The sequence below is a fragment of the Sceloporus occidentalis genome, unplaced genomic scaffold (genome assembly GCF_023333645.1).
Source record: "Sceloporus occidentalis isolate IW3139 unplaced genomic scaffold, rSceOcc1.0.p SCAF_14, whole genome shotgun sequence".
NCBI lineage: Eukaryota > Metazoa > Chordata > Lepidosauria > Squamata > Phrynosomatidae > Sceloporus > Sceloporus occidentalis.
Window position 1 is genome coordinate 7,676,466 of NW_028316994.1, and position 230,958 is coordinate 7,907,423.

The following is a 230,958-nucleotide window of genomic DNA, read 5'->3' on the forward strand; positions in this document are numbered from 1 at the left end:
GTATAAAAGAAAAAAGATTTTTCCATATTCAGATTCCAACCTATGGAAGAAAAAAAGAATGAATAGGCACGGAGAGTGCCTCTTTAATATATTGTCCTGTCTAAAATCAGAGCAAAACAGGTCACATTCTTATCTAGAATACTGTACAACATTTTAAGGGTAATGAGGACACAATAATGTTCCCTTTGGGGGGAAAATTGGTAAAGTTATGTTTGGAGGGAACTAAAATACTTCCTTGGGTTATTGAAGAGATTTCTAATTCTAGACTATTTTATGACATTCGTAGATGGATTTTTCTCCTCTCAAGAAGCAACGAATCATTGCTTATTTTTTGCAGTGGTAGGGGTCACAAACTACCTTGTTGGGAGCTGGGGTGGAATCTTTCAGAGGAATTGTGTACCTAATTTATTTTTAAAAATAACTTGCCAAGTTCTAGTATAGACCTAGGCAACAAGAATCACAAATGACTTAATTCTGCCAAAGCACCAGCTGCTTCTGCTGGTCTATAAGAGCCTCTCCAGATGTGGTTTTGCCACCTCTTTGTGACTGCAAAATAAAGAGGTGTGTGGAACTCTTGCCAGGTACTCCCCAATGAAAACAATTTCTTCAAGTCTGAGCCTCTCCTCTTTATATATATATGTGTGTGTGTGTGTGTGTGTGTGTGTGTGTGTATGTATAGGCTTACCTCATGGGCAGGATGTTAGAAACCTGCACTGCTCTTATGTTTGCTTCTTGTTGTACTTTGAAAAACCAATAACAGATCATTTCAAATAGCGCTGCTCAGCCTAAACTTCTGTGATCTGTAGCTTTAACGCAAAGTTCCTCTGTCGCCAAGTAAACTAGCTTTCGAATACTGTCAAGATGTTCAGTTAACTATTGTTCAAGGTGGCAGCCCTGATCCAAGATTCTTGAGAGAACAGGAGGTGGCATTTTTTCAACAAGGGACTGAAGAGCTGTCAAGAGCTGAGAACACCAATAGTATGAATTTTGTCAGGAAAGGTCAGGGCAATTCAGGTGCAATGCTCCAAAACATGGGGGAACGGTTGAGGATTTTGTTGGGGTTTTTTTCCTACTGTTGTTCCCAGAACCCCTGAACCATCATGTAAGAACATAAACCTTAATCTATTTCAGCTTTGCATACAAGTCAAAATAAATTGCATAAATTGCATAAAAGAAGAATAATTCCCATGGTTTTCTCCCATCTGTTTTCTTCAGCTACTTGTTGTTCTTGTTGTTGCTTTGTCCTGGTATTCACACATCAACAACAAATACTGTCTTCATCCCCATCAGAATGGCCAGTTGCTATGCTGGCTGTGGGATTTTGGGAGCTGTAGTCCAAAAATGTAATGTTTCCAAGCTTTGAGATAGCTGGGTAAATTGCTGCTGTAACCATTGCCCAGATGGAGGATGAGTCAAATGAAGGGTGCTTCTGCTTTCTCCTTGGTTTCTTTCATTGTTTGGCTTGGAGAAAGGCAGAAATTGTTGGCAGCCAGGAGCAACATGGCCAGGGAAACCTGGGCATCTGTTATGGGACCTTTTTTGGGATGTCAGACACAGGAGGGGCCCAAAAAGACCCTTGCATTCTCTTCTAGCGCTTACAGTTCTGTGTGGCCAAACTCATGACATTCCCCTAAATGATACTGCTTATCCCAGAGCTTGGAAGTTTTACTTTTTCTTTTTTACTCTCAGAATCTCACAACTAGCATGTCCAGTCTTTGTACTGCTTGGGGGATTCTGGGCGTAATAGTCTAGAACTAGTAATTTTTACATATTCCGTCCATTATCTAGTGGACAAATAATGAAATGTTTGCATGTCTTTCGGTGGATTGGCTCTCTATGGGTATAGCTACAGGAGAGGATGGAATTCCTCCCCCTCCCCATAAGAATTCTGTCCCTCAGCAAAATTTTCCTTCAGTCTCCAAATTTCTAGCATTGCTGAGAGTGGAGGATTTAAAATTGTTCACACCTGGCACTTTTACATTTGCTGTTTGCATTCCCTCCAAAACTTTGCCTGCCTTTTTTCCTTCAAATGTTTAAACTGCATTTCTAAATGCTTAACTGAAGTTTTAATTTACTACAGAGCTACAAATGTGGGGATTGAAAGAAAATTTGATGGCGGGCAGAATTCATATTGGGGGCAATACCCTCATTTGACTGCCACCCGCCCATCTATACCCCTAGTTTTGTTCTTCTTGGATACCCATCAAAAACCATTTTTGCCTTGGCAGGATAGAAGACCAACAAGGGGAGGCAGAATTTATTTTTCTGGATCTGTGTGTGTGTGTGTGTGTGTGTGGATCAGGACACACACTCATGCATACCCAATACCTCCAGAATACTGGATATCATCTGTTATAACAGTTAATATGTGCAGCTTGGTATTTGTATATGTAGAGAAGGAAATATAATATGAATAATGCACTCACAAGCAGTTACTGAGCTGTGTATTGCTCTTAATTTATTCTGGAGCCTGTAGAATTGCTGCTTTAATTTGTTCCTAATGCAAATGCAAAACTCTGTTTGTATACTGATAACTTGCCCTGACATACTAATGAATGTTGCTGAGATTTGGAAGTTGGGGAGAATATGCCCCCCACTTCCAGCCTCATTGTCTCCACTGTTAATCATATACCTTGCTGTGTACAAAAGCTTAGATTAGAATAAAGGAGACGCACTGACAAGGCTGTATGTCTTAACCTGGACCTGCTGCATGTTTTGGCTTGCTGAGAATTCCAGGTTAATTTTTTCAAATAGAAAAACATGGCTCTTTCTCACATCTGGTAACCTTTTTAATTCTAAGGTTCATATGCTCTTGAGAATGATTTGTTGGTGTTTCAGTGCCAATGAGGTGTGGCAGTGCAAAGTCAACATTGAGTGGAGGCAGAGCCATCAGTGGGTGATTCTGACATCCTTTCACCTTCCTTCCCTGCCAGTTGGATGGGGGCTTCTGGGAGCTGTAGTCCAAAGAGAGTATTTTGTAAGCTCTGACCCTAATGACATAGAGGATCTTCTTTGTGATTTGCAGTTGACCTCTTGCTCCTGGAAATCTTGTCCATCATGGCTTGTCAAACTGGCCAGGGTGAATATTTGTATCTCAGGTTGTTTATGCATCACACCTAAAGAGTAGTGTGGTCCTTGCTGCTTTGGAAACAATGATGAGGACATTTATGAAGGAAAGATGGTGTGTGCTTTTTCTCCAGCAATTATTGTGTGTGCATGTGCCTTCAAGTCGCCTGTTGACTTATTACTCAGCTTCTGGTTTATCATTTTTAGGCAAGGCACTGAAATTTGTGCCTTTTCAGCCTCAGACAGTCCTTGATGAAGCATCTGGTGCTGCGACGGAAACAGGTTTAGTTGGCTTGGGGGATGACATATGCTGGGTGTTGCTTGTAGGGATGCAGCCTTCCTGGGTTTTGGTTAGCTTGGAACAGTTAGTCTATAGGGCTACAAATCCACAAATCCAGGCACCAGAATAGTTACCCAAGTTCTGGGTCTCCTGCTCCTCTCAATGATTTCAATATCACTGCCTTTAGAGATTAGTGTTGCTTTTAGGACTACCACTCCCAGAATCCTTCACCCATTTCATACTCTGCAGTCACCATGGACACTTTCTGGATTGCTTGCCTCACTTACTCATCCCAGGTCCAATGTTGCATTGGAAGAGCAGACTCAAAATTTGGCTTTGGAGAACTTCTGTTTCATTCTATGGCCATTGACTTATAGATGGGTTAGGTGGGGCCACTGTCTTCCAGATGTTGTTGAACTGCAGCTCCCATCACATTAGGAAATAACATCTGGCAGTTCCTCTGGAGTAGCATCACTCTGTGGAATGATACGCTATGTGATACTCTATGTCTTGTTTCTGTCTATACCTCATAGAGAGGCTGTAGAAATCGAGCAAGTTCATGAAGGCAGTTTGGAGTGGATATCAATGAAAAAATCTTCATCTAGATAGGTGCTGTGAGCAGAGAAATAACTAGTTGTACATGGAAGCTTACATCAGGCCTTGGAAAAGTTACTCTTTTGGATCACAGTTCACAGAAACTTCAAGACTTGATTATCATGGTGGCAGCTGGTACTGATAGTGGTTGTCCAAGAATTTAATTTTTCCAAGTTGTGATTTAAATCTGATTCTGCATGAGGTTGCACTTCTGAAAGACCACGTCAGGGATGCCTTCTCAACTCTATGCTAACACCCGTGGGGTGAGAATGCTAAGGTAGTGCTGCTGTTTTTAACCTGCTTAGGTTAGTACATTTGCTGCAGCTCTGTCTGGAGAGATTTGCCACCATCATTCCCATGTTGCAGGGCTATCAAGACCACTATAATGCACTGTACTTGGGATTCCTTTAAAGACAGCCTGGAAACCTGCTGGAGTATTATACAGGCATCCCAGAGGGAAGATAGGTAGTTACATCATGAAAACTATACTGCATCAGCTGCACTGGTTGCCATATTGTTTCTGAGCTCTATTTAACATTATTTTCTAGCCATTCAAGCCTAAAATGTTTTGGAATCTAATTACATAAAGAACTGCTTCCTCAGTACCAGCCTGCTTGCACTTTAAGATCAGGCTTTTTTTCTATGGCAATTGTTAAGAACAATCAGGTTGGCAAGTACAAAAAAAGGGGTTTTGTTTTGTTTTGTTTTGTTGTGACTCCATGCTGTACCTGAAAAATGCAATTTCAGCTTGCTCTTTGGAAACCCTCTCCTTAACATGCTTTCAGGAATAGACCCATATGTTTTCTTTGACTTTCTCATAAAAAGAGACATTTATTGGGTTGCTGTTTGTTGTTTTGTCTTTATATTTATTTATTGGGTTTAGCATTTGTGGGGAGCATGTAGATTAAAATGGCCTTTAGCACTGGATTTTATTAATCTTTCAAAGTATTTCATTTTTGTTGTTATTTTCCAAAGCCAGGAGGCAAGCATGTAAAACCTCTTCCTACATAAACCTATCTGTCTCAGCATGTTTCCAAAAACATTGCGTGCCCTCCAGCATATGCTAGATGACAACCATAACATGTGTGGCCAAGCAAGAGCAGAGTGTTGTCAAGATGCCGAATGTTATTAATGCAGAAGAACACACAAGCTAGGAGAGGCTGCTGCAGTTTGCTTTTGCCTGAGCCTTCTGGGAAGGGCAAGGCTCCACTCCTCCTCTCCTCTCCTCTCTCAGGCATTGAGTTGATTTAATGCAAACTACTTTTGCATGTTGTACTCAGTTTGGAGTAACTGAAGTAAGCTGCGGACAAAAGGAGAAAGTGGGAGAAGGAGAGAGATGGACATTTTAAAAGCAACTGGAAAAGTGGGGTGACAGAGGCTATACAGTCGGCCCTCCACATTAGCAGCTTTGACTTTTGCGGATTTGATCATTTGCAGATTTGATTAATATTATTATTTGATTAATATGTTATCTCTAGGTATTTCTAGACCCTCCAGTACAGTTCTCCCAGAAGCTGACTATAAGAGTTGCTCTGGAAGACCTAGAGATTGCTAGAGAAAACATTTCTTTAGGCAATTGTAGGTCCTCCAGCATGATTCTGTGGTCAGCTTCTGGCAGATGTTAACCATAGAGTTGCACTGGAGGACCTAGAGGTTCCTAGAGAAATGTTATCCCAGGTTAAAAAAAAAAGTTTTGTTTTTCTATTTACGCTTTTTCTATTTCCACGAGGGTGCTGTGCCCCTAACCCCAGCAAATATAGAGGGACCACTATTGGAGGGTATAAAACAGTAGAATCATAGATGAAGGGAGAATCGTTAGCACAGTTTAATAGGCTTATACATGCCTCCCTAGAGTCTATACCCCTTATCTCCCTTACACTATCTATAAATATAGATATTTATAGACTCTAGGCCTAGGGAGACATATATAATCATTTATAGATTATAAAATAGATAACATTCTTCATTTCCTAAGCTTCATTGACAAGACACTTTATAAATGATTCTTAAATTTGCTGTGTAGAACTGAGTTTTTTTATTTGTCCCAGAACCAGAACTTGGAAAAGTGTCTTTTTGGTCTACAGCTCCCAAACACTCCCCTCCCTCTCTGTGCAAAACACTCTCCTTTCCAACCTCTGTCCAGAATACATCCAGGCTTGTATGTGAAGTCTATTTGCTCTGGTCTCAAGCCTCCTCCTCTGCCTCTCATCAGATTCTCTGACTATGTCTATTTCATATTCCTTTTGCTTTCTCTCCACTCACCAAATTCTATAGGGAATAGGACCTGCAGCTTTGGACCATTTTTCCTTGCCATATAAGACTGGAAAAAAATGCAGGCCTTGTTCAGGCTGTCGCTTTATGTACATCTGAAATGCTGTACTGGTTAACCTTCTTTTGTCTGCCTCCTGTTGCGCTGCCTGTCAACAAGATAGTGTTTAAACTTTTTTTTAAATTAAAAACTCCAAAAAACTATGCAATAAAAGCAATAGCATGGAATCCAAAAGTTGTCTTTGATTTTACTGTGCTGGGGGATAGAACAGGGATGCTATTTTGTCATGTCTAAATAAACTTAGAAAACAATTCCTAGCTTTTCTTGATCCATTCTGTGATCCCAGATTACAAACTGCTCCCTTCACCTTGTTTTTGGCCTGCAATATACGCCAACAGAGGCAATGAAGTGGTATTATGGAAACTGTACTCCAAAAAAGCCTCTGTAGCCCATTCCTGTTGTAGCTATCCTACACAGTCACAGCAGTTTGGTACCACTTTATTTGCCATGGCTCCATCCCAGGAATCCTAGGATTTGTCTGGTGGGTGATTTAGGCTGGAACCCCCTTCGTTTTGATGCAAGAGTGCAAACTCTGTGGTCCAGATGTTGTAAAACTTCACCTCCCAGCAGCCCTTGCCAGCATAATCTAATAATGAGGAATACTGGAAAATGTCATTCAACAATACATGGAGTGCTGGATGATTATCACCCCTGAGTTATGCCAATGCCAGTACTTTTACAGATATTGCACAAGGAGATACCTCAGAGTGTGGTGGAATCTCCTTGGAAGTCGTTAAACAAAAGCTGGATGGCCATCTGTCAGGGATGCTTTGAGTTCCTGCATGGCAGGGGGTTGGACTGGATGGCCTTTGTGGTCTTTTCCAACTCTATGATTCTATTACCTCCTTGTGGAACAGTTTTGCCCAGTTATGCAATGATGGTTTAAGCCTTCCCCATTATAAATTTGCCATAGATTGGTCTGGGGTAGGCACCATGAGAATGCTGTTGCACCATCAGAATCCTGACAGACCTTTGCACCCCAACAGCATTTGATAGGATCTCGGCCTTAGGCTTATCACTAAAGAGTTCTAGAGTCACCATTAGTCCAAAATGTCTTGAAGGCATACAGTGACTTCTCAAGGATACTCAAACTCTTCAACTGTTCTGCAGAGGGCTTTTTCTCAGTGCCTTCAACATCTTTTGTCACTCTCCTCTGGACCTACTGATACCCTATTTAAAATCACAGTGCCCCCAGAGTGGACACAGTTCCCTAACTGTGGCCTAATCAATGGTTTATGGCCTCTTAGGATCTGAACACAAGTGTTGATGCAGCCTGGGATGATATTTCACCTTTTCAATATCAAAACTCAGTGATGACTCATGTTCAGCTTGTGGTCCACTAAAACTCCTGGTAAAGAGTGGAGAACCTTTGGCCATTCTGTCAGATGTTTGGGGCTATAGCTCCGACAGTCCTTCACTATTGGCTATGGAGTCAGTGGCTTCTAGGAACTGAAGTTCAAAACAGTTTGAGGATCAGAAGACCCTGTCCCAGTTCTTTTCATACACTGTTGGCTGTCATGCATTCTCTGTTTCTGCATCTGATTTTCCTACTACTTAAATCCAGAACTTTAAATGTACCTTTGTTGAAAGTCACTGTGTTACTTTTTACTCTCTTTTCCCTCCTGTCAAGAGCCTCTTGAACCCTGTTTCCATTGTCTTATGGAAACATTTTAAAAGCAGCCAAAAATGTGGGACAACAGAGGATTACAGTCGGCCCTTCTTATACACTGATTTTTTTATACACGGATTCAAGCATACATGGTTTGAAAATGTTCAAAAAGAGTATGCATTTCAAATATCAAACCCGGATTTTCCATTTTTTATAAGGGACACCATTGTGCTATGTCATATTTAATAGGACTTGAGCATCCATGGATTTTGTTATCCACGGGGGGCCTTGGAACCAAACCCCAGCGTATAACAAGGGTCCACTGTAAATGGGACTATCCCTGCCAAGTTGGGACAGTTGAGGAGTATGCTTCCATAAAGATATTGAACAATGTTGGAAACGGGTATAAATGTTTGTAGAATGCCACTTAAGTATTTCTGGAGTAATGGGCACTCTTATGGTATGGTCCATCAACTGTTGCTTTATAACTAGTCTCAATTACTAGAAGATGATTGTTTTACAATAGCCTTTGTGGTGCATGATGGCTGGTAGGTACAGTGAAACACAATATGAAACCAAACACATCAGATAACAGTATGTAGAAAGATCTTGTAGCACCTTTGAGACTAACTGAAAGAAAGCGGTTATCAGCATCAGCTTTTGTAGACTTAAGTCCTTCTTGCCGCTCATATACACACACTGAAGGAGCCTCCAAGTTTTACCTTCGACCTATCCATGGGTCATGTCAAAAACCATAATTTTGGCCCCAAAACTTGCCATAAGTTGATTTATAGTCGAGTATACCATATATACTCGACTATATTTCAAGAAATTTGCCCCCCTATGGCCTCCAAAATCCTGGGTAGACCTATACATGGGGAAATATGGTACTTTGAACAAGCCTCTCCCCAACCGGGCTGCCTCTGCAAAGGAGAGCCCAACTGGGGAGATGCTGGGAAGGCCAACCAATCGCCCCACAACCTCTCCCCAACCAGGTTGCCTCCATTGGGGAAAGCCCAGCTGGGGACAGGCTGGGAAGGGCAACCAATCACTCTGCAGCCTCTGCCCAGCTAGCCTTCCTCAGCGGCGGAAAGCTCAGTTGCGGAGAACCTGGGAAGGGTGATAGATTGCCCTGCAGCCTCTCTCCAGCTGGGCTGCCCCATTAAGTCCAACCCTTGGTGTATCCACAGATCATATAAGAATCCACATTTTTGGCTCCCAAAGTTGACCTCGACTTATACACGATGTCAACTTATAGCCGAGTATATGTGGTATATGGTAATCTCTGCATGGTGACTTACATTTGCTGTACCTAACTTTGGGCACAAGGTGGCAGCCATCGAGAAGGAATGAGAATTAAAAACCCAAACTGGTGAACTAGGAACTGAGTGTGAGCTTCTGCAGGAATTCTGGATGTACTGGAATGAGGAGGGGGGGCAGTACTGTGTGTACATGTGCACGTGCGCACCAACACGTGCAACTAAGACCAAAAAAAAAAAGAGGCTTGCCTATTTTTATTCCAACGGGAATCTTATGTACCCCCTTCTTTTTCTCTCTCAACTCCTGTGGTTCAGGAAAGGTGCAGAGATTACCATTTTAAATAGGCTGAAATGCAACCAGACTTGTGCAAAGAGAGTGGATCTGTCTTGAAAACCTATAGGCATCCTCACCACAGAACCCTCATCATCCAGAATGGCTGGAAGGGGATACTGGGAGCTGTAGCCCCAAAAAGAACTGTCCTGAGCTCCCCATCTCACAACCGTTTTTCGTTCCCTACAATCATTTCATTTTACGACAATGGTTACCTTGGTTGCAGGTATATTTGCTCTCATTCTAGGCCACATTGCAACCTTCCTGATCTGATTCTTTCACCTATTTATTCCTACAATGGGTGGCTGATACTCTCCCTCTCTCACGCGTGCTCTCTCACACACAAACATGCCACAACCATGCACACTGGATTCCTGGATGTTGATGCTACATCTTCCTTTTGATGGCTGTAATTTTAAAAGGTGAAAAGCAGTTCTCAGTTTACCACATAATCCCTTTACAAATGTCAGTTTTCTTGTTTGTATAACCACCACTACCACCTACCCTTTGAGGCCTGCTCACATGGTGAAGATTGTGCTTGTAGGATTCTTTTTTGTGAAATGAGGTGGAGAGCAATAAGGACCACAAAAAATACCTTGGAAGCATCTGATCAGGCCTAATCTTGAAAGTTAAGCCAAGAAGGTTCAGACCTGGTTACTACTTGGACTGGAGAAGCTGTAAAGCAGTGGTTCCCAAACCTTGGTCTTCCAGGTGTTTGAACTTCAACTCTCAAATGTCCCAGCCAGCTTGGCCAACAGTCAGGAATTCTGCATACTGAAGTCCAAAACATCTGGAGAACCAAAGTTTGGAAACCACTGCTCTAAAGGGACATCAAGTACTGTAGGCTATATTTCAGAGGAAGGCAATAGCAAACCACCTCTGAGTAGTCCTTGGCTAGGAAAAACCCTGTGAAATTCATGGTGTTGCTGTACTTTGACAGGCAGCTTGAAGGCACACACATATACAGTGTCAACTATGCAACACCTGCTTCCATCTGTTGCCAAAAAAATCTGAAATTTTGCTACTTTTCTCTTTAAAACAAAATCAGAGCTCAGAAAAGCTAGTTTGGGTGCTATAGTTCCCATTATCCCTCGGCAACATGGTCAGGTTATTACCTGAAAACCTGCTTTTCCAAGTGCTCTTTAGCCACTGCTTTTATTTTTTAAAACAGTTGGCCCCCTACATTTGCATTTTTGACTTGGGAAGATTTGATTATTTGTGTTTTTTATTAAGATGTTCTCTCTAGGAATCTCTCGGTCCTCCAGTGCAACTCTGCCATAAATTGACCATAAAGTTGTTCTGGAGAACCTGAAAGTTCCTAGAAAGAACACTAGTTGCACTGGAAGACCTGGAGATTCCTAGAGGGGTGTTCTCTTAGGTAAAAAGAATAGTATTTATATATTTGTGGGTTTTTTCCACATTCACGGGGGTCCTTCATCCCAAACCCTAGCAAATGTGGAGGAACCACTGTAATAATTGCCATTATTTTGTTCAAATGTTTAGGTTTTATATGCACCACATGAACCACTCTATTGATGAAGAAAGGTATAAGGTGTTTTAATGTGCCCAGACACATAAAGAGCTACAATAGGATAAATGTTTTGGACTACAGTTGCTGTCACATCCTGTAGTTATGCAGGGAAGCTGTCCTTGTAACTTGTTGGTGGGTGCCTTCAAGTCATTTCTGTTTTTTGGTGACCCAAGGTGAACCTACCACAGGTTTTCTTGGCAAGATTTCTCCAAGGAGGTTTGCCCTTGCTTTCCTCTGAGATTGAGAGAGTGCAACTTGTCCAAGGTCAGCCAGTGGGTTTCTATGGCTGAGTGGGGATTTGAATCCTGGCCTCTGAATGTCCTAGTCCAACACTCAAAACCACTACACAACACTGGCTTTCATGTGTTTGTGTCTGCCCTGCATGGATTTTCAAAAAACTTTGCACTGCAGTGGTCCCCAAACTGTGCCCTTTAAGAGATTTTGGACTTCAGCTCCCAGAAGCCTCAAGCCATGTTGGCCAATAGTCTGGGATTCTGGGAGCTGAAGTCCAAAATCCCTTAAAGAGCATAGTCTGCGGACCACTGCTTTATGGCCTGACACATGGATGCACTTCCAACCCCTTAAAAGTTAAAAAACTGACTGACCTATGATCAAGAACTTTCAAGATCCATGCAGCCTTAGCCATGTTGGCTAGAGTTTCTGGCATGTGTAGTCCAACATTTGGATGGCTGCACGATTCCTGAACGTTTTAGGAAGTCACTTTGTGGTCTGCATGGCCCAAGACTGCCACAGCAGCAATACAAGGCCTCTATAACAGATAGGTCATCCTCTTTTTAGTCATCTGGTTCCAAAATCTTTCAAGCAGGATTGCCATTGACTCAAACCTGGGACAATCTCCATCTTAGGCCCTTGGGTGATTTTTTTACCAGTGGTCTCCAGGAGCTCCCAATAAGAGGCTTGTAGTGGCCTCCCATCCAAAGGACCTGTTCAGTACAATGCCACTTTATCATCTGCAGCATCTGTGCGTTCCCAGACCACTCACTGCACCCATGGATGCTGCTAACTGATAAAATTTGAGAAACGAGAGATAAGGCAAACAGATCTGAGGCTGATGTCTCTTTGGCCCTTTACTAGATGCACAGAAATTAGGATAAACAATGTAAAATAGGCAAGAATAGGTCAAATTGGCACATGCCATTCAACGGGTAGAGAACCTATGGTTCTTCAGATAATGTTGGCTTCCTCACTTCTATCATCCCCAGCTGCATAGGTCAAAGGTCAAGAATATAGGGGGGTAGTAGATTTGGTTATACAATACTTGGAAGAGCTGCTGCCTTTCCCCCATTACACAAACTGCGGAATTAAATCTGTCATTATACAGTAAACTGCTCCAACCTGGCACCCTTCAGTTATGCTGAAGAACTACCATCAACCACAGCCACTATAACTATTAACAATGCAAGATGTGGATAATAGGAGTTGTACTCCAGCACATCTAGAGGCAGTAGGTTGGGAAAGGCAGTGGTACAAAATCATGGGTCCCCCCACACCTCCCCTGCCTTTCCCACAGCACATGCACAGCCTTGGAAAGATATATATTTATATGTATTTATACCCAGCATAAGCATAGCCAGACAGATAAATCCTTTTTAAGCTGCAGCAAAAGACAGGGGACATGGACACTGTTCATAAGATGGAGTGGACCAGGAATAAGTCCCAGGTCTAGGAAAAAGAGTATAAAAAGTGATTGGACCAGTAAGACCTATAAAAGATATGGCTGATGAAGAACATAGAAACACTCAGGTTTGTTTATTGTAGCCTAAACCTGACAACATAATTGTTATCTCCAACCAGAGTAAACGCATTGACTTGGCAAGTCACTCATGTATATTAATTTGGTTCTGTGTCTCTCCAACCCAAGAATTCGATTTCGGACTGTATCAACACACAGACACATAAGTACAAACATAAAAGAAGTCTAGGTATTCTTTTTTTAAATCCTGTCTTTCTTTATTCCTCATTGCTCACAGTATACAATTGTAAACATCCTTTTGAAAAAGTCTCCCACCGTTGTCAATTTCTTTCAAAAGTCCGCAGCAATACTTATTACATGGAAAATTAAAAAGACCAGGAACCTCCCCAAAGGAGATAAGATCATTATTTCCCCATTCCCTTTCTGTACGAAAGAACCATCCTTTCCCCTATAGAAGAACAAAGTTTAATCTCTCAAGTCTCTCCTGGAGTCTCTCTCTTTATATATATATATATATTGTTTGTTTTTACAAAAAAAGAGAAAATCATATATTTATATATATATCTGTTCATATTTATGGAGGGTCACCAATGAGGTTTTGTGTTTTGAGTTTCTGTACATATGATGACATCAGACAGTGCTGGAGACAAAACATGAGGAAGGCAGGGGGGAACAGAAACCATCACTTGCTTTTGAACTAAAAAAAAGGTATCATAGTAAGAAAACTGGAATAGTTGAACTAATAGCCCCCTATATCTGCCCTCTGACACAAAGCTCCTTTCATTCAATTGTGGAAAAAATATAAGTGTGCAACTCTTTTGCTGTTCTAAATTTGGCATTTTGTAGGCAGAAGAGATTTACTGGCATCAAAAGAAACAACTCCTCCTTGTCCTCTTTTTCAGGGTGCCAGGACTCCTGGGTTCTCTGATGAAGGGCTTGGTAGGACCTCATGGCTCAACAGGGTGAGATGGGAGCCCAGAACACCTGGGTCCCAAGGTTCACATTGGGCAGCTGATTGCAATTTCCAAATCCTCAAGTGCTGCCTCGCACAAGAAGTCAAAGGGGAAAGGGAAGAAGGGATGGGTAAGTTGTGTGCAAACACCTGCTGTAAAAAAGATGCACCAGCTGTCAAAGAGACAGCAAGAAAGAAAACGAACCCAGCCGTCCTGACACGCCAGACACCTCCTGGGGCCAGACGGGTCACCGGCCGAAATGCCACGTATGACAGAAGTGAGCAGATGCAGAAATCTGCAGTTGAATTCTGTCCTTTAAGATAGAAAAGTCTGCCAACAAGCCAAACTCTAGTGTATGTATGTTAGACAGTGTGTGTGTGTGTATGTGTGTGTGTGCAATACATCTTCCAGCGTGCTATAGAGCCCTTGTGTTGTTGGTTTTTTTGCGGTGTGTTTTCCGTGTGCCTACGATGCCCAAGTTCAACATCTCGAAGTCACTGCCCTCGTCTTAGCAAAGGGTCAGCGCGTGCCAACCCTACGAAGTCTTATCCCTTCTGTCCTGCACCCGGACCACGGTAGTCCCCGCATAGGGGAATTCGCCCGCTTCGGACCTTTTCCCCCTCGTTCCAAACATCTGTTGTTTGATTATTTGTTTGCCCGGTTCGGGAAGACGGGGGTCAGGGTTGAAAAACCAGGGTGGCCCCACCACCACTTCAATGGTGGGACGGTAGAGAAAATCGCAGCATCCTTGCCATGGGTTTTACAAGGTGCCATGCTGAGATTCATACTTGGAGAGGATGCTGCGGTAGCGGGTCAGTTCCTGGCGGATATTAGCCACTTCCTGGCGGAGGACAGCATTCTCCTTCTCCAGAAAGGCTGCCCGCACGGTGATTTGGTTCTCTTTCAGGCGGCGGGCATCTCGGGAGCGTTTTGCTGCCTCATTGTTCTTGTAGCGCCTGTTCCAGTATTTCTCATCCTGGTCAAAACAGAAAAGGAGACAAGAAGGGGGGGACTGAGGTCAGAAAAAGCAAAACACACAATGGGGCACACTAGAAAATGTCACATCACAGTTCTCTTCATGTGAAAACAGCTCTGAAACATTTGTGGACCCAACTCCATTCTGAAAGCACTTATGATAATAATCTTTCATTTGAGACAGTTTTACACTCGGGACAAATGAATGCAGAATCTTACAAGTTGGACATGGGCAAACTGGTCCAAATCGCTGCCATGCACAACTAAGCCCACCCAACCGCCCAACATCTGTTTAAAGACTTCCAAAAAAAGAGAATAATAAAATCAGAGAACTGGAAGGGGCTCAAGTCTTCTACCAAGCTGTTTTGGGTAGCTTTTAATCTTGTCCTTTCTGAAATGGGCCTATGTGATCTTCCATTTAATTTTATCCTTACATTAATGTGGTATGAAGGTAGCCCTCTCAAGCTCAGAGGCAGTCGCCAATCCAAGATCACCCAAAGAGCTTTGTGGGATTTGAAAGCAGATTTTCTCCTCAAGGAATGTCACAGAGAGCAGGATACAAGCCTGTTCTCCACTGCCTCAGAGGACAGAACCAGGTTTAATGATTTTAAGTTATGGGAGGGCAAGTTCAATAGAACGTTAGAAGGACTTCTTGACTGTAAGAGTGGTCAAGAACCAATTGCCTACAGAGGTGGTGGAGTCCTCTCTGCTGCGGATGTTCTAGTTGGAACAAGATTTTCAAACCTTTCTTCAAAATGCTTTTTTTATATCTATTTATGTTGATTTATTTATGCTGTATTCATTTATTTATTCATGCTGAAGATATCTATCTAATTTTGTGGTTAGCTTTCCTTAAAATTTATTTTAATTTATTGCTGTTCATGTATTTCTGTTGTATTAAATTTCCATACACAATTGTCAGCTAAATACAATTTAGCTATTGAGGGCACTGCTCTTTCTTTTCCTTTTTCTTTTTCCTTTCCTTTCCTTTCCTTTCTTCTTTCTTTCTTTTTGATAATTTTATTCAGACAAATTGCGCTGAATCACTGAGAAAATGGTGCAATTTATGTGAAAGTGGTATATAAATATTTTTAAATAATAATGAAATTAATCATATATCAATTTCCTAAGGTGTTCCAGTCTCAGTTAAAATTTCTCAACAACAAAACTTAACAATCAGAGTTTTGTTGTTCAGTCACTGTAGGGATGTGATCCCAAGTACTTTGCATCCGATCAGCTGTTAAGTTCACAGAGTGATCTTGGATCTTTCTCTTCTGCCCCAGCCTAATCTACTTTGCAAGGTTGTTATGAGTATAACATTGGGTGGGGTGTGTATTCATCCCCCCATCTTATATTCATAACAAGCTCTTTTTTATTGTTAGTGGGTTGTTTTGTAATTGACTTGTTAAAATGATTTTAATCATAGAAGATAAAAGACATAAAGGATGAAATGAAATAAATTGCACTCATGGAGAAAAAATAGAGACAAAGGAAGAGAAGGATGAAATCAACTAAGGTCCAAAACACACAGCAGAAATAATCCAGTTGGAGACCACTTTAACTGCCCTGGCTCAGTGCTAGGGAATCCTGGGAATTGTAGTTTATTGTAGCACCAGAGCTCTCTGACAGAGAAAGCTCAATGTCTCACAAAACTATGGTTCCCTGAATTCACTAGCATTGAGCCAGGGCAGTTAAAGCAGTCTCAAACTGGATTATTTCTGCAATGTGTTTTTATCTCATTCTTCAAAATGGGAAAGACCTATAGACTAGAGCTTGGACAAATGGTTGTTCTGGACTACAGAAAATCCCTCAGTCAGCATGACAAGGTGGCTGGGGGATTCTCTGAACTGCAATAATTTTGTCAAGCTTGGCACAAAGGTTTTAGCTGCAGTTTTTGAATCCAAAGTGGTAACACTGACCCCACACTGTCTGGGAGCATCAGTGTACATTAGCTCCTGTCCTCACCTTTTGCTCATCTGGAACTTGTATTTTCCGGGCCTTTTTCATGATGGGCTGGGGCTTCAGCTCCTCCTCAGAGAACCGATGTTTACGGGGGTCAAAGGTCTCGTGTCCTGGGATGCTGGACAGTGCCAAGTCCGCTGGGTCAGGGTCAAAGTTCATGAGGACCTCCACTGCCTCGGGGTCCACCGGGCTGGGCGTGCTTCGGGACACAGGGGTGATGGGACCTGAGGTGGGTGAAGGAGGCAGGTGAGAAAAACCCAGGTGAGTTTCCATACAAATAAAAAAGCCACAAGAGGGCAGCAACAGTGCCTCAGGTATGTTTATCTGCAGTGCAGCAGGCCGGGTCTGCTCTGTCCCACAACTCTGCATGTGACCCGGAGTCCTTTATAAGCAAACACACCTATTTTAAATAGCCATCCTAAGATCTTCCCACTGCAAAGCCCTCAGAGAAGGTAGAGAGAAAAGACACTGTAGGGGAAGGATAGGGCTGCAGGGTGTGTGACTTGACAATGGGACACATACATGCACTGCCTTGTGGTACTCAGACAGCTTCCTCCACCACAAACAGACACACACTCACACACCACAAGGATTAAAGACACACAGAGAGGGGGTGGCAAATTTCAGAGAGATTAAAAAAGCATCATGGAACCTGTATTGGGAATGGCACCGCACGCTAGGCAGCATCCAGCTGGCTGGCCACGTGGGCTAAATGGATCTGTTCAGTGCTGAGCAGATTGGAGGATGGAAGTGGGGGAGAAGAAGGATCTGAAGGAGGGTGGTGGCTTCTGGAGCCATTTCTCCTATGTGATGATAGCCACCCAAGGCTGTGGACTTATCACGTGCACCAGAGAGTGTGCAAGAGAGGTAGCTCAAGTTCTTTTTTGGGGGGAACTGTAACTTCCAGAATCCCCCAGCCAGCCCCCCCCCCAGCCCCCAAAAAAGAGACCACTTTAACAGACCTGGCTCAATGCTAGGGAATTCTGGGAACTGTAGTTTTGTGAGATATCACAATAAACTACAATTCGCAGGATTCCCTAGCACTGAGCCTGGACAGTGAAAACAGTCTCAAACTGGATTATTTCTGCAGTGTGTTCTAGACCTAAGTCTAACCAAGTGTAACTCTGGCAATCCTTCCAAGAACACATATCCCTGATGTTTCAACACCTTCTCCTCCCCCACAAATACCCACATTAAAATCCTTCTCAAATCCCAATATCTAGCTTCCTGTCCTTGGCCTGCCATCACTCCACTCTGCGATGGCCAGACTGGATGGAGGATGATGGGAGTTTGTATTTCAATATTTTTTTTCTTTCCAAGCTCTGGAGGGAACTAAGGATCTAGGCAGCTTTCCCTAAACCTGATCCCTTGCAGAACCCAATAATCTCTTTACATACAAACACACACACTAGATCACTCTCTCTTTTCTCTCTCTTTTTTAAAGCGCTATGACTACCTTTCTACTAGCCTTCCCCCTTTCTGCCCCACACAAAAGAGTGTCAGGGGTCCAAAATACACTGCAGAAATAATCCAGTTTGAGACCACTTTAACTGCCCTGGCTCAGTGTTAGGAAGTCCTGGGAACTGTAGTTTATTGTAGCACCAGAGCCCTATGACAAGAGAAGGCTAAATGTCTCACAAAACTACAGTTCCTAGAATTACCTAACATTGAGCCAGGGGAGTTAAAGCGGTCTCAGACTGGATTATTTCTGCAGTGTGTTTTGAACCACAGCTGGGGACCCCTTTGTGCCAAACTCTTCAAATTTAATGCTTTTTCCCTTGGTTAATGCTTAGTTCCCCCCCCCCGACAAGCCCCCCCTGAACATGCACAACGATTGCTACTAGATCCCTCTCCTTTTGAAAAATCCCATAGACCAGCTCCTACTGAAATACCCCTAATTATCTCTGTCTGTCTGTCTGTCTGTCTGTCTGTCTGTCTATCAATTAAAAACATGAATCCTGGTTCACAATCCCCTTCCAGCAACAAGTAAAAGCCGAACAACAACCGCACATTAAAGGCAACAAAATTTTGTTATGGCATAAGCTACTGTGGGCTACAGCTGGTGTTGCAGGATTATTCACCGGGGTTGTACAGTTTAAGAAATCCACAAAACAAAAACCTTTATTGGGATGACCAAAATGTACAAAATGCATGATGCAAGCTTTTGAAGCTCCACTGGCTTCTTCATCAGGGAAAGGTGTTAAAAATCATACACGAGGGAGAAAATGACATGTCACAGGCACAGGCCTGCATTTTGTCAAGATGGCTGTTCTCAGTTAAGATGGTACAGAGGGATATCCCATTTTTGGAGAAAAGTGGGATATAAATCCCATAAACAAACAAAATAAAATATCTCCATCTAGGCAGAAGCCATTTCAACACAGCTACCCCTAAATATGTCTTTCATCTTAGAAAAGCTATTTTTAAAAAATAAAGAGCAACCCCCCCCCCCAAATCCGCAGCCAGTGTGGATACTGTATGTGGCATAGTGGCTGAGGGATTCAGAGAACAGTATAGTGGGCCTTTGGTATCCTCTGATGTTTGATTCCAAGTCCTCCATGGACACCAAAATTTGTGGATGCTCACGTTCTATTAAATATAATGGGGCAGTAAAATGGTAACCCTTATAATAAAATGGGGAAAAAATCAAGATTTGCTTTTGGGAATTTATATATATTTAAAATATTTTCAAGCTGTGGATGGTTGAAACCCTGGATAAGAAATCTGTGGGTGCGGAGGACCAAATGTATTATTTTATTAGTTAATTTTCTCAAGTTTGCAGCTACCTTGGAGATCCTGGCTAGGATTTGGGGGGGCTTCCACAACATCATATGCATGGTCTCCAAGACTCCATTAGATCCCCCCAACACCCCTTTTAGAAGACCCCTGGGATCCTATCCCTCCTATCCCCTGAGAGCTCTAAACCTGCCTTACAACCCACTGAATTTCACTCACTCACACACACAAACTTGGCTTCTAAGGAGTTGTCTGGACTCCCTCACAACACACCCAAGAACCTGGAAAATCCCATAGGCAATGTGTGGCAAGAGCAAGCATGGTGTACTGGTTTGAGCATTGGACTAGGACTGACACTGCTTTAGCTGCCATGGTTTGTTGTCATGGGATTCTGGGAATTGTATTTTGTTGTGGCACCTGCTGTCTCACACAGAGAAGGGTAAATGTCTCATAAAACTACAATTCCCAGAATTCCATAGCATTAAACCATGGTGGTGGACTATGACTTCGGAGACCAGGCTTCAAATACCCACTTAGCCATGGAAGCCCCCTGGGTGACCTTAAGCAAGTCAGTCTCTCAGCCTCAGAGGATGGCCATGGCAAACCTCCTCTGAAGAAACTTGTCAGGAAGACCCCATGATAGGGTTGCCATAAGTCAGAAACAACTCGAAGGCACACAACAACAACAACAACAACAACAACATGACTCAAAGGAAGAGAAGAATCACTCCCTTCCCCACTGCCATTCCCTTTTCTTTTTGTGTCATGTCTTTTTTAGTCTGTAAACCTGAGGGCAGATAAATGTCAAATTAGCAATCTGTAAACAGCTCTGAGAGCTTTTGTGGCTGGAGTTGTTTGTTGTGTGCCTTCAGATTGTTTCCTACTCATGGCAACCCTAACATGGGGTTTTCTAGGCCAGTTTCTTCAGAGAGGGTTTGCCATGGCCATCCTCCAAGGCTGAGATAATATGAATTGCTCAAGGTCACCCAGTGCGTTTACACAGCCAAGCTGGGATTCGAACCTTGGTCTGCAGAGTCATAGTCCAACACTCAAAACATTCTAAGGCTGTATCCACACTGCAAAAATAATCCCATTTGACATTAATTAATGGCTATGGCTCTGTGGTATGGAATTCTGGGTATGTTAGTTTTGTGTGAGACAGCTCAGGTGCCACAACAAACTACAATTCCCAGAATTCTATGACACTGAATTGTGGCAGTTAAAGTGGTGTGAAACTGGAATTATTTCTGAAGTGCAGATGTGGCGTAAATAAATAATAAAACAATGTGTGGCACAACTAATGGCGGCCTCCCCCAAAATTTTAGGGCACAGTAGCAAAAGTAGCATTGTGTAGCCTAGTGGTTTGAGCATTGGACTATGACTAGAGACCAGGGTTGGAATCCCACCTCAGCCATGTAAATGTGCTGGGTGACCTTGGGCAAGTCACACTCTCTCAGCCTCAGAGGATGGCAATGGCAAACCCCCTCTGATGAAATCTTGCCAAGAAAAGCCTATAATAGTTGCCTCAGGGTCACCCTAAATTGGAAACGAGTTGAAGGCACACAACAAGCCTATCCTGTGTGTGTGTTTAGAAATCACTAATGGGCTCACTCAGGAGGGAAGGTTTGTGGTCTGGGCAAGTGCCTTCAAGTTGTTTCTGGCTAATGGCAACCACAAACACTCGCTCTTCAGGAAGCCTGTCAGTAATTTCTAAACACACACACACACACACACACACACTTAAATTAATATAGACTATATTATTATTATTATTATTATTATATTAAATAATAACATCTCCTCTTGGTGAACTGAGGCTGCCTGGAGGGCTCCCTCTCAGGGCGACCAGCCATCCTCCTTTTCTAGGACATGCCCTACATTTTTCGGCCTTCTATCCAGGAGGAGTTTTAAAACGTCCTCCATCTTGAGCCTAAGAAGAATGAACTGACATTTCTAGGAGTGTTTTAAGCTTTTATTTGGCAACGTCCTCCATTAGGGTTATGTGTCCTCCTTTGGGGTTAGGAGGACACCTTGCTTCCCCTTCCTTCTTTCTCCCTCAGGCCTAAGTGGCTGGGAGAGGAGAGGCCTAGGCCCGCCTGAGGAGGAGGCTTCTCCACCACCAGTCTCCGCTCCCTCCTCCTCCCTCTCCTGGCCGCCGCCATCGGGGCCTCCTCGCACACGCCGCATCCCCACGTGCCCCGCTGCTCTGGGCCCGCCCTGCGCCGGGAAGGGCGCCGCCTGCCAGCTGGCGAGGGAGCAGGCCCAGCCCAGCGACATGTGCTCCGCGAAGCAGGGCGAGGAACGTGAGCAGGGAGAGAGGAGCCTCCGTGCAGAGACACGAGACCAGCCCCGGGCTGCCCGGGCAAGAGGAGGAGGAGGAGGAGGAGGAGGCCCACGACAACAACACCTCCGCCGCCGCCGCCAATGCCATGGGATTCCCCAGCACCAGCGCCACCATTATGAACCACAGTCACCCAGGCGTCCTCCTTCCCCAGGACACCCCCAGCCTTCCGCCCAAAAAGAATGCCCCTCAGGGCTGCATCCACACTGGAGGGATAACCCAGTTTGGCACCGCTTTTAACTCTTTTCTGGCTCAAGGCCTCTGGGAGTTGGAGTTTGTTGTGGGGCCCACAAATGGAGGGCATGTCCTGGGAAAGGAGGATGCATGGTCACCCTAAGGCGACTCTAGTATAGGGTTTTCTTGGCAAGATTTCATCAGAAGGGGGGTTACCATTGCCTTCCTCTGAGCCTGAGAGTATAACAAATACTTATTATTATTATTATTATTATTATTATTATGTGACTTGCCCAAGGTTTGACCCAGGATTCAAACCCAGGTCTCCAGAATCATAGTCCAGTGTTCAAACAACCTGACTCTGCTTTGGGACTACAACTCCCAGAATCCCCCTCCAGCAGAGTCAGGCAAAAGTCATTGGGCTGTGTGAAAGGAGGGAAGGTTTGGAGAGGAACTCAAATAAGGAAGAAATTGTGACCTCCTAAATGTCACTGGACTCCAGCTCCTATCAGCCACAGCCCTTGTGCCCAGTAGTCAGGCATGATGAGAGTTGCAGTCCAGCAGTTTAGGGTGAACTTAATTTTCCCAGCCTTATCCTGAACTAGAAACTTATAGGCTAGCTATATTGGCTTGTTGGTTGCTAAAGGTGCCTTCGGTCTGCTGCAGTTTATTTCTGTGAGATGTTCACAGTGTGACATTATAACAGACAGGCAGAGTTTGGAAAGATTACTTTATTGACAACTCCCAGAATCCCCCAAATTATGTGGTTCTTCCATGCTGATTTGGGGATTCTGGTAATCAAAAAAGTTAACTGTTTCAGGCTTTGCATAGAAGAAGATATTTCCTCTGCTTAGCTGTGGTTGGCTATAGTTCCTTCACAGCAGAGCTGCATTACCTTCTTTTTCCAAACTGGGACTGCATCTGCACTGCAGAAATGGTGCAGTTTGACACCACTTTTAACTGCCATGGCTCCGTCCTACAGAATCAAGGGGTTTGTCATTTTGGGAAACACCAGCACTATTTGGCAGAGACGGCTAAAGTAAAATGACAAATGTCAGGGTTCCATAGGAACCGCTTTGATCTAATTTGGAAAAGCGGTATATAAATAAACATTATTATTATTATTATTATTATTATTATTATTATTTAAGGCAGTGTCAAACTGCATTATTTCTACTGTGTAGATGCACCCAGAGTCTCATTCTGGTGGTGTATGGGTGTTAGTATCCAGGAATTTGGAATAACGGGGCAAAGTCATAAACAGGTCTGAGCAATCTGGAGGAAGAAGGGGCATTACTATTTTGAGGAGAGGGAACAGTTGGCAACTAGGATTTATGGGTTATATATACAAGACTGTCTAGAGGGGAATAATGGTTGATAGTCAGGGTTCTTAAATTCTAATTTTGGACCTTCTCACACAGTTACAGCAATATGAAGCCATTTTTGACTGCCATTGCTGCATCCTGTCTTATAGCTGCATAAGGAATCCTGGGATTTGTACCTTGGTGAAGCACTAGATTTTGCTGAGAATTCTTAATGCAACACTTCAGATCCCATAGGATGCTACTGCAGTGCCATAATTGCATAGTGCATAATGCATAAATTAGGAATGGGAATCTTGCATCCCTCTAAAATTTGTTATTTGACTGCAACTGCCAATATCCCTCTCCATTGGCTCCATGGTTGATGGAGGGTTGCTTGAGTCATTCCTAGTCTGAAAGCTGTCTAGGGCATCAGGGAAGGAATAAGGAAATACAGGAATTGGAATTGGAAGTGGGGAGCCAGAAAGAGTACCTAGAGCTGGAAGGAAAGCAAATGGGGTGTTTATAACCAGGACCTCCAGGAAATTTGAAAGGGAAGCGACAAACAGTAAAAAAAAATTGGTTCTCTGAGACAGAAATAGGTGATGGGAGATTAGTGATGTACAGATGAGGCAGAAGTATCTAGGGTTGTGTCTTCATTACATGGTTGTATCCATTTCATACAACTTTTAACTGTCCGATACCCATCCTATGAAATCTTCAGATTTGTAATTTGATGTGGTACATAGGACTTTATCACACAGGCAAATTGGTTAAATCCCGTGCAGAAATGGGATTTTAAAATCTACAGAACACACTCCTTTTTACTTTCGAGAAGCTCCCAAAAGTAAAAAGGAACAGATGCATTTTGTTGACTTTGCATTCAGATTAATGTTGCGTTATTTCTCATTGAGGCAAACGTCTGAAAAACCACCCGCTTTTGTGGATTATTTCTAATTTCTTTTCGGGTTAACCCCAAATGTTGTGTGAAAAACAACCTGCTTTACGTTTTTTGTTTCACTTTAAACCAAGTTTCTGCACAGGATCCATCCCGCGTGATCAACTCCATAGAATTCTCTGCCAGAAAGCTGAAATTTTTGTCTCCAGAGAATTCTAGGCACCTCTCCACACTACAAATCCCAGGAGTCCATAGGATGGAGCCATGCCAGTTAAAGTGGTATGAAACTGATACAACATGCAGATACAACACCTGCATTCTCTGGCTTGTGGGTCAGAAAAGATGAGAGTCCAGATATCTGGATTACATCTATGAGATGAAAGGGAGAAAGGGAAGAGCTTGGAAATATTTGGTTTTTGGTCTCCCAGCCAGGATGGCTACTGAGCTCTAAGAAAGATAGAGAGTTGAAGAATCAGGATCCAAATGAGATCAAGTAGAAGCCATGCAAGAGGGAAGAAGGAATAATATCAGAGAGACCTATGGGATCAGGTAGTCTCTCTTTTCACATACTGTCAAGGCTTGTGGTTTGAGAACCACCACCTCCCCCCATTTACCAAATTTATATCTGTGGATTATATAACTCCTTTTAAAATTACATCACCTTGTGACATCAGTGGTACACTTCCCACTACTGGTGTGATGAGTTACCATTGCGACTCAACTGGGAGTCAACTTGGAGTTCTGCGGCTGCGATCTGTGGGGCATTCCCCGAGGACATGAATCCCATGGGTCTCGATGTAATTCACTAAGGGATGGACTCTCCCCCAATTTCTTTCTCCATAACCACAAGCGCTAGACTCCCAACTCTACATTTCCAAAAAACCCAAACATCTCATGATATCCAACCCTCCTTTCGTACCAAAACTACGACTAAATGAAAGCAGAAAAGGGACATTCAGAATCAAAATCACATATGTAACTTTCAAAATCAAAATGCTGCATAAAATATTATGAACACAAAGCTTCACAGACCTGGGAGGGGAGGGGGGAGCCCACAACAATATACACATAGACAGTTTGAACAGTACTCCCTCACACTGCGAATCAAAATACACACACTTTAGGACACAACAGCAATAAAATATGAATATTAGGTCAACCCAAACAGACAGTTTGAAAGAAAATTAGATTTAGGGAATGCTTGCAACATTTTAAAGAAATTTAAATTTCTGTAAATAAATTTTAAGTTTCAGAAGTCACTGGCATCTTAAAGATGGGTGAGACATACTCTCAAGGCGAGCAATGTTAATTTTTTTCTCCTGCAATCCCCAAAATATAAGTTACCAAAACTCATGAGGTTTTAATGTATCATATATTTGTTAGTTAAACCAGAAGTGGGAAACAAGTAACCCTCCAAGTAACTTGGTCAAGTGTGGCTTGTGCCAAGAATGATGGGAATTGCAGTCCAGCAACATCTGCAGTGCCACAAAAAAAGCATTCACTCACATATCTTTATAATGTGATTAGAAAGAGTTCTAAGGTTTTTTTTTACCTCCCTATGAACTAATATAAGCACAGAACTGCTACCAATAAATTGAGCAGGTCCTCACCTGTTTAGGTTGAGCAATACTGTGGCATCCATTGCTCCTGGACCAACTGTCCTGAGATTCCATCTCCTGAACTCCCAATACTATCAATGTACTGGAAGTACTATTGAAATTCTAAATATCTGCAATAGCTGGCCATGCATTAAGAAACTTGTTTCCATACACTAGGAGGAGGCGAAAAAACCAATCTTCCTGTTACTCAACAAGATCAACATGTCCTTTTCCTTTGTTCCAGGGTGATCGGTGCATGTTTGTGTATCTGCTACATATACACAATTATTTCAACAGCAAGGACACAAATAGAAACCAGAGTGGTGACTTTAAGCACGTTCTTTCTGACAGGAGAAGGCTACCATTATCATGGCAACCAGGAGTTTGGATTGAAAACTATGTGCATTCTGGAAAGAGATTAGAAGCCACCAATTCTCTCTGCAGCCAGGTAGGTGGCACATAAAACAGGCTTAATTCCTCGTAACCAGAGACAAAAGTCCTCTGTCTTTATATCCAAGGTGTTGATGTCAAACCAGATTTTGCACTTGGAATAAACAATGGACATTTTGCACAATTCCAACATTTTATTTTTATTCAAAATCTGAATTTTTGACAAGGAGCGGATAAGAGACAGACTGGCATCAGGTAACATACAGCCACCAGAACTTTAAGCAACAAGAGGAAATAATTGTTTAACCCTTTTCCTGCTCCAAAGTGTCTGTCTCCCCTATGCTGCTTTTCATTCCATCTTTCACTAACTTTACAAGAGAAAAGCCTTTGTTACATCAATTTTTGTACAATGTGTACACTTTCCCTTAATTCTTGGTGCATTTCAGACAAACAGGATATGACAATATGGACTGGTACTTAGTGGTCGCATCCACTAAGAGGGGTGGGTAATATGTGGCTATCCAGACAACTCTGGATTGCAGCTCCCATCAACCTTAGACAACAAAGCCAATGGATATGGATAGTAGGAGATGTAGTCCATAAACACCTGTAGGCCTACACATTGCCCACTCCTGCACTGAAGGGTCACACCTTTCTGCTAGGACTCTTTTTCTTGCAATTGGTTGCTGTTTTACACATTACATAAAGACAAATCAACCAAGCATGCTCTTGTCAGGGACTGAGGTTTTCATCATGGCAGGATGAATGTTTACCCTCATATATTTGTGCTTCATCTACCTTTTTAGACATATAATTAGCTCATGTTCTGTGGATACCTGAGAAATATAATGTGTCAATCCTAAAAAAGAAAACAGACTTTTCAAATCCTAAAATAAGAAAATAGACTTTTAAAAACTCTCACATGTCCCTCAAGAACCACTTTCAAAAAACAAGAAAACCACATTTGTCATTTCTTCCTCACCACCCACCCACTGTCCAGGAAGCTTACCTGTCTTGCTGCAGTGGTGGTCATAATCGCTACCCACTAGGCCTTCACCGGAGGAAGAGCAGACAGAAGACGACGATGCGCAAGAAGCCGGACGGCTAAGGTCCACGACAACTCCACTGGAAGGTGAAGGAGTGGGTTGGCTGCTTGGAGAAAAGGGTTGATGGGCTGGGCTTGGGGGCAAGCCATTTTCCAGTAAAAATTCATCCAAGTCAACATATTCAATCTCATTGTAGGGCAGAGTGCGCTCCCAGAGGAGTGAGCCCAGGTATGCACAGTGTCCTGGCCGTGAAATACTTAGGTCATCTTCCATTTTGCGTTCCTTGTCTTTGATAACACCTGCAATGGGACAGAAAAGGGAAGAAGGTAGGAGATATTTGGCTTAAGAAGCAAGACTGATGGGATGGGAAACATTTAAGTGTGGTGATCTAATAGGGTCTCAACCGAAAATATGAAAAGAAGTTTGATGGAAAATGAGAATAAGCAACCTAGAGACTGGAATGTAATTCTTTTATGACGTCTGGGAAATTTATATTTTGTTGGTAATGGAAATAGTGGAGCAGGAAGAAACACATCAAAATCACTAATAAAAAATCCATTTCTCAGCAGGAAAAAGGGATTCCATACTTAATGTTCTCTTTGCAAGAATATTTGTCACTGAAGACCAGGTTTGCTATTAATAATATGTTGTATAGAGTAAATAGTGCTACTTATTACACCATTGCCAGCATAAATGAGGCATGAGAGAGATTTATAAAACTACTCACAATCAGATATGAAGAAGACAACAGCTCAGAGGAGAGGAAAAGGCAAGTAACATAAATTCAACTACAAATGTTTACACTTCTTTACAGTTAGGAAGCAGAACTGAAAGTTTAAGCCACAGGAGATTTTATATCCATATCTAAAGAAAGCTATGTTTTATGCAGAGCTGTGTCTGATTTCACAATATACAGGCCTATCTTAAACGCAGCTATCCCTCCAGAAGTCGAACTGTTGCTCCAACACATTCAGCTTCAATATAACCTTTGCTGTTTTTGCAGACATTCCCCTTGCCCCATCCATTTCCATTTACACTTCTCTAATGTTATCACTGTATTTGAAGGAGAAAGAAATACACAACTGGTGCATTTGCGTGACAAAGTTTTTCTTGCCACAAGCCATCCCAAGTCTTGTTAAGAGTGTAGTTGCAGGAGTTACTGGAGAGATGCCAGTGGTGTATAAAAGCATGTGCCAGTTAGTACTGTTCCACCAAGACTTGTTATGCTTCAGTTCCATGCTAACTAAATAAAAGAGATTATCCAGAGTACCCAGATGAAACAAATGCACAGATTATTTGAAAATGTAAAATTATCTGGCAGATAGATAAAACCTTGAAAAGACAGTAGAATCTTTGTGAGTCCACATTTAGTCACACATCTGGGCAGTAAAGGGTTTTGCAGTAGAAAAGAAATGGATCCTCCCACAGCCCAAAGGAGGAAAAAGATTTAGAACTTGATGAGTGAAACATTGCCAAGACTTTGCATTGTAAAGTTTTTGTGTGTTTATCTAGTTGTGAGGAGGTAGCCACTGCAGGCTCCAGGCTTTTTGAAGCTCAGGTAAACAGGGCACTTGGAACTGGTTATGCAAACCAAGAATGTTCTTGTGTCTGAATTTCTTGAGTGCTAAGTGCAAACTGAAAAAGATGAACCTGGACAGGTGTTTGCCACTCTCCAGTTGAGCCATGCCATGCCATTCTCTGGACACAGACCTAACCCCAGGCAACCTAGCCTTGGACAGTGAAGGAAGGAGGACCTCCCACCCGTCTCTCAGTACCAGCAAGCATAAGAACTGCAGCCAGCATCTGCGTGATTGCACATGGGTTTTCCTTGCCCATTTCCTTGGGCCCCATCGTGTATTTATTTCGCTGTTCCTTACATTCTTATAGCTGGAGGGCTCAAAACAGACAGCACTCGCTTGCTAAAAAGATGAACTCATCATTCTGTACAGTCCCTGCCTATGGGCACAACATAAGCCCATGTGTGTTGTCAATGTATGGACAGATCAAAGGATAGGCGGGCGATAAAAGGCATGGATGGATTATACAGATACATGGCGCAGAAAGCTCTGAAAGGCAGGAGACTGTGTCCCGATAGAGGCAGAGATGCTGGTGCCAAAACCTGCTGAGAGGGCCCCATCCCTATCTCTCTCCAGTCCTGGCGGCCTGCGTGCAGCTCACCAGCAAAACGTGAGTGCTTGCCTCACCCCGGCTGACCCCTGTGCCTGGCCACACTTGATTGGACTCGCTGCCTCTCCCTCTCCCTTGGAGTTCTTTCAGCCCATCTGCCTGCCTGAATTTGAATCCCTTTAACCCTCCGTCACTCCTTGGCCTCGGTGCAACGACAGCCACAGGGTGACCCTGGGGTGTGCATGTGTGTGTGTGTGAGAGAGAGGGAGCGAGAGAGAAACTGCACATGACCCTCTAGTGCTGTTCAGATGCAATCCTATCAAAAATGTTAATTTCCTACCATGCCCTAACACACACATGAGAGCCAGTGTGGGCGTAGTGGTTTGAGCATTGGACTATGACTCAGGACACCAGGGTTTGATTCCCACCTTGTCCATGGAACTCACTGGGTGACCTTGGGCAAGTCACATTCTCTCAGCCTCAGAGGATAGCAATAGCAAATTCCCTTTGGAGAAACTCACCAAGAAATTCCATGATAGCTTCACCTTAGGGTCATCATAAGTTGGGAATGACTTGAAGGAAAACAACAACAACCCAACACAGAAATGCACAGACACACACCATGGAGAAAACCCAAAAGACTCAATCTGCTCTTCTTACTCATATTCTCATATCCTGACCTCCAAACCAGTGCTGGAAAAAAAAACTGTAGTCAGACTGAATGGCCCTTGTGGTCTCTTCCAGTTCTATGATTCAAAGGCCTTCTTTTCTTTAACCACAGCTCCTAGAATCCCTGCTTGGGGAGCCCTCTATATACACAGATTTTTTATCTATGGATTCAAGCATCCACAATGTGAAACTATTTCTAAAATGTATAAATTCCAAAAAGCAAACCTTCATTTTGCATGTTATATAAGGGTCACCATTTTCCTATACCATGGTATTTAATGCGATTTGAGCATCCACAGATTTTGTTATCCTTGGAGGGTTCTGAAACCAAACCCCACCAGATACTAAAGGTCCATTGTGCTCCTGAAAAATAACAAACCCAAGCTCTGTCTGTAACTTTCTATTGAACTGTTAAAGACCTTGACCATTAGCCTTGATGCTGAAAGGTCTATTTGCCCCCCTCCCTTCATGCTGGGTCATTAGTCTTCTCTAAACCTACAAGGACAAGTTGTGCTCTTTATACCAAAGGATCCAGGAGTTCGGAGTCATCTTAAGGGTCACTCATTACATTTTCCAGCATCATAGTGCTTAAATGACTGAGGGGATACAAAAAGCCCAGCACTCTTAAACCACTTTTCTGTTTCTAGAAGGTGCCAGTGTGGTGTACTGCTTTGAGTGTTGGACTATGACTGTGGAAGATATTTTGGATCCCCGTTTGACTATGGAAATCGAGTGGGTGACCACAGACAAGAGACACACTCTCAGCCTCACAGGTATGCAATGGCAAACAAAAAATTGAACAAATATTGCCAAGAAAACCCCATGACAGGTTCACTTTAGGGTCACCACAAGTCAGAAATGACTTGAACGTACACAACAACAGCTGTTTCTATAACGGCATTACCAGGGCACACAAGTACAACTGGACCAAACACAAGGAACTTCTGGATTTCATGAAGCCACCACTCCTTGGATGTTTTCTCACATAATTCCAGCACTCCTGTTTTCTCTCTTACACACAAACACACACACGCAAAGTTCATCAACTTTACTTCAATGCAAGAAGCTTCACCTATTTCCCAATGTGCCCAAGGAGGAGTCCCAGATGCCAGCTTCACCACCCACTGACTTGGCCTCTTAAGCTTTGGTGGTAGTGTTATTTACAGGGCAAGGTACTCCTGAAGGTGCCCAACCCTTTGCACGAGGCTCAGGCAGCCCTGGGAGTGGCACACCATACCTGAGCCCTGACTGTGCCCGGACACGTGGGACAGACGTCCAGACCCAGCTGACAGGCTCTGGCAACACCAGGCCGGTGCCCCGAAACTGGGTGAGTCACCCAAAACACCCCATGGATTGTCTAGGTTAAACCTGCACCCAGCTCCTGAACCTGAACAACTGTCTCACCCTGATTTATCCCAGGTCATTCTCTCTCCTCCTCTTTTCCCAGTGCACCACCCCTCATCTCCAAGCCAAAATTGGTGCCATGACAATATGTCAATGAGGTTTGGAAGAATAAAGTGTTAGGCAGTGGCAGTTTCTAATTCAGTCCTCACAGGGGCAGCTGTGGGCACATTCTTAATCCTCAGTTTTGCCCATCTGTCGAATGGGAGCAACATACAGTTTTTAAAAAATGGGATAAACCTACTTTGAGAGATAACTTATGAGATAAATGACATAGCACGGGACTATTTATAGTATAAACAACTGAAAGGAAGCACAGCACAGAGAGAATTCAGTGATAGAACAATACAGTACCATACATAAATAAATGTGTAAACATTCTGTCAACACTCCCAACTTTGCTTCTTAGTACCAACTCCTTATCATTCCAACACTTCACACATCTAGTCCAAAGTGTCCTTTTACCCTTGCCCTGCTTGCATCAGTCTTGGCCACTCAAATTCAAAGGTCAACTTCAGCCAGATAGCTCTCACAGTCAACATCATCCAAATAAATCTGAAGTTGAGAGACATAACTACTAATCCTGGCTCTGCTAGAGAGCCATCAAAGAAGCTAGCAGCACCTCAGTTGTCCTCTTCTATGAAATAGGAATAACAAATACTATAACTGGGTCTGTGGAGAGTGCAGAGCTGTTGAAAGTGATCTTCCTGAGACAGCAGAGAATTCTAGATATAATAGGACAAAACTGCAACCCTATGCATGCTAACTTAAGGGAGGGGGAATCCATTGTATGTGGTGGGACTTACTTCCAAGGAAAGACATTTAGGATGCAAATCACATTGGAGCCTGACCAAAAATGAAGGGGGCGAGAAAAAACTAAACAGAAAAACAAACCAAGTTCAAATTAGTTTCTTAGCAGCTGGAGTTATTAGGAACAGATAAACCTGCAGCTGCTTTCTGCCCAATTCCTGTTTACTTTCTCTTTTAAAGAGGAATCATTGCCATTCTCTCCTGTACAGTAATAACCACCAGAAGGGCAAAACAGTGACATTGGGTAGCCAGGATGGGCATCCACCAGAAATTAAATTCAGTGTTATGTTCAGCCATATAAACCCACTGGGTGACCTTGGGCAAGGCACACTCTCTCAGCCTCAGAGGATGGCAATGGCAAATTCCCTCTGAATAAATCTGGTCAAGAAAACCCCATGATAGGTTTGCCATAACTATGATACTTGAAAGCACACCACCACCACCACCACAATAACAACTTAGGCTCATGTTCAAATTCATGCTCATCTATGCTTCCCTCCTTGCATTCAAAGAATATTTTGCACTTGTGGAGAGGGAAAAACAGAAGCCTCTGTTTAGTGCATACTGCCTGACAGGTATATCATGAACAAGTGATGGTGGTGGGGATACTGTTAAAAATGAAAAAGTTGACCTCCATGTAGAATCTAGATCCAGCAAAAAGCAAATAAATAAATAAACATGCAATTTTGTCATAAATGCAATTGTGCCAAACATACAATGTGGTTCTCCTTCCCCCCTCCCCAGCTGGCCTGGCTTCCCAAGGCAGCCTTAAGGGGCTTCCTCTTCACCCCAGAAAGTAACCAAATACTCACCATCAGCGTCGGTGTGTCCTCCTCCCATGATGTGTGCCAACCAGAGACTCAGTGCCAGCTTGTGGACACTGGGTACTGCTCACTAGGCTTCTCCTGTGACTCCTTCTCTCCCTCCCTTAGTGGTGAGGCGTTGACCCTGGGTGGCACCCTGAATGCCCCTGTGATGGTACCAGCCTTTCCTCCTTGCCCTTCTTTGCCCGATTGCTCGTGCGAAAAGACTTGTGAGAGAGTGTTTCCCGGGGCAGAGCACTCCCCAGCTCCACTCCGCCTGCACGTTTCCCTCCCTCCTGCTGCGTCCCGTGGCCAGGCTGTGTGCAGCTTTAAGGGATTTACTGCTGCCAGCCAGCCAGCAGATGTAACAGAGAGTGTGTATGGTGTGTGTGTGCATGCATGTACAGAAACTGCCGCTTGGTGGTGGATCACCCTGGAAAACCCTGATGAGTTGGCACCTCTCCAGCAGCCAGAGATGCCAGGGTTCCCAAATCTTCCCCTGCCTCCCCTTGGCCTCAAAATGCAGAATTTTAAAATCCTGGCTCTCCCGTCTCACCTATACTTATTCAACCTGCCTTCTCTACATGCAGAATGAATGCAGTTTGACACCACTGTAACTGCTGTGGCTCAATGCCATGTAGTTTTGAGCCTTCTCTGTCCTCTACAACCAACTACAAATCCCAATATTCCATAAGATGGAGTTGGCGCTTCTCCAGCAGACAGAGATGCCAGGGTTCCCAGATCTTCCCCTCTTTTGCCTGCCTTCTCTTGGCCCCCAAATCCAGGATTTTCAATTCCTAGCTCCCCAGTCCCCCTTCGCACCTATACTTATTCGATCTCTCTTCTTTACATGCAGAATGATTGTAGTTTGACCCTTGCATTTGATAGGTTTGCCTTAGGGTCACCATAAGTCAGAAATGACTTGAAGGCACACAACAACAGCAACTGTTGTGTAGTTTTGTAAGACAGTGAGCCTTCTCTATTTACAACCAACTACAAACGTCAATATTCCATAGGATGCTTCTTCCTGCCTTCTTTCCAACCAATCCATGCCAAGAGTTTCTTGCAACCTATTCCTTTTCTCCATCATCATCATCATCATCATCATCATCATCATCATCATCATCATCATCATAATCTTGTAGGGGGAAACCCCTATCCATGGACATTGCAAAGTACTGACACACAAGCCAAAGCAAGGTCTTAAAAACTGAAATTTCAAAATTAACAACAGCAGAACAGCAATGTACGACAACACCCAGCATTTTGAAAGATTTAGTAGAGATGGAATAAGCTAACGTTTGCTTGACTTTGGAATACCATTCTTCCTCAGATCTTCAGGAAGATTGGCTCTCAAACCTGCCCTGAACTTAAGCTTTCTCCAATTCCCCAGGTCAGAGGAGATGGACCACACAAACATCTGGACAACATCAGTGGTGGGAAAAGAGTCCTCTTATCTTCAAGATAACCCAGAGGTTCTGTCTGAATCCTCCCAATGCATACTATTCCATCTGAGCCCTTAGTTCCTTCCTGTGAAAACATACTTCATCCCCCATCTCCTTAAACCAACACATACACAAATCTTTAGTGAAATCCTTTCCAGAAGAGAAGGGAGACCTGTGCAGTTATACATAAAGTCGGTGGTATGAGGCCAGGAGAGCTCAGTATATCCATTGGGAGGACCATAACACTCAGAATCCCCCAACCAGCATGGTTCTTGAAGACTCTCAGATCTGTAGCCCAAAAAAAGAACCTCTGCCCATGAGATACACTCGTCCCTCCACATTTGCTGGGGTAGGGGCACAGGACCCCATGAATGTGAAAAAAACGCAAATAACAAGAGGACGCCTCTCTAGGAATCTCTAGGTTGTCCAATGCAACTCTGTGGTCAACATCTGCCAGACATTGACCACAGAATTGCGCTGGAGGAGCTACAAATGCATAGTGGAGTGTTTCCTCTAGGAACCTCTAAGTTTTACCATGCAACTTTTGATTAAAGTTGACCATAGAGTTACACTGGAGACCTAGATATTCCTAGAGAGGACATATTAAGCAAATCCATGAATAATCAAATCTGCAAAAGTCAAAGCCACAAATATAGAGGGACGAGTGTATTTCTTGCAAAGAAGTCCTTTAGGTTTTGCAGTTAAGCCCAAATGCATTGGGAGGGGGATTTGTGCAGGGATTCATAGGGCTGGCGATAGAATTAAAGCGTGAAACACCACATTAATTTCAAAAGTCCAGTTGAAATGGGGACACTGCGTGGGAAGAAACACTCCCTTTAAGCTCTCCTCCTCCTCCTCCCAGCCCCCACCCACACGCCAGCTCCAGTCCCAAAACCCAGATGGAAGGAGACAAAAATGAAAGCAAAGCTGACTGTTCAGATTCTGCAGGCCATCTGGATGGAATTGGAGGTGCAATGGGATGGGAATGCAGAAACACAGTGCATCTCATTACCAAGAAGGTGCCATATCCACTGTGACCCCCAAAACAGGCCTTGGCATGATGCAGGCCACAGATTTTGTGCTTTTTCATTTTAAGTTATTCAGTTCTTGGTGGAGGGTGATGTTTGCATGGCACATTCAAAGAAGTAGAAAGTGTTCAGGATCGGGACAAACAGAGGAACAAACAGATGCACACATGCCAGAGGGGCACCACAGGTATGACCAATGCAGGCCTAGGCTGGCATGGAAGTTGCCACCTGGAGAAGGTGGCAGAGATGGGGTTGATTAAAAACCTTGGGTTGCGTGAGGGTGAGAGATGGGGATGGCAGTAGAGGAGCAGTTATGCAGTTGGGAAAGTTAGATTTTTTGTAACTGCAATCCCTGGCTGCATCCATACTGGAGAAATAACCTGGTTTGGCACTGCTTTAAGTGCCCTGGCTCAAGGCTATGGAATTCTGGGAGATGGAGTTTGTTGTGGGGCCCGGAGCAGAGCTCTGCTTTGCTCTGGGCCCACAACAAACTCCAACTCCAAGAATTCCATAGCCTTGAGCCAGACAACAAGTTAAGGCGGTGCCAAACCAGGTTATTTCTCCAGTGTGGATGCATCCCCAGAATCCCTCAGCCAGAATCCTGCCAACCACAATGGCAGGGGAATCCTGGAGATGGATCCCACCCTTGCAAAAAACGTACCCAAGCTGTGCTCTGCATCTACATTCTGCATTATGTACATTGGCTAAACTAACCCATGTCCCCAGAGCTGTCACTGTGCTGCCATGGTCTGTCTTTGAAAGTACCCCAAAAGATTCTTTGCTGATTTAAATTAAAGGCAGGACATTGATGGCATGCCAGGACAGTGATATTTAGGCAGGAAAGAGAGGACTGGACTTACAACAGGGAATGGCAAGTGCAGGGGGGCAGCGGGAGGGAGGGAGGGAGAGGCCAATTGGCACCCAGAGAGAGCTAGCCGGGCACCTGGGCATGGCAAGCACGGTGGCACTCTCCTTAAGCACCCCAGCTGTAAAATGGGACTAATAGCAACGTTGTTATTCCAAGGGCAAACATGATGGTTGGAGAGAGGGAGAAGGAGAGAGATGATACACAGATAGATCAGATGATAGATAGATAGATAGATAGATAGATAGATAGATAGATAGAAGAGTAGACAGATGACACACAGAGAGAGAGAGAGGTGACAGATAAGGAAAAGAGAATATAGATAGAGACAAAGGTGATAGGCTGATAAGAGAAAAAGAGAAGGTAGGTAGATAGACAAGATACTGAGAGAGAGAAGAGAGAAGATAGATAGATGAAAGAGAGAGGGATGGATGGATCTAGAGTGCTTGAGAAGAACCCAAAGTGAGCCCTTGGCCCCGTGGCCGGGGAGAGTGCCCTCATCCGGGGCTGACGGAGGAGGGCAGGCAGGGGCTCTGTCTGGGAGGCTCCGGGGAGGACTGACCTGGGTTGCCCAGCAGCAGGTGCTCCTTGCTGGCTCTGCGCTCGGGGCTCTTGCCGGCGGGCCCCTGGAGGAGGCTCTTGAGGCTGAGGGCGGCCGGAGCGGGGCTGGCCAGGGCCCCGGGGGGCGAGGCGGAGGAGGAGGGCGAGGAGGAGAGCAGGGGGCTGGGAGCCGGGCTGCTCTGGGCCGCCGGGCGAGCCATGGCTCCGGGAGGGAAGAGAGGCAGATCGAGGGGACAGGCTCAAGGCTTGCAGCAAGAGCAGCAGCGGAGAGAGGAGGAGGAGGAGGAGGAAGATGCCCCGGACTCTGAGCAGCAGCAGCAGCAGCAGCAGCCAAAGGGGCTCTTCTCCAAGCGCTGCTTCTGCTTCTGAAATCAGGCTCCAGGGGGGCAGGCGGGGGCTCCAAATTTAGCAGCCAACCGGCGGCTCCGAGGAGGACCTTCCTTCCTTCCTTCCTTCCCCAAAAGGTGGCTGAGAACGAAGAGAGTGTGCCTCCCTTGCAGGGACTCAGCAGCAGCAGCAGCAGCAGAGAAACTGGAGGGAGAGGAGGAGGAGGAGGGCTCTGCGTGCTGGCCCTCGTGTCTCCCTCCCTCCCTCTCCCTCGTGGGCCTGCCAGGGAATTAAGGAAAGGAAAGCCACTAGTAGATCTCATTAGATTGAAAGGGATCCAAGAGGGAAAGGCATGGCTGAGGCAGGGGAGCCCAGAAGCCCTCCGGGAAGGAAAAGGCTGCCCCCCCTCTCTCTCGGACTTGGTCCTCCTTTCCCAGGACATGGCCTGACATTTCCACCTTCTGTCCAGGAGGTCCTCCATTGCATGTCCTCCATAGCAGGACTTAAGATCTCCTCCAAGGCACGAAGCAAGTGCTGCCTCGACTGCAGGGTGACCAGGCCTGTCCTCCTTTCCCAGGACATGGCCTGAATCTTTCAAGCTTCTGTCCAGGAAGAATTCCAAAAGGCCCTCCAACATTTTATGGCCGCCATTAAGGTGTTCTAGTTACGTATATTTTGCAGATATCATGTAGGCATGTCTCCTCTTCAAGATAACTGTATGTGGGGTCTAGTCTAGGTGACTATATATATGACTATACAGACATACATATGCAAAATATACATCATTAGAACATCTTAGTTGGAGAATCCTCTTGAAAGGGACATATGCCTACTATATATATATATATATATATATATATATACACACACACACACACACTGTATATAGGCATGTGTCCCTTTTAAAATAACAATATATGATGTATGATGATTATATATACATACATACATACACATATATCTGCAAAATATACATAATTAGAACACCTTAGTTGGAAAGTCCTCTTGAAAGGGACACATACCCATGTAATATCGATAGATTTTATATAGATAGATAGATAGATAGATAGATAGATGATAGATAGAGACATGTGTCCCTTTCAAGAGGACTCTCCAACTAAGGTGTTCTAATTATGTATATTTTACTATATCTATATATATAATAAGATCTGCAAAATATACTGTACATAATTAGAACACCCCTCTGTGTGTGTGTGTGTGTGTGTGTGTGTGTGTGTGTGTGTGTGTGTGTGTACATATGGGCAGCTTACACAAACTCTTCCACCTGCTTCCCTTCAAGCACTTTATTTTGATGATGATGATGATGATGATTGCTGCTGCTCCACTCTGCCCCCTCCCTTCGCAAGTGGGCGGAGCCGGGAGGCCAAGGCGGGCGTGTCCCAGCCTTCCCGTCTCCACCAATCAGCGGCGGCGGAGCAGGAGACTTTGCAAACACGCTCCCCCTCCAGCCGTCTCCTTCTGTCATGTGCGCCTGCCATGGGGCAGGTGGGGCTCTGACCTAGATTTGGCCAATGGCAGCGCGGAGGGTGGGCGGAGCCTGACCCAGTTTTGACCAATGAGGGGGCGAAGGGAGGGGGGCACGGGAGGCGGCTGAGGAGAAGGGGAAGCACGTGGGGAGGCACGTGTTGCTGGTGTTGTGATGAGAGGCAGAAAGTTGGGTCTTAAAGGCACAGTCAGGAATTAAATTTTGGGAGTCCACACTGGAGAAATAATTCGGTTTGAAAGCGCTTTAAACTGCCATGGGTGAATGCTATGGAATTCTGGGAATTGGAGTGTGTTGTGGGGCCCTCCAATTCCAATTCCCAGAATTCCATAGCATTCACCCATGGCAGTTAGTTAAAGCACTTTCAAACCAAATTATTTTTCCAGTGTGGATGCAGCCTGTGTTTCGCAAAGCAAAAGTGTCACTATCTCAGCCAAAGGTGTCACTTTGTTGTTGTTGTGTGCCTTGCTGTCATTTCCACATTATGGCATTATAAGATAAACTTAAAATGGGGTTTTCTTGGCAAGATTTGTTCAGAGGAGGTCCGCCATTGCCATCCCCTGAGGCTGAGAGTATGTGACTTGCCCAAGGTCACACACTGGCTTCCTATGGCCGAGTGGGGAATCAAACTCCACCAATATACCTATTTAAAATGCATAGTATATAATCAGCAGGAAGAGAGAGGTTTTAAAAACATACAAAAGTGATGCATTAAAATAGAAACAAAATCATTACAGTATTGAAACAGATTACTCAATGCATGTATGGGGTGGTTTATATGGGAAAGGTAATCCCATAGGTAACATGGAACCGAACCATGCAGGGCTTTAAAGGTAATAACCAACCCTTTGTACTTTGCCCAGAAACTAACTGGCAGCCAGTGGAGTGATTTTAAGATCAGTGTGATATGCTCACTCCTAGATTTACCAGCGATCAATCTGCTTGCTGTGTTTTGAACCAATACAAGTTTCTGAACTTGGTACAAAGTTCTGATGTACAGCACACTGCAAAAGTCCAGCCCTGAGGTTGCCAGCGTGTGTGCACTACCATCTTTAGGTATGTGGTGAAAGAAACATCAGCAGTGGTAGGTTGAAAAACTTGTAACCCTACAGTGCCCTAGGAATAAACATGCTATCCAGAGAACAAAAGAAGAGGGTGAGATATGGTGAATATGACATTTGAAGGAACTCTCCTTAAAAGCAAGTTTCTATCGCTCATAAAATCATAGAGTTGGAAGAGACCACAAGGGCCATCCAGGCCAACCCCCTGAAACTGCAACAAAATGTACAGAAGCAAAAGCACAATCAAAATAAAATGTGCAACACATACATATGTGCAAATGTTTATTTCAATATCTTTTATTCCGTTTGCAAATTATGGAATTTCCCCAGAATATTTTTATAAGTGCAGAATTCAAACCTTTTGCATAGCAGATTGAATAGTAACGTCCTTTCACACTACATGATTATGATGTTTTAATTCCACTTTAACTGCCATGGCTGTATCCTATGGAATCTGCAGTTTAGGGGCTGGTATTTAGAACACTCAAGACAGAGCTCTAGTGCTTCATCAAACTACAAATCCCAGGATTCCCCAGGATGCAGCCATGGCAATTAAAGTGGAATCATAGCACTAGTGCGAGAAGGCATGAACATATATGGTGTTATGAACTCTTCTTCTTTTTAGTAATCCCATTGCTCCCTGCTGGCTTGGAAAAGTTACATTTTAAGACTACAACAGTGACATTTGGAGTGGTCTGGGGGTAGTAATTCATAGTAATTACTTTTTCATGCTCTGTCTTCCCTTTTTATTTTCATTCTAAGACATTACAAACCAGAAAAGAGAATGAGACACTTCTTTTGAATCTGGTGCCTTCAATATGTGTAAAAACAGTTATTTCACCCCACTGAATAACTGCAGCAAGCCCCCTAAGTATGAACTTAGGTAGATTTCTAGGCAAGGTGCAACCCCATCATTGTCTTGCTTCAAAATTAACTGGGCTGTCTTCATTCTGTTTCTCTGTACCCAAAGCGCAGCAGTGATCAAACCTATTGGGTGGAGTTGCTTCGGTGAAGAAGGATGATGGTGACCATTTGTCGTGAAGTAGCCAACCTAACTGAAAAGAGGGCTTGGTCCTGTCAGGAGGGGAAGCAGTCCGCTGTCTGGGGCAGGGTCCTTAATCAATTTCTGGATCTGAAAGAAAGGAAGAACAGGCGTGAGAACTCCTATGGGCTGCCAGCTGTGTTTTCTTTCCAGGCCCACGGGTCAATAGTAGGTAGAATTTGAAAATAGGCTACGAACCACATGAAACAGGGGTATATTATACAACTATGCCACTTTGATCCCTACCTGAAATGCTATGGCTGCATTTAATGGAATCCTGGGAGTTACAGTTTGGAGAAACACTGGAGCTCTTCTGCAGATAATTCTAAATTACTTGCAAAACTACAGATCCCAAGATTCCATAGGATTCAGCCCTGACAGTTAAAATGGGATCAAAGTGTTCCAGTTGTATAAAGAGACCTTTGCTTCAGCTGTGAGTTCCCCTTCCTTGTTCTAAATCATTTTGGGGGGACATACTGACACCCCCTCCTAAATAAGGATGACTCTAATGGTTTAATTCTCGGTTGTAAATGTCCTTCTCTTGCCTTGCCTGAAGAAGAACAGATGCTTGGAGACTGGCATTTGGTCACAGGATTAGAGGTCTCTGTGTTTGTTTCATAATTTCTTGATTCTGGCAGAGATGGTGGTACAGTAAAGATCTGGAGGTTTAATATTCATCCAAAACCAAAGGTTGGAAAAGTAGGGTTTTTCTTTTTTTTATTATGTATTATGTGCTTTCAAGTCATTTATGACATGTGGCAACACTAAGGTGACCCTATCATGGGGTTTTCTCGACAAGATTTGTTCAGAGGAGGTTTGCCATTGCCTCCCCCTGAGACTGAGAGCATGTGACTTTCCCAAAGTCACCCAGTGGATTTAATGGCCAAACTGGGAACTGAACCCTGGTCTCCAGAGTCATAGTCCAGCACTCAAACCACTATGCTGTGTCTCTTTCTTTTTATCACAACTTCCTAAATCTGCCAGTGGTCATGCTGGCTAGGGGATATAGGAAGCTGCATTCCACAAAGTAGCATTTCCAAGTTCTGTCCAAAATTTCTGGAGTTGGGACAGTTTGGGGAAAAGATAATCTACGCAACCAGAGCAACTTTTGTACCCACATAGGATTAAATGGGCTACTTTTTTAAAAAAAATCAAAGCTTTATAGAGCAGGTACAAATAAAACAGATAGCCACCAAAACACTGTCAGATTTTGGCCCTGGATATGCCTGATAAGTCCAAGGGAATAGCAAGAGCTTTCTTCTAAACTGAAGAGACCAGTTCTGAAGGATCCTGAACAATGCTTACTTCTTGAAGGAGACAGCAATACTCTTTTATATGAAGACCCCGTGAAAGCTTGCACTGTGGCAGCCTGACTGGTAACAGCTCAAGGATGGAAAACTGTTCACTACTATTTATTATCTGTATGTTATAAAATTAATTTCTAAATACCCTAAAGATCCAGATCCTGTCTTATCTTGGAAGCTAAGCAAGATTAAACCTGGTTAGTCCTTGGATGTGTGACCACTAACAAATACCAGATTATATTTCAGAGGAAGGAATTGGCAAAACAACCGCTGAGTATTCCTTGTCTAAGAAAACCCTGAGAAATTAATGGGGTCACCATAAGTTGACTGTCAACTTGAAGGCAGACATACATACAGACAAAGATATGCTTTATAGCTATGATGGAAAAATTTTATTGAGTAAAGGAAACATTAAACCAAATGCCTTTGATTTAAGTTGGTACCATTTTATTCAATATGTTAATAATGAAAGATGTTAAAAGAATTTCAGATACATATAGTGCAAAAACCAAACAACCTCCCAAGTGCCACAAGCTCCTCAGGCATGGGTTACCGTTTCTCTTTGCAAGACTCTTGACTTGCCCTACCTCCATAAAGCAACCTCACTATTTCAAAAGATGCCTTGGAACATCTTAAAAGAGGGCAAATGAAACCAAAATACCTCTATTGTGGCCCAACCTATTATGGACTAGCATCTACCACATTGGCTGGATGAAATGTTATCTGTGTTTGCTAACTCTATTTATATATTATTCTCTCTGTCATGCGTATGTGAGCACGTGAGTACTGAAGGAGAGAAAGATAAACAAGCCATATTTGCAACAGGTAGTTTATTTGACATGTCTATGCAAAGCCCAAGGGCAGAGCTTGGAAAAAGGTAGGGGGGATTACAGTGCCCAGAATCCCCCTAATCCTAGTCAAGCTAGTCAAGTGACTCTAGAAGTTGAGGTTCAAAAAGTAATTTCCCCATGCTCTGGCTATGACATAAGGCTGGTAGAAATGTGGTACGATGAGGGAAGGAAGCATGCAAGCAGGGGGAAAGCTGAGAAAGTACCTCTCGGAAACGGGGGTGGGCAGCATCCCTGACAAGCTGCAGAATAAGTCCCTCGCTGGAAGTAAGGAAGGCCCCACTTTGACGTAACCTGGACAGCGCGATGATCCTGTCTACCTGACTGAGAGAAAGAGACAGAAAAGTGGGGGAAACAGATATAAAGCTTCCAAGGTTGAAGGGATGGAGGACTTTTTAGTACTCTGTGAAGCTAACCACCCTCAATGCACCAGGGCTGTGAAGCGGGAAGCAATTTTGTGTGGTAGAAATGGTCAGAACACAGACTTATAAAATTATAAAAATATATGGTAAATATATTCAGGTCACACTCCCCCTGAAGGACTCAGTTCGCAGTCTGAGGGTGCTTCTGGACTCGTCGCTCCACCTTACATCTCAGGTGGATGCGACAGTCAGGAGCACTTGTTATCAGCTTCGGCTGATATGCCAGCTGCAACCCTACCTGGGCCGGGGGGACCTTGAAACAGTGGTACATGCTCTGGTGACCTCTCGGTTGGATTTCTGTAACACGCTCTACATGGGGCAGCCCTTGTACTAAACCCGGAAGCTTCAATTAGTGCAGAAAATGACAGCAAAGTTGGTCACTGGATGTTCCAGGACCAGCCATATAACACCTGTCCTACAAGATCTACATTGGCTGCCCATTCACTTCCGGGCGCAATACAAGGTGTTGGTTATTACCTATAAAGCCCTAAATGGCTTGGGCCCAGGGTACTTGGAGGACCGCCTCTCCCCATATAATCCGCCCTGCGCTCTCAGGTCGGCCGGGAAGCAACTGTTGAGGGTTCCAGACAAGAAGTATTCTGTGACTGCACAGAGGGCGTTCTCTATCTCGGCCCCGCAGCTTTGGAACTCTCTTCCCGGTGAGCTCCGTTCGGCGACCTCCCTTGACCTATTTAGGAAGAGGTTAAAAACCTTCCTCTTCCAACAGGCTTTCCCCCAGATGTTGTAAGATCTGCTCTCTCCCCGCTGCACTCGTTGCACCAGCACTTTAAGCCAGTTTTTGTATGGTTTTAATCTTGTAATTTTAATATTGTTTTTAATAGTTTATATATTGATTTGGATGCTTATGTGATTACTGTTTGTAAAGTGTACATTTGTGTACTTCTGTGTAACCCGCTTTGATCTGCCAAGGAAAAGCAGGCTATAAATAAACAGTTTATTATTATTATATCCATTTATACTTATATACTTAATCAATTTAATATATTTTATGTTCCATCATCAGCATCATTATTTTATTCATTATACTCCATCTTTCTCCCAATAATGGGGCTCAAGGTGGCTAACAATATACTTAACAAGGCAGAAGGAAAACTATACAAAAACTATGATAGAAGTATATACTGTATATAAAAGTTATTTAAAAACAAATTAATAATTTATAAAGTTAAAATATTAAAATTCATTCAAAGACAATACCAACCATAAAACAGCCCAGCACATCATTAAAAGCCCATCCTATTCAGTTTCTAAAAGCCTGGTGGCTCAATAATGTTTGTAGTTGGTGACGGAAGGAGATCAAGGAGGAAGCTGTCCTGGCCTCCCTAGAAAGGGACTTCCAAAGACTGGGAGCTGCCACTAAGCAGACTATCTTCCAAACTCCAGAGTGTTGGTGATAGTGGCTAGATCAAGCATCTCCCTTAAGATCTTAAGGTTCAGGCAGGCTCACAGAGGAAGCTAGCCCTTCATAGCCTCAAGTAGAAAGGTATGTCACTCACCTGCGAGAAGAGCAGGCATCCGCCACTATGTGAACATCCAGGCCTCGCTCCATCAAATCCAGTGCTGTGCTCTGTACCCAAAAACAAATATACACCATGCTCAAATCAAACAGGCAGAATGGCAAACAGTTCTTGTGCCCACATGGTATACTTCCCAATTGTCAGTAGCAGCTGCCCGGATATAATTCATGCCAGTTGGGGATGATGGGACTTAGTTCTAGGGACCTGGAGAGGTCCATGGGGGAAAGGCTGTCCACACTGGTGGTTTTTAATCTTCGGTTCTCCAGGGCTGTATCCACACTGCAGAAATAATCTGGTTTGACACCACTGTAACTGCCACTGTTCAATAATATGAAATTCTAGGATCTGAAGTTTTGTGAGATATTTAGCCTTCATATCAGAGTTTTGGTGCCTCAACAAACTACAAATCTCAGGATTCCATATGATGGTGTCATAGAAGTTAAAGTGGTGTCAAACTGGATTATTTCTGCAGTATGAATGCAGGCCAGATGTTTTGGAATTCCAATCCCAAATGCTCCAGTCTGCAAATGCAGTGGTAATGGAGTCTGGGAACTGGAGGTCCAAAATATCCAGAGCACCAATGGCTGAGAACCATAGTTCTACAATATTTGACAGTCTTATCAATAATGATGCCTTTCTTGTGGTCTTTGAAGCACTTCTTCCTCCTCCCTTCTTTCAACTTACAAAGTGAAATGCAGGGTAGCAAAAAATGAAATGTCTTAATGGCTTAGGCGCCTAACTTTTGAAGATATATAGCATGACTCAAAACTCTGATGAAGAGCTTTAAACAAGAGGAAATGTGATGAGAAGCAGAATCTTCCTACTTTTTATTATGAGTACTCTAGTTTTGATTAAGCCCCAAATGAAGACGGGCAAACTTTCCAATAGGTGTACCATTGGGTCTGTCTGCAAGGCAGGAGCTTTTGTTTACTTGGGTTAAGCAAGACCCTGGTTGATCCTAGAGCTCATGTGCCCTAAAAGACCCACACCAGTAGGAAGCAGGTATCTGGTGCCATACCATGATGCAAGCCTGTGTCTCGATTCCACACAAAAGCACAGATTTCAGGTCAGGAACAGCAGCCATCTCCTTTTCCACCTCTGGGATGATCATGCTGAAGCAGGTCTTGGGGTATTTTGGAAGTTCTTCAGCACCCAGCTCTGGCACTGTTGGACCCAGGCCTTGGGGGTACTGCTCAGTTACCACTGTGCGGATTTCAAGTGCTTTGGCAACCTGACAGAGAAACGGAAAGAGGTCAGAACGAGCAGGACTGCTGGGTCCTCTGCAAAGCCTACTAAATTTGCTTTTGTGGACTGTAGCTCCCAGAATTCCCCAGTCAGCATGGCTACTGGCTATATATTGTTCTAGGATTTCGGGCAGCTGTAATCCAAAGAAGTCAATGTTTCAGGGCTGGCACTTTGGAATAGAAGTGGGTCTTTTTTAAAAAAGGGAAAGACTGTTATTTCCAGAAGCTGATAAAACACTGTCCCCACATGCCCAGCTATGCAACTACAATGGGGCAGTTCAAATTGCTTTTATTGGAGCAAGGAATCAAAGACTGTACAGCAGCTGCTTTTCAGTATCTGCAGGCCTTTCACTAGAAATGGCATCCACAGGAGTACACGCATCTGTTTTTTTGGTCTCATCAGGGTTTCTGGTTTTGTGCAAACCTGAGAATACCTGTAAAGGATTAAAAACCAGCTCCAGCGTAAACAGCACTGCTGCAACAGATATGGAGAGATCATGCTACAATTTACACAGCATCTATTTGAAAATCTCCATGATAACAAGTTGAATACTCCCTTCAGCAGTTTTGAAAATGGTGGCCTAGAACTGCCTTCCTCAAACCAGTGCTTTCCAGATGTGATGGGAGTACAACCTACATCATTTCTAGGCAATATAGCTGTACTGGCTGGGGAAGATGGGAGTTGTCATCCACCACATCCAAAGAGGGAAATACAGCTTGCACCATCTCTCATTTTACTTATGTAATGGAATTCATTTTGTGGCACCTTCATCCATGTTACCTCTTTCTCCCAGCTTCATCACCACCCTGCCATTTTTACCTTCAGCATCCGAGCTGCCACAGACACGATCTGGGGAAAGTAGCTGATGTTAGGCCGGAATTTCTCTTGCATGTCACACAGGAACAGGATGCTTGTTTTGGGAACCACTTTTCCGAGTCGTGCCACCGACATTGCCAAGCTGGAGCCAGAGAGAAACAGAAAAGTGAATGTGAAGGAATATGAAAGAAGATTAGAAGTAGGTAGAATAGAAGCTGAGAAAAAGTGAGATAGGGATAGAAGATGGAGAAGAGAATATAGAGTAGTGAGAGAGAGGAAAGAATGAGAAGGAGGCTAGGAGTAGCCACACAGTGGGAAAGGAAGAGGATAAGAAGGGAAAGATTGGAGTTTGAGAAGAGGTAGGAAGGTTCATGATTCTTTATTGCTTTCTCCAATATATTTAAGTTTTCTTTGTCCCTTATACAAAATGGTAAAATCAAGGTTTGCTTTTTTGGGATATATATCTTTTGGGGATATTTTCAAGACGTGGATGCTAGAATTTACGGATAAAAAAATCGGTAGATATGAAAGGCAGACTGTATCTCCAACTGTTAAAAGAGCAAAAGCCTTGCCTTGCCTCTAGATACCCTGTTTCACTGAAAAAGAGAATGCAAGTGGCAGTCTGAAAGAGTGATGATTATTCTACATTACTTTACATGTTCAAACGTTTGGATTAGATTTCTGTTTATACCCTTTTCGTTTCATCTTCAGTAGAACCTGGAGATGTAATTTAAGGCTGAGAGAAAGTAGGTCACTGAAGGCCAGCCAAACTGCTTCATAAATTAGCCATGTCCAAAATCCCAGAGCTGCAGTTTCTGGCCCCATCAGACTGCAGCTGAGGTAGATGGGCTCTCTCTGCTGGCCAAAAGAAGAACAACACAGACCCAATTGTGTTGTTTTTGTGTCTGTTGTGTGCCTTCAAGTCATTTCTGACTTATGGCAACCCTAAGGTTGTGGGGTTTTCTTGGCATGTTTCTTCAGAGGGGGTTTGCCATTGCCTTCCCCTGAGGCTGAGAAAGTGTGACTTGCCCAAGGTCACCAAGTGAGTTTAGATGGCCGAGCTGGGATTCAAACCTTTGTCTCCATAGTCATAATCCAGTCCACAGGTCAATGTAAGCACTGTACTTTAACTCTTATTTAAAAAAGGAGACCAGGTGAAAGGCAAGAGCGTAATCTGTCCTGGAAGCACTGACCCCCTCTACTCTCTTCTGCGTCCAGCCTTTAGGACAAGCACAAACAGTTATCCCTGCTGGAATTTTGTATGTCCTTTGGATTTATTTTCCTTTTCTTCATCCTTTAAAGATCCTTTGTTACATGCCCCTAAAGTTTTAACTTCAACTTATTATATCAAAATCCAAAATTCTGGCCCCAAAACCTACTCTCCACTTGTACATGAGGTCGACTTATTCACAGGCTTGCCACCCCCAGACTTGAGCTTCTGCAGATGGCAAGCCCTGTTGTTTTATAGAATCATAGCAATAGCAGCTTCATTTATTATTATTATTATTATTATTATTATTAAACTTTATTTCTAAAGCGCTGTAATTATACACAGCGCTGTACAAAGTCGGTAAAATTTAAAAGTATATAAAAGCCTGCGCAAGGCGTACATTCTAAGATAACAATAAAAGAGGAATACATAAAATTACCATATAGAAAAGAAAATTTATATACCTCTTCATACCACCTAAGCAGTCTAAGCGGTTTACAACTGTAAGCTAATTGCCCCCAACAAGCTGGGTACTTGTTTTAGCAACCTTCTCGGAAGGATGTGAGGCTGAGCTACGCATGAGCCCCTGGCTGGTATTGAACTCACAACCTCATGGTTTGTGAGTGAGTGGCTGCAGTACAGGCCTTTAACCACTGCGCCACTGAATAATAGAGTTGGAACAGACCCCAAGGGCCATCCAGTCCAACCCTCCTCTGCCATGCAGGAACTCACAATCAAAGCATCCCCGACAGATGGCCATCCAGCCTCTGTTTAAAGACCTCCAAAGAAGGAGACTCCACTACACTCCGAGGAAGGAGTGTGTTCCACTATTGAACAGCTCTTACTGTCAGGAGGTTTCTCCTGATGTTGAGGTGGAATCTCTTTTCCTGTAGTTTGTATCCATTGTTCCTGGTCCTGTTCTCTGGAGCAGCAGAAAACAAGCTTGTTCTCCCTCCTCAATATGACATCCCTTCAAATATTTAAACAGGGCTATCATATCACCTCTTAACCTTCTCTTCTGCAGGCTAAACATTCCCAGCTCCCTAAGTCTTTCCTCATAGGGCATGCTTTCCAGACCCTTCACCGTTTTGGTGGCCCTCCTTTGGACACATGGCTCCAGTTTCTCAATGTCCTTTTTAAATTGTGGTACCCAGAACTGGATACAGTATTCCAGGTGGGGCCTGACCAGAGCAGAAAAGAGTGGCACTATTACTTCCCTTGATCTAGACACTAGACTTCTACTGATGTAGCCTAGAATCGCATTGGCCTCTTTAGCTGCTGCATCACACTTCTGACTCATGTTCAACCTGTGGTCTACTAGGATTCCTAGAACCCTTTCACATGTAGTCATGTCAAACCAGGTGCATTTAACTTTGTCTGCCTGAGTGCAGTACCTTACATTTCTCCCTGTTGAAATTCATGTTCTTAGTTTTGGCTCAGCTTTCTAATCTAGGTCACTTTGAATTGTAATCTTCTCCTCTGCGGGTATTAGCTGCTACTCCTCCTAATGACTGTCTACAGTCTTCTGCATTCCTCTATGAGCCAGGACCTGATCTGCAGTCTGGACAAGGCAAGGGGCTAAGGCTGATGTGCCAACTGCAGTGCTGTTTCGGAGAAAACAAAGGCCTGGCATGCAGAGGTCATGCTGGCCGGGGATTCTGGGAGTCCAAAAGTAGCTTCTCCACTTTCTTGGTTTAAACATAATCTGGATAAGTTTGCCATAGAAATGAGGTGGCAAGTTTAAAAGCTGCTAATGATGCCATCCAAGCCCATGCATGCATATTTTTTGTTCCTGGCTGCATCCACACTGCAGAAATAATCTGGTTTTGAGACCGTGTTAACTAACTGCCAGGGCTGAATGCTAACAATCCACCAATCCCAGAATCCCTGGAAGTTGGTTAAAGCGGTCTCAAACCGGATTATTCCTGAAGTATGGATGCATCTTCTATTATTGTGTGATATCTCCAAGTCGACTCTGCCATGTGGCAAAGGCTATTTTGCAAAAGTAATAACTGCAGACAGCTTGATTTTACTCCCTGGTTAAGAAAACCCAATGCAATGTATGGGGTCGACACGCGACTTGAAGGCGTATATACACACATGCACTCATACACGTGTCCTTGGAGAAAATATGGCACATCAAGTGAAGAGTTTGGGCTTTCCAAGAGAAAATGCACCAGGGCTTACATCGTACATTTATACCCACCTCGACTTCTACGCAGCGAAAATGGCGAATCCCAAATAGCTTTACACGGGAGCAAGCCCAGCCAACGCTATGGGCCTCCTCGAGACTGGTCCTTCTGCGGTGGCTCATTGCGACGCTTCGAGCCCAGCAGCCAATCCAAAGCGGGATCTCGATCACGCCCAGCCACGCCCACAGAACGCTCGCTGGCCAATGAGACGGCGCTTGAGGTGAACGTTCAGCCCTGATGGGACGCTGCTTTTCTGTTCCAGCCAATGGGAGCCCTCCGTTCGATTCGTGCGCAGCCAGGAGCGCAAGGCAACGTTCCATAAAAGTCTCCTGACTGATAGAACTGCACTGAGAGCCAAGGTGCCTCTAAAGCAGAGCCAGCGCCATGATGAGCATAAAGGGCCAAAACACACTGCAGAAACGATCCAGTTTGAGACCTCGTTTAATTGCTCTGCCTCAATGCTGGGGGATTCTGGGAACTGTAGTTTTGTGAGACAGAGAGAGCTCTGGTGCTACAAGAAACTACCGTTCCCAGAATTCCCTAGCACTGGGCCCCGGAGGCAGTTAAAAACGATCTCAAAGCGGATTATTTCTGCAGTGTGTGACCACACACAAACAGTGACCACACCGAGGGCCTTTACAAGTTCAACCCAGAGACAATGAAGAAACAGAAGTGGTAAAAAGGATTCCTGGGATCAAGCATCGATAGCAATGGGGACTGCAGCCAAGAAAACCAGAAGAAGGTTAAGAGTGCGGAGGGTGGCTATGAAAGAACTAGAAGAGATCCTAAAATGCAAAGATACACAACTGAGCACCAAAGTCAGAATCACACACGCCATTGAATTCTTTATGACTATGGATGCATGTGAGAGCTGGACAGCTGAGAAAGAAGATAGGAAGGAAACCCATTCATTTTGGAGATGTGTTTCTGGAGAAGAGTGCTGAGGATCCCATGGGAAGCCAAAAGGACAAGCAAATGGGTCCTAGAGCAGAGTAAGCTGGAAACCTCCCTGGAAGCCAAGGTGACTAAATGAGGCTGTTATCCTTCGGACACAGAAGAGTAGGAAGGACTCATTGAAAAAGATAATAATGCTGGGAAAGGTGGAGGGAAGTAGGAAGAGAGGAAGGCCACATGCCAGATGGATGGACTCTATTAAGGAGAACATGGGCATGAGTTTACAGGACCTAAGCAGAGGCAGGGAGTCATGGAGAAGTCTCATCCCCAGGGTCTCCATGGGTTGACTTCAAATTCTGCTCATGTGATAAGGGCCCAGGGCAGTTAACAACAAAACATTTCCTGGCATCATCATCGTCTTTCCCAGTGATCCATGTCTTCCCATTATATGGCCCAAGTATGTCAGCCTCAGTTTAATCATTTTGGCTTCTAATAATAACAACATTTATTTATATCCTGACTCTCTACAAAATGCAATCAGGGCAGCTTACAAAGATTAAAAATATCTTCTAAGGAGTTCTCTGGCTTTATATGTCCCCAGACCCATTTGGCTTTTTGGCTGTCCATGGCATCCTCAGCACTCTTCTCCAGCACCACTTCTCAAAGGAGTTGATTTTCCTTCTGTCTGCTTCTATTACGATCCATCTCTCATCCCTACATGGAGATGGGGGATACTGTGGCTTGGACGATCCTAACTTTAGTACTACAGTTGTGAATCCTTACTCATCCAGTAGCTTTTCTAGTTCTTTCATTGCTGCCTTTCCCATTTCTAATCTTATTGCTTGACCGCAGACACCATTCCAATCAATATTTGATTCTAAGTAAGAAAATTCTTTATTTCAATTTCCTCTTTGTCTAGCTTGAATTTATGTCTCTTCTATGGTTCATAATTGTTGTTTTATGCTTAGCATGAATCCTCCCTTTGCACTTTCCTCTTTAACCTTCCTTAGCAACTTTTCCAAGTCTGTGATGTCTTTCACTATTATCGGTATCGTCTATGTACCTTAGGTTGTTGTTATTTCTTCTTCTTACCTTCACTCCTTTTTCTGATTCTAGCTCTTTTTCCCTTTCGGCAGAAAGAGGCTGTGGCATTCACCTGTATCTTTTTAAAATGCTGAAGAGATGGTGCGAGAGGGGTGACGCTCAGTAGGAGAAAGGAGAAGGCCCAGGTGGTTTTTAAAATTAAAATTTCAATTTTTAATTAATTAAAAAACATGCAATTGCTGCATATTCAATGACATACCTTTGTTTTAGGGCAGATGCTTATAAATATGTGTTTGCGACCTGGGAAACCATCATGGGATCCCTATGGAGAGCCAGGCACTCCCTTATCAGCTCCAAGTGACCCTATTTGGCAGAAACAGGCCCGATCAATCCTATTGTCACACATTTGCAGCTCATTTTAAAATGACCCAGGTTCAGCTTGAGTTGTTGAAAAAGTGCAAAGGTAGTTTGCACAGAGCAGAGGGTAGAGCAAAGGGCAAAATCTCTCACTTCCCAGCAGGATCAGGTGAAAGCAAACTGCCACAGCCTCTCCTAGTTTGAGTGTTCTTCCTCATTATTAACTTATTGTCATCTTGACCACAACTCTGATGTTGCTTGGCCACATGTGTCCCAGTTTTCCTCCGTGAAATGTTGGCAAGTAGGGTACCATGTCATCACCCAGTATCCCTCCATCCTGCTTCTCCTCTTGGCTGTTGCAGCTCAGGCCAAGTGAGGAGAGGGAAGAAGGCCCAAGGTGAAAGAGCAGCATCCTCCATGTGTGTTGTCTCCCCGCTCATAGAGATGGACGGATGGGGCTTGGAGAGGCAAGCCACAAAGGCTAGCAATAATTGTGATGGGAAGGCCTTGCCCTACTGCACTGCATGCCAAAGCTGAAAGCTACATTGCGCATAAGAGGAAGTTATAGTGTAGCAGATTGCATAGTGTACCCAGGTTCAAATGATGTTGGCCAAAAAATAAGCAAAATAAACCCAGGTCCAAAACACACTGCAGAAAAAATCCAGTCCGAGACCGCTTTGACAACCTTGGCTCAATGCTAGGGAATTCTGGGAAGTAGTTTTGTGAGACCTTTAGCCTTCTCTGTCAGAGAGCTCTGGTGCCGCAATAACTACAATTCCGAGGATTCCCTACCACTGGGCCAGAGCAGTTAAAGCTGATGCAAAGTGGATTATTTCTGCATTGTGTCTGGGACCCAAGTTGTTATCTCGACTAGTGCTTTCCTGGACTACAACTCCCAGAATCTCAGAACCAGTTTGGTCACACTGGCCATGCAACAAGGAACGAGTCTCCTTTGAGGAAAAGAGGTGTACCAAAATTAAAGCATTGAGCAATGTCTAGTCCGGCAGGGTGGGAATCATGTGGACTTCCAGATATTATTGGACTTCCAACAGCCAGTATTCCTCATAATTGGCTATGCTGTGTAGGTTTGCTGGGATTTGGAGTCCCAACACAAACTGGAAAGAGGCATATTCCCATTCCTTGTCCCAAACTCTACACAAGTCTGGCTTGGCATCATGATTTTTTTTTTTTTAATGATGCCTTGCTGATCCTAGAAACTGTAGCCGAAAAAAATTAACTTCTCCAAGCTCTGGACCTAGGTGAGGAGAGATTTTGTTGCTGTGAACAGAGTAGGGCTCCACAAATGTCTTGTTAGTCCACGTTATAGTCTTGCAAATGTGGATTTGAAGAAGTGATTTCTAAGAAAAGCAAAGAACAGAGGCAAATACAGTCAGCCCTCCATATCCACAGATTCTTCATCCATGCAGTGTCATCCACGTCTTGAAAATTACACACACACACACCCCAAAAAGCAAACCCTGATTTTCCACAAGGGACACCATTTTACTATGCCTTTGTATTTAATGGGACTTCAACATCTATGGATTTTGATATCTACAGGGATCCTGGAACAAAACCGCAGTGGATACCAAGGGCCCACTGTATACTCCGATACGAATGATCAAGTGTTTCTAAAAATGTTAGGCACAGTGCTATGAATGTCTCATGATACGCAAGGAACCAGGCTAGTCTAAGACAGTGGTTCCCAACCATGAGTTCTCAGATATTTTTGGATTTAAAATCCCATCGTTGAAAGCTGCTATCAGTGCACAACTTGAGGACACAATTTAGAAATGTTGCTTTTTTTGACTACAGCTTCCAAAATGCCTCAGTCAACATTACCAACAGTGATGCTAGCTGGAAGATTCTGGTACCGGTAAATTATCAGTAATGAACATTTCAAAAAACAAAAACAAATCAGTAACAACTCCAAATAATTTTGCACACAGCAGACTAGTAATCTGAGATGACCTTTTAATAGAAGACATACTTTTTCTTAAAAAGTATTCTTTTTTTCCTTTATTTTATATTTTTTTAACAAAAAAGGAGCAGGATAATTGCTATGGCCCTTTACATCAGGATAAGAATTTCCAAACAGATCCAAGCAGCAAGGGGTGGGGGTGGGTTGGTGTGGGTAGGAAGGAAGAAGAGACAGATTTAAATTGTTTTAAAAAATACAAACCCCCTGGGTTTGAGGGGAAAAAACAAATCAAATTGTTCAGAAGAAAATACTTTTGTTAGAAACAAATACAAATAATAATAATATGACAGAATAAAAACAAATTAAGACAAGAAACCACCATGCAAAACATAATAATCATATTTATATAGATAGCGAAGGCAGGCCCACCCCCTGAGCCAGTTCCTGAATTGAGAAGAGCAGACACTTCTGGGTGTTTTGACTAGGAGTCCAAGCTAGGATTTGCAAACTCTTCACGCTGAAGTCTTTTAAGTGCAGGGTTTGGATGGGCTTTTCTTGCCCGCCTGCTGCTGGCTTACAAAAGGTGCACACGGCTGATTAGATCCAAAGTTTATACTGAGATAATGAATATAAAACACTCTGAAACACTAAAGTGCTATGTAAGTGCTCGATATTACTAGATCTGCAATTCCATCTGCCTTTAACCAGGAGGAAGCTGCTTTGAGCGTCAACGATCTTGCTTCTCAGTAAACATGCATAGGACTGGACTGCAAATTCTCAAACTCTGGGCACACAGGTCAAAGGCATTTCATTGTCATATAGCCTTGCGCCAAAGTGTGGGCACCATCATTGAGGAATTAAGATCAATGCCAAAGTGAGGTGGGGTGAATTCCACAGCCCCTGGTTAAGTATAGGCTCTCAAACTGCCACGGTTTCATCTGGTGACAAGGGCTACTTTGGGGAAGCAGCGGCAGCAGCAGCAACAGCCTCCTAAGATGTGCAACTGCAGCAAGAGATAGTTGTGTCATTTTTAATGTGATAGTATATGTGTCTCCCACACATGCTAGTTACCTACGTGCTGGGGAGTAAAGTCACATGTGAAGCAATGCTAAGTCTCCAGAATGAGCAAAGCAAAGTCATTGTTCCTAGGACAGGTGAAGGTGCGCAGGTCAGAATATGTAGCAAGCACAGTGTCTGGAACCTGCTTGTGTCAAACTTGGGAGGTTCCCCCAGCTCCATTAAGGAGGGTTACAGCCAGTCGGAGATTTAAAACTCTCCCCAAACTGTCTCCTGATGCTAAAAAAAACAAAACCCAAAGGGAGCCTAGAAGCAGCTGCTGAGGTCTCGCACAACTCTCCATATTCTGCTAACCTCACAGGCCTGGCTCTGACAGCAAATTCCAACTAGAGTGGGCCCCCTGAATCAAAGTAAATTGCCTAAGTGTTGATTTGTGGCTCAGAATTTTGATTCAATGAGTCTGACTGTGGTTGAAACTAGCAACTTGATTCAGGCCACAGCATGGCAAGTTATGCATCAAAGAAGTCCTGATTCTAGGTAAATCACTTATTTTACAATGTTTGCTCCAGTGCCCACCTTATTCAAAGCCTGTTTTGATTTTTTTTTATTTAATGTGGGTCCTTTTTTTTCTAGGACACTTGCACTTTCATTTTGATAAATAGACAAAAGTAACAGAGGGGCAAAAGCAGAGGACCACAATGTGAGGGGTGAGTAGCTACTGCTACAGGAAAACAGCAGTCACTGCTTCAAAACAGTATAGGCTGCTGCAGACACAACTTGGATATTTTCAAATGTATTTTATATGTTAAGAGGACTAGAAGCTACTTTTCTTTCGGAAGGAAAGAAAATGTAAACTTAATTTTTAGAGAACTCAAATTCTGTGTGAGATGCAATACAGAATTCTACACATGTGCAATCAGACAAGATGGAACGGGTTAAGATATGCTATACCATCAGGCCTGACTTTACTGTTGAATCTACACAGTTTGCAAATCCTAACTTCTTCATCATAGGGTTGCTGTTGTTTTTAAATTATCACCATAGCAGGTTTGGGGATGAGGTAGGGGTGGGTCAGAGATAACAGAGAGAAATCAAAGTGCTTTTGGCTGCTGGCAACGATATGCAGAGATGGTGGAATCCAGGTCCAAGTCCAAAACAGGAGAGGGCAGGCTGAGATGAATGGCTTCCAGTTCATTCCTCATGTTTTACCCAAGGTCTGGGCAGGTGCAAGAGGCAGGTGGAGGCTCCAAATAGCTCCAGCAAGCTCAGGTGTGTATGCTGGAAGGAACAGCCTTCCAGAGATGATAGAAAATTCCACATAATCTTCATGTGAAGGAACTTGAGGACCTTCTCAAGCCCCTTTGAGGAGCAGAGAATGAGAGGTAAAAAGGAGACTTTGCAACTGAGGTGCAGTAGAGTGACATGAGGAGATGGAGCAGAACAGAAGGCACCTCAGATGCAGCTCCCTCTCAGAGCTGGGCAAATGGGCCACAATGGAAGGAGAAACAAAAATGGCTACCCCCAACTGGAGGTATCTTTATTTGAGGGCAAGGCAAGGGAATAGTGGAAGCCAAGCTCATAAAAGTTATTTCTGGGTTGTAGTTCCCCCCCAAAAAAACCTTTTATGAGCTCTAATCTAGTTTAAACAGCCACTTGTACCCATGAAGCAGCTGCAGTGCTGGATGGGTCCAGACAAGCCCCAAGCCAGCTTTGCTGCCCAGTCTTCAATATTTTTTTAGTTATTTACTTATTTAAAGACGTTCAGACTAGAGCTGGGAAGGAAGAGGGAAAAGAAGAAAGGCGGAGGGAAGTTGCAAGAGCAATGCTAGCTTTCTCAGTTGGGAATTACTTCTTCAATCTAGTAAAAATCCCAACCCCACCTCACCATAGAACCTACCTCCTCCTCATTTTTCACCCCTCAGGGGTGGTCGATATTAAAGTGCAGGTTGATACAAGGAGGAGTTGCCCTCAAAGAGCTGGGAGACCTTTGAAAGAGGAGCTGAGGTTGCCCATGGGATGGGGGGATGATGTGTTTTTATTGTTTTGTATAAAGTATCAGATAATGTATAAGGTTGCCCCCCTTTTCCCCTCTTCCTCCACCCCTTTCCCCCAAGATCCAACCCACCCACCTAGGCTTTAGCCTCAATCAGTCTGGGCTGGCTCATCAACCGGGGGAGCTGGCTGTGGCCCCTGGGAAGGCATCAGGGGCTGGGAGGGCTGGTGGTTGGTGGATGGGGAGTCACTCTCCGGGTCTTCGGTCTCCTCATCCGAGACGCCGTCAAGGCGGAAAACCTGCCGCACGGTTCGGGTGGTGAAGCTCAGTGGTGTGCGTCTGTCACGGAGGGTGAAGGAAGAAAGAGAAACGGCATTTATACCACGGCACTCAGCCTCTGCTAGCTCCCTGCTTATAGAGGGAAGTATACTGCGAAAAACAAAACTCCCAGCCATATTTAATTTCGGGGGTGAGCAAAGTGTGGTCCTCTACCCTTCTATGCTACTCTTTTCCTCCCCTTCCTCAAAAGGGGAGTGAGATATTTAATTGCCTTCAAGAGCCTCAGTTCATATTTAAACATAACTACAGAACCCTCCTTGTGCTGTTTGATGTAATTTAAAAAAACAAAAAAAACCTATTTTTCAAAATTAGAAATTGACTGCTGAGTTTTGGAGAATTTTTGGCAGTCCATGTGGCCATCAGAGGGCCCTAGGACAGGCTGCTAGCCCCCAGACCCATCCCTGTTCTAATCGCTCCTTGTCTACTCCATAAAGTGAGATTGGAGAAGGGTAAAGCTTCTCTCTTAAATTGGCACCTCTTCTATTGGAGTCCTTGCTGTTTCTCAGGAAGGTTGGAGAATTCCCAAATGTTCAGTTTACAACACTGGGGCCTGAATTCAATTGCTAACCTTTTCAGCTAGACCCACTGAATTGCTGAAATCCCTTGCGTGAGCGCCTTTAGGCCTAGATCTGCCACATTCAACCTAGATCTGCCACATTCAACCACTTAAAAACGGCCAAAGCTAGGCAAAGCAGGGCACATGCCACACAGATGCAGGAGAGAAACAGCAACCCATTCACGGAGCTTCCCAGCCAACGGCAGATTGTAGTTTGATACTGGAAGTTCAATCTAGATGGTTTTATTGATTCTCCTACTCATCCTGTTTCATGGGGGAGATAAAGAAATGTGATATTGAAGCTCTAGCTCAGTGGTTCTCAACCTTTCTAATGCTGCAACCTTTTAATACTGTTCCTCATGTTGTGGTGATTCCCCAGATAGAGGAGCAGTGTCTCAGTTCCTAAGACTATCCGAAATAAGTGTTTTTCAATGGTCTTAGGCAACCCTTGTGAAAGGGTCGTTTGAAACTCGAAATGGTTCACGGCGCACAGGCTGAGAACCGCTGCTCTAGCTACTTCTTCTAGTCTTCTTTTGCACTGCAGAACCATTATGAACAACTGGACATGGAATTTAGAGCCCTTGCTCCACAAGGTACAGTGAAGTAGTGTATTTGACAAGGGCTGTCCCCTTGGGACAAGAGCATTTTGTCATATTGACTCAGAAGTCAGTTCCTGTCAAATCAGGTGCCCAAAACTTTAATTGCAAACAACTTCTTTAAGGTTTTCCTTCTAACGCAGGAAGCAAGGCAGTGAACTGTTGTAGGGTAGGGGGCCACATTAACCCCACAGGATACCCTGGTGGGCCATAATCCACTGAAATTCATACACTTAAGTGGCATTACCAGGGAACCATATTTTTCCTTTTAATAAGCAGAACTATTGCATGGATGTTTTGCTATAATGATTCCATCACAGAAAATTTAAGGAGCTATAACTAATAAATTTACTTGATCTGGTACTTGAATCCAATAATGAAGATGGAAGCCAATTTCAACAAAGCTAGATTTACTGAAGAGCCTACTGTGTTTTTTAACAATAAAGTGTTGGTTTTGGTGATAATGATGCTGAAGAAAAAAATAATTACTGAACTGGGTGTCATACTAGTACATATACAAGGAGATCTTGCATTACCTTTGAGACTAACTGAAAGACAGAAGTTCATAGCATGAGCTTTCATAGCAACACAGACTGCTATATAGATTGTATGCCATAGGCAGGTTTACACTTTTATATTTGTTTTTATGTACAGCGCTGTGCAAATCTACAGCGCTACATAAATAAAGAATAATAATAATAATAATATAGGTCTGTCTTTGGATTTTCTACTCCACCAAATGCATCTGAGGAAGTAGGCGCAGTCTGAGAAAGCTCATGCTACCAACTTTCATCTTTCAGTTAGTCTCAAAGGTGCTGCAAGATCTCTTTACATACTGATTTTCCAGACTGACACATCTAGATCTTTGAATACACTTGCATACGTGCTTCAATCTGTAGAAGTCGTCTTATTGAGTAATCTACTCAGGCTCAAGCAATTTTTAAGTGATCCATAAAAAAAAAAAGAACAAAAACAACAACAACAAAAAATCCCAAATACAGAAAAAGCCACTTAAAAAAAAACATCTGAATATTGCAAATTGTATACTAGCATTGTCATCACAACCAAATGGGGCCCAGGGACATCCCCACAAAGGGCAATATCTCCCTCTCTTCTACATTGAATGGAGCATCAATCCTAGATGCTTTTAAGTTTGGATAACTTTTTTGAATTTCAAAAAAAAAAAAAACCGAGCACAAGTATAAGATTGCACATTGACTGCATTAGTGCCAAAGAGAGAAGCATTTATTCCTCCCCCAGGTAAGAAGGAGCATTGCTATCTGGAGAGCACTTCTTTCTCTCCTAGCACCCTCAGCTGAGCTGGAGGACTTGTTCTCCCACTTTTAAAAGGCCCTAGTGTAGCCACAGGTACACCACACTTACTGAGGATATAGCAGCCTGGAATGGACAGCACAAACCTAACATGTTTTTTAAAAAACCCACACTATCTAGGAGAGGTGCAGTACGAAGCTCATATCAACAGCAAGCGCCCCCACAGTGCAAGCATTCCCCTCCCTCCTGCTACAAAAGCGTTTTCCTGACTCGGGAAAGTCAGAGTTGCCAAAAATACCAAGCAAGCACTTCTGATCTTTCCTCTTAGGGCCAAAACAGACACAGCAGGGGGAGGTGGACAGCCGAATCTTACCTTTAAGCTTCCACATGCTTCAAAGCAATGGAAGGAACCCTATTTTGCTTTCCTTGTCCATGATATTATAAGCAGCTTTGGAGAGTTTTAATTCAAGGAAACAACAGAAGGGGAACGAGGTAAACATTTACCTCCTCCACTTGAAAAAAACCCAGAAGAATTAGTCCACAGAAGTTGGAGCTGGTTATAAGGACCATGTAACTCCCCCTATTGAAGCAGCTTCACTGGCTACCTGTCCATTTCTGGGCAGAATTCAAATAATGATTACAACCTTTAAAGCCCTACATGCCTTGGGTTCAGCAGCAGCTTAGCAATAGCAGTTTCTAAGCAGTTTACAACTGTAAGCTAATTGCCCCCAACAAGATGGGTACTAATTTTAGCAACCTCAGAAGGATGCCAGGCTGAGTCAACCCTGAGCCCTGGGCTGGAATCAAACTCACAACCTTGTGGTTTGTGAGTGAGTGGCTGCAGTATTGGCATTTAACCATTGCACCACCAGGGTTCAGACTGTATCTCCCCAAACATGCCTGAGTTCTAAGATTTATGGGGGAAAGGTTTCTCTCATTCCCATCACCTTTACAGGTGTGGTTGTTGAAAACACAGAAGAGAGCCTTCTCAGTGTCTACTCCCAGACTGTGGAACTTCCTCCCAAAGGAGTTTTAGTATGCCCCTTCCCTGTTCTCTTTCTGCCAGCAGGTTAAGAACTTTTTTTATTTAAGGCAGGCCATTGAGTGATTTTTAATCTTATGTCAGAGCAGCAAATAGGACTGTACTTTAGTTTTTTGTTGGTTCTTCGGGCTATGTGGCTATGTTCTAGAAGCGTATATTCCTTACGTTTTGCCAGCATCTGTGGCTGGCGTCTTCAGAGAATAAACTCTTCTAGAACATGGCCACATAGCCCAAAGAACCAACAAAAAACTAAAGTACAGTCCTATTTGCTGCTCTGACATAAGATTAAAAATCAATCAATGGCCTGCCTTAAATAAAAAAAGTTCTTAACCTGCTGGCAGAAAGAGAACAGGGAAGGGGCATACTAAAACTCCTTTGGGAGGAAGTTCCACAGTCTGGCAGTAGACACTGAGAAGGCTCTCTTCTGTGTTTTCAGCAACCAAACAGGTTCACTTTTTTAAAATTCTGTTTATTAGTTATTATCTACTTTTAATCATGCTTTAATTTGTGTTTTATATCTATTTAAAAACTATTTTAACTATGTATTTTTAACAGAACTGATGTTTAATTTTTAAAAAACTTTTTAATTGTAAAGTTTTAGATACATTTTTATTTTCAATTTTGTAAGCTACCTTGGATCCCTTGGCATGAGAAAGGTACAATATAAATTGAATAAATGAATAAGATTTTTGTTGCTGCTGCTGCTGTTATTGTGTGCCTTCAAGTTGTTTCTGACTTATGGAGACCCTAAGGAGACCTTATCATGAGTTTTTCTTGGCAAATTTCTTCAGAGGAGATTTGTCTTTGTCTTCCTCTGAGGCTGAGAGTGTGTGACTTGCCTAAGGCCCTACAGCTAATTTTAAATTTAAAACATAAGTAACAGAGGAGGATCAGACTGTGGACCTCCCATGTCTGGTACGATTCAGCCCTAACTGGGAATAGTGAAGCCAGATGTTTTTGCATTGCAGCTGCACACGCATCCATGCGCATACACCCTGCACACAATCCCATCCCACCCCAAAACTGCACTGCATAGCACACACATGCAGAACAGGGGAGTGAGAACATACTTCCGCTGCCGGCGTTCTAACTTGCTGTTGGGTTGAGAAAAAGATGGAATGTCACACAGAAAGAGAAAGGAAAGACAGGGGATTGGGACAAGTGGGGTGGAGGGGGAGAGAAAGAGATGCAAACATGAAAGAATGACTTGGAAAGAAATTGACACTAAAAGAGGAAGAGGGGAGTATGTTTGTTATCTAGCCCACCTTTCCCTAATCTAGTACCACCCAGATGTGTTGAAATACAACCCCTACATCAGCTCCAGCCAAGGAATGATGGGCAGTGTTGTCCAAAAGTTCTGGAGGCACCAGATTGGGAAAACTTGGGTGAAGCCTTTGGGTGGAAGAATGAAGAACTTAGTGGAGTTACGTGTTTGAGAGTTAGGAATGATAACAGCAAGAATGGTGAATGTGTGCTGCCTGGAATTCAATTCTCATCACTCTCCAGCGCTGGCTACTTTTGAAGACAGCTATTACACCTGCCAGTGGTCTCCAGGCTAAACATACTGAGCCCCCTGAACAATAAATACCTCATAAAACCTGAATTTGCCACTCTTCACCATTTTCACTGCCCTTTTCTGGAAAAAAAACTTCCACGTTGCTGAGATATTTCTTAAATTTGACACAGTACTCCAAATGACATTTGATCATTCTGTTCATTGTGTTAGTAGAATGCTGGATTAAATTAACCTTTGCTCCACTAGGGCTGCTCTTATAAATCTTTCACTGATTTTGGGGTAAGTTGATGTAAATGATTTAATTTTTTTAGTACAGGTGTGTTGTAAAATGTTGTAGCTACGCAGTGTGGCTTGCAAGCCTTTCAGCAGCAGTCCTCTAAGTAACCAGAACAAACCACTGCCAACAGGGAATGATGAAAAGGATCCTTTGTAAGGAGGTAGAAAACAAAAACTACATATACACCCCACTGCAATCCTTTAGGACATCACTGCTTTAAAAATCAGCAGCTTTTTTCCCCGTAACTTCCATTAGAAATCACAGAGATGCCAAAGGACAGAATGGTGCACTCATATAGGCCTGTTACAGACAGCCAAAATAAAGCTGCTTCAAGTCACAGTGGAGGTATGGTGCTTCAATGATGCATGCATCCTAAGGGTCCAGAAGCTGCACCAAAGCCACCATCCAGTCCTTAGGGCTGGAGCGTGGCTTTGGTGCGACTTCTGGACTCTTAGGATGCATGCATCATTGAAACACCATACCTCCATTGTGACTCGAAGCAGCTTTATTTTGGCTGTCTGTAACAGGCCATAGAATCATAGCAGACAGCAGGGTTCAGTTTTTACAAGACGTTCAAGGCTGTGTGCTAGACATTCCCTCTCTGTGGCTTTGACTGGCATATTTTCCCCTAAAACAATATTCTGTAATGCTTAATGTCCAGCTCTCAGGTTTATAGAAATATGAGAATAGCAAAAACAAAAGAATAAAGACAAGGAGTGGAGCATGTAGGGCAACCTTCCAACACTTGGTACTCTGTCAGTCTGTTGAATTCTAAGAGATGTAGTCAAACATATCTGGAGAATACTTGATTGGTGAAAGTCTGGTCTGTGTAGGAATGGGAGGACACATGGGGAGGTACAGCACAGGGTGAATGTCTTCTGCACTAGCCAGGGCTATGAAGTGGTCACAGAGAATTGGGAATCTGGTTCTATATTCAAATTGAACCTGTGGCATGCAGCCTTGCCCACACAGAAACACCCACCTGAGGCGATTTCGCAGGCTAGTGACCTCACGGTTCATGGACTCAGCTGACTCGGTGACATCCTCAAGCTCACGCTGCATGCGACGGCGGCTAGCGTTGGCCCGTGATGCTTCCTCCTCAGCTTCTTCCAGCTGCCGTTTGAGCTGTTTCAGCCGCAGGTGGCCCTTTTCAACCTGCCAGAAAGAGCAAGAGATGGGTGTTGGGGAGAGGCCTACAAGCATAAACTTCAGTAGAAGTTCATCTTCAGAAGCACATAGTCCCACTTGGCCATTTTAGGCCCAAGAGGGGGCCTTTTTCTAAAACAGTAAATGCACAGAAAATGACTTCCTGGGTTGCTTAAAAAGGGTCTTTCCCAGGTCTAAAATGGCAGGGGGAGAATGGGACAAAAATGTACCCACACCCTCAGAGGCCTTTGTTGTTGTTGTTTGCCTTCAAGTTGTTTCCAACTTGTGGTGACCCTAAGGCAAACCTATCATGGGGTTTTCTTGCCAACATTTGTTCAGAGGAGGTTTGCCATTGCCTTCCTTTGAAGCTGAGAGTGTGTGACTTGCCCAAGGTCACCCAGTGGGTTTCATGGCTGAGCTGGGAGTCAAACCTTGGTCTCCAGAGTCATAGCCCAACACTACAAACACTATGTCAGAGGCTTTGAGGGCATTTAAATATAAATATATTTAATTAATTTTCTTATACACTGTAGGAATGTGATGGGATACAGCCTTCGGTATCTGGGAGAGACTAATGTAGCCCCCTTAGCCTTCCACACATAGACAGATGTGTGAGTGTGTGTATTTCAGACATTTGATGAATTTTTTGTAAGATGTTAATAGAGTTTGTCCTATATTTAGGTTTCTTTTCTTGTCTTCCTACCAGGTCTTTAATATTTATGATATCAATGTTTTTGAGTTTTTAGCAATATGATCTTCTAATGAATATTCTAATAGTTCATTTCTCCCCCCCCCCCCCCCGCTGCCTTTCTTTTCTTTTCTGCACAGTCCTTAAGAAGACCTGATGAAATGTGAGGCCTAGCAAACTATTTTCCTGTGCAGCTATAAGTTCTTCTCCCCTCTCTCCTCCCTCTCCATTTCTTCTTTCCTCTAACGGATTACTACACGCTACCATCGTGTCTATTTTTCTTGTGAACTAAAATTAAAAAGCAAAAAAACCTGTCACTAATGTTAAAGATGCAGATTCAGGGAGAAAGGATTAAGACTCGAAGGGATGTTTAGTTTCCACATTTTTATTTATTTATAAGCCTCTGTTTTTGTCAAAGGCCGTCCAAGTGACATAATATCAAATGCTTAGCAAAAACAAAAAGAAAACTTTTTAAACAACATATTTCTTAAATTAAAAAAGATCAGCAGAAATCGGCAAAGGATGAAGTAACGAAGAGATGCCAAGTTTTAAGCCCATCTTGAAGTTGCAACACTTAGTCTGAAAAACTGCTAGCTCATGACGTCTGGGCAAAGGCTTAGAAACGGTGAGAGACAAGTATTTTGCACATGCTCAGAGGCTTTATTTACTAATATTTAACTGTTCTCTCAAGCTGATCTCCCAAGCACTTAAAAACATGCCCAGATTTCAGAAATATAGCAGGGGGTGGGGTGGGAGGAAATAACCTGTATCATTGTCATACCTGATCTTTGTACTGGTCTGCATTCCTCCTCTCTTCATCAACCTGGAGGATCACCTCCTTGAGTTTTTTCTCTGCCCTTCGTACAAGTTTTCCTGACAGGATCCGTTCCCTTAGAAACAGAAAATGTAAGAAGAATCATGATGACAGTGGAGAAAATACTGGATTGTACCCCAAGTTAGACTTAGAATAGGCCTATTGATTTCCATAGGTCTACTCTGAGTTTGATGATATGTGAGTTCAACACATTACTTCTTAAATCTTCATTTATCCATTCCCACTGAAAACTCACTCATCGGCCCAGCAGTCACCTGCAAGAATTTTCCTTTAGCTTCTTCCCTTCTGCATGTTAGCACACAGAATACTTAGCAAGACAAGCAAATACTTGCAAATGTGTGAAGTTTATGAATGGAATTTAATTAAACAAATAAAGGACAGACTAAAGATGTGTGGGAGCTCAAAGTATCCATACACAGTCCTTGGCCATCACTGTATGCCTTCCAACAATACATTCAGCTAGATTAGGCTAAACAACAGTGACTGACTTAAGGAAACCCAGGCAAATTTTCATCTCAGCAGAGGGGTTTGATCTATGGGCCAAATTGGATGAGGCTTCAGATGTGTACTCAGACATTCTGCTCGTTTTTAAATTTTGTTTGTAGTTCAAAGTGGCCTTGGGGAACTGGTGCTGGGGAGGGGACATTTAATTCTTTTCCCTCATGCTGTTTCTCTAATTTAATTTCTCCCCTCATCCTAAAAAAGTCTACTTTTTCCATGGGTTTATCATCCTAGTTTTCCTCAGGTTCAACACTGATCAAATATGGGGAATCTGTGGCACTCCAGATGTCGGACTCCAGTATTAGTCTGAACTAGCACAGCTAATTGTAAGGGATAATGAGAGCTGCAGTTCAGTATCTGGAGGGCCACAGCTTTTCCATATGTCTTCTAACCACTACACTACATGGAGGGAAAGCATAGAGTACTCTACCTGGACTCTTGCTCCAACTGCTCTTCCAGCTGGGCCACTTTGGACTCCAGAGTTGCAATTGCCATCTTGTATTTAGATTTGACAGATGAGTCCATTTCACCCAGCTTGGCCCTCAAGTCTTTGTTCTGGCGCTCAAGCTGCTGCCGGGCATTCTCTGTTTTCTGTGAGAAGCTACGCTCAGCTGCCAACTCTGTGGTGAGCGTCTCTACCTGCAGCAACAGCATAGTGGGGATTAGCAAGAGGTTCCAGCCTGAGATTGGAAACTTTACTTTGTTTCTTGCATTACAGCCGGCAGAATATTCCAGCCAGCACAGTCATGTTGGCTGGGGAATTCTGCCAGTTGTAGACCAAGAAACAAAGTAATGTTTCCATGCTTTCTTTCCAGTACAGAGAACAGGAAAGGGTCAAGGATGGGGTGCTTCAAAAGAGATACCTCACCTGCATGCTTAGCTTACGGTACCGGTCATTCATGAGCTCCATGTTGCTTTGTTCCTCATCCAGCTCTTCTTCCAGTTGACCAATTCTTGCTTCCAGGTGACGCTTCTCATCCAAAAGAGCTGACCTGAAGACACATAAAAGAAATATGTAAGGCAGAAGGTTAGAGGAAAAGTGACTCCTTGGAGAGAGGTTCGGGGAGGAAACCAAGACAACAGCTTTAAGAATGTCACAGGTTGCTTCCATATTAAAGTCCTTTTGGGAACATGAGAGCAAAGTGCATCTTGCAGGCCACATGAGGCCTTTTAGACCCTTAAGTGCAGCCTATCAATCTCCCTCAAATGTGCAGACCCTGCTCCAAATTTGAAAAAAAAAATGTTTGGGTTGATTTTTAAGTTGTTGGGGTTTTTTTTGCTTGAAAGCTGGTCAAAGTCCCGCAAATTGCTTCCAAACGCAGTGGTTTCTCTCAACTCCCCAGAGCCTCCAAAAATCATTTAAAAATCTGACAAAATTGTGGCCCTAAGTGACATGATTCCCCCCTACAGTGTGCTGAAATGTGTCAGTACAGCCAACAGAATGCCAACCCCCCAGCTATTTCTGTTTTAGGGGGTTCTCACAGTCAAACTGAATCAAAATGTAAAAAGAGGTTGCACATGGCATTTAATATATCATGCTATTATACTGCTATGTCCATGCAGTGGCCAAGACCCTTCAATAGCAGGGGTAAGCAACTGTGCAGGAGATAGGGGCCATGCCCACTTGTTCCAGTCACACTGTAAGTGATGTGACACCTCTTCTGGTTGTCATTTTCGGTTGATCTGGCCATTTTAAAAGCATTTGTGAACATGTTGGGAGGTTCTGGGGGGGGGGTTAGTTAAACCACCATATTTGCAAGCTGATTTGGGAACATTTGGGGCCATTTGTAGATAAAATAGTCCAAAAACAGTCCAGAAAAAAGAAAGATTTTGGGAGAGCTCAATGGCTGCAAAAGTGAAGTCTGTGGGTTGCATGCAGCCTTTTTCCATTTTCTCCAGACCATTCTATAATTTTAATTCAGATGTAAGATCCATTCAGTAAAGGCCATTCAGTAAAGGTAATTACAATAGCAGCTTGTAATATCTCCCTCTAATAACTTTTTCTTTAGCATGGCAGAAGCACTGCCAAGCAATATATATTTTACTAACTCCTGGCAATTAGTTTGTATTCTGGCGGGGACAGCTTTTAATAAACAATTCAGTCTAATCTTTTCCCATTTCACTATAAAAAGCTGAAAAGCAGAAAATGAGGGGAATTAAAAATTAAAGATACTCTCCCAGATGAAATTTCTAATTAGTGTCACAAACGGGTTTATCTACATTGAAGAGAAGACAGTAGAACAGCATCTTAAAATTTCAAAAGTTCTCACAGATCAGTATGAAAGAAGGACATAAGGTCACAGATACGCAAATCAATGCAATGTCAACAGCAATGTTGGGATTATCTGCAAACAGGAAGCAAATCAACTGTGGCAATTCTAGGTTTAGAATTCAATGTAGACAGAATATAATTTGATTAAATTACCCAAAAATAAAGTTTAATCAGAATAATGCCATCAAAATCAAAAGTAGCAGCACAGGTGGGAATGTATCTCAAACAAGACAAGGGTGATGTATCTGTGAACTCACTTGCCACTGTTCCCATTGGCCAGCTCATCTGCCAGGTCATCCCGCTCTTGTTGCGCCTGCCTCTTGGCTCGTTCTGATGCTGCCAAGTCCTAAAAGAGCAGCAAAGGATGGATTGAACATGGAGGAGAAGAGCCCAAAATTTTATGGCAGAATCCTGATTTCTCTCCCTCTCTTTCTCAAACATACACAAAACAGAGGAGAGAGAGAGAGAGTTTTCCATATTTCCCCAGTAGATTCAGTTCTACTGATGGTTTCCTTTTGGTTGCAATACTGGAGTGGCCAAACTAGGTTTCTCTCTGTAACTGCATACACACATATATTTATTTTCTCCCCAATCGCATGAAGAGCTATTGAAGGGGCAGCAAATCTCCTCTGGATTTGCCCCCTAATCCTCTCCTGCAAGTTGAGCTCAAGACCAGCAGAGACTCTGTTTAAAACATAGCAGATGCAAGAGAAATGGTAATAAAATCCAGAATGGATTCACCATCCTCACAGTGGCAAATCCAACAAGTTCCCTCGTGTTACATTAAGCCTGGGAGATAAATGCCTCTCCTATCCAGATGTTCAACATCCTATAGCTTAGAGCCCTTTCAGAACAATAGCATTGCTATGATTGCACTTGAACTACCATAGCAACATCCTCTGGATTTGCAGGTTAGGTAGGAGTATTAAGAATTCTTAACAAGAGAATTCTAGTTCTAGAATGCTAATTCTAGTTCTAGAATTCAAACTACATATCCCAGGATTAAAGAGGATGCAGCCAAAGCAGCTGAAGTGGAATCATAGTGCTTAACTGCACTGTACAAAAGAGCCCTTAGAGTGTTAACCCTTACCTCCTGCAGCTGCAGCAATTCTGCCTCTAGGTTCTTCAACTTCTTTTCACTCTCACGAGACTGGATGAAGATTTCCTCCCGGGCTGCCCTGGCCTCTTCTACTTCACGCCAAAGCTCTTTCATCTGGGCCTCAAATTAGAAAGGAGAGAAATGTCAGACAGCACAGATTCATGTCCAGGTCCTATCCAAAGGAAATAAATGAGGTTGATCATTCTCTTCTGCTCCCTAAGAACTGTATGATAAACCCATAGTCCCCATGCCCTACTGTAAGCCTGAGTACAGGAAACTCAAATCATTGCATATTCTTCTCCTTTTAACCAGTTCTTTTCACTTCCTTCTCACACACCAGTTGACTCCTTTAAGGCCAGTTGTGCACTGTAGGGATCAGTCCTCCCGTAACCTTTACAGTGCATCATTGAAATCACTATATGAATGAATAATAGAAAGCTGCCTTATTCCTAGCTTCTTCAAGCTAGTGTTTTGGAGTTACATTTCAAGGCATCTGAAGGGCCCAAGTTCAGGGGCTGGGTGGCCATCTATTGGGAGTTCTTTGATTGTCTATCCTTGCATGACAGAGGATTGGACTGGATGGTTATCTCTTCCAACTCTATGATTCTAGGGTTGGCTACCTTATACTGTCAAGACCATCAGTTCATCTATCTCAGTATCACTGAGACTAGCAGCTGTTACAAGCTTGCAGGCAAGAATCTTTCCTAGCCTAATCTAGAGATGTTGGGGCTTGAATACCCAAGAAGCACACATGCATAACATATATCCCCTTCCCACTGCTTGCATTCAGATACCTGCAACTTGCGGAGCTGTTTCCCTGCCTCGTCCCGTCCCTTGTTAGCAGCATCCAGCTGTGCCAATGCCTCTTGGAGATCAAGCTCCAGCTTTTTTCGGGCAGCAAGCGCTTGGGTCCGTTGTTTCCTTTCAGCATCCAACTCAGCCTCCAACTCCCGCACCTATCAATAGCAGCAACAGGAGAAAGTTTCAAGACCTAGAATCTCTTTCCTTAAAAGGTAGCCCTACTCATCATTCTGGGATTCATAGGGAATTTTCCGAGGGGAACTGTGGTGCTTCACATCTTTTTCCAGCTGGAAAATAAGCTCTGCTTATTATGCACATCCAGTTACCCTCACACTCCCCTTCCCTTCTTTGCTATTTTCTTTTACCACCAGATAAATACTAATGGAAGCAGGCTTTTTTTAAAAATCATCTTTTAGAGCTCAGAAGAGCAACATGAACAGTCCAGTGGGTAACTGTGCAGGGTGTAGGGCCAATTTTTGTTCTGACCCTGCCCCCAGACTGCACCAGCACATCTAGGCACACTGGAAGGGACATCACATCATTCTGAGATGGCATTTTGGCTGATGAATGGACTACATACAGACTTTGGTGGGTTGGAGAGGCATTAAGACACACTACTGTGTTTATATTCAACACAGTTTCAGGTGGGGTGAGGTCAGATTATTTTTGGAAAGGGGAGAGATTTGGGGACAACAACAAGTGAGGTTTTGGGCTGCATGTGGCCCATGGCCCACAATTTCTTACCCTGGTCTTTTTCTGCCTGCTACTTTACCTGCTACTCTGCTTGAGCCAAGGCATCTAAGGGTTGGACCTAGGCAATAGGCCCCTGAGCCCTGTCAAGCCCACTCCTCACCTGCTTGCTGAGCAGTTTCTTCTTGTCATCATTGGCATCATCGCGGCTCTGCAGCTCCCTCTCATGCTGTGCCTTCAGGGCCTGCATGTTGACCTCCAAGCGCAGCTTCCCATCCTCTGTGGCCTGAAGTTCATCTTCTAGTTCCTCCAGTTGGGCTCGCATCTCTTGCACTTGCTGTTCCAAGGCCCGCTTGGAGCGCTCCAGCTCATGTACCTGATTCAAAACAGAAAGAATGAGAGGAATAGAATAGAATTTACAAACAGGGCAGTGTGTGTGTTCTGGATTTTAAAAAAAATAATACGTTGCATAGAATTTCCATTAAAAACTGCAGATAGCAAGAACCAGCTCAGAAAAGGCATTTTCATTTTTGTTACATACACAAAGAATATCCCCTTATTAAGCTAGCTGAGATACACATTCACGTCACTGAAAAACAAATTAGGTTTGTTGCTTCACTAAAAAGCACTGTTTTAAAAAACAGATTACTGTATTTAATCAGACTGCAATAGCAGTGCTTACACTCTCTCTGGGAGGGAATAAGGCTCTGAAAAGGCAAAGAAAAGGATCTGATTTCTTAGCCATGTTTTGCATCACTCTGTCACCCACACTCTCTATTTCAGGAAAAGCCACCAGGTGTGTCCAGGTGTACTTACATTCTTCCCAACATCATCCTTGGAGCTGACCAGGTCATCCATTTCTGCTCGGAGCTGCTTGTTTTGCCTTTCTAGCTCCTCCCGTACCTCTAGAGCTTCTTCCAGGGCACGGCTCAGCGAAAGCACCTTAGTCTCTTTCTCACGGGCATCAGCTTCAGCTCGGTCTCTTTCCTCAGCATAGCGGGCAGAGATCAGCTTCTCTTCGGCCAACATCTGTTAGAAAACAAAACAAGGTTTAGCAAAACAAGGTTTAGCTAACATCCAAACCCACACACACCAATCCCATGGTCCTTAGAGAAGCAGGTTTTTAACAGAGGAGTTTCAAAATTAAGTATTTTCTTCAGGCTGACCTCAAATTTTGAAATGTTAGGTATGACAGATTCAGTAGACCAAGGATGAATAATCATGGCCTGCAAGCCTCTTGTGGTTCCCAAGTCCTGTTGTGCTTCTGCATGCCTCCTCCACATTGCTGCTACCTCATTATACTTCCCACATACACACAAACACACACAGACTGAATGGAGCAGCAATTTTTGCTGACTCCATGCTGCTAATAACATAGAACACTTCTACAGCTACTAAAGCTCCCTCAACAGTCCTCCAAAGCCCTTCAAAATCCTCATTTCTTCTTTAAAAAAGGTACCTCCTTTTTGAGCAATTTCTCCTCACAACCACACAAAGCCCCCCAAACATGTGAAAATACACAAAAATGCCTCCGTCCAACCCCACAAGCACCCCAGAACCATATACTACCCTAAATATCTTGTTTTCCTCTACAGTCCCTCTCAAAATGGCAATAGGAAGTGATGAGCCATGATTTCCTCTCACTAGTCTAAAAACAGCAGAGAAGAAAATAGAGATATTCAGGTGTGCTGTGGGTGGCCTATGGAAAAATTGCCCCTTGGCCCTTATGCACTTGCCAACCCCTGAAGTTGAGGGAGCAGAGAGAACTTACCTCCTCTGGCCAAATACCCCCAAACAGTTACCATTACTACTACTTTACACTGCTAATGGCTATGTTTTTTCACACTTCCATCTGACATATCTGTCACCTCTGGCTATCAAGCGGAGTCCCAATGGGGACATCAGGTTAAAAAAAAAAAGATTTGGATCTTGCACTAGAGGCATAAATAGGAAGGCAGGCAGGTGTCTGACTTGAGAAGGCAATTTAGAGGGAAACCATCCAAGAGGAAGAGAGGCCATCTGTTGTGAGGGGGATCATTCCAAGGTACAAGTGAGAAAGTGTTTTAAAATTAAGGGATATTTTGGGACAAGGAAGGAATTCAGGAGAGCTTTGAGAAGCTCTCTTTCATTTTGAGATAGCCAGAGTCATTTATGAAGTGAATTTGATGAGGAGGGGGAAGGAGGAGGTGCATCAATTGTCCTCAGCTGTAGAGAAGAGGTGTAGGACAGAACCTGGAAATGTTACTTACAGTTGGTCCTCTGTATTAAGCTATCCACGGCTTGAAAAATATTCCTCCAAGAAACAAATCCAAAAAGCAAACCTTCATTTTGCCATTTTATATAGGGGACACCATTTTACTATATCATTGTATATAATGGGACTTCGTGCACTGTGGTATCCACAAGGGTCCTGGAACAAAACCCAGTAGATACCAAGGGCCGACTGTATTTTGGGATTCAAATCCTAGAAATCCCCAGAAGGCGTGGTCACAGGAGGGAGAAATGTAGCTCAGGCTGGCACAAAGACTTCATAAGGGAAAAAGTAAGCCTCACCTGATCGAATTTCTTCTGTTTTTTCTCCAGTGCTGAGACCACTTGGCGCTGCTGATCAAGGGCCACAGTGACATCGTCCAGCTCCTGCTGCAGACGGGTTCGCCCTTTCTCCAGCTTGTCGCAGGCCTGGACCCGTTCTTCATAGCGCAAGGAGAGGGCCTCCAGCTCTTTGGCTGCCCGGCGTCGAGCTTCCTCTATTGACTCAGCTACTCCAGCATCTTCCTCCAGCTTTTTCTTAGTCTCCATCACCTGGAAAAATTGCCAGAGGAAGGTTACACAATGCTCTGTGCATGTACTACATGCATACGCACACAACACACTATATAAGTTGAAAAACTGGAAGCCATATTTATGACAAGCTTGTTGCTGAAAGGAGACATTCAGCTCCTCTACCACTGTGACTATGCCTGCTCTCTTTCTTTCCGTCATATGCTGACAATGCAAAAGAACCACTGAAGAAAAACATGATTAGCATGTGTTTATCCAGATATCATCTTTTGTTTTCTTTTGTTATAATTTTTACCATGCTTCCAACAAATGCCTGGATGGAAAAGGAGGGTGGGCAGTCTCTCCCTCTTACTCCACACAGCAGCGATGCATTTTCCACACATTGCATCTCAACTGAAGCACTACTAATTTAAAGACATAGCAAAACTTTTCCAGGCTTTGGTGCCAGGAAGGAGGTGGGCAACAAAGAAAACCCCCACTTTTTCTCTTTGTGGGGCTTTAGAAAAAGAGCTCTGGCAGAACCAGGCCAGGATTTACACTTTTAGAATCAAATCACTGAAAACAGAGAAGGGTAAGCCCTGATGTTTTAAAGTTTTCCCTTCAGTACACAAATAAAGCAATTTATCTAAGATAATCAAAACAGTGGCAAAATACTCTATAACGTGTCTACAGCATGGAAACTTTCAAAACAAAACAAAACACTACAACTCCCAGAATTCCCCACCCAGTATGCATCACAGAAACCATGTTCAGACCTTTTAAAATTTTATTTTTTAAAAAACTAATCCCCCATAAACCTCCAGCCAGCATACAGCATACTATCAGGGCGCTTATGGGGGGGTTAGTTCAAAAAAGAAAGTTTTAAAAGCTCTGGGCATGGTTTATGCAATGCACACAACCCCCACTAGAGCATTAACACCAGAATGGTTTTTTGCTCTTTTTTTTCCAGGCACGGCTGACTTTGGGATAAGTTTGCCATCTTTCTGCCTTCTTCTTTCTGTCCCACCTGCTGCTGCAAGCTCTGCATTTGGCGAGTGAAGTTGGCCTTGGCTGCCTCCTCTTCCTCCAGCTGCTCTAGCAGGGCTCCTTTTTCCTCTTCCAGTTGCCGGACCCGAGAGCTCAGATTCAGCTTTTGCCGTGTTTCTTCTTGGAGAAGTTCCTGAAATTGGGAAGCGGGAGGAGGAGAGGGAGAGAAAGATAAAAAGCATATGTACTGGAGACTAAATCTGTTCTTCTTGGCTTGTGAATAGGATCACCAGATCAATTTACCTTCCTCTGTTAAGTTTTTTTTAAAACTACAACTTTTAGACTCCCCTAACCAACATGGCCACTGTCTACTGGGAGTTATTGTTCAAATCAATTACTTTCCCAAGTTCTGATTAGGACACTGTCAGCAGTTTGGCCACAGAATTCTTGCTCCTGATCCCAAAATTATGTTATAGGTTTCCAGAGGAGGCCGAAGAGTGCCTGTTCTTCCTAGTGTCTGGATGCTTTTGGAGAAGGGATGTGCAAAGAGACATGCAGCCCCCAGGGCCATTTTTGTGATCCTTAGGGCTCCCCAGGTGTCAAAAAAAATGTTTTGGAATAAAATGCCCTCAAATCTCCTTTGGGAATATAGGGTGCATTTTCACCACATCTGGGGTTGCTCAGGCCATTTTAGCCTGAGCAAAGGCCTTTTGTAAAAAAAGAAAAAGAGGAAAGAAAAATGGTAATAAACTTGGGGGGCATTTGGGGGCAAAGAATCTAGTTGTGTGTGTTTTTTTTACAGTGAGGCAGTGGGTGGGGGTTCCCCCAAGCTCTCTCTCTGTGTGCATATGTGCCTGCAAGTCAACTGTTCACACAAAAAAACTGTGACTCAGATTCATCCTATGAATCTGCACCTACATTTGAATAAAAATTAATATTCTATGGGCTGAAACAGGACAGTCAATCCATTGCTCTTCTTCACCATCCTCTCCCTTAAACCACTAAAGAAATTCACAATATTTGCCCTCTGAGAGAAAAAAAGTAAATACTGCATCCCTTCCTATACAAAGTATATATCTTTCCACAGTGTTCAACTTTCTCCCGTGGTTTTATGTTTGTCGCATACCTGAGTATCTTGCAGGTGGGATTCCACACTGGCGAGGTCTTTGGCAAGCTTTATGGTCTTGGACTCAGCACTTCCCAGGGTACCAGAGACTCCATCGAGCTCATTCTGTTTCCAGCAGATGGCCAAAGACAAACCAAAAATGAAGTCAAAATGCATCGGAGAAAATTGAATATCAGCCTCTCACAAATGGAAAGCTGGGGTTACAATAATAATTGTATTACATGCATCTATCATGCACAAAAGGACCTCAGATTGATTCAGAATGTTACACCTTAATAAGTTTAATTTTCTATTAAGATAATTCACCTAAAAATCACAGTATTTGCAGCACTGTTAATTATACAGATATGTGTAAGATAAAATCAGAGTAATGAAAACTGTGCAAATCCATAAAAATCAGAGAGCTAGTTTAGTGCAAATTCATTAAAGCAGCATTTATGGATATACAGGAATCAAAAATACAATAGACAAGATTACTTAAGAACCTGGAAAAGATGTTTAGGGTGTAGGAAAAGGCAGTCTGAAGTGCAACTGCTTTCTAACGGCACTTCTCCCTCTCTCACGCCTCCACACTCACCTGCAGCTTCGCCAGCCTCTCAACCAGCTCAGTCTTGGTTCTTTCACTTTCAGCAGCTCGGAGCTGCAGCTCTTGGACTTGGCCCTCCAGTTTCTTGCGCCGCTGCTCTGACTCTAGCTTGGCTGCTTGCAGAAGTTTCACCTCCTTTTGCATCTCCGCATTTTCCCCTTCTAGAGCTTGCTTGGTTTTCTCCAAGTTACCCTTGAACTGGCAACAACAGAGAGATGGAAGTGAGATTTTACAATGTCCTAGCTCTAAGGGCCTCCCCATTTATTAAGCCTATGAAGGCCACAATCCTAAACAAACCATACTTTTGAGTGAGTCCTACTGAAATTCGAGATGACTTAGTTCAGAGGAAATCTGCTCAGGATTGTGTTGGTGAATTCAAACACTTCCTCCATTTATTTAAAGATATTTTAACCCTATTTTCCAACCAAAGAAAATTCCTAGTACATTTACAAAAACAATTACGATAGTTCCTGAACTCAAGCTTGAAACTGAACACTGGTATCAGAGAAGACTCAGGAGCTCAAACTACACACTCTCCCACATTTTGAATCTTTAAATCTTACTCACACATCCCTACAATCCACTCCAAAATCCAGCAGTCCTTATGCATGGAGCAAGACAGGGGGAATCTCTGACCCTCTGAAGACTTTGGAGTTCAACTCCCAGGGGCCCTAACTATCATGATGGCCGAAGGTGACTTGGGAAGCGGCACCTTGGGAGAAAATTGAAATACAACACTCCAGTGCCAACAGGAAACTTGCCATCCGCAAATCTGAGCTTCCACAGACAGCAAGCCCAGGCTTTTTCAATGGGCACACATGCATGTGTGTCCATTGAAAAGAATGGGACTTAAGGTCCCATGTTTTTTGCTATCCGCAGAGTGGTGATGGGCCAGAACAGACCCCTTGCGGATAGCAAGGGACTGTATAAATGAATTAATTAAACAAATAAATTTAGAGAGCCAAAGGATCCCCAAACTTTTCTTTAATCCATTAGACTCTTAACTCCCAGAAATCTTCCCCATCCAAAATACCACTCCCTTCTTTCCATTGCATCTTGAGTCCCAATAGCCCAGCTGCGCACCCGGCGTGACTGCTCCAATTGTTCTGATAGCTCCTCCAGGGCACTTGTGTGGCGCTGACGCATCTCCAGCACTTGCGCTTCATGTAATTTGACCTCATCCTCAATAGTTTTCTTGAGCTCAGTTACTTCCTGCTCCCGCTTTGACCTGTGAGAAAGAGGGAGAGAGAAAGGACAGAGAGGTCACTGAGGGTAAGGGGCTATGTAGATGGTATCCACTTGGAGAGAGGGGGTCCTATTGATTCCTGGGGAAGAATGAGAGCAGTTCATTTATCCAGATCTCATGATCCAGGAGGTGGTGACCACTTAGGTGAGGCCACCACTGAGCAGAAACAGCTCTTTACCGCAACTCTTGTTGTGTGGCCGTTGAGTCCAGGGTGTCCTCAAGTTCTGTCTTCAGTGCCTCCAGTTCCTCGCCCAGGTCACGCCGCTGCTTCTCGGCCTTGGCACGGGCCACCTTCTCAGACTCCAAGTCCTCCTGCAGTTCAGCCAGCTGGGCTTGAAGCTCCCGCAGGGACTTCAACACCGCATTCTTCTGCGCTGATTCGTCTTCCACTCTGCAAGGTGGGCAAGAAAGGTCAGAGGAGCAAGAGGGCCATGCTGAGGGGAGGCCGAGGCAGGGCCCAGGGGAAAGGGGGAGGGAAGCTAGTGGCACATAGTATCCGGAAGGGAAGGGAAGGAGAGCAAAATGTCTTTGGAAGGTGCCATAACAGGTGCAGAGGAAACATTGTGTCCCCTGAATCTAACCCAAAGCTGTATTATGATAAACTTAAATACACATGGCTTCTTTCTAGAGAATGAATTCCCTTCCCCGCATACCTGCCATTTATTTTACAAAGCCATTCACTTTTAGAAAGCCATTCATGCAATTAATTACATGAACACTTTTGCATCTAGTTTAATTTCAGCATATTATCCCCTGGTCTTTATCTAAAGCTTTGATAAGTTGCTTTTTGGGACAACATTTCCCAGACCTTTCTGAGCTGTGGCAGGGGATTGTGGGTGTGTATTACAAATTGTAACTTTTCCAACCTTTGATTTTCAAGAACTATACCTTATGGGAATGACTGTTATTTGCCTAATCTCTATACAACAGAGATGCACTACTGTGGTCCAGGAGTTGCATGTGTCCCTGCCCAAGGTTGTTTTTATGGCCTACAATACCTCCAGACTTCCTAGACAGCCTTTTCTGGGCCAAAAAAGGGAGAACTCCAGAAGCAACAATTCACTGTTTAAATGGATTGTGAGAGTAACCCTTCAGAAGGGTAACATCAATAAAATACCCATGTTTCAGAATTGACAGTGGACATTCTGCAATTTCTGGTGTGCTTGTTTTATGATTTGGAGGTCTACATATCCCACAGAGGATCACATGGTCATAATACTGACCTTGGGACCTATCACATTTGCTTGTCTGCTGCACAAGGATTCAGCTGTGCTAAACGTGCAAAATAATTAAAGACTATCAACAGGTCAAACCTTTCAGATATCAAAGAGAACAGACACAAGGAATCTGTGATATTCTGGCCCACCATTCCTCTCAGCAACACTTGTCATAGCTAATAGTAAGAGATTGCAGGACCTATAATTCAAAACATCTGGAAGGACAAAGACTCCTTCTTTTAGACACTAGGAGGGACTCTTTTAGACACTGGGGCACCTCTCCCATCCTGTAGCTCTCAACAAGGACAAATACAGGTCTGAATCCTGCTGTCATTTCCCACAGGGCTTGGCTCACTTACCTAGCCAGGGCTGCCTGCAGCTCAGCCTCCTTCCTTGCCAGTGCTTGGCGGAGTTCCTCCAGCTGTTGCTGCAGCTCTACCACCTGCTCCTGCAGGTCACCTGCCTCCCCGTCAAGTTTGCGCTTCAACTTCTCCAGTTCCTGGCGCCCTTTTTCTTCCTTCTTTAGACGATCTGGAGGGTGGAATGGTGGAGAACAAATAAGAAAGTCAGACTAAATAACAGAACACATCTGCCCCAGTCTTGGGAGAGACTTCAAGGACAACATGGAATAAACAATCCATAAAGCTGTCTTATATCAGATCTGAAATTCCTCCTTCTAAACTGATTTATTCTACAACTTGGGAAGTTGCGGTCCTTCAATGGCAATGCTGAACTCTCATTTCCCATCAGCCCAACCCAACTCAGACAATGGTGAAGCATGACAGGAGTAGCAGTTCATCAATATCTGGAGAACAAAAGGTTCTCTGCCCCTGGTCTATGCCAGATGACAGTAGCACTTCTGGATCTCCAGGAAGGGTCCATTCTGCAGTCCTCCTAACAGAGAACCTTTGAATAGAGAACCACAGGAAAGCTGAATGTTTTTTGGAGGTCATGTACATGCCCCACCACTAAACTACAGGCCACAGCTTGGAAATGTTACTTTTTTATATTACACCTCTCAGAATCCCCAAGGAGCACATGCGTGGAAAATCCTAAGAAATGTAAACTCTCCAAAAGGAACCTTTCCATGCTGCAACTATGGTCCCACTCAACTTATTCTCTATGTTCTGCATGGCGACTGGGGCTGAGAGGCAGTCAGATAGTGTGTTAGAGAAGGGAGATTAGTTGTGGGGGAGAACATTGCCTCCTCCACAGTGCCAATTCCTACTAAACAGCTTGCAATTTCTGTCAGAACAGAAAGTAAACTACCCAATGTCAGAACTACCAGGAGAAAAATGTGGGAATGGCCCTATTTCTTGACACACCTTCCATGTCAGCGATGACTGCTTCATATTTATTGCGCAGCTTGGAGAGGCTTTTCACTTTCTCCTCCTCCTCTGCCATGTGCGAAGTGAACTCTGAGAGACGTTCCTCCATCAGCTTCCTCTCCTGATGAAGGCAATAGTGAGAGAGATAAATGAGCATAGTAAATACCCTAAAGGCACCAGATCCTGTCTGATCTTGGAAACTAAGCAAGGTCAGCTCTGCTTAGTACCTGGATGGGAGGCTGTCAACAAAGGCTATAATTTAGATTAAAGAACTGGCAAAACCACCTCTGAGTATTCCTTGCCTAAGAAAAATCTGGAGGGCACACAAAGCTGGAGGGCAGGGGAGGGAATGGTAAATTAAACTTCAGTTGCTATTTTCATTTCCCCAGGAAACCTGAGCATCCCTATTGTTGAAGATTTACAGATGCCTATAGGGCACAACAGGCCCTCCTCACAAGCAGTTTAGATCCAAGGTACTCAACTGCAGGGCCACAGAGGGATCAGGTCCACATCCACTGTTCCCCATTGCAGCTTGAAGGAGTTTGGAAAGTTCTGCTTCCCTGCTTGTAGGGATATAGTGATAAAATGGTGGGACTCTGCAAGGAGGAGAGAGTTTAAAGTTTCTTTCCAAACCTTCCACAATCCTAAATGAGATCTTGGGTAGATTGTGGTATGTGTTTTAAAGCATCTCGCATCCCTCAGTAATCCTGGTCCAGATGCTGGTGATTGCTGGTCAGCAAAAGAATATAGTGGGTGGGTAGGGGTTTCCCCCCAGGCTTTGAGGGCTGCTCACAATTTAGATAAGTGCTACTTAAGGTGATATTTAATTAAATGGTACCAGTCTATAAGCCACTGGCTGCCAGACTGCAAAGAGTTTACAGGAGGGGAAACAAAAAGTTACAGTCAATGGGGACAAACATGTTATTAGTCCCTGGCACACTGGGGGGGGGGGGGGGAGACTGCCAATCCACCACATCATATTGCCTTAGATGTACTGGTTTAATGACCAAAAGGTTTGCTCTTTAGAAAGGATTGGCTGCAGCATATGAGGCATACACTTGAACACCCCCTCTGAGTATGCATTCTACTCTGTGATTTGGGGATGGTCGTGAGACATAGGGAGGGTCCACACTCACTTTGTGCAGCTTCGAATTTTGATCTTCAAGCACCAGCAAGTCCTCCTCCATTTTTTTCAGCTTGGCTTCTGTGCTCACTTTCTCTAGCTGAAGCTTCTGCCGGGCAGCCTCCTCCTCTTCCAACTGCTCTTCAAGGTCCTAGAAGAGAGATCAAAAAAGTCAGAAAGTGTCAGAGATTCCCCAAAGACTGGTAATTCTAAGTCTGGGTGGGGATGAAGTCTGCTTTAAAAGAGGAAGAACTGGCAGGCACTCCAGCTGAAGTCTCCTTTGCTGTCTCCTTAATAAAGGTATTTTCCTTTTAAAAAGGAATGAAAATTATTTTAATCTGTGAACCCCCTTGAGGCTAATCTTGCAGAAAAGGTGGGTTATAAATCAATAATGTTGTTTTGTGGGCCCTTCTAGGCAGGGGGCTCCAGTAGTTTAATGCCACCACCTATTCCACAAAATGACTGTTCTGTTAATGACCAAGGCTGGGTATACTCTACACGCACACACAAGTTACACATAAGAAAAGGCAATTGTTGCCACAAACTTACAAAGCTAAGCAAAACATTCTTTCAGCAAGAAAATGAAAGGTGTCTTCACCTCTTAGCACTCTCTCTCACCACTCTGCCTCACCCACCCAAGCTTCACACCTGGATGTGCTGCTGCATTTTCTTCTTGTCCCCCTGCAGCTGCTGGCATCGCTCTTCTTCTTCCTCCACTCGGGACTCGAGCTCATGCAGAATATCCTCCAGCTCTTGCTTCCGAGCTGCCAGCCGTGCCCGCATCTCCTCAGCTTCAGCAAAGAGCTCTGTCTCAGCCTGCAGCTGCTCAGCCAGAATGGCCTTCTCTTCTGAAAGCTGCCAGGCAATTGGGATCAAAGAGGGAGAGGCGTGAGATCTCTAGAATCTCTAATTTGAGGGTATTAGAATGTAACAGGCTACCCCAGTGCTGCCCTACCACATCTAGTAAACCACAGAAATCCTTCAGTATCCTTTAAATATTAATTTAATTTATATCTCACCTTTCTCCAATGCAGCTTACAATAAAGGTAATACAAGATAGAGCTTAAAATCTTATGGTAAAAAAGTTTTCTAGTAGTTGGGGGATAACTTTTGAACTACAATATCAAGCACCCTCCCCAGCCATGCTGACTGGAGGATTCTGAGAGTTGTAATCCAAAAAAGTAAAACGACCAATATCTAGCCTTTTCTTAGCTTTGCTTCTCAAGAAAGTTAGGGAAAGTTAGCAAGGACAATTCACTGTGTTGAGGTGAAAGATGGCAAGAAATGCAACAGTTTCAACTGGAAATAGAGTAAGACTGTGTGTGTGCAGGAGGTGTGACAGATAGTAGTAGACAACAAGGTTCCATTCAGAGTTACTCTTCTGGTGATGCTGGCTGGGGGACAGTAAGAGCTGAAGTCCAAAAAAGGTGTTTTTTCCAGTTCTGGTCCCACTCTTTCTTCTCACCTGCTGGTATTTGTTCTCTAGTTCCTTGAGGTCCAGTTGGGTTTTTGTGTGTTTTTCTTGCACCTTTTGCAGCTCCAGAGCCTTTGCTTGCATTACCTCATCCTGGCGTGTCACTTGTAGCAGAGGCTTCACCTGAGGGGGGAAAAAGGAAAGACGATGTTAACAGACACACTAAGAAGGGATTAGGAATCATCTAGTATACTGAACCCATGACCATAATGGATAAGGAAGGCAACAAGAAATTGTAGAGAGGCAAAGAGCTATGCCAAGACTGTACCTTAGACACTGGACTCTTTATTAGGCACTGCACAAGCTTTTCCCTCCAGTCATGAGGACTTGGTTTATTTGATTTATTTGATTTTATTCATTCGTTTGATTCATTTAAAGCAGCAGGACTAGGGGTCTCACAGAATAGCCTGTTTTACTGCCTTTCCCTGTCATAAAGAATACGAAGCACCCTGGGACTGAAGGTTTCTGCCATCAGGTTGAAGATTCATGGCAAAGGGGAGACTAATATGTCTTCATCTATTGGCTGGAGAAAGAGCAGTTGACAGGAACTCACTTCCCACCAGAATGAACACTGAAACTAAGATGCAGTGCCTACATTTGCTTCCCCCTCTCTCATCCAATTGCTTTTTCTCTTCTGATTGGTCTTTTAGATTGAAAACTTGAAGGCAAAGACTCTGGAACACAGAACGATTGTGGCAAAAATGTTCTATCTCAATAATAAACAGAAACAGAACCGACAGGCACAACACAGGCCTTTGTTTTTTGGGTCTCCAAAGTTGTCCTGTGCTCTTTGACAATACCTCAGCACTACAGTAGTAGCAACTGAGCAAAGGAAAATTACTTTTCATACTACAACTCCCAGAATTCGTTTGTCAACATGGCCAGTAGCCATACTGACTGGGAGTTCTATGAGTTATAATTTTGAAAAACGACATTTCCAAGCCCTGGAGAGAAGCCAGTTATCTTTTGTGCAATCAATTACAAGCTGAAAGAACCTTGTCACAGAAAAATGTACACCTGTTTTGACTCACTTTGGTGAACAGACGCCACCACTGCCAGTGGCGCAACTTGAGGTAGGCTGCACAGTTGCGCTGCATGACCTTCAAAGCACTCATTTGCTGCTGCTTTTTCATGAAAGCCCTGAGAGGAAAGAAAGAAGAGCCTCCCAGTTAGCACCATATGGGTAAGCTGTGGTTAGGAAACTTAGCTGGAGTTTTGTGTACATTCTCTGATGATGTAGCTGCTTCCCCTTTCCCTCAGCAAAATGCACCAGTGGAAGAGGGCTTTTTTATGTACAAGCATACCTCAGTTTACAAAGATTTTGACAAGGAAGCTCTTTTTTACAAAGGCTTCACCTGCACTGCAGATATAATGCAGTTTGACACTGCTTTAACTGCCATGGCCCAATGCTATGGAATCCTAAGATTTGTAGTTTGTTGTGGCACCAGAGCTCTCTGATACAGAAGGCTAAATAACAAATCCAAAAATTCTGTTGCATTCAGCCATGGCAGTTAAAGCAGTGTCAGTCTGGACTATTTCTGCAGATGCAACTAAAATTCTTTTACAGGAGACTGCCCTTTTTGTTGTCTGTCTAGTTGGAAGTTTTATAAAACATCAGCACTGGGAAGATGGTGAAGAAGGGCTGGAGAAAAACAGACTTTCAGTGTTAGGTTGCAGCAGCATGTCTTCAGTAAATAATGCAAAAAGCTAGACCTGGGAAAGAATGGTACCAAAGTTTCTATTAAAGAAACAAAGCTCCGAAACACATCTACTTTGTTAACTGAAGTAAACCTGTTTAAACAGATGGTATAATACCATCAAGTTTAGATTTAAAATTATGTCTCACAGCTTGAACAGATGTTTACAACATTTAATTTACTTTCTAGAAACTGGGATTTCTGCTACTGTTAGTATACAAGTATGACAATGTCTTATACAAGCTTCCTTTCATTTTGCATTCTTAGTTGAAGACATACACTCTGTCTTTTGGTGGTAATATTCAATTTGATTATACTCACGTTAGTCTTTTGAACATTTTGTTTACTGTGTGAGTGTGTTTTCTCCATTATTGTATGTTACTCTTTTGTTGAGGTTCTTGTTATTTGAAGTCTTTCTTGACTTCATTAGTTGCCATTCAACAACTTCTGGAAGGCTTCATGACACATAACCCTGTTTTAAACTATGTGCTGGCAATTCAATTCACCCCCATTAACATTTCAGTACTCACTTGCGGGCCAAGTATCCCCTGGCAGCTGCCTGGAAAGACACTATAATATCTGTAATCTTCAGGTCCCGTTCCTCCTCCAGGTGAGCCAAAACACCAGCCCGGAAGAAGATCTTACTCTGGCCAATGCGGTAGAGGTTGGGGTCCAGTTCCAAGGCCTTGATCTGTGAGGACAGAAGAGAAATGGTATCACTAGTTCTCTATAGTTTTCTGGAAGTGGACTAATTTGGAGCCACACTGCCATTTTCTGCCATCTTTACAATTGAATCACACATACCATACGTTCACAGGCCTGTTTTCCATCCATGAACCCTTTTGGAATGGCGTTTGGTGTCAGGATCTCATACCTGTCAGGAAAATACAAAGGAACAAAAAAGTTAACACAGTGCATAAACTGGACATTGCAGTAACCTGCTGGCCTGTGAGAAGAATCAATTAGAAGCAACAAAGAATGTTACTACAGACAGAACTGACCCTAGATAATAGAAGAACATACCCAGATGCACATCATCATCCCCTAACAAGGTCAATCATTTGATACCTCTGACGAAATTCCTGAAAGATGATGCGGTTGGGGAACCCTTGGCGGCAAATGCGGATTCCTTCCAAGACCCCATTGCAGCGCAGTTGGTCCAATACGAGATGTGGTTCCAGTTTTCCAGCCTGTAACAGAAGCCAGGAGAACCAAGGCCTATCAATGGACACTTCAGAAAATTGAAATCTGCTCATTCTCAAGAGGTAGATGGTGTCTTGATTGCCCAAATCCAGCACTAGCCACAATTCCCCATCTTCTCTCTCTCTCTCTCGGTTACCTGCTTCCCATCCTTGAAAGGACTAAGAGGAGCATGTGGGTGGGGGGGTTACTTTTCATTTTATATTCACAAAAAAAAATGAAAAAAATACTTGCCTAATCCCCCAAGAATGTCATGACTGAGTGGGGATTTGAACTCAGTCCTCCCTAGTCAAAGTCCAACCCTCTTGCCACTAGACCATCTGGCTACTTCTATGTCCTTAATGAGTCGTGCAGCACTCCCTTGTACAGCCATGCCTTCCTCCCCTCATATTTCCTGGGCCCTTTCACACCATACAACTATAATTCCACTTCAATTGCCATGGCCCCATTGTATGGAATCCTAGGATTAGTAGTTTGTTAGTCATCAGGGTTCTCTGGTAGAAAATTCCAGTATTTTATGAAAGTAAAAGTCCTAGGATTCCAATTTAATTATCATGGCATACTGCCCTTCCACATGTTAGAGATAGAGTAGCTAAAGTAGAATCAAAGTGTTATACCTGTGTAGTGAGAAAAAAGCCCCCTGTCTCTTCTCGTATAACCAAGCTATCCAAACAGCTCCCTAACACAAACTCAAAGTTTCTCCTCAGGGCATAAAGGATACCTGGGGCCCTTTCAGATTACACACTTTATACTGCTATGATTCCACTTTAACTGACCTAGCTACATCCTATGGAATCCAGTGTTTTGCAATTTAGGGAGGGATATTTAGAATTTCAGACAGAAAACTCCAGAATTCCATAGGATGCAGCCATGGTAGTTCAACTGGAATCATGGTGCTATAATAGTGTAGTGTGAAAGGCTACAGTAATGTAAGCACTGTTAGAATATGTCATAAGGTAAGGATCTCTTGGAAGTGGGGAAGAGAATTAAAGTTGGGAGTGAGTGGCTATTGGCTCATTGTCTCAGGAGTTGTGAAAAGGCTGATGTATGAGAGTTGGTTGGAGATGAGTTTAGGAATTAGTTAGTGGGATTTAGGAGTTTGAGTGGTGAAGTCTGCAAGCCATTTCCTATGAGGGGCAGTTTAGGAAGCTGGGTATGTTTAGCCTAGAGAAGAGAGGGATAAGAGGTGACATGATAGCCATGTTTAAATATCTGAAAGGGCATCATACTGAAGATGGAGCAAACTTGTTTTCTGCTGCTCCAGAGACTAGGAAACAGAGCCATGAATTCAAACTACAGGAAAAAAGAATCCACCTAAACATTAGGAGGAACTTCCTGGTGTTAAAAGCTGTTTGACAGTGGAATACACTGCCTCTGTGTGTGGTGGAGTCTCCTTCTTTGGAGGTTTTTAAACAGAGGCTGGATGGCCATCTGTCGGGAGTGCCTTGATTGTATATTACTACATGGCAGGGGCTTGGACTACATGGTCCTTGTGGTCTCTTCCAACTCTACGATTCTATGTGAGTTAGTCAGCTCAGAAATAGAGGAAAATTACAGTCAGGGTTATGGTTAATTAGGATATGAGTGAGGAAGAGAATAAGAGATGCGTATTAACCATCAGTCATGACATATATGTATTAAATAAGTAATCTGTGATGACATGTTCAATTTCTGCTTAATAAAGGATTATTTTTCTGCTATACACTTGAGTCTCTGAGAACACTACATGTCAGAAAACTTGAGTTCAGACATGGAGTTAATGGTGGCAGCGATTAATGCAGGGTGGTGGTGTCTGGTGAGGAGGTAAGTTGAATAAAATCTTGCACAGGAACTAGGAGGGCATCTAAAGGTTTTCACATTTTATGCTATAGTGGTGGGACAAGAGGAGGTTCTCACATTGGTAGCAGAATAGGAGATAAGTGAAAGCCATCAAAGTTGGTGGCAGCGGAGGGAATAGTGGAAACCCTCACATTTGGTGGCAGAGGTCGGGGATAAGTGAAAAACCTCATAGCCCCCAAGAGGGATCTTCCTTATCAAATAACATAGTCATTATCAAAGAACACAGTCAAGTAAAAAAAACAAACATTGATGTATCCTTCCTTTCTCTCAAGAAGAGCCTTGGACCTTCTGACTTGAAAGAAGGATCTTCTCCCTACAGTGTCAAATATGTCAGTCAACATCTTTTGTGACAGCTTCAAATCCTGATTTCTCACTCACCATACCCTGCCCCGCAGGCCCCAAAGCATCCACCACATGAAACACTCACTCTTTTCTCATGGTTGGGTATAATGCAGCGCACAAAATTGGGGTTGGTGTTGCGCAGGGTTGACATGAGTTTAGAGAGAGACTCTTTATAAAGCTGCCCCACAGTCCGGAACATTCCTTTCTTTGTCTTGTACGAGGTGCCGAAGGCGAGATCTCCCATCCCGCTCACTTGGTCCAGACCTACAATCCGGTCCACTAGAGTGCAGGAAAAGGGATTTTTTAAAAAATCAAACAGCCATCACAGCTAGTACATTCATCCTTTCCCTCCCCCTGCACTGACATAAACTGGGATTCCTTTCTTCCACTTTTTCCCAACTTCCAGTACAACCATCCCACATTCCACTAGTCTTTTCTGAGAGAACAGAAATAACCTGGAGTGTGTATTTCTCAACCCAGTTATGAGATATTTAGAAACTGTAAGGTTGGAACAAATGAAGGATATCCAGAGAATCCAACTCTTGGGGACTTCAAAGAAAGGTCTTTCAAGGTTTCAGCACAATCACCGCCCACTCCTCCCGATTCTTAATTTCCACAGTTAGAGTACAGGCAGAAAGCAGGTGAAAACAAGGTTATGTATATAGTAGCAAGCGGTGTTCTCTAGCTTCGTAACTGATTTGCTCTGATCTGTCACACTGGGCCTTTAGAGGCAGAAGTAACATAGACCTTTAGGCTACTACTAGCTCAGAGGCACCAAGAGACAAAAAAGCACTGGGCTGAGCAGTTGAGTACAAAGAGACAGTAAAGCTCCATTCCTCAAACAAAATGACTGGGGAGCAAACCCTATTCAACACATGGGATGTGCTTCAGAAGAAATGTGCACAGGATTGTATTGTTAGCAGACCATGGAGCATTAATTTAAATAAGTAATGCATTCCTCCATAGTTGACTTGATACTTCATTAAAAAAATAAATACTAATGGCCCAAAATCTCCCAAAGTGACTCTGCCTCTCAAAAAAATTCTGAAGTAACAGGTAGACATTGCTCATTACACTACAGTTTTTTTAAAATGCCAATACTAGTTGTCGTGCCACTTTCAAGTAATAACACCGTTACTTCTGAAAAAATCACACACTATAGGTGATGTTCTTACTTGCAATACCTTACTTCCAGCAACTGGCTGCTCAGAAAATAGAAAATTGAGGTGAACAGGTATATTCCGCCCACCACCAATCTCCTGTCTCCAATGTATAAATACACCTTTCTCTCAATCTGTATGGGAAATGTGTATTTTTGTTTGTGGGAGAAACGTACTTTCTACTGGACCCTGAGGTGCCACGGCATAGCTGTCAAAGAAATAAACCTTCTGTATATTCTGGATCTCTGGAGACAGGACAGGATGAGAGAGGCAGGGATGGAGAGGGGAAAGTGAGGTTTCACAAAGCCATCCATTATGGGACAGAAGACACAGGTCAAGGAGAAAAGACAGAAAGAGCAAATAGCAAAGTGGTTAGTACCAAACAGCTATAGAGAGGTTTCAAGCATTCCCCCCTGAGTTATGATAAGAAGCATTAAGATCTACATGCCACCTTGTTATCATCCAACAGTTGTTAATTAAGATATATAAACTCAGATTCAAGCTAGGCAATAACTTCTCTCTCACCGGTCTTGGTAAACACCCTACCATCTTTCCAAAGTTCTGCTGTGAACTTGTCGGCACTCTGGTGGAGAAGGGTAGCCACATTGTCATTCAGAGGGTCCATGTTCTTCATGAGCCACTCATCTGCTTTGTAGTCCACCTTTCAAAGAAAAAAAAGGGTGCGAGGATGAAGACAAAAAAGACCTGGACATCAAGGAATGTGATGTAATGCAGCCTTGTACGGAGCTGGAGCAAGTTATTTTTTTGGCCTGTAGCTTCCAGAATCCTCAGCCAGCATGGCCTCTGATAAAATTAGATATGGTTACATCATGCTGGCTAAAATTTGGGGTGCTACAGCAAAACATACACACACACACACACACACACGCACACACACACGGGCAGAACAGATAAGTGTAAGTGAAGGGATGTGAACAGTCCCTCAATACAGACTTCTTTCATCATTCCTCCACATAGAACCTCTTATACACTTTTCTTAGCTCAAAGAACCACAGTTTCTCAACCTTAAATCCCCAGATGCTGTTGGACTACAAATTCCATTATCCTTGGCCTCTGGTCATGCTGGTTGAGGATGATGGAAGACATAGCCCAAAGTTTGAAGCCAGCACTGGACGCTTGCATTCTTTTAGCTGCTGGAAAACCTAAAATGAAACGGTAATGCTTTTCCTCTTAGGGACAGAAACCTCAAGTGATAGTGGAACACAGATGGAGCCAGGGAAAAGGAGTGCAACCTACCCTGCCAGCATAATGGATGATGCAGAAGTCAGCTTTGTCCCGCAGCTGCCGGGGCTTCTGAAATTTCGGATGGGTTCCCTGCTCCTGAATAACTTTTTCCACAAAGCTTTTGTCAGTAGCTTTAGGGAACCAACATTCCTCATCTAACAAGGCCAGCACCCCTGGGGGATTTGCCTAGGAAAGAGCAAGGTACAAGTCAGAACACTCAGTGATGAAGTCTGAGGGCTTGCAGGCCACACTTTATCCACCTCTGCTCTAAGCAAAGTATAGGATTGCAACAGAAGGCCATCTCCTCCTCCCAAACAAAAATCAAGAGTAATAACTGTTCAAGGATAAGGTCAGTATAACAGATCCTATCTGATCTTGGAAGCTAAGCAGGATCAGCCTGGTCAGTATTTGGAAAGGAGACTGCCAACAAATACCAGGTACTATGGGCTATATTTTAGAGGAAGGAACTGGCAAATCCATTTCTGAGTATTCTTTGGCTAAGAAAACCCTATGAAATTCATGAGTTGCCAAAAGTCAACAGGTGATTTGAAGGCATGTATACACATTCTTAAATGCTCACCACTGACTAAATCCACACACTCAGTGCTAAACAACAAGTGTCTCTGCTACACATGGGAAGAGAATGGGAAAAATCACAGGATGGCATAGCTGGCAGAGCCATTTCAGACTGCCATAGGGAGAAGCATTGCTGATTGGTTCCCTCATGTTAAAAAAAAAGAAGTTAAAGCTTTTTGTGGAAAGAAAAAAGAAAAAAGAAAAAAGCTCATTAGGGAAAGAGATTCTCACTCAGTTTACTCCTTACTGCATAGTTTTCTACTTGCAAAGGTCAAAAACAAGACAAGCAAGAAATGCAATTCCTGATCTGCAGTCTGAAATAATACATTCCATTCTACCACCTCGTTGTGCCTTTTGTGTGGGCAAAATATCAGAGATTACAGCATTCTTAAAGCTGATCATCAGCTTTCTGGCTTCTAGTACTGTGGGGTGGAGGAAAATTTTCAGAACCTTGAGGAAGAAACCTGTTTCCGCATAAGCTTTGATCTTTCCCTAAATAACTCTGGCACCTTGTATCTTCCTCTTTTGACTGCCAAGCTTGCTTACCGGTCTCTCAATGAGATCAATGCAGGGCTGGAGGTCCAGGCCAAAGTCAATGAAGTTCCATTCAATGCCTTCTCGTTGGTATTCTTCTTGCTCTAGTACGAACATGGTATGATTGAAAAGCTGCTGGAGCTTTTCATTGGTGTAATTGATACAGAGCTGTTCAAAGGAATTCAGCTGTGGATGGGAAGGGGAGAAGGGTGGAATTAATGTTATGTAAGAGGTCAACATTCAAGAGGGGGAGTGCCTTATCAAATTAACACAAGGATCTTTATGTGTTAAAATTAGGTGGATTGTGTACTTTCTTTACAGGAAGGTATCAAAATTGATAGCTCAGCAGAGCAAGCCTTTCTCTGTGGTGGCCCCACAACTGATGAATCTCTTCCCTAAGGAGATCCCACTGAGCTCCCTCTCCATGGACAGCAGTGAACACTGCTTGACTAATGGACAGCAGTGAACACTATTGACTAATAATTATTGGTTGTTTCTGATGGATTACTACTGTTTTGATTTTACACATATGAATTTGCTTTATTCTTAATGTCTATATTGATTGAAACATAAATCAACATCTTGCTCCTATGAAGAACACCAAATATTCATCTGTCCTAGAAAGGGATCAAATCTTTATGGCCGGTTAAGCAAAATGAGTTTTGCAGCACTCAGAAAATATTCAACAGAACCTTCGACTCAATGGCTTTACTCTCCAATCTGGTGTAGTATGGAATCAATTTGGCTATCCAAATTGTAGAGTAAATGCCATCAAAGCTGAAAGGGGCCATATACTAGTAAAGAATCAATTATTGTAAGAATTGTTTTTTACAAGTCAGTGTGGCCTACTTCCAGTAGGGACCAACTAAACACCTCTGGCAAGCACACACAGAGTTTGAGGGCCATGTAATACCTGGACCATATAATAAAGTGGAGAAATAACCAGTTCAGATTCTAAGACAGATATAAAACAAGCTTAATTCCTAGCAGCAATGTTGCATCTTTTACAGGAGACAAGAGGTGGTGGCATCATGTCATATCAAGTTGTACCTGCTGAATTTCAGCTTTTCATGCATGCACTGAAGGGGTAGAGCCTCTGTCAGGAAGCATAATAAGAATAACTTTCCTTTTCAGACATCATAAGTAAACAGTAGTGACTAGGCGGGATGGAAGAAACAAAGGAAAGGATACAAAAATGGTAGAAGAGAATGTAAAGATGAACTTATGTTATCCATGAAAACAAAAAGCTGATCTCCTAGCTAGCAGGTCTTTTCTCACCTGAAAGATTTCAAAGCCTGCAATGTCCAGAATGCCTATGAAGGATGCCCCCTGACGCTTAGTACGGTCCAGTGCCCTGTTGATCCGATGCACCAGCCAGCGGAAGAGCCGCTCATAAGTGGCTTTGGCCAACGCTTCAACAGCAAAATCAGCCTGGGAAGGAATGAAGAGGCGGGAATTGAACTGGACTTAGCTTGACTTACTCTGTCAAACCCTCAATACATAGGCAAACTTCCTCTTCCTGCCCACCTGCCCACCCACCAAAATTTCAGCTGCTGTCATTATCACCACCAACCTGCTCCTTTGTCTGTGCCTTCTGTACGTAGTCTCGGCCAACTTTTATGCGTGGGGTAAGTATGGCACGTGTGAATTCAGTAACATTCATGCCCAGGAGGTGGCAGAGTTTTTGAGCAGCTGAAGAGAAAACAGAATGACCCAACAAAAGTTTTTGGTTAGTCCATCCCTCTACTGGCAACCTCCCCCCCCCCCCCCAAGCTATTCAATTCTTTCAAGCAAAAATTTACAAGATTGCATCTGCCAGTTCAGGTGAGGAAACAGCTATATAAGCTGTGCAGGTTGATGTTAGTCCAAAACATTGGGCCAGTTGTGTCTTGCCCAAATGGCCAGACTTACCATCAAAGTACTTGACAGAATGCCATATCAGACACAAAAGAAGGCGCAACTTTAATATGATCCTTGAGTTGATAATTCTCTGCACTTTAAAACACTTATTATAGTGGTGCAGAATTTCCATTTAAGACAGGACAAAATTGAAACAAACGGGGAAGTTAAACCAGCATTTGTTTGGTCATCTGCTGTAACTCAATCTTCTGGAGCAGAGTCTTAACCAAAGAAGCAGATATAAACTCTGAATACAGCTAAGTCCTTCACAGACCCCATATCTCTATCAATCAGTGATGACACATATACAGAACACACACACCACTGCAATACCTGTGTTATCAGGCATGGAGGCCTGATCTGTGTTCCTCTCTTTTCGGAAGACAATGTTGCCAAATTGCAGCACAGCTGAGACCATCCGTAACATGCCTGGTGGAGAAGATGACACAGGCACATCTTTAGAACCAAACCACACTCTCTCTCAACCCCATCCCCACTCTTTACATACGCAAATATTCAAAGTCATTCAGTGAAAAAGGATCAACCAGTGGATCCATACCAGATATAAGGAGACAACACTTTGCTATATAGCCCATTAACCTGTGAAACTCACTGCAACAAGATGTTACATGGACCTGTACCAGAACTGATGTGTAGCATTTATAAAGCAGTTTGGATTATTCCAAGCACTTCAAGTATAAGGATCATAATATAATGTAGCAATTCTGTAAGTATTACCATCATTATATGGCAAGTAGTTAAGGGGGGGGCGGTGCCTATAGTCACTTCACGAGTTCATTGCAAAGACTCAATCCACATGAGAAACCTCCTGGTTCCTTGCTGTGGATGCCTTCACACTAAGGGTGTTCCCTGACGGATGGCTTCTAAGGCTTCTAAGACACTGTGCAGCTTGTGTGTTTTGCAGAGAATTTTCCAGGAACAGGGAAAAAATATGAAAAAGCAGTGAGAAGACGTTGAAGGTATTCAGATTCTTTGTTCACTTCCTTTTTACTGATCATTCAGGCAACACAGTTAACAAAATAATGTTCACCCTGCTTTTTCCCCTTCCACTTTTGGAAGCTCGTTTATTCCAATTTCTTTTCCTTTTTTTAAAGACAAAAACACTGAAGAATAGCACTGGTGTAAGTCCCCTTGGTGCTGCAATGCCACTCCTTTCTCCTTTATACTTACAACCCCCATTTCGCCTCCCATTGGTTCTCTTCATTTTCTTTAAATTCAGAAACAGAGGAGGAGGTAAACCCTTCATGCTGAACAAAAAGGGAGGAATTATAATGAAACTGAAACGTTTTGCCAGCTTTACAAGGCTGAGGTATATGGCAGGTAAGTGGGATTCCCCAAGCTTATAAGTATTGCCTTTTAGACTCCAATTTAACAGCTAGCGGAGATTAAGAGGCTCGACAGACCACTCCTTTGAAGTGGCATCCTGCCGCCCCTTTCAGCATCAGATCAGGGCCACAGCAACCGCACCCCATTGCCTCAATCCAGTGCTTTGCCAGCACTAAAACAAATGGCAAAATGTCACTCCTTTTAGCGCTGGCAAAAAGGTGCCCTTGCTGCCGTGGTGGCGGCTTTTCGGTGTTCCTTTAGTGCAGCATGTATAAATGCTGTGCTAACAGAGCACTGTGACGCACCCCGTTATGCAGTTGGGTGCACAGCATGACACCAGCGTGGGGACAGTCAACGTGCATATGCCATGCCGTCCCCACGCTGGTGTGTACTGCCAGTCAAATCAAATCAAATATATTTAACGCCAGTCTGTTTAGCTCCTTATAGAGTGTTAACCCTTAAAAGTAACATTTAAAGCTCTGGCAATCACCCCTACCTTCTTGAACCTGCATCTTCACAGACATTACCTCCAAAAACACACTTGGCCACTGTATTTTCCCTTTCACTATGTGGATTGGCATTGTTGGTTGTGTTGGAGAAAAAGTACAATGAAAACTATCATTTTCATTGAAAAGCAATTATCTCAGTATGTTTAAAGTGTCCCAGTGTGAAAGCAGCCTCATCAGCACTACACCAGCATCTAAATGGTTTTTCAGACCCTATTATGGCAAACAAATGGTCGGTTGATACTATCAGCCCATATTGGCCAGAACTGCATGTTTTGTGCCACCAGATACTCAAGGACAAAGGGGCCATGGATGTCTCCATCACATGCTCTGCTTGCAGACAAGAGATATCTAGCTTGTTCTGTCAAGCAAGAATGCTGAGCTGGAGAGATTTTAGCTCCTTTATGGAGAAATACTCACAGTGTATCTCCTCATGGGAAAAGCCCATGATGCGCATTGACTCCATGGTCTCATGGAAGATCTCCTTGTCCTGCTGTCCAGGGATGGGGAGGTACCCATTGGACACGAAGCGATATTGATTGAATGGCTCCAGCAGCAGCTCTCCTGTAATGTCCCAGAAGAAAAGCATCTCTGAGGCAAGAGGACACTTTTGCAGGTCAATCCACAATGCCAAGGAATTCCCCCTACACTACAGTAGGGGGAATTAATACCTCGATTGTTCATTTTTGTTTTGCCATTATCACTGTTTCCCAGTCAGTGTGCTTTCAACCAGGTTTATCAGGAGAGGTGGAAAAGCTAGAGGTGCAACCATTTCCATCTTCAACCCCTAACTGTTACCTCCAGGTTTATTTACTGCTCCTCTCTAAATACTGGGAGACCCCAACTTCAAAATACCCATGACCTAACAGAATCAAGAAATGAAGATTTAACCCATGTGGCTTGGTGAAGGCAAGGGAATCATTTACCTTTCATATGCTCACCAGCTCCCACTAAGAGCTGGTAGAAGATGTGGAAGGTTCGCTCATCCTTGGCTTGACGAATGGCTCGTGATTTCTCCAGGAGATCTGGGACACTCAACATTAAGGATGTGGAACAAAACTTTTTCTCACCACAAAACCTCACTCTTCTAAGAGGCTAAGGCTCCCAGCATCCTTACACTCCCCTCCAACCCATAGGAAATTCTAGAACCAGAAATTCATTTTCCTTCTTATATGCCAGGAATCCCAGAAATTGGAATCACGTGCTCCCTCCAACTCATCAGGAATTCCTTGTTGTCTCTAATTTGTCAGGAATCCCTGAAAAATAGGATCAATATTCTTTCAAACCCATCAAGAATCCCCATTCCATCTAATCTGTCAGAAATTCTCACAGTTAGGGTCATATGCTCCCTCCAAAAAATCAAGACCCTCCTGCTTCTTCTTATCAATCAGGATTCACAGGAGCTGGAGTTCCATGCCTCTCCAACCTATCAGGGATCCTCACACTTAAATCTCATATTTACGAATTTTCAGATTCTATTCCCTAGAATGCAGGAGTATCATAGCTTTAAATCCCAATGTTAGCCCATCTAGAATAATTTACACAACTGCTGGAATTTACCTATGTATTGACTCATCATTCAACAGCTGATTCAGTGGTTCCTCTCTAATTAGGAATAAATAATAGTATACAGGCTGTATCTTCCAAACTCTTCTCTTCCAAATCCTTGTACTCTCACACAAGTAGGATACATGTCTCTATATTGGCTCCAACAATGTAGCCAGCTACATCAAAATTAATCCGAATAAATTTACCCTGTGGAAACATGGGCAAGAGGAGAATGAGGAAAAGATTGGGATTAGTGAATGCCTCATAAAGGACACTTGAGGAAACCTGTTTCTTTTATATACAAATATTCCTAGGAAATGACAACTACATACATAGATAGAACAGAGTGTTTTCTCAAGAATACTCTGACTTGAAAATATGGCATATCTCTTAATATTTGCTTTGTTTTACACTTAGCCAAGCTATAGTCGTTTGAAGAAGCTTTTCATTGCCTGGATACAAATGGGTCAATCTTCCTTAAGCAAGAAGAGCAGAAATTCATTCCTACACACGAAGTAGAACTAGTACATCCACACTCCTGATGCAAGATGAAGGAATAAAACATGCAAGTAGGGATGGGGCAGATGAAACCTCCACTAACTTTGGTGTTTAATTTCTTTGAAAGAGCTGTTCTAGTATGGATTCTGATGCATACATTTCCAAAACAGCGCAAGGGCTATGGTTTCCTCTCTCCATCAACTTACGAATCGTGAAGAGTTGTCATTTTTTACAGTCTTTGCATTGCCAAAGGCCTCCAGGATAGGGTTGGCTTGTAGCAGCTGACGCTCCAATTCACCCTAGATCCAAAGAAAAAGGAGAGGAGGAGGAGGGGAAAAGGGTTACCAAAATCTAGAAGCAGCTGGACATACATCATGATAGAAAGAGCGATATAGGCTTCCTTCCAGCCTAGCAAGACTACCAGGCAAAGTAAAGACTCTGAGAAATTCCAGCCGTAAGAGGTGGAAGGATGGTGCTACTTTGTGGAAGGGAGCTCCTGCAATTGCCCAGCAGTGGTCCCTGCTTGAACACTGGGAGAACAACAACCCTGCAAGCTTGCACACAATACCCACCCAGCACCCCCACCCTTCCAAAAGCACAACAGAAAATTACTCACGTAGGAAGCAGGGTTGGAGGTCTATGGATTACAGGGTGGGGATGACATCACAAAACATAAAATTGAATGAATGGAGGGAAGGGAGAGAGCAGGGAGCAAGACAAGGGAACAAACAGAACCAAAGGATTAAAATCAGACCACGAACAAAACAAAACAAAAACAAAAGAGAACCTGATGACAACAACAACAACAGCAACAATGCAGTGACGTGAATTGGGAATGGAGGGGAGGGTACAGGAAGGCCAGATTCCTGGCTCCCTTTCCTGACATGTCCCCCACTTGAATCTTGTTCCTTTTTCAGAGAACCCAGTATGCTGGTTCTGATGTGGGAAAAGAATCAAGGAAGTTTCTTTCAAACACACACACACAGAAAAACTCATGATGTTTAAAACCAACAATAAAAGCTTTTAAGCCAGAGTTAGAGCCCCAAAAGGAGGCAAGAGCAGCAGCCAATGTAAGTGACCAGCAGTCAGTCCTGGAGGATGGACAGCGGAGGAGAGGAGGTTGCAAGGGGGACTGGCATTGTAGCAACATGCATTTGCTCTCTCTTGCCTGTTTGGCTTCGTTCAGGTACTCCGGCTGGGGCAGTAAGACAATAGAGGGGAGATTAATACCAGCTCCCCTTGACAATCCAGAAGAACATCCTCCCACACACAAACACTGTCACAGACAAGACCCCAAAAGCCATTTAGGCTCACCCCAAAAGTTCAAAAAACACCTCCCAACAAGCGGTGAAATCCACAAGTAGAAAAGAAGCACTGCAGAGGTGTGCTTCAAAGGAGAGGGCCGACATGCTTTGCACAGGGAACTTCATGATGGCTTCAGTAGAGTTTGGGGAAAATGTTACATTTTTGGACTACAGCTACCAAAATCCTCTGACCATTACAGCCACTGGCCATGCTGGGTAGAGAATTCTGACAGCTGTAGTTTTTAAAAAAAAAAGGGGGGGGGTAGGTGCTAGACCAGTGATTCCCATACTTTGGTCCTCCAACTGTTTTGAACTTCAGCTCCCCAAAGCCTCAGCCATCTTGTCTAATGGGTCTGGAATTCTGGGAGCTGAAGTTTGGGAATCTGGACTAGAGTTTGGGAATCAGTGCACTAGAGCCTTAGACCCAGTGCCTCAAAAAGTCAGAACCACCAAATGTCTGAATCTCAGTTTCCGCTGAGTGCTCAAAAAGGTCACAACCAACCTGAGAGAATCCTTGGCTTGCATTCTCTCCCACGGACAGAGAGAGGGTAGGGATTATCTGTTTTTACATCTGGAGTTCTGGGAGGAGCCCTATACACTAATGGGACCAGAATATAATTACTATTATTGCTAAGGTTAATGGTAGCAATTAATTAACAATAGCAGCCTATAACAGTAAATGACAGTTTCTCTGCTCTAATATGAAAAGTGAATAAAGCATACCAGATCTAGAATAGAGAGCAGATTCCTCTAATTTGCCAGTGGCCTCTTTTGCCTTGACCAACTGGGTACCTTGCTGGCTCAAAGATAATGGAAATCATAGTCTAATACATTTAGAGGACACCTGATTGGATAAGGCTGCTCGAAGCCTTTAGGTTGGAATAATACATTTTATTCAGATACAAATCTGGTGGTTTGGGTTTTTGGCTGTTCTGGAATGATCTGCACTGTGGAAAAATTCTGTCCACAGGCTTGAACCTCTTTCAAGCTAAGAAGCAACCAATAGTGCCAACATGAAGGGGATGTGGTGGGATTGCAGGATTTCTCTCATAATTTTTGGACAAAAAGAAGAGGAAGAGCTCTTTCCTGACTGCAACTGGCCACAGCTTACACCCCTTTAGAAGAACACAGTCATTACGAGCCTGGAAGTGTGACTCTTTTGGACTATAATTCCCTGAATTCCCCATCTGGAAGAAAACAGTCATTTCCAGAACTGGGTAATGTGATACTTTGGATTTGATTCATACTTCATGCTAGCCAGGGGATTATGGGAGTTATAGTTCCAAAAGTCATGTTTCCATCTCTGGTCTTTTCTAGGATCTGTGTGGCACTGGCCTCCTCATATTGTGCTAAATCCACAATAATGAGGGCCCTTTCCCACTACATAAATTGCACCATTATGATTCTACTGTAACAGCCATGGCTGCATCCTATAGATTCATAGTGTTTGCAGTTTGGCAAGGGATTAAAGTTCTCTGTCTGAGAATTCCAAACACCTATCTTTAATATGCAAATCCCAGAATTCTATAGAATGTTGTCATGAATCATAGATTCTTAGAGATGGAAGGGACCCTAAAAGCCATCTACTCCAATCCCCTGCCATGCAGGATTATACTGCTAAAGCACTCTTGAAAGATGCCCATTCAATCTCTATTTAAAGGCCACCGAAGATGGAGGGTCCATAATGATTCAACCAATGGCAGTTAAAGTGGAATCACTGTGCTGCAACTGCATGGTGTGGAAAGGCCTCCTGAGAAGCATTTGGGAAGCTACCTGTGAGTGTGTCATCAAAGAACCAGAATGACCTGGAGGGAGGCAACCAACCAAACAAAAAAGGACACAAAGACTAAGGGACACATGGAGAATGTGGGAAGAACAGAGTGAACAGTGGCATACAGGTGTGGTGGCATACAGGTGTGGAGGAATGACTAGAAAGATACCAGAAACTCATTTCCTTTTTTTTTTTTGGGGGGGGGGGAAGTAATGGAAGACAGGAGAAGGATGCTGACACTCCTTCCTACTTAAATGCCATCCACAAGAAATATGGTATCCAAATTCCAAACCAGTGTAGACTGGATGTGTAAGTAATTAAGGAAGAAAAAGCTCTCAGTAAGTGCTTGAAAAGCACTTCACTTTATCACTACATCAACACATTCCAAGGCTGGGCATTTGAACTTAGGGCAGTATCCAGGTAGAGCTTGGCTCAAAACTGAGCCATGGGTGTTGGGAACCTGCTGTGTCCCCATGAAATCTCACTTCATTGGCATGATGTGGGTAAGAGAGAGTGCACCACACAGCTCCACTTCAGGAATGGGAACACACCAGGACTGATCTGTTGGAAATTGTTATGGTCAGGTTGGTCCACTTGCAATAAACATGCTGCTCTTTCAGGGGCCAGTAATGCAAGGACTGTGTATTTTTCACTGTGGGTTGGCTTGGAAAATGCAGGAGTGTGGAGAAGTTAATTTTGGGGTGACAGCTCCCATAATCCACCAGCCAGCATGGGCACTTGCTTGAGGATTATGGGAGTTTGAAATTCAATTTTTCCAATTTCTCGGAAGAAGCTAAGAAGCCACAAGCCAGAAGTCACTCACCGGTACGTTGTGGTCTTTGCGGGCTTTGTGCGATGAAGCCACATGCGCCAAATACTGGATCACTTTTTTAGTGTTCTCGGTCTTGCCAGCACCTGACTCACCCCTGCCAAGACAGCCAAACAGTGGGGGTGAGAAAAAGAGGGCACTGGATCCTGCATGGCTCCTACCCAGCCCCTTTCTGCCAAGCTTAGCTATGTGGTCTTCTCAAAGAAAGCACTAAATACAATGATTCTGCATTCCTCTTTCCTGGGCCCATATAGCACATTATTTAAACCAATGCAATGCAACAGCAAAGAATACAAGCCTGGAATTCTGATCTCACTACAAGTCAAGAACTAAGGATTATAATAATATTATGGCAGTAGCAATAATACTCTGGTTATAGGTTGGTGTAGAATAAGACCTGAGTAACACTATTACTACAGGAAGCAGTTCCACTTCTCTGTAACAAAGGAAAATGAGACAGCAGCCAAGGCCATTTCTTCAAACCAGATGAAAGAGTACTTGGTCCCCTCCCCATCCTTTTTCTCCTTTTGTGTGGTGTCATTTTTAAATTGTAAGCCTATGGGCGAGGACTGCCTTTTTCATTGGTTTTATGTAAGTTGCTCCAAGAGCCCTTTGAGCTGAGGAACAGGAAAAAAATTCCTTATATAAATAAGTAAACAAACCCTGCTTGGCCAACAAAGCTTACTAAGGTAGCCTTGAGCTAGTTGCTAGCTTAAGTCTTCTTTACAGTCTAGCTTAGCCTGCTTTACAGAATTATTGTGAGGATTATTTGGTGGCTTGATGAGAGATCGTGCATATCTTCTTTCAAGATGAAAATGTCAACAATGAACAATAATCTTCCACTTTACAGACCAGCCTACTGGGATCAGCATGGAAAGTGCTTCCAGCACACTAAAGCAGGCTCCCCCGTGCCTTCCAAATGTGTTAGACTACAACATCTACAATCTGCAACCACCATGATGGTCCACAATTCAACACACCTGGAAAGCACTGGGATATGTTATTACTCTAAAGTGATACAAAATCACTAAGTATTATGTATTATCATTATATTATTAACTTTATTTATACCCCACCTTTCCCCCAAGAGTGGGACTCAAGGCAAATTGCAAATTAAATTGATTGCAATATTGGTAAAAACATACAAAAAGTCCTATTTATTTCCTTCTTACTTGATGACAAAATATTTGTGGTTCACTGCCTAGAAAACCCAGAATTATTATTTAGGGGCAGGGGGAAGAGAAGGAAGCACTTTGCTAGGGGAAAAAGGACTTTCTCCTCAACCTGGCATCTCAGGCTGCATTTGCACTGCAGAAATAATCCAGGTAGGCACTACTTTAACTGCCATGGCCCAATACTGTGGAATTCTGGGAATTGTAGTTTACTGTGGCATCAGGGCTGACAGAGAAGGCTAAATGCCTCACACTACAGTTCCCAGAATTGAGCCATGGCACTTAAAGTGGTGTCAACCTGGATTATTTCAACAGCGTGGATGCAGCCTGAGAGAAGCAGGACAAAAAGGTAAAAAAAAGTTGGAGTTCAAGGTGAGTTTTTGTTGGAGTTCAAGGTGAGCTCTCAGCAAGAATAATAGCATGAGAAGCTTTCAGAGCTGCAGAGTTTCTTGCCTGACTAATAATAATAATAATAATAATTATTATTATTATTATTTATACCCCGCTTTTCAGCCAAGGCTATCAAAGCGACTTCACTTTAACTTGACTGCACTGCATTTAATACTGTCACTTCAATCCCAAGCTTGGCACCATAGGGGCTGCATACATCTCCATAGCCTCCAGCAATAGGCAAAGAACCTTGGGCTTACCAACATAGCTGCTACTGGCAGCCTCATTCCAAAAAGCAAACCATCCCTGTCTCAGCAACACTTACGTGCACAAGATAGACTGGTCCTCTCGGTCTGGAGAAAAAAGAAGAAAAAGGGAATCTTTCAGACACAAATTGTTTCTTTATACAGGATCTGAGCCACTTGCTTCCACCAGAGGGCACTGGGGAGATAAATTCAATTGCTCACCCACCCAAAACTTCACCAACCACAGGACCTCAGTGACACATATCACACTGGGCACACACCCCAAAACCATTCATTTTCTTCCTTCTCTGATACACCTGGGAATGGGGAACTGCTTGAACTGTTCCACCCTACTGCCTCTCCTCCCACAGCATACTGCAGCTAAAGCGATGCCCTCCAGATGTGCCAGGCTACAACTCCCATCATCCCCAGGCACTTGTTTTGAGGGAAGGCTAGTTTACAACATACAATCATCCATGATCTGGAAACCATGCCCTATAAGGAGAAACTTAGGGAGCTGGGTATGCTGAGCCTGGAGAAGAGAAGGTTAAGAGGTGATATGTTAGCATCATTTAAATATTTGAAGGGGTGTCCTATTGAGGATGGAGCAAGCTTGTTTTTTGCTGCTCTAGGGAATAGGACCGGAGCAATGGATTCAAACTATAGGAAAAGAGATTCCACTTCAACATTAGGAAGAAATTCCTGACAGTAAGAGCTGTTTGACAGTGCAATATGCTGCCTTGGAGGATGGTGGAGTGCCCATCTTTGGAGGTTTTTAAACAGGCTGGATAGGCATGTGTTGGGGGTGCTTTGATTCTGTGTTCCTGCATGGCAGGGGGTTGGACTGGATGGCCCTTGATATCTCTTCCAACTCTATGATTCTAGGTTTCTACTTTGCCCTAGTTTCCCCCCACCCACAGCTTACAATTCATACCCTGGAGCATGCTGCGATAGGCTGCCTCAGATATGGCATAGATATGAGGGGGCATCTCGTGACGTTTCTTGCCCCGGTACATTTCCACAATCTGTTCTGTATAGATGGGCAGGTTCTTGTAAGGGTTGATGACCACGCAGAAAAGCCCTGAATATGTCTGTGGTTTCAGGAACGAAGAGAAAAGGCGTATTAGAACAGTTCCCTGCCCCATCTCAAAACACACACATGCACAACAACCACAAAGTTAATTTGCCTACGCAGAAATAGTTCTCAATTTGTGTACTTCATTCCAAAAGCAACATCTGAAAATTTGAGAACAATGTCTGGCTTAAGGTAAAGCAAAGTAGAAGAAAAGGAAAGTGAGGTCTGTGTTCACTGACTTCAGTCAATTGGTCTGATGCAGCAGTAGGGAGGTGCAACTTGTGACCCTAAAAATGTTTTGGGGACTGCACCTCCCATCAGCTCAAACCCAGAACAACCACTGGTGTAGCATAATGGGGAGTTGCAGTTGAACATCATCCAGCGAGCCACACATTTCCCACCTCAGGAGTTGTGCGACAACAAGAAAGGCATTTGTGTGTCATGCACACTGCCTAACACTTGGTTTGCCTGAGCAGCAACAGGAGAAAGTATCTGTAAGGACCAAGAAGCAGCTATTTGAGCCTTCAGAGTTCCATCTCTGAAGTAAGAGGTCAAAGGGATACTTTCTAATTCTGGACAAGAGCCCCTTTTTGTTATTTTAATGGGATGGAAAGAGGGAGACAAAGAAATGGCATGTTCCCGGCACATCTACTACCCAAAACAACTGCCTTGTGTGGCTTCATGGTAAGACCACCCAAGAGCTTGGAAAAGTTACTTTTTAAAAAAACTACATCTGTTAGAATCTGAAAGTTACTATAGCTAGCTGACTAAGGATTCTGGGAATGTTATCTGCAAAAATCCCTACTCCAAGCTCTGGCCCTGACAATTAAAAGGGGGGGGGGGGAAGGCTGGTATAATAAGAAAAACCAAATGTTCACAGATGATCCAATGATGCCATGGTTGCTGAGGTTTTCAGTTATCTGCATCATAAAACTGGTTGTCCAAGCAAGCCCTGAAATTTGGCTTTTGGCATACCACTAGCAGCCCATTTTCAAGCTGTTTTTCAGCAGCATGTGTGTGTCAAATTCTTCCTCCGGCATTTCAGTGACATGTGTTGTTCACGACATGGCAACAAGACTGGATGATCCTACATTCCAACTAAAACTCTTAGCTAATAAGAATTTGAAAGGTTTGACAGAATCAACAGAGCATGAAGCAACAGGTTGGAAGGCAAGTATAGGCTAAATAAGAGGGAAACTATTCCTTTTTTGGAGTAAGAGTCTCAGGATCACTTAGCTAGCTAGCCTGACCATCATCTTCCATGTAGCATTTTATTTTGTCTAAAAGATGTCTCCTGATGGATTGTTTCACATAACAAGGTGCCCTGACTCAAAACAGGACACACAATGTGAATCACTACTGAGACTTTTGCTGCTAAAATTTCAACTGTGTGCCTACAAACGTGCCCCCAGGAGGACACGTTTCACACCCTCATCATCTTCGTCCTCCTGTTCTAGCTAAACAGGTCTAGGCCGTTCCCCGCCTCGATACCCAGCTGCAGGGGTGGAGACTGGGGGAGGGCAGGTGCTGGGCTGTCCGCAAGTCAGCAATGACGTGCAACTGAGAGAATGCCTTGGCCTGATGCCTCTCGGGGCAGCCTTTTGTGCCCGCTCGGGTGCCACGGAAACCAAAGCTTGACAGTGCCAGCAGGACAGACGGGAAAAGATGCATCTCCCCCTTTGCTTTCCCTTTGTTGCTGGCTGTGCATCATCAGAGTGGAGAAGACACAGTTCCCCCTTTCTGGCGTCATCACACACACACTCCACAAGCTCAGGACAAAAGCATAACTTTGTGCCCCCCACTCCCCAGAAACAGTTCTTCTGTCTCCCTGGCATCAATGCCCTGCTAAGGCTGAACAGCTCAGCATCTAAGCAAAACTGCACCTTGCTCAAAGGGGGAAATGAGCCCTATGGGACCGGCTCACTAACTTCGCTTCCCAGTAGGGGGCATAATGACTTCAGTTTTACTTGCGTCAGCAAATGGCGGGCCTAGTCCTCACCAGAGGGGTGGGAAGAACCTCAGAAGCCCTTGCCTGCATCTCTTCAATGTGCCCACTTGCACTATAATAATAGAGTCTTAATTTTAGACTCTAAAATCTGGACATCATTCATTTTCCACTCTGATGGCAAGCCCTAGAATGACACTTTTCTGTACCTCTAGAGAAGGGTAGGTAGTAGTGATTTTTAGAAGAAGCTAAGGGTATGAGCTTTCTAGCTCCATATTGGAAATAAAAGTATGAGCTGGAACATTAAGATTTAATGGCAAGGAAGTGTTTTTTGTGGACAAGAGAAAATGGATAGCAGGAGACAGAAACTCCTGGCTCCTATTGGAAAGATAGTGAGGCTCCATTGGAGTAGGAAACCTTTGGCCTTCCAGATATTATTCTAAGCTTGGGTCTAGACTATCTGAAATAATATATCTCTATGTATGAGCCTGCCTAAGTTTTGAGATTTTCTCTCTGTCTCACTCCCATCCCCAGAGGGACGTTTGGTGACTTCATAGAAGTTGGTCCCAAGCTTTGTAACTCCCTACCACAGGGCTAAGTTCACCTTTTCTCTGCTCATCTTCCACCAGCAAAGACCTCATACAGGCTTTTGACCATTAACAGACAGAAAAGTCTCTTAATTCTTGGGTTGTTGAGCTTTTCTCATCGCTCAGTTAGCCTCAAAGATGCTAAAAGAAGACTCCTTTGCATACTGATATTCCAGAGTAGCACAGTGATGTCTTCCTGAACTGTTTTAATTCAGAGCTTGATTTTAATATGATTGCTCATTTAAGGTTTTACATTATTTTTTCTATGTTATAACCGGCTGATTTTTAATCTGTATTTTGTTCTAATTCATGCTGTAAACCACCTTGGCTCCTATACTAGGAGAAAGATGAGATATCAAATAAATAAGGCCTACAATCCCATCATACCCATCACCATATCCACTGTTAAGGAATTGTGGCAGTTTTAGTCAAAACAGGACTCTTTTGTGGGTTCTCAGAAGGCCTGTGAATTACAGCTTGGAATAATTTAATTTTTGAACCACAGTCCTAGAATCCTTTGGCCATGCTAGTGGGAAGATCCTGGGAGTTCTAGTGCAAACAGCTGCAAATTTTCCAGGCTCAGAAAAAGAGTGAAAGAAAGGCTGCTAGCAGGCAAGTTCTTCATTAAGATACTTGTGGAACCAAGTGGTTTAGAAAGATGGAGTTTGCAAGAACAGGCACAGCATAGAGGCTGCATTCTCAAATTCCCCAGGCCAGCTAACAACTCACATAAATGAGACCCGAGTAGTAGCGATCCTTAAGGTTATGTAGCACTGATGCTTCATTGAGGCAGGTCAGCTCCGCCATGTCCTCCACCTTGGTGAACTTGGGGGGATTCATTTTCTGGATGTCGTCCTTGGCGACCAGCACCTGACGCCCATTCTCGGCCAGTTCCACCAGTACCTCATCGCCTCGCTCTTCACGCAGCCCAGCTGCCTCAAAGCCATGGCGCTCCGAAGGGACCCATACTAGCCGCTTGGCTGTCCAGTCAGCCTGCGAGGCTGGGTTGCCCACCTGGTTCCGGTCCACAAACAGGTATCTCTCAGCGCTGGCATCCCCTCGCTGTGCAGGGGCCCGGACAGCCATGGCTGGGAAAGAAGAGAAAAGCAAGAAAAGGTTTAGACAGGGTTCCAGCTCTTGGGCTTCTGTTCTCCAACTGCCCACCAAGTATGCAATTTCATACAACCAGATTCTCCGTGTCCAATATTCCCCCTCCCTAAAAGCAACAACCTGTTCTTAGGTCTCAGCTCTCTAAGGTAGTCTTTTTGTAGTATATAAACCTGCCCATGTCTTGAGATCTTCTAGAGAAGCTGCCTTCTGTCTCACCACCGATAGGCACACCTGGTGGCAACATAGGACAGGGCCTTCTTGGTGGCTGCTCCTGGTTCTAAAACTTCCTTACTAGAAAGGTTAGACTGTCATCCTCCTTGTTTCGTAGGTATTGTTTCACAGGTAGGTGAAGACCTTTCTGATTCAGCAAGGTTTTGATGGCTGACTGCTGGGATGAGGGGGGAGAAGGGCCCTTCAGAATCTGTTTTCCTATTTATTTTTTGGTTTCTTTTTAATGGTTATGCTTTTAACTGCTTTTAATGCTACTATTAGCTTACCACCTTGAGTCCCAGATTAGGAAAAAGGCAACAACAACATGCAACCAGAGTTTGGGAACGTTATTATAAAGAACGACACATAACTAGAATTTGGAAATGTTATTATTAACAACAACAACATATAGCTAGAGTTTTGGAATGTTATTATTTTTTGGACTACAAGTACTTTAAAAAGTCCAAAAAAGTAACATTCCCAAACTCTGCATGACTAAAGAGCTCCAGACAAGAGCATTGTTTTAAAAATGAAAAACAGTTTCAGTGTTTTCTACCCCTTCTCTTCCTTCTTATCCCTCAGTCCAAAAAGCGGCATGTCTGGGAAACATGGGGACACAAAACTTGTGTGACCTCTTCTGCTTTCTCCTCCTGAAGGAAAAATGCATATTTTTCAGGAGCGGGGTGGGTGGGGAATGGAAATATTTGTAGCATTTAGTTGACTGTCAAAACACAAAACTTGAGCAAATACTTTGGACTCAGAAGTGTCTTGTGCAAACACTGTAGTGCCAATAGAAAGAGAAACTCGTGTTTACAGAACAATCACTGGGAAATAAAAACTTAGTGAAAGCACAGTCAATTGTGGAGGCAAAGGCTATCTGGAGCCAAAACTAGAATCCTCAATTAGGGGATGGTAGTTTTGATAAGATGAGGAGGAAAAACTAGTTAGGGGGATGGCTAGCTCAGGCGTGGCTAGGGTTAATCTGGATCTACCAGTAGATCTTGGATGATTTAGAGCAGATCACTGAGGATTTCTGACTCCTAACTCTTTAACAACATAAGCAGCAGCAAAATGACTCTACCTCTTCTCTGGGGCTGCATCTGCACTGCAAAAATAATGCAGTTTGACAGCACTTTAACTGCCATGGCTGAATGCCATGGAATTCTGGGATCTGTAGTTTGTTACGGCACCAGAGCTAACAGAGAAGGCTAAATATCTCACAAAACGACAAATCCCAGGATTCCATGGCAGTTGAAGTTCATTGTGCATTATTTCTACAGTGCAGATGCAGTCCTAAATACTACTTTTGAAATCAAGAAAGCCTGAGATAATTTTGTATGGAATGACTGTGAGCACAATTCAGGTCTAGTACCCAGATCCAGCATTCTTTAATTCAAAGTGTGTATCTTTTACCCCCGGCTCCAAGTGATGGTCCACAGCTTATATCTCTTCCCATATAAATTGTGGAAGGGAGATTCCACAAGCCAGAAGCACCCACCCCACCTATATATATATAATAACAGCAGAAAAGGTGGAATTCCCCCATATATTCTAATTCAGAAATTATTTCTACCTCCCCTCCTCTTCCCATGTTTTCAGTTTTTCCTCTCCTTAAGTTGGGAGATCAAAATAAACAATTAAAAGAACAGCCCCCCCCCCCTTTTGCAGTCACCATTCTTCATCACTAGATCGGAAGGAGAAACAATATAGAATCATAGGCAACCATTTCGATCTGCACATGATACTGGTAAGAGCCCAGGAAATGTCCACCTATCCAAACTTATATACAGTAATTTTAATGGATAATGCAGTCCAATAAATTAATTCAAAGATATAGCCATGTTAGTCTGTAAAATCAGTATGTAAAGAGATCTTGTAGCACCTTTGAGACTAACTGAAAGGAAAAATTTGGCAGCATGAGCTTTCATAGACTAAAGTCTACTTCCTCAGATGCATTTGGAGTCACATCTACCTGAGGAAGTAGACTTTAGTCTACAAAAGCTAATTCTGCCAATGTCTTTCAGTTAATCTCGAAGGTGCTACAAGATCTCCCTACCTACTAATGAAATAAACTACAGTAAGTTGGTGTGGGAGAGAGAAATGGGTCAGGTATTTGACTGTTTGTAATAAACTACAATCAATGGTAGATGAAGCAAGAAAGAGAAGAAGAAATTAGAAGAAAAAATATTTATTCATTTTTAAAAATCCAGAGTGCTCCAAAAGCTGCCATAGTGTGCAACTTCTTTCTCTCCCTCACTCACATATACACCATTTAATACAAGATTATTCCAATTGGAAAAAGGTGAAATCATAGACACAATGAGCACAGCTGCTCACATTCAATAGTTTGAACAAGGCAGTTGGGAAAAGAACCAATGAAAGGAAAACAGGTCCTATCATGGCTGGAAAATCCATCCATGTCATAGATACGCCAGGGACCCCCAATGGCCTTGTGTTCACTCCCCTCCACCTCCTTTTTCCAAGAAGCTAGTAGGTTAATTTCTACTCCAAGAAAATGCAGGCTCCCAACCTCTCATCCCAGCCCAGTGCCCCCAGCCAGCCGTCTGGCTGATGAGCGAGATTTTCCAGCCCTTTCCCACTCACCCCCCTTTAGACCCCTGCTGGGCTTGCTGGCGTAAGCAGCCGCCTTGCCTGTTTGGGTTGCTGGATCCAGACACTCATGCCCTTGTTCCAGACATCCGTGGGGGTCTCTATGATAAGAGGCTTTGCTTTCTTTTTGCATGAATGGAACTGCGAGGTGGAGGAGGACCACTCAACCATTGCTGTTATTTCAAGAGTGGCTCTTCATGATGCTTTCCACCCTGCACACACCCTGCATGAGCTTTTTTCTTGATCATCTTGGCCTTCAAATGGTTCCTCTCCGATCCCTGTTACTCAGTTTCTAAAAAAAGGAGGTCCCAGGAGACCCAATGCTTGCATGACATCACACAGTTCAGACCTGGAAGATACACCGATGAGAATCCATTTGCCCGATATGTGCAGAACTGACTGGACTTCCTCTGCAGCAATAGGAAAGCACTTTGTCTATGCTCAAAACTATTCCTCCCTTAGTATAATACCTCCTGCCTCATCAAAATATTCAGGGCATCAAAATAAAGACTCAGGGCCCAAGCAGACAGGCCAAAATAGAGCTGCATTGGGCCACTTTGGAAGTGTGCTGTTTAAATGATGCATGCGTCCTAAGAGGCCAGAAATCGCACCAAAGCCACGCTCCAGTCCTAAAGACTGGAGTGCAGCTTTGGCACAGCTTCTGGACTCTTAAGATGCATGTGTCATTTAAACAGCATACTGTACCTTCAAAGTGACCCAAAGCAGCTTTTTTTAGGCCTGTCTGTCTGGGCCCTCAGTGACTTGGCAGAGCTTGGAAAAGTCTTTCTTTTAGACTACTGTATAACTCCAGAATCCCCAACCAACATAGCTGGTAAATCCCCAGATTCTGGGACCTATTCACGAATTCAGCACAAATTCAATAAAGCTATATCTAATGCAAGTACTGGCCCTGGCCAGAGCTTTGCAAGGGAAGAAATCCCTATGTATGCTCTCTTGACCAGACCTAGCATCATCATGGAGTCTCCCTGGACAGCTCTGGATCTGTGGCAGGAACCATTGCTTTACTGTCCTGACACAGGCACTGTGCATCTGGGTCTGGGAACAACTATTTAAATTTCCCACAGTGCCCCAGCATGGGACTGCTGCAGAGCACTATGGGAAATTCAAACAGCATATCCTCTACTGGGGCCACCTGGAGCTGACTGGAGCTCCCACTGGCACCAGTATGTAATCCTGAGGACCAGAGATGTTGACAGGCACATCACAGGGCACAGAGATGAAGAGTGTCTCCAATCTAGAGCAAGCCCAAGCCTTGTAGGTTGCTACTGCTGCTGTGTGCCTTCCAGTAATTTCCGACTTATGGCAACCACAAGGCGACCCTATCATGGAGTTTTCTTGACAAGATGTGCTCAGAAGAGGTTTGTCACTGCTGAGGCTGAGAGAGTATGACTTGCCCAAGGTGGGTTTCCATGGCCGAGTGTGGAATCGAATCCTAGTTTACAAAGTCATAGTCCAACACTCAAAGCACTACGCCACACTGACTCTTGATCCTTGTAGGTGCCAGTCTGTAAAAATCAAAGCAACATTTAAATGTAATAAGTATTGGGGATCCTTTCGATCTGCCTGCCTTCTGATCCACCAGTAGTCAGAAATACATCTTATTAGGTGGGACAGGGAACGGAGATGTTTGGCCCAATGAAAAAGATATGCATAGGCTGACTATATTTCCTTGAGACAAAAATGGGACAGAGTTATGTAATATTCTGTATTTATGAAAAAGTAAGACAATAACCAAAGTTTTATTACATGAACATATTGAGCTAACAATGAATCTTCAGTGACAGAACTCATACAAAATTTTAGGTAGAGGAGGCGTGTATTTCACCATGATCATACCATGAATATTTCTCTGATGAAGTACTCTTACACAGCAAATTTCAGTCTTTCAACACCTTATCATAAAACCTCTCACACACCATGACAAAAAAAAAATATTATTATTTTGCAACCACAATCCAAAACAGGGATCTTCAAACCATTCTGACAACAAAACAAGGCATTTTTCTTGAAAATAGGACAAAATTGACATTTATATTAAAACGACAGGACAGTCAATGAGTTCAATACAAGCCAGAGGCTCCAGGTCAACTCAACCTGCATCCTTCCATAGGTCGCTAAAATGAGTACCCAGCTTATTGGGGGCAATTACTTACACTTTGTAAACTGTTTAGTACACTGGTAAGCAGTATAGAAATGTACTTGCTATTGCTATTGCTAATCTGGAAATATAAGAGGGGGGGAGAGAGAACACTACTGTCCCATTCAAAATGGTACATATGGTCAGCCTAGGTATGCAGGATGTGCACATCCAGTCAGCCTAGTTATATAGGATATGCATTTATAGGTACATTGTTTTCTAATCGAGGATAAAAAAGCAGGGAAGACTACATGTGGTACTAAAATGGAGGAGGCAAATGGCTCCAGTTCTTCCCGTAAAGACCAAAGGGTGGTAGGTGACGCCCTTTGGCTGCCAACCAAGGCAGGTGCAGGCTGCTGAATGTACTTTCGCCTGGCAACCACCTGCTGAAGGTGCCACACCTTTGCCAGGGAACTGAGGAGCTCCTATTCTAGTTCTCTAATGTACAGGGTCCTTACCTGGAGATCCTATATAATCTGCTTTACACTCATTCCCCCTCTCAACATAAGGATCCCTCCACTCCCCTTATAAGGATATATGGATTTTACGACACTCTAAAATCCTTACATCTTTATCCCCCATGCCTAGAACAACCTCCTCCCACAATCTGGTACGAAAATCACTCCTATTTACTTTTGGTTAATCTGGAACAAACAACTACATTTCCTGTGGTGTCATATTAACAAGTACTGACTATGGTTTTAAACTGCAGGTGATCACTCCTCAGTTAAAATGGCTATATTCAGAGAAAGTTAACTGCCGCTGGCCATAACTGTCCAGTTTTGCTCACCTACCAATTTACTACGTTACAAGAATGTAGAGTAAGCTAACAATTCTACATTTTAAAGAAACCCAAACAGTTAAAATCACAAACTACAAATATATAAAATTCCAAGCCTAAAGTCAAGAAATATAATTATCATCAAAAATTATCATCAAAATCATCAATCAAAAATATTTGCTAAAATATAATACAGTAACCCCTCCGTATCCAAGGATTTTTTCATGCATGGATTCAAGCAATCATGGTTTGATAATATTTTAAAAATATATAAATTCCAATAGCAAACCTTTTGCCATTTTATTAAAGGGACGCTATTTTACTGTGCCATTGTACTGAATGGGACCTGAGCATCCACAGATTTTGGTATCCATAGGGAGTACTTGAACCAAACCCCAGTGAATACCAAGGGCCCACCATAAAAATGATTTAAACAGAAGTAGTAACAAATATTTCAGGTTTTTTTTTTTTTTTTGCTAGAAACTTGTACAGTGGATCCTTGGTATCCCCTGGGGTTTGGTTCCAGGACCTGTCCTGGATAACAAAATTGGTGGGTGTTCAAGTCGCATGAAATACAATGGCTAGTAAAATGATGTCCCCTATATAAAATGGCAAAAACAAGGTTTGCTTTTTGGAATATATTTTCAAGCTACGGATGCTTGAATCCAGGGATAAAGAATATGTGGATACGGAGGGCCAGGTTTATAAATAGATGTATTTTTAACTTGTACATGAAAGACAAAGGTGTGGGGAACCATTGAATCTCTGCTGAAAGCATATTCCACAAGAGGAGTACCACCACCAAGAAAGCATTGCCTAGCCTACCATCCCCACACATTTGGCTGCTATCCACCTCATATTTTGCCTATTTCATTTCTACATCCTTTTTTTCTCTTTTACACATCATCACTGTATAGGGCAAGCAGGTTCCCCCAAACAGCTGTTAATTATGGCTTCACTACATCGCTTTTTATGATCCCAGTGAAACGCAGAGCCACAGAACAGGGATACTTTCATACGTTTATTTATCAATGAGGTGTGCATAGATTATCTTCACAAACCCAGGGCTCCTTTACCACACCTACCATTAAGAGAGGAAAAACAACCACCCACGACAGCATTAGGCCTAGCACTGCACCCAAAGAACTTCCAGGGTGTATCTGCACTGCAGAAATAATTCAGTTTGACATCACTTTAACTGCCGTGACTCAATGCTATGGAATGCTGGGGTCTGTAGTTTTGTAAAATATTCAGCCTTCCCTGTCAGAGAGCGCTGGTGCCCCCACCAAACTACAAATCCCAGAATTGCATAAGATGGAGCCATGGAAGTTAATGATCAAAGTGTGTTATTTCCCCAGTGCAAATGAAGCCTAGGGCTGTGTCTGCCCTGGAGAAATAATCCAAGGCTATGGAATTCTGGGAGCTGTAGTTTGTGAAACATTTTGCCTTCTCAGTCAGAGAGCACTGGTGCCCCACCAAATTACAACACCCAGAATTCCACAACATTGACCCATGGCAGTTAAAGTGGTGTCAACCTGGATTATTTCTGCAGGGCAGATGCAACCTAGGAGAGGAGGATTTGGAGTAGCTTTGCTGCTGCTTGTCTTGTTAAGGAGCTGGGAATCAGAAATCCACACTGATCTACTCTAAATCACCCATGATCTACCAGATCTACTCAGTTCACCCCAAGCTAGCCATCCCCATAACTAGTTTTTCCTCCTCTGTAATGTGGCACCAACCCCAGTTCCACTGGTGTAAACCAGCAGAACCAAGTCCTTGCTTCAAGAATATATGAGTCTTGGCTTTAGCTTTCTTCTACCCTGACCAAATTTGCTTCCCCCCCCCCCCCCATTTTCTTCTCTGGCACATCACTGTCCTGTCTTCCAGAACATTCCACACCATCTCCCACCAGACCTCATGCCTTTCCCCACCTGTGAGGATTGGACAATACCCAACCTGCAAGTTTTGAACGAGACAAACGCTAAGCAACCCTGAGTTCTGCCAAACAGTGCCCGGCCAAGTGGCACTAACAAGCCAGCTGCACCCTCCTTAGCTAATTAATTTGCTGAGCAATCCCAGGGTGAGGCCATTATGGTGGTGGCAAACAGTTGCCTTGGGCCCCTGGGAGACTTAGCAGAGCAAGGCTTCCTTAAACAGTCTCTCATCCCCAAAATCCCTAACCAACTCCAGACGCCAAGAAAGAAAAAGCAGGTCAAGAGCTGTTAGCGGGTTAACAGAGAGAACCTAGCGTGGTGAAGTGGTTTCAGTGTTGGACTAAAACTCTGGAGACCAGGGTTTGATTCCTAGCTTGGCCATGAAACCCACTGGGTGACCTTCAGCAAGTCACACTCTCTCAGCCTCATGGGAAGGCAATGGCAAACCTCCCCTGAACAAATCTTGCAAAGAAAACCCCACGATAGGTTTGCCTTAGGGTCGCCGTAAGTCCGAAACGAATTGAAGGCACACAACAACAACTAAGTCACTTGTTGCTGAAACTGCATAATGCCTAAGCTTGCCAGGATGACATCCCTTCAGCAATGCTTTCGTGGCTTCAAAACACTACAGAGATATGTAGAAAACAAGCAAGTGCATTCTTCCACAGCATGAGGGTGCAATCCTGAATGTTTCGCCTGCTAAACATCGGACAATTGCTTCACTGCTCAAGGCAAAGGATTGTTGCCAAAGACGGGGGAAATGTGGCAGCAATCATAATGTGGTCTGCAACTAGAACAAGAGAACAATATGGGGACTAGAGTTGCCAAATGGCCAGAATTATTTTTTTAAAGAGCATGACAAGAACATCCAATTCTACTCTTGCTTCTTTAAGAGCGGTATGTGATGCATAATTCAACAGGCAAACTTTTGCAAAGCACCAAAACAGAAATAATTACTTGCAAATTTATACCAACTGGGCGGTTTTTAATGAAGAACTGAGAAATTTGTAGCCTTTCAGATGATGTTGGACTCCAACTCCCACCAGCCCTGTTTGTGCAACAAATAATCAGGAGTGATGGGAGCTGCTGTTCACGAAACTGGAAGAAGACCAAACATCCTCTGTTCCTTCCAAAAGGTACTTTTGGACTGTGGCTCCCAGACTCTTCAAACCAGCATGGCTACTGGTCACGCAGTGCTGGGGGGATTCTAGAACTGGTAATCCAAAAAGTAACATTTCTATACTCTTATGTCCATGTTAAAGGGATTTAGGTCTGTATGGATTTAGTTCTGCAGTTGGCAGCTCTGCTGGGAATGACTATGGAATTCTGGAAAGCTGGATTTTACAGTGCCTTGGGAAGGAAATGAGGCCAATTGGAAAGAGCTGGAGCTCTGTTATTACTCCCATGCATACATTCTCAAGGAGCCTAGCCTGGTAACATCACAAGATTCTTCTTAAATAAGCAATGAATCACTCATTTATTGTACACTATGCCCTCATGGATTGTGGCAAATATTTATTTAAACTTATGCATGTGAACACACATGTAACTGAGCTAATGAATATCTTTCTTAGGAAAGGAAACAGGGTAGAAGGAGATGGAGAAGGGTATAAACCAACATGGTGTACTGCTTTGAGTGCTGGACTATGACTCTGGAGACCAATATTTGACTCCCAGCTCAGCTATGAAACCGACTGGGTGACCTTGGGCAAGTCACACTCTCTCAGCTTCAGAGAATGGCAACGGCAAACTTCCTTTGAACAAATCTTGCCAAGAAAACACCATGAAAGGTTTTGCCATAGGATCACTGTAAGTTGAAAACCATCACATCAGGGGATGTATTTCTGGCCTGTCAGGGTACAATCATGCAAAGAGTGGAAGAGAAAAAGAAGTTCTGACCGGAACTGGGGAATGGGGTTGTCCATTGGGAAGCAGGGAGTTAAAATAGAAAGGGGACAATGAAACCTGGTGTTTGCATTTTATTTTTTTAAGAGGGACACATCTCCTCTATCCTGCTCCAGAAAGACTGTCCTGCCAATGCCCCCTTGCGCTTGGCTAGTGGTTTGAAACAGGCAGCGCCCGCAATGGAATCACAAGAATGCCCTTGAAAACCCACAGCTTGACTGGCATTGGCAAGTACGGCAACCTGAACAGCAAAGACGGCTTCAAAACTATGCCTTGCAGACACCAACCCGGCCATGAAAAATAAATGCAGATGGTCAGCTGTGGGATTGCAAAAGCCAAGAGAGCTACAAAATAAGCATACATTTGGGGATACAACAAATCATTCGCATGACACTGAAAAATCTTTTGAGGACATCTTGGGCTTTTAGCCCCCATGGGTTTGATCTAGCCCGGATATTCCAAAAGGAAGCCACAAGGCATGGCGCTGTGCCCAGGGGTAATTGGTTCCAAATGCGTCTCCTTCTGGGGTGCGGCGCGGGTAAAGAGGCAGAAAACGCAGATCTCTGCAGAGGTGCCTGTCCAACTATCTCATCTTCAAAGCTGGTTGAGGATGAGAAGCAAAAAGGGTGTGGTGCCTAATGTCCCAACAGGGAGAGGCTGGGAGCCAGGATTGCTGGGTTCTTTGGGTCGGGACAGGATCTCAACAGATAAGACAGAGAAGATAGCAGAGAAGGGAACAGGCATCAGGGGGTTAAGAGCGGGAACTAACATCCCGTGGGTTGAAGCCTTCCTATAATTGTTAGTTAAGATAACCACAAGAGTTTGTTTTGCTTGGGATGACTGAAAAATTTCTGGCAGTGCTGCCTCCCCGATTTCAGGCACTGGTTGCATTCCGAGAAGGCGGTGCCCGCCTCGCATGCTCGGCTTGTTCCTCGGCTGCCCACTCAAGCCTATTTCCTTTAAGAGTCATCTTTTTGCAGCCTTTCACCTGTCAAAAGGTCTTGTTCCAACAGCAAACAAAAATGCAAATGCAGAAACACCAACAAGAGCTACTTTGGCCAAACCTACCATGAGCCTCAAATGAACTCAGAGAAGACAATTTCCATCCATTCTCTGAACCAGCACAGTAGACTTCACAGCTCCCAGAGAGCCATGGATTCCTGTTTTGTGTCACCAGTGTGGACCGGAAATTGCTCTGGTCCCAGACACTTTCATCATCTGACAAAAGATGAACAGGTCTTACTTGTTTTGCAGTCAGCTAACAGGATTGATCAGACTTTGACAGAGCAGCAGGCCAACCTGAGTTACATCTTTCTCACGAGGAAGAGTGGCATAGCCTGCCAATGAACCTTGGAAATATGAGAATCCGGTGGCACTTTACTACTCCCTTGCTCACCTAGGGTGAAGAGCAATCACCTTTGGGTAAGAAGCAGACAGCTGTAAGTGCAAACAATACTCCATCTCTCTCACTCAGTGGTTTAAGCTTTTTAGGGCTACAAGGGGGTGAAAGACAGAGGTTAGAAACCAAACATGTATCTGAGGAAGTAGGATGAAGTCTACAAAAGTTCATGCTACCAACTTAGGCTCAAAGGTGCTACAAGATCCCATTGCAGGCTGAGGTTAGAAACATTACTTTTGAGGACCAATATGGCTAGTGGGATTCTCAGTTGTTGTGTGCCTTTAAGTCACTTCCAAGCTATGGCAACCCTAAGGTGAACCTATCATAAGGTTTTCTTGGCACATTTCTTCAGAGAGGGGTTGCCATTGCCATCCCCTGAGACTGAGAGACTGACTTGCCTGAGATCATCCCATGGGTTTCCATGGCCAAGCTGGCATTCGAACCCTAATCTTCCACTGTCCTAGTGCAACACTCAAATCACTACACCACACTGGCTCCCAGGGGATTCTGGGAGATACAGTCAAAAATAATTTCTCTCAAGTTCTGGAGAAAACTTTAAGTCTGTGTACAAAGCTGCCACAGTACTCTTGTAGTGCTTCTCTCTGTCACACCGCTTATTAAAAGGGCCCCTGGTCTTTTAAGGCAAAACCAAGACAACAGCTTAACTGCTTGCACTACAGCAGTGGTCCTCAGAGGGGCAGTAGAACCCCCAGGGGGCACATGAGACTGGGGGGCCCTGATCTCTCCTCCTCCCCCTTATCTTTTTAAACTTTTTATGTGTAAAATTTACATGTTCATTGTGTTACGTACTGAATTTACTTGAAAAAAACTGTTCTAATTTGGTGTCTCAGTCCAACACATCCAAAGGTCACCAAGTTGGAGAAAACTTCCTCTCAAGGAAGATAAAACCCAGAGATGATATTATTATTATTATTATTATTATTATTATTAATTTTAAATGATGAATTATAGAAGTGGATTGTCCTTTTATTTTACATTTTATTTGTAATTTCAAACTGATGTTTGACTTAACTGGCATGTTTTAACTGATGTTGTTCCTTGAATTCAAAGATATAGCCGTGTTAGTCTGCAGAATCAGTACATAGCGCCTTTGTAGCGCCTTTGAGACTAACTGAAAGAAATTGGCAGCTTTTGTAGACTTCAGTCTACTTCTTCAGATGCATTTGGTGGAGTTGATTGTTGTTGTCTGCCTCAATATATAGGGAGGGGTGGGTAAGAAAGCAGGAGAAGGAGGAGAGGACCAATTCCTCGTGGTAGTTTTCTTTTGAACATGGGGGCTGGCCTCTCTGCTCCTTCTCTTTAGCTTAAGTCCCGAAGGCCAAAAGGGAGATGAGAGAGCAGATACGGTGACACAGTTCTACATTTCCATGGCATGCAATGGTGGCCACGCTTCCAGGCTCCTGCTAGCCTTGGGGGGTTAAGGCAAACAGAGTGAACTGTGGAAGCAGCCATGCTACCCGTGTTCATTTCTGTGACACGGTGCTCTGGCAGCTGCATCTTCTGAGAGGGGAAAGGAGACAGCTGATAAAAAAGGAGGAAGAGAGAGGACCACTCAATTCATAATTGCAAGTTTGACATACAAATTTCAAACATATATATTTACCTACCTCTCACAGAGAACACATTTCCACAGTTAGAGATCTTACTCACTAAAATTGAAGGACTCTGAAGTCTGAGAATAGCTGCAGGACTCGGTGTAAGAACCTCTGGCCTGCTGATTTTGTGGACTATAATTTCCCCAGTTGCCTATTACTGACCATGTTGGCTGGGGTTTCTGGGATATGAAGACCAAAATGATGTTGTTGTGTGCCTTCAAGTCATTTCCAACCTATGATGCTCCTAAGGTGGACCTATCATGAGGTTTTCTTGGCAAGATTTGTTCAGAGGTTTGTCATTGCCTCCCTCTGAGGCTGAGAGAGTATGACTTACGCAGGACCACCAAGTGAGTTTCTCTAGCCTGGTGGGGATTTGAACCCTGGTCTTCAGAGTTGTAGTCCAACACTCAAACTACTACACCACACTAGCCAAAATATCTGAGGCCAAATAGTAGACAGAGAGATGCAGCTGGTGGTGTCCATTATGAAGTTATGAAACATTAAAGAAATCTGTGTCTTTTCCTAATAAAAACACATTTGAACACTCACATCAGTCCACATTTGGGCAAATGTAATAGTCTATCAACCTGAGAGACTCATTTTTTCCTCTCCATCTTCACCAAACTACCTCCCCAAGGAACTCCACAATGTGTACCACAAATGTGTAGTAGTAGCTCCTTTGCTTGTTTCCTTCCAACTCTGCTCACTTCCCATGTCAACTTTATTCTAATTCATTAGCCAGATATTAGTCAGTCAGAACGGAAAGAATTGAGATTCAGAAAGGATACTTTATTTCAAGGGAAAATACAATCTATTGGATTATTGGTGGTATCAGCAGCCAGTTCTGGATTCCCCAAAAAGGAATTAAGGCAAGAAAGGAGATGATTTTTTTTGGCAGAATTTTTAAAAACATTATTATTGTTGTTGTTGTTGTTATTATTATTTGGGGAAGTATAACTCTCAGAATTCTTCAGGGAATCCCCAAGTCGTCCCAAAAATGTAATGTGTCCAAGTTCTGTTGTGTAACTGGAGAGTCCTAGGTTATAGAGCAGGAAAGTCACACTGAATGCATTAAATCAAGGACAGGGAGAAAGGACTCCCAGATTCATCTGGAAACAGGATGGAGAACTGTGTGCATCCCAGCCAAGTGGCTGGTAGCCAAGACTCCCAAGTACTCCAGTCCTCTCTGGGACGACAGCCACTACCTTTATAACTACCCTAGTCACAGGCTGAAATAACAAATCTGACTTGAATGTGTGTCACTCCATATGTGTGTTATGTGTGTGTCAAGTGTGCAAGTTCTGCATCTGCCCTCATGGCTCCCGCCCCTCTCTCCAGAGTGAACGACACGCCTGCTAATTGTTTTGCCGGCCGGCTCATATGACTCCCAACGTATCCAGACCCTTCTGCCAAGATCCCTGTTCCAAGTTTAGGAACGAGCCAGGAGGACTGGAAGATAGGGGGCAGGGAACAGCCTGCATGCATGGCGTATGTGTGCCCATCGCTGCTATAAATATCAGTTATGGACAACATAACTGTTTGGTGCTCAAGTCCAGCCCAGGCATGGCATCTAGGAAACCCCGAAGGGCAAAAAGAATGAACTTCTCTCCATTCTGACTGCATTAACCCAGAGTACATGGAATCTGAGTTTCCTTTTACATCACTCGTTGATTTGTGTCATACACTGACATATCAGTTCAGCAATTTGGAATTAAATGTTCAAATTTAGCCCAAAACTAAATAAGCCAACACCAATCAGCACATTTCTAAAAGTCTGCCAGAACTTCTTGATAACCGTTCACAAAAAAATACACAAAACATATATTATATGAAGGATGAATAAACAAACCCACAACTAAAATTTTCACTAACCCATTTCTGGTAAAATACAGTGTGTCTTCCATATCGTTGGATTCCACATTCATGGATTCAACCATCCACAGCTTGTATGTATATATATATATATATATATATATATATCTTAAAAGGTGGGGCATGATTTTACTATGCCATTGTATATAATGGCACTTGAGTAGCCACAGATTTTGGTATCCACAAGAGTTCCTGGAACCAAGCCACAGCCCACTGGTCCCTTGTTATCCACTAGGGTTTGGTTCCACAAACCCTTGTGGATACCAAAATCTGTGGATGGTTCACAATTGCAAATAGCCAGCAAATGCCTTTTGAATAACCACATTCACTAAATTGGAGAATGAAAGAAATACTGTGGATCAATGAAGAGTCACTGTACTAAATCACTGATTTAAGAAACACCCTAACTTTTCATTGAAATTATTGGGTGGGATAAAGGTTTAGCCATACATGGAATAAACCAACTGAAACCAGTGGGACTAACTTAGGACCTATTGTTTTCAATAGATCCAATCTAAGAATGATCAGATCTGTGTACTATATATCATATTTAAGTGTTAGGAATTGAAAAATGTACCATGTGAGTGTTTGCGGGGTGAGGGATGAGAGTCATACAACTTTGAAAATAAATCACCTGTCAAAATTAATCCTTTAGATTGTTCTCATCTTTCATTTCAAACACAGCATACAATGCAAGGATTTCCATTGTTTTGTCTGTGCACTTGATGAAGTAGGTTCCAGTTGATGGAAAGTTACACCAGAATATATATGTGTGTGTGTGTTTTAAGTCTTGGCCACAAGACTCTTGTTGTTTTCACTGCAACAGATCAACGTAGCCACCCTCCTTTGGAATTCATGATTCTGTTGACACAGCAAGTTCCAAATGCTAAGCATTCCCCAGATTTGCGGATCTGATCCGTGCATTCTGTGGACTTTTAGATAAAGCTCCTAATTGGTTTGATTAGATTCAGATAGTTTTTTCAGCTGCCTTGAATTAGAGGTTAGAGACACATGCCGTTCTCCCCCTTACCCCAAGCCAAACTACAAATACCTCCCTTTTCCACCATGAAAACATACAACTGCATTCCTTGAATACTTGGTATTATTTTGGGCACCACACTGAGAAATTCCTGCACTTCTGCTCTAAGATGCCATGGATGCATGCACCCAACCACTCTTTTGGCTCAGTGATTCAATGGCTGTAACCAACAGCTAGCAGCACTGCTACATGCTTAAGAGTGACAGATCCACATATACATACAAAGAAACACACATAATTGTTTCATGCCACCACACTGTCTTTCAGGATTTGGCTTTCGGCAGAGACCAACAGGACAAACCCTGTACAGCTTGAATATCCAAGCTGCTATGACATCTGCAGCCTGCCTGCTCAAGCCGGTACATCAAGGTGCATGAGGATTGTACCAAAACCCCCGTTGCCATATATTCTCCTGCAATATCATTCTCCTTTGTCATTCCAACTGTTTCTGGATTAGATCCTTGCTAGAGCTGCAAGTTCTCTGTTTTGCATTAACAGCTTTCTCTTGCCGGTAACCATATTGCTAAAACGCTTTTTGCAATGTTAAAAAGAAAGAAGGAAAGCAAACCCATCCCTCGTTCTTCCCCTCCATCAATAGAGGCCTTTGCAGTACTGTAGGTCTTTTTTCCTATAGGAAAATGGTTACTTCCATACCTTTCATGGCAGCAATGGGTGGGGTTTTTTGTTTGGGGTTTTCTTTTCTGAAAGGTTACCGGGTCACGGGTTTGGAGATGATAAAGGACTGCTATGATACTATGCCATATCTATACCTGAGCAAAGCCTCCAAGGGAATGTAGGCAGGGAAGGAGGAGGGAAGGAAAGCGTCGGAAGGGAACCCTGCAGAAATTCACCAGCTGACACTTCTCTGGCTGGGCACCAATAAGGGCTAGAGATAGATGGAGGAATGGACAGCCAAAGTCATTATAGGATAGAGACAGATGACAGGCTCAGAGGGGCAATGATAGGGATGGAATCAAGAGCACAGATTGATGGGCTGAAAGCCTGGCATATAATCTGGCCAATATTCAGGATACAGAATAAGCAGAAGGGGGGGGGAGAGGAAGGTGCCCACATTCACAGGGAAAGCATCCAAAGCAAAAGAAGGAAAAGATAAACAAGTGAGAGGAGGGAATGCCTGGAAAACCCAGACTGACCAGATGCCTTCACTGAAAAGGAGGACAAGGCGCCACAAAATGGAGGACACAATGACCAAACCAAAGCTAAAACCCCTCATAGAAATATGGACCCATGCTTCTTACTCACGCTCAAAATGGAGGACGTTTTTGGAAACTCCTCCTGGACAAGGCGGCTGTGAAATGGAGGACCTGTCCTGGAAAAGGAGGACCCTCTGGTCACCTTGTGGGAAACACCCAAGCAGTGCCAATTTATAATAATAAGAGGGACTAAGCAGAACAGAATCTCTGCCATTTCTATTCTTCCCCAGCTGTCCTCAAATGCCAATAATGCAATACTAAACAGCTAAACAAATGATCAGATTCCTACATGCTAAATAAATAGCAGATTCCCTGCCATTTTCCAGGACCTAAGCAAGACCATCCCCAATTTTCTATATTCACACTACACACACACACACACACACACACACACACACACACACACACACATATATATATATATATATATATATATATATATATAAGCGATCACGCCTCCTCAGCTATTCCAGACCGTGTCATTCATAAATGGGAATTACAGAGGAGCACCAAGACCCCTTGCCTCTCCCCTTCCTTCGCAGACCTTGGAAGAGGGACCCTTGTCAGCCACCGTATTGGAAAGCAAGGAAAAAGGCAGGGCCCCTGGCAAGCGGTCTAACCATACCTCCGCAAACAGGAGAGACAACGACGTTGACGCCTCCAAGGCCCAGCCGCAACTGAGCGGCCACTGGGAAGGGGGAGGAGTCCGGGTCCTGTAGCTACGCCCACCCCGACCAATCACAGAAGAGAAGGGGCGGTGGCTTTGTGGTGGGCGGGGGAAACCTGGTTGCGAGGGCACGATAGGCCTTTGGGAGTGAGTGACGGGAGAGCTGGCCAACCAGAGGACGCGGGACCCTTTTGGCAAGCTGAATGGGTTCCTTTGTGAGGGAACAGATCGTGAGAGGAGCTAAAGGATGAATGGGGCCCATTGTCTTCTGGGAGGGGGCTGGGATGACGTCAGAGGCAGACCCCCCCATAAGCTTCTTTCCCCCAAAAAAGTCCTCCATTTCCTTTTCTGAAGTGCTAACCCTCCTGGCTTTCCCTATAAAGTGATCCACCAGATCCCATGTGATCTACCAGATCCACCAGAAAGCGAATTGGTGCAGCCTCTCCTAGCTAGCTCCGCTCTGGACCCCAGAACAAACTCCAACTCCCAGAATTCCATAGCCTTGAGCCAGAAAGAGTTAAAGCGGTGCCAAACCGGTTTATTTCTCCAGTGTGGATGCAGCCTAAGAGGAGTAGAGTCATACAAGCCATTGTACTCCGTGCAGCTTTTATTAAGTGTGTAGTGCCCTACATTTTTTTCTCGAATGCCCTACATTTAATGGCGCCTTGTCCTGCTTTGAGGTTGAGACATCTGGTCATCCTGCTTCTGCCATGCAGGAACTCACCGTCAAAACACCTCCGACCGATGGCCATCCAGCCTCTGCCAATATTCCCAGTGAGGCCTGACCAGAGCAGAATAGAGTGGCAATAATTTTGTGTAAAGGGTTTATTGCCATATTGTTAGCGTTTGCACCATCAGAGATTATATGGAAAGCATTGACACATCCTTCGTTTCGATACTGGTGTGTCCAAAGTGTGAGGTGTTGTTCTTGCAGAGGGGAAATGGCTTCTAAAATCCAAATGGCCAGAGGGAAACTAATTAAAAACATTTGCTATAGTTTGGTCTCCTTTTATTTCATCAATGAACTTAACAAGATCATGCAATCCACCATCATGTCAAGAAACAGTTTGTGTTGCAGGTTTTTAATGCAACATCAGCAGTTAAAGTGATACGGCATACTTTCCAATACATCTGTCGTCCCATTTTTACAGATGCTCCAGTTTCTCTGTCCTCCTCCCACTTTCCTTCTGCTCTCTTCAGTTGCTGCAAACCGAGTTCAAAATGCAAAAAGTACTTCGCACCTCAACAGCGGGGAGAGGAGAAGAAAGAGCGGAGTTGTGCCCTTCCTTGTAAGTCCAAAACACACTGGAGAAATGATCTAGTTTGAGACCGCTTTAACCTCCATTGCTCAGTACTAGGGAATTCTGGGGACTGTAGTTTTGTGAGATATTTAGCCTTCTCTGTCAGAGAGCTCTTTTGCCACCGTAAACTACAAGTCCCAAGATTCCTTAGCACTGAGCCAGGCAGTTAGAGCAGTGTCAAACTGGACTATTTCTGCAGTGTGTTTTGGACCATAGACTCATGGAAAAGGCAACTGCTGCAGCCTCTCCAGGCTTGTATGTTCTTCCACATTAATAACCTCTATCATTTTGGCCAGAATCTGATGTTCCTTGGCCACACGTGTCCCGACTTTCATCTGTGAAAAGGAATACTGTGTAATCATTTTTTGGATAGAGCTAACATTGTTTGTGTTGCTTGGTCCACAATGTTGCTATTGCTGGGTGTGCAAGTGGCTATGTTTCCCCTGTTTTCTTTTTCTGGTTCCTTTTCCTAATTATATTGATGTGCTGTTATTGTTTATGGACACCAGGTGTTTTTAACCTAAAACGTGAGTCACTTTTCTGCACTTCTATTGCTTAAGTGTGTGTGTGTGTGTGTGTGCCTTCAAATCATTTCCGACTTATGGAGAGCCTAAGGCAAAGTTTGTTCAAAGGAAGTTTGCCATTGCCATCCTTAGAGGCTGAGAGAGTGTGACTTGCCTAAGTTCACCCAGTGGGTTTGCATGGCCAAGCGGGATTCAAATCCTGATCTCTAAAGTCATAGTGCAGTGTTCAAACTGCTGTCCCACACTGGCTCTCTATGCAATGAGATAATTCAGCAGCTCTCAGTTAACACCAAGAGAAGGAAGAACGTTCAGATGCTTGTTACAGTTGTCGATGAACCATTGATCTGCATCCTAAAGCAAAGGTCAGACAGAGTATGGAAAAGTTACATTTTGGACTATAATTCCCAGAGTCTCCCATTCAGCATGACCAGCAAAGTCAGTTCAAAACAAAATTTCTGCTAGTAATATGGGTCCAAAACACACTGCAGAAATCATCCAGTTTGAGACCACTTTAGCTGCCCTGGCTTATTGCTAGGGAAGCCTGGGAATGGTCATTTCTTGTGGCACCAGAGCTTTCTGACAGAGAAGGCTAAACGTCACACGAAACTACAGTTCCTAGCGCTCAGCCAGGGCAGTTAAAGCAGTCTCAAACTGGATTATTTCTACAGTGTGTTTTGGACCGTAGTGTCTTCTGCATGTCTTAAACAGCTGGTGGCCTTAGGAGGATGGACACATGAAAAAAGGAACAAAGTTCCTGTCTTTTGAATAGTTGCATGGAAGAGGTCATCCAGCAGGTCTAGCCTGCCTTGCAAGCTTGACCTGCTAAAATTACTCTTTCCACACAGCTATTAAAGGGACAGGAGAGGAGTCCCGTTCTCTTTTTTACGTGGCCTACCTTTAGCCGCACACACCATTTGTCAAAGCACAGGGCAAAAGGATGCAGTTATGAGGGACAGAGTGCAGAAAACAGGAATATGGCAGCACTGTGGCACTTTTGAAGAGCTATGCAAAAATGACTGTCCCCAAACTAGTATGTTTCCTCCACTAATGGAGTTGTGGCATCTTAGCAACTTGGTATGATCAAGTCCTAAGTCCCTTGCCAAACTACAAATCCCCAGGCTCCATCAGATGGAGCCATTAAAGTTAAAGACTGCATGCACACAGATGGCACCAGAGCTCTCTGACAGAGAAGGCTAAATGTCTCACAAAACTACAGTCCCCAGGATTCCATAGCCTTGAGCCATGACAGTTAAAGTGGTGTCAAACTGGATTATTTCTGCCATGTAGATGCAGCCCAAGAGGGATAAAAGCAGTGTAACTGTGCAGTTTGGATATGCATCTGCTAGTTTATTTCAGAAAAGCAATGGAGAGTCTTAATAAACAAATCCGTTATGTCCTAAGTGTTCACGGACTACAGTCCCCTTCTTTATATGCATCTGAAGTAGACTGTGGCCCACCAAATTCATGCCATAATAAATGTAGTACAGTTGATTCTCCACATTTTTGGATTTGACTTTTGCAGATTAGCTTACAGTTGTAAACTGTTTAGGCACTGCTCAGGCGGTATGAAGCGGTATATAAATGAAGCTTTTTGGTTTTTTGTTTTTGTTTTCCACATTCACGGAGGTCCTAGCCCCAGCAAATGTGGAGGGACCACTGTAGAACATGGCCACATAGCCTGAAAAACCCACAAAAAACTAATGACCACTGTAGCCTTTAAGACTCTATTGTTTGCTTTTGTACAATGGATTTCCTGCCAAAGCTACACTGCACCCCTTTGGCAGATAAGTGTCCAGCTCCATTCCTAAAAGACTACTATGCCGGGTTATTTCCAGATGAGTGTCATGCTACCAATGACATAGCAAAACTGCATGGGAGGTGACTGAAGGGGACCACACACGGGTAAATGAAATTGGTTGGGACAGGGCCTAGAGGAAAGATTTCCTGAGCTACTTTTAGAGGTAGAAGTGACTCAACAAACTGGCCTACGACAGCCTGCCATGCAGAATGCTAATGCACTGGCGTGCATTGCTATATTTAAAGGTGTGATGTGCAGGCCAACTCTTTCCACATGCAAAGTGAATGAGCAAAAACATTGAAAGCGGAAACTTCCTCGAAGCCTATATAGAAGCATACCATCACCATGGCAGACAGAGGGGGAAAAAGATGGTGAGATACATCCTTTAAAACTAAACAGATATGTTGCTTGATGGCATAGGATGTTTGCATACACAAACTATTATATTACATAGAATTCTGTGTCTAGCAGTTCAGTCTCAGCTGAACAAGGCTGTATTACTCTAATGCAAAGTGTGTGTGTGTGTGTGTGTGTGTGTGTGTGTGTGTGTGTGTGTGTGTGTATGTGGGGTGTACCTTCCAGTAGTTTCCGACTTATGGCAACCCTAAGGTGATCCTATCATGGGCTTTTCTTGGCAAGGTTTATTCAGAAGAGGTTTGCCATGCTTTCCCCTGAGGCTGAGGGACTGTGACTTGCCCAAGGTCACCCAGTGAGTTTTTCATGGCTGAGTCAAACTCTGGTCTCTAGAGTTGTAGTCCAATGCTCAAACCACTACGCCACACTGGCTTGTGTCATGTAAAGTACAAGACCTAAGCAAAGCAGTGGGGGACAGGGGGGCTTGGAGATGTCACATCCACAGGGTCACCATGAGCCGAGGTCAATTCAAGGGCAGTGAACAACGATAAGGAGAAAGAAGAATGAGAGCTATTCATCCATAAAACTCCAATTGTCCAATCCCTTCTAGTATGAAAGGGACATTGGGGGCAATTCTATAGTATCAAGACTTGTACGGAAGACTCCTCATTTGCCCAGGATTCCCTGGAAAAGAAGTTCAGTAGTGCCCTCTGGTGACTAAATAAAAATGCCCTGGTTTTCTATTCCTGCCGTATGGGGAAAGTGTATTGCCCCAGAGTCACTGAAAATACTCAAGCGTGGGGCTGAGAGCTGCCGTGTCTGTCTCAAATGAGCCCAGAAATTATGCAAGTTGCTTTGCTTTTTAAAAGGTTAAAAATTTGTGTTGGTTTGTTGTTGTTGTTGTGTGCCTTCAAGTCGCTTCTGACTTGTGGTGACTGACCCCAAGGCAACTCTATTATGGGGTTTTCTTGGCAAGATTTGTGCAGAGGAGGTTTGCCATTGCCTTCCCCTGAGGTTGCCATAATTGTCCACTATTACCAGGGACAAACTGTAGGACAACTGCAGGACAAAACTCAGCCCAAAATGTAGGACATCTGACAGCATGTGACTTATCCAAGGTCATTCAGTGGGTGACCATGGCCAAGCGGAGAATCAAACCCTGGTGTCCAGAATTGTTGTTTGACACGCAAACCACTATACCACACTGTTTGTTGTTGTTTTTTAATGTAAAATAAAAGATAATTATGTGTGTTCAGTGTATCATTTGCATCAAAGTGTTTGACAGGGTTGAGGAACAGTCAGCCTTCCAGGAGTTGCAATACTTCCTAAGAGACCCTGCTAGCCTGGCCAATGGGGAAAGACATGATGGAAGGAGTAGTCTATCAACATCCAGATGGTAAAAAGTTCCCCATCTTTGGTGGATGAGGCAATCAACAGCTCTAGCATGGGCAATGAAGACGTATGCTAGGAGTTGCAGTCACACAAGATCTGGTGGGCTGACCATTCCTACACTAGTGGAATGAAAGTGAGAGAGGGCTACAGCACCTTTCAGGGTTATATAGAAAAACTGAGGGAATTTCAGTAAGAATTGTCATGCAAGCAGATAAAAAGAACATCTGCTGAAACCCCCTCTTCTACCAGCCATTAAATGTACAGGGGCCCTCTCCAGTTTTCATTCTGGCAACCCTATGCAGGACCCTTGCCTAACTGTTTCAACAGACTTGATGATGAATTATAAAATAAAGTTATAAACAATTGAATAAATAATTTTAAAATGCTGCCAAATTTCTGATTCTTCCCCAGGAATTTGTCCATCCTATCCTGCCATTAAACTCAATGTTGTTGATGTGTGCCTGCAACGTATCTCGACCCTAAGGTGACTATAATTACAGGTTTTCTTGGCATGTTTCTTCAGAGGAGGTTTGCTATTGCCATCCTCTGAGGTTTGGAGAAGGTGACTTGCCCAAGGTCACCCAGTGAGTTTACATGGCCAAGCCGGGATTCGAACCCTGGTCTCCAGAATCATAGTCCACTGCTCAGACTACTACAACATGCTGGTTCAATCTACTCTATCCTAGCTCAGTAAGGAGCTAGGAATCAGCTGCAAGGGGGAAGGATTCAAGGGGTAGTCAGTGGGTTTCTTTCCCCTCTCCTTTTCTGCGCCCTTCCCATATGTCTAGCTATTTTTAGTTCTGTGGAACAGAGAGAGTGGCTGGGTTGTCCCTTCTTGCTTCTACAAGGAGAAAAAAATTGGGGTAATAATTATGGCTACATTGCTATGTGGGGGAAAGTGGGGAGAAGATCTGAGAGAAATAGAGGGGAAAGACGTGTGTGTGTGTGTGGGGGGGGTTGTTTCACAGTACTTACTTTCTCAAATATGTCTTCACTTATCTGCAGCAGGGATGTGACTATGCATTGGAGAAAAATAAACATATATAAATATCTAAATAGATTTTGATGGGATGACAGCCACTGACTATATGAGGACAGAGAAAGTGTGCTGTTGCTGTTGTGTGCCCTCAAGTCATTTCCAACCTACGGCAACCCTAAGGCCATATCATGGGGTTTTCTTGGCAAGATTTGTTCAGAAGGAATTTGCCTTCCTCTGAAGCTGAGAGAGCGTGACTTTGCCCAAGGTGGGTTTCCATGGCTGAGTGAGGATTCAAACCTTGGTTTCCAAATTTGTAATTCAAGACTCAAACCGCTACATCAGGCTGGCTCTCAAAAAAGTATGTCAGCATACCTTTATTAGTAGGTAGAACAACCTTCTCCAATCTGGTTGTCCATCATCCCCAGTCAGTATGCACCATTGAATGGCTGGCGCACTGGTCTAGAAATGTCTGGTTTACAGTGGTGGTCTAAGATGTGGGGTTTTAATTCCTACTTAGCCATGAAGTTCACCAGGTGACTGTGGACCTGTCACTATCTCATAGCCTAAAATGTCTCCCAGGGTGGTTGTGATGACAAAATGGTGTGGTTGCGTGTCACTTTAGGATCTTTGTAAAAGAGGTGAAATATAATTAAAAATAAGTACATAACATGAAATGGGATCCTAGATTTCTGTCAGAACCCACTTATAAATTTCTACCTAGAAGTCATTACCAAGATTATGTGGCTAAACTCATTCTCATGTCAATCACATCAAAACTTTTCCATGTGTAGGTGGATTTCAGGGCTGCTTTGAAGACTTATCCTATGCCTGTGGCAGAAGAGGCGCTGTGGGAGGCAAACATATGTTAAGCACAAGAAGGATGGTGGTATCGCTACTTAATGCCACCTGCATTTTGAAATGATGTGACTACAGTACACAGAGGGATTTAGCAGATCAATGCAGATTAAGGTCTGTAGAAGTCTATGCAAGTCCCAGTGGACATATGAGCACATAAGATTATTTTACAGTGGGGAAAGTGTGTTCTTAGTGTGTGAAATATGTTTCTAATATGTTAGTATAACAGCATATAAAAGGTGATTAACCTGTGATAATCCCACAATTGTGCTAATGGTTTTCACACGACGACATGTTCAAAGCGCTATTATCCTGTGAATAACCTGTGATAATCCAGCAATTGTGCTAATGGTTTTCACACAACATCGAGATGAAACGTGATTAAAGCGCCAATATCCCTTGAATAACCAGGCAAGAAACACCAGCAAATCATTCACATGATTTTCCTGTGAATGACTTTTTGCTGTTTATTGCCTGGTTTTCCCTGTTTATTCACAGGATAATAGCTCTTGTGTTAATCTCATTTTAATTGCGTTTTAATGTCAGTTGCATAATTTTCACAGGTTAATCACTGTTTAAACTCCACATTTTCCCCCATGTGATAAACCCCAAGGTTTGTGATTTCTAACCTCAAAAAAAGTTGCTAACAAAGAATATGGGTGTTCTTCCTTCACAAGCACTAAGGACAAGTGTATGGGAAATTGTGACCCTCGGCTATTTTGGGACTACAACTCCCATCAGATCCAATGAGCATTATTTCCCGCTACTGTTTTAGGATTACCACTTGGCTGGAAATCGTAAACTCTACCAGAGACTAGACTAAGGTCAGCCCTTTTTATTCACAGATTCCATATCCATGCATTCAACTAACCACAGTTTGAAAATATTTAAAAATATATGTAAAATTCCAAAAAGCAAACCTTGATATATAGGGGACAACATTTCCGCATAACATTGTATTTAATGAGATCTGAGCATCCACAGATTTTGGTATCCACTGGAAGGAGGGAGGTGTCCTGGAACCAAACACCTGCGGATATCAAGGGCCCACTGTACAACCTCCAGAATTTTGAGAGTTGTGCTTCATAAAACAACTTTCCCAACTTTCTCTGAAGATGACAGCCACAGATGCTGGCTAAACATCAGGAATAAACTCTTCCAAAACATGACCACATAGCCCACAAAAAACTAACTTTCCCAATATTTCCCAATATTTGTGTCCAGGCTGATGCAAAAACCTCCATTATGATGTCATAATGCAAAACAGAACATTTGAGGCAACTATTTCCAGTGGCTTACATTCAGCCATGCTTGGCCCAGGCCTTCCACTGCTGCTGCCTCTGATCTGCTTTCCTACAGCCATCTTGTGCTGCTTGCAGTGTGATGAAAAGTTTAAGGAGAATGTGTCTAAACTCCGGACTGAGGTTGTGCCACGCCAAATCCATGACACCCGCCTCAAGGAGCGGGCTGAGGTCCTCCTGAAAGGTCTTGAGGGAGACTTTTTCCAGCACTATGCCACCAGCCAGTTTTCTGGCCTTGCCGGTATAGCATGATCAGAGTCAAATACTGTACATAGGTCCTTTTCAACGGATCTTTTTTGCCTGGGTGACGAATGCACACTTTCTGTCCCAACAGTATTCTGTATGTCTTTCTATCAGATAAAATGGCTCATTACTGGGAAGATGTGGTCTCATTTCCCAGTTAGCATATCTATTGTCCACTGTGAATTGCAGAATGCAGTTTAGCTGGGTGAGGCTTATGCAGGTAGCTATTGGCTAGCGCCTGTTACATCACTGCTTGCATCATTAACTTCTTTAAAGAATTGTTCTCAGCACCTTTTTAAAAAAATTACGTAGATGCTCAACACTTTTAGACCACATCAGTATAGGAGTTATTAGGGCACTTTAACAAATAAACAAACAACAAAAAAAGGAACTGGGTTCTGCTGAAGATGAATATCCTGACTTTCCCCAAAAGCATGATTCAAAGCAATTTACAAAACCGAATATAATAAAATTTTAAAGCACAGAAAGGATAATTAAAAGGTAATTAAACTGGCAATGGGAGCAAGAATGTTCTCTTCCCAAAGTCGTTAAAAAAATCATGATTTTTTTCCCATTTAATAAATCCCCTCTTTGTTACTTTTTAACTGAGCACTGGCTCAGCGTTCCCCAACCAGATGTGTTGGACTACTACCCCCATCATCCACACCCAACATTTCTGGAGATCACAAGGCCAGAGAAGCGCTAAGCCTCCACTTGCTTTGCAGCCGCCTTTGGGCTAGAGGCAAATGAGCTAGATTAATGTTCGTTATCCTACCTCCCTAAACAAGTGAGAATGAATAATCCCCTCATTTCACCTTGATCTGGGATCAGTCCCCAGAGCTAAAATGTCTGTCTTAATTTCCAAACAGGAAAATAAGTTCTTTCTCTATATGTGTATTTGAATTACAAACTTTGGGTTGGTACTTAATGCATGAATGATGCTTATTGGCACCATCAGGACATATCCCTAGTTCTTAGGTCCAAAACACATTGCAGAAATAATCCAGTTTGAGACCACTTTAACTGTCCTGGTGGCGCAGTGGTTAAATGCCTGTACTGCAGCCATTCACTCAAAACCACAAGGTTGCGAGTTCAAGACCAGCAAAAGGGCCCAAGCTTGACTCAGGCTTGCATCCTTCCGAGGTCGCTAAAATGAGTACCCAGACTGTTGGGGGCAAATTAGCTTACTTGCTGTTCACCGCTATGATCTTTGGAATAGCGGTATATAAATAAAACAAATTATTATTACTATTATTATTATTATTAATGCTAGGGAATTCTGACAAATGTAGCTTTGTGAGACATTTAGCCTTCTCTATCAGAGAGCTCTGGTACCACAATAAATTACAACTCCCAGGATTTTTTAGCACTGAACCAGGACAGTTAAAGCGGTCTCAGACTGGATTATTTCTGCAGTATGTTTTGGACGTTAGGGTCTGGCTCTGAGACAAACCTGAACTGGCAATCCCATGTAACAAAGTGATTGGCCGAAGAACATCCAGTGAAGTTTATGACTTGGTGGGAACTAGAACTCAGATCTCCACATGAATTTAACACTCTAACCACTCTGCCATATGATTTTTTAAAAATCAGTTTTTATCTGGAAAAGTATGCAGGTTATCTCTGTTTGCTGCAGACTCTCAGCTGCTGCCCTATATGCTCAGAGGTGCTCTGATCCTTCTATGTGTAAACAAGATTTGGGTGATGGCCATCACAGCCTTGTCTTTCTGTTCTTCCCAGTTAAGATCAAGGTTGATGGCCTGATTGAGGAGGTGAGGTCCACTACAGAGAGTCTCCTTCAAACCACTCTTGAAGGTGAGGATCATAACGCCTCCTTCCCTAAAATGCTCTTCTGTTGAGACTGTTCCCAAGTTGTCTCTAACCAGTACATTTGATATTACTCTGCTCAATACACTTGTCCCTCTGTATCCACGGATTCCAGCATCCACAGCTTGAAAATATTTTAAAAATATATACATTCTCAAAAGCAAACCTTGGTTTTGCCATTTTATATAAGGGACACCATTTTACTACACCATTGTATTTAATGGGACTTGAGCATCCATGCGGGATCCTGGTACCAAGCCCCAGTGAATACCAAGGGGCCAGTGTACACCCTTTCCCTAGAAAATCTCTTTTGGTTCTTGAATTAATTTTGCACAGGGCATTTGACCTCCCCATCCCAACGTATGCATTTTCTAATTCTATTCCCAGATCAGGCTTTGCTGGAAAAACTGGTTGCCTTCCGAGCAATTACCACCATGAAGCTGAAAAGGGCATTAAAGGAACACCAGATGAAAGGTATGGTTCTCTCAAGTCCCATATCCTGATAGCTGAACTTGCTGAAATGGACAAATTGGCAATTCCAATTAAGGAGAAATCCTTGGCAAAACAACTGGGAAATGTTGATATTTTTTTACATGCATTCTTATTGGGGTCAGTTTTCGGTTTTGTTGTCATTGTTGTGTGCCTCCACAAGTTGTGTCTGACTCATGGTGACCCTAATGCAAATCTATCAAATCTTGGCAGGTTTCATCAGAACTGAGTTACAATTTATGTGGTGTAGTGCTTTTCTTTTTAATGATTTAGGACTTTTTTTTAGTGATTTATAATTTATTGATAGTTTAAATTTTAACTTTTGTAAGCCATTTCCAGATTGGGAAAAGAGCAGGAAAATCATCATGACCATCATGTACTTTGCCCTTACTTCCAGCTTTTGCAAATCTGAATTGGGATTCTCTCGCTGGTTTTGAAGTTTTTTCTCTCCCTTATTTCCGCTTATTTGGGGATGGGAGAACATTTGGCCCTCCAAGTGGTTAGACTTTACCTCCTATCAACCCTTCACAGTTTAGCAAGTGGGGAAGGATGGAGGCACATCACTATCCATGCCTATATTACTTGATTTATAACAAAAATCCACAAATGGTTAGGGTATATAAAATGATTGACAGGTTGGAAACCCATCCAAGAGAAATGACCAAAGCAGAACAGGCAAAGTTACTCTTTTTTGGAGGGTGAGGTCCAAAAAAGTAACTTCCCCCAGTTCTTTGTTAAAGAAGGGATGGTGAAACAATGGTTCTTCAGACATTTGGGATTTTGACTGGTAGGCCAGGAGCTGTCCTATTTCAAAGCATCTTAAGACAGTGGGATGAAGTGGTAATGCTTCTTCAGGATGGTACCACTTGAAGACCCAAGATATTCATGTCTATTTGAAGTTCTTACAACAGTGAATGTCCTACACAAATTTAAAGCAGTGTCCCAGAATGAAAGCTATGATGAACAACTGACCTTCACATGCTGGAAAGGCTTTTCATAGGGAAGCATTCCAACACACAACCTCCTTGCCTTGAAATCTGAAGTGGTGTGTGTGTGTACACCTTTTAGTTACCTGTTATCTTATGGCAACCACATAAATTTATCTTTTCCTAGGCAAAAAATACTTAGAAGTGGTTTTGCTAGATCCTTCCTCTGAACTACAGAGTACTCTGTACCTGGTACTCTGTACCTGGTATTTATTGATGGTCTCCCATTCAAGTACTAACCAGGGCTGACTCTGCTTAGCCTCAAGATCAGACAGGATCTGGTGACTTTAGTACAGTAATTTCCCTAAACTTTGGTCCTCCAGGTGTTTTGGACTTCATCTCCCAGAAGCCCCAGCCAGCTTGGTCAGGAATTCTGAGAGATGAAGTCCAAAACATCAGGAGGACCAAAGTTTGGGAATCACTGCTTTAGGGTATTTAGGCCCCTAAAGTGGTGTTGTCCGAGGAAAGCTTTATCATCTGATTGCACAAACTGGATTTATTTTTTATTATAGAAGGGGAGTAGAGAGATGCAAACAATTGATTTGCAGACAATTGACCTTTTTGGCATGGTATATTCATTTCAGATTTTCTTTCCTCACAGCTTGTGATAAAAAAATATGTGGTAAGTTAATTCCATCTCTTTTCTGAGTATTTGAGGCAGATTTGGGGTTGGAGAATCTGGCAAATGAAAGCTAGTGTGGTGAGAGCATGTGGCTGGGGAGGCATTCAGAAAAGCAAACTGTAGTGAGCTGAGATGTCTCAGTGTGTATTGTGAATGACTGGGGGGGGGGGGGGCTTCTGGAAAAACTAATCACTGATGTCTCCAAAAGAGCTGAGAAAAAAATAGATTCTTTCTGTAGCCATTTTGAAAATGGTGTGGGGGTGGCAGTGGATATTTTAGACCCCAAACCTACAATTTCCAAGTGCTGTGTCCCTTTCATGTTAAACAATTATAGCAGTGTGATTCCACTTTGGCTGCCATGGCACCATCCTATGGAATCCTGGCACTTGCAGTTTGTTGGGGCACTAGAGCTCTCGCACTGAGACTTCTATAGATTCCTTCCTAATCCCAGAGAGAGGCTCTTTTAGGACTTCCTACTTGTACAATGTCCCTTAATATAGGATGCAGAGCTCTGATGCCACAACGAACTACAGTTCCCAGAATTCCATAACATTGAACCATGACAATTAAAGCGGTGCCAAACGGGATTATTTCAGACGTCCAGTTGCAGTCTATTTCAGATAGCATAATGTCTTGGACCTGCTTCATACATAGCTTTTTGTGGGTTTTTCGGGCAGTGTGGCCATATTCTGAAAGAATTTATTCCTTTCGCCAGCATCTGTGGCTGGCATCTTCTGAAGATGCCAGCCATAGATCCAGGTGAAATGTCAGGAATAAATTATTCCAGAATACAGCCACATAACCCCAAAAACCCACAAAAAACTATGGATGCTGGCCATGAAAGCCTTTGACTTCACACTGCTTCATACAGCTCCTTATGGTGCCAGGCTGTAGTGTGGCATTCGAGTCGGTGGTAACTGGTAAAACAGAATGTATGAAGAGTTCATCTTCATTTATTACATTTTTCAACATGACTATCTCTGTGTTCACTTTTGCATTTTTTGCAAACGATTAATGGAAAACTGACTAGTACTAGGACTCAGCTAATGAAGGAGAAGGGGTCCAAATATGTCAGGGGCAACAATGCTAGGAAAGTTACTTTACCAACAGCAGCTCCCAGAGTTGCCCTGCCAGTATGACCAATGACTACGCTGGCTAGCTTATAAGTCATGATCCTTTTCAAAAGGACACAGCCTATGCTCTAGGTGTTTGGAATTCTGTAAATCTATGGGATAAAGAGTTTCAGAAGTTGACTCAGGAGGCCCTGCTCTGTAAATATTTATATGATCAGGGTTATTTTATGGCTTGATGTGGCTTATACTTTCTTCTTCCATCCCATTCCTGGCTTGCTGCTGTTTTAGCTTACCTCAACTATCAAGTGCTTAATTGCAAAGGATGCCACACGATCGGCCCTTACTGCATGACACTAAGCCAGTGCTTTGGTAGGTACTGCTGGAAATATGTACTTGTGGGTGTACATTGAGTGTGCAATGGAAGGCATGAGGTTGCATGAGGCAGAGAAGTAGATGTGGGAGGCTGGTGCCCCTCACTCAGTACTTGCTGGGAATTATGTCCCTCAAGGTGAAGGCAACAGAAAAATAAAGCTGGCCCATCACAAGAATGGCAGGAAATGGCTCTTATTGTGCAGATCAAAGTGAAGGACCAACATGGAATTTTTTTTATAAGAATCAAGCCTTGCCCTCATTCTCTTCCACAAAACTGGGACAAAATATGCAAGACAGGATGGGGCAGCTTATCAAACAACAACAACCCCACCCGCCTAAAATATCCTCACACCACATTTTGATATTTAACTATTGCATACAGTTAACCACTATATTTCAGTTGTTGTTAATTTATATATTGCCATCAATTTACATTCTGGGATTTGTAGTTTGTTGCTTCAACCAGCTTGGCTGCCAGGGACATTTTTCAAACCCTTCAATCTGGCATTTTCCTGGTTTTTTGTGACAAATGGTAAGCCTACTCCTGATGCTCTTAAGCTGTCCGAATAGTTTGTTTACTTCTTTTGTGTTTTCCTCCTCTGGCCAGTACTAAATATGGGTTTTTGATCAGGATTAATTTATATAAATTATTTTATCAATGTGCATAGGTGTTTGCCATGTCAGCCCATACACATCTGTCAAATAAAGGGTCACCAACATGACCACAAGTTAACATTTTACACACACACATACACACACACACACCTACCTTTGACTTCTGCACAAAGTCATGACAGCCAGGTGGTGCTTCAAAGGTCCCTGAGCATATCAGTCCCACTTGATCAAAAACAGGCTTCAACCTCGGCGTTTCTCAATCTGGCACCCTTCATATGTGTTGGATTACAGGCCCCACTATTCCCATCCAGAATAGCCATTGGGAATGATGGGAATGTAGTTTAACATTTCTGGAAGATGGCAAGTTGGGAAAGGCTGCTTACGTCCCCCAAAGAATGCCAAGTCTAAAGACTTTATGTTTGAATGACTAATTTTAATATTATGGTAAAAAGCTTTAAAAATTAAGCTATACTGAATGTGGTATTTACAGAATACAAAACAGATAGTTGATGTTAGCTGCTGCTCAAAACAGGACAACTGATCTTAGATGCTATCCTCTTAATTATAGCATCGAAGTACTAGATTGCCAAAATCCATACATTTAGAAATTTCTCCTTTTCTCAAATGCTCTTGCATCTAATGGTATTTTTATTCTAGTCACTGACAAATCAGACAGGCTGTGTTCCTCTAAATTAAAACATCTGGGCTCTGGTTGTTCTAGTCTGAATTCCTCACCAGAAAATTAGAATAATCAGTGGCCAGGCATTGTAATTCAGAAGGCCATGCGTATCTGTGAGGAGGGGAGGGTGGGAGAAAGGGAGAGATTTATGTGCATGTGTTTGTGTGTGTGAGAGAGAGAAAGGTGCATGAGAACATTTGCACACTGCTGTCTCTGTACAGATGTGCACATGCCCATTAGAGCAGGGGAGCCTAAGAGAGGCACCTAAGCTGTAAGTGATCCTCAAGTCCTTTTTTTGCACACATACCTCTCCAGAATTTGTACAATAAAGCACTGTATATTGTATCAGAAGTACCATATTTCCTCAGACAGTTCGACCACAGCCCTGGGAAGGAAGTCATGGTTGAAAACCCAAGTGCTAGTGGCTGGCCCAAGATATTGTGGTGACATTTAAACCCTTAAATGCCTTGGGACCTTGATACCTGAGGAAGCACTTCTCCCTAGATGTGCCTGCCTGAGGATTTTGGTCTTCAAGGTGGCCATCCTCTCTCCCATGAGTGAGATCAATACTCTATGTTCAGACGTGGGAGAGTGCCCTCTCAGCCCAATTGTGGAATGCCTGGGATTTGTACTTTGTTGTGGCATCTGTGTTCTCTGACAGAGAAGGCTAAATATTCCACAAAACTACAAATCCCCATATTCTATAACACTGAGCCATGGCAGATAAAGTGGTGTCAATCTGCATTATTTCTGCAGTGCAGATGCAGCCAAAGTCTAACAAGTGAGGGATACTTATATTTATGTGCACACATACTTTTCAAGGGAGGGCTCTTGACCAGGGATTCTTTCCCTTTCCCCTGAGGACCACAGAAGAAAGATCAGTTCCTGAGATCTGGGAACCTTACCTGGGACTGTGTGTGTGTATTTTGCTCAGGGCATGAGCTCAAGTGGGGGAACAGAAGAGACTAGATCTTGCTGACAGAAATCTTTTTCACATGCCAAATCTGGGACTTCTCTCCTTGCAGTTGATGCCCAGGAACGCTTGTCCCTTCGTTATGGAAAGCCCCTGAAGGACCCCAATATTGCCCAAACTGGAGTTGCCATTGTCCTGTGTATGGGTGGAGTGTTCTTTCTGGTGATGGTAGGCGTGTGAGTATCACAGACAACATTTTCCCCTTCTCAGAGTCAACTGCTACCTCTTATTTCCACCCCTGTTATGAGATAGCAGTTTGAAACGAAACAAAACACAAAACCCACAAGCTGCCGATACCAGAGACAGCTCAGCACCAGCTAAGATTTAGGGTGGCTGGTGGTGGAAGTACTAACTCTCCCTTCTCCCCAGGATTGTCGTGTACTGGAGGAACCGGCTATTTGAATTTGTTTAGTAGGAAGACCTGCCTGGATACATTTAGTTGAAAGACCTGCCATCTCACCTGTAAGGGATGAATTCTGGACAGATCTCCAAACTCTGAAGCCTTGAGATTTGGCCCAGTCAACTCTGCCATAATAACCTTTGGAACCCCAAATCAGTGTTACTTCTTCTGACTCACATAACCTTCCCTCTAACTTTTTTCAGATCTCCCAGTTTTCCATAAAAACACAAAGCCCAATTTTGGTAAAATTATTCCTTTTCTGTTGTTGTTTTGGTCTGCAGAGATTTTCCTTTATTGGGGTTCGCCTATTTCCTTCAGATGTTTGGCAGCCAGCACTCACCCACACTACTGATTCACTAGGCATCACTTCCTTTATAGGAAACCAAGATGGGTTCCAAATTTGCTTTTCTTTGCTCAAAAGAGAAACATCATTCTTCCTTGTACAAGTGTCCTCTTATTTGCTCTCGCCAGTTAAAACTCAAGGCTGTGTAGGAAGGTGGTGTGGTGTTGAGCAATCCTCTGGTTTCCAGTACAGCTAATGACCGATTATTTTTTGTATCATCATCCTCTTGTGTTTAAAACACACCAAGTATCTGGAAGAGCAGTTAGGAGGGGGAGAGGGAGAGAGGTTCCTTCAAATTCTAGAACAGGAAATATTTATTTATTTCATTTGTATGCTACCTTTCTCCCAGAAGGGACCCAAGGCTGCTTACAGATTTAAAAAAACCCACAATTTTAAAACATTACAATAAAATTTAGACATGAGCATTATCTAAACATGGTAGAAAAATGAAGTGCAAAATTCTAGGGTGGTAAAGTCAATTGTTGTTGTTAACTACCCCTAAGTTGGTTTCAACTTATGGCAACTCTATGAATGAGAGCCCACCAAGACATCCTATCAATAGTTTTGCTGAAGCATTGCAAGACTCGGGGGTTGAGTCTATCCACTTGTAATGTGGTCCTCCATTTTTCCTACTGCCTCACACTTTACCAAATATTACAATCTCTTCCAATGAACCATATCTTATCATGATATGTCCAACACGTGACAGCTCCCGTTTGGTCATTCTGGCATTCTATGGTGAGTTCAGTTCAGGCTTGATTTGCTCTAGAACCCATTCATTTTTTAGGCTCTCCATATATCTGTAGAACTCTCCTCTGGCACCACAATTCAAATGATTTTCTTCGGTCCAAAACAGATTGCAGAAATAATCCAGTTTGAGACTGATTTAACCACCTTCTATGGAATTATGGGAACTGTAGTTCTGTGAGACATTTAGCCTTCCCTGTCAGAGAGCTCTGGTGTCACAATAAACTACAATTCCCAGAATTCCTTAGCACAGAGCCAGGGCACTTAAAGTGGTCTCAAACTGGATTATTTCTGCAGTGTGTTTTGGACCTCTCTGAAAGCTGTCTTCCATGTCCAGCTTTCATAGCCATACACAGAAATAAGAAATGTGATGACATAGATGGGAATGGGCTTTACCAGTTCTGATTCCAGCAAGGAATTATTATTATTTTTAAAAATGTTAAAAACTCCCTGCAGTTAGAAAGCTGACCCTTCAATGAGAAAGGTTTTAAAGTAGTCCTTTACTTGATATCCTAGCTTTCTTTCTACCACTTTCAGCATTCTCTACCAGCATTCTCCAGCCATAGTCTTGTGAATCCTAATAGGGTACAGAGATGGGTGTCAAGTATCCTTCTAAATGCCATGGGACCACAGTTTCCAACATTTTCCTCACCCTTGTCTATGCCAGTTATATTGCTGCTGGGACATACAGTCCAACAATATCTGGTGAGCCACACAATTCCCACTCCTGCAATACAGTTTTTGGCACAAATGGCAATTTTAGCTTCCTTGGGAAGAAGGGCAAGGAGGAGCGGTATGATCAGGAAAACCTAAAAGCCTGGATTCCCAGATTCCATGGGAGACTGAGGAAACACAGTGGCAGAGCCAGCTACTCACATCAACACAGCTGAAGACAGCACCACAGACTCACAAACGAGGAAGACGTAAAGCACAATTTCATTGTATTCTGCAAGGCGTTTGTCTTCCACTAGGAGGCAATAGAAACGTCTTATTAATCACTTTAAAAAGTCTAGAAAGAAATGTTAACAAATTATCATCTTAGGCAGAATTCAAAGATATAGCCATGTTAGTCTGTAGAATCAATATCCCAAGAGACCTTGTAGCACATTTGAGACTAACTGAAAGAAAAAAAGTTGGAGGAAGTAAATAGAAGTCTACAAAAGGTCATGCTAGTCTCAAAGGTGCTACAAGTTCCCTCTACATACTGGTTCTGCAGACTAACATGGCTATATCTTTGAAAGAAAGAAGTTGGCAGCATGAGCAAGTCTACCTCCTCAAATGCGTTTGGTGGAATGGAAAGCTAGGGACAGACCTATATATGCCATTAGTGTGTGAGATGTCAATTCAAATTCAAAATCCTTTGTGTATGGAAATTAAGTGGCAAGTTGGTCATTGGTGAACAAAGGCAGAGGACACTAGCCTGAGGAGAATAGGTTAGTGTGATAGTCCTCACCTCAGACAAGGTTCCTCTGTCTTTGTCCACTTCATTTCTATACACAAAGGATTCTGAATTTGAATTGACATTCTCACACACTAATGGCAAATATAGGTTTGTCCCTGGCTTTCCACTCCACCAAATGAATTTGAGGAAGTGGACTTAAGTCCAACTTCTTTCTTCCAGTTAGTCTGAAAGGTGCTACAAGAACACTTTACATACCATCTTAGGCAATTATGGACATCTCTTCTTTACGTAGAACAACTCCAAATATTTAGAGATAATTCATGCTCCCCACCCTGGCTCCCCAAAATGCTATTGGTTCAGAAACAAGAGTCAAAGCCTCAAAGCATCCCTGCCCCTTTGCTCAGGCCGTACCTCCACAGAGCTCTCCATCAAAACATTGGACAGCAATCCGTAGGCAGGTCCAGCAGTCCAAAACAGGCCCTTCAGTAATGGCTACCAAAAAGATGAACATCAAGGCTGAGAACTGGAGGCCCTTAGGGGATTGTCCATTTCAGACAGAGGAGGATTCAGGGACCGACTAGAAAAAAACTGGGAAGGGTTCAGAGGTGATTGGGGAAGGGGTTCCAATACTTACTGCAGTCCTCCGAACAAGCTGAGTTGTGGGAAGAAAAGAGAGAAGAAGAATGGTTTAGAGACCTTACACATGGAGGGTTTCTTTCTTAGTTCTTATGCAATTCATGATTTTATGCTCACCAGTCAACAATGTAAAGTCCCATTTTCTCAGATGAAAAATGGGACAAATGTGGCCAAGCAACATCAGTGTGTGGTCAAGATAACAAAAGTTATCAATGAGGAATAACACACAAGCTAGCCACCAATCCTAGCTGATATGATTGAAGTTGTAGTCTATTTACATCTAGAGGGCCACAAGCTGTCCACCTTTTCTGGATGTAAATGCACCTGTTTTTAATTTGCTTTGGTTAAGACAATTCAGTGGCACTTCAGTTTTGTTGTTTCACTACCTGGAGACCTCACTTAAGCGGCAATCTTTAAAGCAATAAGCTTTAATTTTATATGTCAGTAATTGGCTAAGCTCCTATATTGAGAAGATAGATCATCACTTTACACTCATGGAGTGACATGGTGGTGGCAGAACGCCATCTTGTGCATGAATTGTGCTGTTGCACAACCAAATGTGTAACCAAAAACACATGCTCATCTGCATGCACGGTGTGCATTTATTTCAACATGTACAATGCACATGTTCAATGACACCTTATGCGGAACTTTGCTTGCACATTTCACATTGGATCTAAATGTCCATTTTTTTCCACAGGAGAACTTACACATACATAAGACATCAAAAGGATTCTGGCTATTATTTGTGTCCTTATCTTTCTTAATCTAGTTATATAATTTGTATTTGTATGTCTATCTTAGCTCCATATCAGTCATTTTTTAAAAAAGAAACCTATGGTGCATTGGGTTTTCTGTATCTCATATTGAAGCTATTCCTCCTAGGAAGCACTGTGCCTGTCATTCCTTGAGGGATTGGTACCAAAGTCGGCGAATTTCTCCAGCGTCTGTTGCATGTGATTTTGCAGGAAGACCCTAAGCTTGTACATAGAGAGTTGCCACAGGAAAACCCCTAGATGGAAAAAAATGAGAAAGAGGCTATTGCAAAGCAAAGAGACCTGTGAATTCTTAATGGACCAAGTTACAATTCTAGCGTGGAAAAATTGGGGGACTTTGAGTTCAATTGGAGTGGGGACATACTTTCCAACATTTCACAGATGAAAACTGGTACATGTGTGTCCAAGCCACATCAGAGTTTGTTCAAGGTGGCAAAACTTATTAATGAATAAGAATGCACAAGCCAAGAGGGGCTGGAGCATTGCTTTTGCCTGAGACTATTGGGAAGGGTAAGATTCTGCTCACCTCTCACCTCACTAAGAAGTAATCTGAATGCAAACTGCTTTTGCACTTTGAACTCAATTTCCAGCAACTGAGGTTCAAAACACATTGCAGAAATAATCCAGTTTGAAACTGCTTTAACTACCCTGGCTCAGTGCTAGGGAATCCTGGGGATTGCAGTTTATTGTGGCACCAGAGCTCTCTGACAGGGAAGGCTACATGTCTCACAAAACTACACTTTCCAGTATTCCCTAGCATTGAGCCAGGGCAGTTAAAGCAATCACAAACTAGATTATTTCCCCAGTGTCAGATCTGAAGTAGCCTCAGGATAAAGGGAGGAAACAGAAGGAGAGAGCAAGCAGCTGGAAAATTTTAAAGATAACTGGACAAGTGGGATGACAGAGGAGTAATAGGGACCGTCCTTCCCAAATTGGGACAGTTGGAGAGTATATGCGGAAACTGCAGTTTATGAGGACATGTGGCCCCAAGAGTTAGGGTTACAATTTTTTTTGAGAAATAATTTCCCCCCACATGCCTCTCAATGACTTTCTGAGGATGCTGGGTGCTGTTTCTCTACAGTTTTGTTTTGTTTTTTGTCTTTCCCATTCCCCCCTCCCCAAGATATATTAGGCCAGGGAGAGCCAGACATTGCCCATGCCCCTAGTAATTGGGAGCACTTTTATTTATAAAAATAATAATGAGACTGAGAGGATCCACAGACTGGCCATTAAGGCTGGTCTGGGGACAGAGTCGGGGCATGGCATCCCCATGGCCGGCGGCAGCATCATAGCACTCCTCTGGTACTGCATCTACATGATGCAGCACCAAAGGAGCGCAAAAAAGCTGTGCACTGGTGGCTATGACACCCTTTCCAGGGCACAAAAAGGAGCTGCTTTTTGCAGCTACTTTCTGCATGGTGGAAAGGAGAGATTGGGGCTGCAGCATGCAGTTGCCATGGCCCCAATCCAGTGCAGATAGAGGCGGCTGCAGGCCGTCCCTTAGAGGCGGTCTGACAGCCCCTGAGATAGAATTGGTTTTGCTAATTAAATTGTAATCAATGTTTTGAAATTTGCACCTAGCCATGTAAGTTAACATACCTACCCAAATTGCATGCAGATATGCCTTTTCTCTCTTCTAGATGTTTAAGTGGTATTTCTATATGAATTACAAAATCTATATGATGCATACCAGGGCTACTTACATGCTGCATAATTGGGCCACCTTACATGGTTGTTAATCTGAATTTGACTTAATGGGTCCATCAGTCATCTTGATCCAGTTTACGTTTGTTTTGGAGCAAGACATGGGTACAGTGGATAAAACTTCAAGCTTTTGGATACCTGCTCCTTCCCTACAACCTGGCAGCTTCCAGATATGATGACCTACAACCTCCCACCCCCCATTTTCAGACAGGATTGATGAAGATGATGGAATGTGTAGTTCAAGGTATCTGCTGAGTTCTACATTTAGGAGAACAGTCTAAATCTCTCTGTGTTATTAATTTTTAGAGTTTACATTTATGATATCTACATGGAGGCTTAGTATATGAAGGCAAGAGGTGCTAATTTCAGCTGTAAACCCAATAACCAAAATTTTCCACATCATACCTTTCCATGTGCTGTTGTTTATCTCTCGCAAACGGCTGATAATATCTGATTTAAGAGACATCACTCCACGTACATCTGGAAGGAGACATGCACAGATTTAATTCTACAATTGTGATACTAAAGCCAGAGCCTGGGAAAGTTATTTTTAGACTGCAAGTTCCCAGAATCCCCCAGTGAACATGGTCACCAGCCATTCTGCCTGCAGGATTCTGAGAGATGTAGTCCCCAAAGGTAACTTTGCCAGTCTCCGGACACTTTTCTTTTTCTAACCCCACTAATACTTCTCTGTTCAGGTCGCACCGAGTACTCTTTCATATTTCTTTTGGAGGAAGGTGCTATGCAAATCAGCCAGGGCCTGGACGTGCCGTTCGATTAGGGTGTAACGGTCGGGTACATCTTCTGGCAACATTTCCTTCATTAGGGTTGCCACAGAGTCCAAGAAACGGCGGTCGCATTGAAGGCACCCAGCTGTTGCTTTGAAGGATAACAGAAACAGGGGGAACACGGACAGGAACCGAGGCACCATGGCAGCGGTTGCGCTATGAGGGCCAGATATCATATCCAAGGCAACTTTCCTTCTGAAGCAAGGAACTGTCTGAAAGACAACTAGTTCCATCGCACAGGGAAATGTTACCAAGGAGAGACAGCATATAGGCAAATGTTGTTGGCGTCAGTCTCTGTGATGCTAGCTATAGAACAGGAAGTGATGTCAGTAGCCCAGTTGTGAAGCTAGAAGAAGAATGTTGAACTGGCATCTGACTTTGTTCAGGCTTCCATGGCTAAAGCATCTCTGCTAGGATTCCTGGCCTGGGCTCTGCCTATGCAGGTGGCTGGCACATGCCTCCGCTGCTGGCCAGATGCTGTTGCACACTTTGGCTACGATGCATATCTGCTGCTTGATCGGGATTCAGAAGCCACTCGAAGACTGGTGAAAATTTTCCTGGAAAGTCCTAGTGGCTCCAGCGGCAGAATGTATTTGGGTATAAAATAGGGATAGACCAAGTTGGGATAGCGTAGTGGTTTGTGTTGGATACGATTCTGGAGACCAGGGTTCGATTCCCAGCTTGGCCATGGAACCCACTGGGTGATCTTGGGCAAGTCACATGCTTTCAGCCTCAAGGGGAGGCAATGGCAAACCTTCTCTGAACAAATCTTGCCAAGAAAACCTCATTATAGGGTCATCTTTGGGTCACCATATGTTAGAAACGACAAGGCATACAAGACATATAAATAGACAGGAATCTAAGCCTATATGGGGCTACACTGGTCCCTCATGAGACCTTAAGAATACTGGACACACATCCTGCCAGGGCCCAGCACAAAACACCACAGCTTCCAATCCCCAGTGCCATTTCTTCCATATTTTTCATTTTCCCCTTCAATTCTTTGGCCCACAAATGTCTTCTGTGGCATTTTTGCCCATCTTTGTCACCCAAGAGGCTCCAGAAATGTGATGACCCTTGGGGTCATTTTGGGGCAAAAAAAAAAAAGAAGAAGAAGACCTGGGGGCTGGAATGGCACGCAGTTCACAGCCTTGCACTTTGTCCCCCCCCCCCCCCCGGAGAGATATAAAGGAAGATAAAGGCCTAACAACCTCTCTTCAGACAATAGGAAGGGCAGTCCTGGTGACCTTGCCCGCAATGGCAGAAATAAAGGAAGATAAGGGTCAAGCAACTTTCCATGAGATGTTAGGAAGTTTTTATGACTGCCTCTGTTTCAAAGTCCTAAAGTACATATAACCATTTCCTACAACCCTTTTCTGAAATTGTTGTTTTTTGCCTTCAAGTCGTTTCCAACACTCCTACTTTGATTGTCACAAATCACATCACAACCACAATATGTCGTTTTTAAAAACTTGCCTTCTGGTTAGGAACAAAAACTTTGGAATAGCAATAGCAGCTTCATTTATTAGGAATAGTGCAGAAAAGAAGGGGGGAAACTGTGAAATCTGACATGATTGGCAAATCACAGGAAATTTGTTAACACTGGAAATTTGTGTTGCCTTTAAAATGCATCTATAACGATAACTACTCTTTTTTTTGGGGGGGGGGGGGAGAACCAAACTATAACTATCTTCAGCAGTAACTTTCCAAATTCTGAAACAGATCATCCTTCCCTAATCTGGCATCTGCTGGTTGGATTGGACTACAATATTAATCTAGCTACAGCTACCACAGAAGTTTGAAATAGACAAATGAACTGTCATGTTATTCCTAGTGTTTTCTGCCGTGTGGGAGGCTATGTTCAGAAGAGAGGATTAGGCCAGGAACGCCAAGCTTCATTTATTTTTTGTCATCTGCCTTTATTTCTGCAGAACGAGACCATATGGAGCGTGAAGCTGGGAATCTTTTTCTCCACCTTGAAAATATTATTCAGAGAAGCGGGAAAGGTAGGAGCTGATTCTGTGCCTTTCCTTCTGGACTTTCCTGCAGTGAAAATATTATTAGGTGGGAGCTGAGTTTACTGTCAAAGCGCCTCCTAGCCCCAATATTATTTCTGATATAGTTCTCAAATAATTGTATCTTTTCCAGGAAATAGCTGTTTACAATTTTGTAACTGCCTTGTTCAAATTGTACAAAAAAGGAGAAGTATAAAATCCCTGCAAACTGTTATGGCTTTCTTGGGGATGGAGGGAAGATTTCACCCACATTAAGCAATGCTATTCAGGCTTCCAGAATAGCATTACAGGAGTTCCAGATCAGCATGATATCCAGGGTGTATCCATATTACGGTATACAGTTTTAGCAGTTTGATACTACTTAACTGCCATCTGAATCCTACAAAATCTGAGATTTATAGTGTGCTGAGATATTTACGTTCTAGGAAATGTGATGTTTCTTCATGTAGGAGCTGCCACAGCCCCCTAATTGTTTTAGGGCTGTTCTTTTTTGCATCTTTGAATCTCACAATGGCCTGGAAAAGTGACATCTCAGGCAAGGAACATACTTGGTGTCCTTCTCCATTTGTTAAGAACAATACAAACTCAGATTCACTTTTATGAAATTAAACAGAAAACATGACTGTGAACATTATAGCTTGGAACATTTAGGAGGGTTTTTGGGGGGTTGATCAGGTGATCACTGGCTACTAAATGTCCATCTGACTTTATCCTTTCTTTATAATTTACACTCAGCAATTGGAAATTACTTTTGGGGACCAGTACACCCACAATCCCATTAGCTGAGGGATCTGGGAAGCATTGTTCAGATTTGCAGTTGTTCCACACACCTTTTTAAAAATATAATCCACAGATCATGAACGCCTTCTGAGGGAGGCAGAGCAGGAAAAAGAGAATTTTGTCAAGAAATTAGATGAGGCATCTCAGTCTTTTATGAAAGAAAGTAAGTGGCATTCCATTCAGTTTGTGTTGATAAAAGATCCAGATACACAGGAAGCTCTTTTATGCTGAGCAAGCTTGTTGGTCATCTAGCTCAATATTGTCTACACTGAGTAGCGGCAGATCTTTTGGCCAGGACCAGGCCTACCATTAAGCAAACTCAACCAGACATGGGCATCATTATGGTGGTGCAGTGATACACTGGTGGAAAGGGGCTCCCTTCCATATCTGGCAACTGCTGGCCAGATGGGAAAACCGTCTCCTCTTTCTCCCTCCTGGCCAGCAGCTCTGCCAGACGTGGAAAAGGCTGCAGGGTGGCAAGAGCAACCCACCCCCACCAGCAACCACTGGTGGGATTGGGCTGCTTTCTGGGCTTGGTGGGTCTGCTAGCTAAGTGGCAAAGAGAACCCCTTCCCTCACCCACCCACCCAGCAGCTCTGCCAGACTTGGAAAAGGCTGTTGAAGAGTAATGGGCTGGTATTAAAAAGGATCCTCACTCAGTGGCATCCCTGCATTGGATGTCACCCGGTGCGAGGGGAAGGCTTCTGGGGTCAGTGGGCACTCCCTCCCCCTGTGCCACCACATCCTTTTCTCAATGAGGAAAATGATGGGATGGCATAGGGGGAGTGGGAGCATTGTGGGGGAGCACGGGGAAAGAACGAGGGGAGGAAAAGCGCTCGTGGGGGCAGAACAAGGGGAGCATGGGGGAAGGGCCCGACTGGGCCTCACTCTCCCCCTTCTGGGGTGTCACTTGGTGTGGGCTGCACCACCACACCTCCTAGTGACACCACTGTCTGCACTTGATGTCAAATATACTATGCATACTACAGAGACCATTGCTATGAACCCTACATGGCTTAGGTCCACTATCTGAAAGACTGTATTTCCCCTTACCAGCCTGCAACGGTCCTAAGATCTAGTTAGGAAGGCTTTATCTCTGTCTCACCACCATTACAGTCTTGTTGGGTGAGGAGACAAGAGAGAGCCTTCTTGGTGGTTGCTCCTACCTTCTGGATTGCCCTTCCGTGGGGGCTAGGCGGCTCCCTGCCTGTTTTCCTTTTGCTGGCAGGCAAAGATGTTTTTATTCAACCAGGCTTTCAAAGTACAGTGTGTCTGCCCCAACAGAATTGAGCATCCATGGACAGCAAGCCCCATTGACTTTAATGGCCCTGTGTGTGCACGTCACAGGAGAGCGTCCATGCACACAGCCATTGGAAACTATGGGACTTGATGTATTGTGGTTTTTGCCACCCAGGTGGGGGTCCAGAATGGAACCACAGCAGATCAGAAGGGCCCACTGTATAATTGGGTCACAGAGGCCTTTATATGGGGTGTGTTTTAGTTATGTTTTTAATTTTTGTTTATGTAATTTTATATTGTATTTAGCTAGTATATATTAGTTGTCTTTTATATTTTTATTGTAATTGTTTAATGGATTTAGCTGTGAGCTTCTGGGGAGAAAGGCAACATAGAAATGAAATACCATTGAATGTATGGACAGCTAGTTGTTAGTAACTGATTGAATTTTTATTGCCAGAAATGGGGAAAGAGGCTTGTGGAAGTTTCTGCTTCAAGTACCTAAAGAATCTGACTGGTATTTAGTGTTGTGCACCTTGAAATTTCTGTTTTATCTCAGATGCCAAAATGCCTTGAGATCCCTCAAGATTTCTAACAAGAGTCTTTCTTCATCCTACTTAAAAATGACAGCAAGTGAATTTGGAGCCATCTATTTTTGGATCCCATGCTGCTGAACTATATTCTGCAGCCATGCTGATGCTAAATTCAGAAATCGTGACATACGCTCCATTTTCAGTAATTTTAGTAGCTGCTCCTTTTCTGGAAAGGAGAAAAACTGGACATGCTGAAATTCTGTCTTCTGTGCCAGTCGTGTAGGCATACAAACTCCGTTCTCTGTTACAGCTGGTTCCTTCAGTTCTTGCCACATATCCTTTGAAAGCAAGGATGGGACATCTGGTCTATCTGAAACCATCTGTGTACTACTGGGTTGAGGAAGGATGGACCAGGAGATAAAGGTGCTCCAGGCAGATTCCTAGAAATGGAACGATGCAGAGCCTTCTCAGTTGTGGCCACAATATTGTTAGAATCAATAATGTCTGGTAGCTCCAATATCTGTGCTGTGGTCAACCCATTCTGGGTTTCCATCTGAACTTTAAAGGAACTACTGAAAGTGCTGAATTAATTTTTTTGAAGAAGGCTCACTACTTTTGGTGATTCTTTTGAAGTTTGGTCTAAAACCTGGTGTAGATTCACAACCCAGTTGACAAATGCGCTGACGTGAATTAGAATCCCATCTAAAAATGGAGAGCCACTGGGGTGCAGTGGTTGAGCATTGGACTCTGGAGACCAGGGTTCAAATGCCGCCTCTGCTGGGTGACCTTGGGCATGTCACACTCTTTTAGAGAATGGCAAGAGCAACCCCACTCTGAAAAACTTGCCAAGAAAACCCTGTGATAGGGTTGCCTTAGGGTCACCAGAAGTCAGAAACGACTTGAAGGCACACAACAAAACCAACAATGGTCAATGACATCTTAATTCAGACATATAGACAGTAACAGATATTGATACTGTGCTATTATTTTTAATTAGGTTTATGTTATTGTGTAAAGACTAAGCTAGATCTTACCAGCAGACAAGTGCAGTGTTACCTCAGAAATCCTTTTTAACCAGGAAAAGCTGCTTTTGAAGTGGATCTAAGAAGCAACACCTGTTCTGTGGGCAGAATGTTTAACCCTTTCACTGTTGCCCTTTCAAGGCCTGTTTATGGATTTTAATCCACTTTGGGTGACTGTGAAAATGGAACCATATTAAAGAATAAAGGTGTGTTTGTAGGGATGGGGAGGGTTTGGTGTTCTGTCTACATTCCACCTTTCTTCCAATGAAGACATGGCTCTCCACTCTGCTCTCTTCATCTTCACAACAACCCTGTGAGGTTGGCTGGGATGAGAGAGAATGAGTGGCCCAATATCACACGGTGGGTTTTATGTGCATTGGGGACAAGATCTTGGTATCCCAAGTCGCACCTCATCCTTCTTTCTCACATGGATCTTGCATGAGAAGAGGTGGCTTCAGGGTTCTTGGGCGCTGTGCACTGTGTAGAGACCAGCCATGAGAATGTAGTGGAAGCATAAAATCTAAAAATACAGTGGGCTCTTGGTATCTGCTGAGGTTTAGTTCCAGCCCCCCCTCCTCCCCAGGATACCAAAATCTGTTGATGCTCAAGTTCCATTAAATCCAAGGGCATAGCAAAATGGTGTCCTTTATATAAAATGGCAAAGTGAAGGTTTGCGTTTTGGAAACCTTCAAAATTACAGAATAATTTGTTGTAGGGGTTATGATTGGGTAACAGAGGCCTGGGTTGGTTCACCTGCAGCTATTGGGTTGGGGAAAATTTAAACAGATGATTCTCACCCTTGCATACTAATTCCTTTGTTGTTGTTTTTGTCTCCTCTCCATTTTCCACCCTCACAGTATGCAGTTTCTCCTGCGGTGAGTCCGTCTGTCTAAACCAGATGTGCCTCTGTCTGGCCATCTGCTGCTTGGTGTGTGTGTGTGTGTGTGTGTGTGCATGTGTGTGTACATTTTCAGTTTGCTTGCTTAGGTGCATATCTATGTGTGTCAAGAGAATTGTGAAATATAGAAGTTGGGTAGGACGGAGGCACCCATCCATTCTGCCTTCCTCCAAACTGGACTCCTTTCCTTCCCTCTTTGTGTTCTGGGTTCAAAAAGCAGAGTTCAGACAGCACAGACATTTTGAAAAGATATAGGCGCTACTTGGAAATATGACTTTTGGGGGGACTACTCTTCCTTGAATGTTCCAGTCATGGTTTGGATAAAGGAATGTTCCAAGTACAACATTACAACTGAAACTGAGATGGACAAGCAGAGGATGGAATTGATACCCAATGTTGGTGAAAGAGTGGAAGTAACTAGCTGGAAGATACTTGGAAGTAACTCCTTTTGTCAGTAGCAAATACTACAATTGTAACAAAACAAAGGATAATGCTACTCTTTATGCATTATATAATATTTAACATACTTTTATAGTTTTGGGTGTTTGATTCCATTAAACAGTGGTGATGGTGGAGTCCTGTTTCACCTTTTCAGGAGAAAATGAGGTTGCTGGGAAGCAACTGTGTTTTTCAGTTACTTTTAAGACTGCCAGGCAAAATTGAATGTAGCTTTCTATGTTCTGGTTAGTTACCAGCAGGATCTGATAAAACTATCCTCCATTTCATCCTGGAAAGAGAGCAGCCTATGCTGTTGTAGCATTAAGGCAAACAATCCAGAAATTAATGTGCATTTGTAGTTGCCAAAATGGCATCTCTACCCTCTTCTTCTTTATATTGGCTCCTTTGACATCAGTGTGAAGAGTTCAGGATGTTAAGCTCTTAATGTGCTTGTGGATACAGAACTGCACTTGGGGAAGTAATTCTAGAAATACTAGAAATGATGATAATCTTGTCTATACATTTTGTGGGGTATATGCATTGACAGTTCCATGTAAGCATCCATGAAGCCAAAGCAAGGAAGCTAGTGATTATTTCACTTAAATTTAAAGGGTCAGATCCAGACATAATCATACTTAGAATGTGTTGTTAACTGCCATCAAGGTGACTTCAATTTATGGTGACACCTATGAATGAGTGACTTCCAAATCACCCTATCATCAACAACCTTGCTCACAATATGGCTAAAGTACAACCGTATTGGCTTAGTCATCTTGGCTTCTAGGGAGAGTTCAGGCTTGATTTGCACTAGAATCCACTTTATCTGTCTTTTTAGCAGCCCACTGTATCTGTAGAACTCTTCTCCTGCACTACATTTAAAATTAGTTAATTTTATTTCTGTCAGCTTTCTTCCCTGTCCAGCTTTCACAACCACACATAAAAATTGGAAATACCATGGCATAGGCAACCCAAACTTTAATATTCAATTATGTATCTTAACGCATCAGGATCTTGTCTATTTCCTTCATAGTTGGTCTTCCAAGGCCTTGTTTTCTGATTTCTTGGTTACAGTCTCCATTCTGATTAATGCTTGAGCCAAGGTATGGAAAAACTTGAACTATCTCAATGTCTTCATCGTCTCCTTTAGAGTTGTATAAATAATCTGTGTAAATCTGTCTTTGAACTTTCATCCTTGACTTTCTTCAGTAATTGTTCCAACGCTTTGCTACTGGCTGCTATTAGTATAGTGTCATCTGCATATCTTAAATTGTTGATGTTCCCTTCTCCAATTTGCATGCTTCCTTCCTCCGAGTCTAATCCTACTTTACATATATGTTCAGTGTATAAATTAAACAGATAGGGTGATAAAATGCAGTCTTGCATGATCTCCTTGCCAATTGGAAACCATTCCATTTCTTCATTTTCTGTCCTGATGACAGCCACATTACACATTAGGGAAATTAAATGTTGTGGCATGCCCATTTCTTCAAGCAAGATCCATTTTTTAAAAATGATCTACACAGTCAACAGGTTTGCTATAATCTATAAAGCACAGGTTGATTTTCTTCTGCAATTCTTTGGTGTGTTCCATTATCCAAGGTTTATGTCTGCAATATGATCACTGGTGCTCTTCCTTTCCTCACCAAAACCTTGGATATCTGGCATTTCTTGCTCCATATATAGGAAGTTTTTGTTGTACAATTTTGAACACCAGTTTGCTGGCATGAGAGATTAATGCAATGATCCTGTGATTACTACAATTCCTGGTGTTCCCTTTCTTGGGGATTGGAATATAAACAGTTCCCATTTGTGGACCAGTCGCTTTCCAGATTTGTTGACAGATTTTAGTTAGACTTGGAGTAGATTCTGTCTCTGAAAATTGAAGCAGCTCTATTGGTATGTCATCTGTTCCTAGTGATACATTTCTGCCAAATGATCTGAGTGCAGCTTTTATTTTACTTTCAAAAATTGTAGGTTCATCTTCAAACCATTCTTCCTTGAATGAACCTGCCATACTTTCATCCCTTTTATATCATTCTATAGTGTATTGTTTCCATAATGTAAAATATCCCCCTGCATGTTGTATAGTATCTCTACTCTTGGTTTAAATTTCCCTTTGATTTCCTGGATCTTGTGGAAGAGGTCTTTTGCTCTTCCATTTTTGTTATCCTCTGTTTCTCTACACTGATTATTATAGTTCTCCTTGTCTCTGCACCCAGCTCATTGAACAGTTGCATTCTAGTTTTTGGGTCTGTTTTTGTCACCTTTTACTTTTGCTTCTTAACTTCCTTTAACTGTAATCCATTGAGGTTTCTCCTTACCTTTGGATATTTAGTGTCTTTTTGCATCCCACCCTGACAATGTCCCTGGCTTCAGTCCAAGGTTCTTCTACCTCCTGGTCAATTAGTCTGAGTATCTATATTTTACAATACCTTTCAATTCTAGTGCCTCCCACAGCTCAATACATTAGTTATGGTGCCACTGCTGTTGTCTCTGAGAGATCCTCCGTCAGTGTCATCCTCATTATTGCTGCTGCCCATTAACTGTTTGGTACATTTAGTCTGCATCCTTAGCAAATATCTTTCTAACATGGAAGACTCTACCAACAGTACTGCTACCAGCAGCGTAGCTGATGTCCATACTTAACATAGACATATTGAAAACAGTGACTTAAATTACAGTACATCAGTTCCCATTAATATCAGTATGCCAGCTCTAAGTATGCCCAGGCCTAGCTACAACGCAAAGTGTTTAACAAAGTCTGGATCCCACTCATTAACAACTTTGTGTCAGTGGTTTGAGTTGGTTTGGAATACCAAACCATGGTTTGCACTAACGAACCATACTTGAGACTGAATCATAATTTGTGTATCAGAAATGCTAGCAAATCATGATTTGTGTGGCTGCTCCCTTTACTCACCTTTCCTGAGAATCCCCAGATCCTATCCCAAGACATGGCCTCTGAGATAAATACTCCAAACTATGTATTTTTGGTTCATGTGGGATGCCAAACCACAGACTGTCCAAATCATGGTTTACAAACCTATTTCAGACTGTCTTCAGATCCTAGCTTGATGGAGACCCACTGATCAGTTTTGGTTCAGATGTCACAAGCCATGATTTGTCATTCCATTTGAACCAACCATAATTTTACTTAATGTCTGAATCATTGCATGATTGAATCTAACTACCCCTTGGCATTTCCATAGGCCAGTCCCGGTATCGTCCCTATGAAGTAGCACATTGCAAAAGCTGTCAGCTTCTCAGAGCTCCCTGCAATGACCCCATGGTATGTGCAGGTAAGCATCTCTCTCCAACTTTCTCCGCTATCCACCCCTTCTCTAAACAGCATGTACTCTCATTTCTGTGCACCAGCTAGTACAAACCGAAAATGAAAATGAGGCAATAGCTACCACAAGGGGCTTGAACTTTCTTGAACTAGAGATTGCCTTGGATGCCTCCAAACTCTTTTTCTCTTTTTGCTCTGCAAGGCTGTTGTGCACAAATAAAACATATATCTACACTATCCTGCAATCCTTATGGGTCTAGTGGGAAATAACTGTAAACAACAAATCTTAACATAATTCTGCAGACTAATATAAACCACAGGCCCTTGACTTCAGCTGCCCTCATCTATGACCTCTCCTATGACTGCATTAAAATGAGCACATTTTTCACATCTGTAATTAACTGAGTTAAAGCAAGGCTGGTGGGGCATAGAGCAGTGGCATTAGGTCTGGGTCTGCTAGCTGAGTTACCCTTGAGATTTTCTCTCTTTCAAACTAATCTAATTTACATGGTGGCTGGGAGGATAAAAATAGGAGCTGAGGGGGGAAAGCATTATGTATGTACTATTAGAGGAAGGATAGTATGAAAATTCAAAGCAAGAATGGTCTTCACCCATGCTCTATACTGGTGGTATTTTGGCCTCCAGATCCATCTCCCCATTGATATCACAGCCACCATGACAGTGATCATTGTACCTAAAACTGTAACCCCAGAAACATACATTTCTTCCTTTGGATGAGGCCTGCAAATCTACTCTATTGCCTTAAGAATGTCTGTGTCAAGTGAACCAAAGGGGCAGGGGCAGAAACTCACATCTTCCATGGCACTGCATTCAAGAAGCCCTTGCTAACATAAGCCTGAGGGCAGGGAACTGTCTAATTAAAAATAATAATTGTAAGCCGCTCTGATAGCCTTTAGGGCTGAAGGGAGGGGTATAAGTACTCTAATAAAATAAATAAATGTAGTCACATCTCACTCAGAAGAGGAGGACCTGATTCCTGCAAAGTATCCTGTACCACTGTACACAGTGTATCCTAGCTATCACTTTAAAATGTGAATACTGTTGAAATTAAAAGGAGTGTTTCCACCAACTCTTATTAGAAATAACTGTGCCCTCTCCTCTTCCCTCGCTGAGTTAATTGAGTGAAAACTGCATTGGCATTGGCACTTTGAACTCAGTTTCAAGTAACTGATGCAAGCTGAGGAGAAAAGGGGAAAGAGGAGACAGAAACAGGAATATTTTAAAAGTAGCTGAAAAAGTGGAATGACAGTGGATTAATAGGGACTGCCCTTGCCATCTTGAGACAGTTGGAGAGTATGCTACAGATAGATACAATGGGCCCTTGGTATCCGCTGGGGTTTGGTTCCAGGAAGCACCGTGGATACAAAAATCTGTGCATGCTCAACTCCCATTAAATATAATGGCATAATAAAATGGTGCCCCTTATATAAAATGGCAGAATCAAAGCTTACCTATGGTAATTGGTATATTTTTAAAGTATTTTCAAGTTATGAATTCTTGAAACTGTGGGTAAAAAATTGGTGGATGAGGGCTGACTGTACTTACTGTATTTTATAGTGTCTATTTAAATTGTTACCAGGCCTCTATCACCATTATCTTCCTGTCTTGCCTCTTCTTCTTTTTTTACAGGACCTCAAGTTCTGATAGCAGTGCTGCTGACATTTCTATTCTTACTGGGTATAGGAGGTGGAGTTTGGTGAGTTCTTAGGCACTTTAAGAGGCTGTTGCAAAGTGGATAATATATTTGAAACATTTTGAAAATAGAAGGCACTTGTCATGATTTTCTTCATCAAATTTTGCTCACTGCCTGGGTGGTGCAGCTAAAGTATAACCTTCTTGTTGCCTCTCTAAAGACAAGCTGTATTTACAGTTCCTGTCACTTTGACCACAGGTATTACCGTCGTAAGAAAAAGGCAGCAGGAGAAGGAAAGGACCAAGATGAGGACGACAAAGAGAGTTCAGGGAGTTCAAAAAGCACTGAGAGCTCAGATGAATGGGAGAGCTCTGAGGAGTCAGAAGAAGCAGTCCGAGATTCCAAATCACGAAATGTCTCAAACCTCCTAGCATCAGGCTCCAGAGCGGGGAAAATCCGAAGCCATCCACATTATGAGAACGTAAACACTCCGCATTATGAGAACCCTCCACCTTTTGACATCCCAAGTCCTCCACCTTTTGACATCCCAAGTCCTCCACCTTTTGACATCCCAAGCCCTCCACCATTTGACATCCCAAGTCCCCCACCATTTAATGCTAGATATTAAACTGTTTACCACAATGATTTCTTTGCACCAGTTTTGTCTCTATAATATGTTGTCTTTTTTGCTCTTTCGTGTAAGCGTGTAGCCTGAACTATTCTGGTGTACTAAGCTAAAGCCATCTCATATTGTACCAACACAAGTGTATCTCAAACAGATTAACAAGTCTGGACATTTTTTTTTCTTTATGCCTCAACACCTCTGGGAACACAATGAGCTGTTAGGTCACAAAGTGGGGCAAAGGAAGTGATTTCCATCTTTTGTCCTGACAGACTTGAACTTGAGACCATTCGCTCCTCAGAGCATAGAGGAGAAGAAAGCTTTGGTTGTACTTTTCCTGGGCTGCATTTCTGTGATACCAAGAGCAGTTCCAGCCCCTGCACCCATTCCTTTGTCATAATCTGGCATATCTGATGCATTGTGCACATGAGATAAACAGAGTAATCACCCTTCACAAACTTCCACATCATTCTAATGTCAACCCTAAACCAAATTTCTAATAGAGACAGCTCTCACGTTGCTATTTCCATGCTGGTAGAATTCAAAGACATAGATTTGTTAGTCTGGCAAATCAGCATGCAAAGGGATCTTGTAGCACTTTGGTGACTAATTGAAAGAAAGAAGCTGGTAGCATGAGCTTTTGTAGACTTGAGCCTACTTCCTACTGATAATTCAGGCCTACTAGCCATCCTTGTCGCCTACTGCCATGGAAAGACACCTGCCGGAGGAGAGAGAGGATAGACAGCAAACCTTGGGATGTAGGATAGTGTCCTGAGGGTCGGAGAATAATAGGGGGAGTAAAAAGAGGCTTGTGGGGAGTAGCACTGTGAGTAAAGATGTGGGGAGGTCAGAGAAGCGGTCTTGGATGTGACATCACATGTGGCTGTATTTGCATAAATTAGTAGGTATATATGAGTATGTGGAGGGCAGTATAAGGGTGATGGAACAGCAACTCAAAACAGCACAAAGATGCATACTGCTCCACCTGAAAACGTTGTGTTTCCAGTGAAGTAGCTCCAAGAAAGATAAGTGGGTCTTACTTCCAAGTCTGCACAGAACTACAGCCCAGGGAGACTTCGTTATGAAGTAAAAACAACTTGAATTGTTTGGCTACAACAGCTTTAAACTTCAGCCCCTCAGATCTACTAAAATGATTTTGCTCATATTCAGACTACTAGGTCCATGGTGGACAACCAGCAGTATTGTGGTTTCAGACCAGTGTTTGAATCCTGGCTGCTCAGCCTAGGAAACCCACTGGGTGACCTTGGGCAAGTCAAACTTTCTCAGCCTTAGATTAAGGCAATGGCAAACTTCCTCTGAACAAATACTATCAACAAATAAATATTGTTCCTTTTAGGGTGCTTAGAAATGGCTTAAAGGCACACACCACCAACAGCTCAGCCCTATCTATGCCTTGTCATCGTGTGCCTTCAATTTCTGACTTATGGCGACTGTAAGATGAACTTATCACAGGGTTTTCTTGGCAAGTTTTGTTCAAAAGCAGCTTGTCTTTGCCTTCCTCTTGAGTCTGAGATTGTGTGAGCTTCCCTCCATCCCAGCCACAGTGACTTTGTTCTGCTGCTTAGTAAAGCCACTATCTTCTAATTATGACAGTAACTAAAAAGTTTACAGTTACACTGCACAAGAAATGAATGCCTTGTTAGGTTAAAATAATCACTTACGGCTTAGCTACTGGGAAAAAGAGAATTAATTACAAGCAGCGCTTTGACAATGTGCTTTTTGGGAGACCTACAACACCCAGAATACCCCAGATAATACAGATGGTATTCTGGGGATTAATAGCCCAAGGAGAAAAAAGGAACTTTCTTGGTCCTGGTTACAAGTAACTTGTTGCTACCATGTGCTGTGTGTTCCTTTCCCTCAATCCAAACTACTCACACACCCAATAGCCTTATACAAACAAAACTAAGACCAAACAAGGCTTTATCACCCCAGATGAGGCTCATTTAGTTCAAAGAAGCACACTGCACACTATGGCGGGTTACAGACCGCTGCTTTGCGGTGGTCTGCCACCGCCGCCTGCTCCGTGCGGGAACGGCAGCAGCCACACCGCGCGGCTCCCGCACGGACCGAAAAAGAAGCTCCAAAATGAAGGTTCTTTAAGCGGCGCCTCTATGACGTCGCGAGGCACCAGGGGCGGACTCGCGACGTCATAGACGCCGCGACACGTGCGGACGCATAGCGTCCGATACGTAAATATGGCGGCGGCCGTGTGGAACGGTCACTGCCATATTGTACGTACAGAATACATACTAGGGTTAGGGGGGTGCGGAAGCACCGCCCCTTCCTAACCCTAGTACGTATTCATTACGTACTAAATGGCGGTGTGTAACCCGCCTATGATGGTCTCGATCGGGGTGGAAAAATAACGCCCTCCAGATGTTATCTGACATTAATTCCTATCACCACTCACCACTGGTTAAGATTGCAGTTTAAGACCCAAAGGACTCCAGACTGCCCAGCCTTAGTCTAACCGAAGGAGCAATTGTCATCTGAGACTAGTCCTGCCTACCTCCCACAAAAGCAAACCCAGGAGAGGGGGCAAAGCCTTTGGGTACCATAGAAGAATTTCCATTTATTTCAATTCATTAAGAGTGTTTTCCTGATGCATACCAGAGTGGGTTGAGGATCAAAATGGCAGGGGAGGGAGAGAGACAGAGCCAACAGGAGTGTCATACACAGCCAAGATCACTCTGCCTGGCCCCAGCCAACAACACAATGATTCTTCAAATATACGTGGTGTAGGGAGTCAAATTATCCCCTGGCATGATTGTTTGGTGTTTTTTTTTTGGGGGGGGGGAAGAGAAGAGGGGCAGGGAGAAGTAGGAAACACAACTGCAACATTTTTTTCCAGGAATAGAGGGGAAGGGAACAAAGGTTTTAGCAGACTGACCCAGGTACTAATGAGTGCCCCCTGTAGCATTAAACAGGAACTGACAATCACAGCAGCAACACATACACACACGCTCATACACACATACACACAAACAGCCTTTGACCCATCCCCACTTCCCCATAAGTGGCTTCTGCAGGAGGTGGAGACACCCTCCCTTTGTTCAACCAGTCTACAGAATAATGTTGAGGCTTCTCTGCTCCGTGCTGGTCGGACCAAGGCAGCAGGGCTCCATTTGATGCCATGCACAGCACTCCCGCGTGGCACATGGGAGCAGGCTGCAGCGTGGGGAGGAAAGGAAAGTCACGTGTGAAAAGCTGTGATGGTACAGGTTGTGTTAGTTCACACCCTGTGTGTTGAGTGCTGTCTGATGGCTTGAGGGTGTCTGTCTTCTCTATCCCAAACTTTTCAAGCAATGTGCATTGTTGGTGAGAGAAAGACAAAGGAGAAAGAAAGAGAAAGTGCATATACACACTGTGTCCTTTGCAGGGGCACTGGTCACTTTTTCTACACTCCTCCTTCTGAGTCCTTCTTTGGACTTGCCATTGTTCACAGATGAGGAAAAGGAGGTCCTTTAAATCCACAGCCCTTAAAATCCACAAGGGCTTCTGCTCTCCCTGGATCTCCAAGTAAGACACAAGTTTCACCTTGTCAAGTTGTGCCTTTTGACAAAGTTTTGAGACTCACAGAATCCTTTAACAGTTTCCAGGTTCCCCCTTCACAGTAGGCTCTGTTGGCTGTTCCAAGGCTCTTCTCCCAAGTGTGCTGCATCAAAGGGATTCCATGCTGCTTACAAATGGTGGTCACTCTCTCTCTCTCTCTCAGCATTGGGAGTGGGCAAGGGGCCAGGTGTAGTCCTGACTCCCTTCTGGCCCCCCAGTAGCATGGTCCAGCTTTGCTTTTTAGCTCCAGCTTTGGTCTCTGACCTCAAAGTAGTGGTATTCCTCTTGGCCCCCAGGAATGGAGGAGACAAATATATTCCTGGTGTCTCGATCCATTTCCAGCTTAGCAAATGGCTGCACCGATCTCAACCATAACCTACTTCACCCCCACCTCTGCCCTTCAGGCAGACAAAGGCTGGTCCCAGAGGTGGGAATGGGGTGGGAGGAAGACTTAATCGATTCGCCAAGATTTAATCAACATTTGGGTGTTAGGATGAAGGGCTTAAAAAACAGAGATACCTTTAATTTAAAGGGCAGTGTGCCCGCCCTCCCCCACCCAAGAAAACTTCATTTGTAAGGGCTTAAAGAATGGCCTGTAGCTCTTTTTCACGGGCAGGGAAGAGATTTATGAGCCAAAGTGAGGGTGAGGCTAAAAATATTCCAAACTTGCCATTCCATCCAAAATGGGATGGGTATTTACTATGGTAAGCATGAGAAAGGACATAAAATAACCCCCAAGATTTTGGAGAAGATTCCCCTGCTTTTCCTACCCACCCTTCTCCCATTCCCCAGTTTGGCTGCTGTTTCTTAGCGTCTCCCTTCTGGCATCCCCCCCAAACAAACTCAATGAGAATTAGTAGGGATTGCTACTGCTGGCGACTGCGCTAGCGTAGCCAAAACATACTCACCCAACTGCTTCAAAAAGCAGCAAGGGAGCAGTTTTATGCCTCACCCCCCCCCCCCCATAACTAAAAAGGGGAATGTCCCTCCTGCCCCTCTCATGGGAGTAGAGGAGCTTGTGATAAAGGACGCAAGTCTCTCCCCTTCCTTCCATCCCCCACATAGCCCAAGTTTGGCTGCCCCACTTTTGTGGGTGGAATTTGAGGGGCCCCCATTGCAAATTGGGAAAACAGGGCAAAGGGGTGGGGGTAGTGACCCGAGGGCTAGACGGTTCCCACTGATTATAGCAAGAAAGGGTTGGTGCTCCCCATGGTGGAAGCAGAGGTGCTGCTGGGGATCACGCCTGAAGGTGCCACACTCTGAGGGGCCATTCCCATGGCAGGGAGCCCCATAGATGGAACAGCCCCCATGGTCTGAACCCCAACTATTGGGGAAACAGTGGCTAAGGGCATCCCAGGGGCCATGGGGGAGACTGAGACCATAGGAGCAGTGGCAGGAAAGGCAGGAGGTGCTGGCTGGGATAAAGGGAGAACTGGACTGACGCGGAGTTGGTTGAGCGAAAGCGGAGCAGCTGCTGTTGCCTGAAAGGGGTTTGTAGCTGAGGCAGATGGAGCAGGGGCTGAGGCTGAACCTGCAGCGAATGACAAAAGGGAAAAAAAGGGGGAGGGGTAGAAAGAAGAAGAAATGGGGGAGTTATAATCAACCCAACAGACCTGGATCAAACACATCCCTTTGCAGGGTTTTGAAACACTGATATTGAAGACTACAAATCCTAGCATGTGAAAACAGCACGGCCACAGGACATCTGTGGACTCAAGATGCTGTAGTTCTAACAAGTAATGCTTCCAAAGTCTGCCCTTTCCTTTTTACTTCCTACAGACTGGCTCTATATACTTCTAGTTCAAAACCAAACAGGGAATTCCACCCTCTTCTACTACTATTAAGTTATTGTTTCTTTTCCTTTCTTTTTATCCCGCCTTTCCCCCAAAGTGGGACCCAAGGCAGCTAACTGTGGCTTGCTTTAACTTGTCACGCTCAGTTTGATGAAGACTTTAGAAGCAAAGATTTCATTTGTGTTTTAGAAACTTGAGCTGAGGGCAGAATAGGTCTCACAGAACTTGGGTTTCCAATGACTACCTCTGGTGCATTATTTCCAGTACAGTGAGGGTGAGACATCAGGCTGGTGGGATCTACTCTTGGTCTTGTTTGATTTCTTATTCAGCCTGAGGTCCACTAATGTAGACCAGGTGCAAAAACACAGCTCAGGCAGTGCTGTGCTAAGTGCTTCTAAGCACATAATCAGTCCAGGAATTTGTGAGTTGTCTCAGAACCAAGCTTCTAATTCCATCCAACATTTAAAAAATAAAAATAAAATCTAGTTTACCCCACAAGCATCTTTCAGTAATCAATTTTTTGGGTGGTGATGTGAGGGATTGTAATTATTAGACAGGTAACCAAGAAGGTTGTTTTCTGCTCTGCCCTGTCTACAGATCAAGAAAAGAAGAAATTTCCAAGTCCTGACTCAACATTAATAACCAACAAACCTGACAAAGTCAAGAATAGGCAAATTAAACTACTATATATTCCCAGAGCATTCCCAGAGGTGAGCCCCTCTCTGACCCAGGAAGCCTCCTTTTAACCATCCATTAAGAAACCAAGCCCTTCCTCCAGTCGATCTGCCTCGGTCCAGGCCTCGGAGGTGGAGAAGAACTGCTGGACCTGATCCCATTCCCCACCACCACTCTCCTCTCCTTTTGTGTCGTGTCTTCTTAGATTGTAAGCCTGAGGGCAGGGAACCGTCTAACTAAAAGATTGTATGTACGGCACTGTGTAAATTTACAGCGCTTTATAAATAAAAGTTAATAATAATAATAATAATAATAATAATAATATATCTTGTATAATGAAATGTCTTGCACAAAACTAAGAAACCTTCCTCTAACAATGTCACTGAGGAAAATGGCTGAATCTGACCTTTTTTAATTAGGCTAGTCTGATCTACAGTGCTTGTCGGTGGACTATTATTGCCATGAGATTGATACCTGGTGATCTTAACCCATGTAGGAATGCATCCTTTGGAATGCATTTATCTGCCCAGAATTATTTATGTGCACTGTGCATTTATAACAGATTACAATGACTTCAGAATGAATTTATTGGAATTTAGCCATTGGACACTTACCGGCAGGTAGGAAGGGATTGGAGGCTTTCGTGCTGCTAGAAAGGGCAGTGGGTTTGCTGACCAATGAGTCCAGATCAACAAGGGCAGCATTGGGACCCAGGAAGGACTCTGGAGTCTTACGTGTTGGCTTGGAGGTCTCTTGGAGTGATCCACTCATAGCTGCCATGTCAAAAGCATTGGGGCTGTCAGTGCCACTCCCAGGTCGGCAAATAGGCACCTCGCCGGCTAAGAGTGAGAGCTCACCTGGGAATGGAGAGGAGAGAGAGATAGGGAAGAGTGGTAAAAACTGGGAAGAAACACCCAGGAGAGCAGAGAATAGGAAGTGAGACCACAAGCACCAGTGTACATGTGAGTGGCCAGCAGAGCAGTTTTGTTGCACATATTCTCAAGCAGAATTTGAAAATGTTACTTTTTTGGATTACAATGTCCAGACTCACTCACCCAGCTTTCCAGGGGGTTCTGGGAACTGTAATCTCCCAAAGTAACTTTCCTATTCTCTGCTCCCAATACAGGCCACATAGAACTGCATGCACCAACACAAAAAATCTCCAAAGACACCCCAAATCTCGTAGAAACCACCAAAAGTTTTCACTCTAACATGCAAAACCTCGGGCAAACCCCAAAATTTCAAAATAAAATAAAATAAAAAACCAGAAAAATGACAACAATTAGACATCCGCATCAAAATCTAAACAGGAATTATATTTGCCCATAGCCTGACAAACCCTAACAGGAATTGGCTGGTACCGAGGGCGGGGAGAGAGTCTAAGTAGCAGTGTGTGGAAATCTTCCAGGTCAACTGAATGTAAATGGTCCAGTGTGGAACAGTAAACCATAGGTTTGGATTAATCTGAGGATCAGTCCGGGACGTGCAGGCAGGTGAGAGATGGACAGCCATGCAGAGGAAAGGGAGGAGCCAGAGGCAGGGAAGGCAAAAGAGCCATGCAGGAAGCAGGGCTCACCTGTGCTGCTCCCGGATTTGGGCAGCGATGGGCGCAGGCTGTCGAAATCTGAGAATTCATCCCCGTCCCCAGGACCACCAAACTGCTCAAAGCCTCCGCCAGCTGGAGGGGGAAGGACAAGGCAGAAGGGGGAGGAAGGGGGCAGCTGGATTAAAAGGGAGTGAGGAAAGGCACCCATACCATGCTTATCCCCAACCACAGTTCTGATCTGGGATCCACTTCCCCCTTCACATCTGATCCACCAGGATACCACACCAAGGTTCCCAGCCTAATTCTGTCCTCTTGAATCTCTTTTCCTCTTTTTGTCCCCATAGTTCAGAGCTCCCCAGCCCACTCTTTAGCCTCACTTGCAGTGCCATTGGTACTGGGTTTGGAAGGGGAACCACTCCAGGGATCTGAAAATGTAGATGCTGGAGCCCAAGGATCAGGTGCTGGTTTCCCCTGGGATGCAGGAGCTGGAGTGGATGACCATGGGTCTGTGGATGGGGCTGTTGTTGTCCCAGCAGAAACCCCACCTGGGAAGAAAAGTTAGAGATGATTTTTTAAAACAGCAAAGAACACAGTCCATCCGCTAGCCAGCAGATTAGAATAAGAAGACTGCAAAATGTGTAAGAGCTACTTTTTGGACTGAAATGGCTGACATGGGGCCCTATCACACTACACTGTTATAAAGTATTATTACACTTTAACTACCATTACAACATGGCAGTACGGCATCCTGGGATTTGCAATTTAGGGAGCACATTTAGAATTCTTAGTCAGCTTTTAGGCCTTGCTGAATGACAAACTTCAGAATTCTACAGAATGTTACCATGGCAGTTAATGTGGAATAATAGTGCTATTACAATGTAGTGTGATAGGATCCATGACCAATGGGAAGTGACCTCCATCTGGGCAGCCACTACCAGTTCTGTGCTAGGTCGATAAAGAATCTCACCTGGCTGATTAACACCTACTCACCTGTTTTCATGGCCAATACCCATACTGGTGGGGGGATTCTGGGGGTTAGCTGTTAAAAATGGAACTTTTCTAAGCACTGGATAGCAGTCTGCATAGCCATAGCAAACCCAGGTAGAGAAGGGCAGCATTAAAGTTCTTTACAGCCAAAAATGGCAACAGCATAAATGGGCCTAATCAGTAGTGAGAAGCCACTTCTTTAAGAGGTTTAACAAAAAGGCAAGAAGGTGCCTTGACTGGCTACTCAGGGTGACTATTATGACTGATAAAGTTGTCCTGGCAGGTATATCACTGGCTCCTGAAATCAATTCAATTTGAGATACTCCAGGGAATGAACCTGGGATTAAACCAGCAGGTACTTGGCAAGTTCTTGGACACTACTCCCAAATTCTGAAATGTCCTACACCAAAGGAGGCTAGGCTGGCTCCCTCCTCTGTTATCCTTTTTCAGGTATCATTTTAAAAAAATAATTTCAACAAGCTTTTGTCAACTCTGGAAGCAGCTTGTTATCAACTGGATACTGTATTTTCCTCAATGATGTGTTAATTAAACCAGATTGTGTCTTCAACTTAAATCTGTTTTGTTCTTTGATCCTGGAGATTACCACACTACATTCATAGTGCTGCTATTTCATTTTTACTGCTTTGGCTGCCTCCTGTTGCATTCTGGAGTTTGTAGTTTAGAGAGGCCTAAGAGCTCTCTGACTGAGAATTCTAAATACCTTTCCCTAAACTGTAAATCCCAGAATGCAACAGGAGGCAGTCAGAGCAGTAAAAGTGGAATAGCAGCACTAAAAGAGTGTAGTGCATTAATCTCCCTTGTTTTATTTTGCAATATTCACTATTTTAAGTCAGCCATGAGTCCTATTTGGGGGGAAAGACAGCATATAAAACCAGAAAATAAAGAACAATAATAAACATGTTCCAATATTGACTTTTATTTGACAGTCCACCAAATAATAATAATAATAATAATAATAAAAAAGCTTTTCACCAAACAGGGACAGTATATGGCTAACTAAGAGAGCCACGAAGCATATATAGACAGATGAACTCAAAGATGATACAGGGCTTGATTTCAATTTATATTGTGCTTGTCCTCCATCATGGAACTCAAGGTGCCTTTCATTCAGGTCTGAATGGGCTGGTTATGGCCATCTCTGATACGACAACAGAAAAAGAACTTCACTAAATCCTACAACAGGCATGAGGAACATGCGGCTCTCTAGATGTTTGTTGCTATTAAATGCCATCAAGGTGTCTGCTATCAACAGCCCTGTTCAGGTTTTGCGAACTCACGGCTGTGGTTTCTTTGATTGAGACTATCCACCTATAATGCACTTTTCCTACTGCCTTCTACTTTACCAAGTAAAGTGACTCATGACTCATTTTTTCTAATGAGTCATGTCTTCTCATGGGATGTCCAAAGTATGATAGCCTCAGTTTATTTCATTTTGGCTTCTAGAGAGAGTTCAGGCTTGATTTGCTCTAAGATCTGCTATTTGTCTTTTTTTAGTTATCCAGGGGATCTGTAGATTTCTCCTCCAGTACCAATTTCAAACAAGCTGATTTTCTTCCTATCAGCTTCCTTCATTGTTCAGCTTTCACAAGCATACACAGAAATCAGAAATATGATGGCTTTAGTATTCAATGTTATATTTTGACACCTCAGGATCTTGTCTAGTTCCTTCATAGCTACCCTTCTAAGACGTAGTCTTCCTCTGGGTTCTTAAATGCTGTTTTCCTAGATGTTGCTGCATTACAGCTCCTCGCATTCCTCACTTAGCTAGCCAGGACTGATGTGAGTTGCAGACCAGCAAATTCTGGAAGGCCACTTCTTCCTCAGCCTTGCTCTACAAGAATTTGTATGTGGGGTAAAGAAGGAAGGAAACTTATCGAAGCCCAGTGGGTATCTGTTTAAAAAGTTAATACAGTGCACCAGCACCAAGCATGGACTTGTCATCCATGGTTTGAGCTTCCATGGACGACAAACTCCAGATTTCTGAATGGGTGCATGCACGCACACGCATGCAGCAGTGCAAGCGGGAGTGTCCATCCATTGAGAAGAATGGGACTTATGGTTCTGCTTTTTTGCCTCTGGAACGGATCCCCTGCGGATAGCAAGGGCACACTGTACTATGAAAATGAATTATTCAGGCTGCTCTGTTAATATTCCTTTCTTACCTTCAGGTTTCCAGGGGTCAGTGCTTGCAGTTGGGGGCCCTCCCCATGGGTCTGAAGGAGCTGCAGGAGGTGCCGTGGTGGTCCCCCATGGATCTCCTGTGGAGGCTGCTCCGGTAGTGGCTGGTCCCCATGGGTCAGTGGGAGCTGCGGATACAGCTGGGGCAGGACCACCCCAGGGGTCAGCTGGAGCAGGAGTGGCACCCCAGGGATCAGCAGTAGGTGGAGTGGTGAAGACATCAGTGAGATCCATCAGGGATGACTGCAAGTAGATGGATGGGGAGAGAAAATCCATCATATTCCTACTGGATCCCTTCTTCACCTCTCCCATTGTGTGGTAATTAAAAGTGACAGATTAGAATTGGGAGGAACAGAGATGTAAAATTTCTGTAGATTTTGATGTCATGGGGTAAAATTGGGTTTTTCTTCCTTTAAAATCCCCCTAACAACCTGAAGCAATACAATATTGATAGCCTTTGCAGATTGAAAGACAGTGTGTTACTTTAGAAATATAAGGTGTGTGATGTACGTATAGTTTTGGCATAAAACTATCATGTTTAGTTTATTAAAAATAGATTATATTAAAAAAAATTAAACATGAATTTATTTTTAAAAAATATATATTTTTACACATGAAACTCAGTCACCCAGTGAGTTTCATGGTTCATTAGATCTCCCAAGTCTACACTCTAACCATAGTATCACATGAGTCTTGCCATCTGGCACTGGCACCTCTGTAGATGGGAAGCTTGGTTTAACAGTCACAGCTGGCAGCCATAGATCACCACCCACAGCCCATTTCATCCCAACTCACCTCCTCTTTAGTGGGCACAGTCTCCTTCTTGCTCTCCTCAATGGCCATCTGGAGTCGTAGGTCATCCCCGCGCCGGATCCGCTCTTCCTGCAAGGGGGTCATGAGTGGGACAGAGGCATCAACAACTGGGAGGACAATACCTAATGGTTACTCACCTTCAGCAGAGGGAGGCAAAGGAGCAATCGATATGGCACAGTGGCAGCTAGGCCACTGGCCAGATGAGGTTTCAAGCAGCTGACACTACTTTTCTGATCACTTTGTACATGAAACTTTAGCTTCCCTGGGATGCTCCAGAGAGTCAAGAGTGAGCCAAGTGTTGCTCTATCAAACCATGTTAACAGTTTCCTGTCTCACTATAGCAGAACCCTGAAGCCCTCATGCCTTAAAACCTGTCAACCCACAGGTTGGTTCTTCACAAAATATAAAATCCCACCTGTACCTTGCCTTCATTTGCTCCATCCCATCCCATCCCCCTGATTCCAACCCCTGGAAAATACTGATTTGACTAACGTATAGATTCTTGTTCTTAGATTTTCCGTTCCTCACTCAGCTGCCTGAATCTACTCAGACAAACAACATTCAGAAGGCTTCCTTCCCTTATTTCTCCTGAATTTGAATCTGTTTACTATTATCCTTTCTCAACCTCAGATAAATCCTCTAGTCCTGTCCTGAAAGAAATTGAGAACCTTGCTCTGAGTTATGGTTTCCTCCTTCTGGCCAACACACTCTCATTTTCCCCTCCACCTCTGCTCATTCCTCCTCTGCCACATCCCTTCACTTCCTCTGGAGATGTATGCAAGACTTCTCAGCAGGCCACGGCTTAGTCACAGCAGGCTCAGGGCACATGGACCAACCTGTCCTACCTCCAGGCCTCCCTCGAGGGAAGGCATCTTGGGAAATCTTGATTGTACAGCGGACAATTAAAGAGGTCTAAAAGTCAAAATGTAGACACGGCACCACTGTTGTAATCATTCTGCTTGGGACAGGATGTGGAGAGACAGAGAATGCTGAGTTAGTGGAAAAAAGGTGTGAGGCTGGGGGCCTGCTTGGGGAAAGTGGTTTAGTTGATTATTTTGGGGGGAGCTGTTGTGAGGGAGGGGGCGCGTGGTTAAGAGTCTAACCTTGTCATGTTCCTCTTTGCTCAAGCTAAGGGCTAGCTGGAGCTGTAGGTCTTCGTCGGCCACTGCAGGGGGCTGGGGGGGAAGAAACACAACATAAGAGGCATGGAATGAAGCTTGATGCAGTGGAGGTAGAAAAGGAAGAAGGAAGAAAGGAAGGAAAAGAAGAACAGACTACAGACACCTCCATTTGACATAGCCATTGCCATAGTTGTTGCAAAACCCTTAGGAGTGAGTCAAACATTTCTTGAAAAGAGAGACTGCAGCTCCCAGAATCCCCTAGCCATGCTGGCTACCAGTTTCTGGGAATTGTGGCCCAAACAAGTATCTTTTTCTTTTGAGTCATCTGTTTTTAGAAAGTATATATTCGACCCCATCACTATGTACACCTTGTTTACATAAGTGGTTTTATATAAATAACAGAAATCTACACTTGGTACTCTCATTCGGGAACAAGATACCTGATTGATATATAGCAGGGATGAGAAACTGATGGCTCTCCAAGATTGTGGACTCCATCTCCCAGCGCCCCTCACCATGCTAAATAAGGCTGATATGAGCTGTAGTTTAACAACATTCATAGGGCCACACATCTCTTCTTCTGATGTACAGAGGCAAATTAAATGAATTTGTGACAGAGCAATCCAGATTTACCCTTTATAAATCCTTGGGAGGGTATCCCATGTTAGCTTCCTATCATAGAGTGCCACTATGGGATATAACAACCAAAAGAGCTAAATCTTAAGAAAACACACACAAAAAACCCCCCACTCTACTCAACCATAATGCCTCCTCAGAAATTGGGTGATGCTGTGTTAAGAGTTTAAACATAACCAAGCTCATATGGCTGGTGTAAATCTGGAATTGCCAGTCTTTGTCTTCTTGGAGGTGTTGGGGGCAATGATTAATGTCACTATTTCTACAAAGGATCACAAATTTTTTATCTTATTCTTAGGGCAGATCTACACTTGTCAGAATACTCCCGGCTGCCCCCCAGAGTATCCTAGCTCCGAACTCATCCCTTACGTGTTATAAACAACAGTTGCACCACAAATGGTGGGATGTGCAATTCCTTGCATGCTTTCAGACAGATCTGGCATGTTAGGGAAGAAAACTGTTGTTTGGCCCCCTTCCCTCCATAAATAAATAAAAATACTCCAAAACCGAGATTGGCTCTCCTGACCCTAGCCAAATTTTTATGAATCTCAGCCCCTGAATGTTACTGTTTTGGACTCCCTTCTCTCCCCGGCCAAATTAACAGCCATGTGCGATGGAGAATAGTGTCATAGTCCCAAACGGAACTTGTTGTCAAGAAGGAACTTGTCAGCATCTGGTGGATCTTACTTCTTTATCTTCCGATTTATGAATGGGGTGCAGTGGAAGGAAACGTGGCATGAGAGAAGAGAAGAGACGTCAAAATAAGGAGCTAAAGGGTAAAACAAAACTTGACAAAAAGGTGGGATGGAGATGAGGGAAAGCAAACACAACCACTCTGCTGAGGAGCCGCTGGCGGGGGGGGGGGGGGGGAAGAGAGGAAGGAGGCGACAAAACAGTTAGCACTGGGAAGTGGGGCTTAAAGGCCTGACAGACTGCAGCATGTGTAGCGTGAATGCCTGGGAGCAGCCAACGCTGTAGCATCCCTGAAGCTCAGTGCCTGTGGAACTGATCAGAGCCTGGACGGGCGACAGCCTTTGTTTCCCCTAAAGGAAGAGCACGCCTAAGTAAAAAACAACAATTAATAATAACGAATAGCATGTGGGAGTGAAAAGAACCCAAGGGCCAGGCTCAAAGAGATCATTTCTGCCAAAGCCTGCCTGTTCCATTGAGAGAGTCAGGCAAACTGGAACAAGCTGGTCACCAAAGAATCCTGCAAGTGTTTCTATGGATACTGGGGGATGTGTAACATACTGTATAACAGAGAAAAAGGTAGGTAAAACCTGGGGTTTTGAGGAGATGGGAGCTAATCATGGGAACCCTGTGACAGGGGATGGAAGCAATCCTAATCTCTCCTCCAGTGAGAGATGGTGCTGAGGACTCAGGGGTGGAACTTGTCCATGAAGTGAAAATTTGGATGAAAAGTTTTAATCAAAAAGCCACTTCCTGTCGGGTATTGTCAGTATGAAACACATCCAGAGTGCTTTTGTCTCTCTTTCTCTCTCCCTTGTGTTTCTTCAGGTTCTGAGGAAAAAAACACAACCATCCTAAGATCTTAGCATTCTGTTGCCCAGGCTGCAATGCAATGCAAGATTATGGTTCCACCTTGATCAGTTTCTGCTCCCAACATGGCTGTGAAGAGCTTGCGGTTAATAGGTCAACCACATATTTGAATACCATCTCCTGCCATACAATGCACTCCAGATCCTTTGGAAGCCATTCTAGAGGACAACCTGCTATGCTGGCTGATGAGAAATATAGCCCAAAGTATCTGGAAGGCAGCCTGGTCAGGATTGTTCTAATTTTCTGCCCTTTCAGAGACCAACAGGATTATACACATGCTTATCAAGAGGTCAGATGCTCATAAATCCAAAGTATCTGCCAACTTGGATCTCTCAGATTTGGGACTAGAACTTCCATCAGGCCCAGCCAGCATGGCCAATGGTCAGGAATGATGGAAATTATAGACTAAAAACACTCTGGGTGACTCAGGTTGAAGACAGTTGCTCTAAAGTATCCTTTGCCATTTAGTGAACCATTTCCCATTCATTAGTGAAATCTTTGGGGACTGTGTTCTCCCTCTATCGTCCTTTAGGGCTTTGTTCAGTTTCACACAAGCTAAGACACAATTGAGAACCTCTTCAACTCCCTTCAGAGATATGTACTTATTCTATTTAATAAATTAGTTTGCTGCCAGTCAGCCTGAAATGTTTCAGGATAGCTTACAAATAAAACAAATTAGAATAGGTAATAAAACAATGGTGTGTTTTTTTTAATGGCCAATAACAGCAGCAGCATAAGAAAAAAGTAAAAAGCCTGTGAAAATAAAGCCGTCCTTTCCTGATGCCTGACAGGCAACCAGGGGAGGAGGGCATTATCAAAAGAAAGTTCTTTCTCATCTGAGATGGTAGGGGCATAAAAATGGATCTCAGGTGCATAGGCATTCTCATGTTGGGGAAAGTGATTCCTCAGGTCCTATTTTCATCTCTGAGCAGAACCTAACTGCTCCTATTTGTAATTATCTAGATTTGCATACTAGAGTGAACCAACACACCTACAAGAAAGGATAACTCTGAGAGCTTCTGTTGCTGAGGAAGAGGCTTTTGAGAAAGAAGTACTTGGTCTGCTTTGGTCTCATCTTGGAAAGAAAAGACCAAAGTGCTGCACAACAAATGTGTGTACCCCAGAGGCTGGAAAAATCTGGCTGGGAAATTCTGTGAGTTTTAACCCCCAAAAAGTAATTCTTCCAGTGTTTGGCCATTGTATTTGAGATGGCCAATGGAATCAGGCTGTGGTGGGGACTACACTGGCTGACAAACTATGCAAATAAAGTTGATATTTTTACTTTTACAAAAAGTGATTTCTAAAGAAAAAGAAACAAAATTTAAAATAGAGTACAATCTTAGAGTACAATTTTACTACTCAGTGTAGGTGCTACCAGTTTCAGAACATGACAGATAAGAGGGAGGCTGGCAGATTTGCAATGCCAGGGGCTGCCAACATTATGCCTGAATAAGATGAGTTGTGAGTGAGAGGATGTGGAGAGCCAGGGCCAAGGGACATTTCCTCTTCAGCAGGACAGGATATAAATAAGTAACTAATGAAGACTTAGGCCCAACTGCTGGTTATAACCGTTGCTAATACAACTGATTTTGCTGCTACACCACTAACATTTGATAGTGGAGTGGAAAGCAAATAAGGATTTTTTAAAAAGCAAGATGTGCAAATATTATTATTTTCCACAGTTTACCAGGTGTTACCAACTTGTTCATCTCTGATTAAAACAATTCATAGATCTGGTTGTGTCATCAACCTTTACCTTTGCCTGCATGAGCAGTCTTAACACATGAAAGGTAGCTAAACATCAGAATTTGTGCATTGAGAAGCAGCCTGTATCTATGAGCAGGCGTACACTGATCCTCTGCACCTCTCCAAACATCCACAGTACCCCAGAATCCCTTGCCACCCACACAGCCAAAGCGCCTCCAGTGACAGATTTACCTTGGCGCTTACCTGCTCCGCTTCCTCTTTGCTCATGGCCAGCGCCAGTTGTAGCTGCAGCTCTTCCTCCCCACTGCTCTGGGGCCAAGCCTGCTCCGCTTCCACTGGGGCATTTGCCAAAGATGTGGAAGCTGAAGAAACTGAAAAACAAGATAGTGGTGGAAAAGAAAGGGTAAATACCACCAAGATGGGAGAGCAGAAAAAGGGCCCTTCCATGAAGGCACTTCTCATAGCATTCGAGAGAACAAATACAATCCACAGCATATGGTGAACAGAGTTTGGAGAACTTATATTGACTACAACTCTCAGTATCCCCTAGATACCAAGAACTGTAGTCCAAAACAAAACAAACAAACAAAAAACAAAACGGAATTTTGCCAAACTGATGGTAGTGGGGAATCTATCACTGGTCACTTGATCAAGTATTTGCTTATTACGATTTACACTGAAATACAACCAGAAATACTCTCAGAGCAGTTTATAGGTCAAGCGGGGAGGGGGGGGAGTCCTTGCAGTCATTTTTCTGATTTAAAAAGACACAACACAACAAGAAAGGGCGATGGGGAGGAAGAGGCAAACAAGAAAACTTGGGCACCTTCTTAAGGCTATGAGATTTTTCGATGGAATGGCTGCTATGGATAACAGCTGGGGAAAGACAAAGCCTGGTGAAGAACTAATTGTGATGCTATTCTTCTTCTCTCTCTCTTCAACAGCTGGGTGCAATGGCTACTTCTTCTGATCCTCAAATGGTAAACAACATCAAAGTTAAGAAAATCAAAAACAACCCTCTTGACAGTTGTGCTTGTGCCAACTTTTCATCATTTAGCCTGAGTGTTCCTCAACTGGGTGCCATAAGACCAAATCTTTGCACAATCTGCTGGCAAGTTGGAGACTTTTGTGTTCAGATCGCTGATTTGTCTAGCAGGTGGTGTACCAAGGTGCTCTGACTGTAGGTTCTTCAAGCAGCATTGGGTTCAAATTTGGTGCATGCTAGTGGTGATTAAGCATAGCAAGGAAAAATATGATCTCTGGCTCAGATGAAATGCACTGAGCTGAATCTACTGGTGGAAGATGCAGAACAAAGCTCTGGCAGAGTTGTCTGGATGAGCTGGTGGCCGGCTTGGTGGGGGGGAGTGAAGTGGATTAGAGAAAGGAGAGTAGCCCAGACATCGTGCCATGACCTGAATACCAGCCTCTTCTTCCTCCCCCTCCACAAAACCCTAGACAGAGTGGCACCAACTGTCATCCTTCATTAGCTCAGGGATGCATGCAACTGCGCAAGCAGTGTCATCAGGAGCAGAAAGCCAGCCTCTGTGGAGATGGGCGAGGAAAGAAGAACAGTGGCTTTCCTTCTGTAGTCGCAGCCACTACAGTATTTTGTCTTAGGGAAGGCTGTATCAGGGGACAGGGATTTACCCTAAAGGAGGAACCACGAGAAAATCCCTTCTGTCTGCGCATGTTTCCTCTCTGAGGAAGTTAGACGAGATCACATTGTCCATCCCGCCACACCTCCAGAGCTTGGAGAAGTTACTCAAAATGTCCGCTCAGAGTTCTGGGAGGTGCTGCCTTTCCATCTCATCACTTCTCCCAGCTCTATATCTGATTTAGATACAACATGTATTGCTGGATCCAATTCCACCAGCAAATAGGAAAACACAAGCTTTCAAGCTCCTTGTGGGCTATGGAAAGTTGTTATGCATGAAGAGAAAGCAACATTTGGGCGCCCATCAATCAACAGTACCTGTTCAAAAAAGAAACAACCTCCCATATAGGATACATTCAAGAACAGATCTCCCCAAAATTTACCCTTTTTTATAAACAGACAGACAGAGAGATAGACAGACAGACAGACAGACTAAAATGCAACAAAATTTGAAGATTTAGCCTGTAGACTAAAGGGGAGTCTTTGAAGTAATTTTGCAGGACAAAGCCCAATTTGTTCACAAGGGAGAGGAATTTTTGCCCAAAATTCAACAAGCTGCCTCTGACTGGCCTTCTGGGGCCAAATTTTCAGATAGCTTCCTCATGGCCACACCGGGGTGGCCAGATGTCCTAACCATAAGCACTGCAAAATGTAGCACTTTCAAGAAAAAAAAAGGAGGACAATAAAAAGCTAAAAACACTAATATAAATGCCTTCTTAGTCATGCTCAAAATGGAGGACATTTTGGAATTCCTCCTGGACAGAAGGCTAAAATCGAGGCTATGTCCTGGAAAAGGAAGGTGTCTGGTCACCTTGGGCCTCACTGATGTTTTCTAGGCTTTGGGGAAGAAAGAGTTATGGTTCCTAGGCAAAGACGATGATGGAATTCCTCTTCTCAATGTTTGAGGTATAAAATGCAAGTCAGTAGGCTATGCAGTTACCTAGCAACCATAGCATGCTTATCACCTACCTAGGAACCATCAAAATGGCTGTCTGGAAATGAAGCAGTGATAGGTGGCAGCAGTAGACAAAACACAGACATGTGACAAGTTACTTTTGGAACTATAGCTCCTGGAATCTCCTAGCCAGGATGGCCCTTTGTAGTCCACCTTTTTCAAGCATGGCTCCTACTATCCCATCCAGATCACACGGGAGGGCTCTTGGGACTAACATTCAGGGTCAAATATGAACATGCAAAGCAAGAAGTCGGTGGGTGTAAACATGAACTGCTAAAAGTTTGCCAAGGGTGAGGTTTCCTCAAGGAGTTCAGCGGTCGTCTGGTACCAGATGCAGGGTTTCAAAAATGTTTAGCTCTTTGGATATAGATCCCAGTTCCCATAGAGGCTAGGGATTTCTGGGGGCTGTAGTCAAAAAATGTCACTTGTCAAAACTCAGATTAGTTTCCAGAGTGAAAACTGGAGAGGTTTCCTGTATCTTTAATAGGTTTGGGAGGAACTCCAACATGGTGTCAAGGAAGTTACTCCACTGGCTGGTTCCAGTTTAGATAGCAGTCTAATCCCTTTTACCTTAACTTAATGGCTGTATAAAAGAGGGAACATGAGTAGGTGTTACTTGTTACCTGGTTCAGTGACAGACAACACCTGCTGAACTTCCCTCTTCTACATACTTACTGTATTAAAAGTACAGGAGCCTTCTCCAGCTCTAAAGTGGATCAAAATATTTGTCCATATAATCTAGTAATGCCTATTCAAATTGGCAGTGACTCTCTTTAAAGTGTTGGCTCAAGAAAGCCTTTCCCATCAACTGTTCCTTGATCCTTTTAATGGGAGATTTCAGGCACTGCCCCTGTGCAATTCTGCATAGCAAGTGCTGAGCTACATGCTCATCCCTTTCACTCACAGTGTTAGCACTTGGGATCAACACTTGGGATCTACCTACTTGAAGTCAGACAATCTCAGCTTGATAGCCTACTTCAGGTACCTCCCTCAACTCTACCACTGTAGGAAACCAACTTCTAAATTTCAGATGTTTTCAAGACTAAGGCCATAGGGCTGGTATTTCCTTGTATACATTAATTTATTGCATTTCACAGAATTAAAAGATACAAGGGCCATCCAGCCTCTGTTTAAAAATCTCCAAAGAAAAAGATTCCATTACTCTCTGAGGGAGTGTGTTCCACTATTGAACAGCTTTTACTGTCAGGAATTCTGTTGAGGTGGAATCTCTTTTTCTGAAGTTTGAATCCATTGTTCCAGGTCCTATTCTCTGGGACAGCAGAAAACAAGCTTGCTCCTTCCTCAATATGACATCCCTTCAAATATTTAAACAGGGCTATCATATCATCTCTTAATCGTCTCTTCTCCAGGGTAAATTTAAGTCTCTTCTCATAAGGCAGTAGTTCCTAAACTTTGGCCCTCCAGATATTCTGGACTTCAGCTCCCAGAATTCCTGACCATTGATTAAGATTGGTGGGAATTCAGGGAACTGAGGACCAAAACTTTGAAACCACTGTCATAAGACATGGTTTCCAGACCCTTCGCTATTTTGGTCAGCCTCCTCTGGACACATTCTAGCTTCTCAACATCCTTTTTGAATGGATGCAGCACTCCAGGTGAGGGCTGACCAAAGTTGAATAGAGAGGTACTATTATTTTCCTTGATCTATTTGCTATACTTCTATTGATGCAGCCTAGAACTGCGCTAGCTTTTTTAGTTGTCACATCTCATTGTTGACTCATGTTCAACTTGTGGTCTACTAGGACTAGATGAGACAGTGCCTAAGGTATTTTTCCAGGAGAAAGGTGGCAGATTGGCATTCTATGGCTGGAATTCTGTTAATAATTTGCATGTGCATAAGTATGGTTTATATGTACATGTCTCTTTTGGGATGGAGCACAAGGTGCTATTCTGTAGTTCTTTGTATAATGTCCCAAACTCCCCCACTGCACAGCTATCAAGCCTTGCTGCTGTTTACTGGTGAGGAGTGGGGCAATTCAACCATTGCAGCTTTGAGCGGGAATGGACAGAAGGATGTACTGTGTCTATCAGCACACTCCCATTTCCTTCCCCTTCAAGCTGAGACAAGTCAGTTTGAAACATCTGAACTGTCTCACTGGTGTCTCCAGTCCTCACTGGTAGGCAGCAACAGCTCATCTGGAAGCAGTCCCTTGCAACCTACACAATAAAAAGGCCTACATGGTGTAGGCATGGAACTGCATGGGCAGAGTGTTATGCTGCTGTATGATCTTGGGCTATAGGTCCAGAAGCAAAAAGCTCTAAACCGAATTAGGGTGAGATTGAAAAATAAGAATAAGAACCACATGGTAAATCCAGGAAGAACAAGCCATAATCTACCTAAGTAGTTTGAGGGCTGAGAGCATCCTCACTTGCTCTTTTCTATTATAGTATATTCCTCTGCTGTTTAAGCAATTCTTCATACTTCTGCTCAGCAAATTAAAATAGGAAGCAAAAACTACTCCCATTTCCTTATCTTAACCTACCCCACCAGAAACTCTGCAAACAGCAGTAGTGGAATTTGATCCAGGGGTTATCGACATTGGAAAGGAGCAGCCGCTGATCCAGCAGGCCTGTAACTCAAGACTCAGAGCCTGGCCACCTGCCAAGCTTGAGAGGGAGGAGGTGAAGTTCCACAACCAGAGCTGCATTGGTTTTTATCAGGCGGCTACACCCAGAGATTCAGCAGGTATACATTTCAGGAGAAAGAATAGGGACAAGGTTGAGACAGACATCCAACACCTTCATCCAACACCTTCACAGAACAACTGAAAGCAGGCAAGGTGCTTCTGACATTGCCAGCAAGGACAGATGGATTCTACTGGAGACAAGAGGTAGCTTGCAGTTTTTTAAACAGCCAGATAACCCTCACACAACCAAAAGCAAATCCTTTGCATATCACTGTCTAACCTCCACACCAGGGGATGTTTTTGACTACAATCCCCATTCAGTCCAATCACTATGGTTAATTATCAGTAATTATGAAAGATGCAGACTTGAAACTACTGGGAGGCACCAGGTCATCTATTCCTGCTCTACAGGTGTGACCAATGCTGCTTCTATGGTAAGGACAATTATATTTTCCTGTTAGCAGAACAGGGAGCACAGTGATCCAGTTTCCTCATATATTGTAAGGTTCCACAATTAATTATTACATTTATTTCACACTTCTTTTGCATGATGAAGCTGGAGGTTGGACACAGAAGATTCCCAGACTATCTCCCTTCCAGTTTTTGACCAAACATAGACCTCTTTCTTCAGCAAAGCAGCTGTGTTATGTGCCTTCAGGCCATATGCTGGAAGTCTCGTATCATTTAGCAAAAAAGCTTTTCCAAAGAGCATGTACTCGGTGACAGGGAGGGAAAAGAGAGGCTGTGAAACAACCATGTTTTCTCAACAACACCCTTGAGGAGCAGACTGGCAGTGATCCCTTGACTTCCTGGTGCCAAGAAAGAGGTAGCAATGAAACCACACATTTGTCACTTTCCTTAACTAAATTAAATGATGAGCAAAAATGAGGGAAAAGCCTGCAATTAAGACTGCTTCGGGGAATGGAATTGGCCTACAAACTACCATTTAGGTATAGTTAGGGAATCTTTTCCAGCTTTGATTAAATCTCTTAATTCTAAGAGACCAGGATCAAAGCAGGATCAAAGCCCAAGGGTAGACTTAGAAAGAACAATTGATTATTTATTTATTTATTTTCATTTCTATGCTGCCTTTCTCCCAGAAAGGGACCCAAGGCAGCTCATAGATTAAATCGTTTAAAAACATTACAATAACATTTTTTAAAAATTAAAACAATCTGGCTAAAACCAGTATAGAAGTAAATAAAACATACAAAAGTCTAAAAACATAACTAGATCCAAAGAATTTTTGAAGGTGACTGGGAATTTGAACCCCCAAGACTAATCTAACACTACATCACACCAACATCACAGAGAGAAAGCATCACAGATCTGAACAACATACAGTACTCTTGCTGGCTACATCAAGACTAACATAGGCGGGATACAAAGCGGCGGTCTGTCGCCGGCGCCATTTGCTCCGCGAGGGAGCCGCAGCAGCCAAACCGCGCGGCTCCCGCGTGGAGCAAAAAAGAAGCTCCATTTCGGAGCTTCTTTTTGCGGCGCCTTTATGACGTCGCGAGGCGCCTGGCGCGGACTCGTGACGTCATAGGCGCCGCAACACGTACGGACGCTCAGCGTCCGATACGTAAACATGGCGGCCCCCATGTGGAAGGGGCGCTGCCATGTTGTACGTATTCTATACGTATTAGGGTTAGGGGGGTGCGGAAGCACCGCCCCTTCCTAACCCTAGTACGTATAGAAGACGTACTATATGGCGGTCTGTATCCCGCCATAGAAATTATCACTCACCAGTTGCAGTCTGGGCCAGCTTCTCCTTGGTTTTGAGAGCATGGGCCCGCTCCTCTTTGAGCCGCTCATCATCTTTGAGAAGGGCCACCAGCTGCTTGGCCTTCTCCCGCACATTGACCCCTTGGTCCTTGCCATCACGGTCAACATACTGGAAATCCTTTAGCGTCTGAATGGCATAGATGTTCTCCTTGCATTGCTGAGCCACTCGCTCTGAACCTGTCTTGATCAGGTATTCCATCAGTGTCATGGCCTGGAAGAGAAAGTAGAGGAGGGGCTCAGAATCTACAAAAGAAAGAAGCCGAGCATCAGGTTCCTGTAGGTGCTCATAGCAGGGGAGGACGGCTGGATATAAAGGAAAACCAGTGGTGAGTAGAAGTTGGATCCTCAGGTGGCTCTGAATGCGAGATTTGTGGGTTCTTGATGAAGATGGTATGACTACAGTTGCTTGTATTTCACCAGAGTTGGGCACCTCTAGAAGGTCTGGGGAACAATTTTCTACCTGAAGACCTGTTCTGGAGTGTAGCAACCTTGAAAATGACCAAAAAGTAGTGAAACATCAAAACTGGAAATGATCAGAAATCTACTTCTGCTTTCACTTTTGGGGGTCTGGTTTGAGAAGAGGAGGGGTTGAATCTGTGTCCAATTTTATAAAAAAAAAACATTGCTCCTGGTTACTTCCAGAAGTGGGAAATGATTTTATTGTCCAATTAAAAAAAATCAGAGAGGAGATTGAGGGGCCTTGGGATACAAATAATAATAATAATAAAAATCCCTGAAACAGTATGTAGTCCATGGACCAGACTTTGCCCACCCCTAATTTAAACAATTTCAACCAAAAGACAACATGGTATAATGGCAAAATACTGGACTAGGACTACAGAGAGCCACATTTAAATCTCAATTCATCCTTGGAGTTCACTAATGACCTAAGACCTATCAGCCTTCCTTTTAGCCTAGCCTCGTGCTTGAAGACAGAGCTTGGAAAATTCCTGGCTGGAAAATTCTGGTAAAACAAATTATTATTATTATTATTATTATTATTATTATTAGTCCAAAAAATAATTTTGCCAAGTTCTGTCTGATCTCCCTGGGGGAAAGGCAGAGTAAAAAAAAAAAGAAAACTCAGAAGGTTTCCAAATTTCTGGCAAGTATTTTGGGGATTAATGGTCAACAGAGCAAAACCTCTGAACTGAGCAGGCCAGAGCCAGTAATACAGAATGAAGATGAATTAAGTGCAGAAGACCTTCAACCTTCGCTTGAAATCTGCCGCACTTCCAAATGGGGAATGGACATAAAATTTAAATAATATGGCTCTATGAAGAAGCCATGAACCCACTTAAAAGGTATCCAGCACAGTGTGTACATGCATTGTGTTTGTTTGTTTATACCACACCTCTCTTCATGTCCTGATTTAATCACTCACAGCCCTGTCCTAGTGAACTGGCACTTATCAATTTCAGATAGCGTTCCTTTAGAAAACAAAGCAACCTGGCAAAAATTGGAAAGATTAGTTTCAGATTACACTTCCAGGTTAACCAAGCTACCATAGCCACTGGCCACGCTGGCCTGGAGAAGTGAGGAGCTGTAATCTAAAAACCTAAAACCTCCATGTTTTGCTCCATCTTAGGTGCTGGTGGGCCTCCTTTAAAGAAAAAGGGATGCAGCACCACAGAGTAGGGTCTTATGCTCGTGCCCATTACCTTATAGACATGACGCCAATTCTTGCCATGGTCATTGAGGCGCTTCCAAATCATGCTCATGATCTCAGAGAAGGCCACCACATTGTAGGTGAGGTCAGCGATTTCAGACATGAGGGAACTGGAGGGGCCCCATGGGTCATTTGATGTGGCCTCTCGCACCTTGATCTCTGCTTCAGAGTAGTTGTGGACAATGTTCTTCATCTGGCGGCGCAGGGAAGAGGTCGACATGGTGGCGGCAGTGGTTGGTGCAGGCAGTGGGGAAAGTAGCTGTGTTCTCCCCCACACACCACAAGCTTCCTGGTGACACTTTCAGGGTGTAACTGGCTAATGTTGTGTGAGCAGACTGTCCAGGTCAAGAAAAATCCCAAAGACCCTTTAAGGCAATGGGTCCCCTGTATCCAAGCACAAAAGAACCCAGCTTGCTTTGTGGGGCTCTCCAAGCTGCTCCTGTATCATGGGTCTGCTCTCCCTAGTGCACTGCATTCCCAGTCTGTGGCCACCTAGGCAAGGCAGCCATTTTGAGAAACACCTGAAAAAGTCAAGAGGGAGAAAAATTTCACTCAAGAATGAAGTACCTTTCCAGCCTATGTACTGAAGTCAACTGCAGAGAAATTTTGAAGGCCATATTCCAGTGGTGGGTGGGAGCAAAAAAGTCAACAATCCTGTCCTCTATTACTGGATTAAGGATAGTGTACAAGTAAAATTAATTTGAGCAGATTAAAACAGTTTAAAATAATAAACATTGTTTAAACAATCTAAAAAGATATTCAACATTTAACAATTTGAAAACAGCTTTAAAAGGTTAAGACAGTTTGAAAACCATATGCATAGTATAAGCCTGTTGGAGTTAAACCTTTAGGCCTTTAAGGTTTTAGTAAACAGCTATATTTTTACCAGGGCTGGGGAGTAGAAGTAGGAGTAATCAGTAAAAGAGTAAGAGGTTTTTACAGGTTTTTATATTTGTTACTCCTTATTCCTGTTATTATATTGTACATGCAAACATTACAAAATAATTTTATTATTTTGCACCGGGGAAGGGGACTGGGAGGCAAAGAGAGACACTTATACACACACACGCACACATGCCAGCCTTGCAAAGCAACCAGGGCTTTTCCCCAGGGCTGGGGAGTAGGAGTAATGAGTAATAGGTTTCTACAGGAGTAGGAGTAACATTAAGAAAAAAATATCTTACTTGGGAGTAGGACAAGGAGTAACCCCAAAATCAGCACTATTCTCCAGCCCTGGTTTTTCCCAGAAAGACCCAGTGTGGTATAGTGGTTTGAGTGTTGGAGTCACTAGGATGTTGGAAATCCAGGATTCAAATCCCCATTCAACCACAGAAACTCACTGGGTAACCTTGGGCAGGTCAGACTCCCTCAGCCTCAGAGGAAGGAAGTAGCAAACCCTCTCCGAACAAATCTTGCCAAGAAAATACAGTGGTCATCTTAGGGTGACCATAAGTCAGTCAGAAACAACTTGAAGGCACACAACAATAGTGTCATGCTTTTACTTGGTGCTGAAACAAAGCCAACACTGATGCCGGTTGGGCTTGTAAGGGGTGGGCATTCCATAACTGAGGTGCCACAGCTGTGAAGACACATTCTCTCACAATGTATAGACCCCACTGGTGAGATACAGAGGAAGGTTCCTTTAGGAGACAGTGTAGATATACATAGGGAAAGGTGAGATATAGTGATTTGAGCATTGGACTATGGCTCTGGAGAGCAGAGTTTGAATTCCAGCTTGGCCATGAAAACCCACTGTGTGACCTTGGACAAGTCAGACTCTTTCTGCCTCAGAGGAAGGCAATGGCAAACCCACTCTGAAGAAACACGCCAAGAAACCCCCATGATAGGTTTGCCAGTGTCGCCATAACTTTGAAACAACATGTAGACTCACAACAACAACAATTCTGAGGACAGATATTTTCCCTTTCAAGATAGGGAAGAACTATATAAAGGGTGGGAAATGATCCCAGAAGAGCCATCAGTGAGAAAAGGGAGTGACCCTCTGGAGAAGCCTAGTCCCTCATTCCTCTTTAATCTGTACTGCAGAAAAATATAATCCTTTTTCCTACAAGTGGTTGGAACAGATATAGAATGGATTCAAAGGCTACATTTTAAATCTGGGATTTAACTTCCTATTCATTTGGCTTACCTCCAGAATGTACTTGAAGGGGATTGCAATGAATCAGTTGCACTTCCTCAAGCAAGGACATATCTAACCCAAGAAGTGTTAATATCTGAATGTTCTCCACCAAACCTATTTTAAATCCTTTGCCTAAATGGAAATGAATTCTATCACCTCCATGAATTCTTGTATGAACTGGGTGACCTCCTGATTAATACCTTTTATTATTCAGCATCTTTCTTCCTGGGAACTGGAAGTGAGAGAATGACTTTGGTAAGATGTTTAAGTCAGGCCTGCCCTCAGACCAGCTCAATTCTTTCCACTTGAGGCCAGATTAGGGGAAAGTGGGGTCTGCATGACATCTATGGCCCTTGGACCCCACTGTTGTGGCACACAAAGAGCCTCTGCAAGTCCCTCTTTAAGTCCCCCAACTTTTTAAAAAATAAATGGTTCAATGTTCTAATGCCAAACTGGACTGAACACACTCACCCACCCCCACCTTTTCCACCTGTATCCTAGCCAAAATGGAAACCAGAACTGATGTGACTTCTGGTCACCATGTTGGCTAAGACACAGCCAAAAAAAGGGAAGGATTTCCCTAGGTGTGGCCTGCAGGAATGGTAGGGGGAGTTGGCTGCACTCTACTGCAGTTGTCCGCCCCTTGACTACATGCTGCCCACATGCCTTTAAAAGGAAACAGAACAGGAGTGGAAAAGGTTGGGAAACCAGATTTTACTGCTCTGTGGTGCAACCACTAACTACAGGCTTCCAATTCTCAATCAAAAGATTCCACTATCCCAGCCCTTCAAAAGTGGCCACATGCCCTATGGAAGTTTTCTGACCAACCTGTGCCCTCCAGGTGTGTTGAATTTCAACTTCCATGGAGCTGGCCCTGTACTCCATGGCATCTGGAATGCCAGTTGAGGGATGGATACACTGGGAACACACACACACATAATCATTAGTTCCTTTTCTTGTTATAGTGGTGATTAAATTGGGCAGCAAATACAGGGAAAAGAGCAGGAGCAACCAGAATCAGACTCATCTGTCCCTTTCCCCTCCCCACCAACCCTGTCTGATCTCCATCTAATGGCACACAGCATGCCTTCCAGCTAGGCTGCTGTGGCCCGGTCACCTTCATGCTCAGAACAGAAACGGAAGGTCTTGGTTTTAGCAGCACTCACTAGCTCCAGGATCAACACCCAATGTCTCCCAGGCACATTTATTTTACATTTGTTGCTCACACTTTCTTCAAAGAGCTCAAGATAGCATATGGGCCTGTACAGACAGGCCAAAATAAAACTGCTTCAGGACACTTTGGAGGTATGCTGTTTAAATGATACATGCATCCTAAGAGGCCAGAAGCCATGCCAAAACCATGCTGCAGTCCTAAGGACTGGACCACAGCTTTGGCACAGCTTCTGGCCTCTTAGGATGCATGCATCATTTAAACAACATATTTCCAAAGTGACCCGAAGCAACTTTATTTTGTTTGTCTGTATGGGCCCATATAATTCCCTGTTTTCCACCCTCACAATTAGACTGTGAAATAGCTGGCCAAAACCAGGGCTATGGAGTCAGGAGTTGGAAGCAATTTTGGATGGAGTCAGAGTAAAAAACAAACATACAGTAGAAATATATTGATGTTTACTCCAGCTTCAAAATAAAATATTATAATGATATATGGTAGACATCTCATTTTATACATCAGCAAATAAAATATATATCATATGGTCTATCTGTCTAAATAGCCTGATGATCCACACACAGTGGTAATAAAACGTCTTGTGCTACTATTTTATTACAGTAATTTTTTTATTACTAATTTATACAAGTTTCCCTTTTGTGAAGGTGTCAGAGTTGGACAGTAACAAAAAGGAGTCTTGAGTCTAAAGTTTAGCACAGTGATTCCCTAACTTTGGTCCTTCAGGTTTTTGGACTTCTACTCCCAGCCAGCTTGACTAACAGTTAGGAATTCTGGGAGCTGAAGACCAAAACATGTGGAAGACCAATGTTTGGGAACCACTGGTTTAGAGTATGGACTCAACCACAACACAACAAATGGATCAAGGTCACCCTTGTAAGCCATGAGAGTGAGCAGGAATTTGACTCATGATTTCCCAGGTCAAAATCCACAAACCTAAGCATTAACCACTACCCTTATCTCTCCCCTACTCTGTTTTCTCTTTCTGTCACTCTCTTACATGCACACCATGCATCCTATATCATGTCCTATAGCCTTCCTTGAGCTGAACCTCTTTGGACTTGTCAGACAACTCCCTTCATACCCGGCAAGCATAGCCATTCTGATGTGCTGGATCAGCCTTCTCCAACCACGTTCTCTCCAGTTGCTCTGAGCAGCAACTCCCACCCAACAAGGCTAACAGTAGACTTACAAAGCAATGAAGTCTAAAACATCTGGAAGGTACCAGGCGAGGAAAGGCTATGCTGATTTCCCTTTGCTCTTGTAGACTGCCTGGAGTTCTGAGCATGTAACAAATCTTATTCCCTCCTTAGTAAGTAACTTTAACCAGCCCAATGCATCTACGGATTTGACAGAGATATTTCTAAGAAGATCAGAGATTTAGGAGCCAGAGTTATGGTGGACTAGAAGTGGGAGAAGAGAGGAGGGGAAAGTGGAAGATGTACAAGTCATGGGATCCATCTCCAAAGTGTTCTCTGCTTCCTGACGCCCCTCACCCTGCCTGACCCTAACATTCTTAAATGTCAGAAAGGAAGGAAGCCTGCATTTCTAAGGAATGAGTCACAGCAACCAGTGTTCGGAAACTTCCTCCTTCCACTCCTTTCCGGTTCTGCTGAATATTGCTTTCAGCTGTAGATTCCTGAATTGGACAACTGATCATCAGAGGCTGGGAAAGTGTTTTGTTAAAAAAATAAATGCCAGAATCTTCCAGACTGCCATGGGAATTGCTATCCCAAAAACTAATTTTTCCAAAGCTCTGAAGAAGATTCAGTGAGCGAAGGGAAGTGATCAGAGATGTCTCACCTCTATGAGCACCAAAACCAATTTCAAATGTCAACTTTCAATTTCAATTCTAATCTTTGAATTCAGGACCCAAACAGACAGGCCAAATGAAGCCGCTTTAGGCCACTTTGGAGGTGTGCTGTTTAAAAGACGCACATATCCTAAGAAGCTGGAAGCCACACCGAAGCTGTGTTCTGGTCCTTAGGACTGGAGTGCAGCTTTGGTGCGGCTTTCAGCCTCTTAAGACGTGTGCACTGTTTAAACAGCACACTTCCAAAGTGGCCTGAAGCGGCTTTATTTGGCCTGTCTGTTCGGTCACCTCAATTTCTAAGAGAGCCAACACCAATTTCAGAGATTCTAAAGAGACTTTTCTTCCTGAAGTGTCTAATGAATTTGCAGACAAACAGATACAGTAGGGAAGAAAAGCTATTTAAAATATTTTACTCTTGACACTATTTGGGAACTATGAAGCAGTGTGGCCCATGAGGCAACAGCTGCTGGTCTATGGCAAATATCCAGGAAACTTCGTTACTATGATATGGCACAAGTCCCTGGCACCCTATGGGAAAAAAGTTTTGGTCCACCACATCAAACAACTTGATAAGCGCTTACATGTAGTCCCAATTATTGCAAGCCACCAAAACGGCTTTAAGAAATTAAACAAGACACTAGTCCAATATCCTCAAATGTACTGGGAAACCATAGCTTCAATTCCTAGTCAGCCTTAAATAGCGTAAGGGAATCAAGGGAGAAAATGTGATTAAGTGACTAACACATGTTTGTTGATAGAACAATTATTACATTTACAGTATACACTAGTGATTTTCTCCAAGGAGTTTCAAAGGAGGAGGATGGAAGCTTCCTTCCAACAGCTAGGGGCCACATGTTCAACATTTGAGATTCTTGTGCATTTTGACTAGCTGACAAGGTATGGAAACAGCCTCCTAAAGATATCCACTAGTTCAGGATCTCAACTCTTGAAGACTTGCTTTTTTAGACAGATTTGTATCTGATTTAATGGAATTTTAAAGGTTTTCTATTTAGCCTCATCATACCTGGCTCCTCGTTGCTTCTCGTTGTATTTAGTACAGTTGAAGACCATGTTTCCTGCCTTGAGAATCATTATATTCAGAGGTTGAGGCTAATATGATCAGCCTTCTGTAGCCCAGCCCCCTCCAGACATGTTAGATTACAACTTCTATCTTACCAACACTTGTGCATGGAACTGCAAATCTACCACAACTCATACTAAAACATATACCTTGAATTATTGCCATGCTGAAGGCTTTCTGTCCCTCCCATGCTCCTGATCAATTAGCATTCCAGGGCACAGCCAGTTTAAAAGAAAGAAATTTGTGGTTATGAACATTCTTTCACTCCCAGGCTGTTTTTTCTAGTCCCCTCTTTGACCTTCCCCACTCTCTTGCAACCCTCCAGCAGTTGAAAAAGCAAGAATGATTCTGCAGATGAAACCAACATCTGAAACAGAGATGTTCTACTTGTCCAGGCTCCCACACCTCACATTTGATCAAAACTACTGAACCATTAAAAAAAGCAGAGTGTCTCCTGCCAAAAGACGTTTGAGCTTAAACCAGCATTGAGAAACTGTGATCCTCCAGATGTTGTTGCCCATCATCTCTCATAACTGGTTGCAGGAGCAATAGTTCAGTTACATTTGGAGAACTGCATTGTAACCAACCAAAACATAACATAAACTCAACAACCATACTTGGTTTGGTTTTTTTAAAAAAAAGTTTCTAGTCCTTGAGGTTGCAGAGAGATGTCATAGCGAACAGTACTTAATAAAGTGTTGGAAGTTGTACATATGGATTTCTAATCTCCTGTTTTGTGTTAATCTATTATACAGAGCTTGCCAATGTTACGCTTTTGGACTCATAGCATATAGCAATTAGATGGTCAGGAATTCTGAAAATTAGTCTAACCTTTTCAAACTTTGGTAATCCCTTTCAAACAGGGTTGATAGCCATCTATTGAGGATGTGCCAGCTATAGATTTCCTGCATCAACGGTGTGTGTGTGTGTGTGTGTGTGTGTGTGTGTGAGAGAGAGAGAGAGAGAGAGAGAGAGAGAACTAGAAAACTAACATGGCCCTCTCTGGTTCTATGGCTCTAGCCCAACAGTGTCAGTATCCACTGATGGTGCATGATGGAAGAATATCCCACCAAGTTCTGAGTAATCTTCCACAAAAGGGAAGGGCAAGGAGAAATTCAAAGGCAGTGGCTGTTGCACCTTTAAGTAGTTTCTGATTTATCGTACCAAGAGTAAACCCACCATGAGCTTTTATTGGAAAGATTTATTCTAAGTAGGTTTGCCATCACCTTCCTATATGGCTGAGAAGACTGTGACTTACCCATGGTCACTCAGAGGGTTTCAATGGCTCAATGGGGATTTGAACCTTGGTCTCCCAGAGTCCTCAGTTCAACACCCAAACTACTACACCAGTATTTTGATGAAAAAGAAATATAGTTCTTGCCATCAACAACAGAACAATACACAGATTAACATGCAAATCACCCCTCCCTATCCAGGGTCACACAGTATATATATACCCCACTCTCTTCCATGCCAGCATTCTCTGAAGATGGCAGCCACAGATGCTGGCAAAACATCAGGAATAAACTCTTCTAGAACATGGCCACATAGCCCAAAAAACCCACAAAAATCTATGAATACAGTTCTTCTCATTATGCAAGGATCAGTCTGCAAAGCTCACATTCTCTACGCACACACCTGTAGCATCAATGCCAAAAGAATATGTCTGTTCATACAGTTACTAGTGTTTCCACTTCATTAATACCAAGGAGATTTTATACTAATTTGATAAATTATGTTTTGACCATTCAATAAAAGAGTTCTTTCCCTGACCTGGTGCCCTTTGGATATACTGTCCTAACCCCCCGCCCATCCCATCCAATATGGCCAATAACCATTGAAGTTCAACACCTCTGGAGGGAAGAAGGCTAGCAAATGCTAAACAGCACACAAAAGAGGGAATTTCCCCTCCAGTGTTGTTTATTTCTGTTTCACTTCTGCTTTGTCTTTATTGCCCAACTTGCCACAACCCTACACTTGCCCCAGAAATAAAGAAGTGTGTACCAATCCGGGTTTTGCACTCAGCACAACCCATGAAACTTCTGTTTATCTAGAGGCAGGTAAAGTACCAGAATATCCCAAATCCAAGTGCTGTTGAGTGATTTCTGGGAAGAAACATTTTCATGAGATGCTTTTGTTCCTTATTTCTTTATAGAAACAGTAGACATTCATAAAGGGATAACTGAGCAAACTTCATACTTCATGTAGGGAAACAGCTTTAAACTATAGTATGCAAATATCACTCAGATGGGCTCATGGATGAGCTAACAAAAATTTTACTGTTTCGTTGTTTTACCTCCTGCTTTTATTGTATATTCTAATTTAATCCTGTAATCCTGGAAAATATATTTTTGGACAACAACTCCCAGAAAATCCCAGCTCCAGCCAGATAGAATGTGGTTGTTGTGCAGCTAATGGAATTCTAGGAGATGCAGTCCAAAAGTAACTTTTCCAAGGATTCAAGTACCTGTGATGAATTCCTGATCCCAACTTCCAATCTCAGTTCTATTATAACAATATTGCATGTAGCCATTATGCCACATTTATCATATGTCATCAGAATTCCTATATCTTTTTATATAGAAAATCACCCTGGAATTCAATTGTTGCAATTCTGATAATCCTCTAAACCATTTAAAATCCAGAGAGTAAATTTAACAGAGGGACAATTAAATACTGTACTTTTAAAGAAACGTTTAGCAAACTTAATATGCTATGCATTCAGATTTAATCCAAGAAACTGCAAGTGAAGAGAATACTACTAAACCTTGAAGCACAGTTATATGTCTAAAACCTTGTTGTTGTTTTTAAAGCAGTGCAAGTTTCTAGCTCTTATGCTGAGGGGAAATTTTTATTAATCTAATGTTAAGATTCCACCTCAACATTAGGAAGAACTTTTTGACAGTAAGAGCTGCTTGACGGTGGAACACGCTTCCTCAGAGTGTGGTGGAGTCTCCTTTGGAGGTTTTTAAACAGAGACTGCAACATCATTTGTCAGGAGTGGTTTGGTTGTGTATTCCTGCATGGCAGGGGGTTGAAGTGGATGGTCCTTGTGGTCTCTTTCAGTTGTATGATTCTTAAATGGTGGGGGCTGCAATCAAGAAATAAGAAGATGACTAGGAATGGGAAGGGCATCCGTGAAAGAACTAGATTAGATGCTAAAGTCCAAAGAGATACAGCAGAATACTAAGTCAGTCTTAGTTTCAGTCAGAATTGCTGAATGGTTTCAGTCAGAATTGCTGAAACCATTATATTTCCTTCTACTATGTATGGGTGTCAAAGCTGGACAATGAAGAAAGCTTACAGAAAGAAAATAAACTCATTTGAGATATGGTGCTGGAGGAGAGTGCTGAGGATAATAATAATAATAATAATAATAATAATAAATGCTTTATTTGTATACCGCCCTTCTTCCAATCAGGGTGCTGCACAGCATAGTAACATACACAATGTACAATATACAAAGACAATAAAACAGTTTAAAATATACCTTAAAAACAGATACTAGCCAGCTCAACATTGGCTATGGGGGGGGGGGGGGGGCTAACTAGAGCTCGTATCGGGGAACGCTCGCTTAAACAGGAAGGTTTTTAAATCCTTCCTGAACTGGACTAGGGAGGTAGCCGAGCGGAGCTCTATGGACAGGCAGAAAGACAAACAAATGGGTCCTTGAACAGATCAAGCCTGAACTCTCCCTGGAAGCCAAGATGATGAAACTGATGTAGTCATACTTTGGCCACATCATGAGAAGGCATGATTCACTAGAAAAGGTGCTAATGCTAGGGAAGGTAGAAGGAAACAGAAAGAGAGGAAGATCACATGCCAGATGGATAGACTCAATCAGGGAAGTCATGGGCCTGAATTTGCAGGACCTAAGCAGAGAAGTGAAGGACAGGGAGTCTTGGGAGATGTCTCATCCACAGGGTCGCCATGAGTCGAAGCTGACTCGAGGGCAGTTAACAACAAGCTCTAAAATGGTTCAGTCAGGGAGTCCTGATATGAAAATCAGCCTTAATGTCCTTTTAGTAATTCATCTGCATCTTTTATTGGCCACAAGCATATTATTTTCTGTGCTGCCTGTCCTTTCTGTTACTCTAGTTAGTCTGATTCCAAAGGTCATGCCCTACCCTATTCCCTCCTTACTTTATTGGTAAGAAGGCCTAAACCAAGTATTGCAAGATGGGATGTAATAATAAATAAGAATAGTGCTTTGGGGTACATGCAGAGTGTGTCTCCGCTTTGCTACAACCAATGCAACAAAATTTATATTCATGAGAAGACTATACATAAGAAGACCCTCCGAGATAATTTCCCAATAGACTCAAGCCCTAGAAGTAAGTTTCAGAAAACAGTCATAGGATGGTTTCCAATTTTGTCTCCCTCTGTCTGTGAAAAGTCAAGTACCAGAACAGCAAGAAAGATTTCAAACAGCAACACAGGCAAGAAGATCTGAAACAGTTGTGACAGGCATGGAGTTTCTCTCCTCTTGTTTCCAGGATGCAGACACAGAAAGTTAGGGAAGCTAAAGGGTTCAGGTGTTCAAACATGTGAAGAACCATCTCTAGGTGGCCAGGTAAACTGGCAAAGATCCAAGAAGCAGCAGGTTAAATTCCATGTACTTGTGATATCTTCCCTTAAAAAGCTGTTAAGATCTCCATTGCCTGCACAACTCCAACATCCATTGTCCTCAGCAATGGCTAGCTGTATATTCTTCCACAGATCGTAAATGGAACTAAAGGAGACAACCATCCCTTGTTATTTAGTAACAGTATCTAAAATTTTGTACAAGTATACAGCTTAATTTACTAAAAACTCTTTTTGCCAACATCCACTGATAGGTTCCAACACCATGGATCTGTCAAAACATAGTTTTAAGCAATCCAAAGGTAGCTGCTGCTATCAACTTATCTGCATTAATGAATTTATAACATGGACTTTGCCGCTTTCATTTCATTTAGCAGTTCAGAGAGGAGGCAAAACACAATATTCCTGTGCTTTCTCCCCATCTTTCTCTGTTCTGTAAGCCTCCAAAATGCCCCCTAACACCATTAATCATTTTTACTCTGAATTAAAACTGAGCAAATGTCATATTGGAATTCCACAGATGTAAAGCTTCGGTTTCATTCAAGAGCTCTTCTTCTTCTCTGCAATTTGGCACCCATATAAATTGCCTCACATGCTCAACGTCAGCTGCACTCCATGGAAATGTTCCTTTTCCCGCCCACTCAAGCCAGGCACGCCTTGTCCTGGGAGCAGATCTTTGGAAAACCCATCCAGCTACGGAAATGAAAGGGCAACAGCAAAGCCTAACCAATAAGAAAGGAAGTGTGGGTTCTAAATAAAGTGGCTCCTTGGTATCGGCTGGGTTTTGGTTCCAGGGCCCTCTGTGGATACCAAACTCCATGGAAGCTCATGTCTCATTAAACACAATAGCACAGTATATTAGTGTCCCTTATATAAAATGGCAAAATCAAGGTTTGCTTTTTGGAATTTATACACACACACACAATTTAGAATATAAATATATTTTCAAGCCATGGATGGCTGAATCCAAGGATAAGGAATCCGTATATATGGAGGGCTAACTATATTGCCCTCCATGGTTCTCCAGCCACATTTCCCCATTCATTTTAATCTGCTGATACTGACCTGTATCTATTGATACAGAGACAGCATAGTGCAGTGATTTGAGTGTTGGCCTATGAATCTGGAGACCAGGATTTGAATCCCAGATCAGTCATGGAAACCCGCTGAGTGACCTTGGGCAAGTCACACTCTCTCAGCCTCATGGCAAACCACTTCTGAACAAATCTTGCCACGAAAACCCCATGACAGGGTCACCTAAGGGTCACCATAACTCGGAAACAACATGAGGGCACACAGCAGCAGCAACCCACAAGGCTTGGGCTGGCTCTAGATTGGAGAGGCTCTTCATCTCTGTGTCCTGTGATGTGCCTGTCAACATCTCTGGTCCCCAGGGTTACATGGTGGTGCCAGTGGGAGCTCCAGTCAGCTCCAGGTGGCCCCTAGCAGAGGTCTGGGAGATGCTGTTTGAATTTCTCATAGTGCTCTGCAGAAGTCTTATGCTGGGGCATTGTGGGAAATATACATAGCTTTTTTCCAGACCTAGATGCACAGTGCCTGTGTCACAGTAAAGCAATGGTTCCTGCCACAGATTCAAGACTTTCCAGGGAGGCTCCATGATGATGCTAGGTCTGGTCAAGAAAGCATGTGTAGGGATTTCTTCCCTTGCACACCTCTGGCCAGGCACAGTACGCTTGTCCCTCCATATTCGCTAGGGTTAGGGGCACAAGACCCCTGTGAATATGAAAACACCACAAATAACAAACATACCATGTTTTTACCTGAGAGAACACCTCTTAAGGAATCTCTAGTTCCTCCGGTGCAACTCTGCGGTCAAAGTCCAACAAACACTGACCCTAGAAGTGCGCTGAAGGAGCTATAAACTCCTAGTATTCTCTCTAGGGATCTTTAGGACTTTCAGTGCAACTTTTAGTTCAAGTTGACCACAGAATTGCACTGGAGGACCTAGATATTCCTAGAGAGAACATATTGATCAAATCCATGAATAATCAAATCCTCAAATACGGAGAGATGAGTGTACTTGCTTTAGGCAGAGCAGAATGACAACGTCAACACCAAGCCAACCACTCACCCGGATAATTCGACCTTGATGTTCCTTCTCTCCACAGGCGATGCTCCTCGGGTTCCTCTGTTCTAGGTCCCAGGCGTATTAAGACTCGAAGCCGGCGGATGAAGACGGATTGGCCGCAGTCCCACCGGAGCCCCCCGGGTCCAAAGCAGGCCTTTCAGCCTCCCCGCTTCTTCCCCCAACCTGGGGGCATAGCCAAGGCTTTTCCTCTTTGCCAAATGGAGGAATCTTGACAAAATGGGTGGGAAAGTAAGGCAACCCACTGTTTGCAAATGGCCTTTCAGAGGATGTTTCTTAATAGTAACAATAATAACAGGTCCAAGAAGGAGATCTGGAAATGTAATAAAGAGAGAAGCCACAGAGAGAGAGAGAGAGAGAGAGAGGAACAGATTGCCTTTGGAGGAGGAGGAAGAGAAGAAACCAAGGACTCCTCTGCTCAGGGTGGGTTCAAAGGTCACACACAGAGAGGGAGGTCAGAGGTTGAACCTGAAGGTCAAAGGTCAGGAATAAGCCCTCTTCCTCCTGGACTCAGAAACCAAGGTGGCTTCCAGGAGAGGAGACGAGACTCGCCCTCCTTGGGCCTGGCTCCGTCTTGAAGGAGGCTCCGCCCGGGATCTCCGTCTCCTTGGCAATGCAGAGAGAGAGAGACAGGCAAAACGGGGAGACGCTCTAGCCCTACCGCTCTATGGCCCTCTCGCCGAGGCTCCGGAGGAAGAAAAGGCGGCGGCGGCGGCGGAGGCAGCGCCGGGAGGACTCTCCCCGCAAAGCGGAAGCGGAAGTCAGGCCGCCGCCGGCGCCACTTCCGGCTCCAAGTTGTGTCCACTTCCGCCCGCGCCTTTCTAGGGCGACCGCATCTATGACCGCCACTTCCGTTATAAACATAGAGATAAAAAAATCAAGACACACCGCAGAAGTAATACATTTTGAGACCGCTTTAACTACCTTGAAACAGGGCAGGTGCTTCTGGGTAGGGAAGTCCTTTGGCAAAAATGTACAGCCGTTCCGATTGGTTCTTAGCCCAAAGGCCGTGACGTCAGAAGCACCTTCTCTGCATTTAAAGAGACATGACCCCCCTTTTCTGTCGCCAAAGGTTAAAAGGTTTTATGGAGTGGGTGGGTTGGGAATCCTCTCGTCTGCATCCCCACTGCAGAAATAATCCGGTTTAACACCACTTTAAACTGCCGTGGCTCAATGCTATGGAGTTCTGGGAACTGTAGTTTGTTTTTGGAACCAGACCTCTGCAACAAACAACTACAACCCCCAGAATTCCCTAGCATTGAGCCATGGAAGTTTAAAGTGGTGTCAAACTGGATTATTTCTGCAGATGCAGCCCTCTCAATGTTTCATGCTGAAGTCAAAGGCAGAGAAAAGCTTCTCTAAATGATAGAATTTGCTAAAGGGAAGAAGACAGTAGGCTGAAATCAAAATTATTTCCTTTACAGGTTCATATTTTAATTAGATTTGAAGAAACCTTTATTTGTTGCAACAGGCAGACTTTTAAAACAATCATAGACAAGCCTCAGAAAAGAAAACCATGGCCTGTTACAGACTGCCAAAATAAAGCTGCTTTGGGTCTCTTTGGAGGTATGCTGTTTAAATGATGCATGCATCCTAAGAATCTGGAAGCTGCACCAAAGCTGCACTCCAGTGCTTAGGAATGGAGTCTGGCTTTGGCGCGACCTCCGGACTCTTAGGACCCATGCATCATTTAAACAGCATATCTCCAAAGAGACCTGAAGCAGCTTTATTTTGGCAGTCTGTAACAGGCCCCAGTCTCTCTTGCCAAACAGATTTTGTTTGTGTTCACCTTGCTTTGCATCCGAGATCTCAGCACATCCACATTTTCTGGATAGGTGCCCAGAGCCTTTCCCATAAACCTTGCGCATGAGTTACCTATGGCATTCATAGCAGTTCACTTCAAGCACAAATAAAGCTACAGCATCACAAGGCCTTCCCTGCAGCAGGAAGTCTTAAGAATTACTTGGGTAAATGTAAGTCAATCGATCGAGTTGAATTTGTTCCAGAGGAAATTCCAGTTTCTTTGAGGAGATACTCTACGTAAAAATATAATAATAATAATAATAATAATAATAATAATTTGTTTTATTTATATACCGCTATTCCAAAGATCATAGCGGTGAACAGCAAGTAAGCTAATTAGCAAGTAAACTCGGAAGACTTATAACAAGGGAAAGGCTTTGATCAAACATGGGAGCAACATAAATTCCTTTAATAAGTTGCACTTAAAACATGCTTATGTGCATTTCTTCAGGTTGCAAGTATTAGTGGCAGCCATTTTTGAATGCCTTCATTCAAGTTGTTAGAAAGCTAGCCTATGCCCTAGCCTCAGACAGACACAGTATATCACTTTGTGTTTCTTGAGACGTTTTAAAAGCTTTTAGACCAGCTCCTTCTGAGCCACGTGTCAAATTTTAGGCTGCAGTCCTACTGATGCTTACTTGGTATTGAATCTCGTTGATCACAACAGGCCTTAACTGCAAATAAACACACAAGACAAAACCTTCTAAGCTCCTCACCTGTAGGTACCATTTGTTGTCCCCATTCAAACTATAGTTGTAGGACTTCAGCTGTTTTGCTAAAGAAGTTGGAATTCAGCAGTAAAGGAAGCAGGAATTCTGCAGCAAAGAAAGCTGAACTGTGCAAATTAAAGCCAGATTCCTGTTAGCAGAAGCAGAGGCAAAGGCAGCAGCAAGAAGATGAAAAAGGCTGCGGTTGGACTGGCAGCCATCAAAAGATATCAGTAGCCTTAGGAGGCAATGCTGTCTTGGAATAGGCAATTTTCTAAGCTAATGCTTCTTAAGCTATCTGTGATTTGGAGGATGGGCAATTTTTTTCACCCAGTATGGCAGGGACAAGCACTATATTTGTGCCCATTGGTTAGTTATTCTTTTCTTCCATGGAAATGTTCCAGAGACCAGCAGCTGATGGCTTGCAGACCACCATTGGTCCACAGACCACCGGTTTAAGCCACCCCTCCCAGTGTCTCCAAGGATCCGTCTGAAAGGCAGCTCAGAACCAGAAGCCACCTCCTCCCACCCTCTATGAGAATGCGTAGAAAGTACAGTACAACTATTAGCAAGACACCAACAGAATTGTGACTTAAATAAAATGAGTGTGTAGCTTTCAAGTCGCCTATCAATAGTGTTTCCTTACGCAAAGAATACTTGCCAGTCCCTTCCTCTAAAATACAGCCTACAGCACCTGCTATTCATTGGCAGTCTCCCATCCAAGTACTAACCAAGGCTGACCCTGCTTAGCTTCGAAGATCAAACAGGACCTGGTGTCTTTAGGATATATTGGCCTCTAAATACTACATAAACTAGGAAAGTAATTGATCCTTTTAATATGCATAGGTTTATCCTGCCGCTACATTAGTCATGGATAAGGGCAGGCTTCAAAATCTCACTGTGAACTGTTATTATTATTAACCTTTATTTATGAAGCGCTGTAAATTTACACAGTGCTGTACATACAATCTTTTTAATTAGACGGTTCCCTGCCCTCGGCCTTACAAGTGCTCACACACTTTGGAGCACGTCTTTGAAACAACAAGGGTTACGTTCTTAGGATGAAACTAGTAAATTCTGTTGAATTATGTTGCACAGGTATTTGGGTACTTCTAAGAATTATAGATAAACACAGTCCTGCATACTGGTATCCCACCCAGCTCCAAACCACTAACAATCATTTGTAGTTGTTTACCCACAAGCAAAGTTGATAAAGCATACAGGTTATTCAGAAAGGGACACAGACCCAAGGACACAGGACAGAGATATCACCTGAGAGAAGGAGGGTCTTACTTTGTATAGTGGTATATTTAGTTAGTGTCTCAGTTACAGAAGCACGGATGCTACTAGAATTCTTCAGGCACAATTAAAATGCTCATATTATCTCAGTATAGCTGACTCATTTTGTAGGAATTAGCTTAAATTTGTTTTCCTCACCCTGGTGCCCTGCAAATATGTTGGACTACTGCTCCCATAATCCCGCAGCCTGCCCAGGGAAAGCTGATTGAAACATTTGTATGTAACATTTTTGCCCAGGTTTTGTTTTTTGGAGGACCCAGCATAACAACTCTCAGGGACGTAGCCCGGGGGGGGGGGTGTTCTTGGGGTCCGGACCCCCCCTTTAGAAAAATAAATGGTGCGTGCTGCTGCACCGCCGCACCCAAGCTATGAAGGCTGCTTTTCTTTGACCAAGAACTGGGTTTTCTCCTATCCATATTAATTTTCAACTGAGAATTTACACCAAAATAAAACAAAAACAAGAAGAAAATGTCTCCAATGACACAAGGGAATTGGAAAAAATGTTTAATTCTGCAAGACAATGCTAGAGAAATAGTCGTCCATACACACAGCGCAGAGGAAAGGAAAATACAACAAAACAGGCCCGTCTTTCTGAGTGAAAACTCCTCTTAGCAAAAATCAGAAACGTCACAGAGAAGGGAGGAGAGGGCTATGGGGCTAAAGACAACATTTCTACTACAGAGTAACCATCACTGGGAAACCGTGGGGAAGGGGGATGGTGGCAGGGTTAGAAAAGGAAGGGATTGGGACCATTGGAAGAAAAAAAATACAGGAGATTTTGGCCATAAAATATAAGCAGGCTATGCTGCTAAAGGAGCCTCTCTGGCCAGTGAGTTGCCCCTGCCTCCTCAGAAGACCCCTCCAGACCTGGTTCAGGGGCTGGCTACCAGAAGTCTCGGCGATGATAGGAGTCAGGGTCGCAGTACTTGGTCACCACGACCCGGTTTGCAAACTTTCGCCCGGTCAGGCCTTGCATTGCTTTCTGACAGTCAAAGACTGATGTGAACTCCACAAAGATCTAAGAATCAAAGGTAGAGGAGAAGTGGGGAAGAATTAATAATATACCTGTTAAATATCAGAAGATAAAGAGAAGGGCAGATGGAAAGGTACAATTTGGATCCCTATGCCCATTAAAGACAGTTAACATGCAGAAGAGACTTCTTGCCACTACTAAAAAAAATCACAGCTTGTCTGATCTTCATAAAACATCTCCTATGTTTGACCAGCTGTGATTTTTTTCCAGCTACAGCGGCCTTAATCTCCTAGACAGCATGAATAATAGATTTTGGTAATTACTGTCAACAATATTTTCCTATTTTCAAGAGGATGGGATCACAAGTTAGATGGGAAAGAAATAAACCCATGAGAGTAGGAAGAATTTTACAATTCTTTGGTTACTAAAATCTTGCTTTATGGAGAGGTGTGTGCATGCACACACCCTCAAGTCATTTCCACCTACTGGCAACCTTAAGGCAACCCTATCATGGGGGTTTTCTAGGCAAGATTTGTTCAGAGAGAGGTTTGCCAGTGTCTTGGCCCGAGACTGAGAGAGTGTAACTTGCCCAAGGTGGATTTCTGTGGCTGAGCAGAAATTCGAACCCTGGTCTTGAATTCTAGTCCAGCACTCAAACCACATCGTGTTGGCTCTCTCTGGGAAGAGTACCAGAAGCATTATCAGTGGCAGGAATTAGGGTTGTAAAAACTGACAGTCACAAAACCTCCTCCTGGACTGCTGAAGCCTCACTTTTTATCTCTGGCCAGGTTGTAATCTGTGTGACTGAATCCTGCCATTCCTATATAGCAGTGAAGTATGCAGTGAGTTCTGCAAACCACCTTGCATCTTTGCACAGCCACTAAGCAAATATCTGTGCTGCCTAATCAGCATTTTATTTGACAGTAACAACTTTCTCAGCTTCTGACCATTATGCTGTACTAAACCTATTTTAACCTTCTTCCCAGCATCCAATCATCCCACAGTGAAGAGTTGCCAATCACCTTGCCACAGCCAGGCACTTCAACGCCGTCAACAGGCCGGGGGATCTCAATGGACTTGACAACACCATACTTGCTACACTCGTCGCGCACATCCTCTACGATCTCCTCATATTCCTCATCATCCAACAGCTCCTCTGGCAGCACCATGTTCATGAGACACAGCACCTCAGTGGGGTGACCACCCATCTGCACCTGGGAACTCATCAGGCCCGGTACCTGCAGTGTCACTGGGGTCTGGTTTATTGTGCTCTGTACAGCAGAAAAAGGAAGGTGAATTTAAAACCACAGCCATATAATGCCTCCATTCACATATTCCTCATCACAATTACCTTTCTACCCAAGAAACCTGTCTCTTCTGTCTTCAAGGTTTTTACCAGGACTACAAGTCAGAGAATTTAGAAGCTATCTCCTTGTTCAGTGACGTAAGGATGCCAAATCAGGCTATCAACAGCAGAAAGAGACGCAGCAAAAAGTCATTTTCTACAGTTCTCAGACAGAGAGTGATTTTGGCAAGTGGTTCTTGGGGACTATGGAATTAATTCTTTCAGGCTCTTAAAAGCGCTGGGAAATTCCCACCCCAAATTATGGCTTGAGCATGTTAGCTGACAAAGTGCCAACACATGTTTTCTTAATTACCCCCCTCCCCAAAGTGTATTTTATCAAAGCAAGGAGATAATGTGGCCCACTTTCTATTTTACATTAGAATATGTCTGTATTTCACCATGGATCCTCAAACCCTACTAGAGTGATGGGTGTATTTTATTTAGAAGACCTTTTTAACACCAGAATAAAACAGGCTACTAAAAAGTCACAAGTGGTGACACTGAGGAAGATTTGACTGTACCTGGTAACACTGAGGAACATCTGACTATTTATTTTACTGACTTACGGCAACTCTCTGCATGTAAATTTGAGAAATCAAGTCTCTTCATGAATAGCAGGTCCTTAATATGAAAGGAAGCTTGATTATTTGATTAGAATCCTATTTTAGTACTTGCTTTTCCCAGTGGACAACCAGATGTCTTTGGGAAGCCCACAGGCAAGGCATGAAGGCTACAGTCCTCCCTGTTACCCCAGTGCCAACTGCTGGCATTCTGCAGAACACTTCCTTTAAATATGGTGAAGAGAGCCACATCCTCATCTCTTAAGCAGACTTGGCCACCTGACATTGAAGGGAAGGCCAGACTTTTCATCGCTCCTATTCTGTTTCTTCAAATCAGATGCAAGCCTTTACAGGAAAGTTCAAGCTCCTCCAGCAATGACACTTTCCCTTGTCCTTTTCTTTCTCCCAGTCCCTTTCTTTTCTTACCAGAGTAGCATTCTTGGCTCCCACACTGGCTCTCTGCACCAACAGCTTTTTGTCGCCCAGCTGCATGCCATTCAAGCCCGCGATGGCCTGTGAGGGCAGAAAAAAGTGAATCCAGACACTTCAAAACTTGAGCCTCGAGGCTGCCAGCCACACTGTCTCCTCCACCCACTTCCCCATTTCCCAAATCCCACACATTCATACACAATAGGTGTCTTCTTCCTTGCCTCCCACCAGAATCCTACCTGAACTGTACTGCCATGGATCTAAAACCATATTTGGCTTCGTTACCTGCCGGGCCTCAAAACGGGCAACGTAGCAAGTGGATTTTGTATTTATTTCTTAAAAAAACACATCTTTTTGGATGGGGTTAAAGTGGGTTAAAAATGACCGTCTGCATAAAGGAGACAAATGTGAGAGGGTAAGTTTTCAGCTGCAGCTAAATATCATTAGCATAGACAGAAAACTCCAGAAGATACAGATAAGACCTTATTCATCCCCAAGTGTGACATCTATTGTCACTACCATCATTTCGGTATTCAGCTCAAATCTAACAGGTTTCACATCCTAAAAATGGTTTCCATGGAAACTACAGGAAGGATTACAAGGAAAATTCCTCTATGCAATACAAAAAATTGTCCTAGTCATAGAAGCCACAGATAGCCATCCGCCATAGTTGTGCTGTGAGAACTGGCAAGCAAAATCTGAAAAGTCTAGATTGCAAGGTAATTAGCCATCTCCTTTAAATCAGAACAGTTCAGTGGACAAAGGGCTGGTCTTTATCCATAAATGGATCAGATTAAAATCTAAAATCAACCTGGACACAGATTCAATACCTAAACTAGAAATTCACTCTTTACAAAATAAACATGTTCCAAATAAACATGCAGTCAAGACATCAGCAGAACCTCGGCTTTTGTTTGAAAACAGTACCGTTTTCAGGTTCCCTCACTGCAAGAAAGTAAGAAAGGATGTGGAGTTACCTTGTAAAGCCCCAAAAAGTAGAGCAGAAACTAGACAGATTCCCAGACAAAGGTCTTGTCCAGACCAACCATTAAGACTGGCCTGAGGGCAGAATTGGGACATGGTGTCTACATGACACATGCCCTGAGTCGGCCCCCAGGGCACTGTGACAGTACGCACCACTCCACACAGTGCGTGGCGTCACAGAACTCCACTGGCACTGTGTCCACACAACACAGTGCCAATGGAGCACCTTAAAGCTGCGCCACTGTGGCTATCTCACCCTTTCCAGAGTGCAACAAGGAGCCACTTTTTGCACCTCCTTTTTGCACCCTGGAAAGGCCAGATCAGGGCTGCGGTGTGCAGTTGCCATGGACTCGATCTGGCACAGCTGAAGGCGGCTACAGGCCGCTCCTTAGGGGCAGTCTACACAGCCCCAAAGAACAGCAAGGTGTCAGCATCTGACAGTCAGTCACTTGTCCACCTAGCCCTGCTCCATATTTTTCCCTTGGAGGGCCTAACTCTAATTTCTTCTTTCAATACCATTTGCCAACCAAGACACTGTCAAAAGCAGTGCTCTGAACATTTCACATTTTCGGAGTAGAAGTGAAGTGAGTTAATATACACTCAGTGTCTTGGGACTCATCTAGCTTTGTCAGCATTGCACTTGTATAGTGTTTTAAAGCTGATCCCTCAAATGGTATAGTTTGGGGAGATAAACAATGTTTTCAGTTTGGATGCAGAAGATCTGGGTTTAAACTGTACCAAAGGGGACTGAGTGATTGCTACCTCTGAGAAGTTGTTTGGATCAAATGATGTAATTATAAATTAATTTAAGAGTTTTAAGAGCTCTCAGATCTCCTAAAGAACTCAAGACTCCAGTGCTAAAGCAGCAGACTCCAGATCCTGCTTAGTCTGCTTAATGAATGTTTATTCCTGCATCTGAAAACACTGAGAAATGCCCTTGCTATCTTAATAATTTCTCTTCATCCCAATATCTCCACTACTCACAGTGCCTCTACTTTTGTCACCAAACTTCAAACAGCAGTGCACTCTGAAAAGATGCTCTCAGGGGCACTAAGTATGATCTTTCTTTGGAGAATAATATGTTAATGCTTACTTCTGATCAGCATTTGCAGATTCTAAAATTAATCACAATGGAACTTTTTGAATAAATTACTATCTGATTACACTGTCAGTCATTTACTGCCAGAAATGACTTCAGAGTATAGAGAGGGGGACTTTTGTTAAGCCACCATGAAAAAAGAAACTTTATCATAGTATGCCCTGTTTAGTAATGCCATCTATCACCAATTCAAAATTTTCTTTATAAACCTGTTGACTAATACTTGTCTTACACTTTTTTAGAAGAACAGCCCCCCCCCCCCCCGCCGAGATTTATAATGCCAGGTTTGAGAGGGGCAACTGAATTGCATGGTTGTGTAATCCAACTGTGCAGACCTGAATACAGGATCATACCTGGAAAAAGCCACCTACTCAAACACACATCCAGACTAGGTAGGCATTGGAGGGAGGAATGGCTCCAGGTCTCATACACAGAGGAGCAACATCCACTGGCAACCCCAAGTGCAAACAAAACAAAACCAGGCCCCTGGGTGGGGTGAGAGATGATAATATAATCCATCTCCCAGGTCACTAAAGAGTCCATTATAGAAACATGGCTTCCCTGGAGTAAATGCTTGCCCAGCTTTCCTTTGGAAATTTCCATTATTTCATTAAACAACACGTTCCTCTCTACTCAGCTGTTTTTGCAGTTAGGCTATTCAGCCTAGCGTATAACCAAAGCACACCTTCCATATAGTGTAAATAAGCTTCTATCTAACCTGCCCTGAACAAACATAGCAAATTATCACCCAGCACTTTTAAATGTCTGAGAATTGCCCTTTCAATTTTCTTTTCATTTCAAAGAAGCACAATCTGTTTCTGGATGTCTGAACCAAGATTTTAGCTCTTGCTAAAAACTCATACCTTTCTCCTTAGTGCAGAGAGACCAGAGGAGGGGGTGGGGGGAAGCATGAGGAAACAGACACTTCCCAAGTAGCATATGGGAAGAAAGGCTGTATGGGATGGGAAGCAGGTGGGTGGAGGGGAATATAAAACACATGTATCCATACACACTAACAGAGGCACTCAATAACAAAAGAAACACATGCACATCCCTTATGGAGGTCAACCCAGAAACAAGAGCTTGTGCTCAGCATGCAAAGTTACCACCAACACTCTCCGAAACCTATAGGGATTTGTGGGGTGTTTCCTCTCCACCACAGGTCCCCCCGGTCCAACAGAGGCAAAGGGAATCTGGGGTGCTTTTCTTTTGATTTACTGTTACATTATAAATGTCAATATTGGCATTTTATAACTCCCACCAGAGTCAGCAAGCAGAGCACGTCTGCAATTTAAGTGTCTGTTTCACCTCCTCCCGCTGTAACAAAAGCACAGCAAGAGAAAGGAAACTTAGTTTTAAGAGTGCAGGTTGGAGAATTCACTTGGGGTGGGGTGGGGGGAAACGGGTGAAATGCGCTACGGACCCGGCTCTTCCCTGACTGGTGAGGGGAGGGCTTCTTACCGGCTCTCGGTCGGGCACGGCGGCCGGGGTCTTCGCAAAAAGGCCGAAGCCTTCTCCGACTAACATTCGGGGAGAGTTGTTGTTTTTTTGGGGGGAACAAAAAGCAGAAGTGATCAGAACACTAACTCGATGGTGTCTGCCGCTAAGTCAGCAGCTGTGCTGTAAAGGAGAGAAAAGCTGGCACCCCCTAGAGGGGAGGAGGAGAGAAAAAAACACCCCACCTGCTCAGAGGACAAAGAACCCCCCTCATCCCACGGGCAGATCGACGGGCCGCTGCAGAGCAAAAATAAAAAGAGAGGACAAGAGAGGAAGGCTGGCCCTACCTGGTCTGTCACGTTGATGTCCACATATTCACAGAAGGCATAACCTTTTGACAGGCCAGTGGCACTGTCCTTCACCAGGTTGAAAGCTTTTAGGGGCCCAAAAGAAGTGAGCAATTCTTTGACCTGACAGAGAGAGGAGGAAGAAAAAACACTATGAGCAACTGTCACCATGTTATGAACTGGTCAAATGTTTCTTGTGATGTAGTTTGGTAGTTTTAAGTTCAATGGAAAAAAGAGCTAGATCCCAAGGACATGTTGGTAATATTAAAAATTAGGCTACAAGGGCTGCACCTATGTGTTTTCTACATAGAAGGTTTTAAGCACTGTGGATAACTAAGAACCCTAACCCATGAAAATGTCGACAGAAAGCATAAACATTGCCCATAAGAGTGGAGATGAGTTAGCAAGAAGTGTTAGAGCTGTCTTGTTTTTTTGTTACAAAGTAGATATCAAGAGACAGGGAGAGAAACACAACCATTCAAAAGTACTTTGCATGCATCCAGACTCACCTGATCATCATTAAGATAGTTTGGCAGACCCCCAATGAACAGTTTGTGAGCAGAGTCTGGAACCACTGTGGACACCACACCTGTTAGAAGGAAAAGAGGAAAATATTTGGGGTCAGCCACATTTAGAGATGGAACTAAATTCTTTCTCCCAGTTTGATACCCCCCCCCCCCCGGCGGCCATGTATTTTACAAGCACCATCGCCTTGCTTGTCAGAGTTCTAGTCTACTCACCTGGCACATAGACTGAAGGATTTTCAGACATGCCAGGGAGTGGCTGGTAATCGTGGGGGCGTCTGATCTTCAATGACTGCCCTTGGAAAATAATCCCATCAAAGGCCATGGCCTGGGTAGTTTCATCCACAGAGCGAAACTGCATTTGTGGGATAGGGGGTGAAGAGAAATGGAAAAGTGAATGTTGTGAGACGTTTCTGTATAAGGAGAAAGGTTGCTACCCCTGTGCATATACAAGAGGATTAATTATGTGGCTCTCCACATGCTGGACTGCAGGTTCCAATACCACTAGCCAACACAGCCAATGCTGAGAAAAGCTGAGAGTTGCAGTCCATCATATTTTGGAAGGCTTTATGATCCCCACACTAGCCTTGGTTTTCTTAAGAATTCTAGTCTACAAGAAGAGAAATGACCTCATCCTGTTCAATGGTTCATGCCCCTCAGACAGATTATAATGCCCATCATCCCAACCAATAAGCAACATATCCAGAGAACAACACATGTGGGAAAGCTAGGTCAAAAATGAAATGATGGAAGTGGCAATATCTTCATATTGTTAACTAAGGGGAAAAACAGGTCGCCCCAAAGGGGGGGCTTGGAACCGCCCCTGACAAAGCTAGATTGAGGCCATGGGAGCCGCATGCCGCAGTCCCAATCCATTGTGGACCTGGCCGAAAAAGGAGTTTTCAACTGCTCCTTTTTCGGCAGCTCTTCTGCAGCCCTGCAGCGGCTTCAAAGTGTGTTGGGGGCTTGTGGTGTGTAACCGGCATGCCCCGAGGATGCCCGGAAGCTGGCTAATGTGTGGGCAGTGGGCAGCGTCAAAATGCCAGGCTCTAAAGCCGGCCAGACAGTGGTGCAAAGGGGAAGTCTGTTTTGCCCCTAAGTCACACATCTTACAGTACAAAGGGAACAAAATTTCCAGTAAGATGCCTCCCTACCTGTTTCAATTACTATAGCATCAAGTATCACAACAGCAGTGATATGAACTGAAAAAGCCTCTTTTAATTTGCCAGCACAAAGAACATGTAATTCTGTATTCCATGTTTTCCAGCACCTGCATGAACGATTACTATTATGAACTTCTCGGCATCCAATTAAAAGAAGGAGAAGCTGTTCTTCCCAAATTTCACATGCTTGTGTTGCACCTTGCTTTGGCAATGCAGAACTTTCTAATATTTTATTAACCTGGACTACTGAAGGTCTGTATTTCAATCCTATATTGAAAAGTTATTGAGTGCCACAGCTTTCACCAAAGCACAATTTCCTAGACTGACAGTACAATCCTATACATGTCAAGGACCACTGAGTTCAGTGTGAATCATTCCAAGGAAAGCTTGTAGAAGATTGTACCTTGGAATCTGTTTTTCATCAACGATCCCATGTAAGCTTTTTTTCTTTTCTTGTATTGGAGGTGATTGGGTAATAGCAATAACAATAGCATGCACATTTTTATACTGCTTCATACTGAACTAAATGGTCTCTAAGCAGTTTACAACATGTTAGCCAATTACCCTCTCATAAGCTGGGTACTCATTTTACCGACTTATGAAAAGATGGAAGGCTGAGTCAACCATGGAGCCCCCTCAGGATCAAACTTACGACACTGTGGCTGCAATACTGGCATTTAACCACTGTGCCATCAGGGCTCACTAATAACTGACTTACCTTCTGAGAAACTGACATTAAAGGTTTTCCTACAAAACTTCCCATTTCTAATTTGGAGCACAGACCTCAAATGCTACAACTTTTAGAATCTAATCTTACAGCAACATAATGCTATCATAATAAAGAGAATGTCATCTCTTGAACAGTCTGGTAGCAGAGTATGGCACTTTTGAAAGGAAGATGTTGGGTTCACTAGAAGTAAATGTAAGCTGATGTACATTTTACACTCCTTCTCAATACACACACACACTTTTTAAGTCTAAGTTTACTGCTCATGTATCAAAGCCCTTTTTTAAAAATGGCTCCACAAGGTTTTTTCACAATTAAAGAATATCAAGTAGGAAGGAGTCAGTTGCTTCTGCACAATTCATACTCTTCATATATAAGCATTTTCCTATTTTGTAGAATTTCCTCCTACAGGAGGCTAGTTTGGCTCCTCTTTACTCTTTTTTCACAAGCAGGCAAAGACCTTTTTGATTACTGAGGCTTTTTGACTGTTAACTAGCTACTGCAGAAGGTCTTTTAATTGGAGTGTGCTGTACTTTTATCATGTCAACTGCCTTTTTTCACTGTTTAACATTAATCTTTTAATATGTTTGTTGATTGAATTGTTTTAGTATTATCCATTGATTTAATGGTATTTCGTTTTAGAATCATAGAGTTGGAAGAGGCAGCACATTTTAACTTATATTGCAGGCAACTGCAATAAATAAATAAGTGTCATCTGTTTCCACATGCCATTATTTCTACTCACCTCTAAAAACGCAAAATTCTTGTCCTGATTGATCTGCACAGCCAAGACAGGGTTACCAGGAGCCTGAGTAAGGCCACCAAGGCGCATCTGAGCATTGAAGAAATCCATCATAGCTTCCTGTTGGGTCATGGAGGGAGATAAAAACATAGATGTATTTCAGACAGAGACAGAAGGGTTTGCAGGCCCACAAAGATATTGCAAAGCAAACTGCCTACTTGTCTGCTTGTGACAATAGGAAACTTTGAGGCTATGAGGGCGATTGCATTCCCATACATCATTCACTTTAAAGTGAAATGGAAACAACTCTTTGGGTTTTCCCCACAGTACAAATATTTAAATAAGGACTACTTATTTAATTCCTCAATCATTTTGATATTAATAGTGCAATCTTACACATATTTACACAGAAATAAGTACCAATGAGTTCAATAAAACTTACTCCCAGGCAAGAGTGTATAGGATTTGCAGCCTAAATTTCCCCTACCCACCTCTTGCTAACTTGACTCCACCTTGATGATTGATTATATCTTTCTTAAAACGTGAGCATAAGAATTTGCCTTGTATTCAGGTTCTTGTAAGGCCTTTAAAAAACTTTTATCAGTTTGTTTTATGGGAAGTAGCCACTGCATGACTTGCTATGGCCTCTATAACCCCCATTCTGTATACAATGGAACCTTGCCTTACGCGGGGGATCTGTTCTGGACACCCCCCCACATAAGGCGAATTCCGCCTATGCTTGAGCCCTTCAAGTGAATGGGGCTTGTGCACACGGGGGTGCACGCCATGGACGCGCGCCCCATTCATCAGAATGGGATGTGCCGCCCTTGCACCCTGCGCGGCTTTACTGCATACGCTTAAATCCACGTATGACGCGGGCGCACTGTACATTTCCATGTTGCTCTCTTAAATTCCAAATGTGCCCACTAGCCTAAAGATTGAGGACTCTTGCCTAAAATATAATGTCAAGGGAAGAAATTTTTAGAATCAGCTAAACAAGGATAACTGAAGTTACACTTGGCCTTACTCACTTGATCTAAAACTATATAGAAGCTGCTCCACAAGTTGTATCCACACAAACATTTAGGTAGCAAGATCAAGCCATCAGTTCAGAACCTTCTTCCTCCCTTTGGCTGCATTTTGGAGTTATACCAGTTCATGGACAAGGAGTGGGTAACCTCTAAGGGTCTAGGGGGTATTTGTGCCCTTGCCAGACTTTGGCAGGCTGTACCACTTAACTCCAGCATCTCCCCACTATCACTGGAGTAGTGGAATAAGACACATAAGCAAGTACCTCAGTAATTCCGAAAGGGATGTTTCCCACGTAGAGACGCCGTGCTTGCCGTGTCATTTGGCTGCCAACCACTGGCACAGGAGTGGGTGTCACTGCCAGGCCATCAGGGGTCATGGTTGGTAGGAGGGCTGTAGCTGGAATTTGCCCTGCAGCTACAAACACAGCACTGAAGGTTACAAACCCAGGGCTCTAGGTACTAGGATCAACTGCAATATCAAGTAGCTGAAATATTACACAAAACAGCATTGCTCATCTGGAGATCGTTGCTGTGTAACTTCACGCTATTTCCAACTTATGGCAGATGAAGTTTTCCTCACAGAATTTGTTCAGAGGGGTTTTGCCTTTGCCTTCCTTCTGAGGATGAAAGAGTGTGAATTGCCCAGGGTCATCCAAAGAGTTTCCAAGCCCAAGCGGGGATTCTAATCTTGGTCTCCAGAGTTGTAGTCCAACACTCAAGCCACTACCCCTTGATGTTTCTCTTTTCTGGACATACTTAATTACAAACATATGCAACAATAATTGAAAAGAACAACAAATGCAAATAGTAAATTACTGACAACCGAAGTATGTGGGAGTTGAAGGAGGACAAAAGAACAAACAATTCAGTGATATTCAGAGCCCTCCTTCCAACCACCATCATGAGGGGGAGAGAGGCCAGGCCTGGAAGAAAAAGAGCCCTCCTCTAACCACCATCTTGAGGGGGAGAGAGGCCTGGCCTGGAAGAAAAAGAGCCCTCCTCCAACCACCATCTTAAGGGGGAGAGAGGCCTTGCAATTTTTTGTATTGTATTGCAATTTTACTGTACACCGCTATGATCATTGCGGAATAGTGGTCTATAAATAAAAATTATTATTATTATTATTATTATTATATCCTGGAAATCACATTTTTATCTCCATTTCTGCAGAAAGAAAATATCCACGTACACAACTTACAAAGGTAACATGCAGCTTCTAAGGTGCTTCTAAGCACTTAGGAGTTCTTTTTAAAGGCTCTATAACTACAATTATACTTTTTCACCACTGGTCAGTATAAGATTTTTTTTCAATGATTAACAGCAAAATAGAGAGCGAGCATGGTGTAGTGGTTTGACTATGACTAGAGACCAGGGATAAAATCCCCACTCAGCCAAGGAAACCCATTCAGTAACCTTTGGCAAGTCACACTGTCTAAGCCTCAGAGGAAGGCAAAAACAAACCCCCTCTGAACAAATTCTGCCAAGAAAACCCCATGATAGATTTGCCTTAGGGTCACTATTATGTCAGAAACGACATGAAGATACACACTAGCAGTAACAAAATACCTAACAACACCTTACAAACTGTATGGTACAATGCCATTTAAGTGAAAGGCCTGTTACAGACTGCCAAAATAAAGCTGCTTCAGGTCTCTTTGGAGGTATGCTATTTAAATGATGCATGGGTCCTAAGAGTCAGGAGGTCGCGCCAAAGCCACACTCCATTCCTAAGCACTGGAGTGCAGCTTTGGTGCAACTTCTGAATTCTTAGGATGCATGCATCACTTAAACAGCATACCTCCAAAGAGACCCGAAGCAGCTTTATTTTGGCAGTCTGTAACAGGCCAAAGATTGTTTTCTGGGACCCCACATGGATACCAAAATCTGTGGATGCTCAAGTCCATTAAATACAATGGCATAGTAAAATGGTGTGCCTTATACAAAATGACAAAATCAGGGTTTTGTTTTTGGAATTTATATCTTTTTTTTTTTTTTGGAATATTTTCAAGATGTGGATGCTTGAATCTATGGATAAGGAGGGCTGACTACTAAAGGAGAAAAAGATGCAAGTTACTCCTTGGCTCAATTGTGCAGAACAGCTGTTAAAGAACTCCTCTACAAGCTTGAAAGAAGAATATTTACCCAAAGTTTCTTTTACCCAAGAAAAGAGAGGAAGATAAATGCAAGATGGTAGAGGGGCTATGTTCAAAGAGTGCAATTCTTTACATTGAAACAAAGCCAGGAAACTGAAGCTGAGGCATGTCTACCTTGCATGGCTTTATACTGCATGGGTGTGATGTGTTCAAAGCCTGGAGGTGGAACATCCCAATACTTGCGAACCTTCTTCTTCTTCTCATGCCGGGGAGAGCGACTGTGGAACAGAAAATGAGACAGAAGGTCAAAGGGAACTGCCAAGTCCACACTGACTTGTTGACTGTGGCTTTAAATTTAAAACTAACATGCCAGTCATGCCACAACTAGACTGATTTTAGTATGGGGCACCACCAACAAGGTCTAAGGCCAAATTCCATTTAACACAGTAAACCCTAAAATGAATCCCAGCACCCTTACTATGATGAGGGAAATTTACAGGGATGGATGAATCTTTGGCTTTGGGCTTCCTCTGTTCTGCCTCACTCTGTCTCCAAACCCCCTGTCAGCATAATGGAGAACAGGCAATACTCACCTTAGGGGACCCGATAGGCTTAGGGGTGACCTGAAAAGCAAAAGCAAAATCGGTTTGTGTCCTTTCCTGGTGGACAAATCAGGCTTAGGCAGCCAATCAAACCAATCCAGTAGTGGAAACAAGGCCCCATCTGTTATGAGAATGTGGGCAAAGATGCAAATACACTGTTGTAGTAATAAACAAGTTTGTAACTGGATATAAAAAGAATCTAGATAAACAAGTATGCAGCATAACTCCAGAATGGTGTCAGATACCAGGAACAAATCTATAAGCAATGGAGTGCTTGATTACCATATTGCAATAAGAATTTGAGCTTTTCAAAGAATTAAAGTAACACAGGGCAAAGGTAGACAGCAACAGTAGTGGAGTGATTCTCATTTCCTCCAAAGAAAGGGATATATGATGCCTGCAGGGGACAGTGGGATTAGAAACTCTTGGGAGAGCAGTTTAGAGTCACAAAGAAGTTGCACATGTACACACACATAGTGTTGTTGTTAGCCAGCAAAGGCTGAGTATTACTTTTATTCCTTGGGGGCATCACCTCCCTGCCATTCCTCTATGTTACTTACTCCTTGGTCCACAAAGTGCAGCTCCTCTTTCTTTTGTGCCTCTAAGTCTTTTCCAGGTTCTACAGTTTCTAACCTATACAAGCAAAATAAATGCTAATACTGAGATGCATACGGTGCAACAGACCTATGAGCTCAGATGCAGTTCTGGTCCAGCTCCCTTTTACTCCAGCAATACTTCAGCATAAGACTTTCCTAAAGAACACCATCAGCCCAATTGGGTTTAATCAGAATAAATGAATAGTCACAATATATATATATATATATATATATATATATATATATATATATAAAAACAGCACCACTCAAGAATTCAGAAATGCTGAATTGAAGTTTTCACATTCTGGTGCAATGGTACCATTATTTTTCTGTTCTCAAAGAACTTATGAGTTCTGTTTCCTCAAAATGCATATTCTTACTCCAGGATCCAGAGAAGTCACTCCTCTACCATGTATTTTCCATTCTTAACACTGGTAAGAACCCATGATTCTAAAAGTATAAAATTTTTATCTCAGCACATCCAGACTCTTGGACCCCATTAAACAGAGCGGAAAAGCAAGGTGAACTTCACATCAAGCAGCCCCTACCTGCGTCTTCTGCGATCCCGCGAGACACTGCGTTGATCTCTGTTACGCCGATCACGGCTGCGGCTGCGCCGTTTCCTGTCACGACTCCGCGAACGACTGTGGCTGCGTTTCCGGTGACGGTTTTCTTTGTCGCGTTCTAAAAACAGAAAAGAACACATTTGAGACACTGACTGCAGCTCTGGATATGAAGGACACACTTCTTAAACTCTTTCTACATCCCTACAACAGTGTGTTAAAATTTTTGATTATCTTCCAAAGAAATGTCATGAAAGTGATTTACTCTTTAGCATCCATTTCTCCAGACTTCTCACAGCATTTACTACCACGGCAGGCAAAATGCCATAAATATCATATTCCAACAGAAGTATTTGTGAGTTCCAATCTTGTCTGGTTACAAGTTATCAAACCTAGAACTACCACCTGCCAATCAGCTGTATCTTGTGAGCTAGCTCTCATCAAGTGTAGAAATGACAGCTGTCAATTGCAAGACAGAAAGGCAAAAATTCCTTATCTGCCACAGATAAGCCTTCTTAGGTTGTTACAGTTATAGGCATCTGATATTCAACACAGATTTTGGATACAATGCTTTGTACAGACATAACCTTAAATCAACTAGAGTAGATACCACTTTCCACTAAAGGTCATAACAAAACAGTTCAAACATCTTAACAAACTAACCTGCAGATAGCAACAAATGGTATTTGAATCGCCATCACAAAAAGAAGCCAATAAATGTCTGTGATGAGTATGGGGGATAAGGCTCTGACAATCTATCAGGATACACCGTGCTAATAACACCTGGCTGAAAATGTTTCAAGACAGCAGTTGCTTAAAATTCTTTGCGTTTCATTTTTTAAAAAACAGGAAGTGAAGATGTAGTCATAATTCACAGTTTAGCAAGAAACTGAAAAATGAACAATAAACTGGGCCTACCACCTGTTTTTTCTCTACCCTCCACCATACCTACTTCTCCATACTTCCTTTCTATTGTCCTGCTCATTATTCTCAACCATATCAGAATTCATAACTCTACAAATTGTGCAGGTGAAATAAATCATGGCAACTGAAAAGAGCTAGATATTTTTTTCTTCTTAACCCAGAAATAGGGCAGAGAACCAGGAAAAGTTAGAAGTGATATAACTATTCCCTTAACTGTATGTTTTCCTGGTTTTGTGCCTACAAATGTTATATTTCTGCTCTGAATTTTTTTAACTTTTGTGAAGCTTGTCATTTAATGTGAAGTAGGTGAGAAACAGCACACTAACACAAAGCAGCAGAATAGAGGGATGATTGGTCAACATAAAGAAGCATTCTTTTGTGCACTGGAGAAGCCTGCTGCAGCTGTGCTCAAAGTGAACAATACAGAACAGTGTTTTACAATGACCAGCACAAAGCTGCATTTGTGCTGGCACATCTGTTGTTATACCATGCAAGGCATTTGGGTGTTAAAGCTCTTTTGTAACAAACATGTGCAAATTTTGATCTGGAAAACAAAACAAATATAGCAGAGGCACTTAATGGAGGTGGAAACTGTGAATAAGAAATAATCTCCACTGTAGGAAGAAGAGAAACCTCAGGATGGTGTGATGTAGAACCATGCACATTTTTGAAATTTATATTCCACATCTTTAAGACTGACCTCTATTCCCACCTTGGACATCTTGAGAACAATATTATTTATTTTTTATTTATTTTATCTCTATGCTGCCTTTCTCCCAGAAAGGGACCCAAGACAGCTCACAAATAGAACCATTTTTAAAATGTACATTTAAAAAATGCTAAACAAGCCATACTCTTTAAAAGAAAGCATAGAGTATTCTTCCTGTCTTACTTGCCCATGTACAGTTCATGCCTCTCCTGCTCTTTTTTAATGCAACATGCAGTGTCTTGACTCAGTTGTTTTAGGCAAGGTTCCACTTTTAAAAAATCAAAAATACAGTTTGAATAGGTAACCCCATTGAACTTAGGTTTTAATTCTCAGCCTCCCACATTAGGCTACCTAAGGAAGGGTGGCAATCCTGCACCAATAATTTGTTTTCAGGAGAATATGCAAGATCCTTGCACAATGACATATGCAAACAGACTAATGCAGTATGAAAGGATGGGTGTTTTAGTGGTAATTTTGCATTAGTAATAGAAGAATAGTAGAATAGGCTCCCTCCAAGCCCTTTCCAAGCTACAGACCACAGTTCTTTCTTTATACATTCTGCCTGTATTGGACATTAAGGGCACAGTCAAACATAAGCATTGTATCCAGTATGCTGAATGAGTCAGTCCAACACTAGATAGCAATCAGCTTACACAGATGTTACCTAATAAAGAAGGCTCCACTTGTCCTGAATCCTACCCCTCCCTACAAAATAATTCCCTCTTGAGGGCTCATATTTTGACTTAGCTTTGATAGCCAAATCTTTTTTTAAAAAAAGGAACCTTTCCTTTCTGAAATATCAGTATCTAGTCCCCAAACTTTCACTACACCTGTTAAATGTAGTGACAAGTCAAGGACAATTCTCTGCTTCAGGTTTTCAGAAAAGAAAGCTGAACTTTGTTGCTTTGGAGCACTCTGAAAATGCAACACCAAAGGAACCCTAGGCTTTGTTGCAAACTCAATTCTGAAAAGGGAGAAGCAACTGTCAATATAACCCTCCCCTCTACAGCTGCAGAGTTGTGAGGAAGCCTGGGACTTGTCATTCTTTTTAGAGGAAAAGAGAACATGCTCCAATCTGGCAAAGATATGGACCCCCAGCCATCACTATCACACTGTTTTAATCACTGCACATCACTTATAACAAGCACTTACAGCCAACAATTATTTATATGAGAAGTTTGCCACAGATGGTTATACTACTTAACTAATTATCTCGTACACTAGACAGAACAAGTATGCACTTGCAAGTCTGATGTGAGAACTAAACCAGTATCAGTATGATTTACAAGAATCTTGTCAAATTAGATGAGGAATGCAGAAATCTGTTGAATAATTTGTCAACTATTTGAAAGAAATGCATATTTAACACAGCCTTTAAGGATAAGCTTTCCTCCATGACTACAAATCTGTTTTGCTCATCTGCAACAAACAAGGGTTCACCTTCTGGCAGTCAGTTGTTTTACAAAAGCTGGCAATTTTGATTTATTGATGCATATGAGGGGGCAATGTCTGCATATGTATTTAAAGACAATTGCACAGGTCTGTCTTTACCTACGCAAATGGTCAGCTACACTACCTTGAAGCAGAAAATAAACTAATCACAGTGGTTTAATCCCTCTGTGCTACATTTTGTATTACATCTGTCCAGCAGACCATAGAACAATTAGGACTAAAGCAGCATGCAAGGATAAAACCAAGAAAGGCGGAGGATCTAACACAACTTCATCTCTGGTATATGTAGTTCAGCAGTCCCCAACATAAAGAAATCCAGATACACATAGATGTAGGTTAATATATAATGTACTAAATCACAGATGCACATACCCACAGGTGAAAAGCAGAGTGTTATTTTCTGCAGAAGTGATCTGTGGACACTACTGACCTAGAATGTGTGAGGAGACTGGGGAAAAAAGCAGGAACAAAAGACAAATAGGTCCCCAGGTCTGAAGAAAAGACTGCTCCACTAGTGGGAGACAGAAAGATTATATTTTTGTTAGTGTCAATCATCATAACTTTTTTTTAAAAGCCATGGATACTAAGCCTCAGTATTAAAAAAAGTGGAATGGCAAAAAATTCCATCATCCTAGCCGCTAGACTCCCTTTTTTAAACTTTTAGGATGACAACCAGACAGTGTCTTTGCAAGGGGGAATAGCCTGTACTTTCTAGGCCACTAGATCTGACCCAGAAAATTGCAGTTACTGATATTTAACACCAAACTTCTAATTAGTAGATATTACTATTGATGGGGCAGGGGAAAACTCTCCATGGCAGTGATTAGTGGAGGGCAATGAAGTGGAGAAAAAAGCAACAGATCTAGGTGCTCTGAAAAGGGGATTGAGGAATTTATTTTTATTTATTAGAGTACTTATACCCCGCCCTTCAGACCTAAAGGCTATCAGAGCGGCTTACAATTATTATTTTTAATTAGATTGTTCCCTGCCCTCATGCTGCTGTAGTCTAAAAGTGTGTGAAACAAAAGTCTCTACTTTTATTCAACCACTCGGACCACACCATGACAGTCATATGCTTAGTGCATGATTTTGTTGCTGTTGTTAGATGTCCTCATGGTGACCCTGTGGATGTGACATCTCTAGGACACTATCTCCCATTGCTTTGCTTAAGTTTTGTCTGTGACCTTCCTGACTGAGTCTAGCCATCTGGCATGTGATCTTCCTATTTCTTCTCTCAGCATTATTGTCTTTTCTAATGAGTAGTGCCTTCTCATAATGAGGTCAAAGTATGACAGCCTCAATTTGATCATTTTGATGGAATCGGGGAAGCCACAGCATAAACATATACAAGAAAATCTAAGACCCAGTATGGGATAGTAGTTAGTGTTAAACTAGGATGAAGGAGATCTAAGTCAAAATTCCTACTCAGCGATTATGCTTGCTAAATTTAGTAACAAGGTACACTTGGAGTAGTTATAGCCTAATTTTCAGGAGGCAATTTTCTGAGCAGGCAATGTGAGAGAGGAAGTGCAAAGAAAACAGCCTTCTAATCACTGCCGAAGGACAAAATGGTGAAAGGTCTGGAAACCATGCCCCATGAGAGCAGCTTAGAGAGCTAGGTATGTTTAGTCTGGAGAAGAGAAGGTTAAAAGGTAACATGATAGCCCTGTTTAAATGTTTGGAGGGATGTCATATTGAGGATGGAGCAAACTTATTTTCTGCTGCTCCAGAAACTGAGGATACTGGTTTAATTGTTCAGTTGCTAGGGAATATCTTCTAGCATTAGAGCTCTCTGAGATAGAAGGCTGAATGTCTTACAATTACAGTTCCCAGAATTCCCTAGCACTGAGTTAGGCAGCTAAAGCACTCTCAAACTGGATTATTTCTGTAGTATGTTTTGGCCCAGGACACAGAGCAATGGATTCAAGCTACAGGAAAAGAGATTCCGCCTAATTTTAGGAAGAATTTTATTTTATTTTTTAACTTTAAATGCTTTTTGACAGTGGAATAGATTGCCTCGAAAAGGTGGTGAACTCTCCTTCTTTCGACATCTTTAAATAGAGGTTGGATGGGGGTCTTTCATGAACACTTTAGTTTTGTGTTCCTGCATGGCTGGGGGTTGGCCTGGATGGCCCTTGTGGTCTCTTCCAACTCTATGATTCTATGACAGGAGTTTTTAATTAATTGACAATAATCCGATGCATGCAATGAAAAGAGTTTATGGCTTTGAGAGGAAAGGAGGAAGGTTATAGCTCAATGCATGCAAAATGTCCCAAGATCAATCCCCAGTTGTTTCACCCTGCTTCAAACTCTTTGAAAGTCACATTGCCAAGCAGTCTGAAGCATCCTGGGATGGATCGAACAATGAGGTGAGCATAAGCCTGCTTCCCACTCTTTTCCCTCCCATTTCTCACAGGCCCAGCCCAGTTTTCTTCCACCATGGAATCTGAAGCAGCTAGTAGAGAAGACTTTGCTGATACACCTAGCTGTTTTGCAAGGTCTTATACCTTGTGTTTTTCCACCATCTCCCTCCATGAAACTTTGTTGTTAATTGCCCTCAGGTCACCTGTGAATGAGGCCTCTAAGACACCCTATCCATAACAACCCTGCTCAGTTCCTGCAGACCTAGGGCTGTGTCCTCTTTGACCAAGTCTACCCATCTGGTGTGTGGTCTTCCTTTTTTTCTACTACCCTTTATCTTTCCAAGCATTATTCTCTTTTCTAGTGAGACATGTCTTCTCATGATATTGTTAAAGCATGACAGCCTCAATTTAGGGGCGAAACAGATGACTCTTTTGCGCTGCCATCCAGGTGGCTTCAGAGCAGTGTTTTGATGCCACATGCTCTGAAGCCATCTGGAAGCCAGCTTCCAGCTGACCAACTGCTCACATGTGGGTTGGTTTCCAGGCATCTTGGGGGCATGGTGGTTACATGCTGCAAGCCCCCAACACACCAGTAAGATGTCAGGGGAGTGTGGTAGAGCTGCTAAAGGAGGCTTTTCCACAGCTGGGAAAGGAGCAGTTGAAAACCGATCCTTTTTCGGTTGGCACTGGGGTGGATTGGAGCTGCAGCATCCAGCTTTGTCAGGGGCAGCTTGAAGCTGCTCTTTTAGGGCCGTCTGTTTTGCCTCTTAGCCATCTTGGCTTCTAGGGAAAGTTCAGATCCTATTTATTCTTGTACCCATTTGTTTGTCTTTTTAACCGTCCACAGTATCCATAAAACTCTTCTCCAGCACTACATCTCAAATGAATTAATTTTCTTTCTATCAGTTTTCTTCACCATCCAAGTCTTGCATTCTTACACAGTGACAAGAAATATGATGGCATAAACAATCCTCACTTTAGTGTTTGGTTGTATATCTTTGCACTTTAGGATTTTGTCCAGCTCTTTCATAGCTACCCTTCCTAGTTCTAATCTTCTCCTAATTTTTTGACTGCAGTTTCCATTCTGGTCAATGATTGATCCAAGATATGGAAAATCTATGGAACAATTCAGCGTTCTCATCATCCATACTGAATTCGTGAATCTCCTCCGTGGTAATTATGTAGTTTTCTTAAATGTTCCACATTAACCCTGCCTTTGTGCTTTTTTCTTTGGCTTTCCTTTGTAGCTGCTCCAAGTTTTTGTTATTTTCTGCTAGTACTATGGTGTCATCTGTATATCTACTACAACTGAGGCATTGCTCTGGATCTCGCTTCAGTGAGCAAAGGAGAGGACACCGTGTGTGTTCCGTGGCCAGAGCCCCAAGAGATTGTTGTTGCTGCTCTTGAGTGGATCTCGACTCATGGCAACACTGTGTATAAAACATCTCCAAGCCCCCCTATCCTCCACTGTTCTGCTTATGTCTTGTAAATTCAGATCTGCAACCTACCTGATTGAGTCTATCCATCTGGCATGCGAGCTTCTTTTTCTACTACCCTCTATTCTTCATAGCATTATTGTCATTCCTAGAAATTCATGCCTCATTCATAATGTGGCTAAAGTATGACAGCCTGAGTTTGATCATCTCAGCTTGCAAGAAGAGTTCAGGCTTGATTTGTTCCAAGGACCCATTTGGCTGCCCCTGCGACCCTCAGCACTCTTCTCCAGGATCACATCTCAAATGAGTTTGTGTCCTTCTTATCAGCTGTCTTGACTGTCCCCAGGAGATAATTTTTTTTGCTTGCTGTGTGCCTTCAAGTCAATTCCAGTTTATGGCGCCCCTAAGGTGGACCCTATCGGGGTTTTCTTGGCAAGTTTCTTCAGAGGTCTGTCATTGCCATTCTCTCACCCGGAGATACTAACCCAAGGAAGCAGGAGTGTGGAGGAAGCACTGAGGCAGCCCTATGCCTCCCACAAGGGGATGGCGAGGGCAACCAGAACAGGTCCTCCATTTCAACCTTCTGTCTGGGAGGAATTTAAAAATATTCTCCATTTTAAGCATGACTAAGAAGCATGAATTTATATTCCTATGGTTTTCATTCAGTCATGTCCTCAATTCCTATCTAATGTCCTACATTTTGCAGTGTCTTGTCCTCCTTTGCAGCTAGGGCATCTGGTCAGCCTGGGGCTGGGGAAAGAGGGGATGGGCCCTACTCCACCTCAACTCTCCTCTATTATTTTATAAGGAGGCAAGGGCTGCACTAGAACCAGCAAGCAAAGTGGTCTAAGTTTTTGACTACAATCCAGGAGACCAGGGTTTGATTCCTAGCCTGGCCATGGAAACCCACTGGGTGACCTTAGGCAAGTCGCATTCTCTCAGCCTCAGGGGAAGGCAATGGCAAAACCCCTTGAAACTAACGTTGACCAAAAACACCAATGTTGACCAATGTTAGGGGCTGCCATAAGTCGGGAAAGACTGGCAGGCGAAGGAGGAACAAGGGCTGCCCCAGAGCCAGCATGGCGTATTTTGAGCGCTGGACCACGATTCTGGAGACTAGGGAAATAACCTGGTTTGGCACCGCTTTAACTCTTTGTCTGGCTCAAGGCTATGGAATTCTGGGAGTTAGGAGTCTGTTGGACCCTGGCTCAAGGCTATGGAATTCTGGGAGTTGGAGTATGTTGTGGGGCCCAGAGCGGAGCTCTGCTCCGCTCTGGGCACACAACAAACTCCAACTCCCAGAATTCCATAGCCTTGAGCTAGACAAAGAGTTAAAGCGGTGCCAAACCGGGTTATTTCTCCAGTGTGGATGCAGCCTAGGGTTCGATTCCCCCATTCGGCCATGGAAACCCAGGCTGAGGGAAGTCACACTCTCTCAGCCTCAGGGGAAGGCTATGGCAACCCCCCCCCCAAAAAAAAACCATGATAAGGGTCGCCATAAGACGGAAGGGAAGGGACACAAAGGGCCCCCTTTTCCTCCTCCCCCACCCACCCGGATTCCGTTAAGACCATGCGCGCGCGGCACAGAAAGGGCTTTGACCGCCTCAGCCATAAACTCCCGCCAAAGGAAGGCCTGGAGGAGGAGGAGGAGGAGGAGAAGAGAAAGGGAAGCTGGCGAAGGGAGGGAGGCAGCCCTTCCCACACACGGATAAGCAGCGACCCTTCGCGCCCAGACCCTCTTCCTTCCTTCCTTCCTTCCTCACCCTGTTTGTTTTCGTTCAGCTGCCTCTCGAACTCGTCGAAGTCGGACATGTTGAGGAGAAGGGAGAGGAGCCTGGCCTCGCTCTCTCTCTCGTCCCTTTGGCCTCGCTCCTCCTCGCGCACTACTAGGCCGCGACGGCGCCTTTCCTCGAGTTCGGCAACTTCCGGCGGACGCTTCGGGCGTGTTCGGAAACCCTCGGCTATTTCCGGAAGGAGCCGCCCCCTTCCTCCTCGAAGGCTGTTCTCTTCTCCTCCTGAAAGAGCTGGGCCTGGAGGAAGTCTTCGGCTTTTTCCGGACGCGCTCGGGTACTTCCGTCGACGTCACTTCCGGCGCCTTCGCGTGCTCTCGGCTCCCTCACTGTACGTTGTATTACTGTGACAATAGTGGAAAGCGCAGCCTTTCAAGATTGCTTCCGGGTCTCCGGAGCCTTTTTCCCGGATGCGCTTTAGCTACTTCCGGTGTGTAGGGCCTACGTATGGAGCGTCACTCGGGCTCTTTGTGCCTCGAGGAGAAATAAACCCTTGCTTGGGAGAAAAGGGGCCTGTCCTCCACGTGGAGGAAGTGACGTCAGAGTGGGAGGGGACACTGAATATTGTCTGGTTCATCCAAAGGCATTGGGCGTTTTATTTCCATTTCGTTCATATAATTGCCTCATTGTTTTATAATATTAAAGCGTGTTATTTCTGCCCAGTGCAAATATAAAAGGTTACAATGGCTGTATCCACACTAGAGACATAACCCAGTTTCAGACCACTTTAACTGCCCTGGCTCAAGGCTATGGAATTCTGGGAGTTGGAGTTTGTTGTGGGGCCCAGAGCGGAGCTCTGCTCCGCTCTGGGCACACAACAAACTCCCAACTCCCAGAATTCCATAGCCATGAGCCAGACAAAGAGTTAAAGCGGCGCCAAACTGGATTATGTCTCCAGTGTGGATGCTGCCAAGGATGCCAAGAGCCAGTGTAGCATAGTTATTTGAGTGTTGGGACTCTGGAGACCTGGATTCAAATCCTGACTCAGCCATGTATGCTCATTAGGTGACCTTGGGCAAGTCACACTCTCTCAGCCTCAGAGGATAGTAATGGCAAAACAAACAAACAAAAAAACCCTCCCCGAAGACATCTGTCAAGAAAACCCCATGATTGGGTCACCATAAGTCAGAAACTACTTGAAGCCACACAACAACAACCAAGGATGTCATAGATATGCAAAATGCCTTTAAGACTGAAAGAAGTTGGTACCATACACTTTTGTAGTCTACAAAACTGCAGAATTAATGCAGTTTGACACCGCTTTAACTGCCACGGCTGCGATAAGGAATTGTGAGATTTGTAGTTTTGGGAGATATTTAGCCTTCTGTCAGAGCTCTGGTGCCACAACAAACTACAGATCCAGGACTCCACAGGAAAGAGAGCCATGGCAGTTGAAGTGGTGGCCAACTGCATTAATTCTGCAGAGTGGCAGTGGCCAAAGTCTACTTCATCTGACACAACTGATGGAGTACAGTCTATGAAAGCTTAGCCTTTCTCTGTTAAATCTCAAAGGCGTTACAAGGTCTGTTTGCTAAATAATCCAGACTAGGGGCCCAGACAGACAGGCCAAAATAAAGCTGCTTTGGGTCACTTTGGAAGTGTGCTGTTTAAATGACGCATGCGTCCCCAGAGTCCGAAAGCTGCACCAAAGCCACGTTCTATTCCTAAGATGCATGTGTCATTTAAACAGCATACCTTCAAAGTTGGCTGTGTCTTTGAATTCTTCGAGGATTCCCGATGTAACTTTCATTGTAGGGTGGAGAAAATGTGTAGCCCTCCATATGTCGTATTTAAAATCCCATTCATCCCTTATTATTATTGTCAATGAATCTATTTGTCTTTAGCATATTGTTGTTTAAACCTGATGGCACTGGTCCCTAGACCTTGTCATCCCTTGGAATGGTGAGGAGCACTGTACACTATATTATAAACTGTGCTGAGAACAATTTTAAATGTAGGCAAGTATTAAAATGTTCCCAACAAGTAAATATTGTATTGTCTTCACAGTGAAAACTTATAAACACCATCTAAATCAGGAAAAACATGAAAGCATGTGCAAGCAGACAGGAGAAAAGGAAGAGATGGGCTTGTGTAGAAGACAAAAAAGCTGAAGGTGCACGGACATTAGGGTAGGCAGACTATACAGTCTCCTATTTTCCCATTTAAAGTAATGCTAATGATGGAACCAAGTGATTACTCGCTTCTGTATTTTTGAATACAGAGCAGCCACGCTTTTGCAGCCTTTTGTGAAATGACATCTTTCCCTACCAATATGACCTCTGTGTGAGTAACACCACTCCCATTCAGTTTTAAGGCTGCAATGCTGTACATGTTGACATGGGAGTATGCTCTATTGAAAGATGCCTAAATATTTTTAAAAGCACCAGCATCTTGTCTGATCTTGGAAGCTGAACAGGGTCAGTCCTATTTGTATCTGAGACTGCCAATGACTACCAGATGCTGCAGGCTATATTTCAGAAGAAGGAACTAGCAAAAACACCTCTGAGTGTTCCTTGCCTAAGAAAATCCTATTAAATTAATGGGGTCACCATAAGTTGACAGACAACTTGAAGGTACATATAGCCACACACATATGCTACACTGAATAAAGTGGATTATACTGATATTTATACTTTTAATATACATTTTATAACTCCTTTTGATATTATATTTTTAGTTAATGCACAGCACTGTTCTTCCCTTCTGTCTCCACAGCTCTTATTCAACATCCATTAATCAACTTGAAAATCAACTTGAAAGTTCACTTCTTCGTGACCTTTTGTATGTTATAATAAAAATGCTACCCCAATGTTACTTTTTTAAAATAGTGTTCCAACAGTTTTTTTGAATTTTTGGGGCCTTATAAGAGTTCTGCTTAACTGAAATGTGTGCATGTTTTTCCATTAATGAAAGCAATTCTTTTAATTTTTTTTTCTCTTTACTAATGCCCTTTTGTTTTGTGCCACTATGATGTTCCTTTTACAGTGTTATCATTTACATTCATAATTCAGCTGTGAAGGTAGGCAATTAATATTCCCCTTTCACTGATTCAGAACCAAGACCTAACTTAATGCAAGGACTTCCACAGAATATATCCTTGACTGAGGATTTGAACCAGTCTCCCAAATCCAACACCTTGTTCATTCCCAAATAGGCAGCATTTACCAATGAGGGGGGAAATCCTTCTACATAAATCACAAAACATCATTCAGTTTTATTTAAAATTCTTGGTTTAATTTAAATCCTCTTTGTAAATTGATTTTAAACCATTTTTAATTTTTTTTTAAAACACAAGAGGAAAAGGGATTGGGTGAAAAATTACAGGCACGGTGGAAACAATCCATTAATTACACTGAATAAAAAGAGAGCATCCCCAATAACCAGTAGCCCTCTTCAGCTGAGGGCTCAGAAAACAGAAAGTGGCTAAAACATCAAGTGATTGGGGTGAGTCTATGGCAGCCCTTCCAGTAATTTTATGTCCCCTCTGCCTGCCCAAATCTAGTCTTGTTATTCAGCAGGCTGTACAGAGCTATGGAATAAGGGCATGGCACATGAAGCAGCTGAATCCTCCATCAAGAATAGCTTTTTAAGGAGACAGCTGTTGTCTGTAGGTCGAGGCCAAGCCATTCTAAGCAGCAGGGCTGGAAACATGGCCACTGCATTCTCACATGAAGCTCTGATCCTTTTAAAATAAGCTTACACACAATTACCTATGACAAGGAAAAATATGAGGCAAAGACATTTATTTGCCAACTTGTAATTATTTACTTTTTTGTCTTTTCAGATAATTGATTTGCCACAAATGACTGATATGTGTGAGAACATGATCTCATGTAAATTTGTGGAGAGTAAGTGATTTGCAAAGATTCAGGGTTCAACTCTTAGAGCTTGCCAAAGTATTTTTAATACAACTCCCAGAATCCCCCAGCAAAACAAAAACAAACAGCTTCATTTATATACCGCTTCATACTGAACTAGCAGTGTCTAAGCAGTTTACAACTGTAAGCTAATTGCCCCCAACTATCTGGGTACTCAGCGATCTCGGAAGGATGCAAGCCTGAGTCAAGCTTGAACCCTGATTAGTATTGAACTTGCAACCTTATGATTTTGAGTGGCTGCAGTAC

The 230,958-nt window shown here is 43.3% G+C and overlaps 8 protein-coding genes and 1 long non-coding RNA gene across 27 annotated transcripts; 3 read left to right on the forward strand and 6 right to left on the reverse strand.

The window, feature by feature from the left end:
- Positions 1-12,935: 12,935 nt before the first annotated feature.
- LOC149303732 (D site-binding protein-like) lies at positions 12,936-37,271 on the reverse strand. 2 transcript variants are annotated; one of them, XM_089481195.1, is made up of 4 exons: positions 36,798-37,271; positions 27,051-27,386; positions 16,607-16,827; positions 12,936-14,642 (listed from the first exon to the last, which is right to left on the reverse strand). In XM_089481195.1, the coding sequence occupies exons 1-4, from the start codon at positions 36,994-36,996 to the stop codon at positions 14,427-14,429; spliced, it is 972 nt and encodes a 323-aa protein (XP_089337321.1). In that variant the 5' UTR covers positions 36,997-37,271; the 3' UTR covers positions 12,936-14,426. The 2 variants fall into 2 exon arrangements, with proteins under 2 accessions (XP_089337321.1, XP_089337322.1); XM_089481196.1 differs by lacking the exon at positions 36,798-37,271 and adding an exon at positions 32,907-34,467 and having other exon boundaries at positions 12,937-14,642.
- A 2,666-nt stretch (positions 37,272-39,937) lies between these two features.
- LOC149303733 (isochorismatase domain-containing protein 2-like) lies at positions 39,938-50,435 on the reverse strand. The gene is made up of 6 exons (XM_089479958.1): positions 50,320-50,435; positions 46,907-47,045; positions 45,861-46,073; positions 44,822-44,892; positions 43,089-43,206; positions 39,938-40,820 (listed from the first exon to the last, which is right to left on the reverse strand). Exons 2-6 carry the CDS (start codon positions 47,036-47,038, stop codon positions 40,740-40,742), a joined length of 615 nt encoding a protein of 204 aa, XP_089336084.1. The 5' UTR covers positions 47,039-47,045; positions 50,320-50,435; the 3' UTR covers positions 39,938-40,739.
- Positions 50,436-54,562: 4,127 nt separating this feature from the next.
- Positions 54,563-125,224, reverse strand: LOC149303734 (myosin-10-like). 13 transcript variants are annotated; one of them, XM_089479991.1, is made up of 44 exons: positions 125,191-125,224; positions 107,447-107,805; positions 104,045-104,201; positions 103,191-103,218; positions 101,298-101,400; positions 98,568-98,594; positions 97,606-97,698; positions 97,045-97,108; positions 96,280-96,378; positions 95,774-95,917; positions 93,834-93,929; positions 93,175-93,293; positions 92,880-93,032; positions 91,614-91,787; positions 90,504-90,677; positions 89,793-89,907; positions 89,423-89,491; positions 88,172-88,365; positions 85,774-85,895; positions 85,510-85,579; positions 85,236-85,396; positions 84,040-84,148; positions 83,000-83,131; positions 82,183-82,389; positions 81,548-81,685; positions 80,409-80,532; positions 79,443-79,614; positions 78,045-78,257; positions 77,704-77,848; positions 76,612-76,818; positions 76,035-76,139; positions 74,949-75,101; positions 73,715-73,963; positions 71,978-72,190; positions 71,325-71,537; positions 70,465-70,626; positions 69,662-69,790; positions 68,829-68,917; positions 67,168-67,291; positions 66,730-66,938; positions 65,745-65,853; positions 64,112-64,284; positions 62,407-62,430; positions 54,563-57,870 (listed from the first exon to the last, which is right to left on the reverse strand). In XM_089479991.1, the coding sequence occupies exons 2-44, from the start codon at positions 107,801-107,803 to the stop codon at positions 57,681-57,683; spliced, it is 6,108 nt and encodes a 2,035-aa protein (XP_089336117.1). In that variant the 5' UTR covers positions 107,804-107,805; positions 125,191-125,224; the 3' UTR covers positions 54,563-57,680. The 13 variants fall into 13 exon arrangements, with proteins under 13 accessions (XP_089336117.1, XP_089336116.1, XP_089336121.1 ...); XM_089479990.1 differs by having other exon boundaries at positions 89,772-89,907; XM_089479995.1 differs by lacking the exon at positions 98,568-98,594.
- A 3,882-nt stretch (positions 125,225-129,106) lies between these two features.
- On the forward strand, positions 129,107-132,502 carry LOC149303735 (uncharacterized). The gene is made up of 3 exons (XR_016272024.1): positions 129,107-129,226; positions 131,013-131,085; positions 132,372-132,502. It is a non-coding gene; the product is annotated as an uncharacterized LOC149303735 (long non-coding RNA).
- A 1,240-nt stretch (positions 132,503-133,742) lies between these two features.
- On the forward strand, positions 133,743-142,176 carry IZUMO2 (IZUMO family member 2). Its single transcript, XM_089481238.1, has 7 exons — positions 133,743-133,977; positions 135,720-135,794; positions 136,194-136,280; positions 137,883-137,903; positions 139,265-139,345; positions 141,668-141,791; positions 141,985-142,176. Exons 1-7 carry the CDS (start codon positions 133,743-133,745, stop codon positions 142,025-142,027), a joined length of 666 nt encoding a protein of 221 aa, XP_089337364.1. The 3' UTR covers positions 142,028-142,176.
- A 65-nt stretch (positions 142,177-142,241) lies between these two features.
- IZUMO3 (IZUMO family member 3) lies at positions 142,242-148,554 on the reverse strand. The gene is made up of 7 exons (XM_089481214.1): positions 148,329-148,554; positions 148,029-148,103; positions 146,066-146,155; positions 145,142-145,159; positions 144,919-144,999; positions 143,982-144,072; positions 142,242-142,608 (listed from the first exon to the last, which is right to left on the reverse strand). The coding sequence occupies exons 1-7, from the start codon at positions 148,552-148,554 to the stop codon at positions 142,551-142,553; spliced, it is 639 nt and encodes a 212-aa protein (XP_089337340.1). The 3' UTR covers positions 142,242-142,550.
- Positions 148,553-160,938, forward strand: TEX51 (testis expressed 51). Its single transcript, XM_089480807.1, has 9 exons — positions 148,553-148,561; positions 148,762-149,008; positions 150,343-150,417; positions 151,280-151,369; positions 154,855-154,872; positions 158,543-158,632; positions 160,273-160,339; positions 160,535-160,691; positions 160,755-160,938. Exons 1-9 carry the CDS (start codon positions 148,553-148,555, stop codon positions 160,902-160,904), a joined length of 903 nt encoding a protein of 300 aa, XP_089336933.1. The 3' UTR covers positions 160,905-160,938.
- A 2,530-nt stretch (positions 160,939-163,468) lies between these two features.
- Positions 163,469-199,871, reverse strand: EPN1 (epsin 1). Of its 6 annotated transcripts, none has more exons than XM_089481044.1 (11): positions 199,122-199,871; positions 186,218-186,746; positions 184,518-184,767; positions 177,755-177,882; positions 173,591-173,662; positions 172,470-172,556; positions 171,659-171,917; positions 168,866-169,033; positions 168,519-168,620; positions 167,557-167,799; positions 163,469-166,005 (listed from the first exon to the last, which is right to left on the reverse strand). In XM_089481044.1, exons 2-11 carry the CDS (start codon positions 186,443-186,445, stop codon positions 165,656-165,658), a joined length of 1,887 nt encoding a protein of 628 aa, XP_089337170.1. In that variant the 5' UTR covers positions 186,446-186,746; positions 199,122-199,871; the 3' UTR covers positions 163,469-165,655. The 6 variants fall into 6 exon arrangements, with proteins under 6 accessions (XP_089337170.1, XP_089337169.1, XP_089337172.1 ...); XM_089481043.1 differs by having other exon boundaries at positions 177,743-177,882; XM_089481046.1 differs by lacking the exon at positions 173,591-173,662.
- Positions 199,872-203,433: 3,562 nt separating this feature from the next.
- On the reverse strand, positions 203,434-227,100 carry U2AF2 (U2 small nuclear RNA auxiliary factor 2). Its single transcript, XM_089479895.1, has 12 exons — positions 226,808-227,100; positions 218,146-218,281; positions 216,993-217,022; positions 216,574-216,677; positions 214,570-214,721; positions 213,279-213,395; positions 210,860-210,998; positions 210,629-210,708; positions 210,120-210,242; positions 206,250-206,336; positions 204,941-205,189; positions 203,434-203,963 (listed from the first exon to the last, which is right to left on the reverse strand). Exons 1-12 carry the CDS (start codon positions 226,854-226,856, stop codon positions 203,829-203,831), a joined length of 1,401 nt encoding a protein of 466 aa, XP_089336021.1. The 5' UTR covers positions 226,857-227,100; the 3' UTR covers positions 203,434-203,828.
- Between the last annotated feature and the right edge of the window lie 3,858 nt (positions 227,101-230,958).

Excerpts from the sequence above, each read along its gene's own strand:
- LOC149303733 (XM_089479958.1), bottom strand. The coding sequence starts at position 47,038 with ATGTCGGTGGCACGACTCGGAAAAGTGGTTCCCAAAACAAGCATCCTG. Across the intron at positions 46,074-46,906 it reads TGGCAGCTCGGATGCTGAAG|GTTGCCAAAGCACTTGAAAT; the intron begins GTAAAAATGGCA and ends TTTCTCTGTCAG. Across the intron at positions 40,821-43,088 it reads CCCACCCCCGTTTCCGAGAG|ATCCAGAAATTGATTAAGGA; the intron begins GTACTTTCTCAG and ends CCTTTCTTTCAG.
- LOC149303732 (XM_089481195.1), bottom strand. The coding sequence starts at position 36,996 with ATGGCTCGCCCGGCGGCCCAGAGCAGCCCGGCTCCCAGCCCCCTGCTC. Across the intron at positions 16,828-27,050 it reads CCACCACTGCAGCAAGACAG|GTCCCATCACCCCTGTGTCC; the intron begins GTAAGCTTCCTG and ends CACCCACCTCAG. Across the intron at positions 14,643-16,606 it reads AAGTTCCAGATGAGCAAAAG|GATGAGAAATACTGGAACAG; the intron begins GTGAGGACAGGA and ends TGTTTTGACCAG.
- LOC149303734 (XM_089479990.1), bottom strand. The coding sequence starts at position 107,803 with ATGGCTGTCCGGGCCCCTGCACAGCGAGGGGATGCCAGCGCTGAGAGA. Across the intron at positions 85,397-85,509 it reads AACAGGCCTGTGAACGTATG|ATCAAGGCCTTGGAACTGGA; the intron begins GTATGTGTGATT and ends CTGTCCTCACAG. Across the intron at positions 73,964-74,948 it reads TGCAGAGCTTGCAGCAGCAG|GTGATGGAGACTAAGAAAAA; the intron begins GTGGGACAGAAA and ends CAATTTTTCCAG.
- U2AF2 (XM_089479895.1), bottom strand. The coding sequence starts at position 226,856 with ATGTCCGACTTCGACGAGTTCGAGAGGCAGCTGAACGAAAACAAACAG. Across the intron at positions 216,678-216,992 it reads AGCCTATCGGGTCCCCTAAG|TCGCTCTCCCCGGCATGAGA; the intron begins GTGAGTATTGCC and ends TCTGTTCCACAG. Across the intron at positions 205,190-206,249 it reads GAGCCAAGAATGCTACTCTG|AGCACAATAAACCAGACCCC; the intron begins GTAAGAAAAGAA and ends TCTGCTGTACAG.
- IZUMO3 (XM_089481214.1), bottom strand. The coding sequence starts at position 148,554 with ATGGTGCCTCGGTTCCTGTCCGTGTTCCCCCTGTTTCTGTTATCCTTC. Across the intron at positions 146,156-148,028 it reads AAACAACAGCACATGGAAAG|GGGTTTTCCTGTGGCAACTC; the intron begins GTATGATGTGGA and ends TTTTCCATCTAG. Across the intron at positions 142,609-143,981 it reads CTGTCTTCAGCTGTGTTGAT|ATACTTGGTGTGTTTTAAAC; the intron begins GTGAGTAGCTGG and ends CTGCTCTTCCAG.
- EPN1 (XM_089481043.1), bottom strand. The coding sequence starts at position 186,445 with ATGTCGACCTCTTCCCTGCGCCGCCAGATGAAGAACATTGTCCACAAC. Across the intron at positions 177,883-184,517 it reads GCTGGCCCAGACTGCAACTG|TTTCTTCAGCTTCCACATCT; the intron begins GTGAGTGATAAT and ends CTTGTTTTTCAG. Across the intron at positions 168,621-168,865 it reads CAGTACCAATGGCACTGCAA|CTGGCGGAGGCTTTGAGCAG; the intron begins GTGAGGCTAAAG and ends TTCCCCCTCCAG.
- IZUMO2 (XM_089481238.1), top strand. The coding sequence starts at position 133,743 with ATGCTTGGCCCAGGCCTTCCACTGCTGCTGCCTCTGATCTGCTTTCCT. Across the intron at positions 133,978-135,719 it reads CCAGTTTTCTGGCCTTGCCG|TTAAGATCAAGGTTGATGGC; the intron begins GTATAGCATGAT and ends TGTTCTTCCCAG. Across the intron at positions 135,795-136,193 it reads CCTTCAAACCACTCTTGAAG|ATCAGGCTTTGCTGGAAAAA; the intron begins GTGAGGATCATA and ends TTCTATTCCCAG.
- TEX51 (XM_089480807.1), top strand. Across the intron at positions 158,633-160,272 it reads TGACCCCATGGTATGTGCAG|GACCTCAAGTTCTGATAGCA; the intron begins GTAAGCATCTCT and ends CTTTTTTTACAG. Across the intron at positions 160,692-160,754 it reads GAGATTCCAAATCACGAAAT|AACGTAAACACTCCGCATTA; the intron begins GTCTCAAACCTC and ends CCACATTATGAG.